At 46.3% G+C, this 277,797-nt stretch overlaps 20 protein-coding genes, 1 non-coding gene and 1 pseudogene across 47 annotated transcripts in view; 6 read left to right on the top strand and 16 right to left on the bottom strand.

Annotated features, from left to right (window-relative positions):
* Window positions 1-2,797, bottom strand: part of DALRD3 (DALR anticodon binding domain containing 3) — a 5,053-nt gene extending 2,256 nt beyond the window's left edge. For all 3 annotated transcript variants that reach the window (XM_032458537.1, XM_032458538.1, XM_032458539.1), the window contains exons 1-4: window positions 2,426-2,797; window positions 603-2,113; window positions 226-521; window positions 1-77 (exon numbers count right to left, since the gene is read on the bottom strand). The exon at window positions 1-77 is cut by the window's left edge and continues 180 nt beyond it. In XM_032458537.1, coding sequence (XP_032314428.1) covers window positions 1-77; window positions 226-521; window positions 603-767 — 538 coding nt within the window. In that variant the 5' untranslated portion in view covers window positions 768-2,113; window positions 2,426-2,797. The remainder of the gene's footprint in view (window positions 78-225; window positions 522-602; window positions 2,114-2,425) is intronic.
* Window positions 766-3,648, top strand: LOC116657310 (translation initiation factor IF-2-like). Its single transcript, XM_032459435.1, has 3 exons — window positions 766-873; window positions 2,784-2,929; window positions 3,061-3,648. Exons 1-3 carry the CDS (start codon window positions 766-768, stop codon window positions 3,611-3,613), a joined length of 807 nt encoding a protein of 268 aa, XP_032315326.1. The 3' UTR covers window positions 3,614-3,648.
* On the top strand, window positions 3,187-4,765 carry NDUFAF3 (NADH:ubiquinone oxidoreductase complex assembly factor 3). 3 transcript variants are annotated; one of them, XM_032458548.1, is made up of 5 exons: window positions 3,187-3,307; window positions 3,633-3,723; window positions 3,810-4,002; window positions 4,168-4,234; window positions 4,329-4,765. In XM_032458548.1, exons 2-5 carry the CDS (start codon window positions 3,647-3,649, stop codon window positions 4,622-4,624), a joined length of 633 nt encoding a protein of 210 aa, XP_032314439.1. In that variant the 5' UTR covers window positions 3,187-3,307; window positions 3,633-3,646; the 3' UTR covers window positions 4,625-4,765. The 3 variants fall into 3 exon arrangements, with proteins under 3 accessions (XP_032314439.1, XP_032314437.1, XP_032314440.1); XM_032458549.1 differs by having other exon boundaries at window positions 3,215-3,723; window positions 4,329-4,429; window positions 4,508-4,765; XM_032458546.1 differs by having other exon boundaries at window positions 3,210-3,723.
* Window positions 4,766-5,321: 556 nt separating this feature from the next.
* Window positions 5,322-10,194, bottom strand: IMPDH2 (inosine monophosphate dehydrogenase 2). 4 transcript variants are annotated; one of them, XM_014563836.2, is made up of 15 exons: window positions 9,995-10,193; window positions 9,513-9,561; window positions 9,196-9,297; window positions 9,009-9,083; window positions 8,484-8,690; window positions 7,895-7,982; window positions 7,622-7,821; window positions 7,451-7,541; window positions 7,256-7,351; window positions 6,939-7,010; window positions 6,128-6,271; window positions 5,897-6,041; window positions 5,659-5,802; window positions 5,497-5,580; window positions 5,322-5,395 (listed from the first exon to the last, which is right to left on the bottom strand). In XM_014563836.2, exons 1-15 carry the CDS (start codon window positions 10,090-10,092, stop codon window positions 5,374-5,376), a joined length of 1,617 nt encoding a protein of 538 aa, XP_014419322.1. In that variant the 5' UTR covers window positions 10,093-10,193; the 3' UTR covers window positions 5,322-5,373. The 4 variants fall into 4 exon arrangements, with proteins under 4 accessions (XP_014419322.1, XP_014419331.1, XP_006174205.1 ...); XM_014563845.2 differs by lacking the exon at window positions 9,009-9,083 and having other exon boundaries at window positions 9,995-10,194; XM_006174141.3 differs by lacking the exon at window positions 6,939-7,010 and having other exon boundaries at window positions 5,326-5,395; window positions 9,995-10,146.
* A 232-nt stretch (window positions 10,195-10,426) lies between these two features.
* QRICH1 (glutamine rich 1) lies at window positions 10,427-50,975 on the bottom strand. Its single transcript, XM_014563832.2, is given in 12 exon segments — window positions 10,427-11,371; window positions 12,828-12,918; window positions 13,253-13,404; window positions 13,764-13,872; window positions 18,804-18,918; window positions 20,253-20,407; window positions 21,027-21,204; window positions 26,216-27,193; window positions 27,195-27,260; window positions 40,823-41,152; window positions 49,762-49,821; window positions 50,622-50,975. Coding segments are annotated over 10 exon segments (2,346 nt in total). The 5' UTR covers window positions 41,132-41,152; window positions 49,762-49,821; window positions 50,622-50,975; the 3' UTR covers window positions 10,427-11,178.
* LOC116657355 lies at window positions 31,405-31,524 on the bottom strand. Its single transcript, XR_004312474.1, has one exon. It is a non-coding gene; the product is annotated as a U8 small nucleolar RNA (small nucleolar RNA).
* Window positions 50,976-52,636: 1,661 nt separating the features above from the next.
* Window positions 52,637-59,468, bottom strand: QARS1 (glutaminyl-tRNA synthetase 1). The gene is made up of 24 exons (XM_006174139.3): window positions 59,324-59,468; window positions 59,031-59,178; window positions 58,550-58,659; window positions 58,307-58,382; window positions 58,019-58,083; window positions 57,428-57,481; window positions 57,225-57,285; window positions 56,808-56,879; window positions 56,595-56,680; window positions 56,336-56,422; window positions 55,684-55,783; window positions 55,491-55,569; window positions 55,301-55,409; window positions 55,072-55,202; window positions 54,872-54,964; window positions 54,636-54,773; window positions 54,461-54,548; window positions 54,228-54,371; window positions 54,023-54,127; window positions 53,741-53,833; window positions 53,498-53,625; window positions 53,342-53,408; window positions 53,142-53,267; window positions 52,637-52,775 (listed from the first exon to the last, which is right to left on the bottom strand). Exons 1-24 carry the CDS (start codon window positions 59,438-59,440, stop codon window positions 52,725-52,727), a joined length of 2,328 nt encoding a protein of 775 aa, XP_006174201.2. The 5' UTR covers window positions 59,441-59,468; the 3' UTR covers window positions 52,637-52,724.
* A 3,135-nt stretch (window positions 59,469-62,603) lies between these two features.
* On the bottom strand, window positions 62,604-74,126 carry USP19 (ubiquitin specific peptidase 19). 12 transcript variants are annotated; one of them, XM_032458532.1, is made up of 27 exons: window positions 73,951-74,082; window positions 72,124-72,386; window positions 71,827-71,865; window positions 71,529-71,657; window positions 71,309-71,442; window positions 70,933-71,235; window positions 70,658-70,817; window positions 70,315-70,471; window positions 70,143-70,214; window positions 69,912-70,027; window positions 69,589-69,809; window positions 69,309-69,504; window positions 69,100-69,233; window positions 68,833-68,991; window positions 68,645-68,755; window positions 68,046-68,156; window positions 67,864-67,965; window positions 67,019-67,159; window positions 66,806-66,924; window positions 66,444-66,581; window positions 66,032-66,345; window positions 65,816-65,926; window positions 65,511-65,727; window positions 65,276-65,428; window positions 65,014-65,174; window positions 64,756-64,934; window positions 62,604-63,091 (listed from the first exon to the last, which is right to left on the bottom strand). In XM_032458532.1, the coding sequence occupies exons 2-27, from the start codon at window positions 72,248-72,250 to the stop codon at window positions 62,975-62,977; spliced, it is 3,921 nt and encodes a 1,306-aa protein (XP_032314423.1). In that variant the 5' UTR covers window positions 72,251-72,386; window positions 73,951-74,082; the 3' UTR covers window positions 62,604-62,974. The 12 variants fall into 12 exon arrangements, with proteins under 12 accessions (XP_032314423.1, XP_032314426.1, XP_032314425.1 ...); XM_032458535.1 differs by having other exon boundaries at window positions 69,589-69,803; XM_032458534.1 differs by lacking the exon at window positions 73,951-74,082 and adding an exon at window positions 73,204-73,937 and having other exon boundaries at window positions 69,589-69,803; window positions 70,933-71,232.
* Window positions 74,127-74,313: 187 nt separating this feature from the next.
* LAMB2 (laminin subunit beta 2) lies at window positions 74,314-86,497 on the bottom strand. 3 transcript variants are annotated; one of them, XM_032458522.1, is made up of 33 exons: window positions 86,345-86,497; window positions 86,171-86,256; window positions 85,881-86,053; window positions 85,665-85,800; window positions 85,511-85,584; window positions 84,917-85,105; window positions 84,764-84,827; window positions 84,326-84,528; window positions 84,117-84,237; window positions 83,595-83,783; window positions 83,215-83,394; window positions 82,981-83,093; window positions 82,637-82,716; window positions 82,416-82,548; window positions 82,074-82,292; window positions 81,869-81,996; window positions 79,789-79,921; window positions 79,143-79,335; window positions 78,922-79,065; window positions 78,470-78,701; window positions 78,224-78,387; window positions 77,918-78,142; window positions 77,612-77,829; window positions 77,404-77,500; window positions 76,940-77,312; window positions 76,653-76,837; window positions 76,338-76,579; window positions 75,910-76,258; window positions 75,376-75,583; window positions 75,160-75,301; window positions 74,900-75,076; window positions 74,648-74,807; window positions 74,314-74,569 (listed from the first exon to the last, which is right to left on the bottom strand). In XM_032458522.1, the coding sequence occupies exons 1-33, from the start codon at window positions 86,494-86,496 to the stop codon at window positions 74,433-74,435; spliced, it is 5,619 nt and encodes a 1,872-aa protein (XP_032314413.1). In that variant the 5' UTR covers window position 86,497; the 3' UTR covers window positions 74,314-74,432. The 3 variants fall into 3 exon arrangements, with proteins under 3 accessions (XP_032314413.1, XP_014419274.2, XP_032314414.1); XM_014563788.2 differs by having other exon boundaries at window positions 82,074-82,232; XM_032458523.1 differs by lacking the exon at window positions 77,918-78,142.
* A 16,032-nt stretch (window positions 86,498-102,529) lies between these two features.
* On the bottom strand, window positions 102,530-106,267 carry CCDC71 (coiled-coil domain containing 71). The gene is made up of 2 exons (XM_032458544.1): window positions 106,145-106,267; window positions 102,530-104,193 (listed from the first exon to the last, which is right to left on the bottom strand). The coding sequence occupies exon 2, from the start codon at window positions 104,139-104,141 to the stop codon at window positions 102,678-102,680; it is 1,464 nt and encodes a 487-aa protein (XP_032314435.1). The 5' UTR covers window positions 104,142-104,193; window positions 106,145-106,267; the 3' UTR covers window positions 102,530-102,677.
* Window positions 106,268-108,053: 1,786 nt separating this feature from the next.
* Window positions 108,054-113,116, top strand: KLHDC8B (kelch domain containing 8B). Its single transcript, XM_032458545.1, has 6 exons — window positions 108,054-108,415; window positions 109,336-109,845; window positions 110,878-111,042; window positions 111,382-111,606; window positions 111,704-111,805; window positions 112,250-113,116. Exons 2-6 carry the CDS (start codon window positions 109,470-109,472, stop codon window positions 112,444-112,446), a joined length of 1,065 nt encoding a protein of 354 aa, XP_032314436.1. The 5' UTR covers window positions 108,054-108,415; window positions 109,336-109,469; the 3' UTR covers window positions 112,447-113,116.
* Window positions 113,117-113,917: 801 nt separating this feature from the next.
* C17H3orf84 (chromosome 17 C3orf84 homolog) lies at window positions 113,918-122,238 on the bottom strand. Its single transcript, XM_006174135.2, has 4 exons — window positions 122,212-122,238; window positions 120,246-120,359; window positions 114,732-114,788; window positions 113,918-114,334 (listed from the first exon to the last, which is right to left on the bottom strand). The coding sequence occupies exons 1-4, from the start codon at window positions 122,236-122,238 to the stop codon at window positions 113,918-113,920; spliced, it is 615 nt and encodes a 204-aa protein (XP_006174197.1).
* Window positions 122,239-138,993: 16,755 nt separating this feature from the next.
* LOC102509539 lies at window positions 138,994-139,956 on the bottom strand (annotated as a pseudogene).
* Window positions 139,957-141,492: 1,536 nt separating this feature from the next.
* Window positions 141,493-160,796, top strand: CCDC36 (coiled-coil domain containing 36). The gene is made up of 7 exons (XM_006174134.2): window positions 141,493-141,644; window positions 144,219-144,393; window positions 145,722-145,885; window positions 151,490-151,538; window positions 151,722-151,809; window positions 157,920-158,026; window positions 158,368-160,796. Exons 1-7 carry the CDS (start codon window positions 141,589-141,591, stop codon window positions 159,511-159,513), a joined length of 1,785 nt encoding a protein of 594 aa, XP_006174196.2. The 5' UTR covers window positions 141,493-141,588; the 3' UTR covers window positions 159,514-160,796.
* Window positions 160,797-165,024: 4,228 nt separating this feature from the next.
* On the bottom strand, window positions 165,025-170,873 carry C17H3orf62 (chromosome 17 C3orf62 homolog). 2 transcript variants are annotated; one of them, XM_032458520.1, is made up of 4 exons: window positions 170,434-170,873; window positions 169,684-170,112; window positions 168,785-168,876; window positions 165,025-167,707 (listed from the first exon to the last, which is right to left on the bottom strand). In XM_032458520.1, the coding sequence occupies exons 2-4, from the start codon at window positions 170,091-170,093 to the stop codon at window positions 167,442-167,444; spliced, it is 768 nt and encodes a 255-aa protein (XP_032314411.1). In that variant the 5' UTR covers window positions 170,094-170,112; window positions 170,434-170,873; the 3' UTR covers window positions 165,025-167,441. The 2 variants fall into 2 exon arrangements, with proteins under 2 accessions (XP_032314411.1, XP_006174195.2); XM_006174133.3 differs by having other exon boundaries at window positions 169,684-170,873.
* A 155-nt stretch (window positions 170,874-171,028) lies between these two features.
* Window positions 171,029-204,319, bottom strand: USP4 (ubiquitin specific peptidase 4). Of its 3 annotated transcripts, XM_032458517.1 has the most exons (22): window positions 204,163-204,317; window positions 202,233-202,360; window positions 198,763-198,893; window positions 197,552-197,678; window positions 196,785-196,930; window positions 196,625-196,686; window positions 190,218-190,358; window positions 189,283-189,400; window positions 187,331-187,504; window positions 185,567-185,725; window positions 184,328-184,552; window positions 183,445-183,528; window positions 182,759-182,853; window positions 180,309-180,500; window positions 179,590-179,678; window positions 177,663-177,890; window positions 176,298-176,368; window positions 175,941-176,059; window positions 175,496-175,645; window positions 174,352-174,455; window positions 172,032-172,120; window positions 171,029-171,631 (listed from the first exon to the last, which is right to left on the bottom strand). In XM_032458517.1, the coding sequence occupies exons 1-22, from the start codon at window positions 204,261-204,263 to the stop codon at window positions 171,473-171,475; spliced, it is 2,892 nt and encodes a 963-aa protein (XP_032314408.1). In that variant the 5' UTR covers window positions 204,264-204,317; the 3' UTR covers window positions 171,029-171,472. The 3 variants fall into 3 exon arrangements, with proteins under 3 accessions (XP_032314408.1, XP_032314409.1, XP_032314410.1); XM_032458518.1 differs by lacking the exon at window positions 190,218-190,358 and having other exon boundaries at window positions 171,047-171,631; XM_032458519.1 differs by lacking the exons at window positions 171,029-171,631; window positions 172,032-172,120; window positions 174,352-174,455; ... (3 more) ...; window positions 177,663-177,890; window positions 179,590-179,678 and adding an exon at window positions 181,140-181,236 and having other exon boundaries at window positions 180,362-180,500; window positions 204,163-204,319.
* A 7,920-nt stretch (window positions 204,320-212,239) lies between these two features.
* Window positions 212,240-213,444, bottom strand: GPX1 (glutathione peroxidase 1). The gene is made up of 2 exons (XM_032458516.1): window positions 213,083-213,444; window positions 212,240-212,803 (listed from the first exon to the last, which is right to left on the bottom strand). The coding sequence occupies exons 1-2, from the start codon at window positions 213,341-213,343 to the stop codon at window positions 212,444-212,446; spliced, it is 621 nt and encodes a 206-aa protein (XP_032314407.1). The 5' UTR covers window positions 213,344-213,444; the 3' UTR covers window positions 212,240-212,443.
* A 1,085-nt stretch (window positions 213,445-214,529) lies between these two features.
* RHOA (ras homolog family member A) lies at window positions 214,530-259,561 on the bottom strand. 2 transcript variants are annotated; one of them, XM_032458513.1, is made up of 6 exons: window positions 259,337-259,561; window positions 255,532-255,610; window positions 221,861-222,018; window positions 220,207-220,327; window positions 216,691-216,821; window positions 214,530-215,794 (listed from the first exon to the last, which is right to left on the bottom strand). In XM_032458513.1, the coding sequence occupies exons 3-6, from the start codon at window positions 222,014-222,016 to the stop codon at window positions 215,621-215,623; spliced, it is 582 nt and encodes a 193-aa protein (XP_032314404.1). In that variant the 5' UTR covers window positions 222,017-222,018; window positions 255,532-255,610; window positions 259,337-259,561; the 3' UTR covers window positions 214,530-215,620. The 2 variants fall into 2 exon arrangements, with proteins under 2 accessions (XP_032314404.1, XP_014419246.1); XM_014563760.2 differs by lacking the exons at window positions 255,532-255,610; window positions 259,337-259,561 and adding an exon at window positions 229,926-229,931.
* A 194-nt stretch (window positions 259,562-259,755) lies between these two features.
* TCTA (T cell leukemia translocation altered) lies at window positions 259,756-262,992 on the top strand. Of its 3 annotated transcripts, none has more exons than XM_032458514.1 (3): window positions 259,756-260,164; window positions 260,421-260,565; window positions 261,587-262,992. In XM_032458514.1, the coding sequence occupies exons 1-3, from the start codon at window positions 259,942-259,944 to the stop codon at window positions 261,627-261,629; spliced, it is 411 nt and encodes a 136-aa protein (XP_032314405.1). In that variant the 5' UTR covers window positions 259,756-259,941; the 3' UTR covers window positions 261,630-262,992. The 3 variants fall into 3 exon arrangements, with proteins under 3 accessions (XP_032314405.1, XP_014419254.1, XP_006174185.1); XM_006174123.3 differs by having other exon boundaries at window positions 259,764-260,164; window positions 260,511-260,565; XM_014563768.2 differs by lacking the exon at window positions 261,587-262,992 and having other exon boundaries at window positions 260,395-260,536.
* A 271-nt stretch (window positions 262,993-263,263) lies between these two features.
* Window positions 263,264-268,413, bottom strand: AMT (aminomethyltransferase). Its single transcript, XM_006174124.3, has 9 exons — window positions 267,978-268,413; window positions 267,720-267,887; window positions 267,101-267,181; window positions 265,976-266,107; window positions 265,528-265,606; window positions 265,078-265,223; window positions 264,813-264,993; window positions 264,253-264,408; window positions 263,264-264,150 (listed from the first exon to the last, which is right to left on the bottom strand). The coding sequence occupies exons 1-9, from the start codon at window positions 268,068-268,070 to the stop codon at window positions 263,972-263,974; spliced, it is 1,215 nt and encodes a 404-aa protein (XP_006174186.2). The 5' UTR covers window positions 268,071-268,413; the 3' UTR covers window positions 263,264-263,971.
* A 154-nt stretch (window positions 268,414-268,567) lies between these two features.
* Window positions 268,568-272,835, bottom strand: NICN1 (nicolin 1). The gene is made up of 6 exons (XM_006174121.3): window positions 272,605-272,835; window positions 271,263-271,439; window positions 270,897-271,010; window positions 270,359-270,430; window positions 269,947-270,051; window positions 268,568-269,872 (listed from the first exon to the last, which is right to left on the bottom strand). Exons 1-6 carry the CDS (start codon window positions 272,734-272,736, stop codon window positions 269,831-269,833), a joined length of 642 nt encoding a protein of 213 aa, XP_006174183.1. The 5' UTR covers window positions 272,737-272,835; the 3' UTR covers window positions 268,568-269,830.
* LOC106730224 (ubiquitin-conjugating enzyme E2 E3-like) lies at window positions 272,735-274,105 on the top strand. Its single transcript, XM_032459434.1, is given in 3 exon segments — window positions 272,735-272,910; window positions 273,729-273,806; window positions 273,808-274,105. Coding segments are annotated over 3 exon segments (552 nt in total).
* The last annotated feature ends 3,692 nt before the right edge of the window (window positions 274,106-277,797 follow it).

The raw sequence follows: 277,797 nt of genomic DNA, 5'->3' as shown, positions 1-277,797 counted from the left end.
GCCAGTCCACCCGCAACTGCTGCAGGAAGGTCGACATGTGCGGATCCCGCACAGCGGGCACTTGGCGCACACTCACCCTGCGAAGCGAGGTGGCCGTCTCAGCTCGAGCCCCGGGCCCGGCTCTCCCCGACTTCCCACCCACTGCGGCCCGCCCCCGCCCCTGGCCGCGCGGCTCTGCAGCACCGGCGGCGTGCCTTCTCCTTTATGGCCCGCGTCCCCGCTTACCCATGAGCACGCAGAGCTCGCGCCAGGTGATCGGCAACAAGCACGGCACGCAGCTGGCTAAGGCGGAGGGCGCCAGGGCCGCCACGTAGCGCTGGGCAGTGCAGGACGACGCGCCGGCCTGGTGCAGCGATCGCGGAAGGGGCGGCATAGGCGGCTACGGCGCCGAGGACGCGCTCGAAGACGGCGGACCGCTGCAGCTGGAGAGCCAACCCCGTGGGAGTCGGCACGCAGCGCAGCACCGGGGCCACACCGGGACCCTGCAAGCAGGCGATGGCGTGAACCACGCGCTCGGGGACCTGCGGGAAGACAAGGTGGTGAGCGGGTCGCGGCGCCCCCAGCTACTCTGGGCCGCACGTCCCCCATCGGCCCGCGCCTACCTGTCCGTCACCGAAGCGTGCTCGTAGCGCGCGCCGCGGCGCAAAGAAGTCTCGGACACGCAAGTGACGGGCGCGCGTCTCCTTGAACCACACGGGACCGCCCGGACCCAGTGCCGCGTTGAGGGCTTCCAACGTCTCCTCTACCCCAAGGCGCCCCATCGCCATGGCGACCGGAAAGAGCAAGCGGAAACGGAACCAAGACGTCGATGTTGAACTTCCGGGAGGAGCGCTGGTTGGGGCGGGGACTTGGCTGCGGTTCCGGAGTGGACAGGTGCGCCAGAAGGAGCTGTGGCGACCGCGTTCGACTTACAGCCCCAGCTCTCCCTCCGCGTAGCCCACTAGCCTGGCCCGGCTCCAGGTCAGCAGTCTACAGGTCCGCTCCAGGCCTCGGGTTCTCTCGGCGTCACCCGTATTCGCAACCGGGGACAGAATCCACGCGACTCGGTGGGGACTCAAGGCTTTTCTCTATCGAAGTCTTACATCTATGTATTTGTGGTAACGTTTCATTTCTCCCATCTTACACATGATAAAAACGCCAAAAGTTCCAAATGAATTATCACTGAAATAGGGCAGCGAACATTAAAGCCATTTTGACGACCTACTGAAAAAATAAATTTTTAAAAGAATTTGTGTTCTGCGGTCTCAGGTTATTTCCTTTGAGATACGCGTTGTCTTTATTCCCAATAAATGCCCGCTGGTAGAACTGCCAGTTTTCTCCTCTTGAATCTGGTGGAATTAGAACTATCATAATGGTTTCCAGAATTCTTTTAATGCTACTCTCACCTGGTGTACGTTAACAGGGATTCTCCCACTTCCTGGTTTAGGCAACAAGCTTTTGTGGATCAACTACACAATGTGACCATGAGAGGGACCAGTTTAAGAACAGCTCTCAGAGCATCCCACTCCTCTACCAGCAAGAAAGCTGTTTCCGCTGTCCCACGGGGGCTCCTGAATGTTTTCACTTCAGTGTAACTTAAATCCCCCTTTTCTCTCTTGTCTTTAACGAAGACTGAACCTGATGCAGCTGAGCACTGGAAAACCCGTGATCTCTGCCCTGGAGCAGTTGTGTGCCCAGAGCTCACAAAGGAGAGGATCTGAGGGATAGGAAAACCTTGGCAAGGCCCCTTTCTGAGCCAGGGATGCAAGGCCCTATTGGGAGGCGCCGAAAGAGCACTGGGCGGACACGACATTCCCGATGGCTTCTTGGGTGCCCACTCAACGGGAGTGATCGTGTCATTCCAAAGCGCTTTCCATGCCGCAGGCACACGACCCGGAGATAGCTGCTAGTCTCGGTGTATGAAGACGGTTGGGGGTGGTTTTACCCCAGGAAGTGAAGGGCTATCTTTAGCGAGCTGCGGGCTGGGGAGGCCCTGTGGGACTCACCGCCATTGCAGCCCTATCCGGAGGCCCTGGGTCGTCCCTCCCTCGCCAGTGTTACCTCGGGCTCCAGAGATGACAGCCGTTCAGGCTCTCCGACGTTTACGCCCGTCGCTTGCTGTCTGAGGGCGTACCTGAGGGAGGGACGGAGACCAGAGCGACCCAATAAATGATGTCTGGGGGTCAGGGGATAGCCCACCCCATCTGGGCCAGGACGCTGCTCAGGCAGGAGAGCAGGAAACGAAATCCAAGCGCAGCTGGAATGCTCTGGAGACAACAGCTGCTTTTGGGATTCCGTTGCCCGCTGTCCAGCCGTGGGGGGGTGGGGGGTGGGGGAGCAGGGGATACCTCGCCCCGGGGCCAGATCAAAATCCCCTCATTCCTAGTCCCAGGAGGCGGCCCCAGGAGTAGGCGGTAAAATCTAGTCTAGTGGGGGAGCCGCTCACCTGGGCCCCCAAACAACAGGCATGGTGGGGGCCTCCCCTGGGAACAGATCCCGGTCTGCATTAGATCCACGGGGTAGGATTAGTCCTGTTGGTTCTATGCAGTCAGGGCCACTGCGGTGACGGTGGCCGGGCGGGCTTTGAGATCAGCCAAGAGGGAAACGTGCCAGTGGGGCCCGAGAGGAAGTAAACCCGCCTTGGGGACAACCCCGCACCCGGGGCCCTTTGTCCGGTGACGGTGCCAGCGCCCGGAGTGCTAGGGGCCCCAATGGGCCACCAAGCGGCGACGGGACCCCCCGGAAATCCACTGCGACCGTCCTCAGTTGTGCCGAACCTCCCGCCCGCCGGGCCCCGAGGGTAGCAGACGCGGCAACGTTCTTCTGAGGGTACCACACGGTGGGCGCGCGGAGTTGCCGAAACAGGCGCGGGCGCCAGCGACTCTCGAGGCAGAAGGCCTTCTGATTCGGCTCAAGACGGCGCGCGGGAGATTCTCGGGACGCAAGCGAGGTGAGCGAGGGCGGCGCGATGCTCCAGGCGCTGTCTAGTTGAATGTCTGGTCCGGTTCGGCCCGCTCGGTCCCAACAGACCAAGTACCACTAATTTTCCACAGCGTCCGCTTCCGCTTGCTCTGTCCGCAGAGTTGGAACCATTTTAAGGCAAAACCAACCAACCACGCCTCCTCACGCTCCGGAGAAGCCAATCCATGCGCAGCCACGCCCCTTGCGACGCGCGGCGGCGACGCCAACGGTCGCGCGGGTGACGGTTAGGGAGGGGCGTGACTCGAGGGCGAGAGGGGGAAATCAGAGACGCTCGCCCCGCCCTCGAAATCCGTCGCCCCAAAGCTGGGATTTAGAGGCTCGGAGGCTGGCACCACGCCCTGGCCAGGTGTGCGGGACTCGAACAGATGCTCGGCCGCCTCGTCCAAGGCCCCGGGAGCCCGGCGTGATGGCTGAGAGCCGCGGGTCAGACCGCGGTTGGGCCACCTGGTCTCCGGGTCCCCCAGGACGGCCTTCGGGGGCCCGGGGCGGGGCGGACGGCAGGTGCAGACATCGGAGCCGCGCCCTCCTGAAACCAAGGGCCCTGGCTGGCTCTCCTCTCTCCCGCGCTGGGCCGACTGAGCTGCGCGGTGCCCTCCGCGACGCTGGGGGCGCTGTAGCCGCGCTGGGCTGGGCTCCTCCACGACCCCGCTGACCCCTCGCCATTCTCTCAGCGCTCCGGTCCGCTATGGCCGCCCCGTTCGTCCTTCGAAACCTGTGCGGCGCGCGACCTGCCCTTCGCTGGCCGTCCGCGCAGCTGCCATGGTGAGTCCAGACGGAGCATCCCAGACCACCCGCCCCAACGGTCGGCGACTCCCCACCCCCTGGAGCCTGACCATACCCCTCCGCAGGGTCCCACGGCGTGGGCACCGGCTCACACCAGCGGATGACGAGCTGTATCAGCGGACGCGCATCTCTCTGCTGCAGCGCGAGTCCCCGCACGCCATGTACATCGACAGCTACAACAGCCGCGGCTTCACGGTCAACGGAAATCGTGTGTTTGGGCCCTGCGCGCTGCTCCCGCAGTCTGTGGTGCAGTGGAACGTGAGCCCTTCCCTGAAATGAGGAAACCAAGGGCCAGAGTCACAGACCTGCCCCGATTCTCTCCCTGGCAAACCTGGCTTTCCTTTTGCCCCGCTGTGGTGCAGATGGAGGGTCTGTGGGGAAATCTATGGGGACTTGTATTTAACTTGCCTCCTCCCCACACAGGTAGGTTCCCACCAGGACATCACCGAAGAAAGCTTCTCTCTCTTTTGGATGCTGGAGCCCCGAATAGGTACTGGAGGAGGGGAGGGCTGAGGTGCTAAGCCCCAGAAAGCCACCCTCTCGACAGACCTGGTTGTAGACTAGCCATGCCCATCCTTCCCTAGAGATTGTTGTGGTGGGCACTGGAGACCGTACTGAGCGGCTGCAGTCCGAGGTGCTGCGAGCCATGAGGCGGCGGGGCATCGCTGTGGAAGTGCAGGACACAGTACGTCCGGGACTTGGGAATGCTGAGGAGAGCCCAGGCCTAGCCCTAGCCCAGCTGATGCTGGCTTTCTTTTTGCAGCCCAATGCCTGTGCCACTTTCAACTTCCTGTGTCATGAAGGCCGAGTGACAGGAGCTGCTCTCATACCCCCACCTGGAGGGTCTCCACTCACATCTCTGCCCCAAACTGCAGAATGAACTACCAGGAACTGACCTGTCCAGGACCCTGGCATCTTTTGCAGAGCGCAGGGGTTCCAAAGTTTTCACTAGTCCCTCCCCTTTGGTGCTGTAAATATTTATTTTGCTTGCCAGCAATAATAATTTAATCCACGCCTCTGATTTTGTATTTGGTGTGTTGCTGGCCAGGAGCTGATGGCTCAGTGGGTTCTTGGTCGGGATTCTGAAGAAACCAAGGAGTCACCTTTTCATCTCTACTTACCTCTCAAGAGTGAGGAGGCAGTATAGGCACCTGTTCTAATCCAGATCTGTTTGCTCACATGCAGATTTGAGGGGACCTCAGTGCTTTTCTCCATAATGTCCTTTAGAGATTCAAGTTAGAGAACAAGTATGTTGGTCTCAACCTGGTCCTATGTGGCTAAGCTTTGGGCTAGCAGTAGACCCCGTGGATGCTAGTCCAGAGCCCCACAGACTATTCCATGACCCTTCCTAAGCAGCCATACTCAGATTCTCAGTATGAGCCCAAACCCTAGGGAGCCAGAGTTGGTTGGTCTGTGCTGTTTCAGGGGAACTTTCTGAATCTAGTACTAACCCCTACTTCCAGAGCACCCTTATCTCAGGGCCCGAGACTCTTCCTGGAAAGGGTGTTGTGTTTGTATCTGTGGTGGTGGCAGCTGTAGAGCCCCACTTGCCTGTTGACCTCAAAGATCAGGCACCATTTATTTTTCAAACTTTTATTGAAAAACCGAGGGAGTGTGCTGTATCCGTTTTCAGAAAAGCCGTTTCTCATACCTGTTGGCAGAAAGACTGGCTGTGAGGTGAGAGCAGGAGAATAGAGGCACGGGAGAGACCTCCACCCCAAGGACAGAGTGAAAAAAGGCTTGGTCACTCACGAATGGAGGCTGTGGACGCCACCTTCCACCTGAGCTGAGGATGTTCTCTTCTCAAACTTGAGCTCCCCAGAATACATCATGGCTCTGCAGAGGGGCAGATGTCAGATGTGGACTGGCCCTGGCCCAGCCCCTCTAAACAATGGCCCAGCTCCCCAAGCGTACCGGACTTGGGTCAAACTCTTGGCACCAATGTCCTGGCAGGAGTGCTGGATGCCAGCGATCAGGTAGGGAACAAATTTGTGTATAGATCCTTTGTCTTGCACAGCCCCAGACACCCCCTGGGCCACCTTGATTTTGTCAGCTTCACTACAAGGAGAGGCAAGAAACACGAGCAAAGTCAAAGCATGGATGAGGCTGCCAGTGCAGGGTTAGTGTAGGGTAACTGACCTGCCTGTCCCACCTGAAATATCGGTTTTGGCTGCTGAGATGCTTGTCCATGGCATCAAGAGAACCCATTCCACGGTATTTCTTTAGCCGGATCCCATCAGAGAAGAAGTACTCGCCAGGGGCCTCAGTGGTAGCAGCCAAAAGAGAGCCCATCATAACTAGGGACAGATAGGAGTGCTGGGGGAGGATCCTGACTGGCATTAGGGAAGGAGTCCCACCAGGCTCCCCGGGTGTTGGGCCTCACCTGTGGAGGCCCCAAGGGCCAAAGCTTTGGCAATATGGCCCACGTTTTGGATTCCTCCATCAGCGATGACAGGAACACCAAAGCGCCGTGCATATTCTGACACCTTGTACACTGCTGTTGCTTGGGGCCGCCCACAGGCCAGCACTGTTGAGACATGGAGGGACAAATGGGGAGGGGGGTGGAGATAGTGGGGACAGGCAAGAGGCCCTGTGGCCACAATTCAGTACCCAGGAGCTCTCAGCTACACCTGCACCAGGACTGCAGCCTGGCTGAGGAAGAGTCATGTCTGGGATGGCTGCTGCTCCATCTGCCTTGAACAGTACAAACAGCTGTGATGGCCTCCATTCACCCTTGCGTGTGCGCGTGCATGTGTGCGTGGCCCAGGGCAGCCTCAGGCACATGCAGTCAGCAGCCGGGAAAGCCCCGCCCAACTGGTATCAGGTGGGATAGGGGTCACCGTGCAGTTAGTACCCAGAGGCCCACCCCTTGCTCCCTGCATGGTGGGCAGCTCAGGCAGTATCAGGGCAGTGATCCTGTGGAAGGAAAAGTGGACCCCAGAGTTGGTCCTTAAGCTGTGCCTACTGCAGGAGACGTGGGCAGAGCAGACCCTACCTGGAGGAGGTCCTGCTCTACAAGCACCCCAGGAGGAGGAGGGAGCTGTGTTCCTGAGCAGCTCCCAAGACCATGGTCTATCATTCAGTATGCCCTGCCCACCCGTCAGCACCACAAACTCCGGGAGCTACAGCTACAGTCAACCAAGCAGCCGGGCAGTGGGCAGCTAGGCCGGGCCACTGTGCCGGGCCAGACTTACTATAGCAGCCCGTGACAGTAGAAGGGCATTTGGGGCTGTGGGACTTTATGTCTGGAGGGATCTTGGGAGCCGCTAAATAAAACAAACAGACCAGAGTTTAGAGAGGGCGCGGAGCAGGAGCCGGGAGGCCAGGCTAGGCGAGGGGGAAGTGGCAGGTGAGGAATGACGAGAGCTCGTCTTGCTTCCAGCATGTCACCCATCTAAGGGGCCTCACTGGCCCTGGGGCTACCCCTATTGGAGGACTCAATGCAGTTCCCAAAAGAGCACTTGGCTCCAGGGCATGTGGGGCTAAGGGCCCTGCCGAAGCATCTTCTTACCTTCTTGGGTGATGCAGATGGAGCCACTGCCCATCCCCACCCGCAGGGCATCTACACCAGCATCAATGAGGTTCTTGGCCTGAGCAGCCGTGACCACTGCAGTGAGGAACAGGGAAAGGCTCACATGAAAGTCTAGGTGGGAGCCTATCTCCCCCTCTGTCGCCCCATGTCCTTCAATACCCAGTCTTGTCTTACCATTGCCTCCTATGACTTGGAGACTGGGGTATTTCTCTTTGATGTACTTGATCATGTTGATCTGGAAGATGGAGTTTCCCTGGGAAGAGTCCTGGGACAGGAAGAAGTCCCAGTGAGACTGTGTTATGGCAGCTGCTCCTACTGCCCCACCCCACCTATGCAGCAGCTCACCAAAACCACCACGTCCACACCGGCCTGAGCTAGCAAGTCCAGCCGATACTTGTCATCCTCATGAGTGCCAATGGCTGCTCCACACAACAGCTGCTTCTTGGCATCTTTAGAGGCCAGTGGGTAATCTCGGTTTTTCTTCAGGTCTGTCCGGGCAATGATGGCTACCAGCTCATCATCTTCATTTACAATGGGTAACTTCCCTGGGGGCAGTGCAGGACATGAATCAGGACCTTGGTCTTTGGTTCCAAAACCCTTCCTACCTCTAGGACTCACCCTTCTTGCTGCGCTGCAGAATTTCATTTGCTTCCTTCAGTGTGATGCCTGCAGGGGCTACCACCAAGTCTTCCCTCTTTGTCATGATCTAGGAGGGAGTGGAGTTGTGAGGAAGGGCCAATCAGAGACCACACCTCCCAAGAGATCCTGCCCTAACTCAGGGGTGAGGTTCCAAAGACCACCATATTCACACACCTGCACCTAGACCACCCTCCTTAAGTAAATGCAACAGTCTGCAGCAATCTAGTGGCAAGAGGAGTAGAAAGAAGTCAGGGACACGGAGCAGCCTATTACACTGTGGAGAGACACACCAGAGCAATAATAGCAAGAGGAGGCTAAAGTTGGTCCTTGAGCACTGCTTCCACTCAATGTGGAAAAAAAATATGACATGTATGCTGGCAAATATTTGGGCAGACTGAAAGCCTCCAGTGAGGAGGGGATGCAGGAACCCCACAAAAGGGTCAGGAAACTTGGCTGGGGACTCATTTTCCTGGACAGCAGAGGCCCTCAGAGATGCCATTCAGGCAACAGAAGGCTCCTTTTCTTTAGCCTGGGCTGTCAGCTTGGCTGTGCTGTTAGTGGCACCTACCTCTTCCAAAAACCGGTCATGCTCCTCCTCCTTGAGAAAATCAATGTCCCTTGAGGAGATGATGCCTACCAGGCGACTCCCCATGCGGCCTGTATCGGTGATGGGGATACCACAGAATCCATGCCGGGCCTTGGCTTCAAAGACATCCCGCACTCGATCCTTGGGGCTGAGGACCACAGGGTCCGTGATGAATCCCTGCTCGTATTTCTGGAAAGGATGGTGAGAAATGGCATTTCTGAATCATTTTCATTAGGCTCTTGGTCTGAAGCCTGGGATCTGTGCTAGCTTCTGCTTTGGCAGTGCCACAGGATCAGATCACACAAACACCTCAAACCCAGAGCTAGGTGGGTGGGTGCACTGTCCACCTGGTCATCTTCTGTTGCTTTAGGACACAAGGTCTCAGGCTCTTCTCAGGAATTGAACCCTCACAGTGGGAGAAAAGGATTATAAATTAAGAGAACAAATCCCCCACTCCAACTCAGTGCAATTCCCAGGAGCTCTTGACCGCGATCCTTGCTCTCTGACCTTCACTTTCCGAACTTCGTTGGCCTGGAATTCTGGTGTACAGTTGTGGTGGATGAAGCCAATACCACCTGTAAGCTGCAGGACACACAGAAGACAGGGAAAAAGTGACAAAGAGTGGAATGATTGTATGCCTTTGGGAAAGAGAGATGGGGCCCAGGCTTCTGCCTTCACATGCCATTATGCTCACCGCCATTGCTATGGCCATCCCAGCCTCTGTGACTGTGTCCATAGGTGAGGAAACCAATGGGGTCTTCAGAGTGATCTTTTTAGTCAGAGCAGAGGTCAGGTCCTAAAGAAGTAAGGCCAACTAATGTGGAAAAGCACCTCATGTACCTCAGGGTGGTGCCATATACCCCACAAAACAGGTGACCTCTATGACCTGCATGCCAGTAAGACTCTTCCACAGAATCCACCTCCCAACCCAATCTGCTGAGGTAGCCAAGACAGGACAGCAGCACCTTACCCAGCCATGATGCTCAGGTTCCAAGTCCTGTCCATACTCACCACTTGGTCTGCAGTGAAGTCGATGTACCCAGGGAGAATGAGAAAGTCACTATAGGGGATGGGAGCGAATTGGGAGTAAGGGTCAGGCTTAGGGCAGTCTGAAGTGCCTTCCCCATAATTTACCTCATAAGGTATTTGGGTAGAGAGAGCAATGACCTAGCCCGAGTGTCACAGGCAAGGCAGAAAACAAGGTAGAGATGGAGACGTGGGACCTTTTCTGCCACCTAGCTGTCATCAGCGTCCCTGGCACCCTAACAACTCCATGTGCCCAGAGTTTCTAGCCTTAAATCCCACGCACTGCCAAGATGCCACCTCCATTCCGCCCGCTTCAGATCTGTCAAATTGAGCTCGAGATGGGTGGGGAATTTCCGGAACCTGTCTCCAACGCCCCGGCCCAAGCCGGCTCAATGGAAGCCCCACCCGGCCTCCCAGCCCAGCGCGCCGCTCCTCTCCTCGCCCAGGTGAGCCCGCTAGGCCCGCACTTGTAGGTGAGACCGTCCCCGCAGTTGAACAGCTGTTGTGCCGTTAGCCCGTCGTCCGGCACGTAGGATGTGCCCCCGCTAATCAAGTAGTCGGCCATGGCCAGCGCGGGGTAAAGCCGCGTGTTTCCAAGGACCGAGCCGCAGAGGCCTCTGCCTTCTGGGCCGCGCCAATATAAACCCGCCGATACCGACACTGCGCCCTGCGCGTCGCTGACGTCAGGACGCCGAACGCGCGGGTGGAGCCTGTACGCCGCTAGGGCGGGGCGGGCGAGGAGCGCATGCGCAGAGTACGCCGTAGCAGTTATCACCAGGGAGCTGGGCTGTTGCCTTTCGCTGCCCCCTCCCCGCAGGGCCTTGGCCCATTCAGTAAGTCAAGGCTTTGCTTCTACCGTCCCGCCAGGCTCCTCCCAAATAAAGAGGCGTTGTTCAATAGCATGTTGAAAAGACGTGCTTGTCATTCTTAATAAACAACTAGATTAAGAATACATAAGAGAAACAGAGTGGTATCTTTATATGATACACAAGTGTATGTTACAAGAATTCCATCAGGCACAGGAGCCTCAGGTTTAAGGCCTCAATGTTAGGCCAAAAAAAAAAAAAAAAAAAAAAAGGCATGGTAAAGTTTTTACTTTAACATCTAAAATGTCACTTGTCATAAAGGAGGGTGTAATAGAAATTGTCTTTAATAAATCATAATTGAAGTTCCCCTCATTTTCCTTCCATTAAGATGCTACGTTTATGTCTCAGCATGAAGAAAGAAAAAGACTATGGCTCCCCTGTGGTCAGCGAAGTCTGCCAACATGGAAGCCAGCTGGGGAGATTCCCTGTAGGGTCCATCCATCATTAATTCAATCTTTCTAGAGGAAGGGAAGGGGCCACATTTCTCCTAACAGTCCAAGCCCTTTCCCTGGCCCCAGACCAAAAAAAAGTCAGCCAGCAACTTTCTAGGACATCTGGCTCTCAGGAAATCCAGAGCCCCCATGGGCTGAGGAGTCTGCCACAGCAGGTTTATGAAGATGCACAGGGGGCAAAGTTTCCTTTTACATTTTAAACAGAAGCAGTCTGAAAGGCTTCATAACTACACCAATAAAAAAAGAAAAGAAAAAAATGGAGGCCTCTTCTTTAGTGTGAAAGTCTGTCCGTTTTTTCCTGGATGGTCTCCCTTGCACCATGGCTGAAGGATCTCAGTGCATGGTGCTTGCGTTGGCCACTGCAATGGCCTCCTGAATTTCTCGTATCACCAGGATCCGAGTCAGCATCTGTCCCATCTGCTCTCTGCTGATAGGCTGGACCGAGTACCAGATTGGGCTGTTGGGGGCCACCACCGGTTCGGGCGTCAGGTAAAAGGTGTCATTCCGGCCTTTCACACTCTGGGGGCTGAAGAATACATGGGTAAAAGCTGGGTAAAACCACCATAATCTCAACCCTCCCACCTTGAACCTCCTGGATAGATGCTGTCTGCAAAGGATGGGAAGCTCTGCAAAGTATGGCGGCATAGCTCCTAAATTCTATGCAGCCAACACATACTACACTACCTCTAGGACTTCCCTTTGGAGTTACTGCAAATGCCAGTGATAGGCTGCCTACATTCTGTTCCTCCATCATACGCTGCCAGGTGTGATTCCTCTGACTAACCAGCTGCCTAGGGCTCCTGGGGTCCATCTACTTGAGTCCAACCATATTCCACTAGGAACTAACTTCACTACCCAGAAGGTCTATCTCCAAGTCTTAAGTTGTTTCCTCTATCCCACCCATTATGATAATTCCTCAATTTTACCTGAGGGCCTCTGACTTCTTAGCTTGGCGATGATGCTGGGGCCCTTACCTGGACAAACATTTCCAACACCCCCTCAATGTTGTGCTGTACTTCTCCTTAAGTACTTAGCACATGCCATCCTCTAACAGTTGTTCACCATTAAATCAAGATTTATCAAAGGGCTACTGTGTGCCAGGCCTGCACTAGGTGCTGATATGTGCTGATATTAAAGGAAATGAGTAAGACCTAACAGCCCCTGTATCATGGAGCTTAAAGGTAAGAGGGGAGACCGAAAGCAATTAAACAGTTACATAAAGACACACAAAATGACAAACAGTAGTAAGTGCTGCAGAAGAAACAGCCCCAGGGAACAGGTAGGAAATCTGGAAATGCTTCCCTGATAAAGCTGTTTTAAGAAGGATGGATAGGAGCTAAATAGCCAAATACGTGGGGGGTGGTAGCGTTTACCCAACAGGAAGAAATTCTGTGCAGAGGTCTTCTGAGGGGAGAGCATGATGCCCTTCAGTGGAGTGGAGCCAGTGTGGCAAGAGAGTCAAGAGCTATATGGACATTAGGTGAGCAAGGGAGACTACATGATAGGCCCTATTGGCCACATTAGGATTATTGTCTTTCTCTGTAGAGCAAAAGGAAACCACTAAAGGTTTTAATCTAAGTATCACGTAAGACCTACAATGTAGAAAGATCTTCTGGCAACATTGTGAAGATGATATGCCAAACTGCAGGGGCAAGAGACCAAAAGTCAGGGAAAGGAGTTCCCCTTAAATTGATGGTGGTAGTGACAAAAGGACAAGGCCAGGAAGATGCAAGGCTATTCAACATGTGACAGAGGCGGCCTCTCTGTACCTTCCTCCCTCTACCTTCATCTCTCCATGAAAGGGAACCATCAGGGAGCAGTGCTAGGCACAAGCTTTGGGAAAACCAGTAAGGCTGTTTCTAAATTTAGCTTTTTGGAAGTGTGTTTTTACTCAGCCTGGGACTAGAGAATGCCTCTGCGCACACGTGCATGCGCACACACACATACACACACATCACTCAGTCACAATAATGCCTCCTCACCATTTAAAGAGGTAGAAATCGTAGAGCTTGATAGGACATCTCAGTGGATTCTCTGGATTTTCCGTCTGTTCTGCATACATGTCATCTGTAACTATAAAACACACCCCCCCACCACAGACATGCATCAGACTGCCTTTGCTTAGGCTCAGATTAGGAACCTTAGGCTTCCAGCCATCCCAACTAGGAAATATTGGGAGGGAAAAGGGTGTGAGGGATGGGTGGTGAGTATGAAAGGAAAAAGCAGCTATCATTTCTGGGGTATCTCTGCTTCTAGAAGTGTTTGAAGTTTCTGGCTGGGGAGAAGGGAATGGAGAACTCCTATCTAGCAAATCCCAACCTTCACACTCATCACTAGCCCCCACAGGCACAAAGGCAGGGCAGGACTAGAAGCACCTGTTTCTGTAACCCCTGCCTCCTTCCCCTACCTTTCTGGCCAGTCTGGTGTATCCCAAGTGCCTTCAGGTACCGAATACTCGTGCTTTTATCCTTAGGATTAGAGGGGTTCTTCTTTGTCTGTCGTAAGACCTTGGAGAAGGCCAGCTTCATGTGCTGGTCCACTGTCTTCAACAGGAAGTATCTGTACCACAAGTGAAAGCAAGGCAAAGGGAGGGGTGCCAGGAGGAGACCATGATTTACCCTCCGCCATCAGGGCTTCAGAGGAGCCACTGCCCACACTCCCAGAATCTGGGCAGGCCCACACCCAAACACACTGTCTAGTGGAGAAGTCACATAAAGACTGCTGGTAGGGAACTGGCAAGGCTGTCTGCCTCACTGGTCACCACACAAAATGTAGCCAAGTGGGGACGAAGGCTTTCAGTAGCCCAAAGGCTCTCAAGTGTGTGTCAAAGGAATTCAGACGCCTATCTGGAGAGTTTCTACCCTTTTCATTGGGCGGATGCCGGCAGTGGCTAAGTATAGAGCCTCCAGAACACTTACTTGGTGTTAAAGAACATGAGGGTGGTCAGCAGGGTGGAAGGGGAGTGAGCCCCCAGCTGCTTGCACTCCCACAGCATCTCCTCAGTCACGTGGCTGGGCAGGACATAGCCTAGGAGGAATAGAGTACTGCTACAACAAGAAGATGGCAGGAGGTCCCTCAAAGGTGCAGGATGGGAGGTGTGAGGCACAACAAGGATCACACAGGTGTGTACAAGTTTAACTGGAGAAGTCTTCCTAGGGTATGGAAGAGTCATCTGGGAAGCTTGTTAAAACACAAACAACTGGATTCCCAACCCAAGTTTCTGGGGTAGGACCCAATAATGTGTGTTTCTAACAAGTTCCTAAGACCACACTTTGAGAACCACTGCCCTCTATATGACTGCTCTTACCTGACATTAATTCTTCCTCTAATCCCAGGGTAGTATTGGGTAAAAGGATACTCCTCAGAGAGAGGGAAACACTCAAAACCATAAACCAACCTCTGTATATATGCACATTTCTCTGAAAAGAGGATACAGAGCTTTTACCAAAATTTTAAAGGTGTCCAAGGCCCAAAGAACTGGTACACACACCTCTGTCCCTCTTAAACTTTCTCTCGTGTCTTCCATTTCTAGAAAGTAAGACTATGCTCATCCCCTCTGGATAAATGGAAGACTGATATTCAGATGTATTACAGGTTTCCCCCATAGGGCAGGTTTTATTATAAGACCTGGTTCATAAGCTAACTGAAAGATGGACAGGGGCAAAGGTCAGTTGTTTGATCAAGAGCCCTGGGCAGGCACGTCTATACCACAGGAAGATAACACTTTGGTTGATCACCAAGCCCCCTTCACGTGTTCATTCAAGAGGCAATGTCCAAGTTTATGTGTGCCAGGCACTGAGGGCATGCTGATACAGCAGCAGACACCAGCATTCTCCTGTTACAGGAGTTTCAGAATTCTACATGCAGGCAGTGAGAGTGGCACTTCCCAGAAGCATGGGAAAAAATATTCCAATACATTCCTTTTCTCTGTTCTTGCCGAAGCCGGCCCTCTGACTCCATTAGTGCACTTCCAGCTCTTCGGGTAGCTCTTCCTTTACTCCTCTATTTTGTGGCCCAATGGCAATGAGTTAAGCTGCCCTGCTCTCAGACATATCTTAAGCATGAAGAGTGATAGAAGACAGCCCTTCTCAGGGAAGGCCAGCCCTAGGAGTAGTCCCAGGCTTACCTTGGCATGCCCTATTTTCTCTGGGTTCACTCTGCCACCTGGTGTCACTTCTCTAGCTTTAATCACTTAACAACACAAAGTGAACTTTAATGCCTGAAAACCACAACTACTGACAATGGGAGATGGTAAATACATATAGAAACATCATATAAGAAGCCTCATACTTCTGAATCTGAACTGCAAAGCATCAAAATGATCTATTTTATATTTGTTTTTTTAGTTCTGCCCACTGAAAGGCGTAGAAACAATGATCAACCCAGGAGCAATAAGCAATCCGAGTATCCAGACTGTGATACTGAAATACTATTTAACAGTAAAAGGAACCAATGGAGAACTCAGTGAAGAACTGCCCAATCCACACTGGGACAGAAAATGTTCAGGATGAGCCTGGAACATTTTTTGCAAAGCAGAAATTAAGGAAGTAGGGTTGTATCAAAAGAACTTAAGGACCAATTTAAATAGGCTCCAAATGGCCAGAGATGGGACAATTTGTACATCATTAAAGGTAACAACTGCAATGAATTCAATCACATTAAATGTTTAAATTAATTAGTTCACAATGGTTCTTGAAAGAAAGAAAGAAACAAACAAACAAAAACCCAGCTAGGGGAAGCTGGTGAACCAATTCATTACTGTGAAAACTGCTAAACAAAGGAGAAGAAACAAGCTCTTATCCTGCCTCTTCTATACAATCTATACTGCTAGGAATTCAAAGAATTGACAAGGGTAAATTTCTCTTTGCATTCAGCTAATAATGAAGTAGTAGTAACATCAGAATACCACCATTTGCAACTCCTAATGAATGAATGGATCCAGACATTATGGGCATCCGATAGAAGTAAATCTGACAGAATGCAGCCTTGCCAAAAAGAAAACACAAAAAAACCAAAACCTGATCAATCAAGTCTTTATATGCAACTACCAATTAGCTGTAAATACAGGGGACAGAAGAATGTTAAACTAAAGCAAAGAGATATATATAATCAGCAAAAATTAGACTGTGTAACAATTTAAAAGGCTAGATTCTTCCATAAATAAACTGCAAGAAAAAGAATCAATGGGAAAATTAAAGATTAAAGCTAAACATTAAAAGGTACATCAGCAATTTCAATGTGTGGACCTTATTTGCACCTTTACTCATACAAACAAAATTACGACATTTATGAGACAATCAGAAATTTGAACAAAGGGCAGATTTTGATGACATTATGGAATTATCTTTTTTAAGTTCAATAATGGCATTGTGGTATGTCAGTAATACATATTATAATATTTATGGATAAAGTGTCTGGAATTTACTTCAAAATAATATGGGGGGGGAACAGGTAGGATATACATGAAGCAAGATTTGCCATGGACAGTGAGTGGGTACAGGGGAGTGACATTAACCTATTCTGTTTATTTTTGTATGTGCTTTAAATTTCCATTAATAAAAAGTTTTAAAAAGCAAACTTTATATAGCCACATTTGGCTTGAAATTTTGCAAGTAACGTAGAATGACTCACTTAAATGTTTGTTCTACTGATAGCCTTTCAGGGAGGCCTCCCTCCTAATGTCATTAACACTTTCCATTCCCTGTGCTTTGTTCTTCAAAGCACTTAATTATCATAAATTAGTCTGATTATTTATATACTGTCTCCTCCTATTAGACCGTAAGCTCCATTTTGTTCATTACTGAATTATATTATCTACACCTGGAATTGCCTGGCACATAGTAGGCACTCAAAAAATACTTGTTTAACCAATATTTTTTAAGTTAAGTATGTAACTACGTGTGTGTGACAGATATTAACTAGGCTAGATCACTTCACAACATATACATACTGTATCAAATCGTTGTATACCTGAAACTAATATAATGTTATATGTCAACTATATCTCAATTTAAAAAAAAGATGGAAAAAAAAAGGTAAGCAGTATACATTTTACTGAATGTTGAATGGCAGAACCAGGATTAAAACTCAGATATTCACGTGGACACAAGTTTCAACTCACTTGGGTAAATACCAAGAAGCACAACTGCTGGATCCTAAGGTAAGAGAATGTTTGGGAATTTGGCCATTCTAATAGGTGTGTATAGTGGTATATATATTTTGCTTTAATTTGTAATTTCCTGTTGATATATGGTAAGTACCTTTTCACATACTTATCTGCCACCTTCTTTGGTGAGGTATCTGTTCAGATTCTTTGCCCATTTTTAAACTGGGTTGTTTTTCTTATTGCTGAGTGTTAAGAGTTCTTCGTATATTTTGGATACCAGTGTTTTGCAGAGATTTTCTCCCAGTTTGTGGCTTGTCTTTTCATTCTCTTAACAATGTCTTTCACAAAGCATAAGCTGTTTTTTGTTTTTTTTTTTTAACTTTAATGAAGTCCAACATGATTTTTTCCTTTCATGGAGTGTGCTTTTGGTATTGTATCTAAAAAGTCATCACCAAACCCAAGGTCACCTAGATTTTCTCCTATGTTATCTTCTAAGAGTTTTATAGTTTTACATTTCACATTTAGGTCTATGACCCATTTTGAGTTAATTTTGTGAAGGGCATACCGTCTGTTTCTAGATTCATTTCTTTTGGTATGTGGATGTCCAGTTGTTCCAGCATCAATACTTGAAAAAGCTATTCTTTCTCCATTTAACTGCCTTTGCTCCTTTGTCAAAGATAAGTGAGTTACATTTCTGGACTTTCTATTCTGTTCCACTAATCTGTCTATTCTTTCACCAAAAACCTGCACACAATGTTTATAGCAACTTTATTCATAATTGCCAAAACTTGGAAGCAACCAAAATGTCCTTTAATAGATGAATGGATAAACAACTGGTACATCCATAAAATGGAGTATTCTATTATTCAGCAATAAAAAGAAATGAACTATTAAGCTATGAAAAGACAAGCAGGAACATTAAATGTATACTTCTTAAGTGAAAGAAATTACTGAAAGAAATTAACACTGAATTACTCTAACTATATGACATTCTGGAAAAGGCAAAACTATGGAGACAACAGAAAGATCAGAAATTGCCAGGGATTCGAGGGAGGGAGGAATGAATAGGTGGAACACAGGGGATTTCAGGGCAATGAAATTTCTGTATGACACTGAAGTATAGATACATGTCATTATACATTTGTTGAAACCCAAAGAATATACAACCCAAGGAGTGAACCCTAATGTAAACTATAGACTTTAGTTAATAATAATGCGATCAAATATGGCTCATCAATTTTAACAAATACACCAACTAATACAAGACACTAATAGGGGAACCCCGTGTGAGAAAGTATATGGGATTTTCTGCACCTTCTGCTCAATTTTCTGTAAACCTAAAACTGCTCTAAAAAATAATTTATTAGAAAATATGTATAAACACCTCAAACATTTTACTGCAAAACTCATGTTCTTTCCAACATAACATGCTGCTCAGGTTATCCACAGGTAAAGAAAAAATTACATTCTATACATGTAGAACATATGTTCAAAGATACGGGAAAAAAAACCCCAATATGTAACACAAGTAACCTACAAAGGAAACAGTTCATAATTCTTAATTTTTGCAATGATTCTAATTTTAATCAATAAATTTAAATAGGAAAAAAATAAGGAGTAACTACTCCACACTCTCCATGCCCCCAGATCTGTACCACACCTGGACCAGCTGGATCCTATGTCTGGTGAGCAGTGCCCCTTTCACATTAGGCCAAGCAGCACAGAGACAGATGCTGCTGCCTGGGATTTAGAGGGTCCTCACCCACATGTTGTATCACAGCCAGCCACACAAACAGTTGATCTTTTTAAAACCCAGGTAGGAAAGACATCCAAGGACTAGGAAGATTCTTACCAAGTGGAGTGACTCGAGGCTGAACATCCTTCAGAACTTCATGCAGCCACTCCGTGAATCGAACATAATAAAGATCGGAGAAAATGTCATCAACCCGTCCATTTTCGAAAAGATACTAAAGGAAAAATAATCAGTAAAAATTGTTGGTAGTCTCCTGAGTGAGATTTTGAGGGGAGGCAAACATTTTTCTGAAAGTACCATCACCTCTCCCTACTCATTCCTCACCTATTAACAAACCAACATACCAGGTCAAAACTGTCCAGCCTGTGGCACTTTCACAGTACACTTCAGATCATGTGAACTGATTCTCACAATACTCTGGAGAGTTGGGTCAACGGGGCAGATTTTGTGAATGCTATTTCACCCAATCAAGGCATTGTCTTGTAGCAGCAAAAAACATGATGTGGGCCCTGGGGCCAGCCTCTTATCAGCTATGGTGTAAGTTAAGTGACTCATGTGAGCCTTTTAACTTTAGGGACTCAGTTTCGTTGTTTGTAAGTGGAGATGACTATGCCTGCCTTCCAGGACTGGGAGAACATGGAATGAGACAGAGCATGTAAAGCAATACACCCAGTGTTCTGGGTGATGGTAAGAAAGAGGAACAAATTGGAAAGTGGGCTTTTCTTAGGCCTAGGCAACAGGGTGAGTCACAACCAGCAAGTGTACTTTCATCATACTATGGGCTTTCAAACACAAAAAATCTACCTCTGCTTTCCTAAATTGCCAGTCCTAAAATGAGTTCCTCTCTTAAACTTCACCTTAGATGTCCTGTAAACCTAATTGCAGTTGTATATTCTAGCTAGATTCCTTCAAATAATTACTTTGCATTAATGCAGTGAACAATGAGAAGACAAGCTATATCTCAGCACCATACCTAATTTCGGATAAACTACTTTTATGCAAACTACATGTTTACTGTAACAAAAAGTGTTATATAAATGCTTTATGATTTTTAAAAAAGGCTCTAAGGTAATATATCAAATATTTTAACAGAAGGTTCTCTAGATAGTGAAATTATGATGATGTTTATTATATTTTGTTTTCTAAAGTGAACAGGTAGGTCTTTTCCAATTTCAAAAAATATACATTTAAAAGCTCATTATCCTCTACACTAGAAATTGACACAACACTGTAAACTGACTATAACTCAATAAAATAAAAAAATAAATAAAAATAAAAATTAAGCATTAAAAAAAACCCTCATTATTGGGGGAGGGTATAGCTCAGTGGGAGAGCACATGCTTAGCATGCACGAGGTCCTGGGTTCAATTTCCAGTACCTCCATTAAACAAACAAACCTAATTACTGCCCCCCTCCAAAAACTCATTATACAGCTGAAAGAGAATGTCTTTATTATAACCAGCTGCTTGTCATTTTACTAATCTGACCACCCAGCAAATACTCAAATGGAACAGCTCAAACATGTTTCTATGAAGTTCTGTTTCCTACCTTTTGAATACACAGGAAAATATAGTATAGCACATCTGGGTCATAGGGTTCACCTTCTCCATTTCGAGCTTCCCGTGTCATTAGACAAAGCCCATAATTCAGCTCAGCCACAGCGGAAGAGATTAGATCTTCCTGGAATCGCAGCAGTTGACGCCCTGCAACACAAGCCCCAGAGGTGAGCAGAGGTCCTGGCAAAAGCCATCTCTTTACTGGTTGCTCATATCTGGAAGGTCTCAGAGCAGACACTGCCCATCAGGGTGCTGGGATGAAATGGTCACTTGTATGTATGAACGAAACTAGCCTACGAAGACAATAATCCTGTTTGCCCTTTTACACCAAGGGCTTCCTTCTCACAATCCTTCCGACCTCACATATCCTCAAAATAATTACTAGGGCCAATACATGAAAAGAAAAACCCAAAACCCACCCTTTGTAATATGAGGAAGTATATGAGGATAATGCTAAGGAAGAAGCCCGTTGAGTGCACTCACTGGTTCCTATTTCCTCCCAGAAGCCTCTCTTCCCGGACACGCTAGGTTGACTCCAGAAATTCATGTGTACAAAAATGCCTAGTCTTGGGCGAACCGCACAAATCCTGCTCATCTGCAGCAGGTCAGGCTTTCTTGTCATTTGTCTTGAATTCAGCATACTCTTTCAGAAGGTGCTCCCTAGTCCCCACAGCCAAGGGACATCACTTTCCTGCCATCATCCTGCTGCTTCACTACCACTGAATTTTAGATAGAATTCAACCCCCTTTCCCTCTCAAACACTCACTCCCAATGGGTGCCAGTCTGTTCTGAGCATCCTTCTCTAGCTCAGCGTTCTTGGTCTGTGCCCAGTTTTTCCATACTTCAAGTCCTTCTTCTGGCTTCAGAGAATTTGGAAGCAGAAGTTCTGGGGAAGGCTGTGGCTGTGACTGTGGTTCAACTTCAGCAACTTGGACAGTTTGAGCCTATGAGAGAGAAACCATCAAAATGTATCAATACTGTTTTACATTAGGCCCTCCAGCAAAACTACCAGGAAAATGTTACTTATAGTTCTTTTAATTAAAAAAAACCTCTCTTCTCCTTGCTGTGTTACTTTCAAGAAACTCTGGAGTTCTATTCTTTACTCCAGAGATAGCAAAGGCGAGTGCAGTGCTTCTCAACCTTGGCTGTACTTCTGAATCTCTTTTTTAAAAACACCAATAGCTAGGCTCCACCCCAGAATTTCTTTTTAAAGAGGTATCAGTCTTTTTAAAACCTTCCCACATAAAAAGCCAACTTTAACGTTCAGTCACTGCTCAGAACTACTGGCCCAAAGAACTGCTAGTCAAACTGATGAGAAAAATCTCAGGTGGGACCTGAGATTCTGCATTTCCAACAAGCTCCCAAGTGAGGGAGTGGTCTGCAGACCACACTTTTGAGAACCAAGTGCCCAGATCATTAAACTTGGTTGCACCTTAAAATCATCCAGGTGCTTTTAAGAAATACTCAACACCTGGGCCTTCTCCCCAGAGATTCTGACTTAACTGGTCTATGGTGGAGGCCTGCCATCAATTCTTTTTTTCCTGCCATCAGTGTTTTTAAAAACTCTCCAGATGATTCTAATGTCCAGCCATGGTTGAGAATCATTCTTCACATTCCTTCTCATAATACTGCCAAGGCTCATAATGACATATTCTGAAGACAGGAGGCACTATTCTAGCTTCCTGACTCCAAAGGAAGAGTAATCTCATTCTCAATGGTCTGACAGTCAAGCCATGCAGACAAATGGGCAGAGAATGCCCATAAGCCTCAATCACAATCCCCACTGAGCAGGACAGACACAAACACACATAGGAAGTACAGGTTCTTAGGTCTCACACACATGTCTACATTGTGAACAAATTCCCTTGAGCAATTCTCCATGCCAAGGCCTATCCAAAGGACTGAGGAATGCCATATCATTCAAGTTGAAGGCAAAATAATTTATATATGACACATAAATTTGCTTATAAACAAATAAAAATAAAAACTATCCTACAACATTTGATATAAAATACATTATTAGACAAGGAAATAAAGTAATAATACCAGTGCCAGGCCCCTAAATGTTTGTCAACCCTGGAGCTCTACTCTATAGATAGACTTCTCAGTTCAACTACCATTCTCCAGAGTGAGTCTCACCCATTTTCCCAGCTTGGATCTCCATGTCTGTGGAAATGATTGCTAACTATGTACCTCTAAGCTAGACCTCACCTTAATATACTCAGTGGGTACTGTATTATCTCCAACTGAACATCTCAAAGCCACCTCAAACTAACATCTACGAAGAGAATTCATCACTCTGTCCACCCAGAAATATTCTGAGTTTCCTCCCGTTACCTTGTTCAATGGCAACACCACCTACCCAAGCTGGAAACCTAGGAGTCTGACTGGATAAGTAGATGGGGCCAGAGTATATGGGGCAGTGCTTCTCTACTGTCTTATTAGCCAGGCTCCCTTCACCGTGTGCCTCCACCCACTAAATGTAAGATCCCCAGTCATCTTGACAACCAAGAAATTCTTCTACACATGTTCAACTGTTTGTAAGTGGCTAGAGGAAGCAGAAATCTCATCCAGGTTGAAAATTACTGATGTCAATAGGGCTTTGTACACTTGGTGTAGAGTTTTTCCTATTTAATAATGGAGCCCTTAAAGAGTTTTAAGCTGAGAAGTGATATAATTCTACATTTTAAGAAAATTGTTCTTGCTGATCTACAGATGGACTAAGAGCAAAAGTGAAAGCAGGTGCTGGTGGCCTGGACTAGGACGGTGGCAGTGGAATGACTAACGTGACTGGTTGATGAACTGGCTGAAAGGAGTAAGGGAAAAGCAGATTCAAGGATGACTCCTGGGTTTCTGGCTTAAACAACTGAGTGGATGATGGTACCACTTTCTAAGATGGGAAAGTTTTTGATGGTGGTAGAGATGATGCTAATAAAGAGCTGCGGTATCTTCAACAAACCTAAGTAAATAGTAAGTAGGCTGCTGATTCTCATGGTTCCAGTGGAGAGAGGAGGAAGAAGCAGGGAGCAGAGCAGTTGGGAATGGGGGGAATTAAAAAAAAAAAAGCAGTAAGTAGGCTGCTGAATGTATGGGAAGGATCCTAAGGGGAAAGACATGGTCTAGGGATAAAGATCTGTGTATCAACGCAGCACATGAGCTGCACATGTGTTAAAACATGGGCTCCAGAGTCGGCCTGCCCAAGGTTGAATGCCCATTCTGCTACTTATTAAAGGTGGGTTTGGCCTTATTGTTTAATCTCTCTGTGCCTCAGTTTCTTCATTTGTAAAATGGAGACAGTAGTACACACCTCTTAAGACTGATGTGAGAATTAAATGAATTAGTTATGTAACACCAAGAACAGTGCCTGGCAGGTTTCGGTGATTATTATCTTCTGCAGCAGTCATCTAGAGGATGCCGAAAATCATGGCAATAAACAGAAATCCCTTAGGGAGAAAAGAGAGTTAGTACTGAGCTCTGAGAAACATAAACGTGTATGGTTCAGACAGAGAAGGAGGCATCAAGAAAGTTTCCTGAGAAGGAAAAATAACCAGTGGGAAAAACCAGGAATGTGTAACATGGAAACCTAGAGGAATGCTTCAAGAAGGCAGGCATGGTCAGCTGTGCCATGTGTTGCTATAAGTGAGATAAAAACAGACATGCCTATTGGATCTGGCCACAGGGAGGTAGTAGGTCACTGCTGACCTTGACAAGAGCGGACCCAGTCATGAGCTGAAGAGAAAACTGGTTAGCAAGTAGAGTCAGCTTGTGCAGATAATGCTTTTGAGAACTCTGGGAATAAAGTAAAGTGGAGAAACAGGGCTACAGATTGAAGTGGATGTGAGGTCAAGAGAGGGAGGTTTCGCCACAAATCTAGTTTTAAAGTTAGGCAATAAAAGTTTTCATAAAGGGTATGCCAAGTGAAGGAACACAACATTTTGTCATCAGCTCTCCTTAGGATTCAACTCACATTCCAGCACGATTCTCTCCATGGGTTACTGAGTGCTCCAAGGGCCACGACTGTTTTATTAATCCCTGTTCCTCAGCACCTAGAACACAGCCTGATAAGGGGGGCAGAGGGATATTTGTGGTATAAATGGACAAGCTCATCTTTCCTGCATGAAGGGTATTCCCAATTTTTCTTTTTCTGGTAATAACCCTTGACATATGTCCCTAAAAGACTTTAACAAAGTCCCCAAAGACTTTCACCGAAGGAGACACAACTTCTAGACAAGTAACAAGGGCTTACTAAAATAAATTCCAGAAAAGATTTTCTCCTGCTGAAGGACCCAGATACGTAAATTACAAGCAGAGACCAATGAACAACAGAAGAGTCCTGAACTGCAAACTGGACCATCAGGCCCAGGAGAGCAGAGGAGAGGCCTGATGCTTTGTCTCCATCCCCATTACAAGTCTCCTGGCTGGTCTCTCCATATGCAATCAATTCTACACACCTGTACTTGATTCTTCTTGTTATCACGACTCAGGATTCTAGAAAAAACTTCCTACTACAGATCAGGTCAACTCTTCGCTCTCGGCAAATAGTCTCATTGCCCGCTGTACTCTCTCTCTCTCACAGTCTCCCTCTCATGTTAACCTAGGCCATGTCCTTTGTGTTCATCTCTAGCTCTGTATTTATGTTGCTCCATTCTTCTGTCAATCTAAGCTATAAACTAGGCAGCAAACGCAACTTTTTCCACAAATACGCCTCTGCTCTCATTTTAACCTAGAATGATTTCTGAATTCCCAGTTTGAGTGCATAGCACACACTGTCACACTTGATTATGCTGCTTTATAAATAATTCAAAGAAACAAAAATCATACGTTCTTACCTCCACTAGACTAAAAGCTACCTGAAGCAATGACTCTGTCTTGTTCTACTTCTAGGCCTGACAGGCAGATGTTTAACAGATCCTTAAGAAAGTCACCCAAGATTAATAATACTGTTGCCCCTATGAAACCATTAGGTCAGTTTTTGCTTACTCATTCATTTATGGCTTGAGTTTCTGAGTGTGGTCCCTGTTGTAACAGTGCTTTATTTCTGCCAACTCCTCCACATGCATTCCCAGTTGCTCCTGTGCTGAGGGACATTGCCTTCAGCAGCCCCATGAGACCAGAGTCCCTACATCTACTCTAAATGTCTGGTAGACAAGGGACCAGAAATTTTACTAACAGTCTTAAGAGACAATCTGTAACAGCCTTAAGAAGATTAGGATAAAAGAGCCAAGCAATTAGAGTTAAAATATCAACAGTTCTACTTTTACAACTTTTCTATAAAATTATTTCAAGATGAAAAGTTAAAAACTTAGCTCAATATAGCTGTCATGACAGAAAACTTAATTAAGGAGGGCTTAACTATTTTTAAGGAACATAAAAATAACTTTGGGAAGTCACACTGCATAGATGGCTTATTCAAGACTCGCAAAGGTGATCACTTTTAACAGGCCCACCAGGAGGATTTTTAGATCTTCTAATTCACCTACACTATGTCCACAGATGACAACTAAAGAAAAGACAATGTCACAGCCTCTCCACTATAATGAGTTTACAGCCTGAGTGCTAAACTTCAAGGGTTCCACTGTATCTGTTCCTTTGTGATGCAGAAAGTAGCTTCCGAGACACAGGTAACATTTGGGGTGACCCATTAGTCTCTACCTAGAACTTTACTCTTCCTAAAAAGAGACTGCAAAAAAGTACCACAAGCATCTATCCCCAAACCAGTTACTGATCATTTCATTTACCTCCAGGTACCAGGATAGAAATCCTGCCTGTTGCGCAGATTCGCCTGCTGCTTCTGGCCCTCCTCCCCAACCCTAACTAAAATACTAAATACTGTATTACTGTGAGACCAACACCATTTCAGTAAACAAGCCAGAGGCACCAGAGGTTGCCAGGTAAGTTCTGCATTGCTTTGGGCCCTGAGGGAGCAGGCTGCCCTACAGATTAAGTCTCACTTACTGAACAAGTAACCTGGAGCTGCTGCTGCTGCTGCTGCTGCTGCTGTGGTGGCGGCGGCGTCTGTTCCTGGGGGGTTTGCTGTTGTGGCTGCTGCTGGGGGTCCCATATATGGACAGTCTGAGCTGTGTTCTGGTATGTGCCTGCCACGGCCTGCACAGCCACTGGAATGTGGATGTTGCCATTCATGAACTGTGCTGGAAAGAGAGAGTTTGCAAGGGTCTGCACTACCTCTTCATGGGAGTTTTTCACTACAGACGTGGTGCCCACCATCTTCTCCTTGTCATCCTCCAGCTTTACAGCTGCCAGGGCTGTGGGTGAGCCACTGACGTGAACTGCGTTGTAGGCCTCCTGGGGAATGGCAATGTGGGTAATGCTCTGCTGCTGAGGGTCCCCCCGGGGCTGGGCAGAGTAAACAGGGATGGTCCAAGTTTCTCCTGTAGGGCTAGTAATGGTCCCAGTGGCACTGTACAGGTGAGCACTGTCTACCGTCAGTAAGTCTGGCCTCAAAGACACGTAACTCTGCTGCTGGCCCTGTGGAATGGCCAGCACGGTGGCCACCGGCTGCCCTGAGATGGCGTAGGACACAGTGATGGGCATGTCCACTTTGCGCTTCTTCACCGGCTGGAGGACACTGGCTGTGCCAACCCGTCGCTCTCCTTCCCGAGGTGAGCCCTGCTGGGACGGTGGTGGGGAAAGGGCACCCACAGTCTGGATTTGGATCTGCTGACCCCCAGCAAGAGACTGGCCAGCTACCAGCTGAGCCTGGATCTGCTGATGTGGGATGTGCTCCTCTGGGATCTCTGCAGCCTGGATCTGCTGGGCTGCCTGCACGTGCTGCACCTGGATCTGGGCCGCCTGTAGCTGTGAGGGGCTGGGGCTCTGCAGAGACGGGGTCTGGATGGAGGGGGCTGCCGGCTGTGCTGCTTGGCCTTGGATCTGCACCTGGACCTGGATGGGCTGCTCAGCAGGCTGGTGAACAGGTGAGCTGCGGGGAGAGCTGCTGAGCCAAGACCTGCTGCGGAGACTGCTGTACCTGCACCTGTACCTGCAGTGACAAGATCCACCAGTGAGTGAACCAGGCAACACTGAGAATCCAGCCCCAAAGGGAAGAAGAGATCTCAGGGAGAAACCCTGGGTAATGTGAGGAGGAGGGGCAGCCACACCCAAGGCTTCTGAGGAGGCCACAATCCCCAAAACCATACACAAAATTCTCCAGCATCACACTGCATTCAGAGCAACACATATCTATCTACCTGAGAGAAAGCAACACTATCAATTGGGAAATATCAAAACTTTTGCTCATTTCTTAACTTTTCTCGGTAAATCTGACGCTTTTTGTTTTTGCATACTGATATACAGTCATATAATTTACATATGAAGTACAAGTATATAATTAATAAATATAAACTTAGGTGTATGTTCAAAAATAGTTAATCCATGTGGTTAATGATAAGAGTGTGGGGACACTTCTAAAAGGTCAGAAAGACAAGTGCATTCCACAGGCATTCAATTTCCAACTCACGACCAAAAATACTCCCACCACAAACAACTACTATAAAACACAGTAGAGACAAAATGTTTGAAATCTTGGAGGTATCTCCAACTTTGCTAAGATGCAGGCACTGTTGAATATTCTTTAGAGTGTTTAAGACACTTTTGTTTTAATAGAGAAGACAGTAAAAACTCCCACAAGATTCCAGATAATTTAATCTAAGTAAGGTTACTATATCCTGGACAACACACTTCTAATAATACAGCTCATGTTTATTGCTGTTACTTCAGCATATACAAAAGCAGCATGAAACAATGCTATTCATAGTATGTAATTTTAAAAAATAAAAGATTTTTCCATCAAACACACATATCTAAATGATTCTAAAAGCATGTAGGAATTAGGAAGGTAGAAAAGGCGGCAGATGAGTGATTATACACAACACAAAAGATAACCAAGGATGGTGCTGGGACAACTGGGTATCCATACAAAAATAATGAAGTTGGACCTCTTCCTCATATCATAAACAAAAAATGAGAGACAGTCTGAATAGACATTTCTCCAAAAAAGATATGCAAATGGCCAGTAAGCACACAAAAAGTTATTCAACATCATTAGCTGTCAGGGAAATGCAAATCAAAAGCAAAATGAGATACCACTTTAAATTCACTACGACGGCTATAATAAAAAAAGATAACAAATGTTAGTGACCATGTGAAAAATTAGAATCCTCATACATTGCTGGTGGGAATGTAAACTTGGTGTAGCTGCTTTTGAAAATAGTCTGGCAGTTCATCAAAAGGGTAAACATAGCATATGACAAAGATATGAAAAATAAACCACATGACCCAGCAATTCCACTCCTAGGTACATACCCAAGAGAAATGAAAACTATACTCATATAAAAACTTGGACATGAACGTTAACGGCATCATTATTCACAATAACCAAAAAGTGGTAACAACCCAAATATCCATCAACTGACGGATAAAATTTCCATACAACAGAATTTTCTTCTTTAGTAAGAAAATAAATAAATAAAATTTTGATACATGCTGCCACACAGATGAATCTTGAAAACCTTACGCTAAATGAAGTCTGTCACAAAGGACTACATGTTGTATGATTCCATTTATACAAATGTCTAAAACAGGCATATCTGTAGCAACAGAAAGGAGATTAGTGGTTGTCCAGGAGCTGAGGATTGGGGAAAATACAAAGTAACTGCTAATGGGTACAGGGTTTCTTTTGGGGATGATGAGAATGTTCTAAAATTGATGTGGTAATGGTTGCACTTCACTGTGAATAGATTAAAAACCACTAAGTTGTAAGCTTTAAATGGGTGATTTACATGATATGAGAATTATATCTCAATAAAGTCACTGATAATTAAAAAAAGATAAGCAAGGAGGCAATTGTATAAAAAACAAAAGATCTTGAGAACACAGACTTGGACTGATGTTGTACTTTCCTGGCTCCGAGTCCTCCAAAGTTTTTGTTTCCTTGGGTACAATAAAAAGGAGGAGATTGCCTACCTGCACAGAGTTGCTGTGAGCATAAAATATTTACTGACACATAGTAGATGCTCAAAAAGTAGGTTTTCTTCCTTATAAGCAATATCCTTTACATCAATGAGTCTCAAAATGTAGTTTCCAGGCCACTATCATCATCCAGGTACTTGTTAAAAATAGAAACTCTCAGATCCCACCTCAAAACTATTAAATCAGAAAACTCTGCAGAATGGGCCCAACTTTCTGTATCTTAACAAGTCTTCCAGATGACTGATGCATACTCAAGTTTGAGATTCAGTGCTTGACACTAAGGACATAAAACTATGAAGCCAATTATGACAGAAAAACAGTTTTCAAGCTTTTTGGTCTCAAGACCTTTCCAAAAACTTGCTGAGGACCCCAAAGAGCTTTTGTTTACATGAGTATAGACATCACTATTTACTGTATTAGAAAGTAAAACTAGGAGACTTAGAAAAACATTAATTCATTAAAAATCACCACATAAACCAATATAAATGTAACATAAATAATATATTCTTATGAAAAATAACTATTTGCCAAAACAAAAAAATTATAATAAGAGTTGAATTATTTTACATTTTTGCAAATCTCTTTAATGGCTGATTTAATTGAAGACAGCTGGATTCTCACATGTGCTTCTGCATTCAATTTGTTACGAACACATACATGGCCTCTGCAAAACTCTACTGTACAATCATGAGAGAATGACAGTCAAAAAGGCAAATAACATCTTAGTATCATGATACAAACAGCTTTAACTCTGAGGAACCCTCAAAGGGTGTTAGGGAATATCAATCTCTGAACTACCCTTTAAGAACCAATGCTGTGAAGTTAAATACACAGTATGTTTTATAACTATATTATTACTTGCTTAAAAACAAAATTTCAAAAATCTGCTTATTTTCACTGATTGAATTATAGTTCACATACTTAGATTTTACTGTATCTCTTTAAACTGAATTTTCTTAGAAACCATTTATCAACAATAAAGCTTCCAAAAAAATAAATAAAATAAAGCTTCCAACAGAAACAAGTCAGCAAAAACACTAAAGAATCAGAAGTGAAGGCATCTACCCTCACTACAGAACAAACAAGTACAAATAACGTGATGCCATTTTATATCAAAAGTAGTTAGAATTTAAAATTAGGGGAGTAGAAGTTCAAGCACATTCTGATATTTCCTCACCAATGCCAACATATTGAATAAGAAATCAATTATATATTTATAACCTTTACTCACAAGTATCAGAAGTCAGTAAGAAATTGAATTATTATTTGTATTACCTCCCTTCATGTTTTTTATACAAAAATATAGCTTTTTATCTGGTTAAATAATTACCGCATAGTCACAGTAAATTTTGGAAACTGCAAAGTGAAAAAAAAATTCTTTTAAATTTTACTTGAACTTAGAAGAAAACAAAATTCAAGTGAATTGAAGGAATCACTGAATTTCAGATAAGTATTTCTTCAAAATAAGAAAGCTCCTAAAAGATTCCTCCTTTAAAAAAAAAAAAAAGAGGAAAAGAAAAAAAATCTAAGGAAGGAATTTAAAGGTTGGTATTGTGCTTTATTATCTGTTTCAAAATGGGTTTAGCTATAATTTTCAAGGTTAAAAAAAATCTAGGTAGGCAGGAGGATACAGCTCAGTGGTGGAGTGCATGCTTAACATGCATGAGGTCTTGGGTTCAATCCATTAAAATAAATACATAAACATAATTACCTACTCCCTACCACCACCACCACCAAATAAATAAATAAATAAAATCCCAAGGTAAATTGTCTCATAAAACCAACTGATGGACTGATACATAAACAACAAAAAAAAATTTTTTTAAAGGCAGTTTGAAACTTAAACCTAGATCTTCAAGGTGATTCTAAAGAAATATGAAAAGGAAAAAGATCATCTCAAAGCCATGTGTATGCTAGAAAAGTTATATTTCAACGGAGTAGGGGGATCATTTCTAGGGGAATGAATTTGCTTTTTTTTTTTTCCCCAAGTTTTAATCATTTAATTAACACCTTCAAAGGAAACCCACACAAAGCTTTTTCATGTGTCTCATTCCAGCTTTGGGGCAGAGATATGTTTGTATAGACATATCAAAGACTCAAAAAACATATATATACTTCTCTTTCTAACATATTTATGGGTGAGATTGTCAGGAAGAATCAGACAGGAACAATCTGGGTGTAGCAAGTCCATTAATCACGAGTCATGCGAGCTCCAATCATCATGTTCTATCCTGCCCTCCAAAAGGAGGAACAAGAAGGATTAGCCTACCTGACAATGAGTTTGGTTTTACGGTTTCAAAAAGTACTGTTTCTTGCCTTCTATCAATCCCTCATAAATCACACTATATTTTAGTTCCCTTCACATCCAAATCATTATTTCTCATTCAGTGCCCCCTACCACCTTTTCCAGGGTTTTTAATTGCTTTTTTTTTTCCTGTTGATCAGAAGAAATATACTTAAAATAACTATACTTCTGGGCTCTTGATCACATATGTTTAATGCTAATTACTTTCTTCTTGAGCACTCTTATTTCCTATTCTAACCTGGACAGACTGCATTCTGGGTCTACCAAACTTGGATTAGATCTCGATTCTAAGCTGGTTCTGTTTCTTTTATTCTTACGACTTCATTCCTAGACTCTTTATTTCATTGAGTATACTATCAATTAAATTTTTCAGAAAGTACGTCTGAATGTGGTCCACAGATCAGCCACAACAGCATCAACCTAGAATTTGTTAGAAATGTACCTTCTCTGGAAACGAAAAGACTGTTTAAGAGACATTTGCATCCCCATGTTCACAACAGCATTATTTACAATGGTCAAATCACGGAAACAATCTAAGTGTCCATCAATATGTTGAATGGATAAAGAAGCTGTGGAATATATGTATTTTGGGTATTACTCAGTCGAAAAAGGGAAGAAATCTTGCCAATTGTGACAACACGGATAGACACTGAGGGCATTGTACTAACTGAAATAAATCAGACAGAGAAAGTCAAATATCATATGATCTCACTTGTAAGTAGAATCTAAAAAACAAACAAAAATCCAGTGAAACGCAGAAAAAGAGATCAGATTTGTGGTTACCAGAGGCAGGGGGTAGAAGAAGAAGTAACTGGATGAAGGTGGTCAAAAGGTACAAACTTCCAACTGTAAGATAAATAAGTACTAGGCATATAATATACAACATGATGCCTAGAGTTAACACTGCTGTACGATAGATATGAAAGTTAACAAAGTAAATTGTGAATTTTCATCACAAAGGAAAAAATATTTTTTTCTTTTTCTGTATCTGAGATGATGGATGTTAACTAAACATATTATGGTTACCATTTTATGATACATGCAAATCAAAGCATTAAGCCGTACATCTTAAAACTTATATAGTGCTGCATGTCAATCATATCTCAATAAAACTGCAGGGATAAAAAGGAAGTGTAAATTCTCAGAACCAACCCCAGATCTACTGAATTAGAATGGGGGGGGGTGAGGGGGGCAGCAGCCATTTCTGTTTTAAGAAACCCTCCAGGTGATTCTAGTGTACCCTAAAGTTTGATAACCATGAGTCTAGAAGTTATACTGGACCCCACTTGTCTAGGTTCTTAACTTGTTTGCAAATGAAAAATCTTTTTTCTCAGTGTCATTCAGAACCTAAGTAAATAGAGGCTCAACACAAGATAAGGACTAAGTACTCCAACTAAGGAACAATGAGAAACAATGAAGTAACACATGTATTATCCTTATTGGGAATCTTCTTCCAATCACTGGCACTTGAAAAAAAAGAAAGTACAGATTGATTGATTTGTCTTGCTTTGAGCTACTTTGAGTGTAAAACCAGTATTTTATTGAAAGGAGAATCAAGTAGGTGAGTGTGTTGGGTCAATTTCCAAATTCCACCTCGCAAATAATTTTTTAAACTACTTTCTTATTTCCACAAGGAAGAATAAAGAACTCCTCTCTCACATTTCTTTAAAGCTGCACCAGTCCAAACCCATTAGATATATGTAGTTAGTAGTTAGCAATCACTTGAAATGTGGTTAATCCAAATTACAATGTGCTTAAAATGCAAAACACAATCAGATTTCAAAGATTTGTGCCAAAAATGGTAAAATAGTTCATCAATAATATTGGACTGATTACATGTAGAAATAATATATTAGGTTAAATAAAATGTGATTTAAAAGAGTCAATTTCACCTCATTCTTTCCTCTCTTTTACAAAAGGCTACAAGAAAATTTAGAATAACATGTGGCTCACATAATACTTCATGTTCTGAGTCTCAGTGAGGAGGGACTACTGAGAAGTGCTCAGTGCGCCAGAAGACCCCACTGAGTGAGGAATCACAGCACCTGGGATCCAAACACACCTGTGCCTTTTAACAACTAATCAGCGAAACCTTGGCGGAATTTCACTGTTCAAATAATGCTCTCCCGTGGTAAATCTTTATCCAAGTATGAAACGTTTACCGAACTCTTACTATATAAATCAACTTAGGCATGGTGAGGGAAGATATTTAAATGTGGGTAAAAGGCTGGACATGAAGGGCCAGGAAAGGCAGCAACAAATGATCCACTAATATGAAGCGATGATCAGGATCCCAATCAGCCCACAAAGCTCCAGAGAGACAGTAGCTGATTTTAGTCCTGTTTTTGGCTACAAACTCATGTTTGTAGAATACACCACATTATGAGCTCGGCCTCCCCAAGGCAGAAGCTGGAATCACTCTCCCAACCTCTCCTGCAGCTAGAGTGCAGGCGTGTGACCAAGGCTTCCCAAATTAGACACACTGCATGAAATCTGGACTCAGAAGGGAGCAACATGAAGTAGCAGGCACCACAACCTCCATTTTCTGGTAACAGTGGAGGACTATGGCAGAAATGGAGCAGAATGGCATAAATCCCAATGACAGACAACGGTAGGACAAGGACCTGTTCCAGGGGTGTGGCTGAATGTCTCCAACAGAGCAGACAACAATGTGACCTAACTCCTATTCCTGGCTGTGTAGCCTTTAGGACCCATTCTCTGGCCCTCCCATAAATTCCCTGAGCTAACCACTATCCTTTAGTCAATTCTTCTTCTGAGTAAACTAAGGGGAAGAGGGTGAATGTTGCCCAGTACTTCTAACTAAAAATCAAAATTCATGGATACAGAAAATATCACAAGTTGAAAATTTTAAGAGTATTTACCTTGGAAGAGGAGGATATTCACAGAGGTGTACTAGAGATTTGAACTGCATCTGTGACGTTATGTCTTAAAGAAAAGGCAAAAATGGCAAACTGCCAACATAGTGGGAATATTTGTTATAAATATTTGTCTGGATAGTTTTCAAATGTCTCAAAAGCAACTGGGGCCCTAGGGAGGAATAGCACTAATGAGAATAAGAGGAAGAAAACAGTAACAGCAGCTGTTATTTACTTACTGAGGGCTGACTATGTGCCAGGGAGTGTAGTCAGGACTTACTATTTTACGTAATTCTCAAAGTAACTTGCTCTTGATGACCTTGTTCCTCATTCTCAGCAATTCTACGTTGTAGTGAAGGGTTAGGGACTCACTGTCCCAGCACAGAGGGAATGTGCAACAGCAAAAAGAAAAAAAGGAAGACGGACAGACGCTGGGATGACAAATAAGGAAGAATTGCACTTTGATCCGCTGAAGGCTTGGGATCTTTACTTCTAGCAACAAAGAAGCAAGTGCTGAGAAATCCCCTTCCCCAAAGCACCCTTCATTTAGCAGAGCCAGACTGACCCCACTGAGTCAGAAGCCTCAGTTCCAGCCCTGTAGAAGTGCAGAGAAGAAACAAGCAATTCTATGGGTGCCAAGTGAAACCAACTCAATATGAGAGGTTCTTCTCTTTGGCATACACGTTTAACTCCATGTGGATGCTTTAGAATGTAACCCAACTCAAGAAAGCTCTTGAAAGTCAAGTTCCAAATGAACTTCCTTCACCTAGCTCAGGCAGACCTATAAACAAAAGGAAACTTAGGCCTTCCTAGTATTGTACAAACTGTTAAGGTATTTACATGAGAGCTCTTCCTTTTGCCTTAAAAAGGTGTCTATCTTAGACATATGCTACTGTGATACTGTGATATAATGAAAAATAAATTTTTGGTCTTTGTCTTTAATTCCTTCCTGGTCAGAGCTCTTAAAACCTTTGTAATTTCCTAAGTGATAATATAGGTGCTAAGAACATACTGTAATCTAATGAGGCGACTCTTGGTGGGCTCCTGGATGGGGTGTGGTCACCACGAAGACCAAGCCATAATTAGAACCTGGTACTTTCAGCGCCAACCACCATTCTCTGGAGAGGGAAGAGGGGTTAGAAATTGACTTACTAATCAATCACACCTATGTGATGTAGCATCCATAAAAATCCCAAGAGTATGGGGTTCAGGGTTGGTGAATACATCCATGTACTGGGAGGGTAGTGCACCCCAACTCCATGTAGACAGAAGCTCCTGTGCTCAGGACCCTTCAGAATCCTGCCCTATGTATCTCTTTATCTGGCTGTTCATCCGTATCCTTTATCATTTCCTTTATTACATAATAAACTGCTAAACATGTTTCCCTGAATTCTGTGAGCTGTTCTAGCAAACCATCAAACTCAAGGAGAGGTAGTAAGAACCCCAATTTACAGCCAGTTAGTCAGAAGTACACATGACAACCTGGGACTTGCGACTAGTGTCTAAAGTAGGGGGCAGTCTTGTGAGACCGATCCCTTAGCTTGTGGGATCTGATGCTAACTCTTAAGCAGACAGTGTCAGAACTGAGTTGAATTACAGGTCAGCCAGCTGACTAAAAAACTGGCTGTTGTGGGAAAAAACACATACATTTGGTAGCCAGAAGTTTGCGTGTGGTAGTAGCAGAGAGTAAAGGAACACAGTGAGTTTTATTCAGATAGTTACTCTTCTAATTAACCTCTGACATAGAACTGTCTCCCATCAGTTCACTAAACTTTTCTAAGGATGTAACTGTTACATTAAATCCAAAAACCGATGTGCTGCTTCTAGGTTGGATGGATGAGAAAGTCATGGGGACAGAACAAACTCTCTGGGATGGTGACAGATGGTTTTTTAAAAATAAAGCAATCTAATTTTAAATCACCTCTGCCTTCAAGGTAACAAATTGTTTTGAAATTTCAAACAACATTAATATAAGCATTTTTTCATTCTTACCAAAAGGGTTAGACTGAAAACACTATGGGGCAAAGAGCCCTTTAACACCTGAGTTGAGAAGACAGGTCTGTTCAGCTCCACATTTCAGTGCATGCGTCACTTCTCTAGTCTCATCCTTTCACTCAGTGTACTCTAGTTACACAGCCTTTTTGCAGTTTTTCAAATAAGCAAGCTCTCACCTTGGGGCTTTCTGATTTGGAATGCTCTTTCCTCAGATAACCACATAGCTCATTCGCCAACTCTCTATGGTCTTAACTCAAATGTCACCCACACATTAAGGCTTACCCTGGCCACCCCCATCTGATTTGTTTTTTCCCTTTGCATTTCACACTATATAACAAGTTTTGTTAATCTTATGTATCATCTATCCCCTCCCAGCTATAATGTATGTGCCACAAGAGCAGTGAGCTTTCTGTCCTGTTCAAGGCTATACTCAAGCATCTAGCAAAGGGGTTTACACATCAACACAGACATATGGAGATGTCTGGGATAGGGAAGAAGAGGTTGCGGATCAATGCTCTATATGCTCAAATCAAAATATTCCCAAGCAACACTTTTTGATTTTATTATAAAAGTAATTCATGTTTAATTTAAAAAACAAAAAAAACTTAAGCTCTCCTCCTTAGTATCCCACTCCCCATTCCAATTACTACTTTGGGCTTTATTACTACTATTTAAGGATTACTACATTCTACATATGTTAAAAGCCAGTACTAAACTGAAAATATTAAACACTCTACTCTGTCAATATGCATAGATCTACCTCTTTCTTCTGGCTGCATAGGACAATACACTACAGTTGTACCATTATTTGCCATTTCCCTTACTGAAAGAGTGACTTGTTTCTAATGTTACTACTACGAGCAATGCAGCAGTGAATATCCTTACATACACACATATCTGTCAACACAAATGCAAGGCCAAAGGTATGCATTCTTAAATACTTGACAAGTATTGCCAAATTCACTTCTAGTGTATTGCCAAATACACTAATTTATCCTTTCATACCCTTGCTGCTCTGGGTAAAAACTTTATAAATGTTTTTTTATTTAATAAATATGATATTTCACTTTAAAGTTTACACTTCCATAATCACCAGTCACATGAAGCATCTTTTGATATGCTATTTATATCCTCTGTTTCTTTTTCCACTATAGTATTTTTTTCTAGTTTGTAAATTCTTTGTGTATTAGGAGTACTAGCTAGGAGCACAGGCTCAAGATAAGACAGCTTGGGTGCAAATGCTAGTTACTGGAAGATGACTTAACCTCTCTATGCCTCATGTGCTACTTTTAGTACAGAAACCTATAAAAGAGATCAAGAAGCCAGCATGTGTATAAAATAATTTTGTAACTGCTAGGCCTATATTTGAGACTGATACCACTCAGAAAAAAAATGTTTTTTCAAAGTCTTATTTAAAGTTGTATCTTTAGCCATATATTTATTAATATTGTCTGGTTTATGATATTGATAGCTTTAGGTTTATAAAAATTGTCAATTTTCAAGTAGCGGGTATAGCTCAAGTGGTAGAGCACATACTCAGCATGCACAAGGTCCTTTGTTCAATCCCCCAGTATCTCTGCTAAAATAAAAATAAACAAGTAAACCTAATTACCTCCCCAACCACTGACCAAAAAAAAAAAAAAAAAGGATGCCTGGAATCCCAGATGCCTTAAAAAAAATTTTTTTTCAAGTAAGTAACATTAATTAGTATCACTCTTCAATCTTTATTTAAATTCAATCTAGAAAGTCAACTTCTAGAAAAAACTAAATCCATCTGGCTTAAGCCAGTTATCAATGAAAATAAATTTGCTTTAAGAACTTTAAAAATTTATGAAAAGGAAAGAAAGACTAGTCTCAAGAAAGGTAAGCAAGGCTTAACTACCCTTTGGTTCAAGAAAGGTTGGCTAAAAGGTCATCTTTAATTTTAAATAAAGGGGGAAAAAACTACTCTTGCACATATCATATACCACAAACTATATCTTGGCAACTTGTACAGTAGAAATTTGTGGTTTTTAGGACTACAGAATAAGGCAAAAAACCTTCAAGTAAGAAATTTTTTTAAAAAGGAACAAATGAATTCTCCTCTACACAATAACTTGAATTAAAACTGACAACCTGTATGTGGGGAACAGAATCACACATAAAAAGTACCCTAACAAGGTGGTCAAAATGTAGATCCATAGAAAAAAATACGTATCATTCTTGTCAAAAGAGCACTGATAACTATTATTGAATTATTATATCGCTTGCTGATCAAGTTAACATTCCATGAGCTGTAAATATAGTAATTTTTATGCAAGGATTCCCTGAGACCTGAAAATTATTTCAAAGATACCTTCAGGGTAAAAAAAAGATTGGGAAAGCTATCTCAGAGTTTACTTTCTTCCTTAGGAAGGCTTTCCACAACCTAAAATTACAAAAATCTTCTATGCTGCCTTTTAACAGTTTCATTGTTTTGTTTTTATCTGACTCTTCAACCCATTTGAACCTTAGTTGTATTATGTGAGGTATCCGACTTTATTTCCAAAAAAGGAGCAGACTGCCTTACTTCACTAACAGAATAATATCCTTTGTCCACTGATCAGCAGAGCCACCCTTATCCTATACCTGGTATCTACTCATAACATAGGCAGACACACGAGCCTGTATCTATTTTAAAGTCTTTGGTCAACTCCCAGTCCACAGGTCCCAAGAGTCCCCAGGGTAGCCTTCTGCTCTTTGGAATCTCCACTTCTCAGATTAGGAACCCTGAAAACTGTTCCACCTTCCCCAAAAGTTTTCTCCTACATGAATTCCTGTCATCTGATTGTTTGCATCCTCTCTTACAGCAATTTCTCAGATTTAGTGGTTTTTTTGATGGTATTTGTTTTTTCTAGCACTGGTAGGAAAAAAAAAAATTTTTTTTAAAGTATCTTTTCAGTCACTCAGAATGGGAAAATATGAATACATGTGAGCCCACCATATTGTACTTATCTCATGGGTTTATTATTATATTTGTATTTCTTCTTTCATTTACACGAGGTTTGGGGAAGATGATGATGTTAATAGGTGATCTCAATTAGCCATCTTGAACATAAAGTCTTAAACTACACTTTAAACTCAAATCCCAAACTATTTTAATCTAATGGAAAAGAAGGTCCAAGCTGTAAATAACAGCAGAATAATTTCTTGAACCGAAAAGTCAGCCTTCTCTGATTTACCTTTCCTGTACCATTCCTTCCTTACAAAGACTGGAATAAACGACTGCATCCCTTCATGTGCCAGATGCTTTCTTGTTATCTCATTCAGTCTCACTAAATAGTATTAACCCTATTGACAGACAGAAAAACTAGAGCTAAAAAGATTAAGATCATGTTAACAAATAAAAGCTCAAGCCAAATTTAAACCCAGGAATTTGCAACTCCAAAGCCCTTCTAATTTTCCCACCTACATTCCTAAGGGGCAAAGGGGCCAAGACTTCTATCTCAACAAACACATCTCTTCAGACTCCTGCCTCTCCATCATGTTCCACTTCCTTTCCTATACTCTTGGTGGAAAAGTCATCGAGGGCAAAATGAAATGCAACCACAACAGACAGTAGCAAGAGAGCAGCAATTGTAACTGGAGACATTTACTTTCACACAAGGACCCCATAAAGAGAAAAATTTGTACCTTCTCAGCAAATATACTAGTTTCTCCTTTTTCAGTAAGCTTATTATCAATTAGTATCATTTCTTAAGGCTTATAAATATCAAATGCAGGCCTAGAAATCTACAGGTGACCTGAGTCATGGAACCATACAACTAACTGAAGATCACTAAAATATGACAGCCTTTCCATTTTAAAAAAAAAGTTCTAGGTGGGAGGATATAGCGCAAGTGGTAGAGTGCATGCTTAGCATGCACAAGGTTCTGGGTTCAATCCCCAGCACCTCCTCCAAAAATAAATAAGTAAATAAGCCTAATTACCTCCCCTCTCAGAGAAAAACTACACACAAAAAAATTTAAATAAAATTTTAAAAGTTCCAAATATCATGCTTTATAGTAATGAGCTAAGACCAGCCTTTCTATGTTCTTGATCTCCTCTGGGTGACACAGACAGAAGGGAAGCTTCAGTCACACACAGCTATAACACATCAAAATCCAGTCCCAGAAGACCCCAATTTCTATACTGTTCAGTTCTGCAAAGCAAGAGGCAAGTATCTGTGGTCTTTTCAGTTTACAACAGTTGCAAATATTATTAGTCAGTGTTAACTATGAAAGCCCTTGTGTTAAATAAAATGTTTCAAAAACCCCTAGAATACTCCCTAGTGAGAATAACCTCTAACCATCTGTATATAGATGTGATGCTCTACTAACCAAAATTCTGATGGCAAATAAAGTCTATTAAATAGGATGCACCTCAACATTTCCCTTTTACCTGAACCTGCTGTGGCTGTTGAACCTGTATCTGCTGTTCTTGCTGGGTTTGTGGCTGAACACTGGTAGTGACCGGACAGGCAAGTTCAAGCAAAGATCCGGCCACTTCGGTGCTGTCAGTGTAAATGCAGTTCCCACCCTGTTGGTACACCATAGTAGTGGTAGCCGTCTGCTGGAACTCCTGAAGGGCTTCTGGCCCCTTGGAGGCTAGTGAGTCCAGAAATTCCTTCATCCTGTGTTGCGGGACAGACCGCGCCTTCACTCGGATGTATTCTTCAAAGGAGATGGTGTTCTCCAGAGAATTATTCATATTGCAGAGTCCTTAGGGTTCCTAGAAATAAATGGACAGAACTCAAAATTATGCCATTGTTTTTACATCTTGAAATGCACAGAGCAATCACTCTTACACCATAGTGGAATATTCAAGGCAGCTGTGCATATCTGGAATCCAAAGTAAAATTTTATTAAACAACATTATTTTTTCAGTTAATGGCATCTGAAAATTGTTTCCATAAACATTTCTTAAATCAAACTAACACACTGAAAACAAAAAACAAAAGCATGCGTCACAATACTGGATGAAATGGGCTGAAAATACACTCTCCACCCAGCTCTAGGCCAATTCCATCTTCTCCACAGAGCCAAGCACTGGACAATAAAAGTCACATGCAAACACTGCTCTGTGACCATCGCAGAGGAAGCTAGGAGCAGGTATTCCTACTGACATGTTCTATTTCCACTGCCAACTATGTCCTACAGCAAAGGGACAGGTATGTGTCACCTAGCTGTGGCAAAACCCTAGAGACAAGGCATGCGTTCTTCATCTCCCACCAGAAACACCAAAAATCCCATTTGCCATATTCTGCTCACATTCTTCTGTAGCAGAGTTTACTAGTTAAGAGCAGATTTGAGCCAGCCTTCCTGGGTTCATATCCCAGCTCGATCTCTCCTTAGTTGTGTAATCCTACACAAGTCAGTTAACTTTAGTTTTGTCTATAAAATGGGAATTAAAATAGTATTTACCTCACAAAGTTGACATGAGAATTAAATATATGTAAAGCACTTAGAAAAGCACCTGACATACAGACAGTGCCATAGAAATAGTAACTAATATTATTAAAATTGGGGGAACGAGTTGAATAGTACATTAAATAACTAGGTCATTACTAACGTTCGGAAATCAATTCTGCAAATTTTTCATCTCAGTATTTACCTTAAGAATTAATCAGCAGGGATGGACAGCAGCTCTCAGTTAACTGGGGGACAACCATGCAATCTATCTATGAACTGCTGAGTACTCTGTCACTGCTGCTTTCATACCATTCTCTCTTGACCAGTACCACCTCCAGAACAAAAGCAATGGCAGAATATGAAAGCAAAGAAAACAAAGTCAATCTCTTTGCCAGAAAAAGACTCAGTCAATCTCAAATGTCTGGGAAAGTGATTTGTTTCCTTGAGCCATCAGGCTAGAAATATTAGTCTCTCTTTCACTGTCTATGTTAACAGATAAAAGGTGTGTGGGTATTCATCTCCTATCTTCCACCTGGCTCTAAACTCTGGTAGACAGGGCTGTGTCCTGGTCCTCTGAATGGCTGACACATGTAGGTACTTTCTGTATATCTGTTGCACTTGGAATTCAATGTGGAACAAGGATTATGACCCTGTTCCTGTAACAACTATAATTCACAACCATAAATGGTATGCTTTTCCCTAGTAAATGGTTAGTTTATACCTTGGGAGGAAAAAAAATTCTATTTATCCAGGGCAAGAGTGAGACCAAAGGAAAAACATGATCCTTACTGTTAATTTACTGACACTGGCAATATTTCTGTGGGGCACTTTGTAAGTATAGTATACAAATTGTATTTGGGCACTTTCAAGCACAGACCCAGCAATAAATCTTTTATACTGATGCCCGTAATATACTGCAAATACATTCCTCCAAAAATAAGGAACACTACATATACCTCATCCTGTCTAAAATCAAAATTCCTATGCTACTACTCTCAGGAGTGCCTACACTTCTCAGGGACCTTACGCACAAGAGACTATGGAGGACACAAATACAGGTCAGGGGAGTGCAAGGTGAAACTGTCACTGATGGTCTCTAGTCTTCTGAAATTTAACTCTTGTTCGTCCCTTTCTCGCCTCTCTTCTAACCATCTCCCTTGCCCAATTCTCCCTTCTCTTTGCTGCAAGGGCTTTCAGTTATCTTTCTCAGAGCAGAAACTTAGAAGGTCTGCTATGGGACCTCAAGACTAAACTATCAATGATACTCATGGCACAAAGAGCAGGAGGAGCAACAAGGCCAAGCACTTCATCCTTCTGTTACATATTCAGAGCAGGTCACTACAGTGTAGGCGACCCACAGTCACCACACTGGCACAGAATGTGTTAAAGCTTCCTTTTGATAAAAGCATCACAATTGAAATTTCCTTCTTAAGAAGGCATCTCTCATAATACAGACCAACAACATTACAAAGTTCAAAATATGTGACCCTAATATCCAATTACATATACCCTTCTGCTCGAAAAGGGACAAAGAAAAGACTGTGTGAATAGTCATTAACCAGTTTGCTACCATGCTGGTACACATTTCAGTTTTTCACCTCCATTATAGAAGAAAAGCAGAAGGCAACTGGAATTTATACTTCCTCAAATATATTTTCTTCAACAATTAGTTGCATTCACATAAAATACTTAAGACATTGCTTGAATCATAGCTACTGTATCAAACACTGCAAATTAAGTTTATAGAACTGAAAAACCTTCACACAAATACTACTCAGTTGTCCACAGAATCTTCCTCATGACCTTACTTTCCTTCACTCTTTGAAGTTTCAGTAATGAAGGAGGCTTAAGCCTCATCTGAAGTCTGATAATAAATATATAGCAGAATTACACCAACTTTTCTTCCTAGAAACAAGCTTTCTTCACTTTTCAGTATAAAATCCCACCTACTTTTTGCTTTTTTTTTTTTTGTCTTTGTTTTTTTTGGGAGGAGGAGGGTAAAAGGAATACATATATTTTCTTAGGAAAATTGTTCAAATAGTATAGGAAGGTATAAAATAAAAAGTTAAAAACAGCTGAGTATGCTTTGACTCCTGGTTCTCAATCTACCAATTTTAAACACTTTAGCAAAGGTAAGTTTAGAGCATTTAAATCACCTTTCTCTCCTGTGGAGAAAAGGACACCATCCTACACTGCTGGTGGGAATACAGTTTGGTGCAGCCACTGTAGAAAACAGTATGGAGATTTCTCAAAAGACTAGGAATAGACTTACCACATGACCCAGTAATCCCACTCCTGGGCATATATCCAGAAGGAACCCTACTTCAGAAAGACACCTGCACCCCAATGTTCATAGCAGCACTATTTACAATAGCCAAGACATGGAAACAGCCTAAATGTCCATCAACAGATGACTGGATAAAGATGTGGTGTATTCCATTGTGTATACAACTGGATAAAGATGTGGTGTATTCCATTGTGTATACAACGGAATACTACTCAGCCATAAAAACCGACAACATAACACCATTTGCAGCAACATGGATGTTCCTGGAGAATGTCCTTCTAAGTGAAGTCAGCCAGAGAGAGAAAGAAAAATACCATATGAGATCGCTCATATGTGGAATCTAAAAAAAGAACATAAATACAAAACAGAAACAGATTCATAGACATAGAATACAAACTTGTGGTTGCCAAAGGGGAGGGGGTTGGGAAGGGATAGACTGGGAGTTCAAAATCTGTAGATACTGACAGGCATATGTAGAATAGATAAACAAGATTATACTGCATAGCACAGGGAAATATATACAAGATCTTGTGGTAGCTCACAGTGAAAAAAAAAATGTGACAAGGAATATATATATATGTTCATGTATAATTGAAAAATTGTGCTCTACACTGGAATTTGACACAACATTGTAAAATGACTATAACTCAATAAAAAAAGTTTTAAAAAATAATAATTAAAAAATAGATTACCTTCCTCTCACTAACCCTTGCTCAGTCTTATTTTAATTTTTGTCATGACCATTTTCATAGCTGTAAATCTCTACTCGTAGACTTATTAATTTTACAGTATTTCTGGACTTCCCACCATGTAAGATAAGGAAATTAAACTTCCATGCCCTCTATTCTTGACAAGAATTTAGCTGAGTACAGCTTCTGTTTAACCTTTTAGTTTTAAAACACAGCATTTCATATCAAATCAAACTTTTTAAATAATCAAGGTCCCAACAATAAAACCAATTTGCTCCAAATAAATCCTATCAGTCAGTACTTCTAGAAAACTACCTTCAAAAAAGCCACTACAAGAATAGTCCAAATATAAATTTATTCCCTGAGCAGAAGGGCAAGTAAGAATGGAATAAAAGCTTGGAAAAGTATCTGTTATAAAACCTCAAAGTTCAGTATTTAAGTTTTCATCAAAAAAAGGAAAAGACCAACATCTTGAAGTAGAAAAAATTCTATAAAACTTAGAAAATGTTAATAAAGGTTCATACATAGGTTCTTTATGTTCTCTACTGTGAAATTTTTTGAAATATCCTATTATAAAATCACCTTTTGGTTTGTAGCTAGCCATATGTTTTAAGCAGTTTTGACTCCAAAATATAAAAAACCCTCTGCAGTGCTCCAAGCTTAGAGTCTACTGCTGGCTCTAAGCAGAAGCCACTGCTTCCCAATTCCTATTGCTTTTTTCTTTCACTAAGCCCTCAGGAGATTCTTCACTGACTCTGTAAAGTCCACAGAATCATTTGAGAAACACTAAATGAGAGGAAGCTAAAAAATATTAACAAATAATGGATTCAATGGAGTACTTAAAAAACATATATATAATAGAAAAAGTCAATCTGAAAGAACATTCCAATCTGCTCATTTATAGACTAAAACACACATGGCTTCATTTCTTGTCCTTTTAACCTGCTCACTTGGCAGTATCTACCAGACTGACACATCCCAATAATGAAAGTACACTAAGTCAGCATTTGACCTGACACAAAAGTGCTGCTTAGAAGAGAGGAAAGCCAAAAAGCTTCAGATATACACTTAAATATTTCAGACTAGTCAGTGAGTAAAGAAAAACGCTGAGAAAAATTAAACAAATTCTTAATAGTGGTAATGGTTTTTTCCTTTGCTTTTATGCTCAGAAAAAGTTCTCCTTTACCATAAAGTCATTCATCTACAGACTTTAAATTTACAGTGTAATTTTTTATACAATGCTTTGATCTAGTTAGAATTTATTTTGCATAGTGTGAGGTAAAGGCCTAATATTATTTTTACCAAAGACCAAACAAATTGTCCCTTTACCATTTACTGAATTATTGAAATTCCTTTGTTCACTGATTTAAAATGCCACTGTGATTATATACCAAATATATATAAAGAAGGTCTGCTTCTAAGCTTTTTGTGTATGATTCCACAGATCTTTCTGTAACACAGTTACTTAAAAAAATAAAAAAAGAAGATTCCCATCCCTCCTCCCACCAAAACGTTTGGCTTAAAATTTAAAAATTTAATGGCACAGAAATACATTATGTACAAAAAGGGAACCAATACAATTTTATTTATTTATCCCTGTATGGTTTAGTTGTGTACATAAGAAAAAAAACTGGCAAAAATTGCATTTAAATGCTAACAGCAGTTATGCCTGGATGGTGTAAAATCACAGTAAGACTTAAATTTCCTCCTGTTTAATACACTCCTGTATTCTCCACAATTTGTATTAAACCAAAAACATAGTTAAAAAGTAACACTTTTTGCACAGCAGTTATACCACAAAACAGTAACAGATACATTAACAATTATGGTTGATCACAGTTTGATTTTTCCGTCAAAATCTGAAACTCTTAAAATACAAACAAAACTACCAAGCACCAGAAGCTTGCATAATAATGGAGACTGTTAACTTCAAGATGTTTCTCACAAGATACACAATGCTAAGCCTTGGTAACAAGAGAAATAAAAATGGATAAACTTAACGAAACTACTCTGTATAACCCTAAAACAAACAATATTCTTAATTAGCTCCAAGTCAAAGACTTGGTGAGAGCAATAAATAAACTGATTAACTAGAATACTTCTGGAAAACATGAATTGGGAGTTGAGTACTCCCAATTTCTGGAGTCAGAAATGGAGGGGAAAACACTCTGGGGCTCACTGGGGTGGAGGAGTCTGTAAACAAGCATTTGCTTCTGAATACTTTAAGTATAGCTGCTTTGCAAAACAATAAACAGGTAAACCAACCCCTCAACAACAGACTCAGGAAATTTTCACTACAACACACATATTGTCAATGGTATTTCCCCTGTAGTTCCTTCTACTGGAGCTTAGCACAGTGCCTGACACAAAGCAGACCCGAGATATATCAATGTTATCATTATTCTAATTATTTTATCACTAGGACGTAAGATGGTACTATAGACAAACGTTAGTCCAAAGCAACAATCTATTACATTTCAGTTTGCTAATTTCTTTCTTCTATTTAGGTGCTAAAGGAAGGTCTAAGTACTCAGGGGAATTACCCCTTCTTGGGTCCTCTCAAATCTGATACTCTTCCTGGCTCCTCATGCAGCTCTGCAGAGTGGGTCTTGAATATGTGATGGATTAAGAGAAGACACCAGGAGCTGTCTCAGAGCCCAGCCTCTTCCTGGTTACCCAATAGTCATGCTTTTGGGCCCCTTTCAAGGCTCACATCTATTAGCAGTGAATCCTCATAGCTTAGTTCTGGTTTGAAGAATACATTTGTGTGGAAAAAAAAAAAATCAATACCCATTTTAAGAAGTTGCAGCCACATTTGTCCTAATTAACTTAAGGAGTCATTTCAAAGGAGATTAGGAGACATATTTCTATTCTTAAAGATACTAGCCCTCTTTCTGGAGTTGTTTTATTTCTCTTCACTAAGCCTAAAAAGTACAAGTTTTGTTTTATGCATTTTTGTAACCTGGGATGACCGGCTCAGAGAATGATTTGGCTTATAATGGTGTCTCCGCTTTCTTGGGTTTAGAGTGCGTAATTTTAATTCTTACCTAGTTATTTTGTATTTGTTCAAAGTATTAACTAGTTTTATAAAATTCTTTGGAGGTTAAAAAAAAAGATACTAACCCACTATAGGGTTTGTGATAGAAATGATCCCATTGGAACATTCATCTGCCCCATACCTTCACCAGACAGGAATCCCTGATGTAGGGGCATTTTTACCATGGTTCTAGTTCTGGACAACATACTTTCAGCTAGGAACTTTTCTAATTCACATTCCTACCAACGACTGATGGGCTGTAAACTGGTACAACTGTTTGCATTATCTGGTGAAACTAAAAACATCCATTCCACATGACCCAGCAATTCTATTCCTAGATGTATATGACACACACATATACAAAGGTATTTACACAATAATGTTCATAGTAGCATTCTTACTAGCCCCAAACTGGAAAGATTCTAGATGTCTATCAGTAATAGAATGAAAAAATAAATTATGGTATGTTCATCCAGCAGAATATTATATAGAAACAAGGATGAATGAACAAAATGTGGATGAATTTCACAAGCACAAAGCTAAAAGAAAACATAAGATACATTATGGCTCCATTTATATAAAATTCAAAATTAAATAAAATTACATTGTTGAGGGGTACAAGGTACTAAAAAGAAAAACAAAAAATACAATTATCACAGAAGTCAGAACAGCAATAGGAGTTGTGAAGCTGTGACCAGGATGGGCTCCATGAAGGGTTCAGAAGTGCTGGCACTGTTCTAGTTCCGAGGTGCTAGCTACACAGTGGTTCACTTTATAATTTTTCATTAAACGGTATACAGATCAGTTGAATTAATATAGATAGATATTTTACACACACACACAAGCTCTCTGACACAGCCTACCAGCTCTTCCTACAGTTTTGCCCCAGCCTAAAGTGTGAAACCATTCTTTTCCTCTTTCCAGAAAAGCAAGGGGTTAATCTATTATTTCTTCCTGCAGCCACAATTAGAAATCACAATCCACTGTGACACTTAGGGAAAAACTAACAAAGCACTTAACTGAAGCCTGGAAAGGACTAATAACTTATAACATCTGGAACAAAATGCAGGAACCTATATACAAAGTAACTGAAAAGAACAGGTGTTCATGTAACATCTCATTCTGAGGCTGAGAAATAAGACCATTACAGATAAAGTGACCATTTAAAAAACAGACAAGCAAGAAGCACGGCACATCAAAGACAAATTTGCACTTAAGTTAAAAGAAGACAGGCAAGCTTGAAGGAAGAAATCCCTTCTGAAAGATTCTGAAGCTGTCATGATAGAAGACAGCCACACCCAGAGCTCCTAACTTTGGTTACCTTTTTGGAGCAATTCAAATTTACAAGAAAATTCAAACACTATTTGATCTTTCCTTTAAAATGGCAACATAAGCTGAAAGGAGATGTGGAAAGGCAGAGGTTCATGAAGACATACACAAATTATTCATCACAGAGGACTGGAAGTAGGACATCTTTTAATAGGTAAATCTTAATAATAAGCTTATGAAAAAATTTTTGTACAGACACCAATTTGAAAGGCAGATCTCAAACTTAATGGTTAAAAACAAAGATATTCCAGAAAAAGCAGGTTTAAATGGTATATTAAAAATTTAAGTGTATTCTAGGTTAACCTGACTGCTTGTCTTTGAACCATTCGGGTCCTTAGAAAAGCTGATGTCTTGTCATGCTAAAACCTTAAAGTTGCACTGACTTATATTTTAAGAGAGAAAAACTGTTCAAGCAGCAAACCAGCTGGATTCAAAGATGCAGTTGTCCCACATATTCAATTTTCCAGCACCTAGCAGTTTCTGGCAGACAGCACCCAGAATGATTGGCAGGATGTGTAATGTTTCAATATTACCAGGGGAAAAAAAACTGCACACGTATTTCCAGCATATGAACGATTTTAACTCACCAGTCACCATGTTGCATGTATTTCTGCTGCTTGTCCTGAGTTCTTAAGACTTGTAACATTCTGAAGAAGATAGAACAAAGAAGTTCCTTCCACCCTCAGCCTCTTATTAAATTTTAACTTTGTTCTTAAAATAATACAGAATATTAGGAAAAAGTACCCCATCATTATCAATTTTATTGATTTTGTTAGCTTCTTTTGGTTTCTTTTTCCTTCAACTTAATGAAGCAAAACTGTAAAATATAAACTAGCAGATGTTTTGTCTTAGGAAAAAGAAGTGCACATTTCTCTAGGACAAACCTAGAACTCCCCTGGCATCAGAACACAGTGCTGGGATTTCAAGGCGCGGGGGGGGGGGGGACGGCGGGGAGCTGAAACGGATTGAAATCCTCCATCAAAAGTGAGACATAGGCAGATTTTAGGAATTTCTGCTGGAGAACTTTGGATTTACAAAACAAGAAAAGATTCTCAGGTTGTTCAATTTTGCTTCGGCAACTTTTTGGCTGAGCAATAGCGGGCCCTTAACATAACAGAATACAAGTAAGCCCCTCCCACTCACATAGAGGGAAAGGCTGCGTTTAAGGATTTAAAGTGTCATTTTAGAGCTTGGGTGGTTCCACAGCGTCCGAAGAAGTGGATCCCATTCCGGAGCGCACAGAGGTGACGTGTAGGAATTGTGCTCAAGTAGAATTACTTTCTAATGACAAGAAAGCAGGTACCACTGAAGGGCCTTCTAGGATTTGCCTTCCCTCTCTAGCACAAAGCATCAAAACAAGGTGAATAAAGTCGAGGGGGTTCGCCGCTCTCATAAACCCAACAGGGATCAGTTTCAGAATCAGGACAGCAACCTCCCAAGCACCCACCCTGCACAAGGGCCTCGGAACACCGCATTCTTAGAGATCCAGCAATCTCGCCCGCTTCGCAAAGAAGCGGGGCCGCAAGGCAGACCGCAAAGCTGGTTGGTTTTTCCCTAGGCCTAGGCCCCGGCGGTCCGGGGACGTCACCTGAGCAGGAAGGGCCCAACCCGCAACCTTCTACACACTGCGAGGCGCCCGCCCGCCAGCCGCCCCTCCCCGCAGCAGAGGTGTCCCGCGCGCCCTCGCAGCGGTGCCACCACCCAACAGTAGGGCGCGCGCGCCCGCCCGCCCGCGACCCCCGGCTTCGGGGCGCGCGCCCCAGAAAGCTGCTCTGGCCCACGGGCTGCAGCTCCAGGAACAGAGATATCCGGGCCGGGAACGCGCACGTCAGCGGCCACGCGCACCGGGAGGGCCGCACAGCGCGCGCGCGCCCGAACGTATAAACAGGCCCGGTCGCGCGCGAGCACCGGCGCGCGTTCGCGCGCCGCGCCCACCCGAATCCCCAACCCGCCCCTCCCCCACCCAGGGGGCGGGGGCGCGCGAGCCCAGGGACATTCTCGGCTCCGGAGCCGCCCCGAGGTCTCCTGGGCCCAGCGGCAGCGTCCCGCCCGCCCCCGCCCGCCGTTGTGTGGGGTGGGCCCGCTGTCTCAGGGCCGCAACCTCGCCGCATCCCTGCCCCCACTGGAGCCCTCACCCGGCGACGTCGCCGCCGCCGCCGCCGCCGCCGTTCTACCCGCTGGCCCCGCCGCACCGCTCGGGGCCCCGGTTCTGCCGTCGCCGCTCCAAGACCGACAGGATTTTCCCCTCACAGCTCCCTGGGCGCCATCTTACATTCAACCCTCCCAGCCAATGGGTGCTGAATGCCTCTCTCGCGATAATTGAAGCATCGAATCCCGCGAGAGTTGAGGCTACCTCCTGGCCAGACTTAAAGGGAACGCTTCTGCCGAAGAGAAGGGCCGAACCTAGGGCTGCAATAGCAAAGAGAAGAGCCCGGGGGGTGGGGCAGAGAGCCCCGCCCTCAGACTCCCCTCCATGTGGGGCGGAGTCAGGGCTGGAGTTCGGCCTAGCCAAGGAGCCTGGGCAAGCCAGGACTCCAAGCTCGCTCTGTGGACCCTGCTGCTGTCTTCCCGGGCCTCCTTGGGTCGCGCCGCGGAGCCCGGCCTCTTACTTAAGGTGGCCCCCCAAAACCCCTGACCTAATCCCAGCGCCTCCAGCTGCACCCTACCTTGGAAGCCCCTGCTCACTCTACTCCAGGAGTCCCTAGCATGTGGGACCCACCCCTCACCCTCCATCTGCTGTCATCCTAATTCAGCCTTCTGCAGTCCAGTCCACCTTAAAGCGGGCCTCCAGTAGCCTGGTGTTTGTATACAGGGAAAATGTGGAAAGTGTTAAAGCTGCAGGCGCACATGGGCCTCACCAGTAGCCCACACTGCCCCAGAGGGCAACCAGTCTACCATAGGATCTTTCTTAAAAAGGCCTCTGGACCTTTGCACTTGTTCCCCTTGCTCTGGTGGACTCCTAGTCCTTTGGGTTTCTGCTCAGGAGGTATTTCCTGAGATTAGTTTTCTGAGGCCCAGGCAGGGTCAGGAAGCTCCTCCAGCCTCACACAGGCCCCAGGGAGACCTCTCCTGCACAGTGCCTGGTCACCCTCTGCTTCCCCAACTAGATGGTGGACTTGGAAGGCCACTGCACAAGTCTTCCTCATCTCACTGTTCCTGGCCCATAGTAGGCACTCAATTACTAGCTGAATGATGGAACTTGGAGCCAGGCATGCAGGCAGACACAAGCCTTCCAGGTCCCTCTGACACAGGGCTCCTAACAGTGGAGCAGCAGCCCAGGACCTGCCATTCCCTCAGACCAGGTGTGGAAGATATCCAGTCAGGCCCAGGCCCCTGCCCTTGAGCACCAAGGAGTGCACCAGTGGTTTCAAAGCTGTCAGCCCTGTGTGCACTGCACCTTCCCCCAACCCCAGCATGGCTCTAGGCCATCAGGCGCTAGGAGGGCAGAGAGGTAACACAGACTCCAGGGGGATTAAACTGTTCTTTATTGACATGGAGTCTGGGTACCCCAAGCCTCCAGAGGATGAGGTAGGTCCATGGGGCTTCTAATTCACACCTTTCCTGGGTCCTCCTTCAGTGTCACGGTCCGGTTGAATACAAGCTGGAGGGAAGAGGTGTAAGAATGACCACCAGGCCAGAACCAGGACAACACTCCAACCCTCACCTCATCCGAGAGGAGCCAAGGGTCAAGAAACTTCAATTCCTAATAACTTTATTATTATAAAGGACTCAAGGACTGGATGGCTCTGGGCCTCCATTTTAAAAGGATTCTAACAATCCCCATGCCTGCCCCTATCTTGAGTGAGAAAAGCAGGTCCATACAAAATTTTGTGTGTGAACTTAACTTCTGAGCCTGTTTCCTCATAAACAGAACATGAACCCCATATCAAGTGGTGAGGATTAAATAAGAAAGCGCTTGCACAGTGAATGGTAGCCACTATTATTACAGAAAGGTAAATTCAAGCACCTGTCCCTGGTAGCTGTCTGGATCCACAGAAAAGTAGCCAAGCCGCTCAAACTGGAACTTATCGAAGGGCTTTGCCAGAGCCACAGAACAGTCCACTAATGCTGCCTCCACCACTTGTAGCGATGCCTACAGACAAGGAACTCAGGTAGCCATCCAGACAGAGAGGCCCACCACCCTCACCCCACACCCCATGAGCCTACCGGGTTCAAGTCACTTAAGAATCCACCAGGCACCTCAGCAGGATCTTCGGGGTTCTTGTGCTGAAATCTGTAGCCAGAATGAAGGTGAGACTCCAACTGGGCGGCCACAGCAATGCCCATCTTGAACTTGCCCCTACCCCAGCTCTGTTCACTCACAGTCGCTCATAGAGGCGAATCTCACACTTCAGAGGCTGTGATACCCAGTGAATAAATGCCTTGGGCTTTTCTCCAGCATCTGCCCGTCTGCATGTCACTTCGAGGCTTTCCACACAGCCACTGGGGCCCTGGAAGTCAAGGGGAACTGCAATCAGACTTGGAGACCACTACCAAGGCTACAGGCTGCACCGAGACTTTCACCCCAGCAGGCACTGCAGTAGGAAGGCTGCAGCTGGCTCTCACCTTGACAACATGCTGCAGCTCGATGATGTAGCCTGTATGCCGCAGGCCCACAGGCTGGCCCCATGCCAGGCGCTTATAGCCTGGCTCTGGCTCCTAGAGGTAGGAAATGGGGTGGACACAAGAGGCTGCAAGGGTCAGACAGGTTCAAGAGGCTTCTCCCCACCCATGTGTCTGGCAGGGGTTGGTTTGTCTGAAGCAGGAAGTAGATGGAATGACAGATGACAGGACCTCAGGACTGGGCTCAGGAGCAAACAGGAACCTCCACCCCTTCCCCCCATTCACCTCCTTGAAGTCAGTCCTTTCGATGAAGACAATGGGTCCAAAGGGGACCTGATGGAAGCCCTTGGTCTCATCAGCTGGGAAGTTGGGCACCTGGATGTCCAAGGACTATAGAAGGAGATAGGTATCTGAGTCATAACTAGGCACTGGGATTCCCACAGCCAGATCCAGAGGCACATACCTGACACACACACTGACACAAACCTACCTTGGCAGCAGGAAAGTTGGTGATGACCACCTGTAATGACTCCAGTACAGCCATGGCCCTCGGGGCTGTGTCATTCAGCACATCACGCACACAGGCTTCTAGCAGATGTGGCTCCATTGTGGTCTGTGCCACTGTCACCCCCACCTAGCAGGTAAGGTCAGCCTCAGTCACAGCCATAACCACATACTGCTGTGCTCAGCCCCAACCTGCCCACTCAGCCCACTGGGCCATACCCGAGCACAGAAGTTGTTGATGGCCTCAGGTGGGAAGCCACGCCGTCGCAGGGCTGTAAGCGTGAAGAGCCGTGGGTCGTCCCAATCCCTGTGGGCAAGGAGGTGGTGAAAAGGCCTTTGACAGCACATGCTACAAGTATCAGCAGCCTTCAGTGAGCCAAACAGCCACACCTACCGCACAGCGCCAGCTGCCACAAGCTGGAGAATCTTCCTCTTAGAGACAACAGCATAGTGTAGATTGAGGCGGCCATATTCCCACTGCACAGGACAATAAACGTCCAGTGCATTGCACAGCCAGAAGTAGGAAGAGCGTCTGGGGTAAGAGGGTAGAGTCAGGACTGGCCACTGCCGACCAGGAAGGGCTGCTGGAATCCCACTGGCCCTACCCACCCCATGGGCCAGCTCCCTCACCGGGCCTGGAATTCCTTGGTGCAGAGTGAGTGGGTGATGTGCTCGATGGAGTCACAGAGGCAGTGTGTGTAGTCATAGGTGGGGTAGATGCACCTGCAGGGCACAGGCAGTGGGCCCCACCATCCAGCCCCACTCTGCCCTACCCACGGTCCACCGCCCCACTCAACAACTCCACAACTCCACCCCAAGCTCATACCCACCAGGTGTCCCCTGTGCGGTGGTGCGGTGTATACTTGACTCGATAGGCCACAGGGTCCATCTTGCCATCCTCCATTATCAGCTTCATCCGCAGTGTGGCCTCTCCCTCCGCAAACTTGCCCTTGCGCATTGCCTGAGTGGAGCAAGGGCTCAGGCTGCCACTCAGCACAAGGGCATCTTATCCTCAGCATCCTGGCCAGCCCAGACCCAGTGGTGCCCCCAGAACCCCACCTCAAAGAGCAGCAGTGATTCCTCTGTGGGACGGTCCCTCCAGGGTGAGGGCAGTGGATTGTGGCCTTTGAGCTCCTCTCCTCGCTGGTGGCACACATAGGCCTGGCCCCTGTGGGAAAGGGGTGTGAGTGCCCAGCATGGCTATGTCCTGGTCAGCCTGTCTGGCACCACATCATGACCCTGGCCTCACCTGTGGATAAGCTCCACAGCCCAGGCATATAGCTGGTCAAAATAGTCAGAGGCATATGTCACCTTGTAAGGCGTATAACCTGGGGCAGAATGAGACATAGTATTAGTAGCCAGCCAGACACCTGAGGGCAGACCATAGCCCAGGGAGAGGCCCACTGATCACCAGTTCTGCCCAGGCCTTGCCCAATCCATACCCAGCCAGGCCACCATGTCACAGATGGCAGTGAAGAACTTTGCTTCCTCCTTCTCAGGGTTGGTATCATCAAAGCGCAGGAAACAGACCCCATTGTTGGCCTAGGAGAGTTGCAGTATCCATGAACTCCCACATCATCAGCATCTACAGACAGTCCAGCTCATCAAACTGGGCTATTCTCAGAACTCTCCACGTCACAATTAAAAATGTCTTAAAGAGTTTCACTCATCTTCCTGTATCCTTTCTTCCCCCTTAATGGAGGCACTGGAGATTGAACCCAGGACCTCATGCCCACCAAGCATGCGCTCTACCACAGATATACTCTCTGTTCCCCTCTTCCTGTATCTAAATGCCCTAAACAAGGCATCTCATACTAATGTGGAACCCAGCATAGCTTCTTCCTAAGTCCAAGAGGTTGCACTGGGAATTTCCCTAAATTTGAATTCACTGCCTCACCCAGAGCTTTCTCCCAATAAGCCCAATGGGGTAGATTCCTAGGTATCTGTCACACATTTCTAGGTATCCCCTCCATGGCCTCTGTCTGCTCTGGGTCACATTATAGAGCATCAGGAAAGGTAGGAACACCTCTCTGGTACCCAGTAATAGGAGCAACAAGTGGTCACCCTGTTTACCAGATCCCCAGACACACTCACCTTGGCATAGCCGAAGTTGAAATTGATGGCTTTGGCATGTCCAATGTGCAGGATTCCATTGGGTTCTGGTGGGAACCGGGTACGTACCTGAGATAAGGGAAATGGAAGCAGAAGAATTAAGTCAGAGCTCAGACTACATTAAAGGATGCCCCTTCCCAGGGAGGCCACGGTGATAGGTAAGGTGGGGTAGTACGGAGGCAGCCCAAACCCCCAGGCAAGTGATGATTGCACTAGCTTGCCTGGCAATACTCCCACACACCTGTCCTCCAGTGATCTCCAGGTGCTGCTTCAGCAGATCCATGGTATGTGGAGTGGTCACATAGCCTGGGGTCTTATAGTTCTCTCCTGTCAAGACCAGAATAAGCCTGATGACACCAGGCTGCAGCCGAGGGCTCCCTACCCCAGGGGCCTGGCTATAAGAGCTGCTATTCAGACCTAGCCCTCCCTCCACAGTTTCAACCTGCCAGCTCACCAGGCTTGTGGAACTTAAGTGCCTCGCCCCGGAGCTGCTCCATCAGAGACAAGGTCTGGCCAACAGCCTCACCTGCAGAGAAGAGATCAAGGAAAACTTATTCTCTGGATAAAGCTACCACATCTAGCTCAGGGAGGTGCCTGCCAGTACTACCCATATCCTGCAACCAAAATAGAACCAAACAGTCCCCTCTTCCCCCAACCCCAGAGACAAGAGATACAGAACCAGACTTCTCAGGCCTCCTCTGGCTAGTTTCTGGGTAAGGGGAACAAAGGAAACACCAGGAATTCCAGTCCTGCAGCAGAAGGCAGGGTGCTGAGTAAGCCAATGGCCTGAGGAGACTAGCTGTAAAGACTCATCAGGTGGAAAGCCCAGAAATCAGGGAACTGAATGTGACTGGAGCCTCAAGCCTCTCACCATTCTCCACCACATCCTTCGCTGACCTCCCGGCTGTTTCTTCTGGCCGAACCTTTGCTACCTGAGGGAAGTCCAGAAATTGGGTCAGGGCTTCCCCTGGGCAGGGTATTGGGATCACTAGGGTCAGATACTCCCTCTCCTAGCCTGAAGTCTCACCCTACCCCACGTCATCCCTAGGGACCCAGGACGATGCTCAGTCCCACCTTGGGCTTCTTCTCTAGATCAGTCTCCGTCTTGGGACCCAGAAGGTGGAGGACCTGGGTAGAGATCAGAGTCAGGACTGGACCAGAAGTCAAAGCTTGACCCATCCCATCCACCTAAGGGCTTCCTGGCCTATCTACCAGCACCACCTTAAAAAAACCTACATAGCCCATCCCACCTCTGCTCCTCACATGGTTCTGCTAGCCTCAAATGCTCTTTCCCTCCTGAGGGTCCATACTGGACACAGGTAACAAAAACATCCATTTAGAGAGCAACTGCGGGCCCAGCATCAAAATAAGCCATCACCCTCTTGTGAGTCTCTGCCAGCATCCTGAGATGAAGGCCATGTTCCCCTCTATTTATGATGAGGAAACAGATTCAGAATAAAGCAACTCACCCCAAATTAGGCACAACCCAGAGGTCCAAGACTTTCATTGCCCACCCAGGTGCTTCCCCACCGCCCCAGGCTCTACTATCCACCATCAGAATAAGAATAGGGTCTCTTCCCCTCCCACCCCTATTTATTCCTCTGTGGACTCTAGGCCCTCTCTACGGCAGGGTCTTTACCTGCTTCAGCTCAAGGACGAACCCACCTGCATGTCTACTTCGTGCTTGATCATTTTGCCATCTGCCCACTTCAGTGCAGCCCGAGCCTCTCCTAGAAACATGAACATAAGGAGCTGCAAAAAGGCAAAAGAAGACACTTCCCACCCTCTTTCCCGAGAAAAGGATCTGGCTGACCTCAGGAACCAGAGCCTAGGCCCAGCTAGACCACTTTTAAGGTGTTCCTACTTCTCCCCCCACCTTCCTCTCACTCATGCCTAGAAAAAAAGGCATAACCAGAGAGAACAATATAGTCCTCTGCCCCAGGCCCAGCTCACCCATCAGCAGCCCCATGTTGAAATGGTAACGCTCTACCAGGAGCTTGGATCGGTGGCGATTTATGGCAGCCTCCACCTACAGAAAGCCAAACCATGTGGTTCAGGAAAGTGTCCTTCAGCAATACTCTAGGGACCCATACCCACACCCACACCCTCACTCTGGGTCTTCCTGGTTGGAGAAACTGAGCCACACTTTCCAGGGTCACTACTAAGGAGGCAGCCAATGCCTGGGGAAAGACTCACAGCCTCCTCAATCTGCTCTGGGGTCACCATGACGCCCACGCCGCATTTCTGCTCAAAGTCCGTGGTGTTGATAGGGTCCAGGGGATGACTTCGCACATACTCAAGAGCAGCTGAGAAAAAAGAGCCAAGGAGTCTGTGCATCACAGTTCCAAAGAGTAGGAAGACAAGGCCCTAATCCCATGAAACCCCAATTAAGAGTTTGGCCTCCTGGTAAATTAAGCCTTGCACCCCTCTAGAGAAGCCCTGAGGCCACAGGAAAGAAGCATGTGTTCTGAAGGAAACTCTCCCTCAGACCTACACAGTTCCCTAGTCAGTCACACCAGAGGTAGCCCTCCATCCCTCAGAGCCAGGGCCTGGGTTTAGAGGAGATTATAGAACTAGTAAGCCAGAGACTTTGGGGCACTTGTCAGAATGGGTAGATAGGGATCTTGGCTGGGAGAAGAGTTGGAGGTGGAAGGGACAGGACAGGCAGGGGTCTCACCGCTCAGCTGGGTCTCGGTGTGGATCTTCCTATTGGCTATGTAGCTCACGAGAAAAGAGAGACGCCGGGGATCTCGGAGTCGGGAGGCCAAGCCATAGAGCAGGGTCCCAGTAGCCTTGTCGATGGTGGAGCCCAGAGTCTGCTGCGCCTGGGGTCAGAGGGGTTAGGAGATAAGCCCCAAACCCGGTAAGAGAGGCATGAGCAAGACAAGGTGGGTTGGTCGGGATCCGGACCCGGCCGGGCGCTGCGCTGGGGCACAGTCGGCAGCCCCGGCCAGGGGCTTAGGTTCGTACCTGGGTCGCCGCCTCGCGCAGCTGCGCGCTCAGAGCCGTGTTCTTGAGCGTCTCGCGGGCCTTGTGCTCGCTCAGGCCGAGGCCGGTGAAGAGCGACAGGGAGTCCACAGTCGCCATTGCTGGGACACCGGAAACCGAAAGAAAACTTTGGGGCCAATCTGTATGCGAGTATTAGCCCACTGACCAATAGGAGAGCGAAACAGTCTGGGAGAGCCAATGGTGTCCTTCCTTGGGGGAGGGGCGGGACTCTCCAGAGTTGTCAGCGCCATTTAAAGGGCAGAAGGCATCACAGCCGGGTTTTCCGGGCGCCTCACTTCCGTCTTCGTACTCCCGGTCCCATGAAGGAGTAGTGGGCGACGGGGCTTTAAGGGGAGATTTGCCGCGGTCCTGGAGGGAAGGTGTTCAGCACCGAGGCAGGAGGCAGACGCTGGCATGACCCTTTGCTTTTAGACTTTTCTTCTTAAGCCCTGGAAACCTTGGGACCAACCCAATTCTGTTCTTGGGAACAAACGTGAGTCCACATCGCGTTTCTGACGTCACAGCTTTGTAGCTGTCTTAGAAACAGATGAGCAAACTGAAGCCCGGGAAATCCACTCAAGACTCCAGCGGAGAGAATATGCTTAATGGCCCATTGATGGACCCCAGCAGACCAACATTTTTCGTATACCCACCTGAACACACACCTGGCCAAGAGAGGGGAGGGTTGGGGCCAGGAGGGACCTTTCATAAGTTCTGTGATTTGGTTTAAAATCTCCTGGCATACTTATTCCCCTTAACAAAGTATTCAAATGTCAGAAAAACCACAAGCAGATTAGACCTTGAAATCCATATGCAGGTTTTTGACAGGATATTTTATTGCAATTGGGAAAGGGTTGAACAGAGGAGGTAGAATAGTCATGATGATGGCTATTGTGCTTGGGAGTCTCCCCACAGTCTCTCACTGGACTTCCAGGACCTACTGGAAGGTCAGGGTAAAGCTGGACATACAAGCTGTTTTCTTTATGGAACTGGAGCTGCTGATGGTGGGATGGTGAGGAGATCCCCAAATCTGGGATGGAAACTCAGGGTCTTAGAGAACTTGGTGTCCCTAATATTCCTGGACCTTCAAGCACTGGGCAGAATCCTGATTGCAGTCTATATCTCTATTCTGTGTCCTGCTTTGTGGCCATATCTCACTAATGACCAAGTCCATGTCTGAGCACCACATGACCACAGGCCAGGTCCACACATTACATCAGTATCCAGGTCCAGTCCTGTGTATTGGCTCCACATAGCCCCTTAGCTCCAGCCTGATGCCCAGCCCAGCCAAGACCAGGAGCAGGCATTAAGCAGGAGATGCAGTGCAGTGGTGCTATACACAGGCACGAGAAGCAGAGCCATAGGCACACCAGCCTTGTGCTGAGTCCACAGCTGCAAGTACCTAGCTCACCACAAGGGTGCCTATGATGAACAGAGTGCCTGATGCCACTGCAGGATTCATTACAGCACCATCACCACCAACACTGAGTCCTGCAGGTCTGGTGATGATCCCCTCAGTGGGGTCAGGGTCTATCTGTAACCTCTTCACTGGTTCCTTCATGGTGCTGACCTTGTGGTTCCATGTCACAGGATGGGGTGGTAGCTCCACCAGTGCGACCAAGAATGCCACAATTAGCAGTGGCAGGCCAGCCAGTCCTCTGGAGCCCTATGACTTGCACAGAGCAGAACCGTGAAGTTGTATGGGTCCAGGCCCTGGGGGACAGGCTTGCTTGTGTAAGCCTCTGGCGCTACTTTAAGGAAAATCAAGAAAAAAAAAATCAACAAGAAAAGCCAGGCAGCAACCAAGAAGGCCCAGCTGTGGCGTGTTAAGAGGCAGGGTCCAGCAGCCAGGCCCACGGACAGGTCCCGGTGGCACAGACTGACAGCAAAGAAGCAGTAGTGACCACAGTACTGATGGCCACAGCAGCCCTGTGCAAATGCCACAGAAGGGTAATGTGGCAGGCTCAGAAGCAGCAGGGCCATGGTCAGAGGTGGAGAGAGCCCCTTGGTCAGTGCATCCAACACATGCAGACCACCAGTGGCCAGATATTTGGGGCTACACACATTGAAAGCCAAGCACAATCCTGTTGCAGCCCATGTCTAGCAGGCCCTTCAGCAGTATGCCAGCACCAACACCCAGCTTGGTAATTCTCCCTTGACTGCAGGGCCTCACACTCAGCTCTCCTGGCCCCTCTTCATGGCCAACAACCCTACATGGCCCTTGTGCTGTTGTCCCAATAGAAAAAAGCCAACATTGGTCACAGGCCTAGCTTTCTCCACGAGGTCCTTTTGCTCACCACCACCCCTAATGCAAGCTGAGACTGAGGGGTGCTAGCAGGACCCACATGCTGAGCTTCTTGTAAGTCTGATCCCACAGGCTTGGGGGCAAGGATGGACCTTTAGGGTTGCCTTACACTCTTTCTGGCTTACCTGAACACCTGCTTCATGAGTACCTTTGCTCCCCATCTCCCTCCAGCTGGAGACACCCACTCCTAACCCCAAGCAGTTAGAAAGAGGAGGGAGCAGCATTATAGCAGTCTCTTTAGGCTTCTCACAAGATTTGCCTTTGCTTTATGTACAAGGTCACAAAGGCCCTGAGGCTGGGACAAGCCTGCAGACCCACTGTGGGTAAACAGCCTGGGGCAGCTGCCAAAAGCCAAAGTCTCAGGGACTCAAGGGAAGAAATGGCCTGGCAAGACCCGTACCTCCCTCCCACAGGAAGTCAGCCAAGATTAGCTCTGGTCCTCTCTGCCTGTCCTTTTAGAATGGGGCCTCTTTCCCCACAGCATTTTTTTTCCTGCTCTGTTCTCCTGAGTGATCCAGATTGTGCTCAAACTACAGAAAAGACCTGAGAATAGAAAAGGAGAGAGTCCCCCTCTCCCAGTACCTCCTGTTCCCCAACAAGTCCTTCCCATCTGGCTATCAACCCCAGGCTGCTCCAGTGCCTGCAACTTCAACCCCATGCTGTCAGCTTCTTGAATTTAATGGAGTATACTCCACCCCTTGGGTGTGAGGTATTGACAGTGATGCCAACCACAGCTGCCTCCATTTGGGACTCAGAATCAGTGGGATCAAAGGGCAGCAGGCAGGCCCCAAAGAGCTGATGGCATTGGGGCTTCATGACCCAAAGGGCCTAAGCTGGTACCTTATCATCTCTCCTCAGGCATGAGCACTTTCAGGGTCTTAAACACACACACACACAACACAATGAATGATGGGGAGGGGAGGTTGCCACAGCACCTAGGGCATCACAGTGACTAAGTCTGCTTATTTGTCATTTATTTTTAAAATATATTTAAACAGCAGCAATCACTTCCCAAATGCAAAAAAAAAAAAATTACAATTTTTAGAATAAAATTAAAATGTTTATAATGCGAGTCAGAAAGAATTGAAGATACAACTGAGAATCAAATCACGCAGCACTGGGGGTGGCTAGAGAAGCCAAGGCCCACTGGTTGGGAGGTCAGGCTGACAAAGAGGTACCAACCTGTGAGGTTTCCACCCTCAAATCATACCCCACAACTTCCCATTGATGAAGCCAGTGTCCTCTGGGTTAGAGAAAGTGAAGCGGCAAAGAGCTGGCCCTCTGTGGGGGATCCTCCAAGCCCAGTCCTCCCACCAGCCAGGGACCTGCTAATCGACCTCCTCCATGTTGCTGTAGGTGGGGGCTGGGCGGTCCACAGGGGGGGCGAAGCGTTCAGGGGCTGTCCGCGTGGGGGCCACCTCGGGGGCCTGGCCAGGGCCTAGTCCCTGCAACAGAATATGAGGACAGGGGTTGGGGGCTGCCCAGTATGCCGCCTGGCATCCCGGGGGTGCTGGCTTGGAGCCCCGGCACCCAGGGGAGGGCCCCAAGGCAGGTGCAGACAGCAGCGGCGTTGAGACAGAGAGACGAGATCGGGCCTGAACAGTCTCGCTTTATTAACACTTTAAATACAGGAAGCTGTTTGGGCAGGGCTAAGCCCCAGGCCAAAGGTCGGAGCAGCAGGACGAACGGACAGACAGCTGGATGGATATCCACCCTAGGATCCTCTGCCCCTGCAGGAGCCACAGTCCCACCCTCTCCCCTAAGATGCACACACTGAGGCCCAAGCCCAGAGTTGGTCCCCACCAGAGGCAGGCATAGCCTGGCGGGTAGGCAGGTGGGCCAGCTCACAGCAGCTGCCTGCAGGCGAGCTCATCTCCAAGGACTCTGGGATACCAGAGGATAGAACACGTTGAGCACGAGGGCCACCAAAGCTGCCATGGTGCCCAGAACAAAGTACCGGAGGCAGCCCTCGTCTGATGTGGTAGGGCCACGTGGCGGGGGGCCCACCCAGTCTTGGGGCCCCCAGGGACCCAGGGGCACAGGCCCCTCGGGTACTGGCTCCTCCTCGGCCTCCAGCTCCTGCCAAATCCGGGAAGCCTACGGTGTGTGGAAACGGCCATCAGCACCCAGGATGGGGGGTGGGAGAGTTAGGGGGACCCAGTGTCCCCAAGACCCCTGGCCACAACAGTCCCACCCAAGGTGACAGGTGCTAAACCCTTACACATCCTAGGTCAAGCAGCAGAGAGGTAGGCAGGCAGGAGCCAAGTGCGCCATTTGCAGGGTTGTCTAGACAGAGCACCACAGAAGGTGAATCTTGACAGCATTTTGACCTCAACAAGCTCCCCAATCGACATGCAACTTCTGGTGGGGGGGGGAGGAGTGAGGGGGTTAACTGGTCAGTTTTTTAGTCCAGGCTTCCCACAGAAGGGACTGGCTCATGGAGAATAGAGCTGCCAAGCCCAGGTGCCACCCTCCCACCTATGTCCAGATCCTGACCACTGTCTTCAGCAATTTCTCTGAGTCTGAGCATAGAGAGATCAAGAGAAGAGAGGGCAGCAAGGAGACCAGTCCGGAACAGAGATGCGGCTTTGCCCACCAACCAGGCCTATGGCACCCCACGTCAGTATGAAGAAGATCCTGAAGGCTCAGTGGGGACAGACGCTCACCTCAGAGTGGGTGACAGCCACACTAGGCTATGGCCTGCTGGATAGGCCCTGTCCAGAGTGCACATCAGAACAGGGACGATCACAAGTGAGGGTCTGTGGGCTAGCATGTGGGGGGATGTGCAGAGGGAAAGTTGGGAGGGTGTCAGGTACAGTCTGTTCACGGCACTGTACCCAGTGAAGTTCGGAGCAGCTCCTTGGCCCATCCCAAGTGGGTGCCTATGGGCACATCGATGGCAGCATGTTGGTGTGCATGACCTCTGTAAGTGTCCCTACAGTCTGGGGACCCCTCAGGCTAAGGCTCTGCTATAAGGGAACCCTGTCTGCAGCTCTCACAAATCCCAAGGTTCTGGGGGTCTATGGCTGGAAGAGAGGAAGTTGTGCCCCGCCCCCACCCATCTGTGAGTTGAGCCCCACTGGCCTGCGAAGCCTCCCCCATGCCTCACCTGGCTGGCAGCAGACTCAGCTGCAGGGCCTAGGTCTGGGTGGTGCTCAGAGTGACCTGCCCGGGGGGGCCTCTCCACAGGAGAGTTCCGCCGGCGGTAGAAGAGTACATAGGCATAACGCGTCACGACCTGGCTCTCGTCTACCGTTGTCACCGTGCTGTCATCAAACAAGCGCCAGCCTGTAGCGAGGTGGGAAGAGTGTGAACATAAGCTGCACCACCACCCCTACCACCTATCCTGCTGGCTGTGCGCCCTCACCCACGTCGCTGCGCTGGCTGCTGCGGTCATTGGGCAGGCGTGCACAGGCGGTATAGTGGCCACCGATCATGCCTCCATAGTGGTTGATGACAGCATACAGGTCGTAGCTGGGCAGCTGCTCCTCTTTCTGACCGATGCAGAACTTGCTCAGGTCCAGGTTCCTGCAGGGCCAGCCAGAGAGAGGTAAGACGGTCAACAGGTGCCCAGGATGCCGACCTTGACCCCCACGCCCCGACTACAGTCACAAGGGCCCGACGCTCACCGAACAGGGAACTCCACCAAGTCATTGATCTTGTCACGCCAGATGAAACTACGGAAGGAGAAGCGCTTGAGCTGCACGATGAGCACATTGGGCAGGCGCCACAGCAGCAGCTGCTTGGAGGCCTCGCGGTGTTGTTTGCACTGTGGGCAGTACCTGATGAGGACAGAGGTGGGGTCAAGATCAGCAGACCTCCACTCCACCCTGCCCCACCACTTGCCTGCTGCCCTGTCCTCACCAAGCCTCCTCAGGTGCCAGCACCTCAGGCCGCGTGAAGAGGTTCAGGCACTGGTCCAGAGTGAAGTGGCCAGCGCGGGCAGCCTCACCGGCAGAGCCTGGATCCTCTGCACATTCCAGCTCCTTGGAGGCTACCAACACGAACTCCTGCAGGCGCTCATTGTTCCGCCAGACCAGAGCCAGGCTGCAGTCATCACCCAACTCTAGTGGGGTATCTCCTGGAAACAGGCAGGGAAGGGAGTCATGCATCTGTGAAGAGTAGCTAGCCCAACCCACCCTAGGGCTCCCTCCCACAGCCTCAGACACCTTTGTCTTCTAGCCGCTGCTCTCGGTTAGTTGCGTCAATTTTATAGATAAAGAACTGGGGTGTGTGGGCATTCATGGCTTCACTTGGGTGTTGGTACCCAGGCACAGCAGCTGTGAGAGAACATGATAATCAGAGCTTCCCTGTCTACCACGGCCTAAACAAGCTTCCCCCAACCTCCCCTACCCCAGCTCCAGAGTCTTTCCCCAGACTTTTACCTTCAGGCCGGGACATCCTCTCACCAGCAGGCAAGGAGCCAACTTCAATGGGCCCACTGGCCAGCACTTCAGAAGAAACGCCACTGGTGCTGGGCACAGGGCCCCGATCAGGAGATGTCCATGCCCGGGGAACCCCTGTGTCCCCTTCAGCCACGGGGGTCACCAACTGGAGCTCAGGTGGCTGAATAGGGTCTCTCTCACTGTCCCCAGCCTCCAATGAGCTAGTAGAGAGCAGCGTGGTGCAACCAGGGCCCTGGGACTCCAAGGCCATGCGGCCAGGCTGGAAGGGTGGCTGGAACACACTCACAGAGTACCTGGAGACAAGCAGCAGAGCAAAAATAATCCAAACCAGTCTGTCTGGCACCTGTGCCCCTGCAGCTACCCCACCTTAACACAACCACTGGGCACTTACCGGGCATAGCCCTCTAGCAACTGAGCAAGACGGGCATAAGTGAGGCGTGAGGCAGGTACACTGACCAAAAAAGGGTAGCCAATGTTCTCAGGGCGGCAGAGGCCCTTGTGGTCAGGCCAGTGGGTTTTCTGGCAGAGTCTAAAGGAAAGAGGGAGGCAAGAACGGGGCTTTAGCCCAAGCTCTATGCTAGGGCTAACGTCTGGCCCTGGAAACTGGGTATGCCAGCCCTGCCTCCCAAAGGTTGTGTCCAGTGGGGTGGCGGGTGGAGGGCTTAAAACATATGGGTCTTTATGCGAAGAAGAGGTAGGGTGGCCAAGTGAAAGGTGGTGAGGAGGGATGGGGGAGGCCACGGGGATCCTCACTGGTTACAGTAGCCCACGCGGTAGCACCGGGTACAGCGCTTCAGCTTCTCATCCTCTGACTGCTGCTTCCGCTGGCAGGCTGCACACTTGGAGATGGGGACGCTGGGCACCTGGGGACGCTAGGGTGGGTGGTCTGGCTCAGCAAGGCCAGGCCAGGTGGGAATGCTCCCCCTCCCACCAGGGCCCCGTGCCATCAGGTCAGCCCCCACTCACCTGCTGCACCTCTAGCACCACCACCCGCTCCTTAGCCAACTCTGGAGATAGCAGCTCAAAGCAGAGGAGCGTGTCAGAAGGGGACACAGTGTCCAGTGAGTGGGAGGGCAAGAACACACGGTGGAAGCGATTCTTAATCACCTGGGGACAGAACACATAGATCCTATGTGAGGACAAGCCCTTTCTCTAGCCCTGCCCCAAAGCACAAGAAAACTTGGCCTTGACCTTGGGTCTATGGGTGCAGGGTGGAGAATGCAACCCAGAAGAAGAATATGCCTCTGTTGGCACCAGCCTCAGTGCCCAATGGAACAAGGAGCCTGAAAGACCAGGCCTGGAACAGCTATCAACCACAGCAACTCTTCACACCGAGGGCCTCTACCCTGTGTCAACCAGTGGGCTGGCTGAGACTATGGAGGGGCCACATTCCAGAAGACTCTGCCCCACCTCTATTCCCTTGAGAAAAAGGACACTGCCAGGCTACAGGCTAGGAACCTTTGGGGAAAACCAGCACACAGACCTGGGAAAATAAGAGGGACAAGTAGAATGAAGGGAGAACCATAGCTGGTAGAAATAGTCCTGCAGCTCAAGCTCCTTTGATGAGGAAAGAGCAGTCAGAAGTACCACCAAAAGGTGGAGAGTAAACCCTCATGACAGCTGGGAACTGTGGGCAACTTAGTTGCAAAGCCCAAATGCCTCGTTTCAGCCATGCCTCAACTGATAGCACAGCACCTGTCTCTGTGGGGTCACGCACATTTGTGCATACGTGTACAGAGACTAATGACCATACACACGAAACTGCATGCTGTAAACACATTCACGTGTCCACAAAGGAAGAACAGACAGACCTCAGCCAGACGCAGGTTCTCAGGCTTCACGTGGACACTCTGCGAAAGGGAGTCCAACACTTCACTTGCACTGGAGTTCTCCTTGCTGATGCTCACCAGAAACTGTGGTGACAAGAGTAGAGTCCATGGTGGAAGGGGCCAGGGTCTCTGGGATAGCCCAGAAGTACAGGCTTTCTTCTCACCTTGATGGGCTTGCTGTGGGGCTCCCGGGCAAAATAGAAGACAGGGAGAACCTTTTGCTTCTGTGGCAAGGGGACTGGCAGGTACAGGAATGGGTCAAAAGTGATGGAGACCTGCAAATACACCGGTGGCACTGGGTGGCCACACCAGGAATGGGGGGCAGGATGCTCATGCCCTGAGAGCCCAATCCAGGCCTTTGGATGGCTCTCAGGTCCTCAAGGCCAACCAGCAAACACTCAGACTTGAGAACACTAGATGGACCAGGAGAGCCATTAGAAGACAACAATCCCTGTTTCCGTCACTTGAGGCCCTGCCCAGCAGAGCCACTTTATCAATTTGCCGCTGACTTGCACCCCCTGTGCTTTTCCAATCTTGCTCATACCCCATACTCCACCTTTCGTCACCCAAACATCACTTATAACTCGGTCAGGAAGCCTACCCAGCCTCACCTCTGCAGCCCACATAGGGCCTAAGGCCTTCCCCTTAGCTTTTTTGACCAAATCTTGCCCTGCAGCACCTAAAAGTGCACATGCCTCTGACCCCGATCTGACCAGGCTAGCTAGGCCAAGCAAGGGGGCCTTCCAAGGGGAGCCCATCACACCTTAGCACACACAGGGCACACCAGCTTCGACTTGTACTGGCCCTGAAATAGGTCCACGATGAAAGAGTCATTCCTCATCTTGTGCCGCTGCCAGGCTTCCTCAGCTACCACCTGAAGAGTAGAGTGTTGAGGACTAAGGAGACCCGGAGACTGGGATGTGCATGCCCTCCTCCACCCCAAACCCTGACCTCATCAGGCCGCCCGTCTGAGTCCACGGTCTCCGTGTAGGGCTTATTCTGAATGCGGTTCAGGTCCTCATGCAGCCCATCCAGCAGGAAAGCCATGAACTCCTGGGCATCATGCTGTGCATAGCCTGTGAACTGGCTTGCCTTGCTCGCCACAATGGCCTGGATGCAAGAGCAAGGTGTGAGCATGGAACCCCAGCACCTCCATGCCCCCAGCTGCCTGGCCCTTCCCGCCCTCTCCAGATAAGGGTAGGAATAGCCACAGTTCACCTTCAATTTGGAGGGCTGGAAGGCATGGTGGGTTCCCTTCCACAGTGCCCGGAGCAGCACAGCAAAGCCAATGGCCAAACGCCCACCAGTCCCCAGTGGGTTGTTGTAGTTGATCTCAGCTTCAAAGGAGCGGTCTAGGGACAGCAACCAAGTAGATGTATGAGCAAGGGAAGGTATCCCATCCCCAGGGCTCCAGGCCCTGCTCTCACCGTGGAAGAAATCCCGCAGCTCCCGAGTGTTGGACAGAGACTGAATGACGCTGTTCATGAAGCAGGTGTTGCCTAGATTGACGAGGCCAGTGAAGCCCGGCAGACACACCTTCTTCTCTTCCTCCTCCTCTTCCTCCACACTGTCTCCACTCACCGGGCTGTGAGGCATTGGAGGCACCATACACGTAGGCTTGGGCTGTGAGAGCAAGAGGGGCGTGAGAGAGCAGCCCTGAGGCTCTCTAGCCTTCATCCTTGGCCCTCCCTACCACAGGATTCTTACCGAAGCCAGGTGTGGCTCTGGCTTTGGGGCTACATGCTCCACGGGGGTGCGGGCTGCCACACCATCCAGGCCTGTGTCCTCAGATCGAGCCTTGGGTTTCTCCTTCTCCACTGCTCGGGCTTCTTCCTGGCCTGTCAGGGGGTGGGGGGCACCTCCCGGTGGGGTTGAATCCAGAGGGGTTGGACCTGTCGGCACTGCAACCTTTGCACCACCCACTGCACCTTAAAAAGGGGGAACAAGGGGGCTGGTGGTTAGCAGCATGCGGCAAGGGATGGGGGTCCTGGTCTTGAAGACTGGGCAATGAAGGGAGCTCGTGTGCAGACCTCGTGCAGCAGGGGCCTCCAGGCCCCCCCAGCGCTGACTCTGCCGCTTACGGAGGCAAATGTCGATGCGAGAGGCTGTGAAGCAGAAGGCGCACTGCTCTGGCTCAATCAGGTTCCTGCAGGAAAAGGCTGAACTCAGGAACTTAGGTGGAGGGGTTATCTAGCTGGACGGGCCAGGGAGATAGAACCCAGGGTGGGACAGGAACAGTGGTGGGGCCGGGCACCACCCACCTGAGCTTCACCTGCCAGCGGAAGATGGTGTGGGGCCCACAGCCTGGGTGCAGTCTTAGGAAGTTTCCGTCCCTGTAGAGGCAGAGCAGGGGCAGGGCAGGAGGAAGAGTGTAAGATACACTGTCCTGCTGGAAACACACTGTCTGCCCCGTGTGTCTGCCTACCCACCCACCTGGTCTGGAAGATAAGCGTGAAGTCCTGCTCGCGGAAAAGCACTCGAGAGGTGTCCCTGCGGATTTCCTTCACGTACACGTGCACCACCACTGAGTCCGGCCCCTTCTCATACGAGTCATTCTTGACAAATGCCAGGTTCACCATGGACTCAGGCTCTACATCGAGACCACAGCTCAGCACCACCCAGTACAAGTTCCAGCCTGTTGCTGTTCTACTCCCCACCCGCCACCAACCTTGCAATCCAACCTAGAGCTCTGTCTGCCCAGTCCCTGCCCCACCTTTACCATCCACCAAGGTTGCAGCATCTGCTGCCACTGCTATCTCCTCTTTGGAATGGTCACCTTTCTCAGGGTCTCTGCTCCGGGCCATGGCTGGGGACACTGGGTCATTCCTGGGGGACACTGCCTTCTCTCCTGTTAAAAGCGCTAGGTTCTCCTCTGAGCCCAGGAGGCAGGTCTGGGGGTTCAGTGGTGGTACACGGAGCTGTTCCTCAGCCTCAGCCTATTCATGGCAAGATTGTGGGCAGGATCAGCACTGAGTCTGGCAGGAGGCCCCCACTGCAGTTCACACCCTTCTTCCTCACCTCCCAACTCCCAAGCAGGCACCCCATTCTCACCTGGGTGGCTGGCTCAGCGAGGAAGGGTGGGGCATCGCCCCGGGGCCCAGGGCCATCTCTGGATCCTTCCCCCTCTGGCCCTCTGCGGAGATGCACAGCCCTCTTGGCACTGGGTCCTGCCTGGGCCCCAGGGCCAGCCCCTGCGCCTACCTCACCTCGGCCCTGGGCCCGCTTCTGGTTCCGAGCCTCCTGCTTAACCCGGCGGGGCTCAGGGCCTGGCTCCAGGGAAATGGGAGATGGCTCCTGCCCATTCTCCTGGCACCGCAGCCCTGGCACCAACTCCTGGGTCCCTAGAGGTTTCTTCTGCCAAAGATACAGCAGTTAGGCCCTGTCATCTACACAGGGTATCCCTACCCTACCCTGCTCTGGAACTTACCAGGAGAGAGGGCCACGTGAGCAGAGGCACCTTCTTGGGCAGTGACAGTTGCAAGAGGCCGCCTTTGCGAGCCTGCACTTTAGTGCAGGAACTTTCTATCTCAGCATAGAAAACACCACCCCATTGCCGACCACCTGGTGACAGAGTGGGAGCAGTGAGCAAGGGTAGGGGATATCAAAGGAATCAAATATACTGCTAAGCTTGGAGCAGATGGACATACCTGGAAGCCGCACTACACAGTCCGTGTCTGTGAAAGCAGCATCTACCTCCTCCAGTCGCAGGGGACCAGCTCCCACACGCAGCTTGACAATTACCTCATCAGCACTCTGCCTCCAATCGAGTAACAATTCTGTAGAGGAGTGCCAAAGAGACTGTGAGGGTCTCTGTGATATTCTGATGGGGATAAGCAGGTAGCAGACACCCAGCCCTAATGGGCTGTTCTAGATAAGGGCTTTATCCCCAGTGCCCCATCCTCTCCTCTAGCAGTCCAGCATCCAAAAGGCCTATTCATTACTCACCTTCTTTGGTTTGTTCCTCCCGAGGAGAAGATGCTGAACCTGACAACAAAGGAAAGAACAGGGAAACGATGATGGGCAGGCAGTCTCCAAGACCCTGCCACTCCACCAAGCACCACCTTTAGGTTTTCAGCCAAGTACCCCGACCTCAAAGCTGAGGCTCTACCTAGGCTGCACAGGTCCTCTCAGCATCAGACCAGGATGGAAGGAACAGCAAAAAAAAGTCATCTCCCAACCCCCACTCTGTATACTCAACAGGAAAGGAGGAGAAGGCCACAAGCACTCTGGGAATGCCACTACCACCTCTCCTAGGATCTCCATCCTTGCTCTCCTGGTTTGCTCGATCCTTCTGCTTCTTCTTACTGGTGGCCTCCTCCAGTCCTGGGGGTCCTCTCCTTGGGCCTGTGGCGCTGGCCCCACCAGACATCTTGAGCCGCTTGGTCGACAGCCAGAGTGCCCCGGGTTCGGCAACGGCGTCTGGGTCAGGGCTACGGCGCTTTCTTCCTGGCCCAGCTATCTTGGCAACTCTTTGTGGCCAAATTCTCCAGCAAGGAACTGACAGCCTAACGAGAAGGTGACCAGTGATTACTACAAAGGACCAACAATTTGCTCCTTGGTTACAGCCAGGGCTCGACAACCTGGGACACTTCTAACCCTACAGAGCAATATCCCACCATCACCTGGTATACCCCTGAGTACTCTTAGACTATTCAGAAGGTGGAATAAACAATGCAAGTAGCAGCAACCAATTCTGGCTGAGACTCCTAGATGCTTGCCATACAGACCCACAAAAAGAGTAGCCTCACTGAGGAGGTGCCAGGTCAAGGCAGCCATGACCTGGGACCAGGCTCCATCATCAGTCTGGAGAAGAGCCATGGCTCCAGCCCACAGGGCTGGCACTCTGAGCAGGGTGCTCACTTTTCCTTCACTCTCACTGGCTGCTTAGTCACCAGCCGAGACGTAGGAGGTAGAAGACGAAGGCAGAAAAGGAGAAGCCAGACAACCAAGCAGCAGGAGGACCAGGCTCTGTGGCTGAAAACAGGCCCAGCCCAGGTGCTACCACTGCCCAGGAAAGGTCCTGAAGTTAAGGTACCCCATCTGCCACCTGCCAGTTCCCACCCTCCTCTGAACCTGCTTCTTTCCACTGCATAGGGTTTTTTTTTTCTTCTTCTTCTTCTTCTTCTTTTTCTGCATCTGGAGAGATTCCTCTCTCCAGCTGCTGTACCATGCAGAGAGGGGCCTGCAAAAGCTAGGGTGAAAACGGTGTTCAGATGTCACATTACCCTTTCAGCAGCAACCCTGCCCCAGAGCCAAGGCAGGGCGGGCATCCAGTTAGAGACTGAAACAGACATTATCTCCTTCCTTCCCAGGTCCACTTACTCATCAGCGCTGAGCCAGGGAAGAGGCTTTCTGCCAAGTTTCCCACAGACCCACCAGTGGATTCTGGGCTGTTTCTCCATCCAAAATAAAGTTATCAAAACTGAGATAAAGGCGGGGATGAATCATGGATCACGACCCCTGGCAGCCTCAAGCCTGGCTTGAGACAGTAGCAGGACAGATAGTTACTAGTCTGTGTTCCCCAGGGTTTGGGTACGTGAGTGTGTGGGCGGGGGGAAAGGTGGGTGTAGATATCCTTCTTTGGGTCAGATGTGGGACTAGTGGGCTGGATCTTCAATGACGACAGGTTAAGAGAATGAGGAGTGGACATCCTCCGCCTCTTTGCACCCAAGCCCCAGTCGAAGGTCGCGTCCCTCCCCTAACCTCCTGGGACATCGAGGAGGGAAAGGGGCTGCCTAGAGACCCAAGCCGGCCTAATACGGCGGCGCGGGGTTACTGACGACTGACCAGCGCCCCAGCCGGGCTGCGCCCCAGCTCCAGCCTCCGAACCCTGGGCCCGCCACCACCTCCTCCAGGAAGCCGCCCTCGCTCGCCGCCAGCACTCTCCGAAGCGGGAGGACGGCCACGGGAGTAGCGCAACGGCCCCGCCTGCATCAGTGGGCCCGGCACGCCGCAGGGCTCGAGGGATGGAGGCTGGCACGGCCCGTGACCTTGAACAGGCCACCCCGGGCCCGCGTCGCGGCCTCCCGGCTCTGGCGAGACAGGCGAGCAGCGGCCCGCCCAACTCACCGAGCGAGGCCGCCGCCGCCGCAGCCGCCAGCCCTCTTCGGGCCCTGGCAACCCGCTCTCGGTTCCGGTTCCGGCGTCAAGTCGGTTCCGGTTCCGGCGCGCCCCTCCCCCGTCCCGGCACCGCCGCCACCGCCTCAGCTGCTTGTTTTGTTTCGACTTCTAGTGGCCGCGGGAGGCTGAACGCAGAGCCCGTGACGCACTTCCTGCGGGAGCGGGCACGCGGCGACGGGCAGCTCCGGGGCGGGCCGAACGGAGGAGGCGGGGCTCCGGTGCCTCGGCGTTGCCTGGGGCCCAGGCTGATGGCAGCCCCGAGGTTCCGCCCAGAGACCCCGCCCTCTCCAAATCAGAGTCCAGACCACACAGTAGGGATTCACACCGGTTTATTGGGGGCCTTGCCAGGCTGGGGACTATTCCATGCACAGGCAGTAATGCGTGCAGGGAGAGACTGGGGACTGAGGTCTGGGGTAGTCCTCGGACAAGGGTCACTGGCAGGTGTTGTAGATCTGGACCTGCAAGTTGATGGCCTGAAGCACGCTGCGCATCCTGGCCTCCAGCCCGTCTAGTTGAGCCGCTTTGCCCTCCAAAGCCCGCTCGTTCTCCTCATAAGTGCCCTCCAGCTCTAGGAGAGACAGATCTCAGCTGAAGGGGCCTACTCCCTGAGGCCCACATCTCTGGAGCCCACCCACCCCATCCTCACCTTGCAGCCGCTGTAGCTTGTCTTGAGCAGCTTGCAGCAAGCTCCGAGCCTCATCCCGCAGTTGCTCTGCCCGTGCCTGCGCAGCCAGCACACCCTGGGCCTTGCGCTCAGCCAGGGCCTTCACTGTCTGGTACTGGTCACTTAGTGGGCCCTGCAGCAGCTGCAGATATAAAGGGCAGGGTCAGGGTGGTGGCCCAGTAGAAGCCGAGCCTCTACCCCTACCCTCTTCCAACTGGCTCTGCCACAACCCACCTGTTCAGCTTCCCTGGCACGACCCTGGGCACTGCCTGCTGTTTCTTCAGCACTAGAGGCTGCCAGGCTATTCCCTGCTCGTTTCAACTTAAGAGCTTCCAGGAGACCATCCAATTGCTGAGCCCGCTCGCCTGCAGAGCTCAGTGCCTGCTCTGCACCTGCCATCCTCTCCTGCACCTGCCATGAATGGGCCCAGGGTTAAAAAGGTCTATGCGGCACACCCATAACCTTGCCCCACTGATGTCCCAGAGAGACCATACCTGGTGCAGGGTCTGCTCTGTGTCCTGTGTGTCAACCACTGCCCCCTGGATTGCACCCTGAGCAGCACCTTGTGCCCGCTGGGCCTCCTCCAGTGCCTCCTGTACTGTCTCTGCCTTCTGTTTCTCACCCTCAGCCCGGCTCCTGAGGAAGAAAGGAAATCAGGGCCTGCAAGTATCAGGAAGTGTCAAGAATGGGGTCTAAGGTCGGGGTCACACCGTGCCCGCCGTGCATCCTTCAGTAGCTGCTCTGCCTGACGGACGTCTCCCACAGTACGCGCCAGAATGGTGTCCACATCTGCCAAGCTCCGGACCCGCTCTGCAATCTCACCCGCCAGGTGCTGGATCTGCTCAGGTGATGCTGGGATGGAGAGCTCTAGCACCCGTGTGGCCACCATCTCAATGCTATCAGGATCAGCCCCCTCCTCTATGGGAACATAGGTAAGAGCTTAGGGACACAGATTCCCCAGCACAGGCATGGGGACACAATCTTGGGGTATGTACTCAGGGACCACACATGGGGTAGGGATTGCTAACAGGCATAAGGACATAACCACAATGACAGGGACTAAACATGGGACATAAATTCAGGGCTGTCGACTTCTGGACCACATATGGACAAGGGCTCAGGGTCCAGACATGAGCTCTTGCCCATTTGTGACCATAAACACAGGTACAATGCAGGCCCTGACCCACATATGAACACAGACACAGGGGAAACACCACATGGCCTGGGCCACAAGGGAGGCTCACGGCTGAGGAAGTCCTTCACACTCTGGATAAGTTCCCGCAGTTCCTGGTTGGCCTGTTCCGCCTGTCCCCTGGAAGCATTAGCCTTGTCCAGGGCTGCCTGGGCCCGCTGCTGTGCTTCGCCTGCCTGCCGACGGGTCTCAGCTACCTGGCTGAGGATGCCACCACCTTCTGCCAGTGCCCGCTGCAGCTCTGCCTGTGTGTGGCGGGCCCGGCCCAGGGCCAGGTCCGCCATGGCTGCTGCCCCACTGCAGCTGAGGCCCCCACAGCGGGGCTGCCCATCTTCATCCCGACAGCCAGCACCCCCGCAAGGGCTTGTAGCACACGGTGCATCTCCCGGGGACCCGCACACCTGCCAGACACAGAACAAGTCAGGTCCCAGTGGAAGGAACGGCCACACCCGCATGTTGCACCCCACACTTGTGCCTCACCAGTTCATTTATGCCTGTCAGGCTCAGGGTGTGGGTACGGGCAGAAAGCTCGTCCAGTGCCCGCTGGTTGGCCATGTATTTGCGGTTGAAGTCCTCCCTCTGGGCACCCATCAGCGCCTCTGTCTGGTGCCGGGTGCCTGCTGAGTTGCTCACAGGGCTGGGCACTGCCAGGGCCGACATGTTGGCACGACGTTCTGCCTCTGCTGACAGGCTGTGGGCATGGCGGATGCTGTCGTACGCACCTAAGTCGGGCAGAGACAGGCAGTCAGGTGAAGGTCAACCCTGACTCACCTGCCTAGTTGGCCAACAACTCACCCAGGAAGTTTGAATGCTTCAGCAGGTCTAGATGCTGGTCAAGCTGCCGCAGTGTAAGGTTAAGGGCAAGCCCGTCTCGCTCTAGACTGCTTAGTGCATGGTTGGCATTGAAGTTCTCATCCTGCACATCTGTAAGCTCTGCCTCCAGCTGGGTCAGGTGCTCAGTGGCCTCCCCGATTTCACGCCTGCATGGGGTGGGGCGGGGTAGGATGTTGTTTAAAGAGGCTTTGGCCCTGGTACATTGGACCTCTGCCTCACCCACCACGTATGCTCATTCCCATCCGCACCGCAGCTCCTCTGTGGCTTCCACGATCTGCGCAGTGGAGGCAGCTGAGGTGTTGCGGGCACCCACAATGCCCTGCACAGTGGCCAGCTTCTCCTGCATGTGCTGGAAGCTGCTCTCAAAAGCACCCAGCACACCCGTCTGCTGCAACTCCTGTGCCCACTGTTCCAGGCGCCGTGTACGGGAAGCCAGGTCCTGTACCATGCGGTCCCAGTCCCCAAAGCATGCATGGCAGGGGTGGCAGGCAGGAAAGACACCAGAGAAGCCACGGGCACACTGGTCACAGCGCACGCCAGACACGCCTGGGCGGCAGCTGCAGTGGCCTGTGGAACGGTGACACTGAGGTGTGTCTATTCCACGAGGGTCACAATCACAGGCTGCAGGAAAAGGGGAGACCACAAAGTTAGGGTGCCGGTGGGGGCATCCTGGGAAGTCCCCCATCCACCCTGGCCCCGCTGGCTCTCTCACCACGGCACTGCAACCCAGGGTCTCCCCAGTGGAGCTCCTGGCATTCAGAACAAGTTCGCCCACCAAAGCCAGGATGGCAGTGGCACTGTCCTGTGAACTAGAGGGGAAACAGGGCAAAGGTCAAGGCCTCAATCAGAGGCTGAGCCCTCAAGACTTAAGGCAGGTAGCTGGCCCCCTCTCCCCAGGGAGCCGCAGTAAGGTCCCATACCTCATTGCAGGTGGGGCCTCTGGCTCGGCTTGGGTGGCAGGCACAGGGCTGGCAGCCACGACCACTGGTAAGATTCCAGAAGTTGGGGGCACAGCGATCACAGCTAGGGCCCTGGACGTTGGGGAGGCATGGGCACTGCCCACTGCTTGGGTCACAGTTGCATCGGTCAGTGGATGGACACTGCTGGGGATCTGTGCCCAGCAGGTTGCAGGTGCAGCCTGTGCCAGGCAAGATGAGCACACTAATCAAGGGGAGCTGGAGCAGTGGAGACCCACCCCAATCATCCCGTCCCATGCCCACACTCACGGTGGCAGCTCTGTCGGGCAGCCTGCCCATGGAAGCCAGGCTTGCAGCGGGCACAGCGCGGCCCCTCCGTGTGGTGTAAGCAGTGCAGGCATTGCCCCGTGTGGGGGTCACAGGCATCAGGGTCCGTGGGGTCAATGTTCCCACTGCATTCACATGGTTGGCACCAGCCTCCTGGCCTTGATGGGTCCCCAAAGTGCCCAGGAGCACAAGCTTCACATCGCAGCCCTGCCCACAGTCAGGGGGAAGGCGTGAGTGCTCAGCCCAGCTGCACAACCCTGATCCCGTGCCTGCGCCTTACCTACTCACCTGTGTAGCCTGCCCTGCAGTGGCACACGATCTGCTGGGAGTACCCATCCCGATGGCAAGAAGTAGCAAAGTGCCGCCGGCTCCCAGGGCCTTCGGGGCAGGGACAGGGCCGGCACTGGCCCCCATATGGCAGTCGTGGGTCCCCGTGGAAGCCAGCAATGCACCTGCAGGGAGGAGGAGGAAGAGCTGTGCCATCCCTGAGCAGCCTGCCCACCCATCAGCTCGCTCACAGCTGCTCAGGCTCACCTTTCACAGTGCTCACCCCCTGTGTGATCACGGCAGCCCAGGCAGGCGCCTGTGTGGGTGTCACATTCGTCTGCATGCCCGTTGCAGACACACGGCTGGCAGCTAGGGAACCCCCACTGGCCACGCTGGCAGCGGTCACAGCGAAGCCCAAAGGCACCAGTTCGGCAGGGGCATTGCCCACTGGTCGCGTCACATAGGCCACTGAGTGCCCCCTCGGGGCTGCACTGGCAGGCTGGGGGCAAGGCAGAGATTGAGCCAGGGAGGGAGCTTGAGAGGATTCTGGTGGGGTCAGGGTAGAAGGTCAGGGAACGGAAGAGAATTTCATGTGACCAGGACTAAGACTGTGGGGTCCAAAGCAGAGTTAGGGGAGGGAAGAAGCAGAGCCAGAGGGAGGAGGGAGAACAGTAGTGGGGAGGAGAGAGAACAGGAGGGACGAAGGGGCAGGCGAGTACCTTGACAGCCTGTGGGGCCAAAGCCATAGTAGCCAGGGGCACAGAGGTCACAGCGGCGCCCAGCTACTGCAGGTTTGCACAGGCACTGACCACCATGGGGGTTGCACTCAGAACTCAGTGAGCCCTGGGGGTCACACTGACAGGCTGTGGGAAGAGGGTAAAGAGCAGGTCAGGCTGAGCCCCAACACCTCTGCTCCACCAGCTACCCCCCAGGCACTCACGCAGGGCTCCGTTGTAGAGAAAGGTAGACAGGCTGATGAGGAGGGGGCCACAGGCCTCAGAGGGAAGGGTCTTGCTAGGCATCAGGCCCTCCTCGTGGCAGCGGTAGCGTTCAAAAGTGGCACGGCGCTCCAGAGCCGCAGCATCACCTCCACTGAACATCTCCAGCACCAGGACACGGGGCAGCAGCACCAGCTTAAGACATGAGCATACAAGAAGAGTGAACCCCAATGTAAACTATGGACTTTGGTTGATAGTAATGTGTCCATGTTGGTTCCTCAATTGTACCAAATATGTCACACTGATGAGGGATGCTGAGGGTAGGGGAGTATGTATGTGTGGGTGGGGAGGGCTATGTGCGAACTCTTTGTATTTGCTGCTCAATTCTGCTGTGTACCTGAAACTGCTCTAAAAAAATTAAGTCCATTAATTTAAAAAATTTAAAAAATTTAAATTAAAATAAAAACACATGAGCAAGGAAGAGTGAGGTTCAGACCTAGGACCATGTTGGCACTGCCAGAGCACTAAGCTTAGCACTCCCATGGACTTGCCTCTTCTGTCACAGACCCCTTCTATATAGCCACCACTACAGGACCCACCCCACAGGCCCTGCTATCTTGATTGGTATGGGGAGAGGGAACTGTTCACCGAGTCAATGAGTAGGCTGGGTCCAGAATAGGGGGCCTCAGGCTGGGCACCTCCTCCTGTTCGCACCAGCTTCAGATGCAGCTTGTAGGAGATGCCAGGCTCAAGGCACACAGGTTTGGGAAGCACCATGTACCTGGGGTAGGTAGGCAAGGACAGGTACGGGGGTCACCTAGAGTCCCTATACCCATCATCTTGGGCTTTCCCACCCCACACACAGCAACCAAACCATTGGCCAAGAAAGAGACTAGGACTGGGCCAGACCAAAGACAGCTGGACAATCTGACAGAGAATCTGTACAGAAGATACACATGCTTCACTGGAATCACCTGTGCAGACTTGTCTTGCTTAAAACATTCCATACGGCATTTCCCTGGCACAAATACTTAGCAATTTTTCCTCAGTGACCTCTTCACACTTCCTCCAACCTCGACCTCCAGCCTCCAACCACTGCTCCTCTTCACCAAGACTGCATCACCTCCCACCACCCCAGGTCATTCCCATCAGCCTGCAAACCCATGCTAGGGTTCTTTGATCCCCGCTGAAAAAAAATCTTTGCTCAGTCCCTCCAGTCTCTCCCTGGCTGATTGATGCTTTGTCCTTGCTCTCTTGCCCAATGAATCCCTACATTTTTTTTTTAAACAATAGAAATTTATTGTCTCGCATCCTGGAGGCTAGAAGTCTGAGATCAAGGTGACTAAAACTTGATTGTAGTCACTGTCTCCACTCTATATATAGCCTCCCACTTCAGGGGAGCTTTTGCCCCATTATGCCATGCAGACGGCCTGTCCCAAGGTCACTGGCGACCTCCATGTAGCCAAATCCAGAGGTCACTTCTCTATTCTTATCTGCTCCAGTGTTCAGCAGCGTGTGATGAGATCAGTGTGCCTTCCTTCCTGAGACATTCTTCTCTTAGATTCTGGGACTCTGTCCAGACTCTCAATTTCTCCCCATCCCCCAGCTCCTCCCTCTGTACTGGCCTCTAACACTAGAGTACCCCAAAGCTTGGTTCTGGTCCTCCTTCCTTTCTCTGGTCATTTAATCTAGACCCACCTCTTTCGTGACAAGTCTCAAATTTATATCTCCAACTTGAGCCCTCCCAGTAATTCCAGACACAGAAATCCAACCATGCACTGGCCTTGTCCTCCATGTCGAAGCATCTCAGAATTGCTCCTCCCTATGTCTCAATCTCAATAAAGAGCCTCGCCCCATTCAGATGCCCAAGCCAAAAACCCTAGAGTCACTTTTCCACTTTTTCTCCCTTTCCTACCTGTTTAAGCCATCAGCTCTGTCACTAGAACCCTCTGAAAACTTCCTCTTCTCACCACCTCAACTGCTACACCTCTGCCCAGTCCACTGTCACTCAGCTAACTCAACAGTTGCCAGGGGTCTCCCAGCTTCCACCTTGGCCCTTTAAGTCTATTCACTCAGCAACTAGAAGAATCTTTGTTAAACATAGTTATAATTGGCAAAATATCTATAATGGGTACAGCCAGGTTCATTATGCTATTCTCTCTGCTTCTCTGTATATTTGAATATTTACATGATAAAAAGTTTAAAAGAAGTAAATTAATTAAAAGAAGATACACCAGGCTGTTTTTCCTCTCTTGGATTGCCCTGCTCCCAATTCTCGGGAGTGTACTATCTTTCACTATTTTTTTACTTAACTAATAAAAATCTTGCTTATATCAAAAAAATTTAAAAATTAAATAAAAGAAGATACATGAAACAAATACTACCCCAAAGACAATAAAACATTAATCAGACCAGTTACATCCCTGCTGAGAGTACTCTCTGATGCCCTCGCTTCCCCCACTGGGCACTCCCCATACTGACACTGGATGGGTTCCCATTAATTCTTGCCTTGGCCCCTGGAACCCAGGCCCATGCAGGAGCAGGCCTTGTTCTGTCTGCCTCCTTCCTCTGACTAGTGCCATGCCCAACAGCAGCTGGCAAACAGCACTCAAGAGGAGGAGGCACTTGAAGGAAGGAACCAGACTAATGACCAGTGGGGTCTTCTAAGTACCCTGCAGGAAGCTTAGGGCTGACCCACAGCTGTAGGTGTAACCATTAGTGTCCTCACCTAGTGCCTGGTCGTAGAGTCCCTGGGATGTGGTCATCCTTGGGCAGCACATGCCCACATGGGCTGTGGGCAGATACAGGTCCTGGGCGCTGCACTGTCAGTTCCACCTCTGCCCATTGCTCCGGCACCTGGGGAAATGGGACGATGGAGGAGATGCTCCCACACCCGGAGGATCAGCTCTGGGTTAAGTGTCACAAGGCCTGACCTGGGGTTCCAAGCGCAGCAGCAGGTCATAGTCCATGGCTCTTGGTACAGAGGACACCAGGAACTCCAGTGACTGGCCTTCCCGCAGTCTAACAAAGCCTGGGCCGGTCCAGGACGGAGTACCCCCGCGGGTGGCCAGGCGCTCCACCACATCAAGCCCCTTGGAGGCAATGTGGAGGCGGTGGGGACTCGGGCAAGGCATCTCCTCTTCTGCCACAGTCTGTTCCCAAACCCCAGCTCTTCAGCTGAGGCCCTGCTCAAGGCTGACTCCCTCCCCATAGAAGGCACCACCTGTAACCCTGCCTCTCCAGTCATAGTACCACCCACATCCTGCCCTCCCTACCTGCCCTCGGGCTTCCTCAGCCTCCCAAGTTAGGTGGTCAAGAAAGGGCCGGAAGTAACCAGGCTGCACCTGCTCACAGCGGCGCCCCACCATGTGCTGGCGGCAGCGGCACTGACCTGTGGCCTCGTTGCACCTAGAAAGTGAATGATTACTCAAGAAGGACTCCCATCCTGCCCAGGATCTTTTCCCACCCGTCCTGGAGCCCCTTATACAGCACTCACTGGGGATCCAAGGCACCACCCACGTCGCAGTCACATGGACGGCAGCCGAGCAGGTCGTGGCTCAGGCCCCAGTGGCCAGGCTAGGGGAGAGGAAATTGCTAGGGGCCAGAATTAGATCCCCTCGCTGTCCAGCAGGGATTCCAATGATGGCTGTCAGCCTCTACCATCTCTTGGGGAAAACATGAACCCTAGACCACTGACTCCCAGGCGTGGCCTCCCAGACCTGAGGCCTCTCAACCAGGACTGGCCCCTAAACTCTTAGCACCCACCCAATGGGGCTCGGACACCACCCCATCCCTGTGCTCTGAGTATAAGTGCAGAATTCCAGCCCCATCCAGTCGCACCAGGCAGCGGCTGCAGCTACGTCCAGTCACTAGACGCTTGCAGAAACAGGCTCCACTGCTGCGGTCACAAGGGGTGCCCCCAGGCACTGTGCCTCGTGTATCACACTGACATCCTGCAGGGAAGGAGACCTATCAGCACTGTGGGGAGCTGTGGCATTGCTCATGTCCAGTTGGGTCAAGAATAAAAGATCAAGGGTTAAGGTTAGCACAGGAGTCAGGACAGGAAGAACATACGCTGGCAGCCTAGAGGATCACTGGCACTGAGCCCGAAGAAGCCGTCACGGCATTGCTGGCAGCGAGAGCCCACCACATGCTCTTTGCAGCGACACTGGCCCGAGACCAGCCCCAGTGCAGGATCATCATGGGGGTCACAGCGGCCACCATCTTGGGAACCCATGGGGTCACAATCACAGGCTGAGGGCAAAAAGATATACAGGGTTATCCTATCCCAGCTACCCAGCACCAGTCATCTCTCAAGTCCCCACCCTAGATTCTCAGTCTGGCTCCATCCTATACCCCCCACCCCAAATCCCTGCAACTTGGACAGCTGTCTGGAACCTCAGCTCCTACCCCAGGATCAGCCTTCCCTCTCCCGTGTCCAATCCCAGCCTTACGGCGGCACACGGCTGGGTCCCGCAGGTCCTTGGTTGGGTCACGGTAGAAGAAGGGCCGGCAGAGCTCACAGTGGTGCCCGGCTGTGTTGTGCTGACATCCATCACACACACCTCCGCTCACATTGCCAGACGCCAAGTATATGGCCATGTCAAAGTGGCAGCTGTGGGCATGCCCATGGCATTCGCACTCTTGGGAGGGAAGGGCAGGGCAAAGGTCACTTGAGGGACCATGTCCTGAGGGTAAGGGGCTTAGGGATCCCCAGTGTCTCCTGAGGTCCCTGCCACAGGCCAGAATTTGTGAGTAGGGGTTCAGGGACTTGAAGGCTTCAGCATCATAAAACTGGGCCCCTAACCAGAGCAGACTGTGGAGGAGAGTTGAGGAAATCCCCAGGGGCATTAAGATGTGGATATCCTTCAGACACAGTTGAGGTGTTAGGAACTTAACCAGCCAGCTCAAGATTCTGCCCAGGGCACAGCCAGGCCACAGAGTTGTGGGACTATGGGGGCCAGGGTCTCACTCACTCCTGCAGGCATGACTGTGGCCGTCCTCAGCTGGATGCCAGGGCAGATCATGATAGAAATCCTGACACTGCTCACAGTTAAGGCCACGGGTGTTGTGTTTGCAGACACAGGCCCCATGAACCTAGGAGGGTGGGCAGGCAAGTGGTCAGCACTGTCCAGCCATGCCACCCCTGCCCGCAGTCCTACTCCAGCCAGTTGAAGGACCTCACCATGCCTTCAGCATGGGCTGGTGCCCCTGGGGCGGGTGCACACTGTGAGGCATGTCCATAGCAGAAGCAATTGCCACGCACAACCAGCTCATAGAGGGCATAATAGTACTTCTCTCGGATCTCCCGCCGTGGGTCAAGTAGGTTGTCCCCCAGCGTGTGTAGCCGTGTCAGGTTCACCCGTAGGTTGGTGATCTTTAGCAGGTCTAAGTGGGGGGAAAGGATGAGGACCAGCTGGCCAGGCAGGCCCTTGCTGCCCCATGCCCACCCAGGGGCTGAAGCTGCCAAGGTCACCTTGGGAGACCTCCTGTGTCTACAGCTATATGAGCTAAATTGGACTTGGCACCTGCCCTAGGAAGCACCCAAAATAGCTACTGAGGCCCCAAATAGTCACCAGCCGGACGCTGGGACTATGCCAGTTTCAAAGAATGGAACACTCACTCTGGATCCGTGGGCTATAGGGGTCTGGGATAGGGATGGAAGGGTCCAGAACACGATAGATGACCTGGAAGGGCATAGAGTCATTAGAGACACTGGACCTGACTCAGGCCCATCATGCCCCTTTCTGCCCCAAGCCCAGATCCCAGCCCTCACCTCTCCTTCAGTGGATGGCTCGATCTCTGAATAGCGGGACTCACAAACTACGTCATCCCAGTGCCGTGGAGGGGCCAGTGGAACTCCTGGGAAGTCAGCCCCACAGTCATAGGAGAAATATCGGTATACATGCCAGGTGTGTCCAAAGTCTGCTGAGCGCTCCACCAGCATGGCAGCAGGGCGAAATGTCTGGGTAGGGGGCATGGCTGATCAGTGAGCACCAGGACCCAAGTCCAGCCCAGGCCCATCAAGAGCCCTGCCCAGCTGAGGCCTGCCCTCAAGCAGATCACGGACAGGTCAGGGTGAAGAGAGGAAGCCAAGCAAGGATTAGGATGGGAAGCCACCTCTAGTGGGGAGACTCAGCGGACATGGGGCCCAGGGAGGCAGTACCTGACCCAGCCTGGGTTTGGGGCAGCATGGACAAAGGCTTGGAAGTAGGAGGCAACAGAAGTTGTGGGAGGTGAAGGAACCTCCCATCCAGCCAGAAAACAGCATATGAGAGCAGGGAGGCTGGGCTGAGAAGCTGGGACTCTATTCAGGGGCAATGAGGAGCCAAGCAGGGTGCTTCAAGCAGGCTCCCAGACACGCGGGCACCTTGAAGGTCATAATGAGGTGTGTGAAATGGAACTCAGCCTCCAAGTCCAGCTGGATGGTGACCACGGGGACACCTGGGGCAGGAGTCGGAGATCAGGGACTTGAGGCTACTGGTGGGCAGCCCTGCTCACCCATACACCACCCACAGCCTCACCATTCTCTGACTGCCACCAGGCTGCCCGGCGCTGTGGTGCAAAGCTGGTAACTACATTCTGGATGCGATGGCTGTTTGGGTTGTGTTTAGCAGAGAAGGGGCGCCGGGAGTCACACAGGAAGCACTTCTTCTCGTCCTAGGTTGGGTCAGGGTCAGTGCCTCAGCCAGTGCCAGCCCCACCCTGAGTCAGCCCTCCCACCCCACCCCCAGCCGCACCTGCAGGTGACTGACGATGCAGTAGGGCTGGGGGCCGTGCAAGCCACAGGTGGATGAGGCGGTCAGTCTGTCGGCGCGGCCCACTAGCAGGTCACCCGTGGCAGGGTAGCAGCTTCCTCGCAAACAGCCTGGCACATCCGGGGCCAGGGCCTGGGCCAGGGCGGTGGCCAGCACTGGGAACAGGGGGTCAGCCAGTTCTGCTGAGCTCCCACCCAGTAGCCACAGGGCCAGCTACCCGAGGACCCACCATCACATCCCGCGAACCCCAGGCCTTCACCCGGCCCTCTCACCACTCAGCAGCAGGCCAAGTCGAAGCTCCCAGGGCCCAAGCTGTCCCCTCAGGTCCCTCCCTCGTTCCCCTGAGGCCCGCTCCATCCTGAAGAGGAGGGGAATCAGGATGAGAGGGGAAGTGGGAGGTCTGGGGCCCTTGCCACCCACCCCTACCCTTGGGGTCCCATGCTGACTCTGCCTGTGTGGGTCCTTGGCTGATTCCCCACTCAGTCCTCTGTCTGTCCAGCGGTCCCTCCACTTGCTCGGAGTCTGGCGACTTTGAGCAAAGTTGGGAAGCATGGCAGGAAGCAAAGAATGGAGTGGATCTCGGGCAGGAGCACAACATCATGCAGAAACCCTCCACCTTTCTGGAACTGGCTCAGCCACAAATTGGTGTGGGCCCCTGGGACCTTTCCCTTCCCTGAGCCTCTGCTGCCCACCATCATGCAGAACCTCCTCCTCCCTCATTCTAGAAACCAGACACAGGCCTGCTCACCTGCAAATCTTTATTGTGCCCCCATACCCAGGCCTGTGCAGAGCCAGGGGAAGGTAGGGGCCTGGGGCTTTACGCCACTGCAGTTAAGGAACGCACCAAGCAGGGGCCATGGCATAAGCAAAGGAGTCTGATCTTCGAGACCTCAAGGGCCCATGGAAATTAGCCTTTGTCCCCAGTGTTGTCGATGCTTCGGAAGTCACCATCGAGTAGTCTTTTCAGTCCCAGGGCTCCAGCATCAGCAGGGAGGTGGAAGGGTGCACTCAGGGCTGTCAAGCTCCCCTACTCAGGGATTTGGGAAGGTTTAGGATGGCCTGGCAGGAGAGACAGGACAACACAGGGGTATGGGTAGAAATGGAGAAAGACCATCCCCTGCCCAAGGTCTCCACCTCCCCCAGTCACTACAGCACATAGGCACGAGAAGTGCTTAGTTTCCTGGTATAAATAGGTGCTGGGCACCGACAACAGAGCAGAGCAGTAGCGAGCGAATCCAGATCTTACGGCTATTCATCCACTCCGGACTTTCTGGCCTGCCGAGAGTGCCTGAGCCCGGGCTTGGAATGCGCGCTGCCGGAGCGCGTGCCCCACCCAGGCCCCTGGGACAGCGGCAGGACCAGGCACTCTGTGGGACTGTAGGGCCATGTCAGGATGACTTTGAGCTGCCACAGCTGCACCCACTTTCTGTCTGGGGTCGAGTGGAGAGTACCCCGGAGCTGCTGGCCCAGGGGAGAAAGCTGGGGGTTCTTCAGGGAAATCAGGAGGCAGTCAATCTGTTGGACTTCCAGGGTTGCTGGGAGTTACACCAGTTATCTGGAGTAGAGATCTCCAGTCACCCTGAGGGTCACATAGTCCACCTGAGGGGCTCAGGGATACTAGAGGTGGCTCAGAACCTTAGATCACTTAAAGATAAGGATCTATCAGGGTCTTGGGGCACTCGATGGCCTTAGGGAGTTTTACATGATGTTTCAGGTTTCTCAAGGTCAGAGGGCCACTGGAAGACATCATGGTGTCTCCTGGGGCTCAGGATGGGGGAGCCACTCAGTGGTGTCTCTGGTCTCTCAAGGTCAGGAGATTCCTGGGCCACTCTGGTCACTCTGAGTCACCCAAGCAGTCCCAGAGTCCCTCTTACTGGCATCCATAGACAGCAGTCAGCAGGTGGCATACGCATTGGCCCACAGCTACGTGTCCTCAAGCAGCTCTACTGCCTGCTGCTCCAGGGTCCACAGGGTGGCCACCTTCTTGCCCAGTGCCTGCTCGTTCTGTGCCAGGTGGTGCTCCAAGCCTGGGGATCAAGGTCATCTGAGCCAGGCTCTGACCTTTGGCCCTCATCTCTGACCCTGGTCCTCATCTCTGTCACGGCCTGACTCTGACCCCAGTCTTAAATGAGCTCTAACCCTAGTCAACATTTGACCCTCTGTTCTGAACTTTGTCCGCAGCCTGATCCCTACATGAAGCTGGACCTGACCTGGACCCAGCCCTGACCCTCCTACACCACCCTTGTGACTCTGACCCTCCCTTCTGACCCTGATCCTGCCCCTGTACTCTCCCCACCATGGCACAGCCATGCACCCTCCAGGTGGCTCCAGCTGTTCTGTGCCAGCTTTAGCAGCTCTTGAGCCTCAGCTCATTCCCGCTGTACCCGCTCTCCTACATCCTGCACCATAATCACCAGGCTAGACGTGCCCTCCTGCAACTCTGTCACACCTAACTGGGACACCTGCAACTCCTAGAGCAGGACTGGATCTGAAACCCCACCCCACCTAGACCCTACTGTCCCAAACACATTGCTGCCCAAGGTTCCTGGGGGGCAGGGGCTTTTAGAACTGAGATCCTGCTTCAGCCCAGCACAGTCCAGTCCCAGCCTAAACCCCACTTCACACTGTTCCAGAGGTGTCCCTGAGATTCTAATGTCCACTTTTCCCATCTCATCTTGTTCAGGCTCCCAGCCATGCCCAAGGCATGTGCTGCCTGCTCTTCTGCCTCCTGGGCCTGCAGCTGACTCAGGGCCAAAAGGGTCCTGAGAGCCACAGCTGCACTGGACAAACGCCCCAGGACTGGGGTCACATCCACTTCCAGAGCCACCCAGGCCAGTAGCCCTGCCACCTGAGGCAAAGGTCAGGGGATCACAGAGAGGTCACATTAGGGTAGCAACTAAGTAAAGTGTTCACATGGTCAGGGTATTTGGTAGCACCATAGTATCACAGTGGGTCAAACATTTCAGGTGGAGAACAGGGATCACAGTGGCCTCTGAACAAGAGGTGTGAGGGAGCTGAGGGGTTTGGGTGGGGTATCACCTCCTGTATACTGGCTTCCAGGCCTTGAAGTCTCTGTTTCACCACCTGCAGCCCTTGCTCTATAGCTCTTGCATGAGTTCCCGCCTCAGCCAGCACACCCTGAACATCCAGTGCTTGGTCCTGGGCCCTGACTATACCCTCCCTGAAGGGCACAGATGATCAGTTGGGCATCCCTTTCTTCCCCACCCTCTGACCTCTACATCCAGCCTCCTTGCCCTTCACCTGGTCTGCTGTGCCTGATGGAGGACACCTTCAGCTCTGGGCAGTTCCTGGCCTATGACATCTGGTACAGGGCAGGCACCCTGGATCTGATCCAGCAGGGCAATGCCTGCTGTTCCACCTCGGGGGAGAGGCACCGCCAGCCCACGCCATGCCACCAGCTCCACACTCATAGCATCTGCACCTTCATCTGTAGGGATGGAGGTAGGGACCCTGGACATGAATTCTGATCCCTGACCCAACGAACCTTGACCCTAACCTCTCACTGATCCTGCCTCTAACATGACTACATGGTATGCTGGAGGCTTCCAAGAACCAATTGTCAAATTTTCAAGAATTTTGCGAACCAACTGTTAAATGATAGGTAGACTGAAATCAGCCACGGGGGGATTCCTTCCACTGGAAATTGACAAACACTACAAATCAGTTCCTCCTGACCCCCAACCCTGACTTGCCAAACATTTAATAGAAAACTAGTGCTCCCACCTGACCCTTGGTCAACCCTGATGAGTATTCTTTCTTTTTTTTTTAACGAGTTATAGTCATTTTACAATGTTGTGTCAAATTCCAGTGTAGAGCACATTTTTTCAGTTATACATGAATATACATACATTCATTGTCACATTCTCTTTCGCTGTGAGCCACCACAAGATCCTGTATATATTTCCCTGTGCTACACGGTACAATTTTGTTTATCTATTCTACATTTTGAAATCCCAGTCCCTTCCCACCCACTGAGTATTCTTAATTCTAGGAGTATTATAACAGGTCCTGGATGCCCACCTGCCCCTGCCCTCAGACACACAACTAGCAGATATGTACCCAAGAGGGAATGCTGGACAGTCTGAACAGTTGCTTGCACATGAGCCACAGTGGCCACACCCCTGGACCCCCTTATATGACGCCACATCTTCTGGGCCTGGATTCCCATAGAGCTTGCAGTGGCCTGGATTTGCAGTAGCTGGTAGGGGCAGATCAGACGTGGAATGTTTCTCCTGCAACCCCATGGTCAAGCCATGATACCCTATGACTTCCCCCATGTTCCCCTCCATGGCCCCCATGGCTCTGTACCAGTTGCTGACACCGCTCCGAAGTTGTGACTGCTAGGTCCAGGCTATAAGAGGAGTTACAAGAGGCAACCAGAGCCCATTGGGTGGTGGGCAGGGTTCTGGGACAAGAGGGAACAACACAGGGCATAGGAACACAGGCCAGCCCAGGTCCCCAACCCGTGCATTCCTGCCAACAAGATAGGGGATCCAGTGAGGAATGCATGTCCCAGATCTCCCATCGCCCTACACCCAGTTTACCCCTAGGAGAGAGTCCTTGTCTTGGCAAAACTTCCCACAGTGATCCATATCTCCACCCACCACTCCAGCTTGACTAGGAGTCTCAGAAGCTGTGGGTGTAGACTCTGGACCCTGTTGACCAGCCCCTCCAATTTCAGCTGCCACACAGCTATCCCTTTGATGGCCCAACCCCTACAGCAGCTGCTCAGTCCACCACCAAGCCTCTCGGGCCTGTCTCAGGATGCTGTCTGGTCCTCCAGGTGTTGCCATAATCTGGGGTCCACGTATGACCTCTTGGGGAAGAAGGGCAGCTGAATAGGCCTGGGCCTCAGCATCTGCAGGGAATGGGAAGGTTGGACAGAGGAGCAGCTCAGGGCTCCAGTGGCTGAGGCAGGGTCCATGGGCCTCCTGGGTCCCCCAGATATGTAAGCAACGGCACCCTTTTCCTTCCTCTGCCCCAGTCTAGCCCCTCCCCTCACCTGCTGCTCACCCACCTGCCCACCTGGCCTCACCTTGGGCTCCTGTGGCCTTCTTGGGCCAGGCCAAGCCCTTGACACAGTCTAGCTCCTGGGATAATTCTTTTAAGACATTCACACTGCCCATTAACCCATGGCTCTCTTTCTACAACAACCTGTTTGGTGGCCCACAATGTCTGGGCCAATGCAATTGTCTTCCTCCTATGGGAAGATGGAGTATCAACAGCCTGGCCAGAGATGCCCTCTCCTCCCCAATTCCTCACTCAAGAAAACTCCCCTCACTTCCAAACCCAGGAGTCAGATAGGCCAACCTGTGACCCTCTGAGTCCTTGACCTGGGAAGCTAGCTGGAGATCGCCTCCCTACTGGCCCCAGACCCCTTGCCTGAGTCCAGCTATCCACTCTGCAAGTTGTTGCAGGGGCCCCACAGTGGGGGAGGGAGATTCCAGGAGCATCTGTGCCTGCTGGAGTATCCCCTCCAGGGCCTGCAAGTGTCTTCCCTGGCCCCTGGTACCCCAGCCAGGCATCCCCTGACAGAGGGTAGCCACCTCCCGGGCCACTACGTCTAGCTGCAGCTGGAGCAGAGCCAGGTGTTGATTCCAGGAGGTGAAACAGGGAGGGCAGGACGTGCACTGTGCAAAGCCACCTCTGGAGCCACGGGCACATGCTTGGCATCTCACTCTGAGATGCCCTGTTTGCAGTGGCAGGCGCCTGTGTGTGGGTCACAGCTGGTGCAATGGAGCCCTGGGGGTCACAGGCACAGGCTGCGGGGGAGAGACAGGGTTAGGGAAGGAAGCAGGCAGCATTCACCGGAGCCTCGCCTCCAAGAAGTCTGAAGGAAGAAAACGGCCCTGTGTGACTGTAAAGGTCCTCACACAAGCCACTGTCCAGAACGGCCATGGGCACGGGCATCTACCTTGGCCAAAGAGGCCATACTGCATGGCAGCCTTGGGGCAGGAAGGCACTGGGCTCTAGGGGCTTTGCAGACTGGTCAGGGGTCAGCTAGGGTCAAGACGGCAAGGTAGGGTCAGGAAAGAGCCACCAACGTGTCCTCTCTGCAGACATACCTGACCTAGCCTGGCCAACGCTTTTTTCCTACAGCTGTTTTCATGAGTATTTCATTAAGTTTTGGAGGAAACAGCAATAAACACACTGTGCTCTCCCCCAGGATCACCCAGTTGCTCCCCTGCTCCCCTACACTGAGGGCCCCATCAGGGCAGCCTCACCCCTGGCGGGGGATTGTGTGAGCAGCCTGCTCATCTCTGCACTCCTGCTCTGGGTCACCCCAGTACCCATCCTGACACGGGGAGCATGTGCGGCCCCCAAATCCTGCCCAGCAGGGGCACTGACCGGTGACCTGAGGGGAAGGAATACGACCAGTCAGAAACAAAGAGCCTCTTCTAGGGGAGGGAGAAGGACATGAGTGCTCAGAGGCAGCACCACACCTGTGCTTGGCTGAGGGCTTCTCCCTCCTGCCTCCTCCAACCTGACCCCTTGACCAGTCCCCACCTTCCCATATTGCTAGCCTCGCCCCTCACAGACTGGCCCTCCAAGTTCTCAACTCCTGACCTGCTACCCTTTGTTCCTCAGTGTCCTGAGTCGAGCACCCCACTGTCTCCACACTCTCAACCCATGCCTCCTTCACCCCCCAACACCCACCCTCTCCTCCTCAAGGACACAAGAACATGCTTCAGACATCATCTTGTTCAGTCACTGACCAGGCTCCTCCCGGAAACATGCGCTTCCCAAGGCCATCCGTCTCTGCCTGTGCCAGCTCTCAGTCCTCACCCTCTGCCCCCTCTCCTGAGCCCACGCTCATTCCACTTGTCATGACCCACTCATTGTGGTTCACCCACACACTAATGCATGGCTGCGAGTGGGGTCGGGCCCATGCAATCTCGAGTCTGCTCACAGTTAATGTCACACAAGAGCATAGACACGGCTATTTGCAGCCACACACACCCCGGCTGGTGATCACATTAACACTTTAACCAGCCATAAATCACACCTGTCACAGGCACACACATTCACTCACACCTGGCTGCTGCCACATGCTACCTGCAACATGGGTTCACTCACTGGGTGACACACTGGCTGCAAAGTGTGTCGGGCATGGCAGCTGCAGGGTTTGCAGCCTCGGGGCCCTCCCAGATTCCAGAAGAGGCGGGGCACAGAAGCTACAGTCCTGCCCCAGTGTGTGGGGCAGCAGGGGCACTGCCCGCTGACCTGGTTGCAGAAGCAGGCTTCAGCCCCAGATGGGCACCTCACAGGGATGGTGCCCTGGGGGTTACAGCGGCAGCCTGGGAAGAGGAAGGGCTTGACAAGGTCTGAGGAAAAAGAACCTATCTATCCACCTTGGGATGCCCCCACCCATCCCACCCACACACTCACGCCGGCAGCCCCCTGGGCACAGGGCAGTGCCATGGAAGCCAGGCCTACAGTGTGCACAGCCAGGGCCATGGCTGTACTGGAAACAGTGCTGGCAGTGCCCACTGTGGGGATCGCAAGCAGCAGGGTCACAGGGATCAATATTGTTGTTGCACTGGCAGGGCCAGTACGGACTCCTCCTGGGGTCTCCTCCTGGCCAAGGGCGCCCAAAGTAGCCAGAGGAGCAGCGGACACCGCGGGGGCCTGGGGAAGATTGGGATATGTGTGGGTTGTCTCAGTTATCTTCCTATACCCTTGGGGCCTCTGAGTCCCACTTAACCAGCCAGAAAGTCTGAGATCCAGCCAGGAGGGCAGAGGACACAATAGCTACATTATGGTCCATCTTCTTGACTTACAAGTTCCATGCCTATAATTTCTCAAGAACAGCAACTTCTTGAGGAGAGGTGCCCAGCCTGCAGCTCTACATACAGAGGGCACTGGTAAAGATTTCCCTTGTGGATCTGATGGGATTGTGAACAAGTGAGCAGGGCCATGGTTTGTCACTGCCAGCAGCGCCTCACCTGCATAGCCAGGTGCACAGAGGCACAGGACACGGCCACTTGCACTGTCCACATGGCAGGAAATCCCATGGTAGAGGCCTGAGCCAGGTTGCCCAGGACAGAGGCAAGGCTGGCACTGCTGGCCTGAGCCCAGGGTATGGTCTCCGTAGTAGCCATCCAAGCACCTGGGGGCATGAGCACACAGAATGGGGACTAGCCCACTCACCATAATTCCTCCCCAACCCTTCCAATGTCAGCCTGACCTGTCACAGTGCCGGTCCATGGTGGCTTCATGGCAGTCCTGGCAGACGACTGTGAGTGGGTGGCACAACTCAGCATGACCATTGCAGGCACAGGGCTGGCAGTGAGGGAAGCCCCACCAGCCAGAGAGGCAGTGGTCACAGCGGAGACCAGCAAAGCCAGCCTGGCATGGGCACTGCCCACTCATAGGGTTACAGATGGCACTGGTGGCACCCTCAGTGTGGCAGTGGCACTCTGGGAAATGACAGGGCAATCAAGCCATGTAGAGAAAGGAGATGGCTGGTCCCAGACCCTACACCAACACCCACTGGCCCTGAAGGCTCAACACTGCAGCCAGTGGGGTTGAAGCCATACATTCCAGGCACATAGTGGTCACAGCTACAATCAATGATATTAGGATGGTAGGGACACTGCCCACCCAGCAGGGCACACTTGGTGCTCAGTGAACCCTGGGGATGGCACTCACATGCTGCCAGGAAAAGGCAAGATGAGATGAACCTCATGGTGCCTCCTGCAATCCCTATGCTTCAGATCCCTCAAGCCAGGGCCACACACTCACCGAGGTCGCCCCCATGGAGCAGGGCCTAGATGCTGCAAGCAAGGTGGGCACAGGCCTCAGGCCTGGTGCTAGAGGGGCCCATCCTCACTGCCTCCATGCAGCCCGCCTTGTGGAGCTCCCTGTGGCCCCAGGGTCCACGGATCTCAGCCCAGGCAACTCTTTCACCCGTGGCAGGAGCACAATCTGGTAGGTTGAGGGTGTCGGCAGGGGAAGTGACCCCTGCCCCACGCACTAACACCTATACTGCTGTAACTTCCTTACGTTGGCCTTCATAGCCTCTTCTCGCTCCTTTTCTGTTTCTCTTTTGAGTCTGTTTCTCCTTCCTCTTCAATGGCTCCAATCTAGTCCAGGCAATGCCACCTCTCACTCAATCACTGCAGCAGCCTTCCCCTAACAATCCATTCTCCCCATGTCTCTTCCCTGCTCATATTTCTTCCATGGCTCTGCACTGACCAAGGATAAGCCCTCTCCTGGCCCACAAGGCCCTGTGAAGTCTGGTACCTCACCTTCTATCCTTGCCATGTGCTCTTCCTGCCAGGATCCCCTTCCCTACACTCTCCACCTGTCTCAGTCCTCTTGGTGCAATTCTAGGCCTCCACCACCCCGTCCCCCGGGCCCACTGCATCCAATAATGTCCTGCTATAATTTGTGTCTCCCCCAGATATGGGGTGGAGCCCCTAAGATCTTACTGAATCCAGAAGGATGGTGCCCCCCTCAGGCCTCTGCACCCCTTTGGTCTGCCACAGCCACAGGGTCACAGAGTAGTGGGTTCTGGGTTCAAAGCAGAAAGGTCTGGATAGAACCACAGCTCTGCAGGGAGAGGGCAGAGGAGTAAGGGTGGGTAAGAAGGCCACTATCGTGTAGTCCTAAGAATGCCCCATTTCCATTGTGCAGATATGGGGTCCATACGATCAGTGGAAAAAAAACAAGTTCTTAAATCCCTCTGTTTTAAATTAGGTCCATATTTTGATTATTCTGTGACATGATTTATCATACTGCAGGGTTTCCACTTCATTTGGGTATTATTTCAAATGTATTGGTAACATAATAGAGTCTTGTATTGGGGGCCACAGGGTCCTGCCTACCTGTATGCATGGGTCAAGGTCGCCTGGAACAGCTGTTCTGAGGGCAGCAGATGGGCGCAGCGGGTACTGCTAGGCTGGGATTGGGCACGGACACTGACTAATGCCTGCCAGTTTCCAGGTGCCTAGGGTTAGGGGTCAGCAGTCATAGAGCTGCCCCCACATACCACCCAGCACCACCCTTCCACCTGCCTGGCACCCACGCCACTGACCAGGGTCTCATAGCACAGGACAATGTTATATTCTAGGACCCGAGGTGCTGCGGGTGCCAGCAGAGAGAGGCCAGCAGCATCACCCACACATGCAAAGTCCAAGCCAGGCCACAATGCACAGCCAGTTCCCTGATGCAGAGGCAGGGCTCCTTTAGGGCCTGGATGTGAGACACAGATTCCCAGGCCCAGACCATCTACTCCAGGACCTAGGACCCTCAGGATTTAGGTTCCCATTCCTCTAAGACCCCCAGGGACTCATATTCCCAGTTCTTAGGCCTCGTCCCTACTAAGAGCTAGTGACCTGTGACCCAACCCGTTCCTCATACTTCTCACCTTGGGTAGATGGTGGCTGTAATGGGCTCGCCTGGCAGGGTGGAGGACACATCGAGGGTCATGCTGTCTCCGAAGTCAGGGCCAGAGCCAAGTAGGGGAGGTCCCTGGGGCTTGTGTACAGTGGGGAGCATTCCAGGGGCCTCCCTGGGGGCAAGTTGTGTGTCAGTACCTCCAAAACTCTAGCCCTGTCTTCTCACACACTGTCCTGGGAATATCAGCTCTGTCCAAGACATCAAACTTCTGACCATGCTGACGCTGCTCCACCTGGACTTCCTCACTTTCCTAACCCTGTCCAGCCTCTTCCTCCAACTAGCACTCTCTGGACACTCACTCCCTCTCCTGAGCCCCAAGGTGTGAGCCTTGACTTCCTCCTACCCCTCCCTGCCTCTGCCCTTCCTAGACACTCACAGGTAGCCGGGGGTCATCAGGCTGGAGGCCCTGACCCAGCTCGGCTTCAGCAGTGGCTTGGTCCAGGGCAGCACAGAAATACCCAGATTGGAGTTCATGGCAGCGGCAGCCATGGAAGTGGGGGCGGCACAGGCAGAGGCCCTCCCCTACGGAACACCTGGACCAGTGTGGGGATAGGGAGGGGACAGAGTCAACTCCCCATTCTTTCCACTTGATCCAAACCCCCAGGCCCTGCCTTATACCTGTTGCTGTAGGCACCCCCAAAGTCACAGTCAAGGGGCCGACAGCCTAGAGAGTCAGTGCTCAGATCCCAGAACTCGGGCTACAAGAGAGAGCAGGTGGATGGAGGAAGTAAAGGAAGATCTGAGCAAGGAGAGAAGGGTCAGGGGTTGGGAGGTCTTGTATGCTGGGACTGCTTGTTGCAGGAAGAAGGAGGGTGAGTGCAGGGCTTGAATGCTCTTCTGCCTCTGGCTGAGAGGGGGAGAGGAGACCCTGGTGTACTCCTGCATGGCTTTGCGGAGAAGACGTAAGAGGAAAGACGATAAGGATACAGCCAGGGTCAAAATAAAAGTTAAGTAAAAGATTTGTAATATTCAAGGAAAGGCAAGAAGGAGATGCACTCAGTGTTCCTTCAAACAGCTAGCCAAGGTGGTGCCGAGTCTGGTGACCAGGTCGGTAAGTGACACCAACCCACCTGCAAGGCTCAGTCTATAGTCACCCAGATTATAGTCTTGTGCTTGACAGCTTTTAGAAGCTCAGCACCCAAAACCAAAGATCAGAAGGTGGGTCAAGCCTCACCAGACAATGGCTGCAGTCCCATCCAGAGATAAACCGTGTGCAACGACAGGCACCACTGCGGGGATCACAGGCATACACGCCAGGGACTTGGCCCCCAGGGATCGTACCTGCAGACTAAGGCACAGGGCTATCAGGATGCTAATGGGACTGCTGCAGGGGTAGGTGGGTGCCCATGTTACTAGGGCAATAATCAGGGGGGAGAACCGAGGAGGACATGGGAGTAGGGGTCCACTCGGAGGGTCACTCATGCTGGCAGCCCCCTGACTGGGTGGGGCCCAGGCGATAGTGACCAGGCTGGCAGGAGTCACAGCGCTGATATGAACTTTGCAACGACACTGCCCAGAAAGGAGGCCCTGGGTTTCATCTGTGTGGGTATCACACAAACCCCCTTCCAGAGCACCCATATGGTCACAGTAATAGGCTGGATCAGGGGTCAGAAGTGAGAACAGAGTCAGGTCAGAGTTCACCATGAAGCTGAAGGATCAGGGTCAGGACTGGAACTGGGAGTTGGAGGGCTCACGTTTGCAGGAGTGAAGGGAGCAGGGATCCTCCCCGGGATCTCGGTGGAAGAAGGGCTGACAGAGCTCACAGTGGCACCCAGCTGTGTTGTGCTGACATGCATCACACACACCTCCACTCACATTGCCAGATGCAAGATACAGGGCCATGTCAAAGTGACAACTGCGGGCATGCCCATGGCACTCACATTCTGGGGCAAACAAGGAAGGTTGATATGGAGTGGGCTGACCATGGCAAGTATGGCCAGGCAGAGTAGGGCATGGCACCTACCCCAGCAGGTGTTGGGGTGCTCAGGCTCTGCTGCCTGCCTTGGGTGGTCCTGGTGCAGGTCTTGGCAGCGCTCACAGTGGGGCCCAGCTGTGTGGTGGCGGCAGACACAAAGGCCATGCACCTGGGAGGGAGGAGGGCAAGACGAATCTGCCCCAGTGCCCCAGCTTGCCCACCCCACCAGCCACAGGATGCCCTTCCCAGGGTTCTCACCATGTCTTCCACGTTGGTTGGGGCCCCAGGTGCGGGCCTGCACTGAGGCATGGCCGTGGCACAGGCAGCTGCCTTGGGCCACAAGCTCATAGAGGGCATAGGAGTAGAAGGGTTGTCCCTTGAGGCCCCCCAGGGGCCTGTCACCCAGTGTGTGCAATTTGAAGTTCACAGGAGGTTAGTCACATGCAGGAGCTCTGGAGACACAGATCAAGAGACCTCAGGTGCATTGGTGGTTATCCCTCTATGTCTGGGATGGAGGGGAGGAATTTGGGGTGCATCACTCCTCTCTACATCATTGCAGCCACCTCCTCCAGCACCCATGCTCCCCTGAGCATACCATTCTAGGATGAACAGCCTAATGGTGATAATTCCACTTGTGCACTGCTCCAGACCTGATATCGCTCCTGAGCTGAGACGTGCACATCTCACCACTTCCCAGACATCCCTTTCTAGCACCTCTAGATATCTGAAACCTCTTCCTCAATGTAGAAAAGGATTCCATTCCCCAGCTCATCATTCAAATTAGAAGTCAGCTTATTATCCAGCCAAACCACATAAGGTATGTTTGTTTGCTTATTTATCAACTGCCTTTCTCATTTTTATGTCAGCTCCAAGACCGATACCTTGTCTGTCTGCTCCTCACTGAGCACTGCTCAGAAGATACCTGGCACACAGTGGGGCTCAATGGGCACTTGTTAAATGCACATATGGAGAGAGATGGGTCCATGCTCCTCTTTCTCTACACAGCTTACGTCAACTACCAAGCCAAGGCCACCTCCTGGATCCCTCTTTTAACAGAGCTCCCCTTTCTCCTGACTAGGGGAACAGGAAACAGCTGCTCTAGGCCCTAGAGTGGAAGTTCAGGATGAGTAGCTGGTAACAACTGAAGTCAAAGTGGGTGGAGAGTGTAGAGAAAAAGCTAGTTCAGGGTTTGTCCTCCTGCTCCGGTACTCTCTTGGCCTGGCTCTGGGCTGCCATGCTGGGTTGTCCTGCCTCTCCTGTCCTTTTAACATGACTTCTGCTTTACAACAGGTCACACCCGGAGATGCCCTGGCGCCACCTGGAGGTAGCCTCAGGGATTGGGCAACTGAATCCTTGATGAAATCATGGCCAGGGTAATGAATCAAGGAGGGAGGAAGGCAATGACAGGGTACTGTGATGGGGCAGTAATAGGAGATGGTGACAGTGGCTCACAAAGGGGAGAGTTATGAGGTACAGTGATAGGAGCAGAGCCGGGGGACAGAGATTAGGCTGGAATGGAGAGAAATGACAGACAACACAATGGGGCCTCACAAAGGAATTCAACAACAGGGCTAAGGGACAGAGAGAGAAACTGCTATCCATGCCACTCTGTATGCACTGGGCACAGGTATGGGGAACAGTAAAGGGACAGAAATGGAGAGCCATAACAGGGACCACAATAGACGACCATGATGGGGCAGAGCTGGGGAAAAATGCTTGGGGGACTGAGCTGGCTTGCCTGCCACCCTGCCCAACTGGTGCACATACCCATTCAGGACCCTACCTCCCCTCAGTGAGATCTGGTTTTCCTGACACACAAGTACAGGACTGCCTGTGGATAATTACCCTGAATCTTGGGGCTGTTTGGGTTCTCCACCAGAATGGCCAGATCCAGAACTGCAAAAATTACCTTTGAAGAAGCAGCAAGCCTGAGCTTGTGGCTTCAATCCAGGGCCCAACTCCTCTTCCTCTGGGCCTGACCTCTCCTTCAGTGGAAAGCTCGATATCTGAGTAATGCTGGTCACAGACGAGGTCACCAACTCTGTGGCCAGGGACTGGAGGGATCCCAGGAAAGAGGCCTGAGCAGTTGTGGGCAAAGTAGCGGTACACATGCCAGGAGTGGCATGGTCCACTGAGCGTTCAAGGAGCAGAGCTGCTGGGCGGAATGTCTGGGGACCAGAGGGGAGGTCCTTGGGTCACCAGGGACAACCATCACTGGTAGCCATGAAGTCAGGAGGGAGAGAATAAGTCTTTAGGCTGGGGCATTGGGTCACCTTTAAAGTCATGATGAGGTGGGTAAAGTAAAAGGCACCCTATAGGTCCAGCTGGATGGTGACATTCTCAACACCTGTTAATCACAAGGGTTGGTCAGTGACCAGGCCCTGACCCCAGATCTCAGACCTGCACACATGGGCACACAAGCACCCTCACCACTCTCTTCTTGCCACCAGGTCTTTCTGCCACCAGGACCACTCTGGGAGACCACATTTTCAATGCCATGGCTTTCTGGGTCACCTGCCCAGGAAAACCCAGATACCATCTGCAGAGCCCATACCCTTCTCCTCACCTGTCGGTGACTGACAACGCAGTAGGGTTCAAAGCCATGGAGCCCACAGGTGGATGAAGTTCGAAGCCTCTGGCCATGGCCAATAATCAGGTTGCCGGTAGGTGGGAAGCAGCTGCCACTGAAGCAGCCAGGAGGAGGAAGTGTGTCTGGCACCTCCTCAGCAACTGTTCTGGAAGCCTGGACTGGGAGGGGCAGGGTCTGAGTAGAGATCCTAGGGGTATCCCCCACCTCACCCCGTCCCAGGAGGCCTGGTAATTTCTTCTCCCACTACTGATGGCTCTCAGGGAAAGAGACAACCTCTTACCCACTGGTGATAGCAGAGCAGAGCTGAAAGAAGGGCACTTAGCCCGGCTGGGGGTCCTGAGTGGTGGGAGCTGGAATCAGGCCTGAGAGAGAGGATGTAGAGTGGGCCCGCAGCTGGACTGCCCTTGAGGATCTGATGCGGCCCTCAGGTTCCTCCCCATATTCACATGGTAGATGAAAGTAGGGCTGCCAGAGGCAAGGAGTGTGCATGATTGTTGGGCAATGGTGTAGCTAGGAGCAAGGGGGTCTCCAGAGCCTCGGCAACGAAGGGTGACCGTGCCCAGGGGAAGGATATTAATAACAGCCACCAGATGCAGAAGAAAGGTGGGGAGGGGGGCACCAGGAAGCACACAGAACTTCTCTAGAGATCCGTTATCCAAGGCAGCTGGTGCTAGTGGGGCCAGGGTTCAGACTAACCCACAGAGACAGAAAAGATCTGATTCTCATTCAAATGAGGCTTCTATCCCTAGCCCTGAAAGGCTGTTCGTCTCCAGGAGCCTCTGGGGAATGTGTCCCCCTCCCCGCCAGCCCCAGCCACTGCCTTTCATGCTGGGCAGCCAGCAAAGGACTGGCAGATGGGCAGGGATCTGGTTTTGTTCTGGGCTCAGGGCCCTGCCCCCTCTCCAAACCAAGAAGAACCGATAATGTCTGAAACAGAGGCCCCTGTTGGAAAGCATGCTGAGGCTGGACCTGGGAATACAGAGCACTTGGAACCCAGGCAGAAAGCACTGAGAGGCAGTGGACACTCTCCAAGCTCAGCTACCACATTACCCCACCCATCCAAGAAAACTAGTCAGTGAAAGGACTCCGCCCCTACAACCCAGAGCCACCCTGCCCTGACTCAACTCACAACCCCTTGCCATCAACTGGGTAAGTCAAGGCTAGTCCCTCTCTTGGAAGGAGAAGAAGGGAGAATGAGCAGGGGTACTTAAGCCAATTTAGTCTGTCCCTGACAAGCCCAGGCAAAGCCCCAAGGTTTCAGCCAGAGCAGGCTGGGAGACAAGGCCAAGCAGTCTACACCGCCCCTTCACTGGCCCAAAAACCTGCTGCCTGCAAGATTCCCCACAGAGCCACCTACTAGCCTCCTCCATGGGACCCATCTGGATAAAAAACCAGGGCAGCCCCAAGGGGAGGTGTCCCACCTCAGAGCGGCTCTGCCCCTGCCCTCAGGGGCCAGAAAGTTGCCATTTCACTCACATCAATGAACTGCCTGGGCTACCAAGACAGGCTCTGGCATCCCTGTTCCTGGGGACATTTTCCCATATGCTCTCAAGCCGGCCTACTGGCAGCCACGCGCAAAAAAGACCATGGAGGGTGGGCAGGGAGACTGGAAGTGGAAAGGTATAAAACGTGATAGATGGAACAGTGGACATACAACTTGAAGACTAACAAGTCACAGTGCATTGCGCCATGAGACCACCCCTCCCACCCGCCCACCCCACCCCACATCCTCCAGTCTCTGAAAGGGTCCTGGAGAGGCACCTGGAGTCCTTGGAGTTGTGGAATCCATGGGCATTGCACACTGTGCCACTGGCCACACAGATAGTTGGGCTCAGTTTCCACAAACAAGCTATATGAAGGATGCTGAGTATGGCAGCAATGGTTGGAGCCGTATTACAGGGGAAAGGTTCACACAGAGGATCCGTTGAGCCTGCTGACGCACCTCATCATCTGAAGAATGCCTGTCTACCTTGATGGCCTGGAGTTTCAGTAGCTTTGCTGTTCCAGGTCCTCGCCACACCTTAGGGGATCGGGGCCCAAGCCGTGTTCTCTTTCGGGGAGGAAGATCCTTTGCCTCCTCAGCCCTTTTCCTCTTCTGCCCCACAGACTCAGGGCAGCTCTTCCGGCCCCTCCTTGCAGTCCTGGCCTGAACAGATCCTTTTGGCCTGCCTCTGCCCCTGGGCTGGGTCCGAGCCACCTTGGCCCTGGCCCGCACTGCCTTGGCTTTGGCCCTGGCCCGCACTGCCTTGGCTTTGGCCCTGGCCCGCACTGCCTTGGCTTTGGCCTTGGCCCGCACTGCCTTGGCTTTGGCTTTGATCCGTGCTGCCTTGGCTTTGGCCTTGGCCTTGATCCGTGCTGCCTTGGCTTTGGCCTTGGCCTTGATCCGTGCTGCCTTGGCCTTTTCCTGGGCCTTGGCAGCTTTGGCCTGTGTTCGAGCCACCTTGGACTGGGCACGGGCAGCTTTGGCCTGGGCCGTTTTGATGCCCAGGGCAGAGCCACCTTTCATTTGCTGGCCACTGAGGGACGCGGTGGCTTTGTAGGTCTTGCTTTGGGGCCCAGTGCCTTGTCTGGGTCCAGCCCTGGGGCCTCTTTGAGTCAGACACTTGGGGCCCTTGTTTGTGGCTTTTCTGGGAGCTTTGGGCTGGGAATTCCCCAGCCTCTTCCCTGGACCTTTCTTCAGCTTCAGGGGAGAGTCTGCAAGTGAGAGCTGCAGTGACTGTGCCTTGTGCTTGGCACTCAAGCAGGGCACGGGAGTCTTGAGTGGAACCAGGGCCTCAAGGACAACGGAGAGCCGCATGGCAGGGTAGACACCTGGATAGAGGTGGGTGGGAAAGCCCACTGCCGCACCCCGGGCACGGCTGGCACTTGACTGTTTCAGGGAGCTCAGTAGCAGGTTGGCAGTAGCATGTTTGGCAAGGGCTGGTGTGGACGCTTTGGCCAGCCTGCCAGACAGTGGCATGGGGAGCAGTGTGGCCTGGCCTGCAGGCAGTTGCATGGCAGTTTGGGGAGCACTGGCTGGAGGTGATGTGGCAGCTGCAGTAGGGGCACGAGCCTGCAGCTTTGTCTGGCTTGGAGGACTAGCTGTGCATGAACTATAGCCATAGACATCACCACTGCGCAGGATGGTAGGTTGGAAGCCATCATCTCGCAGGCCTTGCAGGAAGGCCACAAGCTGAGCCTCTGTGGCACTGAGATCCTGGCTCATGGGGTTAAAGACAAGCAGCGCCTCCTCCAGCGCCTTCTTCCCTGCTGTGGAGATCCGCGACCAGGAGTGCACAGCTTTCTCCTCCACATGCTGCACCACCACGCTCATGGCATTAGGCACTGCAGATCTGCTTGGGTATCCGCAAATAAGTTCTTGGCACCTCCAAGGCAAGAGGAAGAGTCAATAAGAATGGCACCAAGACAGGGGACAGGACAGGTAGGTAAGTCAATCAGGGCCAGCATTTTTCACAACACCTAATGACACAGAGAGGCCTGGTGAGAGTGAGTCACTCCTTGGGGAAAAACCCTGGTCTCCTCATCTACCATGGTGGAGGGTGGAGGACAGTCAGAGGCAGTTTTTTCAGGATATGTGCTCATAAGCTCATCAGAGCCATCCAACCTGTTGTCCAGCCCCTGGAATGATTTGGGCTTGGCCAACTCTCTAGTATTATTCTCAACACTGTGAACACAGGCAAATATCTCTGTCCTTCAGGAGACCTGCACAAGATGCAAGATAAAGATACCCTCAAGGTTCTTGGGAGTATACACTGGCACCCAGCTCAGCTTGCCAATGGGTCAGGGAAGGATTCCTGGGATAAGAACACCCAGGTGGGACACGAGTGATGAACAGGAAAGGACCAGACGGAAACAGAGCAAAAAGGGGAACAGCCAATGCATTGGCTCTGAAGTGAGAAAGAGTAAGGCAAACTTGAGTGTGACTAAAATCTGTGGTCAGGGCTGGGAGGTCCAGCTGGAAAAGCAGGTGAAAGTAGGGCAATATAAGCTTTGAATGCTCCCTGGATGCTGGCCAAAGGGCCCAGACTTACACCCAAGGTCCATGATCATCTCTGCTCCTCCAGTTGCTGCTGTTCAGGTGCCCAGGGGCCAATCTTCCTCCCAAGCAGAAGTTCTGCTTTCAGAGTTCCCAGACAGACCACTGGGAGGTCCAACTCCTAGTACCAGAGTCATGGAGACCAACCCCAGGGAAAGAGCCAGACTTTCTTTCAACAGAAACTAAAAAGATGATGAGTAGCAGGTACTAGAAACATATCTCTAGGCAATCAAGCAGCCTGGGGCCAAGCAGCCAGACCATGAGCCCAAGGTCTGACAGTGGGAGCTAATGACTCTAAGTAACATGGTTAATAAAGTAGACACTGGACATTTGAATTGTCCTACCTAGGGCTTAGAGGGCTGCAGACCTCGGTACAGCCATTTGAAGCTGTCTGGGAAGACCCAAGTTGCCCCAGGCTTCTCTAAAGAAGCTGTAGGCAGTCAATCATGACTAATTTCCAGCCCAGCCCAGCAATGAGGGGCCCCAGAGGCAGCTCCGCAGCTGCACCAAAGCATTAAAAGATCAGCTGGGATCAAGCAAGTCCCTGGGGCCAAGAGGTGCGTCTGTGCAGCTACTTCCTCTGCCCTAATGGAGCAGAGGAAGTTTTCCCTGGAGGAAGTGCCCTGGAGCTCTTTGTTTGGAAACATTCTTAGATCCTCAGCTGTCTCGGGCTCTTCTCCTCTCCAGAGGCCACTCTCCAAGTACAGCCCTTGCACTTGACTTTAGTACTTTTTTTCCCCCAGGGCGGGTAGTTCCCAGGGCTTTGATCTGTGGAATGAGGAGCCTGTTACTTTCCGGAACAGTTAACTGGGGGCTCTTCTGCCCAAGTCGGTCTGGGCCCTTGGGAGGGGTCTTCCGGGCTTTTCAAGAGGTTCCGGAAAACAGATACTGCAGCCCGACCCCTGAGTTCCCTTCACACGTGCCCCCGGGGCCGACAGGGGAGACTGATGAAAGATGCAGTAAGGGAGAGGACCCATCCGAGCCGAACTGGGGTGGGGACAGATCAGGGCCCTCGGGCTAGGAGTCGGCGTTCCTGGGGCCCGAGATGCGGGTAGGAGCGGGGGTCCTGGAGGGAGCAAAATGCACGGGGTGGGCGGTGGGAGCCCGACTGGGTCGCGCAGCCCCAGGGTGGGGTCGTTGGGTACGGGGTGGGGGTTGGGAGTCTCGGCCGGGCCGGCGGAGGGCGTGGGTTCCGAAGGAACCGGCCGCCCGGCCCATCCGCCCGGCCGCCTCGCGGACGGCCCCTCCACGGCGTGGCTAGGCCCATGGCCCGAACCTACCGGCGCCGCCGCGGGGACACAGGACGCGCCTCTGCGCCGCCTCCGCTGCTCCAACATGGCCGCCCGCTGCGCACCGGAAGTGCGCTGCGCTTCCGCTTCCGGGATCTGGCCCGCCCTAGTGACCCTTGACCCCTCAAGACCCCGTTTCCCCCAAAGTCTGGGGGCTGGACAAGTAGGAACCAGGGAAGACTTCCTGGAGGAGGTGGCTGCGGGGACCGCTCCAAACTCTTGCGGGCCTGTGCAGGAGTGTGAGGGACAGAGGCGCTTTCAGACGCTGCCCGAGGCAGGACTGTGCCTGAGCCGGACACCCTCTCTCAGGGACCTGGTGGTGCAGCGACATCTGCGAGGGATTGCTGGCAAGGTCCAAGCCATCTTTCATTCGCAAGTCCGCTTGCAGCCACTGACAAGGCCTGCCTCTGTCCCAGGTACCTGACCAGAAGGTGAAAGAGGAGTACCCCCTGCCTGAGAGTGTCCCACTGGAGTTCCTTTATTTTGCAGCAGGTGTATCTCTGAGGACAGCAGACCCCCCCCCCCTTTCTGAGAATGCAGCCTACTGCATGTGGCTTGAAAGGCTGGTGTGCACACATGTATTGCACGTAAGCCCAAAGCTGGGCATGTCCAATCTGAGAGTCCCACTATATCTGTGTGGGCCTGAGTGTACTTGCTTACAAACATGCCCACAGGTATGATGGGAGGATCCTGGTCCAGCCTCAGCTCCCTCAATGATAGGAAGCCCTCCCTCAAGTCTTAACTCTTCTCCAGATCCTTGACCTTTGGCCTAAAAGAGTGGGATCTCAATCTTTCCGCTTGTACCCTGGAGCCAGCAGAGGGTGGTGCTTATAGGGCCCACCGCCCAAGCAGCACCAGATGAGAGGACACCAGTAAAAATAAACCCTAGGAGTCTGAAGGGTCAGATTGGTCTCTATTGCTATGACCAAAGGCACCTTTCCTCTCAACCCAGGACTGATAAAGATTTGAGAATGAGTAGCTTAGTAACCCTTGCTCTGAGGGGAACAAAAATGTGATGCCCAAGTTCTACACTGGTTCCCAGAGTCTTCAGAAGGATTTGGTCCCAGTTGCCCACAGTGGGAACTTGCTTGATGACACACCCTTTATTGACTGCTTTCCCTGTCTCCTTGCCATTCGTCTGCTGGTGCTTCCTGTCCTCATCTCACATTAACTATATGCACTTGTATCTCAGTCTCCAGGTGTGCTTCTGGGGAAAGTGAGGCAGACACTGTCAATGAAAGAGGGACAAGATTGTAGCAAACATAGACAACCAGGAGGCCCTCTTTTCATAGGTGACCACTGACTTTTATAAATGGATCCCCAATCCACAGACTTAGCCAATACTCTGAATGCTAAGAAGATAGGCCGGGCCAGAGTCTGGGTCTGAGGTGTCAGCCTCTGTCATACCAACTTGCTCTCCCCTGACTTCAGAGTTGGCTAGAGGCAGGCCCAGAACCTTTAAGTTGGACAGTCACAAAGTGTCCTGGGCACCAGAGTAGCCCAGGCCTCAGGCCCTACAGAGTAAGACCAGAATGACCTGCCTGGGAGGTCCCTTGGCCTCTGACTCTTCACCCTCTGCTCAGAGATACCTTCCCACCCAAGCTTGTGGAGAGGCCTGTCAAGTAGTGAGGCTGGCACTGTTTGTTTCTCCCTCCCTGCTAGCCTCAGTGTACACCACAAGGCCTATTCTGTGCCTGGGGAAGGGCGACCCAGCCACAGCCCCTATCACAGGCCCAGGCCACACCCCAAGTGGCCTCCAGGGGGCGCCGCTGCGAAGAGTGTCCTTGGGCTCCTGAGCGCAGCAGCAGTGGGCAGGCGCCCGCCCCTCAAGCCCCCAGGTTCTGCTGGCCCGCCCCCTCGCCGGTGCTTCCCAGGCTGAGTCCCATTCGGAACGCCTCCCACCGTACGCGTGTTGTGCAGCCCACCGCTGCCTCCTTTCTTCCCCAACTTGAGGTCTGACCCCAAATCCTGGGCAGGCCCAGTGTCCACGTGTTGGTCTGTCAGTTCATCCTTTTGCGTGTGACCACAGGTCGGCGCGCCCTGCTCTGTCCACGGCAGGTGCAGGGTTAAAGCCGGGGGGAGGTTTTCCTGAGGCGAGAGGGGGGACGAGGGGCGGACCCCGTCCAGCCCCGCCCCGCGCCGGAGCCGAGCCGGAGCCCCGCCGGAGCCCCGCCGGAGCCCGGCCTCAGCCCCAGCCAGAGCCGGCACCAGCCAAGCCTGAACGGCAGACCCCGCGCACCGGTGGCGCCGGAGCCCGGGCCGGTGAGTCCCGCGGGAGCCGCGCTCAGGGGAAGTTTGGGGCGCGGGGTGTAGAGCCCCAAGCGCGCTCACCGGGACCCGCCCCCCCTCCACGAGCTGGAAGTTTGGGGCCTCCGGAGGCCCTCGCGCCAGGGGCCCCAAGAAACTGGGAAACTTGGGGATCTGCTGTTAGGGAACCCAGAAGTCAGCTGCCCACCCCTGCTGGAAACGCCCTGGACTCTGAGAACGTAGAGTCCAGTGTTCATGGGATCCCCAAACCATCCCCTTCCCCACTTTCGGACACCAAGGTTGGCCTCTGGCGACCTGGCATGGCAAACCTGGGAGGGTAGACCTTGAGGGGAAATGTGGGACTCAGGCCTCCAGCCCCTCCCTTCTCAGTCCCAAACACCCTAATCTTGGCCTTTCGCTGGTGGGAATGGACGAACTCTATGGAATGGCTCCCAAAGGGGTTGTAAGGATACCCTGGAGTCTGATCCATGGCAGCAGGTGAGAGACCCTGATGGCTGCCCAGAGCACACTGGAAGCCAGTAAAGCGGAAGGTACAGTAAAACTCCACTTATGCAGGGCACCAGCATGAGGACTGTTGAGGGGAAAGAAAGAGGTCTAGGGTGAAAAGTCCTATCCTAGTCACCTTACCTCCCACCTAGACCTAGATTCGACCTGGGAGCAGTGAGGGCAGGGAATGGGAGGAGAACTCCTCATGGCCCATAGGAAGGGGTGAAGTTGCCTGGGTGACTGGAAGACTGCCCTCCTTCCCACTCTAGGAGGGCCTCCATAGCAGTGTGCTAGGGAGGGGGGTGGGTCCTCCACCTGCTTTTCCCACCAGCGATTTTGGGCCAGCTCTGCCCTCAGCTACAGGCTGCTCATCTGTATCCTGAGGGGCTGGTCAGTGGCTGACCCTTTGCTTTCCCTCTCTCCTTTAGGTGAAGGCAAAGCCCCTGGACTGGCCAGACGTCCCCTTGTAGCCCTGGTAGAGTCAAGATGAGGTCCCATCATGCCTCTCAGTGAGGCCTGCAGCCTGAGCAGATAGCATGGCCTGCCACTGGAGGTGAACACCATGGCTACTGGAGGTGGCCGAGCCTTTGCTTGGCAGGTGTTCCCCCCCATGCCCACCTGCCGGGTATATAGCACAGTGGCATACCAGGATGGGCATCTGCTAGTGTTGGGGGGCTGTGGCCGGGCTGGACTGCCCCTGAACACTGCCGAGACACTGGACATGGTCTCGCATACATGGCTGGCACTGGCGCCCCTGCCCACTGCCCGGGCTGGTGCAGCTGCTGTGGTACTGGGCAAGCAGGTGCTAGTGGTGGGCGGTGTGGATGAAGGCCAGAGCCCAGTAGCTGCTGTGGAGGCCTTTCTGGCTGACGAGGGCCGCTGGGAGCGCCGGGCCACCCTCCCTCAGGCAGCCATGGGGGTTGCAACTGTGGAGAGAGGTGAGTGACCTCCCCAGGAAGGTCCTTCAGGTGCCCCAACACTCTCCATTCTTTCCTGATTTGGTCCCTTACCTTCCAAGATTCAGCAAGTGCTGTAAATTTTACCTAGGTGCCCTGGACATGGCTTTCCCCCTGTACTCTTCCCTACCTAGCTTTGAGCTGGGCTGGCAGCAGCCTTAACTGCCTTTTCCAGCTGTGAGGTGGGAGGCAGAGCCCAGGCTAGTCCCCAGCATGATGGGAGGCCCCAACCACCTCCCTCCCCTATTCCTCCTCTCCAAGAGTCGAGGAGGGGTGGCCCGATGACTCCCACAGTTATAAATAGTCTGGGAGAGGGGGAGGGGAACAGGGCCCTGGCTCAGAGCCTGGCAAATGCTTAGATTCCTCGTACCACACACACAAATCAGTGAGCCTGAGATGGACAAAGGCCAAGCTGGCCTGGGACAGTTGCCATGGAAGCCCATCTCCCTAAGGCCCCCAGCTGACTCTGAGGGCATAACAGAGCAAGAACCTACTCTAGTGAAAGGGCAGGGCACAGAGGTGCTGACAGGACTCCAGGGCAGAAGGCCTGTGGACAGTACCCCCATCCCACAGGCCCAAGCCCCTCTCCCAACCCTGCAGCTGACCCTCAGAGCCCCCTCCCCAGTCTCAGCTCCATGCTGAACAGATATCCATATGGCCCTTACTCCTGGCTTAAACCATTCTCCACCCTCCTTCCCCCATGAGAGTCCCCACCTTGTGGTCTCCAGGTCTGACCACCGGGCCCTGCTTGAATGCCAGACTTGGTTGCCATAGCGTCTCCAGGGAGACGGAGACGGATTATAATTAGATCTGCTGCCTCCTGCTCTTCACTTGGAGGGGCCCTGGCCAGAGTGGGAATCCTAGCTCTCCCAGCCTCCCAGGAGGGTTTCTGCTGCTGGAGAAGAGTACTATAAACTTGTGTCCCAAACCACCCCCCACCTGATCAGGGCAATTGTCAGGGTGGGGTGTCCTAGCCAGGCTTGGATAGAGTGTGAATTACTCTTTTCTATGCAGATGGTATGGTGTATGCTCTGGGGGGAATGGGCCCTGATACGGCTCCCCAGGCCCAGGTTCGGGTGTATGAACCCAGACGGGACTGCTGGCTTTCACTGCCCTCGATGCCAACACCCTGCTATGGGGCCTCCACGTTTCTGCATGGGAACAAGATCTATGTCCTGGGTAAGGACCTGGGGGATTTGGGAAAGGAAATGAAGTCCAGAAGCACCTATCCCTGTGGAGTGGTTGGGATTAAGCTTGGTTTGGGATGGTGGAACAAGAGAAGCTTTGTTGGGTTGAGCCAGGGTTGCTCTGAGGCTCTGACCTCTGGTGGTCTGCTGGGGCTGGAAAGCCAAACCCCACTACCTGAGGACCTTTGGGGTGGGTGATCCATGCTCTGGTGTGCACACAGCTGGGTATGGGTGGCTGGGGTTGGCAGTGGTAAAGGCTCAGCAACCTGGTATAGGAAGAGCCTGCCAGGGCCCCTGGGCTGCTTCCTAGGTCCCCAAATTCCATTGGCAGGGGGCCGCCAGGGCAAGCTCCCAGTGACTGCTTTTGAGGCCTTTGATCTGGAGGCCCGTACCTGGACCCGACACCCAAGCCTGCCTAGCCGCCGGGCCTTTGCTGGCTGCGCCATGGCCGAAGGCAGCGTCTTTAGCCTGGGTGGCCTGCAGCAGCCTGGGCCTCACAATTTCTACTCCCGCCCACACTTTGTCAACACTGTGGAGATGTTTGACCTGGAGCATGGTAAGCAGTGGCTGGTCTGGGCAATCTTTCCACTTTTGGGGATGGAAGGGTACAGTGTGTGTGTCAGGGGGTTGATCTGACCTTCCCTGTCCTGTAGGGTCCTGGACCAAGCTGCCCCGAAGCCTGCGCATGAGGGATAAGAGGGCCGACTTTGTGGTTGGCTCCCTTGGGGACCATATCGTGGCCATTGGGGGCCTAGGTGAGTCTCTGTTGGACTAGGTATGTGAGAGGGATCCCAAGACAGGAAGGAGAGCCTCTCCTCCCTGCCCCACATGGGCACCACCTCCTGCCCTTCTATAGGCACTCCAGGGGTCAGGGCTTTGTGAAATTCCCTTTCCCAATCTGTGAAGCAGGCAGCAGATGGTCTACCTGACTCAGCTCTTAGGGCGTCCCTCAGTGCCTAACTGGGTTCTGTACCAGCAGGGTCCTAGGAAACAGGAACAGGACAAATGACCACTGAATACTGGAGAAATAGAAATGTGAATGAATAAATGAACAAGAGATGAGTGGGGGCAATGAATAACAGGCCACAGATAGCCCATCCTGGGGCGATGCATGCTGGGTCATGCTCTTGGTTCAGGGAGCAAAAGAGCTGTAGGCCCTGCAGCCTGTGCCCTTTACAACTTCTGTCTCCTTCCTGCAGGAAACCAGCCGTGCCCTCTAGGCTCTGTGGAGGGCTTCAGCCTAACACGGCGGCGCTGGGAGGCACTGCCTGCCATGCCTACGGCCCGCTGCTCCTGTTCTAGTCTGCAGGCTGGGCCCCGGCTGTTTGCCATCGGGGGTGTGGCCCAGGGTCCCAGTCAAGCTGTGGAGGCATTGTGTCTGCGTGATGGAGTCTGAATGCCTGATGGGACCTGTCCCCTGGAGCAGCTCAGTGCCAAAGCAGATGCCTGTGGTTCCTTTTGCTGCCGAGGAAGCTAACTGTGGCTATGTGGGATGAGGGAGGCACAGGGCGGGGCACTTGAGTCACTGCCTCAGGGATTTAGGGGTGGCCTTCTCATCTTTAGCGCAGGACATACATACGCTTATACCCACATTTACCCCCCCATTCATTCATGGACCATGCCCAGCTCCACCCTTGTTCTGGAACCTACTAGGCCCTCTGTCCAACTGGGAAGTAGGGGAAGGGAGAGCTGGTCTCATGTACCACAGGGTCAGTGCCTACCTGGAGTTGAGTTGATCAGGCCCACCCCAATGGCTGTTCCTGAAAAATCCTGTCAGCCGGCCTTGAAGGCCCCTGTGGATCCAGGAGAGTTCAGAGAGGGTGGGAACACAGAGGGGTGGAGGGGTGGATGTAGGAACCTCCAGAGGGCCAGAAGAATGTTGGCTTTGGGCTCTTTACACGGCTGGCTGTGTGACTTTGGGCGAGTCATTTCACCTCTCTGTGCCTCAGCATCCTCATCTATAAATGAGGATCTCTGAAACCTTCCTGCCCTACCTACCTCACAGGGCTGTTGTGAGGACCTAGGGAGTTCAGATGTGGAAGTAAAACTGCTGCTAAAATCTGGTATATAGCCCTTGGTGTGGACTCCTGTGTTGACCCTGCACCCCTGGCCCTCCTTTGGGCACCTTAACTCTCCCAAGGATGAGGGTCTAGAGGAGCCTTTAGGACCTGGCCTCTCCCCTCAGAGTGTTCTGGTGTCTCAGCCCCACCTAAGCCTCAGTTTCTCTCTTGGTGACATAGGATGACCACCATCCCCCACTGCCCTGGGTGTTAGAGCACACTCACAGGAAGACCAGAGCTCAGAAAACTATAACAAAATGCCACACGATCAGGATGACCTCCAGAGCCATGTTGCACAGCATTTCCTCAAAGCCTCTGTTCATCTCCATAGGGAGAGGTGGTTCAGTGGAAGTCCAGCAGGGGCTGCTCCCTCTGTCCCAGCTGTGGGGAAGCTGTCTCTTAGGCAGGACTGTGTGGCCACTCACTAGACCCCTAGAGGCAGTGGCCTCCCAGAGAATGCAAAACTGCCAGCCCTTGCCTTCTCCTCTGGTCTTTGCTGCCCACTAGTAGGGGCCATTGACTCTGCTTTCTCTGCCACCACACTTGATTGCAAGGGGTTCACAGCTGGGTTTGCAGCAAGAGTGGTCCTGGAACCCACCCACTGTGGCCAAAGTATCCCTCCGGGACCCTTAGCCTCCTGCAGGCCTTACCTCCTCTCACTCAGTGGCAGGGCTCCCAAGGCAGCATCTCCCCTGCCCAGTACAAGGTGTGTGGCACAGGCACCATAGGAGCCAGGCCTAGGGCCTGGCAGTGCCTTTCTCCAGCCTCTGAGATCCCTTGGGCTGCAAGCACAGACAGGCCACTGTGTCAGCTGTCCTTGTTTAATGTTCTGGACCAGTTTAGACACTCGGAGACCCCAGCATGAAGGTAATGCTGCAGCAGCTTGGGTCTTGGGGTCCCTGGGAGGTTAGGCAATGTGTCAGTGACCCGGGCCTGGGGCCCCATGTTGTCACTGCCACAATGGCCACCCCGGGATGGCTGGCAGAAATTCTGCTGGTAAGTGGTGCAGATACGGGGAGGCTGGATCTGTACAAAGTGGACAAGGCGCTGGGGGAGTTCACTGAGTCCTGGCCCTGACCGGAAATCAGCCTGGTAGGAGGATTCGAGGGGCCGCTGTTGGCGCAACTCCAGCTCACAGGGTGCCCAGCGCAGGAAGGTGTGCTGTTGCCACAGGCGCTCCAGGTCTTTCCGCCTTCCAATTCCCTGGAGCAGGCAATAAGGGCCCTCCTCAACGGTACGGGCCCTTGGCCCACAGTCCTGGTACCAGGCAATTCCTTGGGCCTCTCCTAAACCGAGGCCTGCCTAGTGATGCCTGACCTGTGCCTAAGCTTTCTGGCCTGCCTTCCCAGCCATACTTTCCATTCCAGAGTGAATGAAGCCCCCGGAAAGTCAGTGGCCCCAGGATATTTGTACATTAGGCAAGCTGGTGGAGGAAACCAAAGTGGAGGTACATCTGTTTGGGGAATGATCTGTTTCCCAGAGGAGAGAGGTTGTCAGGCAGACAGACACCCTTTGTATAAAGGAGCCCTCCTTCCCCTCAGTGTCTTATCCCCTCCTCCCTACCTCAGCTTCAACCTGGGCTGGGGGCCTACCCATTCTCCTTTCTCTCTCTAGCACTCACTCTGTCGAAGGAAGTACGGTTGTCATGCTTGGAGAAGAAATGTTGCTGTGCTGGCTCCTTGAAAGACAGTGAGAAAGAAGGTGAATGAGAAAAAATGATGCTTACCTGTCCCCAAGACATTACCTCAGGGTCCCATAATGGAGGGAAGTTGCCAGGAGCCACCACCCTTAAACTGCTAACCTGCCAACACCCTGAAAGGGCAGATACAAATTAAAGCAACCAAGTCACTCCTGGGCCATCTCATCCTAGCAGTTACTCCCAAAGCAGAAGTCTTTGGGGCCACTGATTGAGGATGGGCCTGAGGCATCTTGCAGGACATCCTGCCATCAGTGAGGCAATGGCTCGTTTCCATCAGGCCCATTAGCTCTATATCTGCCAGGACCAGGCTCCAGCTCTCTGTTTCCCTCTTTTACTCTCTCATCAGTAATCCAGGCTCTTGGCCCTAAGGACCACCTTGAAACTGAAATTCTCTCTATAGTTCAAGCTCTCTCCTAAACTCCAGACTCACTAGCTAACAGCCTGTTCCACATCCCCAGGTAAATGTCAAATGGGCATCTCCAAACACATGACTGAGCTCTGTATCATTCCTCAAACCCACCCCATCTTCAGCCTCCCACAGCTCAGGTCATGGCAGCTAGATCCTGCCAAACACCTTGGAGTCCCTTTAATTCTTTTCCTTCACAACCTATATCCAATGTGCCAGGAAATCCTGTTGATACCTCCTTCAATATATACCCAGGATCAGACCACTCCTCAGCATGGCCACTGCTTTCCCTGGTCCAAGTCACCTTCCTCTCATCCTGAATTACTGCAAGAGCTTCCTACTTGCCCCTTGTCCCTGCTTCCAAGCTTGCCCCTTCAGTCTATTGTCCTCTTAGCAGAGTAATTATTTTAATATGTAGATCAGATCACATTCCTTGTTTGCCAAAATCCACAATAGTTCCACTTGTTTGTAAAAGCCAAAGTCATCACAGAGGTCCCTGGGACCCACATGATTTTGATTTCTCTACTTCCTCCAGCCACACTGGCATCTTCACTGCTCCCCAAATACACTAGCTACTCACCTTGGACCTTAGTACTACCTGTTCCTTTTGCCTGGAACTCTTCTCCCAGCTGGCCATGACTCCCTCTCACCTACCCCTTGGGAGGCCTTCCTTGACCACTACATCAGCAGTCCCATCACCCAACCCCGCATTTTTAATTGTCTAATGAACTATATGACTACATATTATGATGTTGCTTATCATATGATGCCCCTGACTAGAGCATAAGCTCCTCAAGGGCAAAGGTTACTGTCTATCTTACATCTATATCTCCAGCACAGAGCCTGGCACTGCACTGCGCTCAATTCATGTTTGCTGTTAAATCAGTGAACAGGGACAGAGGGTCCCCAGGGCATTTGCTTTGGCCCAGTTGGGGCCAGAGAGCCATGCCCCATCCCCAGGCAGAGCAAGACCACTTCTCAGGCCCCTAGACCTCAGCAGGAATCTCTCCCAAGGCAGTCGAGTCTTTGCCCCCAGGACCCCACTCCCCAGCCACTCAGCTTCTCCTGCTGCAGGCCTGAATGTAGTACCTGACCTGGTAAGTTCAGTATTGGCTAGGTTAGGATATGAGCAACGGCTGACAGCAGGTTCCTAGGTAAAAGTCAGGGGCTAGCTCCATCCCAGATTCCTGAACCATAATCTTTAGAGTGGAGCCTTTAATAAGCTCCCCTATTGGGACCTCCTGCCTTAGACAGCTGGTTGTGGTCTCCAAATAGAATGAAAGCTCCATGAAGGTAGGAAGACAGCTTGCCTTACCTTTCATTCCTCATAAAACCAAGGTTATGCAACAGAAATTAAAAACCCAGGGCCCTTTTAGAAAAAAATATAGGAAAAAATCTTCAGAATCCAGAGACATGCAGAGTTTTTAGGCATGGCACCAAAAGCAAGAGCCATAAAAGAAAAAATTGATAAATTGGAACTCATCTGAAGTTTAAAAAAATTTGCTCTGTGAAAGTCCATATGAAGAGGATAAAAAGACAAGTTACTAACTGGGAGAAAATATTTGCAAACCACAGATCCAATAAAGGACTAGTATCTAGATGTATAAAGAACTCTCACAACTCAACAGTAAAATAACAAACAATTCAACTGGAAAATGGGCAAATGACATGAAGACATTTCTTTAAAGGGCATATACAGATGATAAATAACACATGAGAAGATGTTCACCATCACTGAACATAATGGAAATGCAAATTAAAACCACAATGCACAAAATGTTGGTGAGAATTCAGAGAAATCAGAAATTCAGAGAAATCAGATCATTCATACATTGCAGGTGAGAATGTAGAATATAAAACAGCCACTCTGGAAAACAGTTTGGCAGTTAAAAAAAAACAAAAAACAAAAAACAACTTAACATGCAACTACATTATGATCCAGCAATTGTACTCCTGATCATCTAGCCCAAAGAAATGAAATTTTATGTTCACCAAAAAAAACTGTATATAAATGTTCATAGCAGCTTTATTTGTAAGAGGTAAAAATGGGAATCAGCCCAGATATCTTTCAATAGGTGAATGGTTAAGTAAACTGCTATATACATACTACAGAATACTACTCAGTAATGAAAAGGAATGAACTGCTGATACACACAACAATTTGGATGAATCTTCAGGAAGTTACACTGATCAAGAAAAATCAATCCCCAAAGGTTGCATGCTGTATCATCCCATTTACATAACATTTTTGAAGTGACAAAATTTTAGAAATGGAGGAGAGACTGGTGGTTGCCAGGTATTAGAGTCAAGGGAAGAGTGGAGGAATGAGAAGCTGGTGGGTGCAGTCATAAAAGGGCAAGACCAGGGATCCTTGTGATGTTGGTCAGTATCTGGACTGTAGTGGTGGCTACAAAAGCCTACACAGGTGATAAGATTTTATAGATCTTGATATACACACATAAGTGAGTACAAGTTAAACTGGGGAAATCTGAATGAGATAGGTGGATTGCATCAATGTCAATGTCCTGGTTATGATATGATACTATAGATTTGCAAAATGTTACCATTGGAGGAAACTGGGCAAAGCATAGAAGAGACCTCTCTATACTATTTCTTACAACTATTTATAAATCTACAATCATCTCAATAAAAATTTCAATTAAAAAAACCTGGGAGTCTGGGACATCTTCCAATTAACCCCTCCAATTTCTTCCCCATTTCAATCCTCAGCTATAAAATTGTACACAGCCCTACAATGTGGAGGCAGCTCTGACTCAGGCAACTCATTCTTCTTACAGTGACAGGATAATCTATCGACTCCCACTGACTTGAGTTTTATTCTCACAACTGTGGGAGCCTGGTAAAAAGTGCAGTCATTTCCTCTCTATCCAGGCAGTTCTGAGTATCCTTGTCCCTGAGGAGAATTTCACCTGCATCTTTATTTCTAAAAAAAAGGGCTACTTTTCCACTGAGGTGGTAAAACCCATGGTCTCTGAGCAGGTGGGGCTTGGGCTGGGGTTCCAGCTGAAGAAGTCTTGGAGGAGAGGTAGGTTTCCTGGGATGGGTCAGTGTTTGCATGTGGGAGGGCTAAGGGTCCCTGTGGAGGCTGGGCAGTGTGCAGTCAGCCGGATACTGAGTGAGGAGCCCCTGTGGCAGACTGAGGAGTGGTGGAGGGTGGGGCAGAGAAAGGGACACAGCAATCATGGCACCACCAATGAGGGACCTGACTCCAACCAAGCCCCTGGGACTCTTGTCTGACCTTAAGAACAAACAAGATCAGGATTATATTTCCCAAGCGTCAGATAGGTGAAGGCTAGAAAGAAATTAAAAAGAAAATGAAGAATAAAAATAAAAAAGAGTTTTCTTACATCTGAATGACAAAATTTCTACCTGCTCCAAACTGAAGTAAAGTGGATGCTGTATCTTGGAAAGGTCTTCAACAAGAATAGCTACAATCAGCCAGCTGACACCTGGTATCTCTCAGCTAATAAGAGAAAAGAATGTGCACCTTCCTTGAGCAGCCCAGCTAACTAAAACAGCTTTCGATCGAGAAAGAGCCAGGAGACTTGGCATTTGTACAACCGGAACCTAACACACAGATCATACTGTTTGGGGTTACTGATAATGCTGATAAATGCTTTATGTAGCAAGTCTTCAATCAAAACATGTGCCCAAATATGTCCCCTACTCTGTTCCTGGAGGACGGATTGAGAGAATATTCGGTTCTTTGGGATGAGAGCTGCCACTGAGGACTACTACAAACACCTAGCAGGAAGTCCCCAGGTTGCTTCTGTCCCTGCACTACCCAGACCTCATCACTCTCTCAGGGAGAGTAGCCCCGGATGAGCAGTCTGGAGCTGCATTTCGGCCTGGCTCAGTAGGCTATGCCAGGCAGCCCTTCCAACTGGCATGCTAAGAAAATTCAGGCTCTGCAGCACAGCAGACTCCAAGACCCTGCTCTTGGCCTGGGAAAGCAATTTGTAGAGAATCCAGGTGGCCAAATAGGACCTGGCTAGAGGCTGGGAAGCAAGAAGCTGCAGTGGGCAGAGCCTGTTCCAGGCATACCTCCAGGTCCCCCTTAGCCCTCTTCCACCCTAATCCAGCCCAGGAGTCTTATCTGAGCACACTTTTCCCCAGATTGCCTTCCTTCTGACCACTGGGGTACCCTGGAAGAAGATGGAGGGAAGATGGGAGGAGGTGTTTCTTCTCCTGGCTCCAACTCAGGCCAACCCCCTCCACGACTCTCTCCTTCTGGGTTCTAGGAGCACCCCCTTCCCCTTGTCCCTTCAGGCCCAGCAGTACTGATAACTCAGTTTTACCACCCTGTGAGACTGCTTTTTCCTGAGGCCCCAAACCTACTCTTCTGAATGTATACCCTCCTGAGTTCCCCTGTTTTGAGTGGGCTTTTTACTGTTGTGACTCTGACTAATGCTAGTGCCTCCTTGTCTCCAGGCCTGGAAGTAGTGGAGGGCCTGGATCCCTCCATCCCTCTCCTGTTTTCTGGAAGCCTTTTCTAGCCACCCTAGGCCACTTTTGCCATCAATACTTTCCAATCCTCCTTGGCTAGGCATGGGAGTGGGTACATGCTACTTTTAATGCTGTCTCCCTGACCAGAGGAGGTCTCCTACTCACTCCTGAGCCCCTGGACTATAAAGCTGACTGTGAGCTAGAGTGGACTTTCACCGCATGAAGGAATCTGTGCTGAAGGGCAGCTGTTGGCAAAGCTCAGGGCTTACTTCTTGGGTTCTGGAGGCTCTTTCCCTCTGGCCACCCATCCCACCTAGGCCCTGACCCTTCCTCCATGCAGAAGGAGCACTGAGCAAGACTGCCTGGTACTGGCTCTACTCCATGCTATCTGCAGGGGGAAGACCTGACATTTCAGGGGAAGAGGGTCCAGGCCTCATGCAAGTCCCAGGGCTAGGCTGGCCTTGTGACAGTCCAGCTGTGGTGGTGCTGAGGATAATGCTCTTGGGGCCAGAGAAGCAGAATCTGGCCCAACTGCCCTAGTTGCCCCCAGGGCCACCTTTTACCTGACATCGCTGCAGGAACACTGCTGGAGGCTGGGGCTTGGCTGCAAGGCGGTATTCTCGAGAACTTTCACCCTTGAATTGGCCTCTGTAGTGCCCATAGAAGCCATTGTTGTGCTGTAACAAGGCAGGCTTAAAGGTGAATCCCAGCCAAACCCCTACTCTTGAGTCCCAGACCTTGGGTCCCCCAGGCTAGAAGCCTCTCCTGGGAGCTCCTCACAGAATAGAAAGAATCAGAGAACAGGGGACACCCTGGGCGAGGGGCCAGCTGAGAGCCCAGGGGGAGACATCTCCCTCCACCATTAGAGCAGTTGGCCTCAGCTGTGCTGGCCCACCTGGGAGGGTTATGTGTGTGTGTAAGGAAGGGGTAATTTCCTTCTTTCCTCCCTCCCTCATTCCTTTCTCCCTCTCTCCTCCTTTCTCTCCTTCTCTTTCTTTCCTTCTTTCTTCATAGGGTCCTAATATGGGCTAGGGTGACAGCAGTGAGAAGACAGAAAGACCCTGGCCCCTATGAAACTTCTTTCTGATGGGGGAGAGAGACAAGTGAAAAGGGTCGGGAAAGAAATAACCTGATGACTAGATTGAGTGACAGGGAACAGGGACAGCACCTCATGACAATGGGGGTGATACCTGACCATGAGAGCAGTGGAAGAGCATTCTATGTGGTGGGAAATGCAGGTGCAAAGATATAGAGGCCAGAGAGAGAGTAGTGTTGGAAGAACAAAAGAACAACAACAAAAAGAGGCCTTATGACTTAAGGATTGCGACCAAGCTGGGGAGAAGCCAGGTGAGGTCAAGGAGAGACAGGTCCTAGACTGGGTTAGAAATATGAATTCTCTTCTAAAAGCAAGGGAAGATTTCAGCAGGGGAGGGTATCAGATAGGTTCTGAATTGGTGTGAGTTATGAAGCACTGAGCAGACTTTTGAGAACAGTGCCACCGTCTAGTGATGCGGTTTTTCCCCAGGGGATCTGAAAGGAAGTCCCTTTCGTTGTCCTCTCTAATAGGTCAAAGGTCCCAGAAGAGCAAGGATTAAGTGGATCCATATTTTGCATCTATTGACAAAGTCATGAACATCTCTTCGCCACACATTTTACTATTCTGGAGCAAGTAGGGCACCCTCTGAAACTGGAGCACCTAAGCAAGGGATCAACTTGCCAAAAGAAGTATTTCACCAACAGTGGATACCTTCTAGAGACAATTTCAGAGATAAGGACCGACAGAAGACAGAAATGAGCCCCTATCAAGGGTATAAGGAGCTGTACTGCGCTGATGTCATTGGGCTGACAACATGGATGACCAAGTCTAGTCAGTGAACTCCTAATGGCCCAACCTCATTGTCCTGAATGCTCCCTGGATAGGACAGTGCATCTAGTCCACTCCATGATCATAGCCCTGAGCAGAAAGAATTTGTCCCAAGCTGGCCTCTGGCCATCAAAGTGGGTTCCTAAGTATGACTGGGAAGCCCCTTATCTTTTCATTCCACTGAGGGCTTGGGTCTTCCAACTTATCTGTCCATCCTTCTACTACCTGTCAAGCACCCCTTTCTATTCAGTTTAGTTCAACAGTATTTATTGGGCCTTTACTGTATTCCAGGCATGGGACAAGACGTGGAACATACATATAGAAGAAAACAGTGTTTAAATAAATCCTAAAGATGTTCTCAGTCTAGACAGCAGTCAAACTACACAAGTTTGGTGGGGATCAACCAAAGGACTGGAAATAAATGGAGCAGCTGGAGAAGTAAGAGGATCAGCTAGTTAGCATGAGACCAGGATACATGGAAGGAGACATGGTGTCAGGAAGACGAGGTAAGCTCAGGATGGCTGAGGGGGAGTGCGTAGTTTGGCGGTACCCCTTGAGCCTGGATGCCAGATGAAACCTTTCTTGCTTTACTCTTAGGATTCATTCAAATTACAGGTACTACCCCAGGGCCAGGGGCCACGATTAATTGTAAAGTGTACTCTTACCCAGGAGCCTACTAAAGCACTTTGCATCTTTCCAGGAAAGGAGCAGAAAAGGCAAACTTTCCTCTTGTCTTTTTCAGGCTACATCTAGAGAAAGAGCATCTCAGCAGGTCAACTTCTTGTTGCTTAGTGACAAAGGGAGGTTGTGACTACACAATGCTCCTAATTGTTGGGGCAGTGCCCGGCCTGCTAACCCTCTGTACTTCCTGCTCTGTTTTTACTTCTCTCTGAGAGAAAGCTGCCCCTCAGCTAACAGCTTGGGAGAATTTTTTTGTGTGTGGGGGAGAGTTTTTATATAAAGAAACATATAAGGCTCCACAGTGGAGTCTGATGAACACACAGACAATGAAATATCAAAGAACATTTTAGAGGCAACTCCTGCATTTTTAAAACTGTGCAACCATAGTGCCAGGGATGTAAATTTAGAGCACATTCCGTGGAGTCAGAATAAATGCTAAAGGAGCTGGTAGGATAAAAATGCTGCTTCAGAATTAGGCTCTGTCAACTTCTCAGGAGTTTGTGGTAACTGGCAACACTAATCATGGCAAGTGAATGTTAAAAGGGCCCAAGTGAAGGAGGAGAGCAAAACAGAGCAGCAAAAGCAGCAGCATGAAAATATTTGACATCGTGGTTCCATTCCAAGCTAGCCTTGCACAGAGTTGTAAGACAGGGATGTGAACAGTTCACTCCTTTTACTAACCCAAAGAAGCTGGTGATCAGCTTCCAAAAACATGCCAATGAAAAGTTCAACAACAGGAAACACTCAGACCTGCTGATGTCACTGGCACACAAGCCCTACCAGCCAGAAAGTCCACCCTATTAGTATAGTTACCCTGGAGATCCCCTCTCACACGTATTCACAACTATAAAAGGTTCACTGCAACATGTGTATAGGGGGAAAACTGTAAGCAGCCTGAATGTTTATCAAGAGGATAATGAGGAAATTGGCTTCTAGTCACACAATGAAATACTGCAGTTACAATAAATTGGCTACAGATACTTGAATCCACAGAGATAAATCTTAAAAATGGTAAGTCAAGGGAACTATATTCAATACCTTGTAATGGAAAAGAATATATAAGTATATATGAGTCACTATGCTGTCCACCAGAAATTAATACAACATTGTAAATTGACTATACTTCAATTTAAAAAAAGGTAAGTCAAAAAGTTGTGGAAAGGTACACAAAGTATGCCACTTATAAAATGATACAAACATGCAAAACAAGGCTATCCATATTGTTTATGGATACATACACATGAACTGAAAGTATTAAGCATGCATAGAAATGATAAGCATCAAATGGGATAGAAGTCACTTGGGGAATGGCATCAGGGAGGGCAGCGTGGATCTCCAACTCTATCTGTAATGTGCTCACTTTTTTTCAGAGCTTTCTTTAGGTATAATTAACACAATAAAGTGCATGCATTAGAAGTGTACAATTTGACACGTTTTGATCTATGTATATATCTATGAAATAACAACAATTAAGATAGTAAACATATCCATCACCTCCAAGTTTCTTTCTGCCCATTGGGTTTTTTTTAAACATTTTTTATTGATTTATGATCATTTTACAATGTTGTGTCAAATTCCAGCGTAAAGCACAATTTTTCAGTTATACATGAACATATATATATTCATTGTCACATTTTTTTCTCTGTGAGCTACCATAAGATCTTGCGTATATTTCCCTGTGCTATACAATATAATCTTGTTTATCTATTTCTGCCCATTGTTAATCCTTCTCTATGGCACTCATTGGCCTCAGGCAACTGCTGGTTGGCTTACAAACGGAATCATTCCATATGTATTCTTCTGTGTGTCTTTGTCTTCTTTCACTCAGCATAATTATTTTGAGAATTTCCATGTTGTTGGGCCTATCAACCATTCATTCCTTTTTATTGTTTAGTAACTTTCCACTGTATGAATATGCCAAATCTCTCCTCTTGCTCTTTTTTTTTAAGTTCATTTTTAAAATAGACTATTTTTTAGAGTAGTTTGAGGTTCACAGCAAAACTGAGTGGAAGGTACAAAGATTTCTCATATACCTCCTGCCCCCACACATGCATAACTTCTATTATCAACATCCCCCACCAGAATAGTATGTTTGCTATAACTGCTAAACTTAAAATGACACAACATAATCACCCAAAGACCATAGATTACCTTAGAGTAGACTCGTGGTGTTGTATATTCTGTGGGTTTGAACAAATGTAAAAGGATGTGTATGCATCGTTCTAGTATCACACAGAATAGTTTCACTGCCCTAAAAATCCTCTGTGCTCCACCTATTCATCCCTCCCTCCCCCTCTAGCCCCTGGAAACCACTGATCTTTTTACTATCTCTAGAGTTTTGCCTTTTCCAGAATGTCATATGGTTGGAATCACACTGTATGTAGCCTTTTCAAGATTGACTTCTTTCACTTAGTAAAATGAGTTTAAGCTTCCTCCATGCTTTTTCATAGCTTGATAGATAATTCTTTTTACTGCTGAATAAGATTCCATTGTATGCATGTGCCACAGTTTATTTATTCATTCACCTATTGTAGATGACATCTTGGTTGTTTCCAAGTTCTGGCAATTATGAACAAAGCTGCTGTAAATATCCAGGTACAGGTCTTTGTGGGACATAAGTTTTCAGCTCCTCTTGGCAAATACCAGAGTGTGATTACTGAATCATACGATAAGAGTATGCTTAGTTTTGTAAGAAACTGCCAAACCATCTTCCAAAGTGGCTATACCATTTAACGTTCCCATCAGCAATGAGAGTTCCTTTTGCTCCACATCCTCACCAGCATTTTGTGCTGCCAGCATCCCGGATTTTTGCCATTTTTATAGTTGTGTAGTGGTATCTTGTTTTAATTTGCATTTCCCTAAAAACATATAATATCGAGCATCTTTTCACATGCTTACTTGCCATCTATGTATCTTCTTTGGTGAGGTTGTTCAGATCTTTGGCCCACTGTTTAATTTTTTTCTGTGAATTTTAAGAGTTTTTTAAAAAATATATTTTGCATACCAGTCCTTTATCAGCTACCTCTTTTGAATCCACACACCAGTCAGGCTTTTGTCCCCACTACATCACAAACTGTTCCTGTCAAGGTCACCAATAATTAATTCTCATTCCTCATTTTCCTTTACTCAACAACAACATTTGACACAGCTGATCCCCTCTTTGAAAGACAGTCCAGGCAGCTTCCACAACACCTCACTCTCTTGGTGTCCCTCTGTGCCTGACCACTCCCACTCAGGTCCTTTTGCTGGTTTTTTCGCATCTGGGCCTCTAAAGTTGTATGTACTGGGACACAGTACAATCTGTTTTCCATCCATACTCCTTCATTGGTGATTTCATCCCATTGCATGGCTTGGAAAGCCATCAATAACCATTGTGTGTAAGGTGACTCTGGAGAGGTCTGCATTAGCGAAGGGATTCCCGGCGAGGTGTGGATGGGCTGCAGGGTGTGAGTGTGGAGGTGTGAGAGTCCATCTAGTGAGGTGCGTGTGGGCTGGGTGTGGCGCGAAGTGGTGCATGGCGAAATGTAGGCGGGCAGGCCCTGCCAAAGGTGAAAGGATTAACCGCTAAAACCGTTAGGACCGTTAAAACCGTTACTTGCGTGCCTCAGCGGGGGCGGGCTCAGGGGACGGGGCATAGCTCTCATTGGTCAGAGGGCGCCCTGGGGGCGGGGTCGCGCATACTTAAGAGGCCTCGCGCATACTTAGGCGGCCTCGGCGGAACCCTGCGGCTTCCAGACCGATCCGCGCAGCCCCAGGTCCGGCACGTGCGGGCCCTCAGAGGTGGAGGCGGGAGGGGTTATGGTTGAACGAGCTGAAGAGAAGTGAGGTGAGGGTGGGGGGAAGGTTGAGGAACTGCCAGGGCCTTGCGGATGGGTTCGGCATTCCCGGGGATATCGAGGAGTTTGCCAGGGCGCTGGCTTCTCCGCCTGAACTTTACCTTGGAGTTCCTAGTCGCCCTCTCTTTCTCTGTGACGGAAGACCGCCCTGGCTCTTCCAGGAGACTTCTGTGCTTAACCTCCGAGAGCTGTTTTCCTCAGATGCACTGCACCGGGTCAGGGGTGGGGGAGCCACGGCCTCCCGGCCTACCTCAGAGACTCCGGGAACAGGGTGGGCCCCGGAAGTCGGGGTGAACCGGAGCCCAGGGAAGCCCCCTGGGATTGGTCATCATTATGGTAGCCTCTGGAAAGGACAGCATGATGATTTAATCTAGGAGCCTAGACCTTGTCTCCTGGTAGAAGAAACTGAAGAGTCGTTCTCTGAGAGAGCGACTGTACGAGGTTGAGGCGGGCCAGGTCGAGGCCAGAGGGGCCACAGAGTCTGAGGGAGAGACTAGTTTTTCCAAGTGGAGGAGACAGAGGGGTACTTGGATGGCCTCACACCCCGGCCCCAGGATTCTCGGAGTTGAAGACGGGGTCAGATGGGAGGGCTCTGTGCCCCTTAGGACACCCTCTTGAGCCCTCATATTCCTCCCTGCCTACCGCCATGCTAAGGCCTTTCTTGTGGAAATAGTCGCTTTCTCTCCCTTTTATGCTTCCTTTAATAGGTTTGGGGGATAAGAGGAAAAGGGAGCTCTACCCTTGAAAGTTTTTGTTTGTTTTTGTTTCTGGTTTTTTGTTTTCTGTTATTTTTTTTTTCCAGCCGACTGCCCTTGAAAGATTTTAATTTGTGCATTTCAGTTTTAATTTACCTTAGAATGTCTGGGGTCTAAGAATGACTACCTCTTTATTACTAGTTTTGTACTAGTATCTGCAAGGAGAAGGGTTTCTGCAGATGGGATTTCTGCCCTTTGGGAATATAAAAGGTAGCATGGTGACAAGTCAATGCACAGAACAGGTAAACCACCAGGTGGTCATTAGATATAGTCGGGTATAACCATGGAATTTCTTTAAACACATTTTAAAAACCTCTTAAGAGTAAGTTAGGTCTGGAACCTCAGGAGTAGTTATTCTAAACCCCAAGCCACATGCTATAGAAATTACTCTCCTTCTATCAGCAGAAACAGAAGTGAAAGACAGTAGGATTTATCGTCTAGATGAAGTAATAATGGCCTTAAATTATGGCCTTGTAGTGATATGTATAAGTGATATGTATAAGATTCTAAATTTATACTTTAGAAGAAGGAAATTCTGCTAGTGTGGATGAAAAAAAACTTGGACTATCAAAGAAATAAGCAAACATAAGAATCAGGAATCCCATATTTACTTCATCTCCTTTAATATAGAATAAAGTCTGTGCTGCTCTAGACTTGAAATGTAAAAACTGAGAATAAATCATGTATTTTAAGTTTGGGGATACTTGGGAAGTTTTGCTCTGTTGTCCTAGTTTAGTTTCCATTTCGTTACTCATTTAACAGTAAATATTTTCTGAGCACCTATTATGTACCAGGCACAATTTTTAGATTCTGAGGATATAGCAGTGAATAAAACAGACAAAAATTCCTATCCTTAAAGAGCTTAAAATTACATTCTGGTAGGCATGGGTGCACATGTTGTGATGGACAAAATAAGATAAATTAATAAAATATATATTAGAATGATAATGTGATGTGGAGAAAAAGCAGAGGAGAAACATAGTGACTATTGTGGTATTACAATTTTGAATAATTTAAGAGAATACCTGAAGGAGGTGGGATGGCCTATTATGCTCATATCTGAGGGAGGAATAAACCAAGAAGAAGGAACAGAATGGGAAAAGGATCTGAAGCTGGTGTGTACCAAGCAAGGGAGGGGAACAGTGAGGATCCCCATAAAGGTGTGGAATGGAGTGTAGATGGGAGAGAGGTAAGGCTAAGGGAACATTGCAGAAGACCCAGAAGAAAGACATGAGAACTCTGGCTTGCATTTTGAGTAGGGTAGGAGCAGTGGAGAATTTGAGCAAAGGGGTAATATGATCCGACTTAAGGTTAGGGTAACTCTGACTGCATCATGGGGAAGAGACTATAAAGTGGGACAAGGGTGAAATCAGGGAGATCAGTTTGGAGGCCACTGCAATAATCCAGGTTTGTTGCAGTGGAATAAGGCTGTCAGATTTAGCAGATAGAAATACAGGATACCCAGTTAAATTTCTGGATATGTTTTGAAAGAATTGCCTTTGTATTTGGTAACGTACTGAATATGAGAAAGGGGAGTCAAGGAGGACTCTCAGGTTTGGGCCTTTGCAACTGGAAAGATGATGTTGCCATTACCTGGAATGGGAAGATTACGTGTATGATGTTTAGGGGGAAAGATGATGATCTTGGTTTTGGCATGTTAAGTTTGAGGTTCGTATTAGTCACCCAAGTAGAGATGTCAGGTCAGCAGACTGAAGTTCAGGAGAGGGGTCTGGGCTGGAGGTAATAATTTTGGGAATTGTCTGCTAATACAAGGTATTTACCTATTCATTTATTAGCTTTTTATTGTGGGAAAGTTCAAACATACAAAAGTAGAGGTCATAAATGAATGAACTCCAATGTACCTGTCACCTAGCTTCAACAATGATCAATCCAAGGCCGATCTGTACCCCTCCCCAGCTCCCTGAACCCATCTCCACTGTTTTAAAACAAAGCACAAAACATTATTTTATCCGTTTAAAGCTTATCTGTGTATAAATGTACTGTTTTTATCATAACCATAATATCACTATCATTCTTAAAATGACAATTTTATTAATATCATTAAGTAGCTAGTTAATGTTTAAATTTCCTTGATTATTTTCTTAGAATTCAGGATCCAAAATAAGTGGACCAGTACAGTTGACCCTTGAACAACACAGATTTGAACTAGGAGTTCACTTATACATGGATTTTTTAAAATAGTTAATACTATAGTACTACACGAGCAGCTAGTTCAGTCCTGGGATGTGGAACTACAGATATGGAGGAACCATGTATATGGAGGGCTAGTTAAAAGTTATACCTGGATTTTCGGCTGCACCGAGAGTCGTCCCCCTTAATCCCTATGTTGTTCAAGGGTCAGCTGTATTTGGTTGATGTGCCTCATCTTTTTTGTGTGTGTGTTTTAAAATTTTTTAAATTAGAATTCTCTTTTTAAAAAAAAATTTTGAGGAGGTAATTAGGTTTATTTATTTACTTATTTTTAAGGTAGGTATTGGGGATTGAACTCAGGACCTTGACATGCTAAGCACACACTTTACTCTTCCCCACCTCATATATCTCTTTTAATCCATGGTCTTCCACCTCTCCTTCCTTCTTGCATTTTATGGTTTGAAAGAATAGGGTCATTTAAACTGTAGAATTCCCCACTCTCTGGATTTTGCTGATTGTATTCTTCTGGGGTCATTTAATCCCTGTATTTTCTGTAATGTGGTCTTTACATCTAGAAGCTTAATCAAATTAAGGCTAAATATTTTGGGAAAGTATACTTACTTCTTTGGTAATGCTGGGAACTTCCTATTCAACTGCATCAGGAAGTACATACTAAGTCTGGATCTCTCTTTGTGATGAAAAGATCAGTCCAGAGGTTAGGTGTTCCCAGCCTGATCTATGCATTATCAAGTACCCTATCAGCCCTTCATGTCATGGTTTTAGCAGCCGTTAATGATTATTTCCTAGATCCATCATTTTTATTAGGGCTCCAAAATGGTCAAAATCTAATTCTACCATTTATTCTGTGTTTATTAGCTGGAATACTTTTATAAAAAATAACTCTTTCACATCTATATGTTGGTTACCCTGAGGTACGGTTTGCTCTATAAAGGTAAGACAAATGATTGATTCTTTTCCTACCAGTTTTTAGAAAAATGAGTTGGTTGCCTATCCTCCAAAGTGACTGATGAAGGTTTTTTTAAAAAAATTATAAATTTAACAGAGAAAGCCCCTTTAGTTAGTGCTCCAGTAGTTTTTGGCCCTAGTAGCCTTTGATAACTTCCTTGTTCTCTAGTATAACAGGATGTCTCAGATTCATCTTGCACATTTCCTGCCCCCAAACTGGTTCCCTTTAGTGAGGAATGATATTTCAAGACCTAAGGTTGGTCACTGTTTCCTGGCATTTTTAGTGGACAGAGCTATGAAACATATTTTTAAAGATAAAAATACATCAAGTTAATGATATTTCAATTTATTTCAAACATAAGATTATAGGGTTTTTGTTTAACTTTGTCACTGATTTTATATTTGTATCTCTTTTCTCACACACTGAAAATTTTGGGTCTCTTGCTCCCTCACCTTCAGAGATAGCCCACACTCTATGGAGTGTGTATCTACTTTAACCACCCCCATGCCTCATGGCCTCTCTAGCCTTCTGTGATGGCCTGCACTCTGTCTATGGAGTATGTTATCTCTCTGAATAAATATACCTTCACTCTAAAAATAAAAAAAAATTTGATTCCTAATGACATTAATATATTTATTTGCTTCATACTGATATATATACACATATACTTTTTTTCCCCTACTAACTATGGTTACTGAAAACAGATACACAGATTCCTTTGTTGCTCTTTTTTTTTTTTTTTTTTTTTTTTTTTGATATGCTCCACTAGGGATGTGGAGTCAAATCACCACATATAGAGGCATAAGAAATAAACTCTCTCTTTGGGGCTGTCACCACCTTGTTTGTTTCATTTTGCTTCTTTGATGAGTTTGCTTTGTTTTTTCCCATTTTGACTTAATTTTGTTTTGTAATTGTGTGATTGCATGTAAACAATATTTAGATACTTCTAAGTTAGAACTGTGGAAACTGCTACATTTGGAGAAGCCTAACCTCTCCACCCTATTGCCACCCTCCCCTTAAAGGTAAACATTTTTATTGGTTTTCAGTTTATCTTCTCTACCTCTCCCTCCCACACTCCCTCCCTTCTTTCCTTCCTTAAAAAAAATAAGCATATTTGTATGTGTGTGTATCTATATTCATATTCCCCTACTTTTTCTTGCATGAAATACTGCATACCATACACACTGTTCTTCACCTTGCCTTTTTTTACTTAGCAGTATATCCTGGAGGTCATTCCCAGAGTATACAGAAGAAATCTTCCTTACTCCTTTTAAGAATTCTGTGGAACTCCGTTTTATGAATGTACCATAGTTTGTTCAGCTATCCCTCAGTTGATGGACATTGAATTGTTTCTGGTCTTGCTGTTATAGATGGTGTTGCACTGATGAGGCCTGTGTATATATAATTTTGTATTTTTGCCAAAGTGTTATCAGGATAGATCCCTAGAAGTAGGATTGCTGGATTAAATGGTAAATACATATATATTTCCTAGATAATGCCAAATTTTCCTCCACAGAGAAATACCACTTGGCCTTCCCATCAGAAGTTCATGACAGTGCTTCTTTCCTTACAGCCTCAGTATCAGAATATATCATTATACTTGGATTTATACCAATTTCATAAGAAAGAAAATAATCTCAATATGATTTTAATTTGTATCTCTTTTAATGTGAGTGAGGTTGCCTGTATTTTCATATATATATATATATATATATATATATATATATATATATATATATATATATGCCTTTGTGTTTCTTTTACTGTGAACTGTTGGCTCATTGTCTTGACCATTTTCTAGAAGAATTTTCTGTGATATAAACTTTTCTTTTTAAAATTTTTTTGTAATCAAATTTGTCAGTGTTTTTTTCTTCCAGACTTTGAGTCAAAGTTTTCCCCACTTTCAGGCTATGAAGGAATTTACCAGTTCCCCTCCCACTGCCAGTGCTTTATGGTTTCATTTCTATTTTATCTCTGATCCATTTGGCATATTTTGTAATATACAGTAAAAGGACTAGGTACAATTTTTTTCATATAGCTATTCAGTTATCCCAATTATACTTTCTAAATGTTTATCTCTCCCCAAGATATTTGAGATGCTCCTTTTATCATATACATACTACATTTCCATTTTCAATTAGGTCTATTGCTATATTCTATTCTACTGGTTTGTCTATCTAATCATCTGCCAATATAAAACTGTAAAATTATAGAATTTTATAATATGTTTTAATACCTGTAGGGCTAGCTGCCCTCTCTTTTTTTCTTCTCTTTCCTCTTTTTCTATTTCAGGATTGCCCTGGCTAGTCTTGTTTGTTTTTCCAAATAAACTTCATAATCAGTTTTCCTTTTTTTTTTTTTTTAACATTTTTTATTGAGTTATAGTCATTTTACAATGTTGTGTCAAATTGCAGTGTAGAGCACAATTTTTCAGTTATACATGAACATACTCATTGTCACATTTTTTTCGCTGTGAGCTACCACAAGATCTTGTATATATTTCCCTGTGCTATACAGTATAATCTTGTTTATCTATTCTGCATATGCCTGTCAGTATCTACAAATTTTGAACTCCCAGTCCCTTGCCAACCCCCTCCCCTTTGGCAACCACAAGTTTGTATTCTATGTCTATGAGTCTGTTTCTGTTTTGTGTTTATGTTGTTTTTTTTTATATTCCACACATGAGCGATCTCATATGGTATTTTTCTTTCTCTTTCTGGCTGACTTCACTTAGAATGACATTCTCCAGGAACATCCATGTTGCTACAAATGGCGTTATGTTGTTGGTTTTTATGGCTGAATAGTATTCCATTGTATAAATATACCACATCTTCTTTATCCAGTCATCTGTTGATGGACATTTAGGCTGTTTCCATGTCTTGGCTATTGTAAACAGTGCTGCTATGAACATTGGGGTGCAGGTGTCTTTTTGAAGTAGGGTTCCTTCTGGATATATGCCCAGGTGCGGGATTACTGGGTCATGTGGTAAGTCTATTCCTAGTCTTTTGAGGAGTCTCCTTACTGTTTTCCACAGTGGCTGTACCAAACTGCATTCCCACCAGCAGTGTAGGAGGGTTCCCTTTTTACACAGCCTCTCCAGCATTTGTCATTTGTGGACTTTTGAATGACGGCCATTCTGACTGGTGTGAGGTGACACCTCATTGTAGTTTTCATTTGCATTTCTCTGCTAATTAGTGATATTGAACATTTTTTCATGTGCCTATTGATCATTTGTATTTCTTCCTTGGAGAATTGCTTGTTTAGGTCTTCTGCCCATGTTTGGATTGGGTTGTTTGTTTTTTTCTTATTAAGTCATATAAGCTGCTTATATATTCTGGAGAACAAGCCTTTGTCGGTTTCATTTGCAAAAATTTTCTCCCATTCCGTAGGCTGTCGTTTTGTTTTACTTATGGTTTCCTTTGCTGTGCAGAAGCTTGTAAGTTTAATTAGGTCCCATTTGTTTATTCTTGCTTTTATTTCTATTGCTTGGGTAGACTGTCCTAGGAGAACATTTTTGAGATGTATGTCAGATAATGTTTTGCCTATATTTTCTTCTAGGAGGTTTATTGTATCTTGTCTTATGCATAATCAGTTTTCTGCCTGCAAAAATAAACCTAATAGTATTTTTATTGGGATCATTTCAAAGATATAAATTAACCTAGAGATATTTAACGTCTTTGTGATGTGTGATGTTGAATCATTCTATCATAGAACATGATATGTCTTTCTCATTATTCAAGAATGGTTTATAGTTTTCCTCATATAGCTTTTGAACATTTCTTAAGTTTTTGTCTAGATTGTTTTTTAGCTTTATTGAGGTATAACTGACAAAAAAGATACTTAAAGTGTACATCTAGATGATCTGATATTCATTGTGAAAGGATTCCTCTCTAGTTATCATATCCATCACCTCACTTTATTTATCTGTTGATTGATTGATACCATTTAAGTTCACTCTCTTAGCAAATTGCAATTATACAATACAGTATTATCAACTATACTCACCATGTTGTACATTAGATCCTCAGACCTTATCTTATAGCTGAAAGTTTGTACATTTTTACCAACCTCTCTCTATTTCCCCTACCCTCCACCCTCTACTCTCCCTTTCTGAGTTTGACCTTTTTTTTAAAGATTCCTTATGTAAGTGATACCTTGTTGTATTTGTCTTTCTGTCTGGCCTATTTCACTTAGCATATGCCCTCAAGGTCCATCCACATCAAAAATGACAGGATTTCCTTCTTTCTGATGGTTGAAATATATGTATATATGAATAATCTCATCTTTATCCATTCATCATTGAGAGACATTTACATTGTTTCAGTTTCTTGGCTGTTGCACAGTTATCTCTTTGATACCCTGCTTTCATTTCCTTTGGATATATACCCAGAGGTGGGATTGCTGTATCATGGGAGTTTCATTTTTAATTGTTTAATTGTCTACAGTTTTTCATACTGGTTGTTCCAATTTACATTACCATCAACAATGCACAAGGATTTCCTTTTCTCCCATCCCTGGTAATACTTATCTCTTGTCATTTTGATAATAGCCATCCTGAAAAGTGTGAGATGATATCTTAGCGGTTTTTAAAAATTGGGGTAACATTGATTTATAAGTTTCATGTGTACAGCATTATATTTTGACTTCTGTATATACTACAGTGTGCTCACCACCAAAAGTTTAGTTTCCACCACCCACCGTACAGTTGACCCCCTCAGTGTGATTTTGATTTGCATTTCCCTGATGATTAGTGATGTTGAGCACTTTTTCATGTACTGTTGGCCATTTTTGTGTCTCCTTTGGAAAAATGTCTCTTCAGTTCCTCTGCCCATTTTTAAATCAGGTTATTTGTTTGCTATTGAGTTGTATGAGTTCTTGATATATTCTGGATATTAACCCCTTATTTTAACATATGCTTTGCAAATATTTTTTCCCATTTAGTAGGTTGCCTTTTCACTTTGTTGATGGTTTCCTTTGCTGTGCAAAAACTTTTCTATTTGATGTAGACCCACTTGTTTATTTTTGCTTTTGTTGCCTTTTCTTTTGGTATCAAGTCCAAAAAAATCATTGCTAAGACTCATGTCAAGGAGCTTACCCCCTATGTTTTCTTCCAGGAATTTAACTGTTTCAGGTCTTAAATTTAAGTTTTTAACCCATTTTCAATTGATTTTTTAATATGATGTAAGATGTAAGGGGTCCAGTTTCATTCTTTTGTATGAGAATGGAATGTCCAGTTTTCCCAGCATCATTTATTGAAGAGACTACCTTTTCGCATTGTATATTCTTGGCTCCTTTATGATAAATTTTGTGATCATATTTTGGGCTCTCTTTTCTTTCTCACTCTCTCTCTCTTTTTTTTTTTTTTTACATCTATTTTATTTTATTTTTATTTTTGGGGGGGGGTAATTGGGTTTATTCATTTTTTTAGTGGAGGTCCTGGGGAATGAACCCAGGACCTCAGCCATGCTAAGCATGCACTCTACCACTGAGCTATGCCCTTGCCCCCTTTTTTATTATTTTATTTTTTATGTTTTCCCTTTTTAAAAAAAAAAGTTTATTATGGCATAATTCTTATACAGTAAATTACACATATTTGGGCTCTCTTTTCTATTCCATTCATCTATGTGTCTGTTTTTTATGCCAAGGCCATACTGTTTTGATTACTATAGCTTTGTAATATGGTTTGAAACCAGGAAGTGTGATGACTCCAGATTTGTTGTTCTTTCTCAAGATTCCTATTTGGAGTCTTTTGTGGTTCCATACAAATTTTAGCATAGTTTTTTCTGTTTCTGTGAAAAATGCTGTTGGAATTTTGATAGAGATTGCATTGAACTTGTAAGTTGTTTGGGGTAGTATGATTTTAACAATATTAATTCTTCGAATCCATGAGCATGGAACATCTTTCAATTTATTTGTGTCTTCAGTTTGTTTCATCAATGTCTTATAGTTTTCAGTGTATAGATCTTTCACTTCCTTGGTTAAATTTATTCCTAGGTATTCTTTTTGAGGGAATTGTAAATGAGATTGTTTTATTTCTTTATTTCATTGTTAGTTTATAGAAATGCACCTGATTTTTGTTTATTGATTTTGTATTATGCAACTTTACTGAATTCACTTATTAGTTCCAACAGTTTTCTGATGGAATCTTTAGGGTTTTCTATATATAACATCATGTCATTTGCAAATAGAGTCAGTTTTTCTTCCTTTCTGATTTGGCTGTCCTTTATTTTCTTGCTATGGCTAGGACTTCCATTACTATGTTGAATAAAAATGATAAGAGTGGCCATCCTTTTCTTGTTCCTGATCATAGAAAAGAAGCTTTCAGCTTTTTACCATTACATATAACATTCACCATGGGCTTGTAATATGTGGTCTTTATTATTTTGAGGGATGCTCCCTCCATACCAAGTTTGTTGAGAGTTTTTATCATGAATGGATGTTGGTTATTGTCAAATGCATTTTCTGCATCTATAGAGACAATCATATGATTTTTATTCATTTTGTTAATGCTGTGTATCACTTTTATTGATTTGCAAATGTTGAATCATCCTTGTATCTCTGGAATAAGTTTCACTTGAACATGGTCTATGATCCTTTTAATGTACTGTTGAATTTGGTTTGCTAATTTTTTGCTGAGGCTTTTTGCCTCTATGTTCATTAAGGATATTGGCCTGATAATTTTGATATTGGCTTAATTTTCTTTTCTTACCGTGTCCTTGTCTGGTTTTGATAAGTATAATGCTGGTATTATAAAATGAGATTGGAAATGTTATCTCCTCTTCTATTTTCTGAAATAGAAATAGAATATTTGAGAAGGATTAGTATTAATTCTTCTTTAAATGTTTAGTAGAATTCACCAGTGAATGTATGGAATGAACATAAACAGGTAAAAGAGGGCAGGGAAAGCAAAGCTCATTTGTTTTTGTCCTTTATTTGATGACTGGTTATGCTGTTACCTTGTTTAATTTTGCAGCTAGAGCATGCGTCAACCATGTGTCCTCAGGGGATTGTTTCAGGCAAGTTTTAGTCCTTATAATTCAGGCTGCATATCATAGATGCTATCGATTTAATACTGGAATATTAACCGTGTATGCTGCAGTGCAATAAATAGCATAGCTTAGTTTGCTGCTGTTTAAAATTGTGACTGTTTCTAAAGAAATGTCTGTTTTTAAATCCATGTAGTCTGCAGGCACCAGCTAATCTAAATTTTTTAGCCTCTTAAATTTAAATGTTTTTCATGATTCTTTTAGTTGTTAACATGTAATATTTCTAGATCAGTTTGGGGTCAGCAATAACTTGTATCTCTCAAGAAAAGCCCACCTTTCTCTGTATTCTCATCTTGTGCACAGTTATTAATTGCTGCCCCTACAAAATAAGCAGACCTCTATGACAAAGGAACTTAGTTCCCTAGGACTCAAAGTTGGAGACCCACTGCCTGACACCCACCACTTGTCCATGTTCTGGCTGAGTGTTTGACCCATAACCACCTCCACATTCTCTACCTTTAGCCGGCTAGCTAACAAAGAACTTTGTTACTTTTCTCCTTTCCTTTTTCTCTCATTCTGCCGCTTCCCAAAGTTGTAGCCTTTGTAAATGCAAACATCATCATCTCAAGTCCACCACCAGCAGAGAGGGCATCATGGGGCTTGAGTTATCCAGTCAGGAGCAAGGAGCAGTAGATTTTTCCTATGAGCCACTGGAAAACTCCATACTTAAATAGAAACTATAAAATTAGATGATCCAAAGACCTCTTTGTTGTGGGGGTGGGGAGTGAGTGGGGTTAGATGGGTCATGATTATAACTGATGGTCAAATTCCTGGCTTATGTAGGACACCATTCCTCTGGCTGAATGCTGGGAAGATGGACACATTCAGGCTTGGGTAAACCATATGGTGAACTCAAGCATGGTGCCCAAGTAAAGGTAGAACAACTGACCAAAAATATCATTTCAATTTCTACCATGCATATATTGAATCTCTTCTGTTTAATCTAGTTAACTGTGGTTGCTGCTTTCATTTTCTTTTCTTTTTTTTTTTTTTTTTGTAAGACACTCTGTATTTATTTGATGTTCAATACACTTTCCTTTCCAGAGAGAAGACATACAGTTTGAGATATCCCATTTAATAAATCCCCTGCTTCTGGCTGTACCTCCTGAATTTCTATGCCCATTAATCAAGGTTCAGTATCATCACACATAGTGGGTAAAAATTTTCCCTGAGATCATAAAGCTGTGCCTTAGGTCACAGAATAATTTTTCCTCCAAAATTTAGGACAAAAGGAAGAATCTAGAAGAATTCTGGTGGTGGAAGAGGCAGATAACTTAGGTAGAATTCCTGAGAAAAAAAGTGTAGAGACATCATACCACTTATTAATATTTCCCTGGCTGTGAACTCTTATCCCTTCAACAGCTCCAAATATTCTAGAAGGAAATTCGTTTATTGTATATAAAGACACTTGATCTCAATGCTGTGTGCAAAGCAGGTTGGCTTCTGCTAACTGCCAGAGCTGTCTTGGTGCCTCAGTTTCCAGTAAAATGCAGGGCTAGTGAGGAATGGACAGCCTTTCCCCAGTGGCATGTGGAAAAGAGAAAAACTCAGACATGGATAATGGGAAAAAACTGTTATCACACTATGTGCTTGGTCAGGCCTGCTGTGCTTTTCACAATGGTCTGAAATCAAAACAGCTCATGATCCTCCACAAGTGGGAATGGGAAGAGAGACTTAGTGGATTATCACCTCCAGCCAGATCAAGTCAGCAAAGCATAAGGCAAATGGACACCTGCACGTGACATCCAGTCTTGGTGCACTGAGAGTCATCTCTGAAGGAAATGCAACTTCTGGCAGCCCCTTCTGGGTTGCAAGAAATCACATACAGAAACGATCATATGCTGGGATCAGTTAATCTTAGGTGGTGTTGTCAGTCCTCCACCCACCGTCCCCGCCTAGAGTGGCACAATGGAATGACCGTGTTTCCTAGTGAGCGCTTCCCTTTTTAAAAATAAACAAGCAAAGTTTTCCCTAATCTGACGCAAATTCAACAGCCAGTCCTGGGGTGGAGAGAGTGGGGGATAGTGGGAATGGAAACCAGGCGTCAGGCAGACACGCTTGGGGACAATGTGCTGGAGAGTGTGCAGGCCTCTGAGGATGGAATAGTGTCAGGCCTGCTGAGCATCAGTAGTTGTGGTATTTCTGGAGACGTCATTCCATGAACACAAGTCTCCCAATTCCATCTCTTAGGTTTTCTTGGGATAGTTCTGACAAGCTTTCACCACATCTTTTAAGAAGTTAGGAACTCCATTCTTGGCAGCCCAATTAATGATCCAGGATGGAATTTGGCTACCTGGGTTATGCGAACAACAAATGAAAACTTTGCTCCCTCTTTTACCATCACGGTGGATAGCTATCTTCTGCTTGTAATGCTTCACCTGGATCACGCCCGATTTCTCCGGAAACTGTGGCACGGAGGTGCTCTGGGCCAGGATGACATGGACGTGCTGCCCTTCAAAGTCCAGGTGTCGTTGCTGCCGCATGTAGTCATACTCTCCGTTAGAAAGAGGGCTAGGGAAATCCGCTTACCAGTAGGCCACTGCCTGTCCATTGCATTTCTTTCTTTTCATAGAGTTCTTTAACATGTTGGTCCCGCTGGTTTCTATAGTCTAAGTCCATACAGACGTCTGCCAGTACAGCCGGTGGGCAATCCTCCAGAACAACAAAGACCTTATACTGATAAAGTCCAGTCTGGTTCACTAGCTGGTAGATCCTGATGTGCAAGGACTCCAACAGCAGCTGCCAGTTGGCCCCAGCAACTGCAGGCTTCTGGAGCTCTGTGCAGGCCTGCAAGAACTGCTCCTGGGAGAAGACACCAGGCCCAGTGGCCATCCTTCCACAGCCGTGGCACCATCTGCTTTCATTTTCAATAGTCAAGGAGGACTTTGATCATCTAGTCTGAGAGCGGACACTACCCTTACCACCTTCTAGTCATCCAAGACCTCAAACCCCATTCCTTTTGTGTTAGCACACACTGTCACATACCTGGAACTATTAGGGCCTACTAAATGCTTATATTACTAATTATATGAGTATAGGGTATTTGCATTTTATGTGGATTTGCAAAAACAAATTACACATTTGTTTTCAAAGAGGGGTCTGAGATTATGGAAGAAGTCTGAGCATCTCTAAGATTGAGAAAACAATAGATAACGTTCAGCTTTTAAAAATCTCTTCTTAGCATTTAGGTCTGCACTGTTCCTCTGACTTTAAATATTGTTTATATACTACCAGGTCTTTTTTTTAAATTACACTTTATTTTTTTAGAGCAGTTTTAGCTAAATACATAGATTTCCCACATACTCCCTCCTCGGCGCACCATCTCCCCCACCATAAAGATCCTTCACAGAATGGTACATTTGTTACAATCGATGAACCTTCACTCAACATCATTATCACCCAAAGTCCGTAGTTTACATTAGGATTCACTCTTGATTTTGTGCATTCTATAGATTTTGACAAGTGTATAATGACATGTATTCACCATTATGGTAATAGTTACATTGCCCTAAAAATCCTCTGTGCTCCACCTATTCATCCCTCTCTCCCCCATAACTACTAGCAACCACTGATCTTTTTAGTATCTCCATAGTTTTGCCTTTTCCACAATGTTACATAGTTGAAATCACACAGTGTGTAACCTTTAAGATGGCTCCTTTCATTTAGTAAAATGAGTTTAAGTTTCCTCCATGCCTTTTTATAGCTTGATAGCTCATTTCTATCAATGGAGTTATTGATACTCCATCGTCTGGGTGTACCACAGTTTATTTATTCATTTGCCTGCTGAAAATGACATCTTGGTTTCTCCCAAGTTTTGGCAATTATGAATAAAGCCGCTATAAATATCCATGTTCAGGGATTTGTGTGGACATAAGTTTTCAACTCCTTTGGGTAAATACCAAAGAGTGTGATTGTTAGATCATATGATAAGAGTATATTTACTTTTGTAAGAAACTGCCACGCCACCTTCCAAAGTGGCTGTACCATTTAACATTCATCAGCAATGAATGAGAATTCCTGTTGCTCCACATCTTCACCAGCATTTTGTAACATCAGTGTGCTGAATTTTGGCCAGTCTTATAGGTATTTAGTGGTATCTTACTGTTTTAATTTGCATTTCCCTTGTGACACATAATTCTGAGCATCTTTTCATATGCTTATTTCCCACTTGTATATCTTCTTTGGTGAAGTGACTGTTCCAATCTTTGGCCCACTTCTTAATTGTTTAAAATTTTTTTTCTTTTACTGTTGAGTTTTAAGGGTTATTTGGTGTATTTTGGATATCAGTCATTTTTCAGATGTCTTTTGCAAAAATTTCCTCCCAGTCTGTGGCTTATCTTCTCATTTTCTTTACAGAGTTTTTAACAGAGCACAAGTGTAGATATCAGGGAGGGAATTTTTATACAATTCAACTGCAAAAAACAAAAAAATCCAACCTGTTTCTGGCACATAGATAATTGGAATTTTCACCAATTTGATGAGAATATAACTGCTGAAATGTCTGCATCTACATATAATAGTCACCAGTAATCTTTGGGAAAAAATTATGCTATATTAACCTTTTAAGTTAATGTTCTCTTCTTTTTAAAAGGAAAAATTTTAAGACATGAATTTTAATGTCTGGAATATCAAAGAGATGCTCAGTATTCCCTCAGGCTCTGGGTAAGTCTTCTGGTTATATACTCTGATACTTAGGAGGATCTTTTTTTTTTTTAAACTGAAGTATAATTGATTTACAATGTTGTGTTAGTTTTTGGTATATAGAGGATCTTATAGTATTGATTTCATAGAAATAGGCTCCCCTTCCTATTAGTTTATTGTAATAGAGTTACCCCATATAGCTTCTTCCCCTTCTCTTCCCCTTGCTTGTTACTACTGCACCCTCCCATACTTGTCTTTTTCCTTTTGTCTGTTTTCTGATTATAAAATCAATGTCAATTCATCTGCGTATGTTAATTCTGTCCAGCACTGAACCTAGGGACTATGAGGTCTGTGAGAGTTAGACATGGTCAAAAATCTAGAAACTCTCACCTCAGTTAGAGCGATTGCTATTGAAACAGCAAGGAGCAAACTCAAGACAATGTTCAGATGTGTTCAGTTGTATAGTACAATTTGCAGGTACTGTGGAATTTAAAACCACTCCAACTGGTAACAAGACTCATTGAGATATTGCCCCCTCTACCTTCCACTGAGGTACTTATATTGGTGTCTATCAGCCATACAGTAAGCCTGCCATTGCTAACTTGGTGGGTGTACCCCAGAAGTAGTATTTATTAAGGAATTTCCAACTGGTTTTGGTATGCTTCTATCACTGGATAGTTTTTCTTCCTAACCCCTTCCTAAAGATAGCAAAAACCTAGGACATTGTCCTTTTATTTCTTGAAAAGAAAAAAAGTGCTTATAGTTGATACAGAGTAGGGGAGTAGGGAAAAATCTATGTTTAATTCCAGATCATAGCTTTAAGATGTAAATCCTACATGACTTCTGTAGGCTCACAGAGCTGTTTCTTTTCCAGCCCAGCTAATTATTCTCTGTGACCTAAGAAGAGAGTCACAGAGAGCTATTTAGCTATTTTGAGCAATGATTATGCAACCCATATTATAATACATGTGTGCAGCCCATTACATTAGCTAATCTTAGCAAATTATTCAATGAGTCAAAATAATTTCTCTTCTCTGTTCTGAACTAGTAGGGTTTGTTTTTTCTTGTATTAATATATGATGATTCCTTTGGCTTAGAATATATACTTATATGCTATCTATTTTAAATTTAACATTTGGAAAAGGAATAATTTGCATGTGTGTGTTTTAATGAAAAGCATGTTTTCTTGGGTTATACAACAGCATTAAGTAACAAATTATTATTAAGATGTCTTAAGTAAAAACTTTAAGACTATATGTTTTACTTATATGCCTACTTATGTGCTGTCTCTGAAATAGGCTTAGTACACTGTATTCAAATGTGTTTGTATCATTTTCAATATCATTATCCCCTTCATATGTGAGATTTAAAGACTGACATAGGTATTGATGGGAAGCAAGCTGGAAGTCAACAGCTGGAAATATTTAAAGCAAGGAAAAGACACTAAATGTGTGAAAGGGTTCCACCTTGTCTTGAAAACAATGTTTAATGGATCTTCCTGTATGCAAATCTGAGTTGATCATATTCTTCAGTCTGGATGAGGCCTGTATTAGTCTGCTTGGGCTGCTGTAACAAAGTGCAATAAATTGGATGGCTTAAACAACAGAAATTTATCTTCTCACTTGGAGATTGAAAGCCCTAGAACCCTATGCCAACATGATTGGCATTTGGTGAGGTCTCCCATCCTGGCTTGCAGACAACTGCTTTTTTCTGTGTCCTCACATGGTGGAGAGAGAAAGAGAGGGCAAGCTCTTTGGTGTCTCTTCTTATAAAGACACTAATCAACATCGTAAGAGTCCCACCTTCCTCACTTCCTCTAACACTAATTACCTCCCTAAGGCCCCATTTCCAAATACCATCACAATAGAGATTAGAGCTTTAACATGCGAATTTGGGAGGACACAAATATTCAGTCCATATCTAGATCTATCTTGTGTTGTGTTATAGCTCCTTCTCTCCCTCCAATCCTGCTCCTTTTCTTCCCTATAGCCACACGTTGTAGGAGAGTTAATGTGTGTCCTTCCAATTCATCTTCTACACATTTACATACCTGGTGTATATGATGTAGGCTTATACATTTACAGTAATAAATGAGAATATTAATTGGATTTTTACACTTTTCTGCACGCAAAATTATATTTTTGAGACCTATCCATGTGGTTGTGTGTAAACCTGGCTTATTACTTCTGACTACTGCAACAGTTACATGCTTACGCTATACTTTATATCTATTCTCTTAGTGATGAACAAATTCAACCTTTTAAAAGATAATGTTCTCTTAATCCCTAAAGATTTTATGACCTTTAATCTTCAAAATGGTGTTATAGCCACAGTATTGTTGCACAAGGAATAATGGTGTTAGTCCTCAATGTTTGAATTTCCATCAGATTGTTCCCAGGGTGTTGTAATGAGTGTCTGGCATTCAGAATTTCCTTGCGTTTCTTTATAGGTAGTATTGTCAGTGTGCAGGGGACTAGGAGGTCAAGACAAACTAGCATTCTGCCCAGAATATTCTGAAATAGTTTTGAATTATGGTTTCATTTGTTCAGAATTTTTGTCCACTTGATATGCTTTTATTTTCTTGCTTAATTTCAGAACCACTAAGTCATCTAACTGGAATAATAATCAGACTGATTACTCCAGTCTCAGTGATTCCCAGTTCCTTTTTGGATCCCAGTTCTGTCCAGAAAGTTCAGAGACCCTGTCAACACCCTTGGACTTTGGTGTAAACTTGAGACATCCAAAACAGTCACAACAAAATTCTCTGGATGTGAGTCTGATTTCCATATCTCTGCTCACGTTTCATAACCATTATGGAGATAAGCTATAAAGACTTATTCTGCTGGATTGTATTTCAGAATTGTACATGTCTAAGGATTACTCTCCTAAAATAGATTTGTACTTGATTGGTGACTCATTTGACTGGGTAGTCTGAAATGGAAAACATATTTATGTTTGCAGTTTCTTCCATTACTAAAACAATATAGAATAGTGCCAGTACGTTGACCACTCCTAGGGAGTGTCAAAGACTAGTCGTTCTATTCTCTCAGTACGTGACATTTTCTAAGACTAGTTGTACTACTGTTTGTGAGGACTCAAAAAGAAAAAAGAACTTTAGGAGCAAATTAACAAATTGTATTTTATATGGACATTTTTCTCCTAAGAAACTTTAGGTGCTTTGTGGATTTTAGTTTACTCTGCCATATTAGCTCCTTGAAGAAGATGAGGATTCTGAGACCTAAGATGATGAATAAGGGCCAGAATGAGGAAGACAGTCTCAAGTCCTTGATTTTTTTTAAAACCTTTTTTGGGGGGAGGTAGTTAGGTTTGTTTGTTTGTTTAAATGGAGGTGCTGGAGACTGAACCCAGGACCTTGTGCATGATAGGCAGGCACTCTACCACTGAGCTGTATTCTCCCCTCCAGTTCCTTAATTTTTTTGAGACCAGCCTGTCTTTTGTGCATCAGAAATATTTTTATTTATTTGGTCTAGAACCAGATTTAACTTTATACACAGACCTAACTGCATTAAATAGAGACTTACTGAATATGATTAGGTCAGTGCTTTAAGGTAGTAAGGTGTACTCTGAAATAAGTATTTCATTACATAACTTGGTACCCAGTGATATGAAGGAGTAAATGTACTCCCTGAATGTTTAAGTTTTGCCTCAGAATGCAGGAAATGGCTCACCATGTGCCAGCATTCCATGTCAAACTTATCAACAAGTCTAGTTCACCAGCAGCTGAGCAACAGCAATCTGAGTTAAACTTACTAGTATAAAAACTTTAACACATCATCTCAGAGATGGCATAATTTTCTGTTGTTGCCTTTAAATTTATGCAGTTGATTTTAAGCCATTTTAGCTGACATTTTAAATATCTCTGGGCTGGTAAGGCAGAAACTATGTTAGTAAAAAAGTTGCTTTATTTTAATATGATTTTCTGATGCATTTGAAATAAAAAGGAAATACTACATATGGTGTTATATTTTAGTATTATAGTTTGCACTTAAGTGTGACTCTGCATTGTACAGAAAATAGTGAATGCTATAAATATTTTCATGTGGGAAATGCTATGACTTTTTTTTTTCCATTGAACAGAGTGAACCTAGTATTTTTACAAAGTACCAAACAAAACCCCAGCTGTTTGGAGGAGATTCAAAAGATGGAGACTTATTTCCTCTTCCTTTGTCAGTTGGAAAATCAAAAGGCCTCTTGGAACAGTTTGAGGAGAAAAAGAAAAGTGCAAAAGACAAATGTGACAGGTACATAAATCTTTCAACTGGATGGGGCAACTCTTTTCTGAGGGAAACAGAAAGTGGAATGTCAATAGTCAAATAATTCAATTTCAGCATAATAGCACTCTTGCCTTTGCAGATCATCTAATAATTATTAATTTACTTCCTTGTCAGTGTGACTTATGGCAGATTTGAACATGGCTGCCATAGTTTTGGCCCATCTGGATATTAAGGTAAAGGACTTCTCAGAGAAATGCAATATTCAAGTAATGTTATGTCTATTCTGCCTAAAATTCTGCCCTTTGTTTCCTTTTCAGATCATCAGAATTAGGAAATTAGTTAACATTTGTTTCAGGGTCAAGAATATAGCACATGAATTCTTAAGTCACAGTTCAGGCTGAATTTCTCACTTTGAAATGTTGGCATTTTTAAAGATAAACCCTAAATTTCATACACATTCTTATTACATATGTTTGTATGTATATGAGCAATATTAGGGCTGTCATATTAATTTGTAAATAAGTAAGTTACAGGACACTGAGGAAATTAACTAGTTCACTTTGTGGTAACGTTATCAGGACATCTTTAGGTATCACAGAAATAAAACCCAAGCAGAAATATACTTTATTATTTCTGTGATAGTGGAGCTATATTGCTTAGTGTCACCACCAGTACCTTCATGTTGAAAGAACCAGAATTTCTTAAAGAATTCTAGACTAGGAATATTTAAAAGTCTTTAAAAGATTAGGTATCCTTCCCACTGTATACCTGTTTTCCTTTAGTGAGAAAGACAGAATGCTCTATTTGAAGTATTTGATTCTGTTGATAAATAAACATTTGCCGGATATTGACAGACTTCTTTCCCCTAGGAATCCAGGCTCTAGGACTCTTAACTATGGTAGGGTACTGCACATGAGCAAGCCCTCATCCTCTTAACTGCTTCAGATAGATTAGTCTTAATTTTTTTGTTCTCTGGGCTTTTGGATTATATTTTGTTTGATCAAGCTTTCTGTAGCTAAAAAAAATTTTGTGAAAAATTAAGTCTCTCTTGATATTTCCTTCCTTATTTCCTTCTCTCCTTTCTCTTTACATTTCATTTCCTTCTCTTTTTTGTAGTGAGATGAGTTTCTGTTAACAATTATTTACAAGATGGCAAAAAAAAAGTATTTCTATAGAGAGAACCAATGATGAGGACACTGAAGAATCTCTTCTCCATTAAAAAAATTGAAGCTTATGAGTGATTTAAATGCTAGGCAGAAGATACTGATTTTAATAAATCCTGGCAAAAACAAACCCCAAGATTTTAGATTTCTTGTTTTCTGTCAATAAGTGCTTACCAGAAATGTGGTGAGGAGTGAGAAATTTTTAAATGAGAGAGAGAGAGAGAGCATACTACTGTAAATTTGGAAGCAGGAAAGTGATAAGGCATTTTACAGAGTTCAAACATAAGAGATGCTACAAATCCAGAATACATGGATTTACATATTGTGTTTTGAAAGTTCATATTTTCCCAAATGTATGGAAAGAGCGTGTAAGGTTAAGAAATCTTAAAAGAAACCTTAATCATTCAGACTGCATTTGTTATGACTTTTTGTAGCAAATAAAAACACACCCCAATCTAGCCTAGACAAAAAGGAGGATATATTAGCTCTCTTAACCAGTCTGGAAAGGACAGGGAGTGAAATCAAATCAGAATCTGTCTCTCTTCTGTGCTCCTCTCTCCATCTATACTTCATTCTCTCCTACTAGAGACCAGCTTCCCACTAACACAGAGAAAGAGACTCACTTCCCTTAGTTACAATTTGAAAATCCTAGTGAAAACTTCTGATAGGCTTGCTTATTAGGTCATGAGGGTGACTGGAGGGGAGTGTCACTGGAAGTCCTCACTAGAATCACTTTCTGGGTGCAGAAAGAAACAGTTCCCCATTAGAGGACGACGCTGGGCACACCAGACAATAGATGGTCATTACCAAGATTATTATTTTTTAATCAGTCATGTTTGAGAAAACAGATTAGTCTCATAATCAATGTATAACCTAAGGCCCACAAATAGATTATAAAATGAACCATGTTTTTTCAGTGATTGTTAATCACCATAGTGAAATTTGTTCATTCACTCACTCAACAAACACTATGCTAGGCCCAATACTGCAAACTGGGGATCCCAAGGGGAAGAATAATGGTATTTGTCTTTGAAGTTCTCAGTGTGGTCAGGGAAACAGATATGTGATGGATAAATTATACAAGTGGGCCAGAGATATTAGTTGTAAGCAACAGAAATGTTCATTTAAATGAAAAAGAAATTTATTAAAAGGTTACTGGAATGGGTTCTGGTTCTGAGTAAGATGGAGTACGCATACTTTATCCTATCTCTCCCACTGAATGCAACTAAGCCCTGGATGGTGTGCATGTAGCATATGAGGACCCTGAAAAATAAATGGTAGCAGATGGATTGGAGAAGGAAACCTGAAGTATCAAAGTCTAGCCTTGAGTTTTCTGCGATTTTGTTCGTTTTTAACCAAAATGTAAAATGTTTGCTCTGCAACAGACACTGTTAAGAAAACTTAAAGACAAGTTACAGACTGGGAAAAAATATTTGTAAACCACATTTGCAACAAAGGACTTGTATCCAGAATAAAAAGAACTCTCAGAACTCAACAATAAGAAACAAGCAACTGAATGAAAAATGGGAGAAGATTTTGGCAGATACTCCATTAAAGAAAACATTAAGGAAAACATAAGGATAACAAATAAGTATGTGAGAAGTTGCTCAACACCATTAGTTAATACAAATTAAAATCATGAGATGTTACTCCTTATCTATTAGTGTGGCTAAAATTAAAACAAACAAAAACTGACAATACCAAGTGCTGGACAAGGATATATACCACATGGAAATCTTGCTGGTGGAAATGCAAAATAATACAGCCACTGTGGAAAAGTTTGACAGTTTCTTATAAAATAAACATAAGTTACTATATGCCTCTGCAATTCTAATCCTAGGCATGTATCCTAGATAAATGAAAACTTATGTTTACACAAAAGTCTATCCAGTAAATTTTATAGCAGCCTTGTTCATAACCACCAAAAACTGGGTACAACCCAAATGTCCTTCAATGTGTGAATGGGTAAACAAACTATGGTGTGGTGGAACACTACTCAGCAATGGAAAAGAAAAACTGTTGCTACACAACAACATGGATGAATCTCAGAGGCACTGTGCTGAGTGAAAGAAATCAGTCAAAGATTACATACTGTATGATTCCATTTATATGATATTCTGAGAAAGGCAAAACTATAGAGATGGGGAATAGATAAGTGATTACCAGGAGTTCGGGGGCCGAGGGCTGGACTTTACCACAGAGACACAGCATGAAGGATTTTCTGGGATACTGTCCTATATCCTGAGTGTGGTGGTGGTTACATGAATCCTAAATTTGTGTTAAAACTCATAGAACTGTGTACACAGACATGTTAATTTCCTATGTCAATTTAAATTTTTAAAGTGTTAAAAATTATTAAAAGATATTGAATGGTTCATTTTATTAGAATTATGTTCAACTGCATTGACATGTATACACTCATTCTTATAGTAACAGAAGCTTAAAAAGTTATTTTTCTTTAATGCAAAAATCATCCTAAAGTGTGTGGTCCAGGGCTAAAATGGTGGCTCCATGGTCCTCAAGGATCTGGGTCCTTCCATCAGTGTGATCTGCCATCACTAAAGTATGATCTACACCCCCTCACACACACACATCCTCATACTGCTTGGTGGCTGCTGGAGTTGTTACATCAGAGTTCCAGACAGCTGATGGATGATGAAGGAAGGAAGGAAGGAAGGTATCTTCCCTAAAGGATTCTCCTTGGAAGTTGCATGCAACACTTATATCTCCCACTGCCTAAACTTTACTCTCATGGCCACACCTAGCTGCATGGGAGTCCAGGAATGTAATCTATCTGGGTGAGAGTGCATTGGGTAGGGATGGGATAGGTAAAACAGGATTACAATTTCCAAGGAAGAAAATTAGGCCAGTTTAAGTTTCTGCCACAATCATACAATTGCCAACAACTACCTGCCATGGACAACTTCCCAAACCAAGTCTCAAAATTAGTCCAGTGCAGATTCTGCTACCCACTACCCCCTGCACAGAATGCACTGGACCCTTCCCTGCATTGTAGTCAGTGTAGTCCTGGATACTTTTACCAGTCCCATGGAGCTCCATCTGTCTACCACTATAGCCACAGACACCAGAGGAAGAGCTCACAGTCTTTTTGTCCTGACTCCCAGTCTGGCAAGGCATGTGTGAGGGGAGAGCCCAAGGTTCAGGAAAAGCTCAGAAAGCAAGCCACTGACACTCTCAGCCTCTAGAGGAAAGAAACTCTGCTTCATCTCAAATCCCTAAACTCCTCAAACAGAAAAGAGGGTCAGATACAGAACAGCCCCCCTAAAAAGAATCCAGACTTTCATTCTAAGTACAAAGTTGTAAATGCTGTAGTAGAGGTTTCAGCTAATGCTTTGGGAACCCTGAGGACAGACTTCTAGCTCTGACTGGGGGCGTCAGGAGAGACTCCATCCAAGGGAGCACATCTAAACTGAGTGGGAGTTTTGGGCAGAGATCTTGAGTCTGTCAGGCTCTCAAGTCTGCCTCTGAATCAGCTTACTCTGTAAACCACCATTAACACTGTTTTATATAACTCTGCTCTATTTTCACGTATTTTCAAAAATAAAAATGGGATTATTTCCTATGGACTATTTTCAATCTGCTTTTTAAATTTAATATTTAATGATTGTATTTCTATTTTGTCTACAAAGTCATTTCTAATGCATTGTACTTTATCATATGGATCATTTATGGGAGTATGTTTTAAATATTTAATACAGCATTAGAACTGCCAAGAATACACCATGAGGTAATGATAATCTTTTCAACAAATATTGTTGGGAAAACTAGATACTTATGCAACAGAATGGAAAAGGACCCTTAACTTACAACATACACAAAAATCAACTGAAAATGGATTAAAGACTAACACGAGACATGAAACCGTAGAACACCTAGAAGAAAACAGAGGGGAAAAGCTTCTTGACAGTGGCCTTGGCAGTGATGTCTTGGATATGACACCAGAAGCACAGTCAACAAAAGCAAAAATAGACAAGAATTTTTTCAAAAGTGGGATATTTGAGGAATAATTATAATAATTTCTTTTTCATTAGAAATTAATATTGTTCCCAGAATAGTCTCTATACTATTACCTCTTTCTTACAGTCAAAATAATATTCATTAGACTAAGATGTGTCTGGGAATTTTGGACTACCAGAAAGAGGTCACTATCTTGAAGCCATGTTGCCATAAAAAGGAAAGCTAGTCTGTTCTACTGTAGTAACCACTTGACTTGCTAAAGTTTATCCTCATTTAAGATCTACATAGAATAAATTTTAAAAAACAAGTGGTTTGGAAATACTTACAAAAAAAATCAGTGTTCTTGTTTTTTCCATATGGACATTAAGGTTTCTCAGGGTTGAGTCTTTAATGCTACACTAGGTAGACTCCTGCCATATTCATGGAATCAATTCTGTTACATACTATTTCAATATTTCACAAATATTTTCTTTCTTCTCCCCTATTTCAGTGAGACTTTATACAACTTCATTTCCCATATCAGAGAAGGCATTCACAGGGTAAGTACAGCCACATTTCAAGGAGTTAGAACATCTTACATTTTAAGAAGTTGAATAATTATATTGACCTTTGTTCATGTAGAATGGCAATATTTTAATTACTCTATCATTAAATGACAATTTGCTAAGTTAGTAAAATAAGGCAACAGTCTGTGAATTATTTCTTAATTTTGGGTTTCTTAGTTACAGACATCTGTGGAAAAATCTGAGGAACATCTCAGTTCAAGAAGCCAATCTATTTTGGATTCTTTGGAGACTGTGGCCAAGACAAGTGAGTGTCTCATGTTTGAGGTTATCAGCAGGGGGCACTGGCGAGCAGTGACCCTGAACTTTCTGACCCTAGCCAGGTTTCTGCCAGTGGTGAGGTTCCATACAGCGTTTCAGATAAGAGGATGGGTACGTAAGATTCGCCCTGAAGAGATGTGGAGCTCGCTAAACTGGGTAGTGGGCCCCATCTCTATATGGGAATGCCCTGGTCCCTCGATGCCTTTTTCGAAGGACTAATCCTGCACCCAGTAATCCTGCAGCCTCAGGACAGATAGTTCTGCCAGATTTCTCATCCTACTGCCTGAAGTGAATCAACAGCAACCCTGAGTCCCAAATGAATTGCTGGTTGTGAAGACTATGAAGACTCCCTTGTTCCTTTAGGACTTTGAAATTAAGACACTGCTCCTTTAGGAGTTAGAAATACTTCAGTCACCTACTGTTCTTCTTGCTTCCTTCATTTCAATGTTTTGTAATGAACCATAGCATCTTTCTCAATTTCAGTTACAGTTTGTGGTTTGCAAAGTCCTCTGCTCTGCCAGTTAGTGATTTATGTTTAGGTGAAACCATGGTCCAGGCTTTTATTTAACAGAAGAGAACCATTACACAGCTCTCCTTAGGCAAATGCTTCCCTAGAACCAACAGCTTCTCAGCTAAACAGCAAGATGATAACTGCATCTGCACTTGTTTGCATTTGTCTGTTTGTTGTTTATTTTTTATTTTAAATGAATTGAAGTCAATTTATTCAAATGCCATGGAATGGATTGCTCATGATTTACAAAAATTAAGCCTTTGTGTAGCTTAGAAATTAATCCCCATCTGTCTGCAAAGAAGCACTCTACTGTCTGCTGGCTTCCAACCTGAGCTGGGGCAACTGTCCATCTGTTTGAAATCCAGTTTTGGAAGCCTAGGACTGTTACCCTTACAAGTAGCAAGTCAAAGAGCAGAAGCAAAAAGGATGCTTCTTTTGCTTAACATGATAAAATAACTCATCAGTAAGTGCCCAAGGAAAGCACTCTTTTTGCTATATTTGAAACTGGGTGAAGTACAAAAAGGAAGGTTGCAGCAAAGGTGTGGCATTCCCAGAATAGGGAATGGAAGTGCCCAAGGGCCCAACACAGGATCAAGGCAGAGAGAGGAATATAACAGAGTCTGGCTTATAGTAGGCATAGGAATACTGATGCTTCACCCCTGACGTTCCTTATCTTTCAGAGTGTAAGACTCAGGAGAGCCACATTGATAAGGCAAACAGTAACAAACACTGTGACGTTTTATTAATTAGAAAGCCAGGTCATTCTTTAAAGTAGGCACAAGTGGCGTGTCCAGAATCATTCCCTTTCTTAGTAGGTAGTGATCGGAACCTGGAAGTTAGTCACTGAGAGAGGAACCAGACAAATCCTCTGTCGTATGGCTGTGCCCAGTCCGACTAGCCTAGAGAATTGAACTTGCCAGTCAGTGCATCCTATAGGCTTGCAGCTTGCTCATAAGGGAAGGGGGAAGGTACTATGGGAAAGCACTCTCTTGGGTTATTGTATAATTGATGCCTTCACAGAAGGAGGTCATGAAATCTTTCCCCAGTCTCAGTCTGCCTCTACAACCAAAATTACTCAGTCACCTAACCTAACCTAACTCCTCTTCTTCAGCTGAGGACACCAAGGACCATCCCACTTCATCTTGAGTTTGGGTGGGGTAGTTAGTAGAAAGCAGTACTTTTACCTAATAGATATCAGTTCTATTAAAAAAGTGATCATTAGGAAAATAAATAAGAGGGGCCACTATCAAAATCTATTTTTGGAAAATAGACAACTCTATATGTCAAAATTAATTCCATATGAATCAATATCAAGTGTGGTGATTAAATCATAAATAGAGCTATAGGAAAACATGAGCAACATTTTTATAATTTTATTTTTATTTAAAAAATTATACTTTTAATTATAGAATATTGTTAGAATAATACAGATGTAGATAGACCCTAGAATAACTGTGACCAATACCATAAGGAAAGCTGCTCTACATACGTACCATAGAAAATAGGCACAGTGTTCAGGGTGTGTGATCGTCCATACTAAAATTACCGACGGCCGATGTTATCAAATATCAAGCAAACAGCAATTCAGAGTGGTCTCTCAGAGTCACAGTTCCCTGGCCCCAAAAGGGAGATTCCCAACCAATGTCCTGTCAATACAAAAGGGGAGAACCCCCAAACAGCGCCCCATCAGAGATGAAGCTGAATGAATGCTCAAGGCTAGTCCCAAAAGGGAAAATCCCAACCAATGTTCTGCCACCGGTGAAGCCAATGCAATAGAGGATACTCTGGTGTCATCACAAGTGAAGCAAGCTTCAGTAATCACTAAAGACATCTCAACCAGCCAATGGGAGTATTGATACACACACATACGAACAACAAACACAGTCCCACAATCAAAAGATCAGAAGAAGTATAGTCCAAAAATTCCACTTTCATTCCCAGATGGAGGCTTCCATAGTGGCCTGGCTCCTGAAAGAGAATGGACCAAGAGTGGCTCCCAGTGGGCCCAGAATGGCTCACTTCCTGGAAGGGAATGAGCCCAGATGGAGAGGGTAGAATTTTCCCATCCTGCGCAAGCCTGGGACACTCACCTTAGAATGATACACACAAAAACACAAACAACAAATAGGCTCCAGTCTCACAGACAATCAGAGGAGGTGTAATCTAAAAATTCCATTTCCACTCGCAGACGGAGGCCTCCAAATTGGCTCTGATCTTGAAAGAGAATGGACATAGAGTGGCTTGCAACAAGCCCAGATGGAACAGAGAGAATTTCCAGCCTGTGCAAGCTGGAGCTACTCACCCGCAAGCTACACTGAACCAGACGTTTCTTAGCTCCATACAGCTTGCTCGATGGCCAGTGCTTGTCAGGGAGAGTCCCTCTGAGTTCCCTGGAGTGAAATGAGTTCCAGCAGCTGCTGGGGACCCAGGGAAGGGCTGGCCTTGGGCACAGACTCCTGGCTGGCGTAGCCAAAATTGTTATTGAACACAAGTTCACGTACTAGACGCACAGTGTGGCCAAAAAATATTGAACTGCTCCAAACAGAATTCGGAGCAGAGGAAGTTTTATTACTGGGCCGAGCAGGGAGAACGAGTTGCTTATGCCCCAGAAAATCTTGAACTCCTCAAAGGGTTTCAGCTGAGCATTTTTAAGGCCTGCTGAGGGAGAGGCGTCCCAGGGTCTGTGATCAGCTGTGCACAATTCTCTGGTTGATGATGATCAATCCTTAGGTGCCAGGTCTGGGGGCTACCTGCTCATGATCATCAAGTACTTAATTTCTTCCATTTGGTGGTGACTTTTAGCATTTAAAAAACTCAGGAAATATGCATGAGAAACAATTATCTGGGTACTTCAGAGAGGAGATACAGTAGAGGACATGGGGGAGGGGTCTACCCCAGGAAGGCCCAGTAGGGTCCTGCTTGGTTACATTACCTGGAACCCTCTGCCCACTGTGATATTTTTCAAGTCTCATCTTTTTTCCTGATATTCTGAGATTCAAGCAGAAACGTGTCACAAACCATAAAATAATTTAGTAAGATATCAGAAATTAACAAAAGATGTAATGGGAAAAAAGACGCCATTTATAATTCCAATACAAGATAAACTGCTTAGGAATAAACTTAACACACGACACACCCATTTTTTTCAGTAGCTTCTGGGCTTTATGTTTTGCTTAGAAAGCTCTTCTCCACTACAAGTTTACAATTCCCACCATGTTTCCTTCTTGTACTCTATGGTTTATTTAATTATATTAAAATTGTTAAACTATCTAGAATTTATGTTAATATAAGAAAACTGAAATATAAGCTTCCTTTCAGGAAGGGAATTATGTTTTATTCTAAAGAGAAGCTCTGAAGTAAATCATTTGAACTTAAAAGAGCCTGTATTAGGTACCAATATTAGGTACCCCTGCCCTGAGTTAAGACAATAGAGACAGAATGGTTAGAACATAGGGAACTAACCAAAGCACCTGTCGTAGAGAGGTGAGTTTTCAAGGAAGACTAAATTTGAGTCTTTTATCCTGTCCTTTAAGCACCAGATGTTCTGGTTTTGCTTCCATTTATTGTGAAGGGTTAAGCACTCTCTTGTTGCCAAATTGCCTTTTACTCATCTAAAATGAAAAAAAATTGTCAAGAATCTTCAAACACACTCCATATAGTTATGAGAAAATAAATAGAATATCTGGTGTATTATTCCTGATTATTTGCAAATTGTACTTGTTATGCATTTAAGATGTATGTGACTTTATAAAAATTTCCCTGTGCTTTCCCTCTTAGAGCTCAGGCTTTATTTTCTAAAGGAGAAAAAGCCAGGAAAAGAGTTTTTAAATGGCCATTAAAATTCTTTGTCCTTTTCTACAGGCATTTGAAATAAGCCTAAATAAGAAGTAAAAGAACTTCTGATAGTTTCTAAACTAAAACATATTGTGGAGCTTTGATATTCTTAACAGGATTGTGGTAGAGAGCCAGGTTAATTAACTTGTAAATAGCTAACTGATTTGTCCCAATGCCATGACTTAAAAATCCATCCTTTCCCCATTGATTTCAAATCACTGTTTTTATTTGGGTCAATTCTGATCTCTGTTCTGGTTTTGTGTCCAGTCTTTCCCTCACTAGTTCACATTGCAGGAAGAGTTCTCCTTTTAAAGGGAAAATGTAATCATGTCAACCCTCTGCTTACCTGTGTCAATGAATGAAGTCTTAGAATCAGGCTACAGATCCTCTGTCTGGCTGTGTCCTCCACTCAGGCCACCTTCCCCTCTCCCATCATGCTTCAGCCATGCTGATTTCATGGTTCCTCTTTGGAGAACCTGCTCTTTTTTTCTGTTGGTAATATTCTTTTCCCCATAGGTTAACAATAATTCAGCTAAATATCACTTTCTTAGGGAAGTCTTAACTCATCCTCAAGAATGGACTAGATCTGCCTGTTACACGGTCTCCAGTTTGGTATATATCTCCTTGAGAGTTTCTATAAATAGTCCTTTGTATAGTTACTCATTTACTACCTGTTTTCCCTATTAAATAGTAATTTCCCTATTAAACAGTAATTTCAAGAGAGCTTTATCTATTTTGATCCCTGGTTATAACCAGAGAACGTGGCTCAGTGCCCTAGTATAGTAGATACTCATTAAGTATTTGTTGAATAAATGTAAGAGCATCTTCACATGACCTGTTGTTCAGCAAGAGGATGGCAATAATTAATTGCAACACAATGTGTTTTTAAATAAATTGTGTGTGTGTGTGTGTGTGTGTGTGTGTAAAATCTCCTCATGCAAAAGAGGGGAATCGGTACCAGTCCTGAGTGCTTGGCACTCAGGTCACCATACCCATTAGAGCCCAAATGTAAAGAGGAGAGAAATTAGTGAAGGACCGTAAGTGATGGTAGAGCACACATGGTGCCACCAGCAGAGAGAAGCAGCACCCAAGCCAGACAGGAAATGATATTTTCCAAGGAGGTGACTGCTGAGAGCAGAAGGAAGAATGGGAATTAGTTGGACTGAGGTGGTGGTTGAGGGGATGGTAGAGTGACAGATGGAAGCAGGAGTACTCTAAGCTGAGGGAACAGCATGGACAACAGCCCATGGTGAGGGAGAGATGGCGTAGCAACAGGGCTCAGAGACGCAGAGGATAGTGGATAAAGGGAAGTGAGCCTGGGTCTTGTTAGCCAATTGAAAGATTTGGACTTCATCCAGTGGCCGGGGGGGTGCCACTGACAGTTTCAGTGAAGGTTTCAGAGAGGGCACGATCATATCTATGTTCTAGAAAGATCACGCTAATGACAGGGCCAAGAAGGTAGGCTATGGAGAAGGCAGCAGGTTTCAGGGCCCCTAGCAGGTGCTAGGGTTGAGTCTCCTTTGGCCAGGATGTTGTCAGGGAGGGAGGGAAGAAGAGATAGTGGAGGAACCACCCTGTTCTGGCTTCTCCTCACCGGGGCTGATCTGGAAGATTAGACTCCCGGGTGCTAGCAGAGCAGGCTCAGGTAGCCCCTGCCAGGTTCCAGCTCCTCCCTCTCCAACACTGTGGTCTGGGCAGGATGGCACATACCATAGTCTTCACGTGGTGAATTGTCTTTGTTCTGTATTTAGTTCAGGAGACCATGCAGGCCCAGAGTGATCTGGTGTTGCAAACAGTGCAGGACAAGGGCAACATGGAGCAGCAGGCCATCCTTGAGCTGCAAAAGAGGTTTGAAGCTGTAAGTGTAAACCCTGACCTCTTTCCCCAAGTATGTTTCTGGCTTTGTTACTAAGACCTTGAAAGATACCTTGAAAATTGCAAATTTTCAGCCAAAAACAGAGGCCACCACAGGTCCCTTGGTAACAGGCCAGCAAAGAGGCCAGATTCCTCCCCCAAGGTCCTCCGGCAGGATGTGGACCCTAGGGGTCCTGCTACAGGTACCGTGCTTCCCCTGTACGGTACCCAACAAGGGACAGGGTTTGGTTCTGCTGGCCCATCCTTGGTTTTGTTCACACATTTTATTGTACATTCTGAGTTGCACTGTCCATAACTCTCTGCTTTCTCACTGCCTCTCTTTAGAAACAAGCAGAGTTTATAGAAATGAAGTCCAACCTGCAGCGCCTTGAAGCTTTAGTTGCCCAGCAGAGTAAGGACTTCCAGCAGCTGTGTGAGCAGCTAAGCCAGCTGAATATGCCCAGTGTCCTAGCAGAGCTAAAGAGGCTGATCTCCGTCCCTCAGAGACCCCGGCATGTGAAAGACAGCACTTCCCAGACCTCCCCACCTCTGGCTCAGAGCCTCAGTTTCACCAGGCAGGACAAATATGACTCTAAGGAACCAGTTACATGGCAGGCCCGGGCCCTCCCTGCTGCAAGCAACCTTAGTGTGGGCACCCCGAGGCCGGGGGAATTTGGTGTCTGGGGTGAGGGAACACAGAGGGATGCTCTCCAAGAAGAGGCTGCGAGGCTGGCACTTGGAACTGGCAAACAAAACAGGCAAATAAAGGATAAGGCAGTGCAGGCTAACTGCCAGAATTGGGCTATTACTAACATAGGCTCCGAGAACCAAGGCTCCGGCATCCTGAGCCACACGGTTCCTAGTGACAGGGACCTGGTTTCCCAAGGAGCCTCGCAGCTTATATCCCTGGACTTGAACAATTTTGCAGCCAACATTAAGAACACCTGCCAGAAATGTCAAGCCAAAGGCATGTTTTCTTGTGACCCTTGTGAACAAATAATGGTGACTGAACAGAAAGGCAGAACTGTAGAAAGAGGGAGGAGAGGCAAGCAGCAGCAGCCCAGGAAAGCCCCCAAAGGCAGGCGCCTAGCCAGGAAGCAAGAACAAACCCACAGCAAAACCTGTGCTTCCAATTCTAAATATTCTCAGCCTCCAGTTTCTGACCCACAGAGGCCCCTCCCTGGGCAGCAGGAACCCCTTGCTCAGCCTCTGCATCTTCAGGGCCTCCGGAGCCCCACAAAGCCAGTCTGCCCTGCTCTGGGAGGAAGAGTCATGCCCAGTAAGACAGCAAGGGCAGTGCCAGGGAACCTCTTGCAGCTCAGCGGGCACTCTTCCCAAGACAACAGTTTGCTTTCTCACAGTTCCCAGGGGGACCACCAGATAAGCTGGTTCAGCGACCTCAGCCTCAGAAGAGAGCCCCCTCTCTGGAAGGAGCCCGGGAAGAACATGCTGTATGACCTGGGTTTTGATAGCAGCGATGATGGCTTCTGACCAGCCCGTAGTGACTTCAGCTGATGACTTATTGGTCTCAGCTGGAAAGATACCCCAGAACACTTTGGAAAGTCCCTGAAGCCTGCCTGGGACTCTCAGGGTCAGAGGCTGTGCTTGGGGGTGGGCAATGCAGAGATGGGGAGCAGATCTGGCATTCTGGGTGCCAGGTGCTGCCCATGACAGGGCATATGGGATAAATGCATCTTTATTCATGGGAATAAAACGTGGAAGATGGTGGTGGTGAGAGCTGGGGCAACAGCCCGGGTGTGGGGCATCGGGAGAGGGTGCCGCCTTTGGTAGGAGGGCTGCCTTCCCTATCAAATATCCAGCAGCAGAAGGGCTCCCACAAAGCTGTTGCTGTGGCAGCTTGACTCCCAAACACAACATTTTTGGACTTCAAAACATTTCCTTCACATGACCAATACCTTTCCGGGCCTCAGGATTTAAAAAAAATATATTATATAAAAATTGTTATTTTTTTGCTGCCACAGCATGTGCATTTTTTGGTCAATGGACATATTATAGGACACATTAAGTCAGAATTCTTGTGAATAGAGAAATAGTGTTAAAGCTGCCAGTATAAGACAGGTGACCTGAATCAAACAATGCCCGGAGCAGCACTCTTTACAGCCACACAGTTCGACTTCTCTTCCTGGCTGTTTTCCCCTGTCCTGTTTTCAACCACTCTTTCAAACCTAATGAGGGCAGCTGTGGGCCCTGTATCATTTCTGGAGAGCAGTGGGCTTATATGAGACTTGGGCTTTCCATCTATAGCTTGCTAAAGTTTTTGAATTTTTGCAATATATATTTCTTTTGTAATATAAAATAAATCAAAAAATAAAGATAAAATGTTTAAAATCATACATGCTTTTTCTTTTATTAAGTTGATTGAACTGATCTCCCATCCATTTACTCAAGGAGATCAAATAGATAAGATGCTTACTATCTTTTTATTCCCTACACTTTTTTTCCCTACACTTCTAACAAGATGATTTTGAATAAACCACACCCTACTCAAACTGATTTTTTTGTTTTCTTCTTTTTCTTATGAAAGTAAAAATCCTCATGGATAGACAGCTTCCAGAATTTGCCCTTTTTCAAGCCTCTACAGTAAATGACACTGGGGCCTCTGAGTGGACCATTATAAAAAGTAGTGGTTCTTGATTTCTTATTTTTATATTCTTTATTTTCAGGAGTATGTATCCCACAAAAATCTGGGAGAGTTTAATTTGCCTGCAAGAACTTTGGCAGGGGTACCAGGCACCAGCTTAAGTGGTTTTCACTCTCACTTCCAGACCAAGGGCCTTCTGTGGTCTGTAGCCACAGGCAATGGCAGCAGCCACCTGCCCCCTCCCCACCCAGGGCCGAGGAAGTGCAGACTCTGCCTCAGGCTGTCCTAGCCTCTCCTCTCCCTGTGGGTCTCACTGGATATCTGGTCACCCCCTACCCCCCACCAGCATCCACTGCCTCACCTGCCGGTTTTCTCTGCTTGTGCAAGGAAGGCAGGGAGGAAGGAGCCCAGCCACACGGAGGATTCCTTCCAGCCGTTCCCAGACTGACTACAGGTGGCTGCCCAGAAGTTCAGCATGCTTGTAGACTAGAGATCTGAATCTGGAAATGTTTTATTACTCTAGGTTGAAAAGTTTAATCATTTTAATTCAAAGTTGAAACCCTGTTGAGAGAACTCCACCAGTATTTATGACTGTGGCCTTCTCACTGAAGGGTCTGTTCAACTTTGAAATGCCAGAGCAGGACCCTCTGTTCTTTGATTCTGCTGTGTGTTATGAAATCCTGTATTTCTTCAGAAGTATTTCATTTTGTTTAAAGTCAAAGGTCAGGGTGACTCAGTGTTCCATGAGCTGGGTGTTTTTGTAGAATGAGCAGTAAATTTATCTCCTAACAAGGCTGGGTTAATTAAAATTATACTGCCTGTCTCTGGCAGTCATCAGGAAAGGATATTCTATTTCTTATTTTATTCCTAAGACTTTTTTTTTTTTTTTTTTTTTTTTATAACTACTGTGTTCCTGCCAAATTTGGTGAGCATGACACAGCCCAGGCACGTCCCTGGAGCACACAACGTTTTTGGCTCTTTGGATGCTAATAGAGACGTATGTGGCTACACAGGGGAGGATGTGGTAGGAGGTCTGTTGGCCTCGGGCCCACCTAGGGGTTCCTCCCTCTGATACAACTCCAGCTACAGCCTGAGGATGGAAATGAAGCCAGCTGCAGCCCCTAATTGTCTTGACATTCGAGTACCAACTTAAATGTCACCTATAGAGAGGCCTTTTCCTGACCTCTTCTGAAGGAGCTCGCCATACTCACTGCCCACACCCTTACCCTGTTTTAATTTTCCTCACACAGCTCCATCTGAAATGATGTATGAAATCACTATTTTTGTGCTTTGCCCACCTTACACAGTGGAATATAAACTCCAGAAGCAACAGCAGCATCTGCCTCATCCCTACTGTATCCTCAGCAACCAGGAGAGTGTCTGACACTTGATAAATACTTGCAGAGGGCAGGGATTGCTTGCTTATCATTCAAACTGCTCCTGGCAGCCTGTCCTGAAAGTTGGGTCTCTTGAGCATCTTTTTACAACTTCCCTTTTTTGTCTTTTGTTTCAGAAGTTGCAAAGGGCTCCTGATGAGGGTTCTGTAAGATGCCCATTCCTCTCTCCCAGGCCAGCTCCCACCTAAAGTGCCCAGAAAATAACAGCCTTTTGCCCTCAAAAAAGATAGTTGCTTCCTACAAGGTTAGAGCAGTTCTGAAATTTTTCTTCATGCCAGGCTTTAGGCCAAAACTCTTCAATAAATCAGGCATTTTCGAACAGGCCTATCACAGAAAGTCCTTCCCCACCAGGATTGGAATCCACTGTCAAGTAGACTTCCTGAATAAAACTTTGTTCCCTCTATAAATATTTAGCTGGAACCTAAAATACTAATGTTCTCCCACGTACTCCAGGGAGAAAGCAAATTGCCAGAACCTCAGAATGTCCTGGGATGACAATCTTTTTAGTAACGACCATAATCAGGTGCAGCAGCCTCCCCGGTTTGCTTTCCTCATTCACCGGTCTTCACTGCCACATTAAACGTCTTGTGCCTCAGTTAGGTGAGGTACCACGGGGTACTGGGTGAGTCCCTGGCTGGCCATTCAAGAGGAGGGAGATTGGCTTTTTTTGCAAATCCTTTTCATCAATTTCTTTGATCCTTAACAGCTCACAACTCCTCCAGTTGCAGGATGGTGTTGCTGCCCCAACAGCACATTCCTGGGTGCAAAGGCAGGAACAACCCCCTTGACCCCAAGGTTGTCTGTCTCCTTCCTCCAGGTCTCCGGACCCCTTGGAGTCTTCCCTGGGACTGCGGGGTCCAGGAGAATGCCAAGGAGCCAGGGCAGAGGGTGGGGGGTGGCTCTCCCACTTCCCTAGTAAGGGGAGCAGGAGGCATGGGGAAGAAACCCTGAGAAGGTAGGCTTGTGTGCCTGATTGTGCTGGCTGGAGCCACACAGAGACAGAGGCTTATTAACCACAGGGGCCCCCCAGAGCCCACCTGGCAAGAATACAGACTCCAGTCTTGACCCATGTGGCTAGACAGCCACGCCCAGGAATGTGAGTAACATTGCAATCCGGATGGGGCTGAGTGCAGGGTCACCGTTCCAGCCCTTGGACATCCTTGAATTATCCTCTTAAAAGAACTGTTGCTCTGCTCCCAGGGCTCAGCTGTGACCTCCCCTCCTCGCTGGACCGTCACTCAGCATTCACTCGTCTCTCCTTTTTCCTGTCCCTTCTTCCTTGGCTTTCCCACTCCCTCCGCCCCCCAGCTTCTCCTAGCTTCTACAGACCAGCTCCTGCCTTAAGTATTGCTACAGCGGTTATCAGTCTGCATACAGAGCTGGTTTCTAGTGACTTTGGCACCAACCCGGTGGGATGCATCCAGGGGACCTGGAAACTCCTCCTTATTGGACTAAATGGGCCCAGCTTCTCACATGCCTTGTGCTGTTGCTTGAACTTGCAGCTGGCGACTAGCAGGTTCCAAAGCTCCTATTTATTCTTGAAGCTGCCTTGTTTCTATTTTGATTCTGCTAATCCAAACTGCAGTTTGGTGTTTCCACGGAAACAATTCAGTGATTGTTTGGTTTGCCAAGATGAACTGCAGGGGAGAAAACCAAATGACGTAAAACATTTTTAGTTTCTCAAATAACAATGTCTCCCCAAGAAGTCTTTGGTCCCAGCTCTGTGCAAACCTGAGGAAGTTTTATTAAAATAAATGTTCTACGTTCCTGTTCTTCCTCCAGATAAATCCCTGGAGATCCACTTTCCAGACTCCTGCTCTGTGCAGATGAGCACACATCTGCCTGCTGCCCTGAAGTAGATGACAAAGGCAGGAAGGTCTCCTTTGGGCACCTTGGGGAGCAAGGGATACAGAGACAAGAGGCAGAAGTCCCCAGGGAAGTAACCATGTGGCCACCCCTGCTACTCTGGGACTGGCATGCCAGAGGCTCAGGGCTCACCTGCTTTACTGAACAGCTGTGTTTCTACAGTGAGGAAAAGCTCCTCATTTAAGGATTCCAGGATGAATTAGCCCTTCGGAAAATCTGAATTTTCACGTAACAGCTTTGCTAAAACAGAGGTATATTGGTCTATCCAGCCAAGGAGATCCTGAACCCTTCTCCCACCACACTCCGACCTCACGGGCTGCAGGCAGTCTCTGCTGCAGGCAATAAAAACCTTCTCATTCTAGTCCTGTAGGGCTAGGGCTGGATCCCCATTCCTAGCAGCCACTCCCTCTGCAAAACCTCTCCTGGGGAATGAGAACTGAGCTCTGAGAAACAGCTCGGGGACACCTAGAGCTTCCAGCCCTGAGTCCAGCACCCACAGGGAAGGGTGGGCCCCCCATCAGCGCCCTGCTGAGCCCCCCCACCCCCTCCGCAGCAGGCCTGGGACCTGCCCCAGGCCCCAGAAACTGTGATGGTCACCTCTGGGCAGGTGATGGCTGCTTGGTGGAGATGAGGGTTTTCAAAACAACTCTATCCCTGCGCACAGGGGAACAAGGTCGTAAGGAGAGTAGGGCTTGGCGTGAGGCCGCCATTTCTCCTGCCCTCAGTGCCTGCGCCCCTCGCAGACCTGCCAATGGCTTTGTGTTGGCAGAGCATCTGGAGGGTCATGACCCTCTGTGGTCAGTAGGAGCCACTATGAGGAGGGTCTAGGGAAGAACTTACCATTTAACGTGTCCACTGCAGATAAATTAAAAAATACAGACAAAAAGGGGGGCGGGTATAGCTTAGTGGTAGAGCGCAGTGCTTAGCATGCACGAGGTCGTGGGTTCAATCCCTGGTACCTCCATTAAAAATAATAATAATAAATGAATAAACAAACCTAATTACCTCCCACCCAAAAAACAAAAAACAAACAAAGAAATACAGACAAAAAAATTACTTAAGTCCTCCTTGTCCCTTCTCTAACAATTTTCTGCCCATGTGCTCACACACATCTCTCAAACTTGGGATCGACTACATTAAAAATTTTTTTAATTTTAGAATAACAGATTTACAGAAAAGTTGTAAAGATAATGAGTTCATACACCTTTCACCCAGCTTCTTTTTGTCTTTTTAAATTTTTTAAAAAATTTTCACCCAGCTTCTCTTAATGTTAACATCTTGCATAACTGTGGCATATTTGTCAAAACTAAGAAATATTAACTAACCTTGAGACTTTATTTAGATTGCATCTGTTTTTTTTTCCATTAATGTCCTCTTTCTGTTCCAGGACGCAGTCCAGGATACCACACTGCATTTACCTCAGTGTCCGTCCACTGCTCTGAGGCAGTTTCTCATGCCCTTGACAGTCAGGAGTACTGGCCTGGTATCCTGCAGAATGCCCCCCGGTCTGGGTTTGTCTGATGTTCGTCTCCTGATTAGCTGAGGGATGAGGGTTTGGTAGGAACAGCACGGAAACAAAGTGCCTTTCTCATTGCACCTGCACAAGGGTGGGCGAGTGCACAGGACATCACTGCTGGCCCACCTTCGTCGTTGGTTACACGGCGTCTGCAGGCTCCTCCACGTCATCTACTAGCTTTCTCTTCCCTGCTCTAGTCCTGGGAAGCCAGGCACAAAGTCCAGCTCACCCTCAAGGGGTGGTGAGGCAGGGGCTGGGGGCTGGGGATTAAGCTCCATCTCCTCCATAGGGGAGTGTCCACATCAGCACGTGTTATTTAGAGAGCACTGCTGGGAGACCTGGATTTTTTGAGTATCAAGTAGCCAGACATCTCTCCATCCAGACGGCCCCTTCTCCCCACAGCGGGGTAGCAGAAGAGGCTGTGAGCATTTCCTCTCATTTGTTCCTGTCCTTCCTGCTCAGGAAGAAAACCCTGGTCCCCAACTCTAGTCTGAGTACTTACTGAGGATGCCGCCACCTGCAAGGAATGAGTGTCAGGTGGCCTGGGAAGAGCCTCTGGTTAGCTTGTCCTGCCCTCTACCCCAGACAGGGCAGTGGTGGTGGCTGTGCCTGCAGGGGAGGCCCGTCTAGCAAAGTGGCCAGAGGCTAGTTCTCAGGGTGCACAGGTGCCTGGTCTTGCAACACTAAGGAGTAAGTGCACGCAGGTCTCCAGACCTGCAGTGGAGGAGTGTTGCCAGCTCTGCGGCCTGCCCTGTGCTGGGTCTCTGGACTAAAATATGGCCTGGTAGGGTGTCTGAGGCCTCTGGGCCTTCCTCCCCAGCTCTTTGTTTTGGGCTTTGGGTCTTACAGCCCCCTCACCAGCCCTCTCACCCACCTCCTCCCACATCAGCCTGGGAGGTGGGCAGTTCCCTGAGACTCAGTTTCTGGGAGGCACCACGCCTTGCCCAACAGCTTATTAGGTTTCCTGGAAGAACATCATGGCTTTGAGAGATTTGTCCAATAATTTCTAATGATGTCCTCTCTCTCTAGGGGTGGGGCTAGAGACAGCCCTGCTAAGTTTTTGCTGCTATGCTGACCTAAGAGGGCAGTGGCCTGATCTTTCCTTCATTCCCTTGTCCATTTGGCCCCAGCAGGGTCACTGTCATGGAAACCACCTGTAGCCTCCAAGGTGTCCAGGCCTGGAGTGGGATGGATGAGGCTCAGGATCTGTGCTTATCCCTCCCCTCCTCCCTCAGCTGAGGGCCCAGGTGTTGATGGGGGGGGGGGGTGGTAGGGAGGCCTCATGGGAATGTCCTGTTAGGAGGGGACCAGGGATGCTGTCAGCCCCTTTGACACAAGTAGGAGGGTAGAAGGTCTTTGCAGAGGCCTTTGAGCTGGGCAGTGGCAGGGATGGAGGGACTGAGGGAAGGCTGGTCTGGACATGAGGGCATGGGGCACATGCAGGAGACAGGCAGCTCTATGTGCAGAGCGTGCAAAAGTAGCAGACGGCCTGGGGCCAAGGTCTGTCTCAACACCATACAGGCTGAGCTGACCTAGAATGGGCTGGTCCTGGGGGTATGGAAAGCCCACCCTGGTTGTAGCCCATGTACTTTTTCAGGGGCCCATGGAAAAGAACACCAAGAGACCAGCGGAGGCCCATGACCCGTACCTGCCTTGGGTACTGGGTATATTGAACATCAATCAAAAAAAAAAAAAAAAAAAAAGAGAAAGAAAGAAAGGGAGGGAGTAAGGAAGGAAGGAAGGATGGGAGGAAGGAAGAAAAGAAACATTCAAGATGTCAAGAAAAGTGAGAGAAAAAAAAACAACCCAACAACAATAAGAAACATTTTCAAAGCAAAAGAATTAAAAAAGAAAACAACAAAAAACCTGGGCTCTCAGCTCAAAAAGAGACACAACTAGAAGTTAAAAACATTGGGGGTAATTCAGATTCTGCCAACTCTTTGAAGAATGTGGCCCCCAACGACGACTGACTGCTCTGCACAGGTGCCCCATCCTCAGTCTCCTGCTGTAAAAAAGTCAAAGCTGAAGTCAACCGTCCTTACTCAATTTGGTATTTAAAAGAGGTCATCAAATTGTAGTCCTCTTCCAAGTCCAGAACAGTCTCCACGATGTTGTGATCATCGAAAGCCTGCTTGAGGCTGCCAGGGTCGGCATCCGAGGCCTCCTGAGGGCTGTCATCCACCAGTAGGGCCCAGGCTTCCTCCTTGAAGGGTGAATCATCACAGCAACTACACACGCGGTTCAACTCGTTTTCAAATTCTAGTTTTCCAGCCAATTCCTCAATAGTTCGAATGCTTGTATGGTCTTAAAAATAAAAACATTCAGCATTACAAATCCAGTGAGGGATTCTAAAGACATTCCAGGCGCAAGTTATAAACCACAAATGGGCAGCCACCTCCTGAGATTGGGCAAGGCCACCATTCGTGCCCCAGAGCCGGCGGGCTGCCGGGTTTTAAGATGGGCCTGGTGCCCTCCTTCTAAGCCCAGGCATTTATTGACCCCAACCACCTGCCAGTCTCCAAGGAAGGTGTAATACAGAGATGCCTGCACCTGTCCTGGCTCTCAGGGAACTCCCTGACCTGCAGGAATGACCAGACAGTGTAAGAAAAGTAGGATCTTTTGGGTAAGCAAAATGCTGCTTGCCATCGGCAAGGCCCCTGCAAGGTGAGCGAAGGTGGTGATCACTTCCATTCACCTCCTGGAGCTACTGGAGGAGACCTAGTTCACCAAAGCGGTGGGCTGGCAGGGGTCCTGCTTTATGGCCTTGGGCAAGTACCTCCCCTCACCAGGCCTCCTTCCATCCTCATAACCTGGAGACCCTTCAGAGCCAACAGCTTCAGGCAGCCCCCACGGCAATGTGCATATCCCTTAATTAGGAGCCTTTTGTCCACTGTGTAGTGTGTCACTTTAAAATAGGGCTCACGTAGTTCACACACAGAATATACAGGTGTATGTGTAGGAAAAATGTGACAGGATGCACATCACTGTGTTAATAGTGGCTGTCTCTGTGGTGGAATTACAGGGGAGCTTCTGCCTTCTAACCTTGAGTCTAACCTTGTATTACCCACCCCAGCTGGACCACTCCCCCACCCCATCTTCGCCTATGTTCTGTTTCCTTCAGAACTAAGCTCAACCTAGGGGGCTGCTGTCCCTGGCCTCCAGGGATTCGCTCTAAGTGTGCATTTATGAAATGACCCAGTTGATGTGTGAGCCCTCAGCTCATGAGGGCTCTAAGCACAGAGCCTGCCGTGAGCAAAACAAATCTACCAAGTCAATGGATGAGAAATAAGTCTGGTCTTTTTATAACACACTTCCTGACTCGGAGCCTGTGTGCAGGACCTGTCCTCCCAGGGAGAGGATGGACTGGCCCTCTGTACTCACCGATCATATCAAGCAGATCCTTTGTGACCTCATGGCTAGAACTGCTCAGTGGCAGGTTTGAATCAACCTTCAAATCTTTCTCCGTATCTTTCCTGCAGCCCCCAAGTGAAAAGAAAAAGGTGGGGCATTAGATCCTCTTTCAAGAAAATACTGGAGGGGAACTCAGTGTTAGATAATCTTAAAGACAAAATGGGTAACTTTAAACTGTCGTTTATGCTGTGATTAGAGGACAACTGGGAACTGCTAAATCAGGGAGGTTGACTAATAGCCTCATCAGAATGACTCATGAGCATCGGATTGCCCATTAGTGTCTGTGAACACCAGCATAAATATTTGTAGAATTGAAACAATTAAATGGCTTCTTCAGTCTCTGTCTACAGGACAGCTGTGACAGCAGGACCTTGAAGTTTCAGCCCACATGGTCCTCCTTGCCCCAAATCAAGATGTCTAGAACCAGGCAGTTTACAGCTACCTGGGAGAAAAAAAGGTCTAACGGAGACCTTATCCCAGGGAAAAATCTTAAAAGCTCCTGGGTGGGGAAGGGGAGCAGAGCAAGGATGAAGTCATGAAGCAGGGCCCAGCTATTCAACAGCCTCTCCCCAGAGGGGACAAAAAACACTGGAGTAAAGTGACTTCTAAAATCAGGTTAACATTCACTATCCCTGTCAGTACTGCAGTGGTTTCCATGACTGGTGAGACATCCTAGCCCTTCATACACACACACACTCAGACACACACTCAGACACACACACAGACACACAGACACACACACACACACACACACACACACACACACACACACACACACACGTTTTCTAAGCCAGATTTAGGATCTTCAATAGGTTTTTTCAGATATGAGATCCCCTGATGTAACTATTAACCTATCAGATTGGAGTCACCTTAGACTGTCTTTTTTCCAGTTCTCCCCATCTCCTGCCGCTCTCCAAAACTGCCTTTCAGGTGCCAAAATGGAGGAATGCATCAGGATGTTTTCCTTGCTGGTCAGAGGTTTTCTCTGGGGGCAAAAAGTGTGTGGCTTGGCATTCACGGGACCATGGTTTGGCGCAAAGGTAGGGCTCCCATTCTCGGGAGCACAGGGAAAAGGAGAGGAGGGAGCCGCAGAGGAGCAGGCTGCCAGCGGGTGCCTCCTGCAGAGGAGCCGGTGCGCAGGGAGTGGGGAGGAAAGCGGCGCTGTGTCCAGCTCCAGCCTCTGCCGGCCTGAGCACTCCTGGGAATGACTGACTCCTTCAAAGGCTCGGTCAATGGCTGCAGTCAGCTCCTTTCTGCATCTTCTCAGTTTTTCAGACATGTCTTTATTATTTAATACACTGGAAATGGAGAGCAACGCGAGAATAATGTGACAGATGAGGTTGCAAACCACTCCCGAATGGGGCATTTGCCACGATTTCCTTGCGCTTGATCCACACCACGGGCCAGGGAGCAGGGGGACCCACACTCCAGCCGCTTTCCTCCCCGGCGGTGGGGTGTTGGGTGAGACCCGCGGTTTTCCGGGGGGAGGAACCAGGATCTCACCGGAGCGCCCGGGCCACCGGGCCCTCTTCCCTCGGCTCCCACGCCCGCCCACCCTCAAGCCGCTGACCCGACCCCACCCTGCGCCCGGCCGGCCCTCGATGACCGCGCGTCCTCACCGAGCAGCGCGACCACACCGCCGACCCCGCCAACGGTCGCCGCGCGACCCGAGCGATCGCCAGTGCCCCCCGGCCCCAACCCCCACGCCTCGGGTTAAAGGTCAGACCAAAAAAGCCCCAACGACCCGGCTCTTTGAACCCACGCAGCGCGGCCTCGGGTGGGTGGGGGTGCGACAGGGACAAGTGTGGGGAGGCCAGGCCGCCGAGAACCGGCTGGAGGGGCGGGGACCTCACTTGTAACCAAGTCAGCAGCCAGAGCGGGAGCCCTTTTCAAGCCCAGGAAGGTTCCGTTCTCAAGCCAACATGGAGAGAAACCACTGGATGGGACACAGTACCTAGTGGTTTCCTGTACGGACTTCTTTTAGGTGAGATCTAATCAATGTTCCACTTGGTATCCCACTGTCTCAATTCATCAAGGATGGTGGGGGCTTGACAACTGCTAGGCTCCCGAGACTGAGGGCCAGGAAACCCCAACACCAAGTATCTTCATTTCATTAGGGGGAAGAAGGCTGGAAAGATGACTCAAAGGGAAACAGAAATGGGCTTCAGTGGCTAATTTTTAGGGAAATATAATCCCATCTCAGTGCACAGCAAGGGAGGAGACGACATCAAATTTACTCGAGGCTTGGTTTACTGTGGGCAGACTACCAGGGGGACCAGCAATCAGCACCAGAATCAGAAATCCAGGGACTCAGGGCAGCCTGCCCCAGGTCTTCACAGCCACACTGAGCTCAATTACAGTGTGTCCCTCTCCATTCTTTGGAATCCATCAGACATCCTCCACTGTGTGCCCCCACCCCTGATCCCCTTTCCAGCTCCACAGCTTTTACAGAAACTTCTCACCACCTGTATAAAAAAATAATAATTCAGCCTCTTGACATAACCCTTCTGAGCAAAAAGGGTCTTTTTTTTTCTTCTGCTCATAAAAGAAGGAAATTTCCTCATCTAGTTTTTAGATGGAACACTAGCAGTCTTCAATGTCAAAGATGTTCTCTGGGGGGATTACACTGGTGCTGTGGTGCAGGGTCACTGAGGCAGATCAGTTGGTGTCCATGCTGCAAGCCTCATCATCCCCCCGGCCCTGCTGTGAGCTTCCTGGTCTTGTCCCACCATCAGAGGATCCAGGAAAACTGAGTGAAGGTGTCTTATAAAATTCATCATCTCGACGCTGATAAAACAGCACGTAAGCTGCTTTTGTCTAAAACACAAGAAGGGAAAGTCCATTCACTGGTTGGAAAAATCAATCACTCCCCTCCCAGTTTTTCTCTTACTGTTTAGATCACACCACTCTTGGGGATCCACCATCTTGCCCTGTGCACCCACATACAGGGGTGACAGCAAGGACCCTTCCACCTGAGGCTGGCTCATACTGACCCTGCCCAGGAAGTGGGGACAAGCAGGGGCCCTGTGACAGACCCTGAGGAGAGCTGAGTGTCTCATTTAGGAAGAGTTGGGAAGGAATGGCAGCCGACTCTCTCTGCCACACCCAGCTCCCACTGCCCCAGCAGAATGACAAAATGACCAGCTAGCCCAGGAGACTCTTCCCAGTTCTAATCCCTAAAGGTAAGAATAGGAACTAGGTATTAGGGCCTACTCACCACTATCTGATCCTCAGAGGCCAGGGACACATTGCTATCATCAAAGTAATACCACTTCCCGTTCAGTTTGTTCTTCGCGTATGCAGTGTCTGCCGAATCAACAGAGAATACCCGATAGTCACCAGAGAGCTAACCTGGCTAGTTCATTAGGCTGGCACTCAACAGCAACAAAACTCCAAAAAATGAAACAGAGTCTGAAATTTAAAGTAATTTACATCTTATGTCCTAACAACCCAAAGATAACTCATACTTTAAAAAAAAAAATCTGTTCTTTCTCAAAAAGACACTTAAAGGGTAAAAACGGAGCTGCCAGGGATCAAGGTTTTAAACAGCAATTTTGGAAAACTAATCCAAAAAACAGAGGAATCCACTGTCAATCTTCATGGTGGCTAAGAATAATTGAGCTGGAGATCCACAAAAGGAACTGCCACTGTAAGATTTAAGCAAAACAACAGTTCTCAAAAACACGCCAAGTCAAACTCCCCCACTTCATCCGGGCAGATGGCTGGCTACTACTGCCTCTCACTCCCTCTGGAGCCTGTGGGGTAATCCCAGTGAGGGATACCCTAGGTGTCTGGGTTTGCAGAGCTGGGATGTGGACAAGAAAACTTAAATTTATCTTCCTCGAAAACGATGAGTCAAGAGTCTGTGGCTGGGTAACAGTTCCTCACATTGGTCCAAGCGTTTCACACAGCCAACACTTCAGGTTTTGATTTTACACTATTTCCAAGCAGGATGTGTTTACAACAGCAATCCCAGCAGCAATGTCCAATTCCTGCTCCACCCAGACTCTAAAGACAGAATCAAATGAAGATCTGGTTTCTAGTCTCAACCTGCTGTGTGGCTTTGGTAAGCTGTTTAACCATTCCTCACTGTAACATCTACTGTACCAAGTGAAGGTGAAGGTACAGGTGACAGAGGAGGTGCCAAGAGCCTGTCCCCACTGTCTGTGCTTGGTATTAACAGTGGCAATCTTGGTGTTAGACAACTGCATACCTAATGTCGGCCCTTACACAACCAGCCTAATCTCCTGGATGAGAAAACTGAAACATACAGAGGCTAAGAAACTTGCCCAAGTAGAATGTTTGTGTGTTAAAATAGCAATTTAAAATGAATACATTTGTCCAGTATTATACGAACACAGAGATCAAAATTAACTTTGGGAGAAAAAGCTGCAGAGAGCTAAATGCTGCAGGATGTGACGTGATCAGACTGCTAACAGCCACTCCAGCAGAGCCCCAATTTTCAAACAGGCACAGTCCTCTCCTACAGCTAGATGGTAGCCACGTGAGCAAGTTATAGCTGATGAGATGTATATAGTGGAGTTGAGGGGGACTTCTGCTTAAAAGGGAAGGTCGTGCTCTTTTTTCCCCATTGTTCTGATGGCCTGGAATGTAAACCTGAGGGCTGGAGACTGACCAGCCATCAGAGCCAGGAGGTGATATGGTACGAATGGAGAGGCAGGAGAAGAGACTGTTGGGCCAAGAGAAGCTTATCAGCATAGGGGAAAAGACGGGGGTTTAGGAAAGTTCCATAATCCACTGTGAGTGTACACAGAACTAACACCTCATGGTGTCATCTCCTGTGGTCCTGACAGTGGGTGTAGTGGCATTTATCATGGTGCGGATGCAACAGAGGAGACATGAGGAAACCCAGCTTCTCACTCCGATACCACTAACACCTTTCTGTAAACAAGTAACAAAATATACTAGGCCTTTTTATAATAAAAGTAATCCTACACATTATAGAAATCTTGGAAAAAAAATGAATAAAGAGAAAAAAGTAAAATTAACATTTTGGTATCTCTCCTTCTAGGCTTTCCCCTCTCCTGTCATAGTTTGTCTTTTGATTTAATGTAGTTGCAATACTACCTTCTATAATGATGTGATTTTGTGTAATGGTTTTCACTTACCGTATCATGGGCATTTCCCCATGTTATTATTAATTTTATCTTGCAATGGCTGTGATCTCTTCCACCAAGTAGACGGACAGTAGTGCCAACTGCTGATCACCAATACTGTCCCTAATTTTCCATTATTATACATAGGTGAGTATCTCTGCATATAAAGCTTTTTCCCTAAGTCAAGTCATTTCCTTAGGATAGATTCCCAGAGGTGGGTTACTGGATTAAAGAATATGAACCACTGTCCCACCAAAAAATGGAGGGGCAGCAGTATGGAAAACCCTGAAACCCAAGGCCCCAAGGAGCTGTGTAAGTCAAGTGCTTAGGGCAATGCCTGGAACACAGGGAGAGGCTGGTGAAAGATGACTGGCTGAGGGCACTTCAACATCTCAGAAGGAAGCAGATGCCTGTACTTACAGTGGCCAACCCCCATGGCTCCATAATGATTGGACACGGCAATGAGGTCGTACACATAAGGCCTTGCTGACAGGTCACAGACAAACTCCGACATGTTCAGAGCTCTGGGCACAGAAACCAAAAACAGCCCTTCAGTACATTAAACTCAGAGAAAGAAGTCGGTGCAACCCAGCAACCCCTTTCATGCAACAGGCTACAATACAGGGAGGCACTCAGGAACGAACTGCAGAAGGAATGAATGAACAGACCAGGCAGAAGGGGCGCTGGGGTTTTGTTCTGACCACTGACACATTCCAACAGAAGTAAGAAGCCCCCTGGTAACTCCAGCGCCAGACCTAACGGCAAGGAAAGGCTCTGGGCGCAGACCAGACGGCTGCAGCAATGATACAGAAATGGCTGTAACTATCAAAATTTAAGCTAAATACCAAAACAGGCCCCAGAAAACGTTTTTCCTACTATTTTATTTTGAAAATTTCAAACACACAGAAAAAGAAAAAAGAAAATTTCAAACACACAGAAGAATTTTACAACAAATACCTATATACCTACCACCTAAGTTCTCCCACTGACACGTCTATACTTCCTGCATCTATCTACCTACATTCCCCAGCCCCAAAACATTTTTAAATCTGCATTTTGTGGAGGAATGCCTACCTTGTTGACTTACTTTCCTGTGTCACTTACACCCTGTGGCCTGGCACCTGAGAGGACACCGGCAGCCAGTTCCAGTCTCTACCCTGGGGGCATGACTGTGGTGGATCTGTACCCTCATGTGTGGCCCCCAATAATCCAATTCTCCCCAGGAGATTACTCTCTGGTTCCTTGTCCCCCTGCATTAATGAGATGCAGCATGTCCTTGTGCTGACCCGCTGAGCCCTGGCTCCCTGGGCCCCATGATGGGTGGGAAAACCAGTGCAGTTAGGGGGCATGAGGGACTCGAGAGGGAAGTGCTTCTACTGGAGAACGTGGGAGGATGCGGCAGGAGTGGAGGTGGGGTGGGACTGAGCCACAGTCTAACCTCCCGGAGCCCAGCAACACACATCTTAATGTAAAGTCTTTGGTAGCAAAACCCTCAGCCAATCAGTGCCTAGATTGCCTGCCTGTTTTTTAATTTTCCTAATAACACTGAGGCCCAGGGACCCACCTGACTGGGAATTCCACGACTGTATCAAGCTTATCCCTCCAGTATCTATTGTAGGAGAAACGTTTGAGGTGGACCACCAGGATCTTCGGCAAGGACCATAGGTCAAACTTCTTTGTGGCCTGTTGATGCTTCTTGCAGTTCGGACAGTACCTGAAGAGATAAGAGAAACCTCAGCTTAGTGGGGAGGCAGGGAGCCGGTGCCGCCTGGGCACTCAGGCACAGAGCTTCAGGGCAGGGAGGTCTCTACGCCACCTTCCAAAACAGAATGATGGCTTTCTTAGTCTGGAAAACACAGTTTACACAGAAAGACTTGTGTTGCAGGGTCAGCCACGTAAAAAAGTGACGCGTCCAAATACAAAGGGTTTTTGTGTCCACAGACGGTCCCAGCAGATCTCAGAGTCCTGGGGTGCATGGGTGCCCCTGCCCAGAGCGGGGAGCTGCATACCAGGGGTCATGCTCCCCAAGGGTCTCCATGGTGGTGAAGAGCTCGATGCAGTCTCTCAGGGCCACTGCCGTCTTCTTCTTCTTCTGAGGCTGCAACATGCTAACGTGCTTCTCGTAGACCTGTGAGGAACAAAGCGCTGAGTTCTGCTGAGGAAACAAGATCTCACCAGGCTGAGCCACAACCTCATGAGCTCTTACACCTGGAATATAATGTACTTTCTGGAGCCTCTGAACACATAATGACAAAATCTTTACGTGCTTTTTATTCTCAGCCTAAAATGTAATTCGCTAAGTTGCTGTGGAACTGCTGAAAGTGACCCTAATACACACCCCGGACCAAGAATCCTGAGCGACCTACCTCAGATTCTTGCTCATTATAATAACGGCTCCGGGTCTCACTGTCCCAGTCGATGGCTAGTGTGGATCCAGCTGTGGAGCAGGACCAAAGCGTCACTCATTACTGAATGGCCAGCAACAGGAGGGGCTCCCCAGGTGACAGGAGTGAGAAGGACCACCCTCAGGCTGCGCCATCAACACCTGCTCACCCATCACCCACCACTGCCAAGAGTGATGCTCTGCCTTGAGGCAGCCAACTCTGAACATCTGGGTCCCCAAATCCTTTGGCAAAGATTTCCTCAATGCTTCAGATACACTCCAAAGGCACTAACTATACAGAATTCTGAAAGGGCACAGGTCAAGATGGAGTAACAGCGACCAGATTTATCCTCCCACTTTAAACCACAAGAAAACCTGACAACATAGATGAAACAACTGTTTTCAGACACTAGATATTAGGCAGAGCAAGAGTGAGATCCCTGAGAGAAGGAAAAAACCAAGGTGATGCCTACGTTGCCCCCGCTTACTGCATGGAGTCATCGTCCAGGCCACAACACAGGAGTCGGGGAGGGAGACAGGAAGACTGAGTTGAGGAGTCAACGACCAGGGCTCAGGAAGTTAGCTAGAATCTGCAAGACGCTGTACTAAAGAGGAGGAAGCCCCACAGAGAGGAGGGAGCTGCAGAAAGACAGATATAAAAATCTAAAACTATCTCAATAAAGCTGTTAAAATTTTTTTCCCTAAGACATTCAAAAAAAGAGAAGAAAACTAGCTAGCTAGAGGACATCTAGCCAATTTCTTCTCCAGTGAAGGAAGCTGAAGACATGAGATGATTTTGCAGCTCCCCTCTCCACTCCATGTAGGCGTCTTCATTCACGTGTGCTTTTCACACACAACACCCATCCATGTGGGTGCCTCTTCCCGTCTGTATGGCAGTTCCCATTATAGGCTCCAAGTAACAGCCTGTGAAATCCATGGCCATCCTCTAGATGGGTCACACTTCTTGAGTATTCTTATGGAACAAAAGAAATGTGCCTCTGTGCTCGTAAGTCTGAGGGAATGCTGCCACCACGGGGGCCACAAGTGTTATCAACCTGGAGCAAAGATCCTGAAGGGTGGTGGGAATGGAGGGAGGGCTCGCTTCCCTCTGAAGTCATCCAGGACTGAAGAGAAAAGCCTGATGAAGAGGCCAGGGTGAGGGGCAGAGGGGTGTCGTGGCTCTGAAACAGTCTAGGGAGCTTCAAGCCAAGGATCACACAAGTGTCTGTTCCTGGAGCCACACTATGAGAATATGAAACCCCAATGCATTGAGTGCTGAGTGCAAGGATCTTCCAAGAGATCCTGAGTCCCCAAAAGCCCAGTTTGAAAGGTCAGAAAAAGTGCTTACGGTTGAGTTTAAGCAGTTTCCCATCAGTTGCAAGGGAATTTATATCAGCTGTGCCATAGGAGTTCACAAGGCTGAAGGTAAAAAGCCTTTTGGGGCAGGGTCGGCCTTTGATCTTCTTCTGAGTGGTCTCACCATGGTCACTTCCCAGCTCATCCTCCCCACTGCCCTCTGCTTCTAAGACCTGCTCTCTGCCCTCTTCCTGATGCTCCATTTCTTCTTCGTCCTCTCCTAGCACACAAATGAAAAAGAACATATACATAATTTGCTACCATTTCAATGCTGAAATTTTTATTTCATATCTAACTGTGGCGCTTCTTTCCAAACTCTGTCCTGGGTACGTGAAACTATATCCACCCTTTACCAGACGATTGACTTCATATGTGACCGTCCCCCAAACCTGGTAAGCAGGCAAGTGGGCACTGCTGCTCCCTGGTGAGAAAGCACATGCCCAGAGAGGTTCAAGGAATTAGCTAAGGGTACAAAGTGAGTCAGCAGTCCCGCCAGTCTTAAATTTGGGCTCCTCATTGCCTGGTACTTTACTGGACTTCACCCCGCACAGCGTGACTTTCAACTTGATCATGAGGCCCACAGAGAGAAAAGGACCAAAATTAAATACATACTCAACACTCAAGAAGACAGTCTGGTAAGAAACAATTTAAAAGCACAATTTTATATATTATAATGAACACAAATATGAAGTAAAGGTCTTCAGTTCCTCCACAAGAAACGTGCTGTCTCTTCAACGAGCACATGCTGAGGTCTCTCAAGTGCAGGTGACTTGCTGGGGCCTGGGGAACACAGCATGCAAGACCCTCCCCTCCCTTTTTTCTCTTTATTCATACAAGATCGCAGAGTTTCAAGAGTTTTTAAGAGGCATTCTAGAGACATATGCTGATAAGTAAATTTTCCAGGTGTTTCCAGAGAACTGGTTAGTATATGTGGCTACTATGAAAAGATACATGATCATATGCCTCGTATTTTTTTGTTGGGCAGCCAAAGGGGAAAGTTAAGGTACCAGATAAATAATTTCAACAAAGATGGGGACAACTCAAAAAGGTGATGTAGAAGTAATAGGGGAAGAGAAGATTTTAAAAAGTTTACATACTCAGGGAAACAGCAATAGAAGTGGAAACTGAGGAAAGGAGGATGTACATTCTACATGAAAATCCTCCCTTTCGAAGACTGTGTCTTGGAGTACTCACAAGGAAGGACAGGCTGGGCCCAGGACAACGCAGTGCAGTTTCCCGTCAGGCCACGGGAACGGAAACACTAACTTGGAGAACACTTACAGTTTTCTAGGAATAAAGCCACCCTGCCAGTCACCTAGGCCTCAAAAAGAAGTGTGACAGCCACATGCAGGCCAGGCAGAGCTCCTTGGTCACAGACGAGCCTGTGAGCACTAGGCCACAGGAGGATGGTGAGGGCTCTGGGTTTCCTGCAACAAGCCTATGCTACTGCTTTTCCAGCTGTGGCTTCCTGGGAAGAAATAAAGAAACGCCCAAGAGAACCTGTCTCCGCCTCCTGATTGGCTGCACAGAACATCTGTCTTCCCCGGGGTGGCTGCCGCACCAAGGCGGTAGGTCAGAGCCAAGATAACAGCTCTGCAGACAGAAGCCAGGCTGTGGAGGCAGTCAAGTGCACTCCACAATCAAATCCTGACTTTGCTTCATGACTCCAGGCAAGTCCCTCAGTCCCGCAAGGCTCAGGCTCCCTGAGGTAAAACCTAGCCTACAAAGATTCCACCATGTGCCAAAGTTGGACAGTGGGCTCTGGCAGAGCAGAGCTGTGCAGACGGGTCTGCTCTCTAGGCAGAGCCCCCAGCCCAGCCTCAGAGCCTCCCTATCCCATGTGTACCACACCTTTGGAAGAAGGGGGAGGTCAGGAGGGGTTTGGTCGGTCACAGCCCCACAGTGTGGCAAGCGCTCACCTTCACAGTTGCCCCTGGAGCCATTGCAGGCTCCCGGCTCCAAGGACGAGCTGCCAGACTCATTAGGCAAAGGCTGTTTTATATAGCGGCTTGAAAGAAAGATAGAATTGTTTGTTAGTTGTAACATTTACCTATTTTTCTCTACTACTCAGCCAGAAGTAGTTCCTAGTTTTTATATTCAGCTATTCACAAGGTAATTTATGTAAATAAAAGGGCGTTAAAAATTATGTGATGGCTCAACACTTCAAGAAATTGAGAAGAACCCAAGAGATAAGATGTCCAACTACCAGGTCACTGAAGACTCTGAGAAAGTCTGTTTCAAATCTTCGATAAGTGTCACACAGCACCATCATTTAAAAACTTATTTCCCAGTAACATTAATTACAGCTTCAGAATGACAGTAGGGTACTTTAGAAATTATACTCAAATATAAAATGCCATCAAAGCACTAGACTCCCTCATGCAGGTGACTGATGGGGGTAAAGACATGATTCCAGTGACCAGAGGAAGCTTAAGTGCCCAGTGTCATGGTGCTTCAGATGTGCCAGGTGTCCTGTTCCAACAGCACCTTCCCTGGCCCTCCCAGGGGTGGGCACAACTGCATTTCTAACAGAAGCGAACACACAGGGTCCACACAGGCACTCTGCAGGGGGCAGTCACTACGAATACTGGGCCTGCCTTATTTCAGATAGCAAGCAAATCACACTCCTACCACCAACCTGATACGCTCACAAACAGCCTGGTACAATGACTCGAGGGTGAGCTTGTGCTTGGGGACAGAAACCAGCAGTGGCTGCCCATACAGCACCGCCCCGGTGGAAGTGCTCGACGGCCTGGACTTCCTCTCCCTGAAGTACACCGGAAGCGTGACACATTCAGAGCCATCCGGGGAGTTGCTGCAGACCTCATACCTGTGTCAATCACATAAGAGGGCACCTTTAGCAAAAGGTCTCTGTGAGCAACGAAGATCTGAGCTGCAGCTACATGGTGGCCAGGACTATGGTCACTAGGACAGAGCAGACTTCAGCACAAAAGGTGGATAAACCATTTCCAAGACAATTCTAGAGCCTGGGTCAGGAATCCCCAGAAGGGTCACTGTCAGCACAATGTGACCCTACACAACCTGGGGCCTGGGGCTAATGTGATCCCCCTTCCCCCAACCATGGCCTCAAACTCCGTCGTCCTTCAACTGGGACTCAACACAGATGGCAGCCGTCATCCGGACCATCACTTCAGACACACAGGCACACAGGGGAGCCTGGCCACCAGGATCATCTTTTGTCACCTAGCAAGGAGCTCAACTTTTAAAAAGGCATTCTCAGTGCCCTGCCCTCTAAGAAAACCAAATATTGTACAAGGATATACACCTAGAATATAAGGCAAAAGCTCTTTAATTCAAATGAGGAAACAAATTTGTAACACTAATTGTTTGCCATCTTTGTTCAAAAACACTGAAGTAAAAAACAATCATATTTAATTTTTTAAAAACCAGAGGTAACCAAAGAAACTGCTAAATACAAATCAATGATTTTGAAAAAAATGTGTCTTACTTAGTGAATACATGGGACTGAGGAGATTTATAGATGTTTTATCCTGGAACAGATGTTACCAAAATTGCTGGCAACCGATTGTAGTCTTTCCCTCTTCCTATAGGGGGAGACACAAACTTACTGATTCAATTTTTGGAAACTATAAACACAAACACACACACAACCCTCCCCAGATGCCTGGTACAGTCCTGCCTGTAATATATACAGGAGGAGTTCAGAGAAACACACACAAAAATGTTCAAAGTGTGCTCTAGGGTGAGGAGCCTGTGGTCGAGCATAAAGATCAAGAATCAAGCCTTTGGGTCAGGCCGGCCCACGTTCCAGGTCCATCAGTGCCACTTTCTGGCTGCTGTGACCAGGCCAAACACCTTAACTTCTAAGCCTGCTTACCCAGTGGATAATGGGATCACCCACCTTACAGTGCAGTGGTAAGAATTAAGTAACTTAGTAGCACAGCGTATCACATGCTTAAAAAGTATTAGACGCCATAAGTTTCATAAGACAACTATTAATTCAAAAAACAATCTGCTTTCCTGTCGGTCAGCCCACAAGCCCTTAGAAATCCTTTGATGGTGGTTTGCCAAGCTCCCCACAAGGTGATGCCCCAGTTCTTCTCAGCTCAGATGTGTGTGAACATTAATTTCCAGAACTGAGGGAGGTGGTGTTAAGGACTTGGGGTCAGAAGTGGACAGCCCCAGCCCTGCAGCCCAGTGTGAGCCTTGGCACCCTCCACTTGTAAACCGGGGGAAGATGCCGGGGAGTGGGGAGGCAGTCTATGCAAGCATGAACATCTTGTGTGCAGTCATGAACTGCTCCTTTCAGAGTGACCTAGAAGTCACAGGCCCAGCAAAGTAAGGGGAAGGAAATGCCTCTTATATGTGTACTGCATTCCTCAGCCCACAACAAAAACCAAAACAAAATCCTGAAAGCCTTTCTCAGCAGAGGCAAGTTTCTGAGTGAAAGGGAATGGGGGAGACACGTTGGCTGTCTGGGTGGGAGCTCAGCAAGGCCACATTCCACCCGGCCCCACCTGGGAGAGGGACACACAGACACTGACACCAAGCAGCCTTGAAGCAAGAGGACTTGGGAGGGGCCGAGGAGACAGCTGGAGCTGGAGTGTACTGTCCCCACCGATGAGAAAACTGAAACTCAGAGCTGGCAGATGTTACAGCTGGATAAGGCTGTTTAAATCAACCTTCTCTTGTCATTCTGAGATGGCACCTGCCTGAAGAACCTGTGGCTTGGAGAAAGGACCAAGACCCTCCCTGTACTGTGTCCCTTCTCCTGCCTTCCCGTGGGCCCTCAGACAGCTGTGCTCTTCTTAAGAAAAGCATTTCTGACAGCAGGACCACTGCCAGGCCTTCTTAACAGGCAGCAACTGTTGACAAAAGCTCTGTCCAAGCTGAGGAGACTTATCTGGAATGTCTAGCTGAAGTGCCAGTAGGTACTCATCACTGATGGCTGCTCACAATTCTCTGAACACACCCATCTCTTGCAACCAGGGGTTGGGGCAAATCCACGTGAGCACCAAACGTCAGATCTTCTGCTCTGGAGACACCAACAAGGCAAAGCCTCTAGAAAGTGTCCTTCGGCCCTGCAGCATAAACCAGAGTACTCACACGAAAATGTCATCCCGAGGCATGATGTGGTTTAAACCCTCATCCATTTGGAAAATTTTGTGAAACCGGTGATTATACACATCTGTGACCACCATCTAAGAATCAACAGTAACAGAAAGATTACAAAATGGTAAGAGTACCCCTATTTAAAACCCAGGCAGAAATGAAAAATTGTGCTGCTGGAGCATTGCCTCCAGAGATCATCGTGCAACCAGTCCCGATGGAGGCACCCAGGAGGATGGGTCCTGATGAAAGGGGAGGTCTTCACTCTCCCCACCTCTACACAGGGCTAGGCTCAGCAGAAAGGCCAGCATGAGCAAATGTTTTTAAATAAAGATTTCTATCAAGTCACTCCACACACCTACAGAGTTTGGGATAGGAAAGAACTTCCAGCTTATTACAGAAGAGGTCAGGTAGGAAGCAATGGTAGAGTGAGAGCAGAGCCCCACCCCTGGCCCTCTGACCACGGCTAGTGTGACCTCAGTGGAGGAAAGACAGTGTTCCCAGGGATGAAGGGATGGTCTCAGCCACAGTGTACTCCGTGAGCGAGGGTCTGAAACATCCAGATATAATCATATTTGTGCTTGCCGATAAGAATTATCCCCCAAAAGTGGCTACAAGATTGAAAATTAACTCCAAAGGACTACGAAGTACCCCCCATAGGCTGAGAGACCACCCTGCCTTACGTTTTCTGCAGCAATGCCAGACAGCCTGGAGAGAGCCTCGCACAGGTCGGACACGGCCCCCATCAGCGGCACAGTCACGCGGTACTGCAAAGGAGAGATGGGAGGGGTGACAAGGGTGCTCTGCAAAGGGTGGGAGATGAGCCAGGAGGAGACATCTTGGAAGGCAAAGGTGTTCCTCCAGAAACAGTGTGTGATGAGCTCAGGGACCAGAAGAGTGGCCAGCAGAACAGGCAAGTCTTCAGCATCAGCACCTGCCTCTCTGTTCTGGTAGCACCACAGGAGTTGGGCCATCTCTCTTCCTCCTAAACATTGCTATCTATTATTCTTAACGTTTTGGAGCTGCTCACTATTTCCACTAAAGAAATGTTAAAATTACACAAACTGCCAACCAGTCCTTGTCATCTTTCTTTAGAGATGAAGAAAATAAAGCCAGAAGACTAAGCAGTACAGCCACGCAGGGAGCCATCAGCAGGGCTGGACACCAAGACCAGCAGGTCACTCCTCTCACCTGGCCTTTCGGTCTAGCCAGGCTCTCCCAGCTGACTTAGGGGTGAATCTGACCGAGCAAAGTACCCTGATTCTGGTTCCCTAAAATTCAGATTCAAGGACCTCTTAGCAGATCAGCCAGGTTCCTTTAGTCAAAGGAATGCAGTATGGGGATAAAAGTGACAGAGAAGCCCAAAGGACCTTCACAATTTGCTTAAATGATATGGGATTACTCAAAGGTCTGATGGAGGCCAAGGGCACACACACTCAAGGCAAGCACCAAGGGGTTTAAGAGGCAGCTGACGGAGCTTCCAACGCAGCAGACAGATGCAGCCTGACTCTGGGTCTGGGGACCACTCACAACAAAGGGCACCAGGAGGGTGCTGATTCTCTTTACCTGGGTAGGTCTGCAGCGAGGGTCAGCAGGAACCAGGAAGACCTCCATAACTCGATCTTTCTTCAAGGGCAGTGGGAGAGTCAGATAGCAAAATGGGTCAAAGGTCACAGAAACCTTAGCACATTCTGGGCAAACCAAAGTAGATTTGAAGAGGCCATGGAACGTGTCCACAATCACAGAGTCATTCCTCAACCTATGATTCTCCCAGGCTTCCTTTGCCACCACCTGGAAGAAAGGAGAAGGGATAAATAAGATATTCTCAACACCTATCAGTCCTTAACCCCTGTATCCAGAACAATTCACAGCAAAATCTAGAAAAGACCGTGAGGCAGTCTGCACAGCCAAGAATTTGGTCCAGGCCAGAGAGGGCTAGGGCTCTTAGCAGACCATACTCACACCACAGGCCAGCACCATGCCCAACCCCACACTTAACAAAGTGCTGACATAGGATCTATGGGAAGCAAGGAGTCTGTGGGTCCTTGGGGAGACAAATGCACTGAGAACACTGTGGCACATAGACCTGACAAGGGCAAAGACTGTCTCCTACAGGGTTTCTTTTTTCTTTTTTTCAACTGAAGTATAGCCAGTTTACAATGCTGTGTCCATTTCTGGCGCACAACATAATAGTTCTGTCATACATATACATACATCTATTCATTTTCATATTTTTCATTATAGGGTTACTGATGATTCAAAAATGAGGTTTTAATTTGTATTATAGTTTAGCTAACTCATGGTTTTTCCTTTAAGATATGAATGTCACTTAAAAGTATTCATATCGAACATCCCAATGTAATAGGTAACTTAAATACTAAATTCCCTTTGCACAGATCTGAAAATCAAGGCAAAAAGTCTAAGTGCCCTAATAATTTAACAATTATTTTAATAATCATACATGAATTTTAATGAGAGCGGTAATAATCCCAAAGGCCCACATTACAGGCATTTTACAGTTTTCAGAGTGCCCTAGTCTCTGGTCCGTTCACCAATGAAATTATACTAAACAAACTGATTCTAACTTGAAGGAGTCCAGGCAGGAGCACTAGGGGTAACTAGAGTTAGCCTATTCCTGACCTGCAATGCATTTCTCTACCAGACTGCACGTCCACGTCACCAACAACAGTGAGGGGCAACAAGAGCCCTGGCACCAATACTCCAAGACCAGAAGAATGTCCCTGCAACCCTTAACAGGAGGCAGCTTCTTTGGAATACTACTGTTCAAAATCTTCAGTATCATACCGCATCTGGCCGCCCATTGGCATCCTTCAGCTCTAGGTATGGCTTTTTCTTCACTCGGTTCAGATCTTCGTGCAATCCGTCTAGAAGAAAGGCTAATAGCTCCTGAGAGTCTTGTTGCTGGTAGCCAGAAAACTGAGGGGCAAAACGTCCCACTTGGGTCTACAACAAAAGCAACCACATCAGAAGACATGATATAAAGAATCAGTGAAGTCAGATGGGAAACTGTCATCAAAGAGACAATAAAGGAGAAAAATACCACCGGGTCGAGTAACCTGATTAACTCCTCAAGGGCCTAAAGGCCAGTAATTCTCACCAGAGCGAGGGCTGGGATCTAAAATCCTGAAAAACTACAAACCTGGAACCTGGGCCACTACCCTAAGAGAAGAGTGAAGGGTGACATCCTCAGTAGCCACTCCACCTAAGTACTAACATGAATCCCTCACCAACTACTTTCTTTGTTCAGAGTCTCTCTAAGAACTTATGGTACCTGCATCACACAGAGTGATCCTCCTCTACGTAACAGCCCTCCTAGCCCTAAGTAACTGCCTCCCTTACCTTGCTCTACAGCAAAGATCCTCAGAGCACAGTGCCCAACTAGCGGCATGAGCATCATCTGAAAGCTTGTTAGAAATGCACATTCTCAGGCTCCACCCCAGACCTACAGAACCAGAAACTCTGGGGATGGGTCCAGCAGTCTGTGTTTTAACAAGACCTTCCAGAGATTCTGATGCATCCTAAAGCTGGAGAACCACTGCCCTCCACCCATGTTGCCCCATACTGTAGCCACCAACCCCATGTGGCTAATTAGATTTAAATTAATTAAAATTAAATACAATTAAAAACTCAGTTCCTTGTTCACAACAACCACATTTCAAGTGGCTAGTGGCTACTATACCACACAGTGCAGAGAGAGAACTAACCCTAAAGTCTCTGAATACTGTCTGCCAACTGTGTATTTACAGTAGCTTGAGTCCAATGTGTTGTCACCCAGTTGTAGTCCCTTTATGACTTGATATGTAAGTAGTGACTTACACATATTTTCCAAGGATTAATGTGACCATGGGAATGAAAAGAATTCTTTTCCAATTTCAATAAACAATCACAGATCTTAATTTTTTCACTGAGCTGAGGTGCTATTTCTTTTCCTTCTTTCAATCAGATGCTTCATGAAGGTTCCTTGAACCACACAGTATTTTCAGATTTCAATGTATGGAGGCAAGGTGCGTCCCCTTCAGCAGGGAAAAACATTCAGGGCACTGGAAAACTCAAGCTGCTTCAAGTGCCCGCTGCAGTTCACCCATCTCCCCATGTTCCCAACTGACGGACCCAAGGTGAGAACTGCCCCTCATACCACCTTCCAAATATGTCAACCCAATTCCTGACTTAGGGGGCTCAACTCAAACCACAGTGTATAGATAGGTTCTAGGCTCAGAGAAAATGGGAATACCCTCCAGATGATCCTGATGGTCTAATTTCCAGGAAATGCTCTGGCTTAGGATGTTGACCATTTAAAGACTGCTACCCGGAATACAGCATTCTGAGCAATCAGCTCACAAATGATTTCGGAAGTATCCTTAGCCCAGAGGTGACAGCTAAATCACCTAAGATAAGTGTATGAACAACAGAAAAGAAGCATCTGATCACGCGTGCTTTTAGTCCCAGAGCCCATCTTAATCCCAAAATGCAAGTAAAAGGAATGCTTCATTACAATACTAAAGCATTCTCGCCGAAATGGGAAAAAAGGAGGCACATATATTAACTTACTTTGAACATACGAGGTGCCACGTGAGCATCCCTTCCAGACCACATCTGTTTAATGAGCTCTGCGTAGGCCTCTGCGATTTCCCCTTTCATTCCCAGAGGATTGTCCCTGTTGATTTCGGCCTCATACTCATCTTTGAGAAAGTAGTCAGTCAGTGGTGCAGTGTTGCTCAAGCACTGAAAGAGAACACGATCACAGCTCACATTCTTTGGGGCGAGTATGCAGAGACACAAGATAAACCCAGTTTTAAAGGACCAGGGAGGGTCAGCTCCAACACAAAGTGCTCAGCAGATTCTCTGAAGGGCTCACAACAGAAAGGCACAGCCTCCCAGAGACCCACGCTGGTGGCCACACTGTGGTTAACACCCCAGGGACGCTGTCTCCTAGCTCACACTCACTGACTAAGAACTATCTTCTGAAACAAGTTCCCTGAGGCAAAAGCTATGTACACCAAGTGCCTGACACACAGCAATTTTCTATTCAACAGAAGTTAATAATTTTTAAGATATCATTTTAAGATGGTAATTCTTTTACTGAAAGTGCCATTCCACTGTTTCATGAGAAGACAAAACATAAGTAGGCTGAAGGCAAAATGTTTTACTAGAGCCAAAAACCATGTGGGGAAAATCAGGAAAATTTAGACATTAGAGAAAACAATAAATAATATTGTACATGTGTATATTAACTTTAACTTTTTAAATTAAAAAATGAAGGTGGGTACTGAATTTCATCCAATGTTCTTTCAACAACTATTGAAATGTTCACATGGTTTTCTCCTTTATCTTGTTACTGTTGAATGTACACCGATTCATCTTCCAGGCATTAAACCAATCTGGTTCTCCTAGCACAAACTCCAATTGGTTATGTGTTACCACTTTTATTTATATCTCATTGATTTTGATTTGCTAAAATTTTATCTACATTACTTGTGTCTATAGTTATGAGATACGATAGTCTAAAATTTTTCTTTTTATATGATTGGTATAACTTCTGCCTTAAGTCTTTGAATATATTCAGCAATAAAGCCATCCAGAATAAAGCCAGCCATCTTTAACCACTGAGCAATCAATCATGCTGTGTAATAAGGCCCCGATAAAAATTCTGAACACCAAAGCTTGGATGAATTTTCATGGTTGGCAACACTCAAAGTAAAGCATCCAGACTCCACAGGGAGAAGACAATAGCAGCTCTGTACTGGGTGCCCTCCTGGACTCTGCCCTATTCTCTTCTTACCTTGGCCAATTTTAATCTGAATTCTTTCCCTACAACAAACCATAACTGTGACTATAACAGTTTTAAGTGAGTCCATGAGTCCTTCCAGCAAATTAACAAAACTGAGGGTGGTCCTGGGACCCCAAAACGTGCAGTTGGTGTCAGAAATAAAGGAAGGCAGTCTTAGGGACTGTGCCCTCCTAACTTTGTAGTTGGACACTAACTCTAGCTCATGCCCAGGTTAGTCCTGTGAGAGTAGGAGCCCAATACATATGAGATGAATGAATAAATGAAGTGTCCAAGGGAGGATTTTATGAGTTTCTACAGTCAGGTACATGAAGTGAGAGAGAGCTCACTGGTGAAAAGATCGTCAAACTAAGCAAGGAATAATTTTGCTTGGTACCAGTTGCTGTGAGTTCTCATCCCAAGAGAGATCAAGCAGGCAAGTACTCAGTAATTTCTGAGGAGATCATTCCCTAATAGTCAACAAAATTCAAAATATTTTTATTGCAAAACCAAACCTAGAACTGATGAAGAAGACATTTTGGAGCCACAAACACTGATGAGGCCATTCTGTACTACCTAGTGGGAGATGATCCGGCAGGGATCCCTGAAGTACTAATAAAAGGTTGGAAGGGACCCCTGGGAGAAGCTCCTCCCAACACCTGAGCAGGCCACACCCACCCAAGCCTCAAGTACTGGGAAGACACAATGTTACTGAGTCGGCAGCTCTCCCCACTACCTGCAAAGCAGAGTTCATGAAGCAGGTGTTCCCCAGGTTTCCAAGTCCGCAGAGCCCAGGTTGCACGTGAGACGATGGGGACTCCTGACAATTATACGAAGCAGAGAAGCCAGATCCACTGGAAGACACAACCCACATCAGCAATAAAAGCAAATGATGCACACATGCCTTCAGGATGCCTCCTGGGGCTCCTCCAGGACCTCTAGAATCCTTGCCTGGTAGTAACTCCATGATACAAGTTCTCTCTACTTCCCTCTCCAGCCCTCCAGCTCCCCACCACCACTCAATCTTGATTTGACATAACAGACAGTAAGCACATTCGTAAGGGGAGAAATGCTATTTGAATTCTCTGCTCTCAGGCTTTAACAATGCTAATTTTGTATCCCACCGGAAGGCTACCTGCCAGGTGACTTCAGGGAAGAACACTGTGGTTACCAAGATCAAAGCTTGCACCTGCCACCACCCACCAGGCCAACTCCGTCCTGACTGTGCCTGAGCATGCATGCACTCTCTCACCTCACCTTCCTCTTCCACCCTGTCTGCACTGTGTGGCAGGTGCTCCAGAAATGCTTGAAGAAAGGATCACAGCCATGCAGAGGGGAAACAGGCAGGGCTCGCCCACAGCTGGGAATCATCCCTTCTTAGCTATTCTGCCACACAGCCAAACCACCCCTTCACAGACAAACGCAGTGACCCCATGACCACCAAGTGACTCAGGCTGTGGGGAAAATACCAGCTCATAGGAAGTCAAGCCATGTAAGTCAGAACTAGGAGACACATTTTACTGTGGGTATGAAATGGAGCAAGAAACCACATGCAGCAGGTTCCCATGGGGAACCCTAATCCTACTGTGCTCAGTGCAGCAGCAGAGGAGCTGTCCAGCCTGGGAAAAGACTGGGAGGGAAGGGAAGCAAAGTGAAAGGACCTGCTCTTACCCCCTGCTGACACCGGAACTGTGCATCCCAGAGGTGTTAGTGCTATCACCATTTGCAATGGGAGAGGCAGACACTGAGGAATAGGGACTTGCTGATGATTTTGGAGAGGTAGTAAAATTTCTGCTAGGCGCAGTGCTTGATCTGGGAGAGAGAAGCAGAAACAATGCTACTGACTTTCTGCAAAAAGCCATCCCTATCTAACGCCTTAGGTCTCTTCTCAAGAAATAAATGTCCTCTATATTCAGTTATTTAAAATTAAATGCAAAAAGACTATTTTCATGCTACTTGAAGATAAATTTCATTTAAGTGAGAGTCAAGAAATTAACTGGTCTTCCAGTCTCATTTGTCCACATGGTCATATACTGACTCTTTCAGGATGAACCACAAGGTTGATCTTCAGGGTATCTGGGTTTGATTTATAAATCATAAGCTTCCCTGAATTTTAAGAGTTACCAGTGAAAGACAGAAAAATGGTAATAAGGGATGAATTTCTTCAAAAATACGTGACCCAAATTAAACAGCTGGCTATAAGCACACTAGAACAGAAAAATGGCAATTGGGTTGCACTGCGCTACTCAACGGGAGTTGCTTGTGTCCTCCAATTTACCAAATGTGAGTAACCTCTCTCTTTCAAACTCATGTTTCAACATTTTTTCACAGCATCTTATTTGAGATTTATTCCTAGGTTTCAGATTAATTAATTCAAGGGCTAATTGCCCCAAATCTTATATTGATAACAATTTTATCAAATTTTCTCCTAAAATCCATAAATCTACAAAAACATGTAGAAGTGAATCATGCTACACTTTCAAATACATACAACAGTTATTTTTCCCTTCTAGATTTGGGTTTACAAGCGGAACGCGGCAGCAAAGGTAAGAAGTGATCCTAAGCCCACACTTTTAGGCAGATGTCAGGGACTATCCGGGGCCTAAATGGGTGTCAGGAACCAAGTTCTGCTTCATACTCTGAGGTCACAGCAAGGGAGGGGGAAAGAAGGCTCCCCAGCCTCTCACCTTCCCATAGGGAAATGCACCTTCTCTAATCCTGAGGAGCATTTGCTTCACTGAGCCTCATCTTCACGCTGCAAAGGATCCCAAGAACTCAGGCAGCTCCTTAAGTGAGACCCGCCAGAGCTTCCGCCACACAGGTGACTGAAGCACACATCTGAGGCCTGTCCGTGATGCCAGTATTCCCAGCCTCCTAGGCAGGCAGGAGAGTCACCACCCAAGGCTGGTCTGATGTGGCAGACTCAGTGATCTCAGGTCTGGAGACAGGTACTACAAGACAGTGAAATTCAACTCCTGACATAGAACCTCAAGACATACAGCTTAACACTCCCCTTTTTTAGTAACTGTTCACTGGTAACTTACTCTACTCCCTGAACTTAAAAGGGCAAAAATCCATAGAAGCCATTGCACGTATCCAAGACCTGTCAATTTCTTATACAGACAGCATATCTGGTTGAAATGAAAGAAAACAAATTAAATTTTACTTGGCATTTGTTTAAAATGCTCTAGGAAATACTGCCAGTAGTTTTCAGTGTAAATTCAGTCAAAAAGAAACCCATGATGAGTACACAAGAATATTTTACAAATGCTTGAAAATTTACATAGTACAAAGTTTTATTTTATTTTTTTTCTTTAACTCTACCCCTGACAGACAAATTAAAAGACCTCTGTGCAAAAGTGATCTGTATCTGGGAAATGCTTGGGCACTTGTCACTTGTCATCAGGCAGCTTCACAGCACATCCTAGGGCACCGTAAGCTGGGAAGGAGGCACTGGTGGGGACACCTGACTTATTAGGTAACATTGAGTGAGGCAAGACCTCACTCAATTATGACTGGGTGTCATGCCACAGATATTCTGAAGACAGTGGCTACACCTCCAAATAAGGACCCCTCCGCTCCTAAGAGATATTCTCGTCAAGCCTCTGGTCTCTTGGCACCTTTCTACTGAGGTATTTCCTGCTCCTTGGCATGTCAGGTTGTTATCATCACAGCTAAACAAGCCCTGACCCACAGCTAAGGCTCTATAACATGCCTGCCCTCCTTGCTCCACTGCTCTCTGCTTGCCTCTCAGATGTTCTCCAGGCTGAACGCTGCTCTGAGAATGAATCCACCCTCTAAGACTGACCTCAGGTATCCAGAGCATCTGGCTTTACCTTTATAATAACAATAAACTCTTAGCCAGAAACCTCATCGTCTTCACAACATCCTAAGCTGTGATCTCCCTACACCAACACTGTTAACACTCATCTGCGTGCAGTTCACATCTCCGCTTTGGGAACACTGGCCTCTTCCAGCTCTGGGCAGAAAGTCTCAAAGGGGACCATGGTACAGAACTCACCACGCCTTATAGACATCAGGCAAGAAAAGTTATAGACAGTATAGAGAGTCAGAGACAGAAAAATGAGGCCAGCTCTATAGAAAACCTTGAAAGCACTAACACAAAGGTTAAAATAATCCACAAGGAAGGAAAAAACTATTTGAAAATGCTCAGAATTTACAAAGGTGGCCCTCACTAGTGACTAAAGGAGTGGAAACAATTTCACTATGCTGTCTTCCTGCCAAGATATATGTAAAACTGATTCTGCAGGTGGGTTTAAAAAACAAAACAAAAAAAAGAAATAAGCCAATCAGTGACTTTCTCTGGATGACATATTCACTTGACATACTTTCCCATTCCCTCAATTTTAACCTCTGTCTTCTTTGACAGACAACATGCTACTGAACATGGCTGATTTAAAAAATCTGATTAGAGTTCATGTCTTTTGACTAGTGAGTTTAATCCATCTACAGTTACTCTAACTCAGCTTCCTCATGTTTTCTAATTACTGTACTTTTCCCTTTAAGTATACTTCCCCCAAAAGTCATCTTTTCCCCCCTTCTTTCTTGCCTTTCCATTTGAATTTCCCTTTCTAGGTATGGCAGATCCCTGGTTACCTCCTGCGGTACTGTGATTTATAATAAGAAATAAATATTTTGGTCTTTTGTCTTTGGTTGCTGAAATAGCTCCAAAGTGATAAAGATAAAAGCAGTGTCTTTTGTTATTCATAACAAGCACCTTTCAACCACACCTCGGTTCATGTATATGACTTTTGGAAAGTCCCATAGGATGGGGTGGGGAGGGACTGAGCCCTTAACCTGTGGGCTATCTCCAGATAAACAGAGTCAGAATTGAGTTAAACTGTAGGACACCCAGCTGGTATCAGAGAATTGCCTGGTATGAGGAAAAACTCCCACACATTTGGTGCCAGAAGTACTGGTAGAATAAAGAAAAAGGTTTTTTTTTCCTTTCACCTCCCCTTCCTTAGTTTACAAAGCCCAAGTTTTAGCTAGACACCTTGCAACCTGCTAAAAGGCATTTCCCAGCCTCCTCTGAAGCCAGGTGTGGTCACATAATTGGCCAAAGAGATGTAAAGGGAGCTCTTATATGTGATTTCTGGGAAATTTCCTCCTAGCTTCCTGAATGTAGGTATGACTGGGTCAGCTCCAGTGGTCATCCTGGACCCTGAGGTGACCACCTTTTTAGTTTTTGTTTAAAAGTCATCTACTCTATCCACTTCCTCCTCTATGGTTTGTGGTGCTGTGTCATGTGCAAGAAATCTCTGCTTACTCCAAAGTCACCAAGTCCTTGCTTTTCTGGTCAACAGGACACTTCATTAGTTGTATACTCTCCCTCACATCTTCTGGATTTCACTGTGAGCTTTTGGGTTTAGCATTTTTTACATTTAAGATGTTTTCTCTTTGATAATTTCTGAGAAACTCTTGGTCACTATTTCTTCTAACATTTTCTTCCCCTTACCCATGATGTCTTCTCTTTCCTGAGATTCCTATTATCTGGATACTGACATTTCTACTCCCATCCTCCAAAGCACTCTGCTTCTATTATCTTCCACCTCTATCCCCTCATAATACCTCCTAGAAGCCTCCAAACTGATCTTCCAATTTGTTCATTCAGTCTTCAGCTACGTCCATTCTGCTACACAACCCACCCCTGAATTCTCTGTTCTCAAGTATGTCTCCTTACTCCTGTTTCACGTACCTCTTTTCCTCTTTGCTTGAGGATATTCATCACACTTATTCCATCCTCTTCAGCAACTCAGAATAAGAATTCTGTTCCAACTAGTAGAGCCTATCAACATGTCATTTTCTTTTTACTCCAACTCTACTTGTCAGCTTCTCATTATGGCTCCTGGTGAGCTGTTTGCCAGGTGAGATCACACTACTCCCCTCAACACACCACCTTCAAAGAGCTCCCTCCCTCACGGGAAGGCAAAGCTAGAATCCAGGGTCTCACAAAGACCACAGGGCCTATCACCTCATCACCTCTTGGCCTCATCCCCTCAACCCTCCTGTCATCCCTCCCAGCACCGGCCACAACAAACTCCTGCTGGTCTTCAACCAGGCCTGCTTCTGCCTCAGGATCTCTCTGGCTGCTGTCACCTCTGCCTCACAAAGCCGTTCTCCTCATCAAGCACCACCCTCACTGCTGATTCCCTCACCTCCTTCCTGACCATGTGCAAATGGTACCTCAGTGGGGCCTCCCTATCATCCTGTTTAAATATGCCCAAAGCCTTAACCCTTGCTGATTTTCTTCTGATTTTTTTCCCAAAGTACTTGTAAACTACTGGACATGTGTGTTTTTCTTATTTATGTGTTTTCTGCTCCTTGAGGACAGGGACTTTGCTTTGTTTATTGCTGTATCCTCGACATCTAGATGAGTGTCTGGCACTATTGGGGGGGTGGGGAGGAGAATGTGCCTTAGGAATTCTGCTCTGAGCTCATTCACCATTGGACACCCTTTACCAGGAGACTCCAACTTTTAAGGAATCCCAGTGAGGCACTGCTCTTTAACAAAAGCTGTTTCCCTTACTGGAATCTCTTAGGCCTCAGGGTGTGGAAAGGATGGGGAGAAGCAACAGTAGGAAGAGAAAAAGGTACAACTTTCCCAACAGTCCTCCGTGGCCGGTATGCCCAGGATCTTCTGTTCCAAGCTGTCAACCCTACCTCACAGACTAGAAGCCAATCACCTTCTGTCTCCCCAGGGGGTTGTCACAGTTTTTATGTTTTTTCTCAGTTCTGTGGCATTTCTGGTCCCAAGAAGGGAGTTAGCTACCGTATTTGCTTCCTATGGCTGCAGACACAAATGACCACAAACTTACTGGCTTAAACAACACAAACTTATTATCTTACACTTATGGAGGTCAGAAGTCCACAATGATTCTCATTGAGCTAAATCAAGGTGTGGGCCAAGCTGTGTTCCTTGGTGGCGGCTCTAGGGACTTCTAGAGGCTGCTCAACTTCCCTGGCTCATGGCCAGCTGAGTCTTTCTCACATTTCATCACCCTGACTCTGCTTCTGTCCTTGCATCTGACTCGCCTGTCTCCCTCTTCCATTTATAAGGACCCCTGTGATTACACTGGGCCTACCCAGATAATCCAGGATAATCTCCCCATCTCAAGATCCTTAATCACATCTGCAGAGTCCGTTTTGCCATGTGACCTAACATATTCACAGGTTCTGGGGATGAGGATGTGGCCCCTGGGGACGACGGCAGAGGGGAATCGTTACTCTGCCTACTAGAGCTATTCTGTCATCTTGTCAGGAACTGGTGAGCAGGGCTTCCTAAACTGAAGTCCATGGCTCGGCTCTGTATAAAACCCGATATTGTTGGCAAAATGTTGCGTAGTCTTGCATGTTTCTCAAGAGAGAACTCAGAGCTTTCATGATTTCAAAGGAGCTGCAAAATGGGCTCTGGCCAAGCCTAACTGAGGGAAGAGAGCAAAGACCAACACTGTCCGCGTAACTACTGGAACACTGACAGTTTCCCCATCTTACACCATGAGAAAGTTCTGTCTCCTTCTCAGAACATGCATTAACTCCAGAGCACACATGAACATATCCTGAGACAGGTGCCTGAAGTCCCAGTTTAGCAGCTGAGTGATTCCCCCAGCAAGCGACAAGGGCAACAATGAGGAACAGGTCCCTGGGTAAAGAGTGGGGTGTGATCAAACTACTACCTTTAAGTCATAGAAGAACCCATGTCTAAGCCCTCTTCTTTTCCATAAAAGCCTCTAAGGACAGGTGGAGAAGATCAACCCTTGACAGAAACAGAGCAGCCCCTTGGCAGAGCAGCATTCCCAGATCCTGGCCCCTTCTCTCCCTTCCCTCATTCTCAGCAAGCAGGGAGGCACCGCCTTGTTCCCACACATGACAGCTTTCCCTGAGATGGCTGCCCAGCATGCTGCTTACCAAAGGCCAGCATGATAGACTCTGGATATAAAATCAAATGTTTTTCATCTGATCCAGAAAAATTTTTCTTAGCAGAAGTAACTGACTTAGGAGGTGGTGTCTCTCTTACACATGTGTGCCCAGCCACAAGGGAGAAAAAGTTCACTTACTTTGACTGCAGGGTCTGCCTTGGCCATGTGCCATCTTCATTTTGAGGCTCAATTACTAGCACCTGAAAGGGGAAACCATATGAGGAATGTGCAAACCATCTCACTTCTGATATGCTCAGAACCAAGATACCTGTCCACACACCCTGGGCAGAGCACCTACCTGACCCTGGTACAACCCAGCATCCTGCACAGTGTTGTCTAGCTTGCTCAACTGCTCGTAGGTGTTGCTCATGTACTTGTTCCACAGCCGGGTCTCACGCTCTGCAGGGATGTTGAACAGCTTTCGCATCTCCTTCTCGATGGTTGCTGGGGAGAGGCAGAAACATCACTCAGGGCTTTCTCCAGATGCAAGGCTAACAACAGCCACAGCAAGCTAATGCTTGTCCTCCGTCCTTTTCAGATGGTCCCAGGATGCTTTGGATCAGAAGTTCTGACTGACCTCAGCCCTTCGTGACTCCTAAGGCCAAATGTCTTCCATGGGCATTCTCCTGCACTCATACACCCAAAAACTGTCTGTACACTTCTCATTTTTTGGTGATGTGGGTCCCTTCTTATAGTATAGAAGCAACATGGAAAAGTCAGAAAACTTACCTTTGGATTAAGAGAGATCTGATTTCAAAGACTAGCTCTGCCCCTTTGTCACTGAGATTTCTGAATAAGGAGTTTTAACCTCTCCGAACCTGCATTTCTTCACCTCTATTACCATATGTTAAATGGGCAGAGACCACGCCCAGTATATCATACATGATTCCCAGGCTGAGCTCTCCACAAGAACGCCCTGGGCAGCAGACTCCCAGCTCAGGACTGGTAACCACAACCTGAAATTGTCTGGGTAACAAGTCTGAAGAGGGTGCCCTAACTTCCCTCCCATTAGCTGCAATGCCCTGCACTCTCATGGACACCTGAAACCCCGGCCCAGCTACTCACCAATGGTGTCCGCCTTGCTGAAATGGCAACTCAGCACATTGGTGGGGTCACTATTCTCACAAAGCTTCAACTCCAGCAAATACACCTCCACCTTGCAGTGCTTGACAAACAGGCCATGCTCCACAACCTGTGAACAAGAGGCATGGGTGAAGGAGCAATGGTTCCACGCTGGGGTCATCTTGGAAGCTACATTCCTCATCAGTGGCAAAAGGCAGAATCCACAAGATAATCAGTTTCCTTAAGTGATCAGGGGATCAGAAGTACAGACTTCTAAAGCCACTGGCATCTGCCTTAGGAGTTTAAAAATCTTATTTCCACTGATTAGGGCCAACCAAGAGCACCCTGATGGAACCAGAGCTAGCAACCACACTGCACAAAAGGAAAGTCACTATTCATTTTTAAGTGGGGATCATGATGCCTCCCCTGCAGGGTCTGTGGAATTAGAGGCCTAGAGAATACAGTTAAATCCCTTGGCAGAATGCTCACCTCATGGCAGGACTGTGGGCAATAAGGGACATCTGCAGAAGACTGGCATGCTCCTAACTATTTGATTCCTAACCCCTCTCAGGGTCCCAGGTTTCAAGCTGGAGAAAGAAGAAGGTAGTTCTGGCCCTGAGGAGTGACTCTTAGAAGTTGGCCTCAGGACTGCAACCCTTTCCTACTCTGCTAAGAAGGGGAACTACACACCAAGCACAGAAAGAAATTTACCCAATGCCTACACATCAGCAGGCCTGTGGACTCCTGTGATGCCCCACCTCTGGCAGGAGAAGCAAACAACTATGGGAATCAGGGTGGTGGTCTTCTCCCAAGTCCTGTGGGGTTAACAACCTGGGCCTCTCTTCCAGGGCCTGCCTTCCCTCAAGAGGCTGTTCTCTGGGCTATAAACACCTGTTTTCTGAGATACTCAACAGTCCGGCCAGAGATTCTCAAGCAAAGGGGAAAAAGCAGTAACAGAAAGGTTAAGGTAAACACAGCAATATGCTCCTGTACATCCATATGAGCCCAACTGAACTTTTTCTCATAGAACCTTCCAGAAAGTGCTCTCATGACACCACTGTACACAGCCCAAGCCACTGGGTAGAGCTGATGTTTGGAGGGCTCCATTCAACCTCTTAGGTACATTCAGTACCCCAGGAAACCAACACCAGTCAGTGTCCCCCGAGGAGCACTTCCAGACACTGACCAGTAGGTGTGACAATTCATGTACTCACTTTTCTGACGATGGGCTGCTGGCCCTCTACACAGCCATACCAGTTTAGTAACTTGTTCCAGGCCTCAGCTGGGACCAATACATAGTCCAATTCATCAATTAAATGTTCTTTCAAGGTCTGACTCTCAGGATCTGAAAAAGGAAAACAGCACATAACTCATTGCCCTTCTCCCCAGAAATGTTTGTTTTACATGATTCTTTTGTACTTTTCAGAAATAAGAGAAGTATTTATAGGAACAGGTACAAAATTCCAAAACTCTGTCACTGGTCATAACACAGAGCGGACCTGGATGACTCTGTCTTTAGCCATGCTTTCTGAACATTTTACAGGAACTTGTATTTATTCCATAATTGGAGGAAGAAGGAAAGAGAAGAAAGAAAAACGCTAATTTACATTTTTAAAGTGTTACAGGGTTCCACAATTAAAATTGTTTATTATAAATATTTAATACAATATTCTGTTTAGTGAAACTGCATTAAGGTCAGGTATCATCTTCCCCTGAAAGATTTACTAAGGAAGCAAACAAATGAGTCACTGAAGTTAAATGTATTTTACCAAGAGTCATTTAGCATTCTCAGTTTTCAACACTCCCAGTCAAAACCCAACTGGACACCTCCCTATGGAGGGAGAACATCTTTAACACGCTAACCATCCATCTTACACCCCCACCCCCAGAGGCCACATGACTGGGAGTCAGAAAAGAACATCCACGGTCTGAAACACACTCTCAGTGGAGGACCAATGCACTGGATCAAGGGGAGACTGATCACTTCCCAGCAAGGGAGCCTCTCTGCTAAGCCTCTGCCCATCAACACATACTCCCACAGCAGTGGAAGCCAAGAAGCTGGGAAAACCAAAAGTACTCACAACGGTGCAACTTATCTGTAACTCAAGGCAGACAACGTTAAAAATAAAAACCAAAAGCAGCACTCACAAGGTGACCAGGGGTTCCCATCACCCTTCAAACCAGTTTACCCCCTCATCCCATCAGGTCTACTGTCCCTACTCAAGGAGTTTCAGATCTGATCCACCTTTGCCTTTTTCATTTCCAAGGAAAAAGGAAAGGAATGAAGCAGCCTTGGAGAACAGGAATACCAAGGTGAGACAGGTAAATGGATAAACAAAATGTGGTATACACACACAGTGGGATATTATTCAACCTTTAAAAAGAAGGATATTCTGACATGCCATAATATAGATGAACCTTGAGGACATCATGCTAAATGAAATAAGCTGGTCACAGAAAGACAAATACTGTATGATTCTACTTATGTTAGGTATCTAGAGTAGTGAGACTCAGAGACAAAAAGTAAAATGGTGGTTGCCAGGGGCTGGAGTCGGGAAGGAGACTGGGAATCACTGCTTAATGGGTATGGAGTTTCAGTTTTGCAAGACAAAAAAGTCCTGGAGATTGGCTGTGTTGCACAACAATGTGAATATACTTTTACTACTAAACCGTACACTTAAAAATATTAAAGATGGTAAATTTTGTTATGTGTATTTTGCCATAATTTTTTTAAAAATGGTGGATCCTCCTCATTGATGAGCCAACCACTTTCCACAGCAGCTCTGACATGATTATGAACACTGACAGACCACATCTTTTCTACTTAGCAACAGAAGGATGGTCCAGGAGTTGTACTTACCAGTCTACTTGAATCAAGAACTTCCAGAAAAAACTGACACCTAAACTCCAAACTTTTCTTTGATTTGCAAATTAAAACTCGTAAGTTATTCATCTGTCTTACTTGGAGACACACAGTTTCTTCATTTCTAACATGAAGCCCTATGCAAGTCTGGTCACCTCTACTGGACCAAATAGCCAGAAATCTTTAAATGTGGGAAAGGAACCAAGAGCGCTCAGCATCATCAACCCCAAGTACACCAGTTCCACAGGGTTTTCTCCTCTGAAGCTTAAGTGACAATTTTCTCAAACAAATCATTCTTATGACACTATAGTGCAAAGGCAGGAAACGTAACTGGAATTTTCAATGCAATTCACTGTTTTCACTTAACACTGGCTCAGTCCAAGGGCATCATGCTAAAAATCACACAGGGGTTTTGAAATGACAATTTAGTCTTTGCAAATTTCTTCAATAGAGAAGCAAATAAAGGGGGAAAATGAGAGCACAGCTTGGTCTAAGCACAGGGATTCCACCAGACATACAGCAGGGGCACAGGTGGAAATGAGAAAGGAGTGCTTGGCAGACATCAGCAAGGAGATGTTCTACCCGCTCTTTTCCACACGTTCAAGAGCCCCTTGCAGGCCACTCCCATGACTCTAAGGGAAGGCAGCCAGACTGGGACTGGCAGGTGACTAAGAGCCCAAGAACTAAGAGGGTGGCCCTCACTGGCCAGAGATAGGCCATTCCTGCACTGTTGGTATTCCAGGGTCTGAACAGAATGTACTTTCTCACTTTCCAAGCACGCAACAAATGTTTCCAGCCTAAGTCAGGTGACATCAAATTGGAAGACCACAGAAGGAATGCTTGCCCTTAGCCGAAGGTCACACAAAATGACTTTAGAGGGACCCTCTAGCTCCAGTGTTCTCATCACCATTACTACTAAAAGCCTTAAGAATTTTCCTTTCCAAAAAACAAGAGAGAAAACGACAAGGTGCAAACATAATGCAATGATCCTTTGGGGCAACTTCATGGTATACTGCTACCCTCTGACCCATATCAGGAAAGAAAGCATATGACATTATTATGTCATTCAGACTTCCCCTAAAACAAGGTCTATGCTGAAGCATTGCTCACTTTTAAAAACACCCAGGAACCTGAATCAAGCCTCATGCATTGTCTGCCTTCCTGCTGCCCTGATTTGGTGGTCCAGGCAACAGATCACCTCTGTCCTGTTTGCAAGGGAGTTTAAAGCCAGGCAGAACAAAGCCTAGAAAAGGCCAACTGTCATCTCTGTACATCTATAGGTGCAAGCCAAGCTTAGGTGTGTCATACATCACTTTTTCAGCCATTTATTCCATTGGGAGCTGACTGTGGTCATAATTCTACTGACTTGCTACCTCTCCTTACACTACTTCTATGACAAACACAGTCATCACAGGAATGCTTGATGAATGGCGACAGGTCTACTATTGGTTCCACTGTAAAGGTAACACAGAAAATTCTGGTTCCCAAATTTCAGATTCCAGGTCAAATTTCAAAATGATTTTGTACTTCTTTTCATTCAATATACTAATTTAAAAGTGAAATCTCTAGCAGAACTAGTATGAAAAAAAGAGAGAGAGAAATTTAAAATGCTAGAAGCATGCTCTCATTAACAACAGTTAATTTAGGAAAAAAGCAGCCTAACTTATCCCTGAGGGTCTGTAAAGACTACTGCTATAGACACAAGTCAAGGACACTTGTTTCTATCCCCTCACAGTGGGAATGTCCAGGTTACAGATACACATGACCTCACGCCACTACCCAGGTGGACATTTCAGTTAGAAAAGCAACAGGATACTGCACCTGAAAAGAGTCCGGAGTTATCTATCGGGCCAGGAAACAGGTTGTGTTCACCCACATTGTACATATCCCAGCTGTCGAAGCCCACATACTTCTTCCACTGTTTGAACCACCGGCTGTCAATAAGATACCTAGAGACAGACAAAAATTTACTGTACCAGAGAAGCTGTGGTAGTAAGTTTCTGCAGCTGTTCTCTTAATTTTTTTTAATGGTGTTTCCATTCAAGGAACAAGCAATCTCCACTAAAAAACACTTTCTCAAGAGCAGGAGCAGCCCCCAGGCACCCACATGGCACAGAGATCCTGGTCCAGGGATGGGATCCATTAAATGAAATGATTGTTGAAAGAATAATGAATAAATGAAAGGAAGAAAGTTGACTGACTTCAAAATGCTTGTTTAAATAAATTTTTTCTATGGGGAAAATCTTGTTTGCTAACGAACATGTCATTAATTTCATAATGATCTTTATAGAGGTCCGTGTCCAGGTAGACAGTTTGGTTACACTGCTTTGCTTGATGTAAACAGTATTAAGCCAACTTTCTTTCTAAAAATGAGATAATAACATCTACTTCAGTTTTCCTCTGAGGACCAAACATCAAAAAACGTGTGTATATACATATGTGTATGTACATATATACATAAACACATGTATAGATATATATGTAAAATAGTGTCTTGATATGTTTATCTTGTCAAAAAGCATTAAGTTGATTTGATTATGTATTTAAAGTGTCACTATTCTGTTTTACAATTAAGAGAAAAGGAAACCTCTGTGGAGGAACAAAGCATAACAATTTTTATATTGGTGAGTCCTTCAAATTCTAAAACCAACAAACCTCAGAGATCAGGTAGCTTTCCAGAGGCCACAAGGATCCATAAATATATCTAAATCTCTAAAATGCTCTTTCCCTCCAAACACTTTAAGTGTGTGATTTTAGTCCATCTGAAACTTCCTCTGCTTCTGCTGAGCATTCTTCATATAACACACCTACTGAGGATAACATCTAAAAGTACTTCTGCCTGCCTGCTTTCCACAGCTTGGCTAGCTCAAGAACACTGTAAAGATGTACCTGAATTTCTCCTCATCCCAATGTTTCTCTTCCCTGCTCAATTCCTCTGTCACTATAAGTGCCATTATCATCACCACCATAGTTTCTTAAAGAGGAATGTTCAATCATATTCACTGCAAAATCAAGACCAAGTTTTCTGCTCCCACACAATAATACCACCCAGGAATCTCTTCACTAGTGGAAGTACCGTCGCTTCTACTAGACAACTTATTAAGAAACCTCGAGTCAGACTTGCTCTTCTAAATCCCGGACTTTCAATTTTCTTTTTAGCAAGGCTCTAAGCTACCCCCTTCTCTCACTCCGAAATGTTGCTGCCACAATTATTTTTGACATTTGCTACCAAAATAACCTGGCGTTCATTAGACATTTGTTGAGCTTCTGACCTTGGCATCTGTTCGGCAGTTTACGAGCTACAAAGTGTCTACTTCTAATCTACGCCTCAACTCACTGAGGGCTGGGGAAGGAGGGGCCAAATATCGTTACCCTAGTTTTAACAGTAGGGAACCAGGGTCTGTGAGGTGTGGACACCTTTGCCCGAAGTCTGACAGCGAATCCTCAAGGTAAAGGACTCTCCTCATCCTGAAAGTCCCCGTGAGCACGCCCTTCCATCCTGCAGCGCTAGCCTCCGCCGGGTCCTCCTCCTAGCGCGCCGAATGGGCCGTGACGACCCTCAGCTCCATTCACGCTTTCCCGGAGGTGATTCAGGCTCCTTCTCTTAAGGGGTAGGGGTCGGGCCACTCTCTCAGAGTCACTAACATCGCCCCCTCCCGGCCCCTACCCAAGCCGAGAAAGAAGGGCCCGGCCTGACCGCCCGACCCCAGCCCCTGGCTCTGCGAGGCGGAAAGGAGGGCCCGGCGCTCACCACTGCGCCCCTCGTTGGAGCGTAGTCCTCATCAAGGCCCCGAGCTCGGATTTCTGGGTCTCCGCATCCGGTCGCTCACGGTAGCCTCCGCCTTCCGCCATCTCGTCCGCGGCCCCGGTTCAGCCGGCCCGGACATCCGCCTCACGCACGGCGTGCTGTGGGCCGCGCCCATACACGCAAGCACGCACGCACGTGCGCGCGCCCAAGCCCCTCCTCACGCCGTGGCTGGGAGAGCCTGCGCGCGTCGGCCTCTCCCCCGCCCCCACGCGCCGCCCCTCTCCCTCCTGTTCGCGGTGGAGCCGGGAGGGGCCCGGAAGAGGAGGCGGGCGCGGAGGGAGGGAGCTGCGACTTCCTCCGCCCTGCTGGCTGCGCTGTGCGGTGGCCTTACGGCACGTTTTCTCTCTCCAGCCCAGCGATTTCAAGGAGTCAGACTGCAGCCCCCCACGACCCCTCTCTCACCCTTTCCGGGCCTGCGGGTTATCCTGGTTTTAAATAAACGCAGCCCCAGGTGCGAGGAGCCCTGAAACTAGATTTTCTTGTTTTAACACCAACTATTCCGCCTTCAGCAGAGACCTTAGGCGAGTCCTTAGTTGCCCAAACGTGGGATCGAGTCCCTGTCTGGGAGGCCCTACAGGGATTTTGGAAAATGGCAGGTGAACCAGTGCCGTGGACCAGGTCTGGACTGTGTGGCCTAGTCATTAGCGGTATCAGTCTGGACGCCAGAATCACCTGGCCAAGGCATTATTCCACAGGCCCTCCACTGAGCTAGCTGCTTACCTTGTCAGGAAGGCAAGCAGCCGCACCGTAGCCGTACAGGGGCGATAGCAGCAGAGGAAGGAGAAGTCCAGGTGTGTTCTACACATTGAATGTCAGGATGCTTCTTAATCTGTTGCTGCCATAAAATACAATGTCCTGAACACCGTATGTTTCCCACTCGACCCTGCATACAAAAAACACGGCCCTCCTCCTAGAGGGGGCAGTAAGCCCAAAGTAAGGAGGAGGCCAGACATCTGGCTTACGTGAGTCTGCATTCACTTGTCTGGCAGTTCCTGTCCTCAGAGAAAAATAAGATAAGACCCAGTACCTGCCCTTCCTTATACGATCTAATAGAGGAAAAGAGATCTTCCACAAATAACCCCAGCACCAAGCAGTGCGTATGTCATTAAAGGGTACAGACCAAAGACTGTAGACCCTGAGCTGTGAAAGGGAGCCTTTGACTTGAGTAGCATTTAAGTGTGATCCTGAAGAAAGCATAGAAATGATGGTGCATGGGCAGACGAGGGATCAGAGAGAATTTCTGGAACAAGCAGGGCGGGATCAAAGAGTGAGGATTAGGCCAGTTGAGCTGGGTGCAGACTACTGAAAGGGCCCAAGAGCTAAAGCTAGAAGGGAGGTGGGAGGGGCCACATGACCTGCCTTTAATGGCCCACAGGTATTGTAGGAGGTATTAGAGCAAAGAGAAGTGACTGAGGGTGCTTTATACCCCCAGTGGTGCAGCCCAGAGACCTACTAGGAACCTTTGGAGAGGTGGCCATGAGGGAGGAGAGGAGAAACAGATGAGCCATGTTTAGTGTTGGGGGTGGAAGAGAGCAATCTGGCCTGGTAAAGGTGTAATAGGTCATCTGAACAGATTTACTTTTTTTTTTTTTTTTTTTTTTCAGATTGACTGTTTTTATGTTGGGTTTTGGCTAATTGAAATTAATTTGCTTTCTCTGGGACATCCATCACCCACCATCTGGTAACGGAGGCCTCTTCGCAGTTGGGTAGAATAACCTTGAATAACCACATAGCAATTAATCCCCTGCAGATAAGTTACCATCATGTGATAATTCTACATCTGGGGAACCAACACTGACACCCCAAGTGCCCTTCTGTGAAAGTTCTATGAAATTGTTAAAAATGTTCTCCAAGGAGAAACAGGGCCTTTCATCCTATTTATGGAAAACGAAAGTTGGGTTACTGACATTACTTCAGAACCTACATTAGAGTGTCTACTTCCCTCTTCTTTTTTTAGCAGTTTCTCCTCTACCATTTATGGCATGGGTCAGAGTCTTAAGGAAGTAGGACAAGTCGTCAGCACCACCAGAAAGGGGGACAAAACCTAATTTATGAAAATTAAAACTTTGGAAAATCTTTTTAAACCTGGATCTCTTCAGCGCTATTAAAGAGCTGTAAAAATAGTACACCTATTATGGGTAGTTCCTCAAAATTTATATTTAAATTACTAACTGCCAGTAGTTAAAATGCAGGGAATAAAGTGAAACTTCATAATCAGAAGATCAGCATCATTTTCAAAGTTTTAAAACTTTCTTTGTGAGCTTGATTATATGTTAAAAAACTGAGAACTCACAGTGGGTAGGGGGTACAGCTCAGTGTAGAGCCCGTGCTTGGCATGCCTTGAGGTCCTGAGTTAGATCCCCAGTGCCTCTGTTGAGAACCTGCGCTGCATGGTGGCTTCCTGGCGTCTTGAACAATGAGCATCTGCCTGTGTATTCCTACTATTGTGGGCATGACCTGCAGATTTGTGAGGAAACATGTTGAGTGATTCAATTTAGGAGACGCCCTGGCCCCCAGACTGTGCCCTCTGTTGGGCCATTTACCCTAGGGAGAGGTGTAAGCTTGGTAGAGCCCTCACTTGGCCCCATAATCAAACCCCAGAACTGAACAACCCACCCATTGCCAGGGGAGCTTGGGTCACAAGAACAGGAAGGAAAGCAGGAAAGGAGCTAGAGGGAACAGGCCTGGCTGACTGGTCACGTACTGCTTGATCTCGGACTGTGATGATCTAATTGAGGGTTTGTAATGTCTGGGTGTGTAAACTAAGCTATATTTGGTTCCGAATCATAGAGTTCTTGCCTTGGTTGGTATTATGGTTTGCTCTTCACCTACCTGGAGTTACCTCTCCCCAGTCACCGTTGGTCCACACTTAGCAAGCAATCACAGGGCACATGTGGCAGTCTTCACAAATATTGGGCACCTTTTGATTAGAGGTAGCATCAGGAGAGAAATATTTTTTGTTTGCTTCTTGCCTGTGCTTCCTAACCCTGCCCAGGGGACTGTGAAAAATTAAAAGGCTCTAGAATTAAATGGGAGAATTAAATGTCTTATCAGTGACATTCTCAACTCTTATATAAGGGTTGTGTTACTGGGGAAGGTGACAGAGGCAAAAACCTGAACAAATCTCACAGAGAGGAAGCAGGATCATTTTTTCCTACTTTGGAGACTCGTTCTGTTGGACAGTCTCCATTCCGGTTATGCCACTGTCTGTAGCCAGCCCTGGCTGGGCGGGGACAGTATTGCACCCCAGGCGTGGGTGCGGCCAGCGTCTTCTCTTCCCGTTCTAATTCTATTACCATCGATGTCTTCCCCAGAAACATGTATTTAGATGTTAATTGTGTGTGTCGTTTGCCCTTTGCACCGAGTAAATTCTCAGTATGCATTTTGTGGGTAAATGAATGAAAGAATTATCTAGACAGTAGTCATTTTTTCATTTGGCTAATAATCTCGTATGTATTCACAGCCAATGTGGTTGGGGAAGATGTTCTTACATGTCCTTATAGTGTGTCGTGTGCTAACAGTGCTGGAGGAGCATGGAGGGTGATTCTGTCAGCACTTTGCTAGGAAGGAAATTTAAGCAACTGCTGTAGGAAGCAAAGGCATGCATATATTCCCCCTGGCCTTTGAAGATCAATGAGTGTCCCAAGGAATGCTCAGGGGACCAGTGCTTCTTTATTTTTTAAAATTAATTAATTAATTATTTTGTAAGGGGAGGTAATTAGGTTTTTGTTTTTGTTTTAGTGGAGGTGGTGGGGATTGAACACAGGACCTCGTGCGTGCTAAGCACGCACTCTACCACTGAGCTATACCCCGCACCCTGACCAGTACTTCTTTAGATTCACACACAGTACACAGTCATAGTCACATGCTGGGGACAGAGGGGATTGGGGCAGCAGTTACTTCCTCTGCAGGGAGGCTCAGATCCCCTCCACTTGCCTCTCTGGGAGCCAGGCAGCCTTCAGGACTGTAGGACACCACCCAAGGTGGGCTGCACATTCCCCTGGATAGTGCTCAGACTCTAGCCATTTGGATAAAGTAGGCCTGTTCTGTGGTCTCCTACCTTGGCCTTGCTGGCTCTGGCTACACTGGACCTGGGAAGGGTGCTGGGTATGGGGTTTCAGTCTGCAGGGTGAAGCCTCTGCCTAGCACATCACTGTCATATCCCGTCAATCTCAGTGCTTCTACATGCAACTAACAGCATACCCACCAGCAAGTGGCCTACCTAGTGGATTTTGTTTTTCTTTTCTCACAGGACAAGTCTGGATTTGAGTTCTTGGATAGAGTAAAGCTGAAATCTCAAGCTTGCTTCTCTGTTTCCCATAGGGCCCATGAAACCTCACTCTTTGGGCAAATCTCTCTTTTGAGGTCCCAGGTCCCAGTTCCCAATCCAGCAATGCCTGATGCGAGGTACATGTCCATTAACTTGTTGACCAGCTCCAGCTGGGCTTTATCTGCCAGCCTAGGTATGTCACACCTGTGAAGGCATGCTCTTCCAGCCTACTTGGTGATTGCAATAACAAAAATCTGCCAAATTCAGAGTACTCTGGCAGGGATCCCTGCCCATTCTTTATAAATCCAAGCTGTGTTGCCTTAGGGAAATCTTTAGCCAGCATTTTTTACTCAGTATTACCCAGAGGTTAAAACTTAACGAGAAAAGGCTCATCTGGCCAGGAATGCTTCTCTGAAAATAAGCTTGCTTTAAATGTTGTTTGTGGAACTACATTGAAACAGAACAAGGAAGTCATCTGATAAAGGGCCAATTGTGCAAGACATGCCTGCCCAAGTGAATTTTATCAGATTTTTTTCCAGCTGTATTGGGGTATAATTGACAAATAAAATTGTATAGAATGTTTAGTGTGTACATCTTGGTGATGTAATGTACCTATACATATTTTATCAGATTTACTGTATTAAAAAAAAAAAATCTAAAACAAGCATTTCTGGAAGAACGACTAAAATGAAGGCTCCTGAACCTAATTGAGTAACAGCAGGGCCCTTCCCCTTCTTAGAAGACCTGTGGCCTAAATGCGGCTGCTGCTCCCAGATCAAGCAATGTCCTGCAGGCACTACACCAAAGGCTAGGACGTCAAGCAGGCTCACTGGGATTCCTTCACTTTTACTTGTTAATTTGACCTGCTGATTCACAGTGGGGTGTGGGGTGGGTGCAGGTCTGAGCCAGTGGCGGTTACATGGTTGAATGAGAAAGAATGTGTGTGTTGGGAAAGGGTGTCCAGTTTCTTGGGCAGGAAGATGAAGTGTTCACTGGCTTTATTCTGAGCCTTCCTGAAAAAGAGGGAGTTGGAAAAGACAGTTAAGGGAAGCAGGCAGCTTGAAGTCTCAAGAGGAAAATTCACCAGCCAGGGTCAGCCACATTGGAATCTCAGGAGTTCCTTTCCCTGGCAGACCAAGGCATAAATTAAGGGGGGAAAAAGTGGGCTACGAGGGGTGAGTCAGCAGGCAGCCTGGGGGAAAGAGGTTGCAGTCATTTCATTTTAGAAAGCCCTGGGTTCCCATCCCAGAGCCTAACTAGAGAGTGTGGCCTGGGCCGCACTAGCCCCTTGTAGGAAAGGGGAGAGTTGGAGCAGGATGTCTTCCTTTAGGGGTTCATCTGTAGATCACTGAGTAGGACCCTAAATCCCCAGACTTTCCCCATCAGTTATCTCTGGAGCTGGGCCGTGCAGGTAGGTTTTAAAAAGCACCCAGGTGATTCTGGGGCACTATTCTTCATTCCTAGAACAGGACCTGGTACCTGTCGGGCACTGGCTGTCTGGTTTCAGCTCTAGCTGCCCCCCTGCCACTGCACAAAGTGCTGAGGGACATTCAGTCCACAAGCACTATTCCCAGCCGACACTTCTTTATGAAATGTCACTCCCTCCAAGAGGCAAGCATGATTGTCCCTATTGGGCCAGGCCCTTTAATTTATTCTCAGGATACCCCATCCTACCCCCATAGAATTAAACATGCATATAGTAGTGATAGAGTCTTTCTGTCTTTCTGAGGACTGGATCTGGCACCCGGCAGAGCACATGGCACAGGACTGAATGATAAGTGTTGCAATAAAGGAGCCAAGGGCTTCTAGGGAAGAACTCTGGGTTAAAGGAGGTCACAGATGGCCTAGGTATAGGTTGCTAGCCTCCATTCCAGGAGCCAGATTTGGAGTCTACCAATGATCCTCAAAATGCCCTGGCCCTGGGTGAATGGAAAGTTTTTGTCTTTATATTAATTGCCAGGCATTTGCTGATTCATGTCATACAGCAAGCTCTGTGGACCCCGAGGAGAGGCTCAGTCCCATTCCACTTCCAGGACTCTGGCCCTCTAGGGAAGCAGGCCAGTCACTCACAGGTATCGTCAAGCCTGCTGGTTCTCAGAGGAGCATGGTAGGGTGGGACCTAAAGGGAGAACAGAGCTCTGCCTTGGTCATTTCAGAGGGGATTTTGTAGGCCTTGTAGCTAAAGGGAGGTGGGCTGGTACAGGAGTTCTGATGGAGAGGAAGCCACAACACAACACCTGCTTAATGACCTAAGAGCAGACAGAGTGGGAGGGTTGCAGCAAAAGAATCCTGCTTAGGGCAGAGTTCTTAGAGTTGGTTCAGACACAGAAGGGACCTGAGTCACCAATTTAAGCATGAATGTTAGGACCCCAGAACCTCTGGACCACATTCTGGGCTAAGTGACACTAATAACTCGGATCTGGATCCTCATTGGTCCAAATAGAAGCTGCATACAAGCCATGCAGAGTCCCTTGTACTGATAGGAAGTAACTCCAGGTCTGTCTCAAAAGATTATTGCCAGAGGGACAACAGATGGAGAGGCTGGACCTGAGCCACACCTGAGAAGCAGCAGCTGGCCTCCAAGATATGCCGCTACCCTGAGCCTGACCACGCAATTCTAACTGCAAAGTGCACGCAGGGCATGGTCAGAACAGCCAGTTGTATACTCTTCTGAGTACATGAGAAGCAGCAACCAGTAAGGACAGCATCACAATAGAAGCCCTGAGCAGCCCTATGCAAAGATCTAGCAAAGTAATGGGAAAAATGATGTCATATTGCATGAACTGCCAACTGTGTAAAATGGGCCTGTATGGTCCTAACACTTGAAGAGGCTTACTGAGCAAGCGCTCACTGCCCGACACGCATAGAGGCCAAAACTATGGCACCAGCTTTTGGAAAATGAGCTTTATTTCAGGGTTGAGCAGCAAAGATACAGGAGGCAAGGCTCTCCAATCTGTTTCCCTGACCTGGGATTTGGTGAAACTTTTTTGAGTTAGGGAGCACGGGTTGGTATGTGGAAGTGCTGATGGGGCAGGTTTGTACTGGAGGGTTTTAGAACTTGGCCATTTATGGTAAGGTATGGTAAAGGGGGCTTTAGTACCAGATCTTCTGGACAATGGACTCTTCACTTCTGAAAGGGTCCAGCATTCAGATTCCAGTTGTGTCCAGGTTCTTTGGTCCCATGATGGGGTGGGGGAGAGGAGAAACTCTGGTTTCTGGTGTTACTAGAGGTCACTTTTCTCCTCTGTGCATGCTTCCTTCAGCTGCATGACTTGAGGTTTTGTTCTGTTGTCTCTGAAAAACAACTCTTATCTTGCTATCCACAGAGTAGGGCCAGTTTGGGCTGGTTCTGCCATTACAAGGCCACAGACTCTAAATGTGAGTGGGAGCCCATGCTGTGTTATTTTTTATGAAGGTCATTTCGAACTGAGCCAGTACTCAGAAAGGAGAGGCCTAACTACTAGTGGTTAGGCAGTCAGCCCTTGACTTGTCTTCCTCTTTTTGAAATACTTTCTCTTTTAACAGGGCCTCAAGATGGCCCTACTGCATGTCCTGGCAAAGGGAGAAACGCTGGGACAGGAGCCAGGATTCCCACATGGGAAGTGTATTCCACTGCGGACAAAAGGATGGGATGTTCAGGCTTGGGCTAGGATAAGGGCTGGCCGAGGGTGAAGGGAGGGTGTTTAAGCTCCTAGCCCTATGACAATGAGGTGCCCCCAGCTGACAGTGACACGAGACATACACACACAGTTCTGCTGACAACTAGCACTTTATTAGTGAGATGCTGTGGTCTGGGAAAGGGGAAGCCGGGATAGACAGGACAGCACCCATCTCAGGGGATTTTCCTGGACATCAGGCATTCCCTCCATGCAGGTTTAGAGGAAACACCTTCATGGGTAAAATCCCCAGAGGGCAGTGCTGTGATTGCCAAGCAGCAGGGATAGGAGGGGCACCTTAGGCAGAGCTGGGCCCCTGGGACAGCAGGGCTTCGATGTCAGGCTCGATGTCGATGGTCAGAAAGCGGCGGCTGTACCTGCGCACAGGCACACCATCTGGGCCCACCAGGAACTTCTCGAAGTTCCAGGAGACGTCGTTGCGGCATACTGGAGACCAGGTGATGAACTTGGGGTCGGTCATGAGGGCAGTGGCGTCGTCACTGGGAGTGGGCAGGGCCTCACGAAGAAAGGCGAAGAGCGGGTGCGCCTTTGAGCCGTTCACGTCACATTTCTCAAAGAGCATGAAGTTGGGCTCGAACCCACCTCCTGGTCGGACATACTTGAGGCAGTTCAGGATCTCCTCGTTCTTCGCGTTCTCCTATGGGAGGGAAGAGCAGCTGGGACCCGAGGCTGCTAAGGGAGGGTAAGCCTTCTGACCACAAACATGGGAGTTTTTCCATTAGTTACTGGACTGTTACCTTTCCTGCGCAACCCCAGGGTGGGCCTGAACCCCAGCCAGGACGAAGTCTGGAGGAAAGCAAGTCGGTGGCCCGTCTCTCCGCGCCCAGGGCGCACGATCACCGGGCCCAGACGGGCGTCCGCCTGCGCTCCCAACCCTGGTCGCAAGCCCACCCACGCCCCGCCCGGCCCCGCGCACCTGATACCCAAACTGGTTGCATGGGAAGCCCAGCACGACCAGGCCCCGGGGCCCGAGGCGCCGCTGCAGCTCATTCAGCTGGGTGTAGTCCCGGACCGTTGTGCCTCAGAGCGACGCCACATTCTCAATGAGCAGCACCTTGCCCCGCAGGGAGCTCAGGCTCACCGGCTCCCCGCCGGCCAGCGGGCGCGCAGAGAAGGTGTATACCGTGCGCGGGGCCGCCGCCGCTAGCGCAGCCGCGGAAAGCTGAGCCGCGCACATGGCGTGGGTTTGGAGAAATAAAGGAGAGCCACGGACTAGAAAAGCACAGAGGCCTGGAGGCGCCTCCTTTTAACAGGCGGGCGAACAACGGGGGTCACATGGCGCACTTTTCCGCCCGCTCCGCCCCCTCGGCCCCTCCTCATCCGGCCTCCGCCCTCCTACGGCTGGTGACCCGCGAGGCGGGAGGGTGCGGCAGGCCGGATGCGGGAACCGCCCAGACCACCGGGCGGAGCCGCGGGCGCGTCTGGTCCCTCCGAGGCAGCTAGCGTCGGCACTTGGCAGCCGCGCTATTTACCCACCCCAGGGCCCAGGCCCGAGAGGGCTCTGGATTCTTTCTCAGTGGTTCTTCAGAGATTGGGGCCTGGCCCAAGAAGACTGGCCAGCAACAGCAGCGTGCACTGCCTGTGGCCACACAGCCCTCCCAGCCTATGCCATGTTACTACTCCTGCAGGACATGCCCTGTCATGAGGTGCAGAGAGTTATGACTTGAGGTGATGGTGTAGTTGGCAGCAGCCACCAAGGCAAGTTCTCTCTGCGTTGAGGCTCCGTGGTTCTAGGAAGGCTAAGTTGGAGGAGGGTGGGCAGTGCTGGGGAGCTGGGGCGGGCAGCCAGGGCTGGACTCCAAAAGCCAGCTCTTTCAAACTCATTTTCCTGCACTCTGGGGCTGCCCTAGACAGTGTTCACGTGCAGGCCTCTCGTCTCCCTCCGACTTATGCACCGCAGTGCGGCACTGCCCTTACAAAGGTTTTCTGGGGTCACTGCCCAGGCCCTGACCCAGACTCGTGGAGGGGACCTCAACAGCATGCAGGCCAAGGGGACGCAGCTGATTTCAGGCCATCCTCATAAATGCCTAGTCTACTTCATCTAGAGCTCAGGGTTGGAAATAAAAGACACTGAAAATGAACATGGAGTAAGAGGAAAATAACATACTCCTAAGATCCTCCCAGAAGAATGAGTGCCCCTCAGTAGGCGGCATTCCCCACCCCATCCCACTCTGAACTTGAATGTAACGCAAGGCAATCATTTCGACCTTTTTGGGAGGAGGCCGGTTAGTACCAGATTTGGGGTGGGGGTAGGCAAGCCAGTACTTTGCACCCTGAAGGAACCTTCCAAGGTGAGTTAGGCAGAATCCATTCTCCCATTCCCAGCCCTGGAGAGAGCAACACAAACACCAGGATACAGGAAGTTTAGAAAACTGCCTTTATTCTATTAGTAGTTGGAAAAATTAACTGGTACAGAAAAAAAGTTCAGTCAGCTGGAGAGAAGAGAGAAACTGAGTGCCACCCAAGAGAAAGGGTGGCTCCTCTGGGAGGGAACCTGGATACAGTGAGAAGAGCGAGCACTGTGAACTAGAGCCAGACCCTGCAGTCCAAGTGAGACAGGTTGTGCCACCTTCTGAAGTGTCTTAAGTGCCTCAGGCATAAAACCAAATTCCTACTTACTTAGCCCAGCTCTGGGGAAGCGGGTACTGGGATATGTGGGACTGAAAAGAGGTGATATGGTCATCTTTTATCAGAGAAACTGACAAAACGGGAATTTAAAAAATGGATTTTCCATCTGACTTTATTTTCAAATACACTTTCTTTTTTTTTTTTGTTGTTTTTTAAAAACCAATACACTTTCTGTGGGAATGACAAATATCAGTATTAGGAAATCCAATTATACAAAAAATACTACATCTAGTCTGGGGTAGATATATTTATTTTTGGTAACATACATTAAGCGGCACTAATTACACAGTAACTATAAGGTAACTAACATGAAACCACAGAACTGTAACTTTGCCACAGCTGCCTGGACTTGGGCCTTTCTGGCTGAGCACATTTTCAAAAAACTGGATACGCACCCCAGAGCTATGCCAATGACATCTGTTAAAAGGAATAAGCTCTGAAGTGGTGACTCACCAGAGTACCTTGCAGCTGACAGATAAAAGGCAGGACATGTTAGTTATAACGTAGTTACAGCCTAATTCACAAAAGTTACCGTTTCTCTTTCTAGAAAGAAGCAAGAAGAAATTCCTTGAATTAGCGCCTGGTGTGTCAGGTGGGAGTGCAGAGGAGGGCTGTTAGAGCAGTGTCAGAAGGACCCTGGTGGGTCAGGTGGGTCGGACATCATTAATAATCAATGGTTGGCTTCTAAATACTGGTAGCAAGATGACTTCTGATTTGTAATCTTAGGTAAATTATAGATAAATGAAAAAGGCCAGTAATCATACACTAAGATTAATAAACAGCACTTCAAAATTAACCGCATGAGGACTGTGCTTGCAGCAGGGTTTCACAAGACAAGGCACCCAGATTTTTTCTTCCCACGTCTGGCTTGCAGAGCAGCTCTTGTGGCCATTTCAAAAACCTCCCTCACTCCATCTTTGGTCTTTGCTGAGCACTCCATGTACCCAAAAGCACCAATCCTGTTTGCCATATCTCTGCCTTCTTCTGGCTTTACTGGCTCCTAGCAAAGAGAAGAGAGCATTTTTAGTTAACAGTGTTACATACATATAGTAAGTAAGTGTAGAGTATTCAAATTCAGCTAAAAGACTTCTTTTAAAAAGCTGCCAAACTCCCAGACTTGAGTTCCGTCTCATGATACTCATATGTGGGGACTGACCCCCACCCCCACTATAAAATCCCTATCAAACGAGCTCTTCTCTGTGAAGTAGAGTGAAAGAGGGAGAGGCCAGAGAAGCCCTGGAAGGCTGAGGGAATCAAGGGCAAAATTATTCAAGCTGTTGACCCAAGGTAAGCCTTTGGGTCTTCTTAGTTAGCTTCACAGAGGACTGAATGCCCAGGGAAGGAAACAGATCATGACTTTGACATATAGACAAGAGAAACTTCAGTGGGAGAACCTGGACTAAGACTTCAAGGCATTTCTCCTTTAATAGGGAAGTCCTCTACCACTGGGCCACCTGTCTTCTCAGAAGCCAAGATGTCACCTTCAAAATCACTTTTATAAAGGCATTAGGGATTTCCTAATCCTTCAGTTGCCACCAACTTAGCTTTGGCCTCACATATATAAAGATAGTAACTAGAGAGAGAAATCAAAAGCCTGATAAAGTTCCTGAATCTGGAGTGCTGACTACTACTTTGATGGTCCCATCTTAGGCAGGCAATCTTTAAGGGCACAGCACTACCTCACAGGAGAGGTTCCATCTCTAATAACTAGGGAGTGTTAGGGACCCTCTGTACAGGCCCAAGTCAATAAGGGCCAGATGGACAGAGAGAGGCTTCTGAGACTCTCTCTGAAACAGCTAGACCTGTGAGGGCTTCTGCTGGTTTCTCCCTGAACCTCCAACCTTGGGGCCTGGGTTCAAGAATGCTAAAGGAAGACAGCCCTGCCCCAGACCATACCTGCTTCATCTTGGCTAGCTCCCGCCTTGTGTGCTCATCATTTCGAAGATCCTTCTTGTTCCCAACCAGGATGATGGGCACGTTCGGACAGAAATGCTTGACTTCCGGAGTCCATTTTTCTGGGATGTTTTCTGAAAGAGGCAAATTGCACATAATTTAGGGATACATACAATTCTATCTTGAAGAATCTCCAAGACCCCTAGTTAAATTACAAAAAATCTTCTTGAGAAGTATGCTGGGCATTTAATGGAATCCACCAGTTTCAAAATTACAAAAAAGGCAAAATCTAACCTCCCTTCCCTTAAACACAGAATCACCAATTTTTCTCAGTCCCACCAAGGAGTTCAGCTCTTCTGGAGATATGTCCCACGTAAAGGCTCTGGAGGAGAAAAGGATCCAGAACATAGGATAGCTCCACAATGGTGCTACCTGCCACAAGGAAGAAGCCTCCCTACCAGCCATGCATGTCACTGTTGGCAGATGATTCTGACCACATCTTACAGGAGTCCTCATTCTGCAGCTACAGCTGGCCCATGGTCCACATGCCTTCTCTACACCTTATTCATGGACCCTCAACATGACTCACCCTGTGGATTACTGGTATTTTGAGTGGCTTGAGTGGCTTTTGAAAATGAGTGACAACCAGTTGTAGCTTCTTACCAATACTGCAGTAATTTAAAAGGTTGTATGTACATCATAGTGGAAGAGTGACCCGGGTTCAACCTCCCACACCCACCACCTTTAGCATCTCAGTGTCAGGGATGATACTATAAAATGAGGAATACAGTTAATACCTTACACAGAACATTATTTTCAGTCAATGCATACAGAGTACTCAGTATGATGATCGTTTAAACAGTACTGGCTATAATTTGAGACTGTATTTTAGGAGTAAACTGTTCATTCTCTGACTTCAAGACACATTACCAAAAGGTAGGAGTTACTGAGAACATAGAAAGATGCTCTGCCTTCTGGCTAAAAGAACACACGTAGAGAAGCTACATGAATGAGGTCAGGAAACGCTTGTAATTCAGTGCTCTGCTCTTCAGCACACAAGGCAGACAGTTGTCTGCTTCCTTTTTTCCTTTGCTATACAGCAGCTACAGGGTCAATCACTAATGTGACAACTTGAAACTCAAAGCCTTATTCCAGAACAAAGGGGTTCCCAAAGAAGTGCAGTGTCTCAGTCTTCAGAGCCATAAAGAGAAAAGGGGTCAGCATAGCTAACGGTGAAGCTAAATACCCTCAGCACTAAATCTTGCTCTTATCTCTGCACCCTGTGGTCAGTTTTCAGTTCAGCTGCAACAGCGATCACTTTAAAGGGTAGGTGAGATCACATCGGTCCTTTGTTTAAACCTTCCCTATCTCACTCATGAGGAAAGGAGAGGTACAAACCGTTAACCACACAGCTCTGCAACTTCACTCCCACTCCCTCTGCTACAGCTACACTGGACTCCTTCCTTCCTCTTCCTGCCTCTGACTTTGTACCTGCTGTTCCCCCTGCCTGGGCAGTTCTTTTGTTGGGTATCTGTATTGACCTCCCTCACCTACCTTAGGTCTCTGCTCAGAAGTCACCTTTTCAGTGAGGTTGCTGACCATCCTATGCTCTAAAAGAGGATACTGTCTTAGCCCATTCCATACCTAGCCCTATGAATGTTATTTATACCATTTCTTGCAACTGGATTTAAAGTTGTTTTTGTTCTTCTGCCTCCCTGTCTCTAGAATATAAAGTCCATAAGTAGGCCCTCAATAATTATTTGCTTGAATATATGAAATTAATACTCCAGTAGTTCCCCCACCCCCTGGAATTGAGAATACGTAAAATGAAAATGAATTCCCTCTGACTTGTCTTCACCTTTCATGAATAATTTTGAAACTTAATTTTTTACTTTTTAATTCAGTGATGGCAATCCACCCTTCCACCCTCAAAGTAATCTGATCACATCAGGCACATTACTTCACATGGATTTACAATGGGGTATTTTAACAGCCTTTGGGAATTCCGTAAGGCTAGAGAAAAGGAATCCTTATCTAGATCAGGGATCAGCAAGTTAATCTTGCCTAGAGTCTATAAGTAAAGTTTTATTAGAAGAGAGCCAAGCTCATTCATTTATATATTTTCTATGACTACTTTAGTGCTACAGAAGCAGAGTTGAGTAGTTGTGGCAAAGTTCAGTAGATGCAGCAGAGAACACATGACCAACAAAGCCTAAAATATTTAATATTTAGCCTTTTACAGAAGTGTGCTGACCCCAGGTCACAACTAGAGTCTAGACTCTAGACCAATTGCCAGTGTGACAGCAGAGGTTCCAAAAAGTAAACTATCATCACAGGGTTGGCCAGCAACAGGGCTGAAACTTGCACACCAACATTCTGATTGCTGATGAAACTTGTTATGCTACACCTAGACTCAGCCATGGTATAACACCCAACCAGGTAAAACAATCTGGCATTAGGCTGACATTAGCTTTTCATTTTCTTGATACAGACTTCTGAGCTCCCATGAACACATTTTACTCGGGCAAACTACTGGTGGAATTCTTCCCCTTTCCTAGCCAAGATAAGAGAATTTTTAAAGGCCTTTGGCAAAACCAAGTTAGCTTAGTCAGCTTCGGAAAGGGGCCCCACCTACCTATCACAGTCTTGTAATGACCATCAGTGAAGGCACAGCATTCTCCAACATCAGACCCTATTATCTCCAGTTGTGTTTGTACTTCAGAGAGGGAGATTAATCTCTCTTTGCCTCTTTACTTTCTACCTCTGCTCTCCTCCCTAGGACCTGCCCTCTGGGGGAGGAGAGAGCAAGAAACAAGTCATAATAAACAGACAGAGGTTAAAAGCTGAAGACTTCCTTCAAGATTAGGAGACACATTTCCCCTCTCCCGTCCTCCAGGAGACACATTTTTAAAAGAAAAGTGAGACTGATAAATAGTTTTTTTTGCCCTAAAGGTATTTTTGTCCCTATAGGATTATACCTTGGATGATTAGACAAACAAAGGGCACAAAGTCCTGCTCATTTCTATAGGATTTAGGTAAAGTCCATGATGTGTGTGTGTGTGTCTGAGGGGAAGGTGTCACATGACACTGTTTTCCCTGTGGCCTAAAGCTCTGCCCCGGACTACAAGGCCTTCCAACAGGCCCCTAAAGGAAGCCAGACTAATTTGAAAATCCAAACTAAAACACAACTGTTAAAAACAAACCAAAGTAAAGCAATAGCAGAGAGCACCCACTTTGTCTCAGTTCTGGGAGACACCACACAGGGGGTTCAATCTCAACTTGGCTCTTGGGCCACATGACCTTGAGCAAGTGGTTCAAAGTCTCAGAGCACCCCCTAGTACTGTCCCTGAATTGAGTACAAGCATGGAATAGAAAGGGTTGCTCTAACCCTATCTCCCCAGCAACAGCCCAGGCCACCAGCAGTCCCTTAATGACTGTTTGTGTTAATAATGACAATACCCTTGGCCCACCTGCTGCCCTGTAAAAACAGAGCAAACATCAGGCTGCAGCACTACTCACCTAAACTATCAGGGCTGTCAATGGAGAAACACATCAGTATAACATCGGTATCCGGGTAGGAGAGGGGCCTCAAGCGATCATAATCTTCCTGCCCAGCTGTGTCCCACAAAGCCAACTCTACCTGTGATAGGAAAAATAAACACGAGAGTGCAAGTTAATCCTATTACTTACTTTCAGAATAAGTAACACCTACCATAGTACCTTCAAATGAAAAACTGTCCAAAATAGTAAAATAAAGGAGTGTTCAATTTTGTTAGAATCAAGCCTGAAGGTAGAAAGGGTATTTAAATTGTTTTAGATTGAAATTTCTAAAAACTGCAATTTTTATAAACATCAGGCAAGTAAAGTTATAGAGAGGAAAGAGAGTCAGAGAGACAGAAAAACGAGGCCAGGTCTACAGAAAACCTTGGAAGCACTAACACAAAGGTTAAAGTAATCCACAAGAAAGGAGAAAAACTATCTGAAAATGCTCAGAATTTACATAGATGGCCATCACTAATGACTAAAGGAGATGAATGGAAATAATTTCATTATGCTGTCCAGTTCAGTCCCGTTTGCCAAATGTTTTGATGCTTTCAAATGCTGTTGGTTACTTTATAGACCCCCGATGTGAACCATAAAATGGTTTAAACCACTTCACAAATGAAAAGTGGCTCAAAGATTAGGCAGCTTACTCATGCTCAGAGAACTATTAAGACAACCTATAATGAGGAACCCTAGAATTCTAAGCAGCTGGCCTAATGTGCTTTCCACACACGGTCCTACAAAATGAAGCTAAGTAATACTGGAACAGAAAAGGGTAGTAGGTAAAGAAGGAACATGAGAAGGAAGAAAGGAGATGGTATTATGGAAGCCAATAAATTAGCACTATGAGACATGTGACTGAATGCCCAAGAGGACTGAGTGTGTTGGAGAAGAGCCCCTTGTTCTAGTTTTCTTTTCAGCTGACCCATTTGCAGTGAGAATTTCATTCCTCTTCAAAAGATGTACAGGAATCTGGGTAAAATATTATTTTGATAACAAAAGGGAGCAGAACAGGGAAAAAATATATATTCTAATTCCAGAAAAGCATTGCCCCACTTTTTCCAATGGGCTTTCAGGGCAGACATGGGGACCACTGTTCTCAACACCAGTGACAGATAATTGAAGCAACTGTAGCAGCCTGTTTCTGTTAAAGTAAAAAAAAAAAAAAAAAAAAGTGAGGATGCTGTTTAAATGTCACACTGCTGGTGGTGTAGATCAGTATGACCCTCTGAGAAACATAGATCGATAAGGATCTGTTGACCTAGTATCTCATACTTCAGCACTTAATGAAATACTATGACAGGAAAAAAAGTCCATGCATATAAAGAGGTTCATTTTAGTTATTATCCATTTGGCAACAAACTAAATTTCAAATATAAAGATGGAAAGAACACATATTCTAAAGCTTCCCTACACGAAACGTGAAATGAATGTGGACAAAGTCTAGATGATAACAGTTAAAAATGAACAAAACTGAGCTAAAAGGCAGGAGGAGAATGGATTTCTCATTCTAACATTTTTGTTATTGTTATATTATGTACTGAAAAGACAAAAAGGCCTAATTTTCTCTAGGCTCTATGAGTAGCCTAACATGCAAAATAGTACCAGTTGTTATGGAAAGTATACTCACCTGCTTTCCATCCACTTCAATATCTGCCACATAGTTCTCAAATACCGTAGGTACATACACCTCCGGGAACTGGTCCTTGCTAAAGACAATGAGCAAGCAAGTCTTGCCACAGGCTCCATCACCAACTATCACCAATTTCTTCCGGATAGCAGCCATTGCTGAAACATAAGACAAAAGTGTTGTCTAGAATGTACAAGAAGCCACAATAGCTTCAGGCTATGACACACTTTTCTGATCATGGGGGACACCAAAACACAAAATGCTAGTACACCTTTCCACTTAGCACCAAAAAGTCATACCAAAACCCTATAACTAACATTACACTTAATGGTGAAAAGATTGAAAACTTTCCCTCAGGATCAGAAACAAGTCAAGGATGTCTACTCTTGCCATTTCTATCCAACATAATACTGGAGGTTCTAGCAATTAGGAAAGAAAATGAAATAAAGGCATCCAGATTAGGAAAGAAGTAAAATTATCTTAATGTGCAGATGACATGATCTTATGTATGGGAAATCCTAAAGAACTCACTAAAAAAAAATTAGAACTAATAAATCCAACCAGGTTGCAGGATACAAGATGAACATACAAAAATCAATTGTATTTCTATACCCCAGCGGTGAACAAACTGAAAATAAAATTAACAATTTATTACAACAGCATCAAAAATAATAGGAATACGTTTTTAAAATGAAGTCAAAACATACTCTGAAAACAAAACAAAAAAACCACTGTTGAGAGAAATTAAAGACCTAAATAAATGGAAAGATGTTCATGTTTATGGGTTTAAAGACAACACTGTGAAATGGCAATATCCTCCAAATTAACCTACAGATTCAACACAATCCCTATCAAGACCCTGGCTAGTTTCTTTTCAGAAACTGACAATGAATGGATCAGAAAATGCATGTGGAAATTCAACGGACCAAAAATGGCCAAAACAATCTTGAAAAAGAAGAGCAAACCTGCAGGACTCATACTTCCTGATTTCAAAACTTACTACAAAGCTACAGTAATCAGGACAGTGTTGCGCTGCCATAAAGACAGACATATAGACTAATGGAGTAGAACTGAGAGTCCAGAAGTAAATAAGCCCTCACATTTAGGGTCAAGCAAATTTCAACAAGGATGCCAAGACAATCCAACAGAAGAAAAACAGTCTTTTCAACAAATGGAGCTGAAACAACTGAATAGTTACATTCTAAAGGAGTTAGAACCATACCTCAGATCATTTAGAAAAATTAACTCAAAACGGATTATAGACCCAAATCTAAGAGCTTCTTACCTTAAGATAGTTTTTAGTTTTTAAAAAATGCAGTAAAATATACACAATATTTATCATTTTAACAGTTTAAATGAACAGTTTAGTAGCATTACATATATTCAAGATTCTTGTATAACCATCACAACCATCCTTTTCCAGAACTTATTTTCACTTTTCAAAAATGAAATTCTAGCATTGGTGGTTCAGTGGTAGAATTCTTGCCTGCCAAAAATGAAATTCTATATTCATTAACAGTAACACCCTTTACCCACCCCCGTCAACCACCATTCTACTTTCTGCCTCTGAATTTTTCTACTCCAACTACCTCATGTACGTCGAATCATATAGTATTTGTGATTTTGTGACTGGCTTATTTCACTCAGCATAAAGCCTTCAAGGTTTCTTCACTTAGTAGCATGTGTTTCCTTTTAAGACTGAATAATATTCCACTGTAATGTACATACTGCATCTTGTTTATCCATTCATTGGATAGACAGTTGGGTTACTTCCACCTTTTGGCTGTTGTGAATAATATATTTATCCAGTATACTGTGAATAGTACATTCACAAATATATCTATCACCAGAAAAGAAAAAAGATAAATTAAACTTTATAAAAATTCTAAAAACGTTTGTGGTTCAAGAGATAGCATCAAGGAGGGGAAGGTATAGCTCAGTGGTAGAGTGGTCGCTATGCATGCACAAGGTCCTAGGTTCAATCCCCAGTATTTCCCTGTTAAACAAATAAATAAACCTAATTACCCCCACCACTAAAATTTTTTTTAATTAAAAAAAAGAGAGATAGCATCAAGGAAATGAAAAGACAACCCACAGAATAGAAGCAAATGTTTGCAAGTAACCTATCTGATAAGGGACTTGTATCGAGAATATATAAGGAACTCTTACAACTGAACAAAAAAAAGCAGCCTAGATAGGTAGTTTGGCTCAGGCTCTCTTGTGAGGTTGCAATCGATGTAAATTTGGACCACAAATATATTAAAAATTCCTACAACTCAATAACAAGACAAATAATCCGATTTAAAAATGGGCAAAGGATATGACTGAATCTGATCCAGCAATTCTACTCATATACATCCAAGAGAAATGGAAACATATGTCCACACAAAATCTTGTACATGAATGTTCACAGCAGCATTATTCATCATCGTCAAAAAGAAACAAACCAAATGTCTAACAACTGATGAATGGATAAAATATGGTTTAGCTACACAATGGAATATTATTCAGCAATAAAGTGTGGGGAGTAGTTCCAATACATGCTACAACATGAACCTTGAAAACATTACAATTTGGGAAAGAAGCTAGCCACAAAAACCCATATTGTGATTCCATTTACATGAAATGTCTAGATAAGGCAAATGCAGAGACATAAAGTATACTGGTGATTGCTGGGGGAAAGGAGTTGGGGGGAGGGAGGAACACGGAATGACTACTAATAGAACAGTGGGGCTTCTTTATTGGGTGATGAAATTTTTACAAAATGATGGTTGCACAAGTCTATGAATATTCTATACACCACTGAATTGTACACTTTAAATGTGTGAATTGTAAAGTATGTGGATATTTAGTAAAGCTGTTACAAAAAACAAAAAAACAAACTCTCTCCATTTGGCATATAGACAAGTGGTCAACTCCATTTCCTACCATGACCTCTTAGAACAGCTCTCCAATTTTAACTTGTGCACTTTGTTGCCCAGCTACAAGATTACATTTCTTAGTTTCCCTTACATTAGGTATGGCCATGCACAAAATTTCAGACCCCGAGATGTAGTCAGTGTATTTTGTGGGACTTTCAGGAAGTCTTCCTTAATGTTGAACCCACATGCCCTTCATCCTCTTCCTCCTTGCTGCTTAAACCTGGAGTCAGGGCTGTTTTCTAAACAGTAATCCTAGAATGTCAGGATGAGTGCCACAGTCTGAAGTTGGAGGAATAAAAGGTGGAAGGAGCCTAAATCCCAGATGATCTTGATGAACCACCCACCACCTCGGCCCCAGACTCCCTACTTCCACACTTCTTTTATGTGAATGAAAAATAACTGTCTTGGTTAAGGTAGTATTTTTCAGGTCTCTGTTACCTACAGCAAACTAATCCTTAATGATACATACTGACAAAATCATATTATCTAAACGGAACATTTCTCAAACTGGAGTAGTGAGACAGTCCATTGGGGTACATGAAGGAAACATTAGAAACTTTTTTTTTTAGTCTAGAAAATGTAAGTTAGCTTTAAATTTTAATACACATAAACTCATAAGCATAGGGTCCTATAATGGGAATGGCTGACACTGCCATCACTTACTTGGGAGTTTTCAGAACATCTGTGATATAATGCAGTGAATTATGTACTAAGAATATACACAAAAGTTTTAACCAAATCCACAATATGATCTAGTAATTTTAAAAGTTTTTTATTTTTTGCAAAAAAAAGCAAATTGAGGATTGAGGATAATACTAATAATTGGAAGCACAACAATAAGCATATATATATAAAGGGGATATGTGTTCAATCCAATTCTTTAAACAATAAGACCATGCAATCAAAACAGTACTATATTGAGAAAAGCCATTTAAACTATATAGCTCAAGCACTTTGGCCACCCATTCCACTCCTCTATCCCTCCCTCCATTTTTGCTTTGGATTCCTAATAAATATGGGACCTACTTCAAGGCCCTGTACTTATTTCACTTGTGTTTTGCCTTCCCAGACAGTAAATTACCTCAAAACAAAGGACATATCTTAAATTCTTCACAGCCTTATACAGTTCAATACTTTATTGGACAAGCAGTTGGTATTTAGTAAATCCAAAAACAAAACAAAAAAATTTTAATGTGAAAGGAGAGATACATTGCCTCATCTTCAGTCTCCTAGGAAATAATCCAGGGCATAGACACTATGAATTTCTTTAATAGAAGTCCTTCCCCTATGTTCAGTCTGACCATTAACATCTTGATAGGATTCATAAACCATTTTCTACTTTTTATCACGCTCTCAAATTCATCTCAAGGTTTTATGTACTTTACACATCTCCTCAGGCCTAACTTCGTATTGGCTTATATCCCAAGTCAGGCAACAAGGACCTTACAGGATACAAACAAAATGCATCAGGGAGTCCCTGGTTCAAAAAAAAGGCTGCCATCTTTGAATAGCATCCCTCCTAGAAGGTACTCAATTCTTAAAGAAATAATTCCTTGGGAGAGGGTATAGCTCAGTGATAGAGTCTGTGTTAGCATGCATGAGGTCCTGGATTCAATCCCTAGTACCTCCATTAAAAATAAATAAATAACTAAACCTAATTACCCCCCCATCCTTTCTCATTATAAAAAAAAAAAGAGAAAAAGGAAATAATCACTCTAAATCTAATGTTGCTAAGAACATACAAAATGAAAATGCCAGGGAGCAACCAAAAAGGCTCTAGAAAATTTTTCTTGGGGAACATTTTGCCCAGGAAAAGTGGAAAACCACTCAGTCTCTATTGATGACAAAGAAATTACAAGTGGTTATGGGACCAAATGAAAATGAAAGCCTACAATTACACGCTGATTTGTGGGATGCTAGGAGTCTGGCAATTCAACCTGTGTGGCTGACAAGTACAAAGTACAAACATCAGAAAATGAAACTTGCTATTTTTTCCTGAAATGACGCAGGAAATTTTACTCTAGTATCGTTTCTTTCCACTTTGTTATAATCCAGTATATTTTCAAGTACATGGCTTGCCAGCTTGAGGAAGGAAACCAAGCTGAGTACTCTCTGCAGTCTTTCTGCCAGAGGTAGCATTTTCTAGGCTCAATTCAGCCTCAGATGATTCTCAAGAGCTTTGAGTAGTGGTTTATTTTTCCATATTTAAGTAACCTGTAATACTATGCAAGGACTGTATATTTCTTTTAAAAGTTCTTATTTTCTTTCCTCAGTTCAAAATCTTTAATGTAAGTTACTGTGTCACCCTCAATCAAGTCAAAAGGAGCTCTCTCATGGTGGTAAAAGGGCACAGAAAATATCCAGTCCAAGTTATGTTCTCTGCCATCACAAGACCAGCCTTTCCCAAATCACACAGACAAAAATGTGTTCTGGCTGTGGACCAAACATCAGCAAATTCTATTAAGTGGTTACAGCTAATGAAACAAAGACAACCAATGTTGCAATATATTTCGCATCCATACGCAAACAGAAATGGGTGCCCAAGAAAAGCAACTGACAGGTTACATGCAGTGTCCCATGTAATCCCATACTTTGTATTCAAAGGACACAAGAGTAGAGAGTTCAGTGACTCTCAGGAGCCCATAACCACAGCCCTCCAGTGCAGCACCCCTTTCAGAGGAGATGTAGGGATCTATGTAGGCATCTCTTACTGGGTCTGGCATTACAAGACACACTCAATGAACAGCAGTTACTCCTTCCTAGGGTCTCTTCTCTCCTGCCCAGGCCTAACCTTAGGTCCTCTAGGCCCTTTCAGTGCACACAGTATTGCCATATCTGTGGTATTCCACACCCACCCCCCATCTCTCCCTCTCTACTAGCTCCCTTCTTTCAGTCTACAATAAAGTGCAGGGTGCCCTATTTTAAAACAAGAAATCTTTCCATATCCATGTTTTCCTCTACTTACATTCCTCTCTCTGGTCTGTTTCAAAGAAAAGGTATACATTTCTGCTTGCTTCATATCCATTCACTTGCTTAAATCTGCATTCTGCCCAAACTTTTACTGAAGCTTTCTCAAAAGTCACCAATGACTTACCTTCACAAAATCCAGTCCTCATTCTCCTTGACATTTTTTTACCACCTTTCCTCCCAATCCTTGGCCCTCCCTCACATGATATGCAGATGTACTGATCTCTTAAGTCTTCTGTTTCCTTAGCTTCAGCTTCCACACCTAACCATTCCCTTCAAGACTGTTTTTTACCTCACTCTCCTAATACTCTACCTATCTCTGGGGATTCCAGTTCTTCAAATATCACTTTTATGCACGTGATTCTCAAGTCTCTATCTCTGACCCAGTCCCTGTTCTCAAACTCCTGACACACCTAAACTCTGTACTCTGCTTGCACATCAAATTCAACATCTCCAAGACATCATCCAAGCTTCTGCCAAATCTTCTCTCCCTAGTTTCATCAATCTTGGTGATGAAAACAAAATTATACTCCTAACACACTCATTGTTTCATAGTCAGTATTTCAGTTCAAGTCCTCAGTATTCCCTACCTGGAAAAAAGAAAGAATCCAACTAACTGGTTGGCTTCCTCACTTTCCTTCTATCCTGCCTGCTGCAATCAAATCCTCCATTCCTATGCCTGGGCTTCAGTCCATCATGCCTTTGCTCAAAGGCCTTTATAAGATCCTCAATGCCAAAATCAGGTCAAGACACATCAGTTTTATCTCTATGGTCCTCTAAAATTCTAAGAGTAACCTATTTTTTCTTCCTACCTTCTCTTCATTCTTTATCACACATCTAGGTCCATTAACTGGCCTTGTAAAATTTCTCCATCTGTGTTGAAAGCAATGCTTTTTTCAAAAAAATATATTTTTATTGAAGTATACACAATGTACCAATTTCTGGTTTACAGCACAATGCTTCAGTCATACAGGAACATACATATATTCTTTTTCACTATAAATTACTGAAGATATTGAATATAGTTCCCTGTGCTATACAGTATAAGTCTGTTTATAAAGCAATGCTTTCTTTGATAAATGTTTCCTTTTCCCCAGAAAAGAGTAACTCACCTGTCATCTCAACTATCACCTTCTGTTCCAAAGTCTATTTTCTGGTCCTGTATCTTCCACTTCCAGAAATAAGATGTTACCTCCAAGTGGGGCTTCGGACCAGTCTTGGTTCTTATACCAGGCATCCTAATCTAGGTGAGATGTGGCAGTTTCTTTCTTTGTGCTTGACTCATATCCATTCCTGGGTTTAAGTTCCTTTAGGTCAGAGACTGCACTTCTGGCTTGGCCTATCCCACTTAGAGCTGTATTCCCAGCTGCCTTAATGTGGCAAGGATATGTTGAGTGGGATCCACACACAGAGGAATAAAAGCCTAAAGAAGGGGACTGGTTCCCCAAAATACTGATTTTTAAACCCTATAAAGACTCAAAAAACTGAAATTCCAATCAAACTTCCACAGGCCAAGCATTAAAATATTGAAAAAGACTTCAGTGTGGAATACTAACTGGCCCCAGACATGCCCTATGCTCAGCAGAGAATTTCAATGGCATTCCTTTGAAAAGCTAGACTACCAGAGTAAATCAACCTGAAGCTACTTCTATCTGACTTACTGGGGATGTTTCTGGAGACTCAACATTCCAGCTTCCCATTTAGGCCTGATATACCATATATAATGTTTGCTATCTGCCTTTCAAAAGCCTTCAGTTTTAAGTACATGCTTCCTATCATCACTGTGTTGCAGTTGGATCCTTCATGTCTAAAAACATCCCTGGAAAATGCCGTCAGAAAGCCAGGCAGCACCACAACAAAGATGCCTGCTCTTAATTTTTACTGTTCACAGGGTGACAGTGTATCAAACATATTGGGCCCAGCCTTGGCCCGATTTTCAAGACCAAGAACATTCCCAGGATGGGAACATATGCAGTATCAGTGACTGGTGCAACATCTCAAAACCAGCCACAACAATGACAAATTAAGGTGGCCTGGACTTGGAGCCTGCATTGCCTCTTTTGTCTTGCTCTGTTGTCAATTACTATTCTGTAGGCAACTTGGAAGCCCCACTGTCCTCCTGGTACAGTCTCATTGACAAAGTTACTGAAGACCACACCAAAAAAGTCAGGAAGGACCTTCCAAATGTATCTAGAATGCTTGATATTGATACTTTAAGCTATACTTGATACACAGCAATAGAATAAACCCAACAGGCCACGTGGGTGGCTGTCTGTGGCTGGCATTCAATGATCTAGTGGTTAAAGCATAAAATACAATAAAAAAAAATTACTAAGTGTTATTTAAAAGTTTCTATTAGAAAGCAGGAACTTTTATTTTATTTGTTCAAAGACTGAAAACTTATCAAAGATTGGGACTCAGGACAGTACTGGCCCTGCTGAGGAGTAGTGCTGGGAATGAATGGCAAGAGGTCACCCTCCAGGAAACCACCACCTTCCTTCCACAAGAGGAAGTAAGGGCTGTCTGGACATAAACATCCTCTCCTGAAAGCACTGAGAACAGAGAATACGAACATCTTTTCTGTGATGTTCAAATCCTAGCTGACATGGTTATACTCAGAGCAATGCCCCTTTTCAGGGGAACTCTTCTGCTGGCACTGATGATGAAGCACTTTCCAAGGCATGTACCTTCACTGGCCCCATCAGAGGGTTGGGTGCTTGGAGGACAACCACTGTCATGTCTGAGAGGGATGCCTACCACTAATACAGGCTAATTGTAGCTCCTGACTCCATTTCTGCCTCACCCTACAACGTGACATACAACTTTTTCAAAAAACACACTATGCTAGTCATTCTTCTGGTTCTCTCTTTAATGATACAAATGGTGTCAGGAGTTTCAAAATATGCTATACTACAACAGATCTTAACAAACTCTGTGGACCTTCATGAGCCACCATGATACCTTACCTACACTGGTTTATCACAATGCACTTCCTGATGTACATTTGATAGGAACTGATTTGATCCTGAACTTGCAGAGGCAGGTATACTTATTCAATTTACCAATGAGGAAAGAAGCTTACAATTACTAGATTTTACTGAATATAAGGGCAGTATGTTATTAAAATATACTTATTTTCAAACTGAAAAAGTGTTCTAGCAAAAGGTACATAGTTTTAAAAACTTATGTTTTTAAAGAAGTGGCTGAAATGTAATGTGTGCAACTGGGAGAGACAACAAAGGATTTACTCATTGCCAAAGAGGCCTACAAATCAAACTCCATTAGCCTCGATTTCTGTCAGTAAACAGATAAACTAGGCCAGGTCTACAAAGCAAACATGCCATGGGAACCCTGTGCCCACTAACACTCAATGAAAGGCATGTGACATCCAACTGGTCAGGGGGCGAGAAGGACGGGGGGGAACATGGCACATGTGAAAAGAAGCTACTCTAGTGTGTGTTATATAGTGTGAATATATAAGTATTCTATAAAGTGTGTATACACACATATAAAAGCTTTCTTAAAAAATACTTTTATTGAAATCAATTCACATATCATGTAATTTACCCATTTAAACACTCTGGCTTCTCTTCAGATCAACTAAATCTTTTGCCTTTTACCCATTTAAAGTATACAATTCTGAGGATCTAATGCATAGCATATAATGATTATTAGTTTAATGATACTATATTATATATTTGAAAGTTGCTAAAGGTGTAAATCTTAAATGTTCTCACCACGAAAAAGAAACCGTAATTATGTGACATGATGTATGTGTTAGCTAATGCTTTGGTGGTAATTGTTTTGCAATATAAGTGTATCAACACAACACTTGGTACACCTTAAACTTAGACAGTGCTTCATATCAATTATATCTCAATAAAGCTGGGCGAAAAGGTATACAATTCAATGGCTTTTGGTATATTAGATTATTTTTAGATGCAATAATAATATGTAACAGAATTTTCCATTTTAACCAATTTTAAGTGTATAATTGTGATAGTATGTTTATAGTAAGAAATATATATATATATATTTAGTCTTCATCCCAGTTCCTGGCACACAGCTCCCTCCTAAAACCCTAGTAACTTCCTAAGTGATATGAGCAATGGGAGAGTTATTTGTTTTAATATTTGGTCTTTTGTCCTCAAATAGCTCCAGAGTGATCTAGGTGAAGAATATCCAGTTATTCATAATAAGCTCTTTTCAACCATACCTGAGTTTAAGTTAATAAGGTGACTTTTGGAGAATCACTAAGGATGGAGACTGGTTGCCAGCGGAACCAACCATGTGATTAGGAGGTTGGAACGTTCAGTCCACCCCTCACCCCCAAATAGGAAAGAGGAGCTGGAGGTTGGATTAATTACCACTGGCCAGTGAGGCAATCAAGCATATCTGCATGAGACCCTCCTCCCCCCAACCAAAGCCCAAAAGGGCGGGGTTCAGAGAGCTTCCAGGTTGGTGGACACATGGAAGTGCTATAAGGGTGACACACCCAAAGAGGGCAATGGAAGCTCTTCATCCCTTCCCAAACACCTTGCCCTATGCATCTGACTGTTCCTTTTATAGGAAAGAGTAATCTAATAAGTAAAATATTTTCCTGAGTTCTGTGAGCCACTCTAGCAAGTTAATCGAACTTCAGGAGATGGCTGTGGGAACCTGGGATTTATAAAGCAATAAAAGCAGAGCTCTTTTGGATCTTAGATTCAAAATTAAAAATTGACTTGATTCAGATATAAAATTTGAAACTTTATTTAACCCAAACTCCGCTTGCTTTGATAACCAGGCCAAATTTCTTTCAAACGAAATTATTCACCTAACAAAACACTGTTAATATATCTTTAATCTCAAAACATTAGAGAACCAAGTCTAACTAACCAGCTTCACCTCCATGTGTCTTATAGAGTTTATCTACAGTGCTCTAAACAGGTGAGACCTATACTTTGCCCAGGTTAAGTTATCTGAAGAATCTACCTGTAAAGAGAATAAACTGCAACTCAAACCACTTCCATCTACACAGGCCAAGAACTACTCAAGAGTACTAGGAGACTAATTTGGCAACAACTGTTTATTATTAGTAGCCTTTAAGCAGAAAAATGGCTTTCTGCTTAAAATTCATTTTAGGACACAATCTATATGAATTTTCCTAAAATAAACTAGCTTAAGATCTTACTTATAAAGGACATCTAGCCCAGGATCCAAGATACCAACTTTTGGGGGGAAAAATTCCATAGGCAGTCACAAAAGTACCAGCAAAATAATCAGCTTACTCAAACCACAAGCTAGAATTTTTCAAGCTTCTGGTGAGAGCCCAGATACAGTAGCAGCTGATCCAAAGTGAAGACCAGTACTACCTCTGGCAGATGCATTCTACTCAAGCTCAAGCAGTAAGCCAAAGAACTCTGATCTCAAAACGGTTCTGGAAATGAAGAGCTTTAGTTTGTGGCACAAGTTTCATAGCTAGTCTCAAAGTTATGGTCTCCCAACTCTTGTCTGTCCCAATATTATTAATGGTGGAGGTCATGTTCCAAAATGATTACTTCCATTCATTATGAGATGATCTGTAAGCTTTTGAGTGCTGCCCCCAATTCTTATATTGCTCTGCTAAAACTTTATTTAACCTAGGTTTATCCCAACAATTTAGGCTATTCCAGAGTTCTTCTGCTTTACCAAATTGTCTATCTAAGATCATTTCCTTATGATGACACAAATGGAGTAATGCTGAACCCTAAGTATAAACCACTACCTTATTCCTAATCCTGAAAGTTTTAGAACAATGAAGCAAGAACCCATTTGCAGAAGGGAAAAGTTGCTTTCCTAGATGAAAGCAAACAACCAGCCAGCACCTTTTCTGGCCTTTCTTTATTTAGTGCTCCTTTCTACCCCAAATCAATTCTTATAAAACAAACTTCAATTCCTTGAGCCATGCTCTCAGCTAGGTGTGAGAAAAACCAATAGACTGTAGTAATAACATACAAAGTATAAATGATAGGCTCAACTCTTTCAGCTGCATCTGCATTTTATAAGAGCCTATAAAACCCAAACAAACACCTAGTAGATGATTATATCATGAAAGACAAACCTTCCTGGACTATTGCTCAATCAATCTCAACTTAAACTGTGTACATGCAAAAAAAAAAAAAAAAAAAAAAAGGTGGGGTGGGGGTAGGGACACACACACACACACACACACACACACACACAAAGGCTGAATTCTCAAAAGGTCTTAAGATGTCAGAAGGAAGCAATAAAGAAAACCATGATATAAAGCACAAGGAAAGAAGTGTTAAGAGGACTAATTAATACACCAGGAGATAATTTTGGGGGTATACAAAAAATTTGCGTATAATGAATTTCACAAAGTGAGCACATTTATGAAACCACCACCGAGATCAAGAAACAACACAACCAGAAAGAAAGAAAGAAAGAAACAAACAAACAACACAACACAACACAACCAGTATCCCAGAAAGTCCATTTGTGTCCCCTTCCTTCTAAGTCATTCCTAGACTAGTCTGATTTCTTTCACTGTGGATTGTTTTGCCTGGGTTTAAATTTCTTTGCTGGATTTTAAATTTTGTTTGGGGTTACTTTATTTTAACAATCTTTCAGAGATTCATCCAGGTTGCTTCAAATAGCATTTTGTTTACTTTCATTGCTGTGCAGTACTCTGCTCTTGACTGATTATTTCTGCCTTTAGGAATATTGCTATGACAAATCAGGCACATGTGTTTGGTATACTTATTTACTAAACATTTCTGTGGTTTTATACTTAAGAGAATGTTTTGCTTTAGTACATACTATTAAACGGTTTTGCTAAGTAGTTGTACACTCCCACCAGTGGTAAATGCGAGTTCCAGTTGCTTTCCATTCAACAGTACTTCTTAAAATTTAGTCAAGTTGTTGGATGTGTAGTGATATCTCATTGTGGCTTTAATCTGCATGTCTCTGATGACTAATAGAGTTGAACACTTTTCCCTGTATTTATTGGCCATTTTAGAAAGCTGCTTTTATGAAAAAGGATTACTTCAGACCAAGACATTCAATCCAAGTGGGGAAATAAGATACTTATGAAACATACAAAGATGCAGATTGCGATTTTATAAAAGAAAGAAGCCAAAAGAGTTAACAGTTGTAGGTCAGACTATCAATGACTAAGAAGTAGATAAAATGATTTCAGAGAAACTATTAAGACTCACTAAAAAATATTCTGGGGTACCTGTAGGTGGGTGCTTCATTTTACTCCTACAATAAAGCTACACATACACTAAATCAGAGGTTCTCAAAGCTTAGCATGCATCAGAATCACTTGGAGGGAGGGCTTGTTTAAATTCAGACTAATGGGACACACCACCAGAGGTTCTGATTCAGTAGTTCTGTGGAAGGGGCTGAGAATCTCCATTTCTATCAAATTCTCTGGTGATGCTAATACCACTAGTCTCAGGACCACTTTGAGAACCACTGAGGTATCCAAGATATTCACCTCAAAAGGATATTTTCATTAATTGAAAACTAATGACTAAAGGATTAAAAATATAAGAAAGTCAGCCAATCATTAGTGCATTACAATATTTGCTTTGGTTCAGTTAGCAGTTATTTGTAATTCCCAATCCAATTTAACTTAGGAAGACTCTAGAATCTTATACACTAAATTCTAGGCACCAAACAGCTCCAGAGAGCCTTCCTTCAGGAAGCTATTCAGACAAATGTGAGTCAACATCATGCTTACACAAACATGAGGAAATCACCAAGACTGCTGGGTGAAATGGAGAGAACTGAATGTTAATGCATTGTTGTGGTTTACCTACCCAAGTGCAGGAAGTAGCCACTCTTAACAGCTGAGAGATGTCTGAAGGACAGACCACTCCCACACTGTGCAAGGCTAGCAGGAGTGCAAACAGGCTGTAGTCACCACAGGGAATCATTAGACTTGTAAAAAGAGCTGGCCACCACTGATCAGTCTTACTGGAGCAGAGTTTCCTGAAACTCAGAAAGCCACAACCCCTGCTTGACATCATCCGTCCCTCAATAAGAGTAAACAGACTTAAGACACACTAGAATCAAACTAATGACTTCACAGCAACTCAAGTATATTTGCCATTTGGCAGCTCTATTCCTCTGGCGTGTAAATGACAATCAAAGAATGTGTGCAAAAAGTCATAAAAGGCTAGAAAACTGGGGAAGATGTGAAACATGATTTTTACAACCACAGGACTTTTGATCAAATATACCAAAAACTCAGTTAAGGAGAAATGATTCAGAGTAATCAATCACCTTAAGTTATATATTAACTGAATCTTTCACGATGTCACCAAGATTTGCCTGGATAGGCAAGAGAGAAAAGGACACTAATAAAAGCTGCAGGATTGCTTTCTGACGTTTGGGGTAGAGAGAGGAGAGTGAGAGTGGAGTGTTTAGGGATATGGACTCTGGATCAGATTGTTGTTAGTTCAGTGCCTTGTTCTGTCCCTTACTGGTTAGCTATGTGACCTTGGACAAGTCAGCATTTTTGTGCTTCAATCTCTTTTATCTGTAAAATGAGAATATTAGGCTCTATCCCATAGTGCAGTTGTGAGAATTAAATGTGTTCATACAAAACAAAAAGTTTATATTGGCATTATTTGTTTGCTGTTTCTGGCAATTTCTCTTTTATTTTCTACAAAGTGGTAGGAGTCAAGGCTTCTACACCTTTAACTAAATGCTTGTGATTCTAGGCACATAAATAAGGAGAAAAAGGAAGCTGGGGAGAAAGGGCTGCAAAAAGATGATCTAAATAAATGGAAAGACATCTGTGTTCATGGATTGGAAGACTTAATATTGTAAAGGTGGCAATACTTCTCAAATTAATCTACAGATTCAATGCATTCCTTATCAAAATCCTAGCTTGCACTTTTGCCAGAAATTGACAAGTTGCTCCTAAAATTCATATGGAAATCCAAGGCACTCAGAATAGCCAAAACAATCTTGAAACAACACAGCTGGAGGACTGAATCTCCTGATTTCAAAACTTAACTACAAATGAACGATAATCAAGACACTAAGGTATTGGCATAAAGATAACCTACAGATTAATGGAATAAAACTGAGAATCCAGATGTAAGCCCTCACATTTAGGATCAATTGGTTTTCAACAATATTACCAAGACTATTCAATGGGGGAAAGAATAGTCTTCAACAAATTCTAATCGGAGGTGTAGTAAGCTCTAGGAATCTATCCCTTTGCTGAAATAACAAATGAGCTGGCAGAAACTATCTGAAGCAACAATTTTGGAACTCTTAGAGTCTAACAGAACCCTTGCAATGCCTGGGGGGAGCTTGGGAGCTTGATGACAAGTCCAGTAAATTACAGTGAATTTCAGCTTTGTGGTAGCTGCCATCAATGCCATCCCCTAGGTGGGAGGAGGGTAGCAGTAGGGGCCATGGCCAGGCTCCCGGTGGGAGCCAGAATGGGTAATAAGGACCACATCCTCAAAAAGGTAGGGTTGTATGTTTTGATAACTGATCACTGGTGCCAGCATAGAGGCCAATGTTTCCAACTGACACAAGCCAAAGTGGCTTCCCAGTAGAAGGGGATTTAAAGAGACAATACAGTTGACTCTTGAACAACATGAATTTGAGCTGTGTGGGTCCATTTACACGTGAATTTTTTTCAATATATACTATAGTACAACACAATCTGCAGTTGGTTAAATCTATGGATGCAGAACCACTGACATGGGGGGCCAACTATAAAGTGATACACAGATTTTTCAACTGTATTGGGGGGGGTTGGCGCCTCTTAACCCCCTGCATTTTCAAGGGTCAACTGTACTTGTTTTTTACTTTTTCCATGCCCTTTTGGGCAGACATTCAAGGAAATCTGTCAGGTCAGCAAGCCAACAGAACATAAACTTGAATGATCACACACAACAAGGAACACACTTTGCAAAAATAGTTTTATTAAAGTCATAGACAGCTCCAGCCCTCAACAAGCAAAACCCAGCAATCCCTGAGGTGGTAAAGAATCTGATTTCTATAATTACCACAACATAATACTCAGAATATCCAGTTCTCAATTAAAAAATTACAAAACATACACATTAAATCACCTTAAATGTTTAACGAGCTAAAGGAAAGCATGAACAAAGAACTAAAGAAAATCAGGAAAATTATGTCTGAATAAAAATGATGGTATCTATAAAGATGGAGAAATTATTTTAAAAAGGAGTCAGAGGTCCTGGCGCTGAAAAGTACAATAACTAAAATGAAAACCTCACCAGAAGAGTTCAACAGCTTATATGAACAGGCTCAGTGAACTTGAAGACAAGATAACTGAAATTATCCAAAGAGCATGAAGAAAAAAAAAAAATGAATAAAGCCTGAGGAATCTGTGAGACACTCATGCATACCAACATCAGCATCACAGGACTCTTAGAAGGGAAAGACAGAGAAAGGAATAGAAAAAAATATTTGAAGAGGGAGGAGGATATAGCTCAAGTGGTAGAGCGCATGTTCAGCACACACAAGGTCCTGGGCATACACAACCCCCAATACCTCCTCTAAAAATAAATAAGGAAACCTAATTACCCTCTACCAAAAAAAAAAAAAAATAAAAGGAAGAGAGGGAGGGAGGGAGGGAGGGAAGGAAGGAGTGAAGGAAGGAAGGAAGAAAGAAAGGAAAGAAAGAAAGGAAAAGAAAAGAAAAAAGGGAAGGGAAGGGGAGGGGAGGGAAGAGAAAAGAAAAAAGAAAAGAAAAGAAAAGAAAAGAAAAGAAAAGAAAAGAAAAGAAAAGAAAAGAAAAGAAAAGAAAAGAAAAGAAAAGAAAAGAAAAAAATATTTGAAGACTAATAACCAAAAACATCCCAGGTCTGATGAAAGATGTAAATACAGTTGGCTCTCCTTATCTGCAGACGTGAAAATTGTGCATATGCAGGGCCAACTGTACTATGCCATTTTATATAAGGGACTTGAGCATCTGCAGGTGTGAGGCAGGGGAATAATAACAATGAATATAGAGTTTCAGATTTACAAGATGAAAAGAGCTATGGGAATAGATGGTGGTGATGGCTGCACAACAGTGTGAGTGCATTTAATACACCTAACCTGTACACTTAAAAATGGCTAAGATGGCAAATTTTATGTGCATTTTAACTAAAAAAAAAGTTATTAGTAGGCCCAAGTCTTCACAATGATTTAGAAGACAGAAGCAAATAAGTTTTACAAGAGAAAAGGAGGCTTTCCTTTGCTGGCTGGTGCCTGTATTTTATCTATAGTGGCCACAGGCTGGCTGCCAGAGGCAATCAGCCTGATAGCTCATGTCAGGATTTAGTTCATACCTTATCTGAAATAATAGTTGGTCTGAAATAGTAAGCATGTAACAAAGAAATATAGATAGAACATAAGTTAGACTGGAAAAACATACGGTGTAATCCTAGGTCCAGGATTCTAAGGAAAAATTACAAATTTTAATGGTGGCACTAGAGAAGCCAAATAAAACTCTTCCAGGAATAAATAAAAGGAGTCACGGTTATTAATATGAAAGAAGGGATAATCAAAGGGAAAATGCAGAATCAAAGTAAAAAATCTGCTTAATGAAGAGTGGTGAAAAAGTAACCGAACAGTTCCTCAAAGAGTCTAAAGTGACAAGTGTAGCTAGCAAGTTGTTGTAAACACCATCATGATCTGGGATTTTAATTATAGTTTATCTGAAACAAAGTCAAGTAGAAAGTTGCTTAAACTAAGGCACCGCAGGATTCATGAGCCATTTCAATGACAATATATCAAGCACCTACTATATGTTTATATACCAACCATTAATAACTACCTAGCTGCCTACAAAGTTGGCTTTACCAAGTAATTAAGCTAATGTAACAAACAAGAACTTCACCTAGAATTAGACAAAAAAGATGGAGGAACAGAAAAATCAGCTCAAGGATCAAAGTTCAGAAATTTAAGCCTGGATCACAAGGCTACCCATAGGCAGACACCTTCTGGATTTTAAGGACTACAGTGCAAAAGCAATGTTTCCCAACAATCTTCTCTGAAATTAAAGGTCATCTCCAAGTGCCCAGGTAAAGGGTCCAATTTACTCTAGATTTGTTCCATTAACATCTGCACAATACAATTTAGTAAAAAAGATAAAAGCATATCACACTTTTCTTCTGCTCAGGAAGCCTTCCCACCTCTTGTCTATCTAGCAAATATTTACCTTTCAAGATGGCAAAGTTACTTCTTTCCTAATCTCTTCTTGCATTTCATTTTCCCTCCCCACACAATCTCCTTTATAAAAATCCTCATACCTACTTTAAACAAGACTTCCTCCAGTGGGGGTTACAGCTCAATGGTAGAGCGCATGCTTGGCATGCACGAGGTCCTGGGTTCACTCCCCAGAGCCTCTGCTAAGTAGAGGGGGAGACTCCTACCAACTGACAGCTAATTTAGGGCAGGGATGGTTTTATTCATCTTTATGTCACCAATGCCAAGCATGTAGTGCCACACACCAGTAGGCTCTCCACATGTGTTTGCTGAATGAACAAAACCTACAATGTAATTTACACTGTAGGCTGTTATATAGAGAAATAAAATTTTGAATTCAATCCACCTTTCAAAGGAAGCACTTGTGAAGGTTCTCTTCAACACACTTAGCAGAACTTCTTTCATATCTAAATTATTCATAAGCTGGGGGGTGGGAGGGTGGGGGTGGGTATAGCTCAGTGGTAGCATGCATGCTAGGCATGCATGAGGTCCTGAGTTCAATCTCCAGTAACTCCATTAAAAAAAATTAAAAAAAATAAAATAAAACAAAACAACAAATTATTCACAAGCAAGAAGGAAGCCAGACTTCAATAAGTCATTAACTGGAAAATAAAAATAATGAAAAAATGTATTCAGGGAAGCAGAGCATTGCCTGAAGAATGGACACAAGAGATAGAAATGTTTGGGTTGCATTTACTTCCAAAGGTGGTACTGTTACAGTCTCAATGTCCAACATGGCAGTCACTAGTCACATGTGACTATTTTAATTTTTTTAGTAGTTTAATTAATTCAAATATAAAAATTCACTTCTTTGGTCACACTGGCCACATTCCAAATGCTCATCAGCCACATATGACTACTGTATTGGACAGGCAGATATATAATATGTCCATCATCACAGAGAGTCTACAAGACAGGACTATTCTAAACAATTCTCCCAAGGCTATCTGGCAGACACAGGATTCTTATATGATGCTCTGGTTTTTTGCACGCTACAAGGATCTGCCAAAGAAGACATACCCATAATTTCATGTTACAGATTTTTCTGGAAAATATTTGCAGCAAATATCAGGTCATTTTAAGGTCAATTCTGGGAGGTACTCCCATCCATCCCTCATGCTTCCTCCCTAGTCAGTCACTCTTCCAACCACCTGCTACTTCAAGTACAGTGGTGATCACCTCCTTGCCAGGTCCAGTGGCCTTGTCTCAATTCTTATTTCCCCTACCCTTGATAAATCTAATCCAAACCAATAGTTTATGGGTCATTCCCTATTCTAGGTACTAGGGAGCAGCCTTATATGAAACACATTCTTAGAGAAAACAACACAATGCAATTAAATGCTGTAAGAGAAGTTTACACTCTCTGGTTTGAATGGAGAGAAAAGCAAGCAATTCTGCTAGAGGGCTTCACAAGAAAGTAACATCTGACCTCGACCTTGAAGAATAAGGACTAGTCCCCTCCCGGAAGGAGTTGAGAAGAGTGGTGGTAGCTCAGGAATACTTTCTAATGTGAGGGAACAGCCTGAGCAAATTACCTTAAATTAAGAATTCAGAGAGGAGACAATGAAGCTGGAAAGATGACTGATGGTTAGACTGGAGGTTCTAAAATACCATGCACAGCAACCTGTATTTTATTCTGTAAACAACGGAAAGTCAATGGAAAGCTTCAGCTAAAGAAGGGGGTGCCATATTGTCCTAAAAACAGAATAAATGGACTAAAGAATCTTAGTGAGACTGCTGGGCAATGCTTAACTTAGTAAAGGGTCACCTATGAGGTTAGGGGTCATAAGTTCAAAGTGATACCAGTCAGCGTATTTTTTTCCTTCTCCAGCTACAATCAGTTATGGATAGGGTAGAGTAAGTGACTAGCTGGATTTAATCTAGGGCCAAGGTTTTGATAGATAAGACGAAAGGAGAAAGAGTTAAGAATATATACTGGGGGTGATTACAGTGATGAACTATGAATTCTAAATTGAATGAGGAGGAAAGTGAGAACTGTAGAAGACTGAGGGGCTTTGAAAAAGCAGTAAGTGGGGGAGGGTACAGTGGTAGACTGCATGCTCAGCATACACAAGGTCCTGGGTTCAATCCCCAGTACCTCTATCAATCAATCAATCAATCAATCAATCTAATTACCTCCCCTCAAAAAGGTAGTAAGATCAATGGATTGTAAGCCCCAGTGAGACTGAAGAATTTCAGAGTATTAAAAGGTTTGAGCCATAAAAACAGCACACTGTTATTAATGAAGGGAGCAATTTCTTTGTAGGAATATTGGCAATATAGGGATTTAAACTGCATATATCGTTTGAACCAGCAAGTCCACTTACAAGAATTTACCTTACAAACATACACATGGATGCAAATATTTATGTTCACTTAACAAAATACAAACAAAAAAGAACGGTCATTTCAGCAATATTTATATTATTGTAACAACAAAAGATTAGAAAGAAACCTAGGTGTCCCTTTCAAGGACTGGTTAAGTATCCAAGATAGATTATTAAATTAAAAAATAAGGTGCTGAGTATTTACACTGTAATACCACTGCGTAATGGTGGAATGCACAAATACACAGAACAGGGTCTAGCAGAGGGGCACAGTTAACATTTACTGAAGAACAAAAAGCAAAAATAAATAAATGGGACCTAATTAAACTTATAAGCTTTTGCACAGCAAAGGAAACCATAAGCAAAACAAAACAGCCTATGGAATGGCAGAAAATATTTGCAAATGATGCAACTGACAAAGGCTTAATTTCCAGAATACATAAACAGCTCATACAACTTAATAACAAACAAAGAACCCAATCCAAAAACAGGCAGAAGACCTAAACAATAAATTCTCCAATGAAGACATACAAATGGCCAATAGGCACATGAAAAATGCTCAATATCGCTAATTATCAGAGACATGCAAATCAAAACTGTAATGAACTATCACCTCACACCAGTCAGGACAGCCATCATTCAAAAGTCCACAAACGATAAATGCTGGAGAGGGTATGAAGAAAAGGGAACCCTCCTACACTGTTGGTGGGAATGTAGTTTGGTGCAGCCGTTATGGAAAACAGTATGGAGGTTCCTTAAAAAACTAAAAATAGACTTACCACATGATCCAGCAATCCCACTCCTAGGCATATATCCAGAGGGAACTCTAATTCAAAAAGATACATGCACCCCAATGTTCATAGCAGCACTTATATACAATAGTCAAGTCATGGAGGCAACATAAATGTCCAATGACAGATGACTAAATAAAAAAGTTGTGGTATATTTATACAATGGAATACTACTCAGCCACAAAAAAGAATAAAATGCCATTTACAGCAACAGGAATGAACATGCAGATCATCATTCTAAGTGAAGTAACCCAGAAAAAGAAAGAAAAATACCATATGATATCACTCATGCGTGGAATCTAAAAAAAAAAGAAAAAAAGAGGACACTAATGAACTCATCTACAAAACAGAAAGACTTGCATACATAGTAAACAATCTGATGGTTACTGGGGGAAAGGGGGTGGGAAGGGATAAACTTGGCAGTTTGAGATTTGCAAGTGTTAACCACTATATATAAAAATAGATTATAAAAAAACAAATTTCTTCTGTATAGCACAGGAAACTATATTCAGTATCTTGTAAAAACCTTTAATGAAAAATAATATGAAAAAAACATTCATTCAAGAACAATGAACACTGGTAAATACACACTCTCAAAAAATACACAAGAGACTCTTGGCAATGGTTGCCTCTAGAAACATGTCCTTTTACATCTTCTGAATCTACAAAATATATGTATTATGTTTTAAAAAATGATTAATAAAATAAATTTTAATATTTACTGACTTGGAAAGGTCTATACAGTATATTAGCAAAAAAAGGAGGGGGAAGCAAGTAGTACATATGCAGATATCCATCTTGCTTTTCTATAACCTCCTATATACTGAATCTGACAGGAGCACATTGCCCTCTCTCTCTTATATAAGGTGACAAGATTATCTGTGTTCAAGCAGTTTAACATTGCCAAGGGCAGATATGCACCACTCATAACACTCCCCTTTATCTCCTTTTAGGCCAAGAGTTACACCCTTCCCAGAGATGACTTGCTGGCTACTCCAGTATAATTTCTTTTTCATCCCTGAACTCTTATAGCACTTGGTCTACTCAGTGCTGTTTCCCAAATGATTGTGTAAGCTTGCATCACTTAATACTGTTTGCACTGGTAGACAGAAGGCTCTGGAATCAGATGCTAGGGTTCAAAGCAGCTGTGGCTCTTTAGGTAAGTTACTTTAACTCCTCTCTCTGTGCCTTTACTTCCTAATCTGTACCAATGGGGAAAATGTTTCCTACCCTCACAGGACAGTGGTAATTATGAAATGAATTAATACAGGAAAGCATTTAGAATAAACAATACCTAGCACATAACAGCTAATGTTTTACTGTTGGGTACTATTATCCAAAAGCACCAGTAAAAAAAGACTACACAGTAAGCACCCTGCATCTTACAGGTTGCATATCTATGGATCAAAAATATTCAGGAGAAAAAAATTCCAGACAGTTTCAAAAGGCAAAACTTGAATCTGTCACATGCCTACAAAGGTTTACATATCATTTACATTGAATTTACTACAGTTGACCCTTGAACAACACAAGTTTGAACTCCACAACCCCACTTATATACCGTTCTTCAATAAATAGGAATACATGATTCATGGTTGGCTGAATCCAACTGACTATGGGACTTGAGCATCCAGATTTCGGTATCCAGGGCAAGTCGCGAAACCACTTCCCTGTGGATACTAACGGACTACAGTATTTACATAGTATTTACATTGTATTAGGTATTATACATAATCTGGAAATGATTCAAAGTATATGGAAGGATATGCATAAGATACATGCAGATATTGCACCATTTTATATAAGGGATGGAAGCATCTGCCAGGGTCCTGGAGCCAATCCTCCAAGGGATAACTATCTTCATTTCCATACTCCCTACAATGCCTAACAGGGTCAAAAATAGCACTGAACAGAAGTATGTGTTCACCAACTGAATTAATGGTAAGAAACCCAGCTTTCCTAAATTAATAGATTAAAAACCTGTTGGTATAAGAAAGAGTTAATTTTCTAACTTTTTAAAAGGAAACTTTCAAAAGCTTAAGTTACTAAAATTAGGTATTAGCCTTCAAAATTACTTCCTCTTAGTTACTTCCCCTTTTTCCCAAATTGGCCTTAAGTTTCATTCCTCAAGTAGGAAGTCACTTCTTTTCAAACAAGACTTACAAGTAACACACCACTGTATATAGAACTCCCTAGTCCCTACATTTATGTATGAAATACCACCATAAAGAGGAGAAAAAAAGACCAAACACCCATCTTTTCACCTTAGACATGGCAAAAAGCCATAACGAAGAGACCAGAACTCTTGGAATATTTTAGAGGGCAGCAGTTTTCAACCATGATGAAGAGATTCATGATAGGGGATCAAAAGTAATTTGTTAATAATAGCTCAAGTACTGAAGATTGCAAGCAATTTATTTTATCCATAAATTAGAGCAGACTCAACGTTACCTGACTATAGTGGTGTTTTTTTCTAAAATGAAACTTTCCCCAATCTAGTAAATAACTATGTTTTGAGGCCAAGAGTTATTAAGGTGTATAAGCATTCCTTACTTGTATTCTATTAAGTGTTCCCAAGCAAAAGAGAAAAGGCCTGGAAACCGTGCATTACCACTATGGTTGTCTTACCTTGTGAATAATGATCATTAACTGTAATTGGAGGCAAGTGTAATCACATGCACTCTAATCCCTATCCGATCCACAGATTCTCGAATGGGCCAGCTGACAAAAGCTCTGAGTTCCAGGTGATTCTTACCCACATCCCTTTCCCACCCAAAACACTACCACCAATCTTACTTGACCAAAGATTATTTTGGGGTTTCAACATCTGAGTTCCATCCCGGGTGTGTCTCATGAGCATACAGCATCTACTATATAGACTACTCAATAAAATCAGAAATACTCATTACATTGATAGGTCTCATATAGACCAACCAAAGTAAAAGGTTCTTTTAGAAATTAATTTCAGTTATAGGTATTAAAGGACTAAAAAGAAGGCAGTTTATAGTAGTAGCAAAGGTGCTCCATTACCTGAAAGTTAATCCAGGCTCTATCTTACAGGCTTTGTGCCCCTTTACAGTTTCCTTATGTGTCAAGTGGAGAACAGAACCTTCTAAATAGAGCCAGTATGAAGATTAAATTAGATATTACACAAAAAGAGCTTACCTATACTGAAAATAGGTTCATGTTCAATAACCGTGTCACTATTATTTAGGTCTTATTTTATAAAAACGGCAACTCATTCAAATTCCAACTGCTAGTTTATAATATGGCCTGATCTGAAAAAGATGTTTTTCCTAAAATTAAACTTTTACCAGCTCAGCAAATACTTATTTTCCCAAAGTGCACATCCCATCCATACCTGATCCCACCCTCCTCTTTCCCATTAAAAAGACTCAGCTCATCTCTCACTGTCCAGAACTATATGCCCACAATTCTTCATCCAAAAGCCTTGGTTGGGGTCAGACATTTCTAAATTCAGAATTCTTCAGATTTAGAAAGGCAATATGGTGCAAATGCCAAACATTTTGTAACAAACCCAGTGAGTTGATAGTTCTTCAGTAAAATAAACAGATATTCACATTAAATAGGAAAATACTACACAACCTTTCATCAGTTTAGTTCAGGTTTTGCCATCAAATATATCCACTTTTTAGAACTTTCTGAATGGCAATTATGAAATCCTTAACCCAATGCCAATTTGTTTTAAACCCACAATCATATTTCTCTCAATACTTTTTGAGGACCTTTTCTAATGCCCTCAAGTCTGATTCTTCCTTGACTGATTATCATGCTGTTATCTCAGAGAAGTGGATTAAGCCTCTCCTGATATTTCTCTTGGAAAATTAAAATAAGCTTTAAATTAGGTGAGTTGGGGGTTTGGTGTGTTATGCCTCCAAGCTAAACTGCAAGGCAGACGGTAATTTGAATTCTACAAACTAAATTAGCTAAATAATTTGATAACTTGTTTAGGGACTATACATTTTACGATACTTATTTCCTTAGATTCACAGGAAATCTGCCTCTCTGCACAATTTCAAGCTCATTTTTGGCAGAGAAGGAGCCACCAAAGACATCTGAGATGGTGCTATCAGGTTACAATGCATTATATATACATAAACTTATTAGCCAAACATTCATTATAAGCAGGCACAAAACAATTCTTCAGCCAAGAAACGGAAGTAGAAATAATTCAACTGAATAACTACGCTGCTTCTGCTGGATCAAGACCTTTACAATATTTTGGAAAGATAATGAATAAATTTCCATGCAGATAAAATAATCATAGCTTTAAAAATTACTAATTCAGCACAGTTGAGATAATTATCATTTTACTTCATAATTCTTCAAAGAGACTAATTACACAAAAGAAATCGTGGTTATGGCAAGCTTTCTACCATTTCTCAACCACCCAAGCAATAAAAGCATTTAATACAGCATAGCTTTGGACATTACTTAATTTTTACCTATTAGTGCATTCATTAAACACAGTAGACACAACAGATTAGAAGCTTAATTCATCAAGACTTACCTTGTTGACATCCATATGCCCAGCTAAACTTTTATATTGTTATACTGTTTTTCTCTCCAAACATATTGCTACAAATCAATATTGTACATAAGACTATTATAAAAGCAAAAATTGTCTAGTCTTTTGTAAACTAAACTTGAAAACTTAAAATGAAATTTTAAGACTAGTTCAAGTGGTAGAGCGCACGCATGCTTAGTGTGCACAAGGTCCTGGGTTCAATATCCTGTACCTCCTCCAAAAATAAGTAAGTAAACCTAATTACCTCGCCCTGCAAAAAATAAATAAAAACCTTTTTTTAAATCTTGTAAATTTCATTATGAAGACTGATAATCCTAGAGTACATAAAAACTTTCTCCCAACCCTAGGTTTTGCCATTGTTAGTTTCTGTAGAAGGGAATAGTGGCAATGCAAGTGGTGCAAAAAAATTCTGGATGAAATGTGTGTACAAAATTTTATACTTAAGATAAGGAAATAATTATAAATTCCAAATTTAATTTCATATAAATTTATGAAATCATAAAGCCTAACACATACAACCACCCTTGGCCAAAACAATAAAATATCCTATACCTCAGGATATTAAGCCATGCTTTCTTCCTTCCTCTTTCTTCTACCCTGAATATATGCCACCTACCCTTCCTCCACTTTACATAATCTCATACTTAAGACTAAGTCATTCTCTCTTAAGGCCATCCCTGAGCCCCCAACTTACATCAGTCCCCTTTAGGTACTTCTCCAGCATGTAACATCTCTCTCTACCTCACTCATCATACCCCTCCAAAGTTCCTTCCTGCCAAAATCCAATGAGTATTAGTGTAAGAATCATCTCTCTTATTCACCATTGTTGCACAGGCACTTAACAGTTAAGTGTTTGAATAACAAATTTGAAAATAATAAGTTTCCCGGAGCAAAGAAACTTTATATAACCTATTTGCTCCATGCAAATTTTAAAAAGAAAATAGTTACAACAAGACCAGCTATGTACACCAGTGGTGAACTACCTCCTAGGACACTGTTTCAGTAGTTTAAGAATTCATCCTTAGAGAATTATAGAAGCTCCTCATATAGTCAGAAACTTCAATTATCTGTAACAAGGAGTGTTAAAACTCAGATCCCCCTTATGAACTCATTTGCTCTTATTTTAGACAACTTTGTTAAGTCTAATTGGCCAGTAGTTCAATTCATAGCAGTTTAGAAAAATGCATGCTTGGGTGAGAAAGAGGTGTAGCTTGTGACAAGTAAGTAGGAGAAAACCCTGTAAATCAGGCTCAGAAATGTAAAACAGGAGGGTGGTCATTCAGGCCAGGCCAGAATCCTAAGGCAGGGCAATATATTCCAAGTACAGACCTCAAAAGCGCTTCAGGAGGAAATACCTCAATCATTACACAGGGAAGCTAAAGACCCAGATACTATAAGAGAGAAAAAGAAGACATTCACTACAGGAATAAAACAAGTTTTAAAGCTTAAAGAAACCTACTTCAATTATCCAGAACATAATGATACTATTTCAGTGGTTTAAGATCTGTTTTTGTACAAGAGCCACACTTCCTGTACCTAAACACACATGAATAAAAGCTTACAGGATGCCTTACAAAGCACCCTCTTGAAGCAAAGCTATGAGGACTATAAAATTGAAAATAGAAGTCAAACTACAGTCTTTTCTCCAGATTCCTAAAATTAACAACCAAACTGGAATCAGATTTTTGTTCAAACAATAAACTTGGCTACTTTTTATAAGCACTGTCTTCTCCAATACCCTCCTCCATTCCACTGGTTTGGTCCTTTGTTAAGAAAGTAACATGTATTCTATTCATTTACATGTGTACTTTAAGTCAGAGGAAGAAACTGTGTCAGTGTAATGGGCAGAAACCTGTCCTATCAACTCCAGGTTCACCCATACCTAGGACTGTGCCTGGCACACTGGAAACACCATTAAACACTTGGGAAATTAAATTAAAAACATAAAGCCATGTAATTTGTTACAGGCTACATAGGAAACCTCTGGCAAGAAGACCCAAACTAGCATCTGCCCATTTGTTCATAATGAACTTGAACCTGGTACTATTATTATTTGGCCATCTTGATCAAGCAGTTGCCACAGGTCAATGTCAGTTCAAGTGCCTTGGAGATAGAGAGCAGCAGGCCTAAGGTACATAAAGGCAAGCAGAGGACAAAGACAAAGCTTCCAATATACTGCCAAATGGAAATCATCCCAGACTTAAATTCTTCTTTGTGGGGCTGGGCTGCAAAGAAACATTCCTTCTGGCTTCCTAAAAGATCGCATCATGTCACTGACCTCAAAATGTAAATATTTCAAGGTGAACCTCAAATAGATGCACAGACTTTGTGTAGCCCAATTCTCCACTTACACTGTCCCTAAGACAATGCTTGTCTGGAGAACTGACACACAGGGAAGAACGGACCAAGAGCCCCAATGAACTGTCTTATGCCCTGTTGAGATGTCTCAGCAATGCTAGGCACCCTGCATTTTAGCACAAAAACTGCTATTCCTCTCCAGGTTCCACAACAGATTTGAAAACTCTTCAGGGTGGGGCCTGAACATCTATTAAAAATTTTTTTAAATTAAGGTGAAATTCACAAAGTTAACCTTTTTAATTTTTTTTTGGAAGGGAGTAATTAGGTGTGTGTGTGTGTATGTATTTGTTTGTTTATTTACAAAGGTACACTGGGGGACTGAACCCAGTGCACTCTCTACCACTGAGCTATATACCCTTGCCCCTAAAGTTAATCTTTTAAAGTGTTTAATTCAGTGATATTTAGTACATTCACAATGTTGTGCAACCATCAACTCTGTCAAGTTCCAAAACATATTCATTTTCACCACCACAAAAGAAAACTTCATACTCTTTAAGCATTCAATCCCCAGTTTCCCCTCACCCTCAACACCTGACAACCACCAATTTGCTGTATGTCTATGGATTTACTTATTCTACATAGTTCATTTAAGTGAAATTATACAATATGTGGCCTTTGTGCCTGGCTTTTTACTTAGCATTAACGCTTTCAAGGTTCATCCGTATTGCAGCATGTATCAGTGCTTCGTTTACAAAAACAGCTGAATAATATTCCATTGTATGTTTGTTTATCCATTTATCTGTTGATGGACATTTGGAATGTTTCCATCTTTTGGGTATTTGAACAGTACTACTATGAACATTTATGTACAAGTATTTGTTTGAGTACCTGTTTTCAATTCTTCTGGGTATATATCTAGGAATGGAATTGCTGGGTCATATGGTAATTCTATATTTAGCTATTTAAGGAACTGCCAAACTGTTTTCCACAGTATATACTTTTAACTATCTTGCCAGATAACCACCAAGACCTATTGTTAAGGGGAAAGAATAAGATGCATAACAGTGGGATGTGCAACAGTCTATATATCAAAAAGGACACAATATCTCTAGAAGGATACGTATGAAACAGTTACTTGGTTTATACACAGGAAACTGGTATGCAGTTCTCTCTGAAGCAAAAACCTTGGGAGGCTAAGTTGTGAGAAAGGCTTGTTTTCATGCTCTACCCCTCTTACACTGCATTTAATATACATGTTTTATCAACCTCCTTGCTCTAAAATTTCTTTTTTTTCCCCCAGGGTAAGGGATGAGTTTAATTTAGAAATAAGCTTAGAACAGCCTCCCATTCAGAAGGGAGCCTAAGGCCCCACCCTTAGAGAGAAGGGCCATCATAAAATATAAGGCCCTCATGGGGGAGGGGCAGCATGAAGCTGGTTCTGCGTTCAGCAGGTACTGGCAGAGCCTAGAGTGATGAGAGATACTACTTCTTCAGGTAAGGAGCTGTGTTTCTGATTGTGCTAACATTTGCATCTGCCACTCAGGCGAACAAGATTCCAGTGATGCATAGGAGTACTGCACAGATCATCCAGCCTGGCTGCAGGCCTTGCCAGTCATAGCAGAATCAACTGTCTTTAACAACCAGGTCACTGGGCTCCAAGGCAGGCAGGCTTGCCAGCAGGAAGAGAAGGTCCCAGGTCACTCCCTCGATGACAAAGCTGCAGGACAGGGCTGAGAGCCGTCTACTGAGCTCACCTCAGAGTGGAGTGCAGAGAGCAGGTTTAAGGAGGCTGCTGTGTGTTGCTCCAAAATATCTTCAGAGATCCAAAGGAAGCAATACTATGAGAGAAGGACTATACTCTGGGATAGGAAGAACATAGTTTTTATAATAAACCTTACTGTATTATTTTATTTTTGCCTAGTGCATTTTCCCTTTTTAAAAAATAATTGTGGTAAAATATGCATAACAAAATTTAGCAACTTAACCATTTTTAAGTGTACAGTTAAGGGATATTAAATATTCTCACTGAACCTTCACAGCACTCTGTTATCCTCATTCTACAGAAGAGGAACTGAGCTGTAAAGGGGTCATCTTACTATCCAGAGTCATAAACTGTCAAGTGTAAGAGCTGGTTCTTAACTGTCAGTCTCTCCAGAGAGCCCATGTTCTTACCTCAGATATTCTACTGCCTTTCTTTTCTGAACTTAAGGCCTTTAAAAGATAAACAGAGCTTCCTTCTGAATAACTTTAAAAGTTAAACAAAAGACTATCCAGAAAAGAACTTTCCCACAAAAAACTCTAAATGCAGTTTTTCCGATAAAACTGTCAAATCACATAATAAAAATTATCTCATGGCCAAAAACTGTATTGTTACATTAAATATCCATCTTAAACATACTTCTTTAAACCTCAAAATTTAAATAACAAATAGTAAAGTTATGTAAAAGTACACCAGCACAACGGCACTTAACATCTGCTCTCTGGGTCCATGGAAGAGGCACCCGAGGACAACACATGGGCACCACACTGACTTAGACACAACCACCATGAGAGTAAGGTAAAAAATAATAGTGTACATATAACAAATGTAGAAGTTTCAACAACAAAGTAAAAACAAACAATTGTTTAAAGTGATGGAATTGAATCTCTCTATTTAGAGCAGTCGGGAACTTCGTAAAATAAAACTCTATCTTCTTTTGTCCCTCTTTCTTGCAAAAAAAATCTTTTTTTTTTTTGTGGGGGACTGCTTTTTGAGGCACACTGTTAAATTGACAAAGTGGTTCAAAACATTTTCCCAGAAGTTTTAGGGATTTTTGTCCTAGGGACTATGGTAAGGATGCAAGGTTAATAAAATTGGAAAACTTAATTAATGGAAAATACAATTTCTAAAGAATAAGCCTGAAAGATAAATGAAGTTTGCATATAGCCAATACATGATAAACAAATGCTTCTAACTTCATGATTAAAGATTCTTCAGCCACAGTCAGACACATGAGTGGACATGAGAGTTGGCATGGATTAGATATTGTTCAAAACCCCGTCAGTTATAAAAAGTAGTGGCAGCAAGTAACAGTAGAAAAAAAATCTCCACCTCATGTATCTACTCTTCTGTCCACTTGTCAGAGTACCATCTCTGCTGCTACTATTTACTGATGCTTAAGTGTAGAACTCAATGATCTCAGAGTCAGATAAAGGCAGAATCACTACTACGACCCAAGAATGAATCTAGACAATTTGTGATTTACATGGTCTCATGTTACCAAACTATTATTCGTGATGTCAGTTAACATTTATAAAAATGATAAAACCCTAGGACATAAGTCCCAAAATACTAACTCCTACTGTTAAACAAGACAAGAAAATGAAAACACCAAACATATTGAAACAAACAAAATGAAAACACCAAACCTGACCTACTCGGTCAGGTGGCAGTAAAGAAATTTATATAATTTTAAGTTTCCTATCAAAATTCTCATCATTCTGAAAGCAGTCACTATATAAATACAATGCACTGATATCCTGAAAGAAAAATACACTTGAAGAATCTACAAAGTTAGAATAATTATTTCCACCAAGGGAGAAAACTAATATGTATTGAGCACTATGCTATTCACATGTTACTTAATCTAAAATTTCTATGAAATGGAATGTTCATTTCACAAATTTAGGTTCTGAGGCTCAGAGAAATAAAATAATCTGCTTAAAAATAAACAGACACACACATGTCTACAGCAGAAATCCTTTGTAATTACAGGGCCATAGGCATTTCTGGTAAAAAATCTGATTTAAGCAAATCTACAGAGCAAAACCATAACCTTACTTTTTTGTTTTTAACTCAGTAATGTGGGAAAAAAAAAAACTGAGAAAACAACTTTGAAACACAGTCTGCAATCTATTAAGGGAGGTCATCCAATCAAACCACCCTAATGCATCACTTGAATATGCTGAAAGGAGAAATTTCAAGCCTCATGGAACAGCAACAGAGTATCATGCCCAGTGGTGCTGGGTCCAGCAGTTGCACTGGGCTGATCTTTTGCCATGGATCAGAGCTTCTTGAAGCCACATCTTCCAATCTATCTGCAAAGCCTATCAGCACTCCCTTACAACGAACTCTACCACTTCCACTGTTACCATTTCTGTCTAAGCCACTATTATCTGTCACTGGACTGAAAGAACCTCTGAAAGATCTCCCTGCTCCCATTTTTGCCTCCCTATATTCTCCAAAGAGCAGCCAAAAATATAAGTAAGAAATATCACATCACTTCCTTTATTAAAAAAACCCTTCAATGGCTTCTCAATGTACTCTGAATAAATTCTAAATTCAGTCTCTACAAGATCTGGGCCCTGCCTACCTGTAAGACTTTATTTCTTCTACTCCTCCTGCTTGTTTTACAGCCTCCAGCTATTCAAACCTTTTTATGCTATTCCCTAAAAAAGGCAAGCCTATTCCTTCCTTGTCTATCACCAGTAGTCCCTACTAGAACAAAAATGAGCAGGGATATTAATGTTTTTGTGATTATTAATACCTGATGTGCTTTCCCCTTTCTCATCAGTGACACTGAAAAAAGCAGATGAAATGATTCAAAAATGTTTGTGTTTTTAAGAATAAAGACACTGTAAAAACTACCTGAGGGCAGGAACCTTTGTTTTCCTCAAATGTGTCCCAGAACAGCACCAGGCACATAGCTGCTATTCAGTAACTACTTGTTCAATGAACGAATAATGACAAAACCACAAGCTAGCTTGACCATTCCTCTTACCATGCCAAGGAGAATTTCAAAGCCAACTGAAACAACTACCATCATATGCCTTCCATGCCAGGTAGTTCATCTCCAAATGAGAATATTCATCCCCTTAACAGCTCATTTCTTTATATACAGTTCCTTCAGACCCAAAGAGAACAAGAAAAGGTAATCAAAATGGTAACAGACCAGGATACTTACATGGTAGCAAATAAATTAAGATGTTATTATTTCCTTTATTTGTAATCAGTTTAAGTATCTAAATAGCCCCTGGATGGGCTGTTACACCTACTATTATTAACATAGCTCCCATCCAAGCCAGTATGACTGCTGACCCCTCTGGTAAGAGGGAGGACTGTCCTCTGGTCCTTATTCTCTGGTTGGCTGATTTTCTACTGATAATTAGACATACCCACAGCACAGGCTGTGGGAAAACTGTAAGATGACCAAACTACTCTATTGAAAAAATGAAACTTAAAGATGAAGAACAAGAAACAAGATGGGAATGATCCAGAAGTGAGACAAGTATATGTATAACATGGTAAATCCACCTCCTTAAAGATTAAGAGGTTTGGAAATATATCTTCATCTAAGGAAGAAATATTGCTTAGAATAGAAGAGAAAAAGGAAGTTAGAGAAATATCTTACAGAGACAGGAAAATAAGATCAGAGAGAAAAGTTACAGAGTAAGATAAACATCTCAAGATTGGTAGGGAAGAGAATCATTAATAGTGTTGTACCCACATTTCCCTAGAACTTACATTAATATATAATATAAAATAAGTAATAATTTCTTTTCCATGGGGGAAGGGGAATGAAAGAAGAGTCTTCCATTTACATACCTTACAAATGTGCTGCAAGACCCACAGTCTGTATGGCAGAAGTTCTACAAAGTGCCTTGAACTTCTCAGACGTAAGGCACTACAAAAACAAAAAAAATTAGGAATTACATCTATTCATTTAGAAGGAAAAAAACCAAAGCACAGGATGTAAAATGGGCTTGCCCAAAGCTCCATGAATTTAGAATGCCCCCCCCCCGGGGGGGGGTGCAGAATTTAATTTTAACTGACACACCATAAAATTCACCACTTTTACACAAATCTTGGCTTCCTTCACTTAACAAATGCACACCATCAACCTTATTTTCTGAATATTACAAATATTTGCCCTTTTTTAAAAAGTTGCCCTTTTAAAAGCAAAACCCCAAAGCCGATTAAACCTATGTAAATTAATTTTCCAACATTATAAAAATTTACAAACACAAAGCAAAGTTAAAAAAATTTTTACAGCAAACTGGTATCCCTACCACCCAGCCTACCAAGAACATCTGAACGACCTGCTTTATCAAATTACGTTTCCTTTTTAATACAGGCATCACAGAGAAATACAGGCTAAAAGACAACTATCAGAAAGTCAATGGCTTCAAAAAAGAAAACCGTTGAAGTCATTAGGTTAAGGAAATTAATATTACGAGATCCATCTGATACCTCTGTCAGAAATCATCAGCAGCAGTTTACTGTTTAAAGTCAGAATGGACTTAATCTACCCCCTACTCTTGATGAATGATTCCATCATTCACCTGCTAAAAAATATCTGATGATTCCTCATCTCAAAACAAATCCAAAGAACTTCCCATGTCCTAAAAGGTTCTAAATGATGTAGTCTCTACCCACCTCTCTAATTTCATTTTATCTCCCACTTTTCCCTTGACTCCACTCCATTCCAAACTTACTTCACTGGCTGCTTATGTTCTCTTTCCCTTCACTTGAAAATTAAGATACTGTAATAAATATGCTTAAGCACATTTACTTTAGCCACCCTCAAAAAAAAAATCAAGCTCAATTTGGTACTAACTGCAAACTGGCTCCAATTTAACAGTGTATCCCATATTTTGATAATTATTAGCTATAAAAATGTATTCAGAATCATCTGGAGGAAGCACTAATAAACTCAGACCAACACCCAGAATGAGCAGCTTCATGCCTATCTGATTTTCAGTCACATGACTATCATAATTATGAGTATACCAGGCCTTTACTTAATACTACAGCACCACAGATTAAAAATGAGTCACTTGAAATACAAACACTTGAAAAAGAAATTTTACACTAATTACTAATTTCAAACTATCTTGAAAATTTTAATTTATTAATCTCACAAGTACTTAACAGTGAGCATGTCCCCAAAGAGCAGAGTACAGCAAGACATATTAACACAAATTTAAAATTTGGTTACATTAGTGTGAAGGTGCAGAGAAACAGTTCTCCGATCAGGTGCATAAAGGAATAAGGGAAGACAAAATACCTTTAGGGACCTTTTAAAACTACAAATATACATGATTAAAACCCAGTGATTATTTAATATTTACCATTATCACTAGTAGCATAATGCAATTAAACCCAAAGTGCTGTCTATATTAGCTCACCAACCCAAATTAGTAATTTTAAAAACTGAAATTATCAGTCTTTCTTCCGGCAAAGTTAACATAATTCTCTTAGCTACAGTACAATTAAGAAGGCCCAAAGTAGCAACCCACCTCCTCCAGTCACTGCTTGGACTCCACCCTATCAACAGGAAACACTTGAAGACCTACCTGTTTTTACTCTCCTAATAACTTACACCCCTACACAACCAGGATAAACTTTTAAAGGAGTTAACTGACAGACAAAATAGGACTCAGGACTGAAAATACTCCAGCAAAATCACTACCACATACACACACTCAGTAATCTATATACTTGATATACACTGTTTCTCTCCATCCCACCTCAATAGTCACAAGAGTCAGTAGTCACCTGATAACATCTTATTGGGGCCTAATTATGTTGGATTTGGAGCAGGGGAGTCTGGGCCTCCCTCTTGAAGAAGCTGGTCCTCAAGAAAACCAAAACATCTAAAGCTGGGACTAGGCCAGACACAGACTTTGTATATTCATTTACCTATTTCAATCAACTGCTGTAGGATCATCTAATTACACAAAGAAGACTAAAAGCTAAAGAACTGAAATTTGTTTGGTTTTTTTCAGATTCTTTCACTATATACAAAATCAACAATATATATATAAGGAGAAACACTGGAATAAGTTCAGAATTTTAGCTGACTCTAAGCAAGATGTTTGGGAGTACATGGAGAAGATCTTACAGTGAAAATAGTTCTGGCTGGCACCTGACTAAACATGACCTTCAGAAATTTACCGAAGTCTCTGGGACTCAGTTTCTCACCTGCAACTGGGGTTGGACTACAAATCCTGAGGATTCCCTTCAGGTCTAAAATTTTTGATCAATGAAAAAGTCAGTGGATTCCTATTCTCTTCTTCCCCCTAGTACAGATTTTTAGGAGAACAGGTAAGTCTGGTACTAGACTGATCAAAACCAAGTTCCATCTTATATACTTTGCGTCCCCAAGAGCCACCAGTGCTCTACAAAAGCAGACAATTTATCAAAAGAGATCCTTCAATAAGTTATCCTTTACAATTAAAAACTAATCTTGTATTTTCAGTCCAAATGATATCACTTGTGCCAAATACTCAAAAAAAACTCTTCCAATTTAGCCATGTCTAAAGTGACAATCATGCATTGGTACATACGCAGTATCCTACTATCTGGGTGTACGACACTAAGTGCCTGAAAAATTCTCACCACATACAACGTTTAAAAGAATTTTTTTTAAAGTATTTTCCCCCCTTCAGATCCACCAGGAATGTAATCTGATTACACACCTGCAAGGAACACTTACTTCAAAAGACTGTCTTAAACACAGAAAGAACCAAACAAGTTACCAACAGAGTTAAAAATTTTAAATCAGAACTATTAAGAAACACAAGTGAAAGAGACTCTAAGGTAAAAAGAATGCCACTTTTCTATCATAAACTACTAAAAATGGTTTTGACCAAATCAATTTGAGTACAAATAGTGCTACTTAATGAACTTGTAACTAAAACCAATCGGTAACAAAAGACAGATGTTTAGGGGACTCCTAAGGTAGTAACAGACTAAGCAAAACTGTAAGTTAATACTCTATTTTGATGCTAGTTTAAATCATGAAAAATGTTCTTTGCAATTAGAAAATTCCCTTCTTTTCAATACCGAAGAATCCTACTAAGATTTCAACAATATGTTTTACTTACACAATCTCAAAGAATACTGCATTAAAGAAGAAAATATTCAAAATATAACTGGACTTCACCCAGTACAAAACGGTGATTCATGTTTCATATTAAATGTAAAAGCCAAAATGGAGTTGTGAAGTTTCTTTCTTATTTCAACTCCGATAGCCACGCGCGCTCCGTAGGGGCTGGCAGCCCAGCGGGTCGCGGGGCCAGACTCGGAGTCCCCGCCCTGCCGGGCCCTAAGAGAGGAAGCGCCGGGGACCGCAGGCGGGTGGCTAGGGCTCCACCAGGCCTGGCGGGGCGGGGGAAGGGGCGCGGGAGGCCGCGGGGCGCGCTTCCGGGGACTGTACGGGCGGGGCTGCGGCTTCGGGGAGCTGGGCACGGGTCCCAGGCCCGGAGTCAGGGTCAGGGGCTAGGGTCTTGGGGCGGCGGGCCGAGAGCAGCAGGTGGGGCGCGGCCGCGGCGGGGCGGCGGCCGGAAGAGTGCCGGGCGGGCGGGCCCGGGGCACCGCGGCGCCAGGAGGGAAACCTCTCGCTCACCTCAGGCGACGATTCCGAGTCCGGCCTCTCCGCGCCGAGGACGCCTGTCCGCGAGTCGCAAGCTCGAAGACTACGGCGGGTGGCTTAGGAGGCGGCGACGGACTAACGAGAGAACCGACGGAGGGCGGTGGGCCGGGAGCGCGAGCGAGCAAGAGCGGGCGGCGACGGCGGCGGGAGGGCGGGGAACGACGTGCGCGCCCCCGTGTGCCCAGCGGGCTCAAGCCGGCCCCAGTCGCGGTCCCGCGCACACGCGCGCACTCGTTGCCTAGCCACGATTGCTCAGAAGCGCGTCAACGCCCTAAGAGCAAGGCTCTTAACCAATCATTGCAGCCTCGTGGGGCATCACGGGAACTCTGGGACTATAAAAGACCTGGTTGCTATTTTATACTCCCCGAGTCACTCATCCTTTAAGTAAGCTGGGTGGGGCTAGGTGCGCGTGCGCGGTCTTAATACTCCTCCCCGAACTGCCAACTCTTCGCGCAAGCGAGGTAGGCGCTCTTTGCCTGGGTTTACGCGTGCGCATTAGTGGGCCTGGCCCCGGAAGCTCAGACGCCTGCGCAGTGGGGACTACGGTGACAGTTGTCCGGGTGGGGCGCCAGCCAGTCATGGCGGAGCCTTGGTCTGGACAGTCTTTGCAGACTCTGTCGGCCACGGTGCTGGGCGCCCTGGGCGCCCTTGGCAGCGAGTTCCTGCGGGAGTGGGAGGCGCAGGACATGCGCGTGACTCTCTTCAAGCTGCTGCTGCTTTGGTTGGTGTTAAGTCTTCTGGGCATCCAGCTGGCGTGGGGGTTCTACGGGAGTACGGTGACCGGGTTGTATCACCGCCCAGGTGAGGCTCCCCACCAACTCCCGCTGGCCGTCCCCTCTACCACCGACTGTACCTTTGGGCTCCCCAGAACCTCCCTAGACTGCCCCTGGTCCCCTGAGAACTTCATCACGACTTAACGCTATACCCTGACCCATGCCAACATACCATTTCATGAAAGAAACCCCACCAGCCCACCCATCACATTATAACTTCCTTTGAATCTCCACCAGACAATACCAATAATCCCTTAGGGTCTCCACCACACTCTATCAAACAGTATCTCTGGCCTCTAACCTGACCTGGGCTGATGACTGCTCAGATACCCTCCCCAAGTCTGCTGCAGCTCTGGATGTGTTCCTGCCCCCAGGTCTGGGCGGCCAGAACGGATCCACACCTGATGGCTCCACGCATTTCCCTTCCTGGTGAGTAAATCTGTTCCCATCTCAACCCCATCTTGGCAGGCAGAGGCCACTCCTATACTAAGAACAGGGAAGGGGCATTCTCAGGGTAGGAGTCCACCAGCTTAGTGGCCTTTGCAGCAAACTCTAAGGTCTGCAAGTAGAGCCCAGGCTTTGGGTGACACTGATGTCTGAACATTTCATCAGTATGCTTTTCAGTAATCTGTGGGGTGGGAAGCATTATTGTTACAGTTTCTGAGATGAAGTGGCAAGTCTGTTGGGTTCCACTTGTCAGCCCCTCAGTTGGAAAGGCAGGAGCCTCTGTCCTTAGTGCACTGCCTGGCCTCATCAGGATCAGCCTCTTCATCTGTACAACATAAACTCATTCAGCTGATCTCTGAGCTCCACATGGCAGCAGCCACACTAGGCTTAGAGAACAAGAACAACGCAGGTCCTGCTTACAAGAGGAGCCAGAGTTTTAAAAGGGGAGTGCTGTCAGAGCAGGTGTATCCCAAAGACACCTAAGCTAAGGGCAAAGGCTAGGGGGTGGTAAAGTGTACCAAATAAAGAGAATGAATAAAACAAGGCCCAGAGGCAAGAACAAGGGTAACTATTGGAGGAGAGACAAGGCTGTGACACTGGAGCTCAAACATAAAGGCCTGAAAGGACCTGTAACACCCTGTCCCAAGACTCAGGAAGCTATTGAATGACTGATTCAGCAAGACCATGGCCTGATCTCATTTGCCTTTATAACTGCCTCCTTCATGGCAAATAGATAAAGGGGTCCAATAGAGAAGGCAAGAGGCCAGTTAGGACGTCTGCCACTGCCCAGTTTCTGTCCTGGGCAACTGGGGAAGAATGGGAGCATCATCACAAGGTGGGGAAGCCAGAAGGAGAACGAGCCTGCAGGCCTATGGTGGCCAGAACCTCAGCAGAGAGATCTACATTATAGTGTGACCTTACTGAGCCCAGGTCAGCCCCCAAAAAGGGGACTGTTGTGCTGCCTCTGGAATAACCCCTCTCTTCTCTTTTCCATCACTTTCAGGGAAACAGCAGCAAATGAGCCTCTCAAAACCCACAGAGAATAAGGGAAGGCAGCAGAGGGGTCTCCAGGGACATCACCGGGTCTGCTGGCTCCCACACTGGGTTCTGCTACTGCCCAGACACCAGGGACGACTGCAGCGGGGTAGGGGGTTGGGGCAGGGAGCACCCCAGCACTTGCAGGGATGGGCCTTCACTGCCCTTGGCCTTGCCTCCAGCAGCCCCAGGCACCGGGCCAGTAAAGAGTTTGCCTCTACCCTGATCTGGGTGCCTTAAGGAGAGAAGGCACGCTCCTCCTTCTTCAGGGGTCAGCTCAGAAGCCTCTGGGTTGGGGAGGCGAACAGTCCATTTTCTGTCTTGGCTTTATCCTGTTCCTCTTCTCATCCCTCTGGGATATGACCCTGTAGAGATTTTTTCCTTCTGAGAGTAAGCCTGAGTGAGCAGCTCTGAAATTTGTAAGGCAAGTCTGTTTTCCCCTAAGCCCTGAGTTTCTGGAATTTCTTTGGTTTGGCTTTGTTGGCAGGGAGCCAGGGAATCCTAGCCTGGACACAGCCTTATAATATCTGGTTACTTAGCTAGCCATTCAAGTACAAAGCAGGGGGCAGCTGGCACCCCTTGGACATGGAGGCACTGAACACCCACCTCCCTTGGCCCATCCTGAGTTCTGCAGGCATGAATCAGGCTATGGAAATTATCTTTTCCCAAGCACTGTACTATATTCCTCTCAGTCCTTCACAGAAGGAAGCTGGGTGCCTGAAAGAGGCTGAGTCCCAGGGGTGACTTCCTATCCCCACTGCTTAAGTGCCCACAGGATTGTGGGTTTATATCCTGCCCCACAGGAAGGTACTAAGCAGTTAGTGCAGAGCGGCCCCACCAAGCCCTGCGGCCTCACCACTTCCTGTCTTGACCTGGAACCATAAGAGCTTCATCCCAAAACCCTGGGGTACAGGCTTAGCTCCTCCCCACTAGTTGACCCCCAAAAACCCTCAACAGGGAAGAGCCACAAGCTAGGCAGACCTGCCACTTCCACAGTGGGCCAAGGGAGCTTCCAAAAGTATAAGTGGCAAACGCCAGTCCCTGAAAGCCATGTGGCCCTAGACCTGCCTCCTTCCCTGATGGCCATACTATTCTGCCTGCTTCTGCAGGGCCACCAGGTACTTCAGTGTCCCGCTGCCTGCTTCCTCTGTTAAATGTCACATTTCCATCTGGCAGCCTTTGCCTAGACAGTCTGAAGAGTGCACTGGAGTAGGACTATGCTGAGCTCATGCACATATCCTCTGGAGTATCCTCTGGCTGGTGGGAGATGATGGTTTTGCAGTCCTAGGCCTACAAACACCACAACTGGTGTCAGGGTCTCACATTTCACCCTAGGCTCAATTGAGGATATAGCTTATTAAACATGGAAGTGCACCAGCTGTGTGGTTATTCAGACAAGACAGAGTATGCATGCATGGGGGAAACTGGAGAGGGAATACCCTGGGGGCTGTTGCTCTTGGAGCACCCAAAATGCAACGTCTGGCAGAGGTGATGGGTGCCCAACAGAGGCACTATCCCCATGAGTTTTTATAGACCTGCCCTTCTTAAGGGGAACCCACTCTGAGCCTGTCTCAGAGGCCAGGAAGGAAGGCATTGGCTTGGCACCCCAGGAACCCTATGGTCAGAGAACAGTGAAGCTAGAGACTGGCAAGCAAGAAGAAAGCTCGTTTAATGTTGTTTTTAGGAGTCAGTGGAGTCCAGTAATGACCCCCAGGGGCGAAAGTCAGCCCAGGATAAGGCAAGTCAAGGAGGAGGCCCAGCCTGCCCTACAACAGCCCTGGGGCTCAGAACAGGAGGTGAGCCTGGCAGCATTGGCTACTGGGCAGCAGGTTGGACCAACTAAGAACGTGGAAGAGTGAGTCCATGCCCCCTCAGCCATCCCCAAGTTTACACACAGGCACGGCAGCCCTACTGGGCCAACCCTCTGTGAGTCAAAAGTTATTCCTGCCCAGGGAAAGTGAACTAGAGGAGGTAGCCAGCACTGCCCAAGGTAATAACCCTTTGCAGTATGAACAACCGTGGTGAGGTAGGTTGGGCAGGCTTTATCCTCCGGCTAAAGGTGAGCCTCTCCTTCACAGCCAGCACCTAGCAGAGTGGGAGGGAGAGGTGCCAGAACTGATGCTTCCCCAGCAGGCAAGAGTGGGGTCAATGGGAATGTGGGCTCCATTACTGAGAAATGGGGTCTTGAGGTTGCAGCGGCACTGGATGAGATGGGACAGGTGGTGTATCCCACCTCAACCGGAATCAGCCGCCACCTACCTATAGTGTGTTCTCCCTCAGCTTCCTGACTAACCCCTTGTACAGTGCCCTCCAGAGCAAGGCTCCTAGAGGGGAGAGCCCTGCCCCATCATCCTTACTTAAGGGTGTAGTAGTTTGTGGGCACAAAGGGCGTCTTGCTGACCACAGCCACCTGCTGCTTCCGCCGCACCTCTACCAGCAGTGGGGTACCTGGCCGACTATATTCATAGGGCACATAACCCATCGCCACATTCTTCTTCAGGCAGGGCGAGGGGCAGCCACTGGTCACAGTACCTGTCCGGGCAGAGGCCATCTGTCAATGCCACCTTGCCAGTCCAGTACCCCCACCCTCCTGGGGAAGAGACAAGGACTCTCCAACTTCCCTGGTCCACCTACCAATCACGGTGCCCTCCGTGCTCAGGATGGCGTTGTGCATCCGCACAGGAGCCCCCTCACACGTTAACCCCACACGCCTCCGCTGCACCTTGCCCTTCAGCTGGGGAACAATGACTGAGGCTCCTGGGAAGTCCATGGCAGCTCGGCGGCGCTTCCCTGGAACATGACACAAGACTTAAGCCACAGTCACAGGACTCCTGACCACAGGAGGTCCTAGCAACAAGGACCCCAAGTGACATCTATCCAGCATCAAGGCCCCTTCAGTTGGGGACCAAGGTCCAGGCCCCCTTCCCCCAGGCCCCATTCCTCCTCTGAAATGAGTCATTCAGCTGCCCACCTCCTGCCCGCTAGTCTCAGAGGCCATGCTGCCCACCTCAGCCTGAGGGTCCTCAGCATTCAGTGGGCAAAGCCACTGTGATGCCTTCAGAGGATGAAGGTTCAGGGAGGCTGTGTCACTTGCTCCAGGCTATACAACCTTGGAAGAAGTCATGAGCTGGCTGGTCCCATGAAGGGCCACTCCAGCCTTCAGGATCCCCTGCCTGAGTGCTAGCCCAGCTCACCCAGTGTCCAGCTGAGGCTGCCTTCCACAGGTGTGGTGTGTTCATCAATGTCATTCCCATACAGGCAGAGGCCTGCCTCCAGGCGCAGGCTGTCCCGGGCTGCCAGCCCGGCCAGCTTCACCTCTGAGTTTTCCAACAGAGCTGTTGCCAGGCGGACTGCCTCCACTGCCGGCACGGAGATCTACAAGAGACACCAGAGAGCAGGTGGGCAGCGAGTCCCAGAGCCCTGTGCCCTGCACTACCCTGTGCCCACTTCTTGACATACCTCCACACCATCCTCTCCTGTGTAGCCACAGCGGGTCACACGGCAGCCAGACACTCCAAACACCTCCATCACAGCACTGGTCATGAAGGGCAGTTTCCTCAGGTCATCTGCCACACCAGCCTGGAGCACCTGTGCTGCAGTAGGGCCTGGACCCAGGGAGTCAGAAACCAAGTGTCTGGGTCCCAGTGCCCTGCAAAGCTGGATCACAGCCCTTAGGAACTAGAACAAGGCCTCAGCAAGCCCTATTCTGTAGGTGAGTGAAGATGGTCTTGTCCACAGCCCATGGAGCCTTGTAGACGCAGGTAGAGGGAAGGCATGGTACCAAACTTAGAATTATTGTGCACAAATAGCACACCATCCTTACCTTCCTCCTGGCATGGCCTCTGTGCTAAGCAATAGAGGAAACCTGGAAGGCAAAAGTCAACTCCAAACCCAGCCTGTCCTGCTTACCTTGCAGGGCTAGCAGAGCATTATCCATCACCTCCAGGCCTACATCACTGCCCATGTTATGAAGCTTTCTAACCCCATCCTGAAAGGAAAGATAGGAATAGCACATTAGCTCTAGGACCACTTACTGAGCACCTACCGTAGTTCGGGTGCTGCAGAGCTGGGCCGAGTAGACTGGTTCCTATATTACGCCCGGGTCTGCCAGCTCTAACATCAGGGTCCAGCCCTCCACCTTCACCAGGGGATGCTCAGTTAGGGGCCAGGGTCAACTTCACCTCCCCACCTCCCCACCTCCCTCACCTAGCACGCTCCAGGGAGGGCCTGCTCAGGCCTGCTGTTCTTTCAAAGAGCCATTTTCTGAGCCCCTTGTCCATTCCAGGTCTGTCCTGGACAACAAGGATGCTGTGGTGAACAAGGAAGACAGGGTACTTAGCACACAGAGGGGCTGTACCTGCATGAGGGCCAGGTCCTTCTCCCAGCAGCCAGCATTAGACACCACATATAGGTGTCCTTCAGAAGTGTTGGTCACAATCAAGTCATCTAAGATGCCTCCAGCCTCATTGGTAAACAGCGACAGTGTCCCCTAGCATCAAAGCAGAGCACCTTTGCCTCCAGATCCAAGAGGTCAAGATTGAGTGTGAGTCAGACACGTCTCTGGGCCCACTCAGCCACCACAAACTCATGAACCCGCATGCACAGGGCTGGGGGTGTAGGTTGCAAGGAGCAAGCCTGGGTCATCCCAGACCCCTGCCGAACCCCAGGTTTTTTTTCATTTTGTTTGGTTTTTTTCTTTTTCAAATGGAGGTACTGAGAATTTAACCAAGTACCTCGTGCATGCTTAGCATGCACTCCACCAATTGAGCTATACACCAACCCATCCAAGTCCAGGTTTTTGATCCTCATATAGTGAAAAATTTTTATCTCTTCCTCACCTTGGGGGACCTACTTGATCTGGTGGAGCCTCTGCACCCCTCCCTACTCAGTACTGAGCACCTCATCTCACACTTAATCTATAATTTTTCCCACCCAGACCTAGGGCATCCGTCTAGCATCAAGACCTCTTCACTCAGGTTCCCCCAGGACCCCGGCCCCAAACCTCAGGACAGAAGCTTTGAAGTTTATCTTAAGGATCCCATGTGTTCCACGGCAATGTCCCAAAATACTGTGAGGCTGGCCTCAGAGGTTAAGAGGTCATATGAATCACCTGAGATCTTGTTAAAATGTAGGTTCTGATTCAACAGGTCTGGAGTGGGGCCTGAAAGTGTATTCCTAACAAGCTTCACATGGTGATAAGGCTGCTGGTTTAGGGACTATACTTTGAATCATAAGGGGTTGGCACCATGGAAGGTCACAGAATAGGACATGAACCTGGGTTTCTGGCCTCCCAGCTTGATGTGATGGGGATGGGATAGGACTCTCCCTGCAGACAGCTGGGTGTCTAGACATGACTCAGGGACTCCTCCCTCAAGAATGCAACCCCTGAGACACTGTGCCCCCAAGCCCGAAGCAGGGACTCAGACTGGTTTGCTGGCTCATGACTGCTCACTCACTGAGCAGAAATAAAAGAGGGGCCCACCTGGTCTGGCTTTAGCTCAGCAATATCACCAACCACTAGACTCTCCATCAGCTTCACCCGGTCACGGCCAAATATCTTGGTCTGGGAAAGAGATCAAAAGCCTCAGGCCACTGCAATAGCTAAATCTAGACAGCCACAGAGCAAGGAGGCATCCTTCCTGCCACCCACAGCACAGTTCAATGCAGCCAAAGTGCCTGACTACTGGTCCTTTGGTTCTGCAGGTGGCAGAAACGCCACTTTGACTCCCTTACATTGGCCAATACAGAGGGGTATACTTGTGGTTTTAGGGAACTTGAAAAGGCCCAGCACCTTCCTGAAATACCCCCTTTCCAAACCAATACCCAGGACAGTGGATGAGAATGAGTGGCAGCCCTGGAAAACCCAAGACATTGAGTTACATCACTCAGTGGGGGCAGGTTGGAGAGATTAAACAGGAGGTGATCAGAAGACCGTCTGAGTTAATTTACTGGGGGCCACATTCCACTAACCCCCTAAGACCTCCATCTCTTCTAAGAGGGCTGCCCTTGGACTCCAGCTCCCAGCAAAGAAAGTCGAGGGCTGCACCACTGTGGATGAGGAGGAAGCCCTGGTCTCGCAGTCAGCACACTCCCTGGCTCACCTGCATCATGTGGGACACGTCAAAGAGTGAGCAGTGCCGGCGTGTGTGCAGGTGTGAGTCAATGTGGCTGTCCCGGTACTGCACTGGCAGGCTCCAGCCCGCGAATGCCACCATCTTCCCGCCATGTGCCAGGTGGAAGTCATAGAGTGGTGTCCTGCGGAGCACGTCCTGCGGGCGGCCGGGCTCAGTGCCACCAAGGCCCCAGACCCCAGCCCTCTCCCTCCCCCACCCTCCACACACCAGCACCCTCCATCCCACCTGTGCACAACTGAGCGGACGGCCCAGGGCCAAGGGGGGCGCCTGCAGACGCAAGCCCAAACGGGACACCATGCTCACAGTCCGCTGCATCATTGCCCGCAACTGGTGCAGTCGGCACACAGAGGCCACCACTCTGCCAGGCACGCTGGGAGATGTAGTCCAGGCCCTGCTTGAAGAGGTCTCTCCCCCGCCAGGGGGGATCAGAAGAGGGAGTGGGCAGCCCCAAGGGCAGGCGGGGCTTTAGAGAACAGAATGCCTGAACTCCCATAGGCGGGGAAATAGCCCCAGGCGCTTCCCTCTGACCAGCCCCAACTGGACAGTTGGAGCCAGTTAAGCCGCTCAGGAACAGAGCTGGGGGCTAGACCTCCCTGGCTGACTGCCCTGCCTCCAAAGGGCCAAAGTTCTGCAAATGGCTGAAAGGCCTGAATCACCAGTTTAGGACAACAGGAGTGTAAGGTCACACGGGGGAGGGGAAGGGGTGGAGAGGGCACAGGAGGGTGGAGCCAGCCACAGGAGCACCAAAGTAACCTAGCCTCATGTGAGGGTCTCCAGCTGTCTTGCTGGGCAAACATAGGCGGCCAGCACAGTGATGGATTCCACAAGTATTTATTGATCTTGCTGCACACTAGGTCCTGTGCTGGGTGCTGGGGACACAGCTGTGCAGGAAGCATGGTCCCTCCCAGGGACCTCCCCTGTCACACACATACACACTGAGGGCTGCTACTCCCTGAGCATAGGACTGTGATCATTACCCTCTTATCCAAAGCTGACCAGGGCTAAGCAAGTGACCCTGAGGGCAGATACCACCTGCATAAACTCTGATGGGTGAGAGCAGAAGGTGGCCATCAAAAGGTGGCTTACCTCCCCCGACAAAGCTGTTGAGCTACACAGACATTCAGTTTTCCAGGTCCAACCCATGTTGCAGTACTGCCTCATAACAGCCCCCAGGGGAAAAACTAGAGAGAAGCAGGATTTTCTCATAAGAAAGAGTAGCCTGTCTTATTCAGCTGCTGGCCTGGGATTGTAGAAAACCTCAGCCTCTTAAAGACACCAGTGAGAACCCTCACTTGGACCCACCCCCTACCGAGCTTGATCACTACGAGCACGGCTCTTAGAAGGGGCAACTGGGAGAGGGACAAGGATGTGCTTTGGGCTGTGTCAGTGGCAGACAGGTGGCAGGACTTATTTTCAGGCCCCGGCCTTGCCAGTGGCACCCACCCAGACTCGATGGGCAGACCCATTTGAACACACAGCCGGAAGCCAACTGAGGGACCAAGGGACTTGGGCTGCCCATCTTCCCAGTTTTGTGTGGCTCCCTAGGCAAGCAGCAGAGTTTAGACAGGAAATTTCTTTTTGTGAGTGTAACACAAAGGGAAAGAAGGCCAGTAGGGAGTGCAGAAGGAGGAAACGGGACTCCTGTTTCTCCCTCAGGCTTCCAAACTACCAGAGTGCCAAGCTACAGCAGTCTTCCAGGGCTAGACAGAGCAGGTCTTAGTAGGTTACCTCAGCCCACTGCACTCAGGGTGAGGAAGCAAGCAGAAGATAGGAATGTGCATGTTGGCAGGAGGGACAAAAGCTGCAAGGGGATTCTTAGCAATAGAATTGGAGTGTTTTTAGGGAAGGAAGAGGAGTTTCAGGTTGCAGTCAGGTAAGGACAGAGTGCGCCCCCTCCAGGAGCTCATGCTGAAGCAACATACTGAGCCCCCAAGAATCATGAATCTGTGAACACGGCCCAGACGGAATGGGCATGCAGGCAACACTCGGAATGTACAGGGAAAGCACTTCGGCCTCTGATGGCCCAAACCGGGCCTGGGTGGGCACGGAAGGCCATCGTCTTGACTAAGAGTCACGGCTCAAGTGTAGGAGAGCAAGTTCAGGTCATAACAGCCATCCACCTGCAACACAAAAGACCATCAGATCTGACCTGCTCAGGCCAATGGGAGTCAAGAAAAGGGAAGCGATCACTCACATCAAAGCGGCCGATCCTCGTGGAGGTGTGACTGGCCCGGATCATCTCTGTCAGCGCCCACATCTGCTGTACCTCGGAGGATACCCTGCTGGGTTCTGGGAGACCCTGCTCCAGAAGGAGGAGGTCAGTGGCCATGGGTCTCTCCCCAGCAGTGCCCTTAGACTCCAGAGAGGTCAAGCTGGGCTATGGGGTTCTTCAGCTGAGACCAGTAACATCCCCAGATGACTTGTGAAACATGAGGATGGGGCCTGCTGTGGAGTAGGCAGCCCAGCCCCTGACAGAGAGTCCTCAAATCCCGGAAGGAAGGTGGCACAGAGTGAACCAAGGGCCCTGGGTCCAGCCCCAGATTCTTGCTGAAGGGGGTTCCCCAGGGACTATTCACACATGGTTCTCACCCAGGGTGAGGGCTTACCTCAAGAAGGGGAGCAGGCTGCTCACAAGGCACTGGGTGGGAGAGCCACTTGGGGAAGGTCATGGAAGGACTCTGCAAAGCAAAGGCATACTGCCCTGAGGCAGGCAGAGTGGGAGAGCCCTGGAACCAGATTCCAAGGTCCTAAGAGCAGAGAGAGGGCCCCTGAGCCTCAGACACTGGGAAAATCCTGTTCAGGGGTCCACAGAGACTCTAAGGGGCAGACAGACTACTTAAGCTCTTCTGCTATGCAGAAGGAAGCCCCATAAGACAAGGAACAGAAGTGTCTCCCGGCACCTGAAGGTTCCAGCTCTGAAAGAGGCAGGCAGCCCCAAAGGTCAGGGGATATGGGGACATGGCCTCACCCCTCATCATGAGCTTCCAGCATTCCCACTTCACTAACTTCCATGAAGGCCTCCTTCTGAGTCTCCCCATCCTTACCCATCCACTCCCACCCCCATCTGCACCCTGAGGCCTCCCAGCCATAGCTAGGAGACTCCTGGAGAAAGGGCCAGCCACCAGCTTTGAGCTAGTCACTTACCTTTGGTCCCTGCTGGTAGATCTGCAGCTCCTCCACCGTGAAAGACAGCCAAAGTGGCGACGGCTGTCGCAGGATCAGGCGCAGCTCCAGTACTCTGGCCATGTCACACAGCATCTGATACACATACACACACACACACACACACACAAGGACCAGCGAGGCCCCAGCTCACTGCCCAGGAGCCAACCAGCAATGAGCCAAGGTGCTTCCTCCTCAGGCCTTTGAGAAGGAAAGAACAGTAGTTCTTCCAAGGCACTTGCCAAAGAACTGGCCCCTACCCCTTCCCTCCTAGGATCCTGGCTCAATCCCCAGACCCCTTGTGAGCCCTCATCTGGGCTGCCCTGGCCATGCTGAGTCCCAGCTGACCTGCTGCTTGAACAGCGATACATACTCCTGGGCTCCCTCCTCACTGTGTGGGTCAGGCATCAGGCAGTAGTCTCGTAGGCAGGTCACCCATTTGGCCGGAGTGTGTGTTGAGGTGTGCTGGCGAACACGGATGGTCAGAAAGGCTGTGTAGTAATTCTTAAAAGTGATCTCCTGCAACTAAAACACACACAACATCAGACCCAGGCCCAGGGCCTGAAGGATACAAAGGAACCATTTCCTCCTCCACTTAGGAATGTATTCCTACTAATCTAACAATTTCAACAAGAATCCACTGAAACCCAGAGAAATTTTGCTTTCTTAGAAGAATGCACAGTCTAAGTGAGCATGTCATACAAAAAAAACATGACCTCAGATCTGGCCTCATGTCCAAGATGCAGCCAGAGATCAGAGCCCTAACTCTAGAGGAGGCAGAAAATGTACAGATGAGGCCTGACAGAGGAGTCCACCACGTAGACCAAGAAGGGTGGAGAATGTAAAAAGTAGCATATCCAAAGGAGCACCAAGGGGTGACAAAACCCAGCACACCCCTGGAACAGAGCATGGTTCAGCCTAGCTACAGCAGTTGTCATCACTGGATACTCATCAGAATTACCCAAGGAGGTTTTGTTTTTGTTTTTGTTTGTTTTTTTTAATATAGGTGTACAGGCTCCACCCCAGACCTACTAAATCAGGATTTCCAGGGTTGGGTCCTTGAGTGAAGTCTACCAGCTTAAAGAACAGCTCAGTGGAGAAACACACACTACAGGACAAAGTGCATGGGGCCAAAAGGCAAGTGGGACAGAGAGTGAATGCTAGGCTATTAGAAAGTGGACTTTATCTGCTGTATTGAGGTCCCGCAGTGTGTCCAGTCACTCAGCCAGCAGATGGGGAAGGGCAACCAAAGACTGGAAACTGGAGCCCCTGGGAAGATCCTGATGAGGGATGAGTTGAACCTGACCTCCAGCAGAGACTGTAGGAATGGGTAGGAGGCAGGTTTTGGGGTAGCTCATTGTCTAATGATACCTAGCCAGTGGCCAGGGACAAAATGACCTCTCATCTCTATTTGGTTCACAACTGTATTTCCAGCACCTAGCCTACTATCCTGGCACTTCCGTGCCAGCGCTGTTCTGGATATGGTAAAGAGATGTGAAAGAGAACAGAAAAGGAAGCTGCATTCTAGTAAGTATGTGTTAACTGAGGTAAAAAGTAAATGGCTAACTGACTCGCAAGGGCGTGGACACTGCAGAGGCTTTCTGTAAAAATATTTAATGCTTGGGACACGCCCGAGTTCCCAGATAAGCCCCACCCAGGAGCACCGGTCGCGCCCACGGGGCTTGCTCACCTCGAAGGGCGCGACGCTGGGGAAGGTGACATCGATGACCAGCACGCCAGGCCGGCCTTGGGAGGTCCGCACGTCGCCCACCTGCAGGGCCACAGTGCCTTTCACATGGCAAGGCACTGACACGCGGGACATGGTGCTCGCGGCGGCGACCAAACACAACCGCCGCTCCTGGCCTGAGACCAATGGTCCTTCCTGGCATCCCCAGCCGAACCCTAAGAACTACAACTCCCGAGAAGACTCGCGCTCGGCCAGCCCAGCCAATCACCGATTCTCGGGGCGGGCGGGGACTCGGAAGTGCCTGCGGAAGTGCCCCTTCAGCCAATCACCACGCGAGCTTTAGAGCTACGGCCGGCCGTGCCCAGAAACCGCCGAGCATTCTGCATACAAGGCTTGCCGAGCCATGTTAGTTTTACGAATCGCGCTTAGTTACTGTTTCTATGCAGGGTGGACGTCAGTTAAAGCACGTAAAACCGTGAGCACAAATGAGCATAGTGCCTGGACGACATTAATTGCAAAAATAAATGTTAACCCTTTTTTTTTTTTAACGGGCAAAAGATTTAAAGAGAATTCGCAAGAGTAGGTGAATAGCCAATGTGCCCATGAAAAGATGCTTAATATGATTATTCATCAGAGAAATACATATTAGGACCCCTACACAGCCACTGAACAGGCTAAAATTAAAGACTAACAAAAGTGTGGATCCCTCATCTATTGATAATTTCTTGCCACTTTGAAAAGCATTTTGGCCTTTTGTGTGTGTGTGTGTGTTCATTATTTAAGAACTAAAATTATAACTATAACTACAGTATGATCCAGTCATTGCACTCCTAAGTATTTACCCAGGAGAAATGAAAGCATATGTCATAATAGCCAAAAACTGGAAATAATCCGCACGTCCAACAGATGAACAGATGAACAGATGAGCTAACTATAGTATATCCACACAAAGGAATACTACTCAACAATAAAAAGAAGTGAACAAATCCCAGGAGTCTATCAACAGATGAATGGGTAAACAAAACCCAACTCTCTTTTGGTTACTATTTGAATGGGATGTATTTTTCCACCCCTACTTTCAACCTCTTTGTGTTCTTTTATCTAAAGTGAGTCTTCCCTAACTGCAGTGCTGGGCCTAAAGGAGATAACATTTATGAATGGAGATCGACTATACTTGGTCCACCAGTTTCTGTATATGAAAGTGGTGTTTTTTCTGAATATCACATTTTCATCCAATTATCCATTTAAGCCACTAAAGGTTACTTTCTGTACCAGAGTCTATCACTGCAACATCAACAGTCAGGGAGTCATCTGCCTGGACATCATTAAAGACAACTGGAGCCCTGCTTTGACTATTTCAAAGGTTTTGCTGTCAATTTGTTCTCTTTTGACAAACTGCAATCCTGCGGATCCTGTGGTTGGAAGCATAGCCACTCAGTATTTGACCAACAGAGCAGAACATGACAGGATAGCCAGACAGTGGACCAAGAGATGCACAACATAATTAACATAATTTGTACACAGTCTGACGGAGCAGAGGCATCTTCTCACTGTACTGCAAATCTTTATAGCCTTTACAATATGGACTTCTATGTATATGTTATACTGTTTCTACTCTCTGCTTTTATCCTTTGGAGACTGGGAGACTCCCCCAAAAGGTAAATGCTATCAAGAGTAGAATTTTGTAGCTGTAGATTTGTTATGTTTAAAATGCCTACTTGCAAGCCTTGCTTCTTTGGGATATCAAAATGTATTTTGTGATGTACTAAGGATACTGGTCTTGAATCTGCCAGACACTATAGTGCATTTTAGTGTTATATTTCATTATCTGTATGAAGTTATCTGTATGAAGTTATAAAAGTAGCTATAGATGACTAGGAATTATGTCATTTGTATTAAACCCAGATCTATTTCTGAGTATGTCATTCATGCTGTTGTGAAAAATGTTTTACCTTTTACCTTTGTCAGTTCATACTGAGAGGATTTCCTTTTACCCTTTGTAGCTCAGAGAGCACCTGATGTTATCATCTCAAACACAATAAACATGCTCATGAAGGCATTAAAAAAAAAAGTGAGTCTCTTTTAGATAGCATATAGATCTTTTTTAATCCAATCTGCCAATCTGTCTTTAATAGGAAGGTTTAGTCATTTATATTTGATGTGATTACTGATAAAGAAGGATTTACTTGTGACCTTTAGTTATTTGTTTTCTGTATATTTTATGGGGTTTTTGTTGTTGTTATTCCTAAATTCCTCCATATGATGTTATAATTCTAAGATATAAATAGATAGATAGATAGATAGATAGATAGATAGATAGATAGATAGACAGATAATCTGAATCACCATAATACACTTTTCTCATATGTATTTTGTCTTCATCCACAGTTTCTGGTTCACAACTCCCCAAACCCTTGGGATTTCCTGAGGGATAATAACAATGGGATAATATTTGGTCTCTTGTCCTTAATTCCTGAATAGCTTCCAGGAAAGTGACTTTTGGATCCCACCCAAGGGTGGGAGCTGGTTGTCAGGAGAAGTTTTAGTCCCACTCCCCAGACCTCCAGGGAGGAACTATGGGCTGGAGGTTGAGTCAATCGCCAATGGCCAGTGCTTTAATTAATCATGCTTATGTAATTAAGCCTCCATAAAACCCCCAAAGCACAGAGTTCAGAGAACTTCTGAGTTGGTGAACACGTGGAGATTTGGGGAGAATGGAATGCTTAGAGAGAGCATGGAAGCTCCAGTGCCCCTTCCCCATGCCTTGCCCTGTGTATCTCTTCATCTGGCTGTTGACTGGAATCCTTTAATAATCCTCTTGTAATAAACCAGTGACCAAGTGAGTAAAATGTTTCTCTGGAGTTCCGTGAGCTGTCCTAAACTGAGAAGTGGTCATGACAACCTCTGATATATAGCCAGTGGGTCAGAAGTACAGGTGACAACCTGGACTTGTGATTGGCATCCTAAATCAGAGGGGGTTATTGGAATCTCATTTGTAACCAATTGGTTAGAAGTACAGGTAACAACCTGGACCTGTGTCTGACCAGTGTCTGAAGTAGAGGGCAGTCTTGTGGGACTGAGCCCTTGCCATTTGGGATCTGACTCCATCTCTGCATAGACCTGAGTTGAATTCTCAGATACCCCATGGGGAAGCCTCCACACACACAATGGAACTGGGTTCAGGGACCCTTATTTACTCCATTTCTGCCTTAAAAAAATTTTAGTTGATCTGTTATACAATATCACTTTGATTCCTTTCTTTCCTTTTTTGTGTATTTTTGAACTATTTCCTTAGTGGCTTACTTGGGGATTACAATTGACATCTTTAATTTTTAACAAGCTACTTTGAATGGTACCAACCTAGTTTCAATAGTTGACAAGCACTCTGCTTCTATACATCTCTGTTCCTCCCCCTTCATATTGTAATTATATTTTCATACATTTTATGTCTACTAACATAGGCTTATAATCATTGTTTTATGCATTTGCCTTTTTAAAAGATTTTTAAAATTTAAAAATTTTTCTTTGTTTATTTTTTAAATTAATCTTTTTGGGGGTTGTTAATTAGGTTTATTCATCTATTTATTTAATAGAGGTACTGGGGTTTGAACCCAGGACTTCATGTATGTTAGGCATGCACTCTACCAATGACCTATATACCCTCCCTCCTAAAGCTTTTTTAATTGGAGTGTAGTTGATGTACAATATTATTTAAGTTACAGATGTACAATATAGTGATTCACAATTTTTAAAGGTTATACTCCATTTATAGTCATTATAAAATATTGACTATATTCCCCGTGTTGTACAACATATCCTTGTAGTTTATTTTATACATAGTAGTTTGTACCTCTTAATCCCCTTCTTCTATATTACCCCTCCCCTCTTCCCTCTCCCCACTGGTAACCACTAGTTTGTTCTCTTTATCTTTGAGTTCTTCTTTTCTGTTATGTCCACCAGTTTGTTGTGGTTTTTAGATTTCCCATATAAGTGGTATCATATGATATCTGTCTTTCTCTGATTTATTTCACTTAACATAATTCCCTCCAAGTCCATCCATGTTGCTGCAAATGGCAAGGTTTCATTATTTTTTTTAAAATTATTCCATTGTATAAATATACCACACTCATCTATTTATGGACACTTAGGTTGCTTCCATAACTTGGCAATTGTAAATAATGCTGCTATGAACATTGGGGTGCAGGTATCTTTTCAAATTAGTGTTTTGAGGTTTTTTGGATATATACTCAGGTGCGGAATGGCTGGGTCATATGACATTTCTATTTTTAGTTTTCTTGAGAAATTTCCATACTATTTTCCACAGTGGCTGTACCAATTTACATTCCTACCAACAGTATACAAATGTTCCCTTTTCTTCATATCCTCACCAACATTTGTTGTTTGTGTAGTTTTTGACGATAGGCATTCTGACATGTGTGAGTTATGTCTCATTGTGGTTTTGATTTGCATTTCCTGATGATCAGCGATGTTGAGCATCTTTTCATTTGCCTGTTGGCCATCCGCATTTCCTCTTTGGAAAAATATCCATTCAGTTCTTCTGCCCATTTTTCAATCCAGTTGTTTGGGGGTTTTTCTGATTTTGAGTTGTATAAGCTGTTTATATATATGTGTTGGATATTAACCCCATTATCGATCATATCATTTGCAAATATTTTCTCCCATTCAGTAGGTTATCTTTTCACTTTGTCAGTGGCTTCCTTTGCTGTGCAAAAGTTTTGAAGCTTAATTAGGTCCCATTTGTTTATTTTTGCTTTTATTTCCTTCGCTTTAGGAGACGGATCCAAAAAAAATACTACTACAATTTATGTCAGAGTGTTCTGTGTTTTCCTCTAGTTTTATGGTACCCAGTCTTACATTTAGATCTTTAATCCATTTTGAGTTTATTTTTGTATATGGTATTGAAATATGTTCTAAGTTCATTCTTTTACACGTAGCTGTCCAGTTTTCCAAGCACCACTTGTTGAAGAGAGTGTCTTTTCTCCATTGTATTTTTTTGGCTCCTTTGTCATGGATTAATTGACCATAAGTGTGTGAATTTATTTCTGGGTTCTCTATTCTGTTCCAATGTACTATGCAGCTGTTTTTGTGCCAGTACCATACTGTTTTGATTACAGTAGCTTTGTAGTATAGGCTGAAGTCAGGGAGTGTGATTCCTCCAGCTCTGTTCTTTCTCAA

This window comes from Camelus ferus, chromosome 17, assembly GCF_009834535.1.
Source record: "Camelus ferus isolate YT-003-E chromosome 17, BCGSAC_Cfer_1.0, whole genome shotgun sequence".
Lineage (NCBI taxonomy): Eukaryota > Metazoa > Chordata > Mammalia > Artiodactyla > Camelidae > Camelus > Camelus ferus.
This window is presented reverse-complemented; position numbering and strand designations above follow the sequence as displayed.

Bases quoted from the DNA above. Each gene is read 5' to 3' on its own strand.
- LOC116657310 (XM_032459435.1), top strand. From the start codon at position 766: ATGGCGACCGGAAAGAGCAAGCGGAAACGGAACCAAGACGTCGATGTT. The intron at 874-2,783 runs GTGCGCCAGAAG...CCCCGAGGGTAG, and splicing joins TGCGGTTCCGGAGTGGACAG to CAGACGCGGCAACGTTCTTC. The intron at 2,930-3,060 runs GTGAGCGAGGGC...CTCTGTCCGCAG, and splicing joins ATTCTCGGGACGCAAGCGAG to AGTTGGAACCATTTTAAGGC.
- NDUFAF3 (XM_032458548.1), top strand. From the start codon at position 3,647: ATGGCCGCCCCGTTCGTCCTTCGAAACCTGTGCGGCGCGCGACCTGCC. The intron at 3,724-3,809 runs GTGAGTCCAGAC...ACCCCTCCGCAG, and splicing joins CCGTCCGCGCAGCTGCCATG to GGTCCCACGGCGTGGGCACC. The intron at 4,235-4,328 runs GTACTGGAGGAG...ATCCTTCCCTAG, and splicing joins GATGCTGGAGCCCCGAATAG to AGATTGTTGTGGTGGGCACT.
- IMPDH2 (XM_014563836.2), bottom strand. From the start codon at position 10,092: ATGGCCGACTACTTGATTAGCGGGGGCACATCCTACGTGCCGGACGAC. The intron at 7,822-7,894 runs GTGAGTCCTAGA...CACTGCCCCCAG, and splicing joins TCTGCAGCGCAGCAAGAAGG to GGAAGTTACCCATTGTAAAT. The intron at 7,352-7,450 runs GTAAGACAAGAC...TCCTCACTGCAG, and splicing joins CCAAGTCATAGGAGGCAATG to TGGTCACGGCTGCTCAGGCC.
- QARS1 (XM_006174139.3), bottom strand. From the start codon at position 59,440: ATGGCGACTGTGGACTCCCTGTCGCTCTTCACCGGCCTCGGCCTGAGC. The intron at 57,482-58,018 runs GTGGGTTCGTCC...ATCTCTACCCAG, and splicing joins AGCACGAAGTAGACATGCAG to GTCCTCCACCTTCTGGGTCC. The intron at 57,286-57,427 runs GTGGGACTGAGC...GACTTCCCTCAG, and splicing joins ATCTAGAGAAGAAGCCCAAG to GTAGCAAAGGTTCGGCCAGA.
- USP19 (XM_032458524.1), bottom strand. From the start codon at position 73,283: ATGGAGAAACAGCCCAGAATCCACTGGTGGGTCTGTGGGAAACTTGGC. The intron at 72,387-73,203 runs GTAAGTGGACCT...CCTTCTCGTTAG, and splicing joins CCCTGGCTCAGCGCTGATGA to GCTGTCAGTTCCTTGCTGGA. The intron at 63,744-64,755 runs GTGAGGCATGGG...CACACACCGTAG, and splicing joins CTGAGTCTGCTGCCAGCCAG to GCTTCCCGGATTTGGCAGGA.
- LAMB2 (XM_032458522.1), bottom strand. From the start codon at position 86,496: ATGTTGTGCTCCTGCCCGAGATCCACTCCATTCTTTGCTTCCTGCCAT. The intron at 85,106-85,510 runs GTGCCCGCGTGT...CCCCCTACCCAG, and splicing joins ACCTCATTATGACCTTCAAG to ACATTTCGCCCTGCTGCCAT. The intron at 75,302-75,375 runs GTGTGACCCCGA...TTTCTTCCTCAG, and splicing joins AAGGATGCACGGCGGGCACG to GAGCCGGGCTGAGGGTGAGA.
- CCDC71 (XM_032458544.1), bottom strand. From the start codon at position 104,141: ATGAGCGTGGTGGTGCAGCATGTGGAGGAGAAAGCTGTGCACTCCTGG.
- KLHDC8B (XM_032458545.1), top strand. From the start codon at position 109,470: ATGGCTACTGGAGGTGGCCGAGCCTTTGCTTGGCAGGTGTTCCCCCCC. The intron at 111,043-111,381 runs GTAAGGACCTGG...TTCCATTGGCAG, and splicing joins GAACAAGATCTATGTCCTGG to GGGGCCGCCAGGGCAAGCTC. The intron at 111,607-111,703 runs GTAAGCAGTGGC...CCTGTCCTGTAG, and splicing joins GATGTTTGACCTGGAGCATG to GGTCCTGGACCAAGCTGCCC.
- C17H3orf84 (XM_006174135.2), bottom strand. From the start codon at position 122,238: ATGCAAAGTGCTTTAGTAGGCTCCTGG. The intron at 114,789-120,245 runs GTAAAAGGTGGC...CTGTCTTTCAAG, and splicing joins TGTTCCTGCAGCGATGTCAG to GAGCCAGCACAGCAACATTT. The intron at 114,335-114,731 runs GTGAGTGCTAGA...ACCGTTGAGGAG, and splicing joins ACCGTACTTCCTTCGACAGA to GGCCCTTATTGCCTGCTCCA.
- CCDC36 (XM_006174134.2), top strand. From the start codon at position 141,589: ATGAATTTTAATGTCTGGAATATCAAAGAGATGCTCAGTATTCCCTCA. The intron at 144,394-145,721 runs GTGAGTCTGATT...TCCATTGAACAG, and splicing joins CACAACAAAATTCTCTGGAT to AGTGAACCTAGTATTTTTAC. The intron at 151,539-151,721 runs GTAAGTACAGCC...TGGGTTTCTTAG, and splicing joins TCAGAGAAGGCATTCACAGG to TTACAGACATCTGTGGAAAA.
- C17H3orf62 (XM_006174133.3), bottom strand. From the start codon at position 170,180: ATGCCCCATTCGGGAGTGGTTTGCAACCTCATCTGTCACATTATTCTC. The intron at 168,877-169,683 runs GTGACTCCAATC...TGGGGGCTGCAG, and splicing joins TGGAAAAAAGACAGTCTAAG to GAAAGATACGGAGAAAGATT. The intron at 167,708-168,784 runs GTGAGTACAGAG...TTTATTTTTAAG, and splicing joins GGATCTGCTTGATATGATCG to ACCATACAAGCATTCGAACT.
- USP4 (XM_032458517.1), bottom strand. From the start codon at position 204,263: ATGGCGGAAGGCGGAGGCTACCGTGAGCGACCGGATGCGGAGACCCAG. The intron at 177,891-179,589 runs GTGAGCGCTTGC...TTTGTGTGCTAG, and splicing joins CTCCAGGGGCAACTGTGAAG to GAGAGGACGAAGAAGAAATG. The intron at 175,646-175,940 runs GTATGCAGCTCC...TTATCTCTTCAG, and splicing joins CTTGGGGAGCATGACCCCTG to GTACTGTCCGAACTGCAAGA.
- RHOA (XM_032458513.1), bottom strand. From the start codon at position 222,016: ATGGCTGCTATCCGGAAGAAATTGGTGATAGTTGGTGATGGAGCCTGT. The intron at 220,328-221,860 runs GTGAGTATACTT...TTCCTATCACAG, and splicing joins TTGAAGTGGATGGAAAGCAG to GTAGAGTTGGCTTTGTGGGA. The intron at 216,822-220,206 runs GTGAGTAGTGCT...TGCCTCTTTCAG, and splicing joins TGACAGCCCTGATAGTTTAG to AAAACATCCCAGAAAAATGG.
- TCTA (XM_032458514.1), top strand. From the start codon at position 259,942: ATGGCGGAGCCTTGGTCTGGACAGTCTTTGCAGACTCTGTCGGCCACG. The intron at 260,165-260,420 runs GTGAGGCTCCCC...TCTATCAAACAG, and splicing joins CGGGTTGTATCACCGCCCAG to TATCTCTGGCCTCTAACCTG. The intron at 260,566-261,586 runs GTGAGTAAATCT...CATCACTTTCAG, and splicing joins TCCACGCATTTCCCTTCCTG to GGAAACAGCAGCAAATGAGC.
- AMT (XM_006174124.3), bottom strand. From the start codon at position 268,070: ATGATGCAGCGGACTGTGAGCATGGTGTCCCGTTTGGGCTTGCGTCTG. The intron at 264,994-265,077 runs GTATGTCAAGAA...TGTCTCTTGTAG, and splicing joins CAGGAGAGGATGGTGTGGAG to ATCTCCGTGCCGGCAGTGGA. The intron at 264,409-264,812 runs GTGAGCTGGGCT...GTCATGTTCCAG, and splicing joins CAGCCTCAGCTGGACACTGG to GGAAGCGCCGCCGAGCTGCC.
- NICN1 (XM_006174121.3), bottom strand. From the start codon at position 272,736: ATGTCCCGCGTGTCAGTGCCTTGCCATGTGAAAGGCACTGTGGCCCTG. The intron at 271,011-271,262 runs GTCAGCTGGGAC...TATGTGTATCAG, and splicing joins TATCGCTGTTCAAGCAGCAG to ATGCTGTGTGACATGGCCAG. The intron at 270,052-270,358 runs GTAAGCCCTCAC...CTTCTGGAGCAG, and splicing joins AGCCTGCTCCCCTTCTTGAG to GGTCTCCCAGAACCCAGCAG.